Consider the following 288,358-nt stretch of genomic DNA (forward strand, 5'->3'; position numbering starts at 1 on the left):
TGAGATCCAGGAGGCTGGAATTTTGTTATTGCAAAGAATTGTTGTTGGTTTGAGATTGGAATCATTGGGTGCTTAATGCTTTGAAGGGAGGTGAAGATAGGAATTTCATTTGCTGGGAAGGAGATGTTGGATTGGAACTCTCTTGCTTGTATCTCCTCCTAAACCTTGTTATTCATCAATAAAGCTATCTTGGTTTCTCCTATATACTGATGTATCTTTGATGTATGATTGCATTAGTATGTTTAGTTTATTTCTAATCCTGAACTAGTTATGAATATGAATCTATGTCTTTGTGTAGTGTTCTCTTCTTGTGATCTTGCAGGGACCTGTTGAAGCCGGGCGAGCGAGAAGACAAGTAGCTGGGAACTCTCAAAGAGAAGAGAAACCGGATCGAGGGACAAACCGAAGACACCGGTTAGTCCATCCATCTCTCTTCATTCTTAATTCATAAAGGAAGAATACTAGAATAGCTGTTTCTGTTTGTTGCTAAGGCACTGTCACACCTTAGGTGGATAGGATCGTCCTGAATAGGCATTTTTCCCCACAACAAATTGGCGACTCTGCTGGGGAAGATCTGTTTAGTCATTTTATTTGTGTCTCTATCATTGTTTGTTTCATAGACTTAACAACAACAATCGAACTGCATCTGCTATTCTCAGATGCAAAGTAGACAGCTGCTGCTTTGATCCAATCACTAGATTTGTCTATGATTTGAACAATGGACTCACAAATGATTTGATGATCCTTTGTGATAGATCTTAGTCCTCCTTCAAAGCATCCCTTTGATTGTACCTTGCTTGTTGCTTTGATTTGGCCTGGAACTGTAGATTAATTAGGAAACTGTAACCCAGAACCCAGAAACAACTCTCGTTTCTGCTTCAGCGCAGGCTCTGTGAAGAGGTTCTGCATTTCAACGCAGGTCCCGTGAACGCTACCTGCGCTGAATGTCAAAACCTTTGTGTTGGGGGTGCGTTGATCTAGTTAGGCCTTGTGCAGCTGGGGTTCTCTGCTCTGTTTTGCCTTGTTGATCTCTGATTTTTTGCAGCCTGTAACCAGCATAGGTACCTGTCTGATAACTCCTTTTCTCTGCTTAAATTCCGCCTCCTTTTGTACAAAAATACTGTGAGTGTTTTTAGGTGTTTGTGGCGTCATTTACAGTTTTCCTTTGCAAGAGTGAAATAGTCATCCTGTAGCCCTTGATTCAGATCTGTTGATTGTGATCTTAGGAGAGAGTTCATTGGCTGTTTACAGTTGATTATACATTTACTTTTGCTTTTGGTTTGAGTTTGTCTCTTTTAAGTGTCGAAACAAGTGTTCATTTCGAAAGTCGTAAAGCGTTGTATTCTCTTCTACCCTTTCTGATTTCGAAAAAGTAAACTTGTTTGTATTTGTCATTTAAAAGCAAATTCAAAGTTGTACAAAAAGCTTTCTTTTTAGGCATCAATATTAAGAGAGCAGAAAACAAACACCTGCATTGTGCATTTGGATCTTGATAAGTTTGCATGCTTGATTTAGGAAAAGTGCATTTAGAGTGTGCTGATTGCTCTTTGAGAAAAGATGGTGTCTTTCTTTTCCCTTTGTAGCTAGGATTTTCATTGTTGAAAAGGTATAAAAGCTTGCTTATCATCTTTAGACTGCATTTAGGAATTGTATCATACATCTCGTGGTGAACCTCAAAAGGCAAACTTCTAAAAAGATCAACCTAAAATAAATTGAATGAATTTAACAACGCTTTGTAACTTAACACACAACATAGAGGTCTAGGCTAGAGACGTGTTCCAGCGTCGTAAAGCCTGGTGACTGTCGATCTCGCTGATGGTGGGTGATTCCTCCTGAGGGACGATAGCGCCAGTACGGATTGTGCTCCCACGTACCGTCGAGTATATATTGGGAGACCCATATAGGCATAAAACCTTTATCCTTAGGAAGCCGTGTCGGCCGCCCTACTGATCACAATGGACTGAACACAACATTCAGGAAGATTGACCGCCTGTACCTTAAAAAGTATTCTGCGGTTTTGCGAAAAGTTTGGCACACCCTCTACCTAGAACTCCAGAGCAGTTCCTTTTGGCCTTTTTCAGACTCTATAACGGAAAAAGTCCATCCGAGCATTTGTCACTTCGGGCTCGTTAAAACATCGAAGGAGACTAGAGTCATCTTTAGCTTTTTCTCGACTCTTTAAAATTGAAAAAGCAAGTTGTGTCTAAAGCGTCTAAAAAATTCATTTAATTCGGAAACACTTTCCTTTTTTATTTTATTTTGGTTGATCGAGTAATCCGCAATCGTGGAAGAAAGTCAATTGAAACCCCATCATTCGCGGAGGCTTACGAGTCAACCGTCTTTGTCTCCGGAATCGAAAACAGTACGGACAAAGCGAACTCGTTTAACCGGTTCGAAATCTCCTATCAAAGTTAGAACAAGTGTTCCAACAACATCTGAGATTTCGGTTACTCCAAACATTTCTGGAAACCCTGCCTCCACAGAAGAAGTTCAACAGCCACAGAGGGACAGTGATACTGATCCTAGTCTGAGAACAAACACTTGTGTTACTGAACCAGTTCCATCTGTAACCGGTTCAGAGAGTCTTGTTCTTCAAACATCTGTCGCTGTTGATTCAACCCCTTCTTCGGCACCAGAAATATTTTACGGACCTGACGGTCTTCCCCTTCCACCTGGTTTGATTGCGATAGAGGAAATTGTAGAAGATCCGCAAGCAAGTACTCCAACACATTTTGGAGTCGGGGTCACTCTATTTCCTTCGACATCAGAAGTTAGTCTACCACCAGTGGAAGTTCCTGTAGAATCGCTAGGTAATCTCTTGGATAGACTCAAAATGTCTGAACAACCGTCAACATCTAGGACTGTGTCAAATGACACAGCGACAGCAGAACTCCCTGCCGTCACTCCGACAATGTTTGCCGGCATACCATCTGTCCCGACTAGCTCACAACCGCTAGAAGGAGTCCACCCAGGGACTATTTCGACAGTGTGGTCCGTTCCAGTTTGTTCCTCCGGAATAATATCCGGCAACTCTTATGTTGAGACTCGCCAGATTGATCCATTTGGAGGTCAATTTGGGCAATCCAGTCCCCAAGGACAAACAATCCCCTTGAGTTCCGGATTGCCACCGTATGGGGGGCAGTATGCCCTTTCATTATCCCCTCTGGGAGGATATCCATACGGGAGTTCACAACAGTATTCAGGTTATACTGGAGTTACATCAAGTGGTTGGGTACCTATACTACCTCAACAACCAAGGGTTGTGTATTCTATGCAACAATGTGTACCTATGTCGAACATACCGACCACACCGGCTATTGTGACAGTGTCGCAAGTTCAAACGTTGCCTGTTGTATGTCAACCTCAGATTTCTCAGGTTGTAATGCAACAGCCCCTTGACCCTGTGACTCAACCACAATCGCCCACTGGTGGCGCGACGCAGGTCCAAACGGGTACAATTACCCCACACCTTGGTCCAACGGTTAGTATAGCGCAACAGAACATGGCTTCGCAACCATGGTTGGTGCAATACCAACAACCACAATTCCAAAAAGTATACCAAGGTTCTGAGTAGCAGATCTTTGCGAACAATGGACAACCGTACATTCAAAACGGTCAAAATCAACCATTTTACGGTGGTCATGTCCACCAACCGTATCAGTCATACCAGCATCAGCTACATTATGCTAGTATGCAAAGACCAACTGCTCAGGCGATCCCATCGTATCCTGGGTATGCTTCACCTAACCTGAGCCAGCAGTTACCATTCGTGGCAACTCTAGAGTTACCTGATTTACATCGGTTAACAAACGATCCAATTGCTTACGCCCCATGGTGGCCAGCGATCCCACACAAACTTCCATCAGACATTCCTAAATTTAATGGAAATCCGGGTGAAGATCCATTGAATCACGTGATGACATTTCATCTATGGTGTTCGTCAAACACCTTAAATGATGATTCGATAAGGCTTCGCCTCTTTCAAAGGACGTTAACGGGTCCAACAGCTAAATGGTATATTGAATTACCTAGAGCTTCGTTCGACAATTTCAACACCTTAGCCACTACCTTTTTAACCCATTTTCAATTACCTATAAGGTATGAAATGGGGACGGAAATCCTTACCAACTTCAAACAGACAACGGCTACTCACATATCTGATCATATACATGAGTGGCGACGTCGTTGTAGGATGGTAAAAACAAATGTTCCCGATCAGCTGTTAGCTGAATGGTTTATAAAGTCATTACTTCCTACCATCACGGAAGATGTGGCAAAGGGGGGAGTCGTAACTGAAGAGCAAGTTATCGCTCATGCGCAATATCTAGACTTGGTCTATACTCAGTCTGGCACGCTCTACGACAAAATACCTGACACCCCTAGACCGGAATTCTCAATTCCTCCTCCTCCTAAATCAAACAATGACTCTCACGCCGGCGATGGCGTGATTGGCACGACAAACGCGAAGTCGACAAAGGCCAACTCCAAGAAGGCCCGTAAGACTTCAGATCAAAATGCAAAAGGGGAAATTCTTGCTTCGGAAGTAAATGCCGTATTGACAGATAAGGGCAAAGAAACCAAACAACCAGGAAGCAAGAAGAAACAAAACAAAGGGAAGAAGAAGAAACAGGGTGAGTCATCTCCTGAAAAAACTTCTTCGAACCCTCCTGGAAATAGGAAACCACCTCCCTCAGGGTGTCACATATGTGATGAGGATCATTGGACAGCAGATTGTCCATACAAAGCTGAGCTTAAAAGATTCTTTAAGAGTTCGCAAACGTCAGCTGTGTTAACTGATCCGTTTCCAAATCCGGGACAAAATCTGGTTGGTAGTGGAAATGCTTCCCCGTCGCAAGTACTAATGTTGTCGATTTCGAAGCAACAAAATGATGCTTTGATTTCAACAAGGAACAAAGATTACGGGAATCCGCAGCTGTCGAACGGCAAGGATAATGATCAACCAAGCAGTTCGACAACAACTTCGACAGAATTTGTACCACCCATCATTCCTGAATTAACAATAAAACCACCAAAGGGAGTAGTACACAAGTCGACATTTAATCCTCGCGCCAGAGCAGCGCAACATTATAAAATAGTGGAAGATACGGCCCAATCGCCATCCGCTATGTCGACTCTTGAAGTACTACAAAATTGCCCATCCCAAAGGCAGGCTTTGTTATCAGCCATTGGTGGGGTTGATCCTAAGGATTCCAATCTTGTATCCTTTGACCACAAAGGATACGATCCTCAATTACCAGCTCAACTAGCTTTCCTTATCCAAGTGAAAGCCCTCAACAAAACTGTTCATCGAACAATTATTGATGAGGGGGCATCTACATGTATTATGTCGATGAGTTGCTGGAAACCTTTGGGATCTCCAACCTTGTCGCGATCCTCGACAACATTAAAAGCATTCAACGAAAGAACATATACCCCATATGGTATCCTAAATAACTTGAAGGTTGAACTAGGGGGAAAAACAGTAGAAATAGATGTTGAAGTCATCGATGGGAATCTTGATTATAACATTCTATTAGGAAGACCGTGGATATATGCCATGGCAGCTGTTGTGTCGACCTATTTTAGGAAGATTGCATTTCCCTTTCAAGGGGGAATTACGATCGTCGACCAACAAAACTTCCTCCCCAATGGTTCACAAGTTACAGGAAGCATTCCCATGATCCATGGAAGCAATCATTTGCTTCAGAATATTGGAGTAGGTCTCCTAAAAGACCCTGCCTTAATGGGTACTTTTGCCCTACCGCCTCCGAGTAATCTAGCGGAAGTGGCCATAGTGGAAACCTACAATATGAAATCTTCTATATCTAATGGATTCCAAAGATTCCTGAACATTTTGTCAGCATGGATCATTGCCATTTTAGAAATATTGTAGCAATCAATTTTCTTGGCCTGGGGGGCAACCCCAAATCAACGCTCATCAAGCGTTTGGGTACATAGGTCTAGAGAATATGGTACCCCTTCAGATCCTTGGTCGCGAGTGCATGGAACCGACGAAGGAATTGTACAATCAAAGGTAATTGACGGGGCACCATGGAATGATCCCCATCATCGTTCCCTTCTCCCGGATTGTGGAGAAGATACTCAAGATGACCTTTATCATCCTTCAGTTTTCGATTTTCTATCAAATACTTGTTATAGATATTTTTGTGCCTTACAGTATTGAGCATGAAATGTCCATAATATAAGGGATCCAAAGTCCCTAAACATGTTGTTCCTACCCCTAGAGGAACAAGGCTAACTAACCACAACAATTCACAGAAGTTCTCCACCTGAAACCACTCAAAAACAAGTCAATTCAGGATCATGTCAACTGCTCCACTGAGCATCTGCGCTGAATGTCAACTGCTACACTGGCTACCTGCGTTGAATGTCAACTCCAACACTAGCTACCTGCGCTGAGCGAGTTTGGACAAGTGGCAGGCTCATTCCTCAATGTGTCAATGCTCAGGAAGCTTCCAAAATGACACTTGCCTCAGGGAATTCGACTAGTGATGAGTAAGAGGTTCCAAATCTCCAAGTGGAAGCAAGAACCTCCAAGTGGACTCAAGAACTGAGAGAGGGAGAGGACACTAGTCAGATCTCAAGCTGACTCATCCTCTCTCCAAAATAACTATATATAGATCTCTCCTCCATGAGATCTAGGGGGCTGGAATTTTGTTATTGCAAAGAATTGTTGTTGGTTTGAGACTGGAAACATTGGGTGCTTAATGCTTTGAAGGGAGCTGAAGAAGGAATTCCATTCTGCTGGGAAGGAGATGCTGGATTGGAGCCCTCTGGGTTGTATCTCTTCCTGAACCTTGTTATCAATCAATAAAGTTATCTTGGTTTTCTCCTATATACTGGTGTATTTGTATGATTGAATTAGTGTATTTGATTTACTTCTAATCCTGAATCATTTATGAATATGAATATTTGCCTTTGTGTTGTGTTCTTCTCTTGTCGCAAGTAGCTGTTCTCTTGTCACAGGTAGCTGTTCTCTTGTGATCTCGTGGGAATCAAGTAGCTGTTCTCTTGAGCAAGCGAGGAGGCAAGTAGCTGTGAACACCCAAAGAGAAGAGCATCTAGATCGAGGGACAAACGGAAGACAACGGTAAGTCTATCGATCTCCCCTCTTTCACATTTCATAAAGGAAGAAACCAGAGTAGCTGTATCTGTTTGTTGCTAAGGCACTGTCACACCTTAGGTGGATAGGATCGTCCTGCATAGGCATTTTTCCCCACAACAAATTGGCGACTCCGCTGGGGAACGTGCTTTAGTCATTTTATTTGTGTTTACATCATTGTTTGCTTCATAGACTCAACAGCAACAATCGAACTGCTTCTGCAAAGTAGACTGTTGCTGCCTTGATCCTTCACTAGATTTTGTCTATGATCTGAACAATGGACTCACAAATGACTTGATGATCCTTTGTGATAGTATTTAGTACCCTCTCAAAGCATCCCTATGTTTATACATTGCTTGTGTTTCTAATTTGACCTGAAACAATTGATTTTTGAGCATTTTATGACCCAGAACCCAAGGGAAACGAGAGTTTCTCCTTCAGCGCAGACACTGTGAAGGCAGTTTGCATTTCAACGTAGGTCCCGTGAAGGCTACCTGCGCTGAATGTCAAACCCACAGTGTTGGACTTGCGCTGAACCAGTTTAGCCTTGTGCAGCTGGGGTTCTCTGCTGTCTGTTGCCCTGTTTTGATCTCTGTTTTTTGCAGCCTTTAACCAGCATAGGTACCAATCTGATAACTCCTTTTCTTTGCTTAGATTCCGCCTCCTTTTGTACAAAAAGATTGTGAATGTTTTTATGTGTTTGTGGCGTCATTTACAGTCTTCCTTTGCATGAGTAAAGTAGTCATCCTGTAGCCTTTGATTCAGATCTGATTGATTGTGATCTTAGAAGAGAGTTCATTGGCTGTTTGCAGATTGATTATACATTTACTTTTGCTTATTGGTTTGGATTTGTCTCTTTTAAGTGTCAAATCAAGTCTTTATTTAGAAAATCGTTAAGTAGTGTAATCTCTTCTACCTTCTCTGATTTCGAAAAAGTGAACTTGTTTGTGTTGATCATTTAAAAGCAAATTCAAAGTTGTGCAAAAAGCTTTCTTTGTAGGCATTAATACTAAGAAAGCGGAAAACAAACACCTGCATTGTGCATTTTGCATTTGATAGTTTGCATGTTGGATTTAGGAAAAGTGCATTAGAGTGTGCTGATTGCTCTTTGAGAAAAGATAGTGTCTTTCTTTTCCCTTAGTAGCTAGGATTTTCAAAGTTGAAAAGATAATAAAGCTTGCTTATCATCTTTAGACTGCATTTAGGAATTTGTATCATACATCTCGTGGTGAACCTTGAAAGGCAAACTTTAAAAAGATCAACCTAAAATAAACTGAATGAACCTAACAACGCTTTGTAACATAACGCACAACATAGAGGTCTAGGCTAGAGACGTGTTCCGGCGTCGTTAAGCCTAGTGACTGTCGATCTCGTGGAAGGTGGGTGATTCCTCCTTAGGGACGATAGCGCTAGTACGGATTGTGCTCCCACGTACCGTCGCGTATATATTGGGAGACCCCTATAGGCATATATCCTTTATCCTTAGGAAACCGTGTCGGCCGCCCTACTGATTGCAATGCAGTGAACACAACATTCCCAAAGATTGATCGCCCGTACCCTAAAAAGTATTCTGTGGTTTTGCGAAAAGTTTGGCACACCCTCTGCCTAGATCTCCAGAGCAGTTTCTTTTGGCCTTTTTCAGACTCTATAACAGAAAAAGTCCATCCGAGCATTTGTCACTTCGGGCTCGTTAAAACATCGAAGGAGACTAGAGTCATCTTTAGCTTTTTCTCGACTCTTTAAAAGTGAAAAAGCAAGTTGTGTCTAAAGCGTTGTTAACAATTTATTTTAATCGGAACAATCACCCTTTATTCCCGCATTGATCTTTAGGTTGAAAAGATGGAGCACACCAACCAAGGAATTCCTCTTGGTGGAAATCCTAGTCCCTTCTCCTCTTGGGGAGATGTTGGTGCGCCCCACATGGCCACATTGTCACTTCCAGGACTGACAATTGGCCTACCAGTCTGGCTCTTTTCAACCAATGTCGTTCAGAATACCACCATTCCTGAACAGTCGAGTCAACAGTTAGATCAGACAAGAGTTGCCTCCCAGCCTTCCACTTCATCTTCCTCCCCTCCTTCCTCTTCGCTTGACGGAACTGGTCGAACAAAAAACCGGGTTCCTAAGGAGAAGAAGGAGAAGAAGAAGAAAGAAAAGAAGAAGAAGGAGCCTAAGGCGACTGGGGGCAAACAAGTGTCATCTAACAAAAATCCACACACAACACTCGTAAGGCCTAAATCTCCATGCGTCATATGCAAGGGAGACCACTTCCATAGAGATTGTCCCTGTATCCCCGGATACTAAGGGATTGGTCCCCCCGTTTGCACAATTCGGTAGCATCGACCTCTGATAGCCATGTCGACTGCTCACCGTCAACTAGTGGGAGTGAAGCCCCAGGACAGAGCGGGAAAGCTAAATTTCCCTGCAGACTGTGTGAAGGCGATCATGCCATCCACCATTGTCCCTTCTTAGACGAGGCAAAAAGAGTTCTGGAAGATCGCCCGATTTTACGAGCGCATCTCCCTCCTGGATATCAAAGACTCCTGCCAAGTCCCTCACTAGTTGAGAATCCGGCTGACCCGCCCAGGTGGTCAGCCGAAGCACCTGTCATTGAAGATGAACCGTCTGAATCCATACCTGATGAAAGTCTAAAGGTTGAAACGGCAGTTGACCCGGTTTTGCCTTCAGAGGATCTATCTTCGAATGACACCATCACAGAGGAGAAGAAAGACGACACCGTCCAAATTCTCTTCATCGGCACTGACTCTGATGATCAAGTGGGCAATGCCACCATTCCTTTATCGCAGGAAGGAAGTTCATCAGAGCGATATCCGACCGTATACTCGGTCCCACCACCAAGCAACCTGGTTGTGTCCTTTGACTGGAACCAACTAGGCAGACCCCGGTTGCCAGCAAGCATACCATTCAAAATTATCGTTCAAATATACAGAATGGTAATGGTTGGCACTATCATTGATGAGGGGGCATCTGTGAGTATCCTTTCCTCTATTGCTTGGAAAGCACTTGGTTCGCCTGCGCTTTTGCCTGAAATGAGAAATCTGTCAGGCTTTGATAAAGGAACCAGTCGACCTTTAGGGATCCTCCCCAATGTGCCTATAACATTGAAAGGGAAGACCGTTCAAATGAACGTGATGGTCGTTCAAGGACCCTTGGATTATAACCTACTCCTTGGACGAGACTATATATATTGCATGGGAGCTGTAGTCTCCTCACTCTTTAGAGTAATGTGTTTTCCGCATGAAGGAAGAATGGTCAAGCTCGTGGACCAACTTTCATTTCCCGGATCACGCATCGCAAATAGTCACATACCATCCCTAAATGGTCTATTCATGAAAGAAGTGTCTCAACCCACGGTCCGTCCTCCTGATGAGCGCGAGTAATCCAGGAGGATATGACTGGAACCCAGGGTGCATGCGTCCTGGCCTGCTTCGGCAGGAAAACTTTGGGTATAGGGTAGGTTTCCGCGGGAGAATATGACTAGCCCGTACCCCGTCCGTGGTTGGAAGAGGGGTTGTTCTGGAATAAGATTCTCTTGTCAAAGTTATGTGAGAGGGCGGGTATCGTCACTCACCTTTGTCTATTTCGGTAGACATTGCCGAGGAAGTGTTTTGTTTGAAATATTAACGAGACAATCTTTGGGTAACCTGAAAGAGGTAAGCCTCTCCCGGTGAAATGAAAGTTTCGATGGAATTGAAGTAGAGGTAACTTTGAAATCGTACTTTATACCTGGGGGAATGCAAACCTTTTGGAGTGCAAGCAAAGAGCGGTTATTGATCTGTTTTTTGCGTTAGCCGTTTCCTAACTTGCATAAAGAGAGGATGCGGAGCAAAGCTTAGTGAGATGAAGCTCCATAAAAAATAGAATCTTGATGAGACACTCTTATCAAATGACTGGGTAATCGAGCAGTTTTAACGCGGAATTTATGCTCGTTAAAAAATAGAAAAGCGAGATCCGAGCAGTTTTAGCAGCATAGTTCATGCTCGTTAAAAAATAAACATAAGATTCGAGCAGTTTTAACGCGGAATTTATGCTCGTTAAAAAATAGAAAAGCGATTGTGAGCAAGCTTTCCCCTAGAGTTCAAGCTCATCCAGAAAAAATGAACCGGTAAATAACCACTGTGATCGTAAATTTATCAGCCATAAAAGCCTTGGTCGTGTTTGCACCGTCACCTCCACTTTTCATTTGGTCGATCGTTCACCTCCATATGATTGTTTACCCATTTTGAGGAACAGCTGCGAAGAGTGATTTCACCTAGCCATCCTTGTGACACTGCCGTGATTGGAAAATTCCAACCTGTACCTGGAATCAGCTGCTATCCCTGTTCATCACTCGTTCCTCAAAAGACGAGTCTTCTTTAAGCTCTTTTCAATTGACTCGTAAAATATGAAAAGATTGCCGAGTTTTGGCCTTCCAGCTCGTTAAAGCAACCAGAAAAGCTATCCCTCCTTTAGATTTTAATCTTTTTGGACCTGAGGGATTATTGCACAAAAAGATCGAGCGCTTGTTTTGTTCGACTCGTTAAAACTATCGAAAACTCATCCCTTCTGTATTGTTTTATACTTTTTCGGACTTAAGGGATTAGATGACGAAAAAGGAATTTTGGAGTTGACTTTATGTATCTTTTCAGACTCTCTAAAAATGAAAAGAACCGAGTTATCCTTGTCATTAGACTCGTTAAAATTATTAAATAGCGACAAACTTGTCTTTAGACGAGAACGAGTTTCACTATCGCTAGGCTCGTTAAAACATAGCGATGGGCTTGCCCGAAGGGCAGGTTATAGAACAAGCATATGTTATCCTCCTCAAGCTTGACAAAAATAAAGAGGTACTGGTCAGCAATGACTGGGGAAAAATTGGGAGAAAATCGAGAAAACTTTGATGGTAGCAGGTCGCTCTTGAACATGACACTTTTCCTCCGTATCACAATCGGGTTGGGTTGTCTCATTCACCGGTCACATCACCATGGTCTCGCCATACCATCCATATTTGGGGTAATGCTACCGATCCATCGTATCAGTGTCGCCAGATGTTCAAGAGAAGTCGTTCAGAAAGAGTCGACCGGGTCCCATCCACTGCCATACATTATCCTTCATCCATTCATGACCGCCACCCTGAATCATATGTCACAGATCGTTTTCACCTCCATTAAAATCATTAGCTCCGTCCCGTGTCATTGATGTGGGATTCATTAAGGCCCTCCTTTAATGGATCGCTTCTTGTCGACATCAGCTCATTATCCAAGAAGTTGATCTAGGAACAATCCCTCCAGTACTTTGAAGCTTGCATGCCTCAATGGAAAGTTTCTCACTTCCGGCGACAGGTATACATCAATGACCTTCGACCAGAAGATTTTGCGTGGTGTTCGACGCCAAGTCCTTTATTCACACCACGTGAATTGTACTGCAGTACCTTGAGGGTCATTATCATTATCGGTGATTCCTCTCGCGCTTGTTAACGGTTTACATCATTGATCGGTAATCAAGCGATGTCTTTCCATGTTCGACTTCAGCGCAATTCTCACATGGATCGACTTGTACTTAGAGTGAAGATCGAACGAGTTTGAAGACCCTGGATATAGTTTCATCCATCCGGGCTGCGATATATATTCAGGAAAGATAAAGACATTTGACAAGTACATCATTGCAGCAGATGATCATCCTATTCAAAGGATGATAATTTCGCCAAAATTATCAGTCTACCATCAGACGATTGTCTGTTCTATGTACAAAAATGAATTTATAAAGCTGAGCATGGGAATGCCCGCCTCAGCTAGATCATGAAAGCAGTATGAATCATAATGTATTGTATTGTATCTTATTACAGGTCTCCTCCCAGCAAATGGATGAACTTCGGACCCTCCTGGATAAAGCATTTCACCCGATAAACGGCCTCATACTTTAGGGGGCAACTGTTATAGACATTTTTGTGCCTTACAGCATTGAGCATGAAATGTCCATAGTATAAGGGATCCAAAGTCCCTAAACATGTTGTTCCTACCCCTAGAGGAACAAGGCTAACTAACCACAGCAATTCACAGAAGTTCTCCACCTGAAACCACTCAAAAACAAGTCAATTCAGGATCATGTCAACTGCTCCACTGAGCATCTGCGCTGAATTTCAACTGCTACACTGGCTACCTGCGTTGAATGTCAACTCCAACACTAGCTACCTGCGCTGAGCGAGTTTGGACAAGTGGCAGGCTCATTCCTCAATGTGTCAATGCTCAGGAAGCTTCCAAAATGACACTTGCCTCAGGGAATTCGACTGGTGATGAGTAAGAGGTTCCAAATCTCCAAGTGGAAGCAAGAACCTCCAAGTGGACTCAAGAACTGAGAGAGGGAGAGGACACTAGTCAGATCTCAAGCTGACTCATCCTCTCTCCAAAATAACTATATATAGATCTCTCCTCCATGAGATCTAGGGGGCTGGAATTTTGTTATTGCAAAGAATTGTTGTTGGTTTGAGACTGGAAACATTGGGTGCTTAATGCTTTGAAGGGAGCTGAAGAAGGAATTCCATTCTGCTGGGAAGGAGATGCTGGATTGGAGCCCTCTGGGTTGTATCTCTTCCTGAACCTTGTTATCAATCAATAAAGTTATCTTGGTTTTCTCCTATATACTGGTGTATTTGTATGATTGCATTAGTGTATTTGATTTACTTCTAATCCTGAATCATTTATGAATATGAATATTTGCCTTTGTGTTGTGTTCTTCTCTTGTCGCAAGTAGCTGTTCTCTTGTCACAGGTAGCTGTTCTCTTGTGATCTCGTGGGAATCAAGTAGCTGTTCTCTTGAGCAAGCGAGGAGGCAAGTAGCTGTGAACACCCAAAGAGAAGAGGATCTAGATCGAGGGACAAACGGAAGACAACGGTAAGTCTATCGATCTCCCCTCTTTCACATTTCATAAAGGAAGAAACCAGAGTAGCTGTATCTGTTTGTTGCTAAGGCACTGTCACACCTTAGGTGGATAGGATCGTCCTGCATAGGCATTTTCCCCACAACAATACTATAAATACAGTGGGTTCCGAGGATGGTTCTTATCTCGTGTCGACCTCGTTAAAAAATGAAACAAGGAGTCACGAGGATAGTTCTTTTACTGTGTCAACCTCATTAAAAAATGAAACAAATCCCCTTTCTCAGAGGTAAACCTTCATTCCAACCACCAAGTTGAATGCAATGAAGCTTGGGGGCATGCACCTCGATTTGCGTTATTATGCTGGGGGCATGCAAACTTATCATCGAGCAGTTTTAGCACACAGTTCATGCTCGTTAAAAAATAAACGCAAGAATCGAGCAGTTTTGGCACAAAGTTCATGCTCGTTAAAAAATAAACATAAGACTGAGCAGTGTTTTTCCGCGTTTAAGCTCGTTAAAAAATGAACTATCTTACGTTTAGTATGTTTAGTTTATTTCTAATCCTGAACTAGTTATGAATATGAATCTATGTCTTTGTGTAGTGTTCTCTTCTTGTGATCTTGCAGGGACCTGTTGAAGCCGGGTGAGCGAGAAGACAAGTAGCTGGGAACTCTCAAAGAGAAGAGAAACCGGATCGAGGGACAAACGGAAGACACCGGTTAGTCCATCCATCTCTCTTCATTCTTAATTCATAAAGGAAGAATACTAGAATAGCTGTTTCTGTTTGTTGCTAAGGCACTGTCACACCTTAGGTGGATAGGATCGTCCTGCATAGGCATTTTTCCCCACAACAAGTATCCACTTAACCATGTCCGTATATGGGAGAATTTTGGGCCTTGCTACTATCCGGTGCAAGAATGAGCAAGCTAGCTCTGTGATGGATGCCTCAGAAGAACTATGTGAGCCCGCAGTAGCAGTAACTTCCATTACTCTGGGATTCTCCTCCTCAAGCAGATTATACATGCCTTCCCACATAGCAATTCCTGCGTCTCTGTTACAGGTCGTGTCTGTATACAAGGGCGCCATTTCTTTCTCTTTAGAGCTCGGAGCTTTGCTTTTCTTTCCCATAATATCCTGCGTATTGCTTTGTATTGTTTTCTGTTCTCCGTTCCTGCAATTCACAAGTGAAGTGAAAATAATGACAAGGAAGGGTGATGGGAAAGTTTTAAATGCCGAAGATGCATAAAGTATACCACCTTACGTGAGATGATTTTTCGATAAGCACAAAACCATATTCCATTAATAACTGGCAACTAACTCATTTATTAGCATTAAAGCGCATAACCAGGTGTCAGTTTATGGAAAATACTTTTTTGAACCATGCACCCGAAAGATCTGCGATTTTGCTTCGCAATATCGCAGATCGCAACATCGTAGAATCACGATATTGCTTTCTTGCTATATCGCGGATTTTCAATATCGCATTATTCACATAATTGTGCTATCTCATTGCCGCTTTTATCGCAAAACTGTGATATCGCAATATCGCAGGAACGTAATATATGACAATCCTTGTTAATCCTATTTTCTGCGAAATACGATTTGTGATCTGCGTCATCGCATATCGACAATTAAAGGTGTTTCAACGTAAGTTGTATTTGATGTAGGCGATGCGATAATTTCTTATCGCGTATCGCGATCTCGCAATGATAGAATTCAGCTTGTAAGGAGGTATCCTTTTATTCTTATGCGATGTGATATTTCCTAAGGAAAGATTTTTTGTCTTACCTTATCATAAAACTTAGACTTTTTTAGATTTTCCAAAGGGATTTCCTAAGCTTATGATGGTAAGTTTTATTAAGAAATGAACTTAAGCACTACTTTGATTTTTAAAATTTTTAACTATGGGTCCCCACTTATTTAGTAGTAGGAATAACACTAAATAAAAAGGGGGGTTGTTGCTGGCCACAACAATTGGCGATTCACTTGGAAGAACCAGTTATCTCTACTTTTCTTTTGAATTTTCAAAACTTCCAAAATGGAAAATTTTCCAGAAAATTAAACTTTACTATAGAAAGACTAAGTACATTATGCTTTTGCCTATCAATGATATTTCGTTTCTTCTTTTTCCAACTTTGATTTTTTACTCTCTCAAGCTAGTCCTTGTATCTACATCAGTGATTACTTGGTTTATACATATAAAAATAAAGTTTTCTCTGTAAATCAATTTTAAATATGCTCATTTGTCGTAGGTAGAGCCTCTGCTGCTTGCAAGCGTTTATAGCTTCGACAGGGTTCCCTGTTACCCAACAATGATCCTGTATCCCACTTAGACAAATTTACAACTTTCAAAGAGGAATCCATTTACACACTTATTGCTTTCATTTTCTTTTTTATCCTTAAAGAACAATGTCTTGGTTTGGTATCCAATTCATGACACAGTCATTCACTGATTTATAACTTTGTTGAACAAGCTGGCTCGTGATGAGACCCCTTGTCTTTTGATTGCAACAATCTTGAGTCATTGCCTTGTTGTGGTATGCAGTATTGGCAAAGTCAGCAAGCTATAATATCTATGATCATGATAAGTCGGCTCGTGATGAGACCTCTTACTCTTTAAGTTAAAGTGTATATTTGGATCATTCTCTGAATATTGTAGTTTCTTAGGTGGGGAGGAAGTCATTGTTTCCTTAAGACAGCTCTGGACGACAATGATAGAGTTTTTGGAAAGAGCTTTTCTACAGAGAACCTTCATTTTTGTTATTGATACCTTTCATTTGACTAAAATAAAACAATTTCTAACTAAAGGTGGCTTTTCATCAAAATTTATAAAGTTGAAACTAATATCATTTCTAGGCCTATAGTCTTTAACTGTATCTTTCAATAGTAATGATCAATTTTTTAGAAAGAATTCTATTTATACAAGTGAAAAACAAAATCCAGAAGAGAATTTGTGTCCTTTTCGTGAATCTCAAATGTAACCATTTACAACTGGTTTTATTATGAAAAGAAAAACAACTAGTCTATAAAAATAGAAGAATGATCTTCTATGGAAAATATTTTTTGAGTATCTGACCATTAACAGGTAAAGAATCTCTTCTCCCTGTTAAATCCTGTAACATGAAAGTGGACGGACCTATGACTTCTACGATTTGAAAAGGACCCAGCCACATTCTTTGAAATTTTGTATGTTTCCCTTTTTCCTCATGAGCCTTGTCCCATTTTAAAACTAGATCTCCTATCTGAAAATCTTTTCTGGATATCATATTGGAATCAAAAGAGGCTTTCACTAATGCTTGATGATGAGCGTGAGTTATCTTAGCCCGTTCTCGTTGTTCTTCTAACTTAATCAATTCCAACTGCCTTAGTTGTAAGGAAGAAGTTGGTGCTTCATCAATATATTGAACCAAGGCTAAAGAAGGAATTGCCAGATGTGTTGGAAGAACCACTTCTTTCCCATAAACTAAATTAAAGGGATAAGTGCCGATAGAGGCTTTCTGCGTTATTCGATCTGCCCATAAAGCATATATTAAAGACTTATGCCAATTTTTATGATTTTGGTTAATGGTTCATTTAATGATTCTGATTAAATTCTTATTTGTAGATTTAGCTAACCCATTCCCTTGTGGGTAATAATTGGCAGAGTATTTAAGCTTGAAACCCCTTTTGAGTGCAAATTCAGTCATTGCATTACCAGAAAAATATGATGCATTATCAAACATTAAAGCGGAAGGCAATCCAAACCTGGTGATTATGAACTGATCTATGAATTCGATGATATTTTCGGTGTTAGCTGTCTTGAGTGGGACTGCTTCTACCCATTTAGTAAAGTAATCTGTTGCTGTAAGGATATATCTATGCTGTTTAGAAGAGTGAGGAACGATCTCACCTATTATGTCCAATCCCCACTGATCAAAAGGTTGTTCAATGTTAACTGGTTGCAGTGGCAAGGATGGTTTCTTTTGTCTGCCAGCAACAGTTTGACAGACTTGACATTTCCTCATGTAATTATGTGTGTCTTTGAATAATGTGGGCCAGTAATAGCCTGTGCGTAAAATTTTGTGAGCAGTTGCATCTCCAGCATAGTGTCCGCCTGCTGGCCCATCGTGGAGTTCCTACAAGACTTTTTCAGCTTCAGATTTCTCAAGACATCTAAGGAGAACATAATCATAATTTATTCTAAAAAGAACATCATTCACGAGTTGATATTGTTTGGCTTTTAACCTTAGAGCTCTTTTCTTGGTATGATCGAGGTTTGAAGGAGCATATCCATTCTTTAGATAATAAATAATATCAGCGTATAATGACTCAACATCATTTAGGCTTACCTCGTACACTTGTACCTCCGTAGATGGATTTTCAGACATTAGCAATGCTCCTACCAGCATTTTGCAAAAGCCTTGACCTTTTACAATACTTGTTGGTTTGATTTCTACGTCATATTCCTGTAAGGTAGTAGCCCAATTGGCCCTTTTCTCACCCACATCCTTCTGTACTATAAGATTTCTTACAGCTGGAAATGGTACTATGATTTTGGTATGTGTTTTGAGTAAAAAAGGTCTGAAATATTTAATTGCTTTGAAAACAGCATAAGCTTGTTTCTCCACATCTGAATAATTCAACTCAGCCCCTTGTAAATTGGAATTGAAAAAAGCAATTGGGGCTTCCGCCTTTTCTTGATTTGCTTGAGTGAGTATCGCAACATATGATGTATCTGAGGCAAATGTATACAATATAAAAGGATCGGAAAAATTTGGAGTTGCTAAAGATGGAGCATTAATAATTGCTTGTTTGATTAGATTGAATGCCTCATGTTCATCTTGGCCCCATTTAAAGTTTGCGTTTTTTTTAATCATGGCTTGTAAAGGAGACATGATTCTTGAAAAATCTGGAACGAACCTCTTTACAAAGTTAATCTGGCCAAGGAAAGATTGCATGGCTTTCTTGTTGTGAGGTAGGGGTACTGCGGAAATTTCCTTGATTCTGTTAAGATCAATGTGAATTCTAGATTTTGACACTATGAATCCTAGAAGTTTTCCTTCACTTAATGTGAAAAAGGATTTTTTTGGGTTAAGTGAAATTCCATACCTTAAACAACGTTGGAATATTTGTTTTAAATCTCTGAGATGGTTGTTTCGCTTCTTGGAATACACAGTTATATCATCCAAATAAATTACCACTGATTTATTAACTAACCCTTTGAATGCGATGTCCATGGCTCTCTGAAATGTGGCACCCGCGTTAATCAAACCAAATGGCATATTTTGATATGCGTATGTGCCCCATTTAGTTCTGAATGTAGTTTTTAATTGATCGTCGGGATGTACCAACACTTGATTGTATCCTGAGAATCCATCCAAGAATGACATTAATTCTGATCCCACAACTTCCTGCAGTATTTGTTCCATGGGGGGCAAAGGAAAATTATCCTTTTGGCAGGCCTTGTTAAGGTTTTGAAAGTCAATGCAGATTCTAACATCTTCGTTTTTCTTTCTAACAGGTACCATATTGGAGACCCATTTAGAATGTCTAACGGGAAATATTATTTTGTCTTTTAATAACTTATTGAGTTCAGTTTTGATCTGGTTTTCTAAATTGGGATGGATCTTTCTCAACTTTTGTTGGACAGGTTTTTCATTATCGATCATTGGGATAGTATGTTGGATGATGGAGGTGTCGTATGTTTTGAGTTCATCGTAATTCTAAGTAAAGACACTTTTGTATTGTCTCAAGAGACGAATGTACGCTAATTTTTCTTCAGGGGCTAGGCCAAGGCCTAAGTTGATATTTTGCACTTTGGCATCAGTTCCTAGATTTACTAATTCATAATTCAAAGATGAGCTTTGGAGTTTTGAATTGGTAGATCTTTTGAATCGATCTTTTAAATCATAAAGGTCTTCTAATTTGACTACTAATTTAGGTATAGCATTGTTAGTACTATCCTGTTGCAATTGTTGGTCACGTTGGTCTTCGTCAATTATTTGATTGGTGTAGGATCCTTCAAATGTGAGGAAACTCATGATATCAGGATCGTCATTGAAAATCCTCCAATTGGTAATGTTATCAGGAATAGATGGTCTAAAAATTAACTCAATTGAAAATCGGTCAGGGCTAAAATCTTCTGAAGGAATGAGCTTGGAAGCTACATTGACTAAGAGGTCTGCGCTAGCATTATGGAGTCTAGGAATTGATGAAATATTGAATGCTATAAAGTGTTTAGTCAGATCTTGAACTAAAGATTGGTAATGCTTTAAATGACCTGATAAACAGTGTATAGGATTATGTACCTGTCTGATTACAATTTCAGAATCTCCAAAAACTTGCAGGTATTTGACGTCTAGTCTGATTGCTTTGTATAACCTTTGGATTAAAGCCTCGTATTCTGCGGTATTGTTGGTGCAATCAAATTCGATTCTGCAAGTTAGCATAGTTTTATCTCCCTCTAGACTTATTAACACGCATCCTGCTCCTGCTCCTTCGTTAGACTTAGAACCATCAAAAAATAGTTTCCAAAACAAAGATTTATTTACAGGACTATTTATAAAATTAATGCATTTAGAACTATCTGTTTGAGAGAAATTTTCTACTTGAGATAAAATAGAATGTTCTAAGTAAGGTGAAGTATGAGCATTAAAATTTCCTAGGAAAGAATCTACTGAATAGTTGCCAATGATGTTAGAATTATATGCTACTGGTTCATTTTCTCCCTCGAGTTCTGTTACTATGTATTTCTGATGTTTTTCCCGCTCAACTTTTATCTGATTTGGTTTACCATTGTAAGGGAGCCACATGTGCGACCAGTCAGTTGCAAAGTATCCATGAAGTTTTTCTGACCAATCTCTGCTAAGAATTAAGCCATAAAATTCCGGAATATCAGCAACTAAAATGTTGATAACTTGACATACCTTTGGGTTGGATGACAACCTTATGGTAACCTAATTTAATTCACCCATCACTTCGACTTGTGATGGATCTAGCTGAACTATGCGCACAACAGATTTCTGTGGTTGAACGTTCAATTTTTCACATATTGATCTTGGTAAAATATTCAATGAAGCTCCAAAATCCACTAAGCAATTATGCACATTTTTATTGAAAATTTCATAAGTAAGGAGAAATGGGGGAGTATGAGATCTCGATCTTCCTCCAATTAAGGCAATATCGTTTGGATCAACCTTATTCATTGTATTAGTTGGAGGTCTTCCCATGTCATGGGAAGCTTGAGAGATTACAGCGGCTGGTAAAGGTGCAACTGGTACAACATGTAATTCTTTCAAAAGTACTTTTTGCTGGTGTTTTAACTTGCTCAATTCAAAAAGAGTAATATTGGCCCTAGTCTTTTTCATGTCTTCTATGATATTATACTCCATTTCATCCGAAACGATTAGCGTTTTAGATAGAATTGATGTGTTTGTATGGACTGGGCTGGTTTGGGTCGCTTTAGGCGATGTTTTCTTAGCTGCGACTTTATCCTTAGTCAGCGAGCTTGCGCTCTTTGGCTTAGGTGTAGGTTGAGGAGGATCAAGTTGATTTCTACTGCGAGTACTAACCGGGAATGCGTCTTGATCCTCTTCATCTGGGAGGGTGAAATCCCACATACCTTGTAACTCTACAACTTCTTCTTCATCAGTATGTTCTTCAGTAGCCTTTTCCTCTTCTTCTTCTTCTGATTCAACATTTGTAATAGCGTTAGGGGGTTTGGAATCGGTTGAAGGATTTCTTTTAAAAGGCCTGTATGGATTTTTAGAAGAAGTTTATGCTACTTGTTTCTTAATGTCGACCATTTCGTTAGACATGGTCTTTAAAACTTTTTGTAATCTTTCTAAATCGAAAGGATATTTCGATTGTTTTTTCTTGGGATCTTCTTTGAAAGAAACCTTCTTAGATTTTCGTTCTTCTATCACATTTTTCTTTTCTAGGGCCATAATACGTTTCTCTACTGCTATTGATTCTTTCATATTTTCAACTAAGGTTGTTTTGTTAGTCCTATCAACAAAGATTGCTAAATTTGATGGTAAAGCAGTGATGTACCATTCACTTCGCACTTCTTCGCTAGGCTGAGAAGCAGTAGGAATTTTGTTTAAGATTTTATTGAAAGGTAAATTGAAATCTTTGATAGGTTCTCTTGACTCGGCCTTAAGGTTAGACAAGTCATTGATAAGTGTCGTTGTAGACCTGTCATCACAGAACTTGGTCAGGAATTGTTCATGGAAGATGTCCCAACTAGTAATAGATCCAGATGGTAATGAGAAATACCATGATCCGACTGTTCCTTGCAAAGTATAAGGAAAAATTCGAACAACAACATCTTCATTAACAACTCCATTGAGATTTATGGATAGCATAAAGTTATTTATATGTTCTTCCGCTAGCATGCCTGCCTCAGGATTAAACTTAGGCAGCCATTTTTCAGGATGGGCCGGTAGCTGACTCAAGGGTGCAGGCATTAAGACTGCCCCTGGGTTATTCCATGGAGATTGGGCCATCGCTGAACTACTAACAGAGGAAAGTGCAGAAGATGATCCCTGCGGTTGAGAAGATGAGGATATTACGACTCCAGATGGTTGAGAAGGAGTTGTGGAAGTTCCAGTAGGCTGATGGACAATGATCTGAAGTGGAGGAGTGGATGGTTGACTTCACGGTGAAGAGGTTGAGATGGATGATGATGATGAAAGAGTCTCGCTATCGGACCCTTTAGGAGACTTTCTTGCTCTCTTCCTAGTAGGTAGAGGTAATTCGGTTGGCTGAACACCAAACTTTTCGCTCTTTAACCTGGTAAGAGGATGAGCAGGGTTATATTGCGAAGTCACGCTGCCTTGAGATTTATTAGATTTTTGAGGAGATATAGAAAATCGCTGAAGTTTGTGAATCAAAGATTCAACTTCAGGAGGTTCAATAGTAGATTGTTCTGAAATGTCAGGGTTTGTAGTAGCGGCTGTTGCTCCAGCGACTTCTGACTCTGGATTTAAATGCAACGGAGAAGTCGGGGGAGATGGTGAGGGCGATTTACTCTCAGAATGGTATTTAGATTTAGATTTACTTGCCATTCACAGTTTGGGGCCCTCCTTCTAGTGCCAAATATGTTGAAGCCCCGAAAATCAGGTCTACAACAAGGGGGATACCCACCCGGTCTGGACCTTGGTTAGCAGCTCCTTTTCCGTTTGGTATAGTGGGTCCGACTGCAGATATGGGACCAGTTTCCCAATTTATATATGTGTGTGTGACAGACTGATATTTCTCTTTCTAACAGTTTCTAAATGGAATACTTTTACTCTAACTCTAATCTAATAATATAGAAATTGTATTCTAATAAGCAGAAATATCTAAATCTACACTAACCCGGGGTGTAATCTTTCTTTTATGCGATCTAAAATGATTTCAAATAACAACTGGTAATAAAGATCATTCAACTGTTATGAGAAAAGAATTCAATAAAGATGAACCACTTCGTATAAAAAGTTAGACGAAACAGTTGTGAGAAACATATCGCATAATAAGCTATTCATACATTAAGCATAAATAAATAGCTATCACCGTACAAAAGTGCCAAATGATAACTCAGGCATTCATACATCAATATATAAATAACTGAACATGAAAATCACTTTAACACAAAGGCAAAAATAGTTAAGAGATAGAAGTACCATTTATAACTAGTCCTACTCATGAGCTTCAAGTGATAATGATTTATCTCTTCTTGATCTAACATCCACTAAGAGTACAAAAGTGCAACATCAGTAGCAGATATCAAATGCAAATATCAATAAATCCTGTTCCATTCATTCATCAAAACCTCCTCAGAGGGTACAGAAGTGCATGTTCTGGGGATAAGTTTTTGACAAATTTTAGGACCCTTCTCTAAATGCATGAGAAAGGTTTAAATACTACTAAATAAATCTAAAAATAACTTATTACAAAAATGTAGGTTTCGGTTTAAATGACCGTCCTCATTTCAGGAAAATAAAACAAAATTAAAACTAAAATTGAATATAAAATTAAAACTACTTTTGTATCTGGTCCTTGAAATCGCACGCATGCAACATCTGTTTGAGAAGAGTCGGCTGGCCGACTTCCGATTTTAGCTAAGTTGAGAAAACAGAATCGACAAGAGCTGGCGCCATATTTTTGGTCGAATTGATGATACACTTGATAGTCATCCACTGGCTATGTGGCTTTACCAAGTATGCCAAGTAATAATCCCAGTTCAACTTGGTTAACCCTTGGATTGCTTCTGCCTTTTCTTGAGTCCTCTGTTTCCAATTTGTCTCTAGTTGCTGTACGTTAGGTAAATAGCCTGGAGTGGTTTCTACGATCAAATTTGCCCTGTGCAAATTTTCATTTACACAATCAATAATACTGTTTGCTACCGTGGCTGCTCCTTCTGCTGCTTGTTTAGCCTCCCTGATTTGTTCGTCCCATTTGTTAAAGAGCATTTCTTTGTGATTTTCATTGATCCTTGGTGCACCTGCTCTTTTCCCCTCGTCTGTTTCTTACCAAGCCAAATATTCAGTAACCCGTTTATCAATTAAATCATAATCACTTCGTAAATCTACAACTTGATTAGTGGTTTTATCACTTATCTCACAATAATAGTTCCACTGTGATATCTTTTGGCCCAACGCTTCCTGCTACTGTAGTAATTGTTCATTCAAGGAAATGGATTCTGTGATAAATTCTGTGAGTTTAGGATTGTCCTTGTGCATTTCCTGTAAATCCTGTAACTGCTTTCCTTTCTCATCCAAACTTTTCTGGTAGCCTATCTGCATTTGTTGGAAGTCCTGCTGTAATCTTTCAAGCTATTTCTATGCTTCATTGTTGGCGTTGGCTTGTTGCAACTGTTGTTTTAAGACTTGTATCTGGTCTTCCTTTTCTTTTAGCAGTTGCTCTACCTCAGGTGCTTTATCAATAGTTACAGAGGCATACGCTCCTGCGATCTGAGATAGTTTGGTGAGATTCTCGGTGGGATTGGTAGTGGGATCTTGCCATAGGACGTCTAATTGTTCTGCGTCATGAGAGAGCATGTTTTCCAATTTCCTTTTCTTCCTCTATTTTCTCACTACTGCTTTGTGCTGTGGGCTATAAAATATATCAAGAGGAGGAATTTATTCTATTTTGAGTATAAGCTCAGAGGATGGGGCAATAGGAATATGCTCCATATCTGAGACATTGCTAACTGTTCTTGTGACTAGTTCTTTTTTTGCCTGTGCATTGCTCACAGGTGTCTTTATGGTTTGTCCTTCAAGATTGATCAAGTCATTGAAGGTTTCCCATTCTTTATCTAGTTCGGTTGTCACTGATGATGGCTGAACGACGAGAGGGGGAGAATCTTTTTGCGGGGAGGTAAAAACCTGTTGCTGTAGAAGTTCCGTTGACTGGGCAGTATCCCTTACTGAGCCTTCGCTCTTATCCTGTTCACTTTCGGACCTTTTAGAATGTTTAGATGTTTCTTTTCCAGACTTGGATTTAGATCCGTTTGTGCCTGAACTTCCACTAAGACTAACACTTGGAGTTGGTTCGCTTGCGGGTTCTAGGCATAGTTTCTCCAAAGCAATACTGGCTAACCTTCTTTCCCTGTATATTTTGAACTGTTGAAATTCTTCTGGAGAGAATTGCATTTGGGCTGCATGCAGAATTTCTTCAAGTGTGCTTTTCTATTGGAATATGTCATCGAATAAATCATCTTCTCCAGAAAACACCTTTATCTTGACTGCAGTAGTGAAATTCTTAGCAACATCATGAGGGTCGAATGGTCTTCCTGAAAATTTGAATAACTGTAAACACGTTATATTTTTTACTTCTGTGAATGCATGGCCTACATCAAATAGCGAAAAGGCCCCACAGGCTACAGGAAACTGTGGCCATATAGCCTTCTTTTTGTCTTTCAAATCTTTAGTCAAACCTCCTTCTCCACAGGTTTGATAAGCAATCTCTCGAGCCAAGAGTTTATCAGGGACATACAAAGGTAGGACATGAGGGGAAGCAGAACTTCCAAATACCCTGACATAAGTAAACAATTCCTCCCTGAACCATCTTGCGACGGGGAGTATGTCTACCTCTGCTTCAGGAGAGCATCTTGGAGCATCTTTATCATACAACATTCTGTACAAGGGCAACATGATTCCATGACAAATCTGGTAGAAGTGTGGAGCGAACTTAGAGTCCCACAATTCTTTATGATAGATATGGATGGGTAAGGGGTCTTGAGTTGTCCATTTCCAACCCATAACAGGAAACTTAGAAACATAACATATCGCATCCATTACATACGTAGATAGGTAAAAATGGGGATAAATTCTCTGAGAAACAATTCTTTTAGATCGGTAATTTACAATGGCCATGACTAGGTTATCGGACAATATTTTAGCCCAATCTACAATAGTGGCATTTGTGGCGGCATCCAATAACGGTAGCCATTCCGATGAAAATTTGTTGATATCTGGAATTCCAAACAGTCTACAAAGCATGGCAGCAGCAAAGCAATACGAGGAGGTGAGAGAACCAGTACTATACATACCATGTTTATCTTTCTTTAGTGGTTCGCCCCTCCTTGACCAGTGTTTAGTGGTTTCTACCAAGTCTTGACTTTCCTTTGCAAATTTCTCCATAAACTGCTTGTTATAAGTTGCCTGTGGCTCTGGTAAATGATACATGAGCTTTAAATCCTGTGCAGCGAATGAGCCGATGAGTCCTTGACCCTGAGTTTTAAATTGTCTATTTCTGATATCAACGCTGTCCAGTATCCACTTAACCATGTCCGTATATGGGAGAATTTTGGGCCTTGCTGCTATCCGGTGCAAGAATGAGCAAGCTAGCTCTGTGATGGATGCCTCAGAGGAACTATGTGAGCCTGCAGTAGCAGTAACTTCCATTACTCTGGGATTCTCCTCCTATGGCAGATTATACATGCCTTCCCACGTAGCAATTCCTGCGTCTCTGTTACAGGCCGTGTCTGTATACAAGGGCGCCATTTCTTTCTCTTCAGAGCTCAAAGTTTTGCTTTTCTTTCCCATAATATCCTGCGTATTGCTTTGTATTGTTTTCTGTTCTCCGTTCCTGCAATTCACAAGTGAAGTGAAAATAATGACAAGGAAGGGTGATGGGAAAGTTTTAAATGCCGAAGATGCATAAAGTATACCACTTTACGTGAGATCATTTTTCGATAAGCACGAAACCATATTCCATTAATAACTGTCAAATAACTCATTTATTAGCATTAAAGCGCATAACCAGGTGTCAGTTTATGGAAAATACTTTTTTGAACCATGTGCCCGAAAGATTTGCGGTGAAGCGATTTTGTGATTTGCTTCGCAATATCTCAGGTCGCAACATCGCAGAATCACGATATTGCTTTCTTGCTATATCGCGGATTTTCAATATCGCATTATTCGCATAATCGTGCTATTTCATTGCTGCTTTTATCGCAAAACTGCGATATCACAATATCGCAGGAACGTAATATATGACAATCTTTGTTAATCCTGTTTTCTGCGAAGTGCGATTTGCGATCGGCGTCATCGCATATCGACAATTAAAGGTGTTTCAAGGTAAGTTGTATTTGATGTATGTGATGCGATATTTTCTTATCGCGTGTCGCGGTCTCGCAATGATAGAATTCGACTTGTAAGGAGGTATCCTTTTATTATTTTGCGATGCGATATTTCCTAAGGAAAGATTTTTTGTCTTACCTTATCATAAAACTTAGACTTTTTTAGATTTTCCGAAGGGATTTCCTAAGCTTATGATGGTAAGTTTTATTAAGAAAGGAACTTAAGCACTACTTTGATTTTTTAAATTTTTAACTAAGGGTCCCCACTTATTTAGTATTAGGAATAACACTAAATAAAAAGGGGGGTTGTTGCTGGCTACAACAGTTCCCCAACACATTTGAGGAAATGAAGGGAATTGTAGGAGAACTGGGAAAGATGAGAATCTCGTTGAAGCCCGATGTTAAGCCTATAAAGCAATGACCTTATCGGTAGAATCTGATATATAAGGAAAATGTCAAACGAGAGATGGACAAGATGCTACAAGCATGAATTATTGATCCCGTAGAGGAGTTAGAGTGGATTGCCCCCTATGGTGGTCTAGAATAAGAAGACAGGGGAAATAAGGATATGCATGCATCTGCAGAAGCTAAATGGTTCATGTGTGCACGATCCTTTCCTACTCCATGTACTGATGAGATACTGCAGAAGGTGGGTGGACAGGAGGCATATTCTTTTAGTGATGGATTTTCTAGTTATCACCAAGTAAATATTGCAAAGGAATATAGACATATGAATACATTTCAAAAAAATGGGGATGCTTTTAGTATATTATCATGCCATTCGACTTGAAGAATGCACCAACTATTTTCTCATGCATAGTGGTTGCAAATTTAGAGGAATTCATCCATAAGCTTTTCGAAGTCTATCTAGATGACTAGACTACGTTCACTCGATTAAAGAAGCACATTGAGGTTTTGTTGTTGATGCTGGATAGGTTCAGACAACTATATATTTCATTGAATATAAAGAAATATATTTTATGTTCAAATTTTGGCATTCTGTTGGGGAAAGTAGTCTCCAAGCATGGTTTGTTGGTGGATCCAACCAAGATATGTAGTTATAGTGGATGTACCACCACCTACATCAGTTAGGATGTTGCGGTCTATTATAGGGCATAAGGGTATTGTCAGAAGTTTATCCAAGGTTATACCTGGATCATTGCCCCTATGGAGAGATTGTTGAAGAAAGAGACTAGGTTCTAGTGGGATGAGGAGTGCCAGCACGCTTTGGACACTTTAAAGGATAAACTTGTGACTGCACCAATCCTAGTATTCCCAGATTGGTAGAAGGAGTTTCACGTGCATGTCGACGCTTCATCGATTGCACAAGGCACGATCTTAACACAACTTGGGGAGGGAGAAATAGATCATCCCATATCTTTTGTCAGCAAGAAGTTGTCCATATTCGAGAAAAACTACAACACAACAGAGAGAGAGGGATTCCTGATGGTGTATGCACTTCAAAATTTTAAACATTACATGTTGGGTAACAAGTTCAAATGTAAACATACCATTTTGCAACGAAGTACCTCGTCAACAAGCCCATGTTGGTTGGAGGATTTGCATATGGCTATTATTTTTCCAGGAATATGATTTCCAAGTGGTGGTCAAGCCTGGAAAATTGAATGTAGGGCCTAATCATTTGTCATGAATGACCATAATAAAGGATGCACAAAATTTAGAAGACAATTTGCCATATGTGCAACTTTTTGCTGTGATTATGTTAGATGATCATTTTGTAGAGATTGCAAGATTTTTGAATTCAGGGATGGTGTCGGAGGGGTATAATGTCTCAGAAAGGAAGCAGTTGGTGGTAATAGTGACAAATTACAAACTTTTCAGAAGTTCTTTATATAAGTTTGGGACATATGGGATACTATGAAAATGTGTGGTGGAACATGAACGACCCATGATACTGACAAAGGCACACACAGGCATCACTGAAGGACACTATGTAGGAAAGGCCACGACGCAAAATATCTTGCACACAGGGCTATGGTGACCTACTCTACATGGTGATGCTAAAGAATTTTGCAAGGCTTGCGATGTATGCCAATGAGTGGGAAAGGCTTATAGAAGAGACAATATTCCCTTGGATCCCCAACTCACCCTATGACCATTTGAAAAATGGAAAATTGACTTTGTGGGCATAGTTAGCTCACACGTAAGGAGGAATAGAGAAAGGTACATAATTACCACTACTAACTACTTGACATGCTAGGAAGAATCCATTGCCAGTAAAAAAAACAATAGCGTAGAAACAACTATGCATTTCCCATTTGACAATGTTGTGACCAAGTTTGGGTATCTAAAGATATTCACGAGTGATCAAGGAAATAATTTTCTAAACAATATCATTGTAGCACTTGCGGAGGAATTGCATATTTACCATCAAAAGAGCACTTCCTATCATCCACAAGCTAATGATACAGTGGTGGCATTTAACAAAATACTAGAGACTGCACTCGCTATGGTGTGCAACATGCAACACAATGATTGGGATTTGAGGATACGAATAGTCCTATGGGCGTATAGGACCACATGCAAAAATTCAGTAGGATAGGCACTGATGAGCCTGGTATTACAACAAGATTTTGCAACTCCCAAGACTCTCAACTTCAATTATGAACCTGGGGTTCATACAAACTTAGAGGTGACAATGTTAGATGCATAGTAGGTCAAGCTCTACTTGTGTCACCTTAAGTCATTGAATCTGATCAAGGTATGCATATACCACTCCTTCAGTTAAGTACAAATAGAATTTGTTTGGAAAGACAAAGGCCTACTCTAATTGCAAGGAAGTGAATGTTTTCCTAATTGCAGAAATGAAATTGCAATTCATTAAATGTCAAGACTAAAAAGGAAAAAGACTACACTAGTTTTAGAAATGAACCATGTTACACTACTTTCAAACCATTCAAGTCAACACTCTACTTGGAGAATGTAAATCATTAATCTATTTGCAAATTGTTTTGAAAGAGGAAATTTAATCTACAATAAATAACTAGGAAATCTAAGAGTGTAACTTTTAAAAACTATGTCTATTCTATTTACATTGAAGAGTTTCCCTTCATATTACTGAATGTTAGATAGTTTTAGCTATAGCAGTAGTATCCTCACTCATTTCATGAAAGAATACTCATTGTGACCTAAATGTGAAAATATGCCTCCTAATTCTAATTGTTGTCTTGTACTTGCAGTGAAGGAAGGATGGGTCTAGAGTGGTCCTTAGCTCTCCCTAATAATGGATTCAAATCCTAGAGGTCATTGTTCAAGCCCAAAATAAAAAAATCAAGATCTTAGAGAAAATATGGCCGAGTTTAGGCAGTGCTACAAGACTGCCACAAGATGCTACATGACACCTTGCTTTGCTACAGGATTGCCCTGTTTTGCTACATGATTGCCCTGTTTTGCTACAAGATTAGCTCTGAGAGCTTTATGATGGTAAGGAAGGTGTTTTTAAGGTGGAGGAAGTTGGATGAGGGAGTATGAAGGATGTGTGAGACATTATTTCCAAGATTAGCAACCCTCAGAGGCCCATCTTGCACAAAATTACATGCCCATGGTGTCCTTCATTAACCCTAAAAAGATGACCTCAGTGGCAGAAATTGAGAGCAATATGGGATGTCCTAGAGGAGGATGGTAATGACAAAGTGGATGTAGGATGAACGTGCAAACCCCTACAAGTCACTGACAGTCCTTATAGACTAACAATCAACCTCTTTTCCTCTTGGGAAGAACATACATCTAATGATCAAACTATAGCAAAATAAACCAAAGTGGAAAGGATGAGTTGAATTTTATTTCATCAAGAACTATTCTACCCTACAACATGCATCTAATCCATTTGCTGAGACATGATATTAACTTCTAAGATGTAGAAACAAAGCATGCAAGAGAATTACCATCCAAAGCCTAAATTCCAAAGAAACACAAACACATATTTTTGGCTTGTTGTTGTAGACTCTTCAACCACACTTCCCATAAGAGAGGTGGTGATCAGGCCTGCAACCACAACTTTTGCATTCTAATTTCTACCTAAACAAGGAAATAAATACAACTTAAACAAGGACAAAGGAAAAGTACATGAGAGGGACTAAAGCCTCTGGGTTGGGCCCAAACCCAAGGGTTTCAACCCTCCAAAGTTAACTCAGATGTAGATCAACAATGAACCTTTCATTGACAGAAAATGGAGTTCAAATACATCATCTTAAAATGGAAATAATAGTCTCAAGTACTTGGCCTTCAATAGCTCTTCCTAGCTCCTAAAAATTCAAATCTTAATGAGCCCTTAGACCTGTTTATTTATACCAAAAGTGATTGAGGGGCAGCTCCCTTGAGAGGAGGATTTCTTCCCTCCAAAATCTCAAAATCACTGGATCTACTTCCCTTAGATCCTCTCATGCGCTTGAGTTCCTCAGCTATCAATGGATCTTGAGTTGGATATGACTACAAATGAGTGATTCTAGGGATCACTTTGAGTCAAAGGAGAGTAAATGCAAGGGACAATCCTCCTACATTCCCTCTAGTTGCCTCTAACATGCCTGTGCATCTTAAATGTACCCAAAAAAATCTCTCTTGCATCCTCATAAACCACATTAGGCCACGAAGTATGACAAGCACCCTTTAGTCTTCCTAATAAGCACATTATAGCAAAAAATGTAAATTAATGTGGAGAAAAGAAAAAATTTATGGGCTGGAGGATAACAATATGGGCTTTAAAATATACTTATTTATGGGACCCATCATCACCCCCCTACTGAAGGTGTTGCTTACCCTTTTAGCAACTTACTCACTGATGTGAAGTCCATGCATGGCCTTGGAGGCCTCTCTGGTATCCCAAGTCATCTAAGATGTTGTGCCTTCCTATGGATAAAACCTTGCATTTTCTTCAATATCTTCTCACTCCCTTTGTTCTTTTGCTTGGTCTCTTCTCTTCTGTAGGCCCAACAGTAAGAGAGGACTAATTTTGAGACCTATCTAATTGATCTTCAACCTTTTAATGATTCTTTTGTAGAGTGGTGTTTTCTCCAAGGCATTCCTTAATATTTCAAGGGAGTGATACTCTCTGATTTACAAACTTTGGGGAAGAGCTTGCCATCTCCTTTGGGAAGCCTAAAAGCTCTTAGTCCCTAACAACCTAAATGTGTCCTTGAAATGGAGGATAAATTGTTCTTGTGTTTCCATGTAATGAGGGGACAATTGGGGATCAATGGAAATGATGTTGTGGTTACTGATGACAACCTTGGGGCTCACTAACTCTGCTATAATGTATAAGGGCTCACTTTCTTCTTTGGTCATCACCTTCTTTACTTCCTCAACCCTTATTTCTTCATGGTTCAACCAAGAGGCCAGTGCCATCAATTGCATATCCCCCAATCTTGAGTTGGGGTCCCAAAATTTCATGTATGTGAGGATCATGTTGTGCATATAGAATTCAACCAATTTGGCTCTATCCTTAGTGCTTACCTTCTGGAAAAAGTCAATGAACCTTCTATAATCCTAGAATGGTAGGGAGCCATATTGTGCCAATGTTTTGATTTGGAATTGCAACCATTGTTCCTTGAGGAAAATGGCATAGGACTTGGATGGTTTCGTGCATTGGATGGTCTCCATGGACAAACTTGCCATGGTGGCAAGTTGTACCTTCTTTTCCTGCAGCTTCTCTCTTAGCCTCTTGTTTTCTAACTGTAGTTGTTAGCTCATAACTGACTCCTTTATCCTTAAGTCATTCAATTCTTTACCCATTTGTTACACCTTTTCCTCCATGAGGCCCACATCATCTACTTTCTTAGATTTTGCAATTTGCATCTGTTGAAGAATCTAGGGCATTGATGTATAGTAGGATTCTTCTAGACTTGATAACAATTTGTGAAGAACTTTTACAATTTATCTTGTTATCTTAATCTTCTTCTCTTCTTATTAATTCATGTGTGTTTACTTCATCAAACTGCTACCACAATACAAGAAACAAGAACACATAATATTGGTTCTCTACCAAGGCAAAACCTCTCTCTCTTAGAGAGGAAAACCATTTCATAAATTTATCTTATTGAAGATTCTGTTTATCAATGCTAAACCCTAGACCCCTGACAATAATATCCTCCAAGCACAAGTCAAATCCTTCCTCCTTCCTACACTTTGTTTTACGACACTTCATCCTCCTTCTTCTGACACTTCGTTCCCTGACACTTTGTCCTCCTTCTTCTTTCTTCGATTGGAGATAGAACTTGATTATGTGAGCTCTAGAAGAGATACTTTTATTTTATACTTAGTGAGATTGTTCACCTATGGAGATACTCTGTTTTTTTATGTGTACTTGTAGGCTTGATGTGATAGCACATCAGCCCTAGTTTCTCGCATGTGTGGGTGGTTTCCTTGAATATTTAACTTCTTCTATCTTCGCTTGGGAGAGCCTCTTCTTCGCTCTAGTGCGAGGCCTTATAGGCGTAAGTTACTAGCCCAAACACTGAGAGATATGGGACTGATATGTTGTTGTTGTTATGACTACAGAGAGGCCTCTTTTTCTCACACATGTGATTATGTTTGACCCTTAGAATGACCCCTTAAACTTTGGTCTTGTTTTCTCCTTCTTCGCCACACTAGAGGCTCCTTATACTCGACTTATTTCACTATTTTCTCAACTTCTCTTGCTCAATGATTTCAGAGGTGAGTTGCTTGTCATTAGAGGAGTGGACAACCTCTATATATAGAGGACTGTCCCTCCCTTAGGCTGACTTGAGGAAAATAGGCCAACTTGAGTTTTCTTCTTCATTTTTGCTCCTTTTGGTGATGTCATGAGAGGAATTTTCTTTGCTTGGAGGGATATTCTTTGACTCTTATACAAATATATACATGGTGTAACATGCCCTTAAGGGTCTTCAAACTTTCTTTTGACTCTTTGGCTAACCTATAGCACTTTAACATGTGCTAGACCTATTTCAATGAGCAAGAAACTCATTGATAAATATAACAAAAATAATATTTCTTTTCTTGAATAAATACAAATATCAAAAGTGCATTTATGAAGACCGAACCTAGTTACACTTTCTTCAACACTCCCTCTTAATTAGGGAGGTATTCATAAATCATTACAAGGTGCTTTCCTATTTTTCAATCTTGAAGAATTCACATAAGAGAAACCAAATTGACAATCCATGTGTTATAATATCATAGTAACCAACATTGTTCATAGCAAGGCCTTGACTAACAACTCTATCTCTCATAAGATCATAGCACAATGTTGGCAAGACCAATGACTTATAGACACCTTAGTCATTATCACTCAAGGTACATACCCATCTGGGTGTTCACTGAGTAGGACCTTCTAGGTCTATTCTTGTCTTGGGTTCCCAACCCTCAAATAATATCGCTCCTCTTGCCTACTCTTGTCTTGGATACCCTACACATCCTCAAAGAGTATCAGATGCTAGATGATTACCCAATCCTCCCATTCTTCCTTCCCAAGTGAAGACAAAAAATGTTGTGTCTATCTCTTCTTCTTAATTGGGGAATACATGTCCAAGTTTCCGTTGACAAGGAACTTGCCCAAGCTCCTTTGTAGTTGGGAACTTATTAGAACTTCCTCTTAACTAGGGACTTGTCTTTTCATCAACAACTTCGTTTTCATGGGTCCTTTAGCTACTTGATCTCCTTCTTTCCTTCGATGTCATGAAGTCTTTGTTTGAAATTCTTCTTGGTAGGGCATTGACCATTGATCACTTTCCTTCCTGGTTTGTCATGTCATTGCTTCCTTTGTGGAAAGTGGCTTTCTTGATATATATCAGGTCCTTTTGTCAACTGGCTACTCCTTTGTCATCTTGTCTATGCTTCAAAATACTTATCACATGGTTACTTAGTTGTACTTACTTGTGTTGAAATATGGCAACAAGAATATTCCAATTTAAATTTTCCTTGAATTAAATTGTGAATTAAAATCGAATTTAGTCTTAATAGCTACTTGGAAATAATTAATTAGTTTATTTTAAATTAATTAGTTGGAGAAATTCAAGTTAGAAGTCTTTTTGAAGTCATGCAAATGTTATCCCTTAAATTAAGGAGATAAGATTGAGTTATATTTGAGTTGTAATTAGTTAACTCAGTTTCCTGAGTTAAGTCCAATTAAATTAGTTCCAAAATTTTTGAGGAACTAATAGTGAGTTAACAGTCAGTTGATGCATTAATGCACTCAACTAGTGCCACTCCAGTTAACTGAAGATTCCCTCATAAGAAACTCATGCATGTCTATTATGAGAAAGACCCAAGTTAGATTAATGTTCAAGGACAATGTATTATCAATTGCATGTGTTTTCTCATGGAGAAAACTCATGCATGTAGTCAAGGATTTATCCTTGAGGATCACAGTTTTGAAGGCTAATCATCCACAAGAAACAGCGCAAGGAAATAGGATCTTGGAGGGCAGAGAGGAAGGCTGGAGAGAAGCCAAGATTGCCTGTGAGCATCTATGAGGATTGTACTGAGAGATGGCTAGTTGTGAGAGCTAAGGCTTTGTATAATTCCTATGTATTTCCACCATGTATGATAATACAAGAATGTGGGGTTTTTATCTGAGACTTTCCCCAAAGTATTTTCATGTGTATTGTGCCATTGATTCTTCTTCTTCTAGTTATATTGTTTAGCTTGATCTTTAAGCTTCCAAAAATTGAGAGTAGAAGTAGGTTATAGTATTATGCTTTGATTTATATTGCATTATCGGGTTAACCTATCACAAATTTTCTACAGCTTGTTCCCATACTTTGATTTAGTAGCCCTTCATGACTTCATCCTGATATTGCTTCAACATAAAATGGTGCTTTTGTTGGATGGATTCTTCATCATAACATCTTTGTAGAGTTGAATCAATTATCTGCACCTTATTATCTCCAAGGCCTTCATAGGTGTCAAGGGTCCTTTGATCTTTTTCTTCCTATGTCAGAGTTGTCATGCCTTCTTTCGAGAGATGTTAATGGATATTTTAAGATAGTGATTCTTTGTGACCACGATGTTCTTCACATGCTTGATCTCTTTCTTCATTTTCTCCTTTTTCATCTATTTCTTCATTTGCTTCTTCTTGGATTGATTAGTCAATCAACTTATACTCATTATGGGATCACTTCTTCATGTTGACCTTTATTGCATTGTAGTACATGCCTTCGAGCATATCATTGGTGAAAGATATCCTTTTATTCTTGATCATGCTTCTAGAACTTTTCTCATGACCCAATATATATGATGACATGACTTAAACTTTGATGCATACATACCTCATATTAATTCTTCTTTGATCATCTCGACTTCATTTGATAGTTCTCCTCGATTAGTGTAGCCTTTCTTGCTTCATCTTCTCTTTCCTACATATCATGCTTTCTTGAATCCCATAAATGGGACTCCAAATGAGACATCTGCCATAATGTATGAACCTTATTTTAAAGATTCTATCAGAGGATCTTGAAGACCCTTATCTTGCAAATGTTTCTTCCTTTAATGATGGAGGCCTTCTAATAATTTTAATCATGATCAATTATTCTTTTGTCGTGGATGAGGTCCTATAATAGGTATGCTCCTTCTATATGAATATCTTGAGCTATATGTACACCATGATCCTATATTCTAGAAGATATATTTAACCATGCATTCTATTCTATTTCTATATGCTCCTATACTACTCAAAATTTTGAAAGAAGACTTTAAGTAAAGAGGTTGACTTAGTCATAGTAGAGATCTGGATAATCTTCCTTTTTCTGCTTCTTGTCTTCTTCTTTCACTTCTTGAGTTGCATGAGGTTCTTCCCTTTTTCTCTTGTTGTTGTTGTTCTTCTTAAGTTTAGGACAATCCCTTTGTAGTGTTCATATTCTTGGCATCCAAAGCATTAGCCTTTGGACATATCTCTATTGCTTGATCTTCGTGGACCAAATTTTCCAAATTTTCCCTTTCTCTTGGCCATGGTAGCAAATGCTTGCTCCTTTGATCCCACATCATGTTTTTCTTTGAGTCTAGTTTCCTCTATCTTGCATAGAGACCATAGTTCACTTAGTGGGTAGCTTCCTTCTTGGCATATATGCTTGATGTGAAGTTGCCCTAATCCTCAGGTAGAGCATTGAGTACTACGGTTGTCATTTCTCTATCAAACATGACTTCCTCTAGCTCTTGAAGTTGATCCCTCATCTCAAAGATCTTCATGAAGTAGGGAGTTATTCCTTTCTTTGATATCTTCATCTTGTACAAATCATTTCGTAGAGATATCACTTCTCCAGCTATGCTTACCGAGAATAACTCTATTATTTTAACATAGATTTATTTTGATGTTTCAAATTTGGAGACATAAGGAATGAGAGAGTCTTTGATGGATTCTATTAGAATATTTTGAGCTCTTGTCTCATCCTTATTGTACTTGGCTAAGGCTTGAGTTTGTTCCTTAGCAGGGATAATGATATTCCCGTTGATGACGTCTAGAAGTTCATTCTCTTTGAGAAGTAAATTAGTCCTCTTCTTCGATGCAAGGAAGTTAGTGGTCCCAACCAATTTGTTGCTTCCTTCCAAAAAGACATTTAGGTATATTCAAAAGGGGACATATACTTACATGATAGAGTTTGAGATGTAGTGAACTTGCTTTCTTCTTGAAGACTTGATGGTTTTCCTTCCTTAAATCTTGATGTTCTTCAAGTTGCTTTCTTCAAATGGACTTGCTTGATGATGAGATTTTCTTAATGACTTGACTTGTAGTGCTTTTCCTTTTTGAAGATGGTGTATCTTGATGTATGTCCCTCTTTGATTTGTTCTTCTTGTAGGTGCCTTTATACAAGGCTTTTCTTCTTGCTTAGTAGTCTTTTTTGATGGATAGTAGATAGTAGATCTTCTTGTCCTTGATGTGATTGATACTTGGATTTTTGCTTCAACCTTTTAGATGTTTTTGAGATGTCCTTATTAGATGAGTCACCTTATGAGTGTGCTTGAGATGCCCTTTCCTTGATGTGTCACCTTAGCTCGAAAACCAATGTTGAAGAATCTAGGGCATTGATGTATAGAAGGATTCTTCTAGACTTGATAACAATTTGTGAAGCACTTTTACAATTTATCTTGTTAGTTTAATCTTCTTCTCTTATTATTAATGCATGTGTATTTACTTCATCAAACTGCTACCAAAATACAAGAAATAAGAACACAGAATATTGGCTCTCTGCTAGGGAAAAACCTCTCTCTCTTAGATAGGAAAACCCTTTTGTAAATTTCTCTTGTTGGAGCTTATATTGATCAATGCTAAACCCTAGACCCTTTATAAGAATATCCTCCAAGCACAAGTCAAATCCTTCCTCCTTCATGCACTTTGTTTTCCGGCACTTCGTTCCTTGACACTTCATCCTCTTTCTTCCTTCTTTGACTGGAGATAGACCTTGTTTATGTGAGCTCTAGAAGGGATACTTGTCTTTTATACTTAGTGAGATACTTCACCTATGGAGATACCTTCCTTTTCTTGACTAACCAAGTTTTTTTTTTTGATGTGTAGTTGTAGGCTTGATGTGACAGCACAACAACCCTAATTTCTCAAACGTGTGGGTGGTTTCCTTTAATATTTAAATTCTTCTATCTTCACTTGGGAGAGCCTCTTGTTCACTCTAGTGGGAGGCCTTATAGGCCTAAGTTACTAGCCCAAACAATGAGAGATATGGGACTGATATGCTATTGCTGTTATGACCGCAGAGAGGCCTCTTTTTCTCACACGTGTGACTATGTTTGACCCTTAGAAGAACCCCTTAAACTTTGGTCTTGTTTTCTCCTTCTTCACTGCACTAGAGGCTCCTTATACTCGATTTATTTCACTCTTTTTTCAACTTCTCTTGCTCGCTTATTTCAGAGGTGAGTTGTTTGTCATTGGAGGAGTGGACAACCTCTATATATAGAGGATTGTCCCTCACTTAGGCTGAATTGAGGCCGACTTGAGGACAGTAGGTTGACTTGAGTTTTCTTCATCATTTTTTCTCATTTTGGTGATGTCATTGCATGGAGAGGACTTCTATTTGCTTGGAGGGATATTCTTTGACTCTTATACACATATATACATGGTGTAATATGCCCTTAAGGGTCTTCAAACTTTATTTTGACTCTTTGGCTCACTTGTAGCATTTTAACATGTACTAAACCTATTTCAATGAGCAAGAAACTCATTGACAAATATAACAAAAATAATATTTCTTTTCATGAATAAATACAAATATCAAAAGTGCATTTATGAATACCGAACCTAGTTACACTTTCTTCAACAACATCCACCTGTGGGTTCAAATTATCTCTTTTTCTAGCTTAAAGAAGAGGGGTATTACAATTTTGGTTAGTATAATTCTTCCTCCCTTAATAAATTTGTAATAGGACTCAAGGTCAGGATATGGTTCAAGCTCCTAGAGTCCTTGGGGACCTACTCCTTCCTCTTGTGATGATGTTTCCCCTTCTTGTAGCAAATTTGTTCCTTCTTGTAGCAACCTTCTCTTTTCCTGTAGTACCTCTATTTTCTCATGTAACAAGGCATTTTGTACTTTGAGTTGTTTAGATGTGGTTGCTCTAGTGGTTGGCTTTGTCATGGGTGTTAGCGGTTGTTTACCCTTAGCTTTGTGGGATGTGACTTTCTCAAATTTTCTTTCCTGTGGCTCCAATTATTTTTCTTGGTGGCTAGCTGACTCTTCAATTTTGATTAGGACAATTGAATGAGGTTGGGGCTTCCCTTGCTTGATCCTAGTACTCTTTCTCCTCTTGAAGTATGAGGGGCCCTCCTTGGGTTGCCTTCTCTTGGGATTAATAGGTGTGCTAAGTGTGGCCAAGTTAGCAGCCACCTCTTATTCTGTGTTCCCTAGTGAGCGACTTATTTGTTGCCCTATTTTCCTGTCTTCTAAGATTTAGAGGGCTCCTCAGGGCTCTCTTCTTCTGCTCTTTGTGCACCTTCTTCTTCTTTTCCTTTTTCTTCTTCTATCATTTCTCTTCACTTTTCCTCTTCTACTTCTTCTTCTTCTTCTTTCCTTCCTCCAACACTGGATTTTGGTGTATCTTCTTGTTGTGTTGAGGTAAGGGCTTGTGTCTCAATGAAGGCCTCCCTATCCATGTCCACAAAGTCAGCCCACAACACAAGGCTTATGAGATGGCTTAAGGAATCCATTAAAATGATTCTAATGAGGCCATGATGAGAAATTCATTGGTGCTTTCCTTCCCTGACTCTCTTGGTCGTTTCAATTATAGACTAGAGGAGGAAATGTGGAGCATAAACCCTACTTGGAATGGGAAATTCTGTTTGGAACCTAAGCTCATAGAGCAATCTAATTATAGGCACATACAACACTCAACCTCCCATAATGAGATATGCACTTGAGGATGTTGTAGGCTACTTCATCCCAAGGACAGGGGAGGTTTTTTCTTATTACTCCATTTTTGTCTTCAACAAGTCTCTCTTCAGGGAGGAACAAGTTTTTCTTGGATGTGATGGATATTGCCCTATTTTGTTTAACCCATTGAACTCCTAGGGGTATGATGGTCACTCTACTGATGATATCTTTATTTAAATGAATGACAAGTCCCCTAACAACGATGGTAGCACTGTCCTCTCCCTAAGAATGGAGGGCTATGTCAAATTCATGTGTTACCTCAACATCATACCCCTTCAATTGCTCAAAGAACTCCATCCACTGGTGTCTTAGAAAAACGTCTCTAATAGGAGGATGCTGATGGATTCTATTGGTGTCTATGGGCTTTCTCTGATTGACCCCTCTCCCCATGGCTTGTACTATTGCTTCCTTAAATTATTTGAAGGGAATTTTTGTAATATTTTGCTCTTAGTAGTCTAGGGAGCAGAGGTAGAAATAGGGAGGTTTATGCCTTTTTTTTAGTTAGGGAAGGAGAATAATGATACCCTCTACCTTAGTGAAAAAATTCCTCTACTCTTTCCTTGCCTTTATTTATGTTAAAAAAATATTTTTTTCAAAGGAATTTACCTCTATAGGGGTTTGCTATAGGATGCCTGTAGCAGGAAAAATTCACTTCACAATTGTATGGAAAATGAGGAGGGAGGATGCCACTTACCCTTCTTAGGATGACTTCTTTATGTTTATGGGGGTTTGGAGGAAAACTATCTTTGGTTTGGACTCCTTTTCACCTCTTTGCCCAATCCTGTAGCACCTCCTCTACGTTCCTGTAGAAATCCTGGTAGTCTTGTAACGGTGGTTCCCGATCTTGTAGCTCCTGCAAACTAACTATGTATCTTCTTCTGTAGCACCCTAGGTAGCCTATGGTTTCATATAGATCAACCTTTGATGTCTTAATGAGCCTCTCTATCTGTTTTGGGAATGAGCATCAATACAACTAAAATTGAGCCTTGTCCTTTTATTCCTTTTTGTGGTAATGAGTTTGGCACGCTTGGTGACCAGGCCTCTACTTGTATTTCCTATTTTAGCCATTATCCCCACTTCTCGTAATTATCACTTCCCCTACTTTGAATTTTCCACGTTGTATGGGTGGCTAAGTAGACTGCAACTTACTGATCGAAGGTGGCCAAGTTTAATGGCCACCTCCAACCCATAAAAACAATATCCTCACTCATTAATTTTTTTAAAGCATTATGCCCATATGGAAGAGGTGATGGGTGTCAGACTTGAGCCTACTTGGGATGTCGAGTTGTTGTAGATGCATGTATGCTGCTGCTAAACCGGTGGTCAATCAACTACTCTATGAAGGTGCTATCTTCCATACTCTTGCTTGTGCATGGGTCCTTATTTAAACAAAACAATATGATGATGTATTTGATTGATGAAATCTCTCTTTCAAACAGGTCTTTTCCAGGGTTCAATATGCTACAACTAGGGTGGATTGGTGACCTTGCAGCTGCCTCTCAGGTATGGTGTGACTTCCTCAAATCTCAAGGATGGCCTCTTGATGCTTCAGGGTGGCCGAATCTTCATTCTAGAGCTACAATAGTCCTCTTCCTATGTTTTTTTTTGGATCTATGGAGGCTGTTATAGGATTGGTATCCTTCTTGTAGCAGTCACACAGTTCCTTCTAAGGCCTCATATTGCTTCATGTATTGCATTAAGTGACTTGTATACATTATGGTGAGCCTATGGATAGGAACAATAGCTTTGATGGTGGTGATAGTTTGTGAAAAAGGGTGAAGGCATAGTCTTTTTTTTATGTTTTTTTCATGAACAGAGGTGGAAGCTTGAGAAGGGATTTGGTTAAATGGTGTGGATGAGAGGTGGAGGTTTGATGAACCTCTCCTAACATTTCCCAAGGAAAAACATGATTTTTTATCCCTTTTTCTAAGTGGATCTCAATCCTATAGCACTTTTGGTTGATCATGTAGCAGTTCAGGACAATCCTATAGCACTGTCAAGATTTAGGTAGAATCAAGTGTAGTTGCTTTCTAGGTGATGGAGGGATGTAGGGTTATGGTAGGGAGATGGGTTACATGATGGATGGGATGCAATGGCTATGTTGGAAAATGGGGAAATAGGTCATGGACTCTGTTCCTTCAATTGTTGTCCCTTTGATTGCCTGGAGTCCTGCAAAAGAAAGTGTTAGCAATATTTATGTAAGGACTCCCTTACCTCTATGTACTTCTTCCTTGTGTTTCATTTTTCTCTCTTTTTTTTTGAGACATGCAGATTACTTGGAGAGGTTTTTAATTTGCAAGCCTGTATTCTAGGCCCAAGTGGATTCTATAAGTCTGTCTGCCAATCTTTTCAACTGTTGCTAACAACCTTGGTTAGAATGCTCTCCAAGGCTCTGTTTGTGACCTCCACTTGCCCATTTTCTTGAGGGTGATAGGCATTGGATGCCTTGTGCTTGATGTGGTGTTTCTTCATGGTGTCTTCAATTAGATTTGAGGTGAATTATGTCCCTTAATCAATGACCAACTCCCTTGGAAAACCAAACTTGTAGAAGACTTTCTCCCTAAAAAATTCAACCAACTTATGCTCATTTGTTGCCTTCACTACCAACCCATTTAGTCAGATAATTAGTGCACACAATGATGTACTTCTTCTGTCCTGATGGAGGATCAATGGGCCTAATTAAGTCCATGACTGATTTCTCAAATGGCTCCAAAGTCACTTGAGGTTGTAGGGCCATTTCATCCTTAGTTGTGGGCTTTCTCATCCTTTGGCACTGATCACACCTGGTGGTGTACCTTATTGCATCCTGATGTAGAGTGGGCCAGTGGTAACCAACTTGTAGAACTTTGAAGTTTGTCCTCTTAGCAGCAAAGTGGCCCCCATGAGATCCATCATGGATGCTAGGAGGATGTCAAAGATCTCCTATTTCCTCACACATCTTTTTAAAATTTGATCTGGTCCAAACTTGAAAAGATTTTCCCTAATCCATGTGAAAGGGGCACTCTTCGTTATAATCTTTCTCTTCTCCCTGGAGGATAGATTAGGAGGGAACCTCCCAACAACCAAGTAGTTTGCAATAACAAAAAACCAAGGAGATAGCATGGAGATGGAAAATAGGTGTTCATCTTGAAGTTGATCATCTACCATCTCCTCATCCGTTGTAGCCAAGGTAAATCTTGACAAAAAATCTACAATCATATTCACTTTCCCTGGTTTGTCAACAATAGTTAAATCAAATTGTTGCAATAATAACAACCATCTAATTATCCTAGGACTGATATCAAGTTTATTCACTACAGTGTGAACAAAATTTTGATATCCAGTGATGGAGTGCCTAAACTTGGTGTACCACGGACAAGAATTCCTTTTCAGTGATTGTATGGTTATGTTCAGCCTTAGAAAGGTTCTTAGTGATGAAATATATAACATAGAGCAGTTTGTCTTCCACTTGTCCTAAGGTTGCTACTACAACTTTATCTGATGCATCTATGTGGATATGGAAGGGAAATGTCCAATTGGGACCCCTAAGCATGGGTGTAGTGGTCAACTTCTCCCTTATTTCTTTAAATGCCTCCTGACATTTATCTGTCCAACAAAAGTCTGAATCTTTAGCCAATCATCCAAACAAGGGTGAAGCCAATTTACTGAAGTCCTTTATGAACCTTCTATAATACCCAGCCAATCCAGGGAAGCTTCTAACATCTCTTTGTTTTTCAGGGGTAGGGACCCCCTTAATAATGGAAACTTAATTGGGGTCAACCTGTATCCCTTCCTTGGATATACAATGGCCTAGGAGAGTCCCTGCATTCATAAAAAAATCACATTTCTTGGGATTTAATGAAAGATTCGTCTCAATGCATTTCTTTAATACCTTGCATAGATTAGAAAGAGATTCCTCAGAATCACATCCATAAGGGGTGAAGTCATCCATGTATATCTCAACAGTGTCATGAACAAGGTGAGCAAAGATACTCAAAATTGCCCCCTAGAAGGTGGCAAGGGAATTACACAAATCGAATGGAAGGACTTTATAAGCAAAGGTATCCCAAGGACATGTGAATGTGGTCTTGTCTTGCTCCTTAGGGGTGATATGTATTTGGTTGTACCCACTAAATCCATCTAGGAAGGAAAAAAGTCTCTTCCCTGCAAGGCCATCTAGGACTTAGTTAACAAAAGGCAAAGGGAGGTTGTAACACCCTCCTCCCACATTTACCCAAGTTAACTGGTCTGCTGGGGTAAACATGTGATGAGAGGCTACTATGATGTGATTCAACTCCCCATGTACAGTTAAGGAAGTGGAACCCACAAAAAAAAACCATTATGGCCTTCCACAAATGCTATAAAACCTTCAGGAGCCAACCAACCCTTCCAGGTGACCAACCCCTGAGTCAACTTGACATTTCACTGCCCTAGAGACTCAGTTGCTCCCATGATGAGTAATGCATGTGACAGGGACCCTCTAGTCGCTCCCACAACAAGGGAATGACAACAACTGTGGACTTTTTTAGCCAACGACTCCAGATTCTATGCCACTTTTTCAAGGCTAGGGCTGAGGCCACTACCCAAAACTTCTTGAAACTTTCTGAGATGATAAATAATAATGGAATAAGGCTACTAATGAAATCATTGGTACAAATACTTGATCTAAATCCTACTAGCCATGACAAGCATTTCATCAAAGATGTCACAAATAGGTAATCTATATGTCATAACAACATATCTGATCATAAGGGTCTCATACTTGTCCGAGAATCGTTAAGAAGCATTGACACCTTATCATAATAGATGCAATATCATCTATTAGGTGATATATTCATTGTTAATTCATTTGATAATCAAAACACGATGAGAGCCTTACATCTAGTATGTCACAAAACATCCTCATAACCAACATGTGCTCAACATACTTAACAAATATATAACAACCATAAAAAAACACATATGAACAAGTATATTTACCCATCAATTACAAGAGGAAAGGAGTTCTTATTAACATGTGCAAAATGCGAATAGTTATGGGACTTCCACGTACCACCTGACCGTAGATTGGGCTGTACCAAATCTCTCTTTCAGCCAATCATCCTCGTGCCATATTCCAAGCATGAATGAAGGATCTCATGGAAAAAATCAAACAAACGCAAACCAAGGCTTCTAGAGACCAAGCCACCTCAAACCTCAACAAGTGATTCCACCTCACAATCAGACATCATTAACCATCGCCAGATTGGTCTCTACCCAAGTTGTCTAGGGCTCCAGAGCATTTGTTCCAACCAAGCCTCCCAGGACTAGTAACTCAACCCACAACTACTGTTGGAATTCTAGAGCATTTGTCCAACTATGGTTTCCAAGACTAGTAACTCAACCCACCAAGGGCTTCCAAAGCGTTTTTCCAACCAAGTATTCTAGGACTAGTAACTCAGCCCAAGATGTTACAGGGCTTTCAAAGCATTTGTCCAACCAAGGTTTCCAGGAACTAGTAACTCAACCCATAGCCATAAGGAACATGAGAAACAACCAAAAAAAAAGGAAAGACACCCAAAACACCATGGTTATCCAGGAAATGGAATGGCTAGGAAAATCCACTGACAATCCAGGAAATTCTCCATGCCACTGACAAATCATAGCTTAGAAACCACATGCATGTGCCATGCATGCGAAAACTAGCAAGGAAATCATACATGCAACCCAGTACCTACAAGAAAAATCCATTGTAGCTGTTGATCCTGATGTCCACTTGCAATTTCTTGTTCTTCCTTTGCCTTCTTGATCCAAATCCCAAATATGCCAAACTCCTCCTCTAAGGGTGCTTCAAGAAAACTAAGTGTGCAAGAGTATGAGAGAGAGTAGAATAGAGAGCTCCAAACTGAATTAACAAAAGTCTGTGAAGTGATCCTCATAAGCCTTTTAATCAATGAGGCCTCTATTTTCTTCATTTTCCTTCATTTTCCTCCTCGCATGCAACTTGTGACCTTTCACCTTCCTTTTCTCCTAATTTCCATTATTTTCATAAATAAATGCCAAATAATGCCTCTTGCCTTTCCAAAGCCTTTGCCATTGCCTTTGCCAATTTCCTTAGCCATAATAAACCAAAATGAACACCCACTAGGATGTTTTGACCACCATTCAGCTTAGAATACGTGTCCCATGACTTGGTCTTATATTTTTTACATGATTTTTTAACTGGGGTTATTACAGAACCCTCCCCCTTGGGGGAACACTGTCCTCAGTGTTCAATGACACCTACAACCAGCAAGACTACTAACAACCAAAACATAATACCCATGGAGCTTTATAACACATCTCGTTGCAATATTTACAATGACCACTATTGAAGATATGACAATCATAGTGTTTAATGGAGCTTTATAACACAACTCATCAAAATATTTACAATAATAACCACATATACACTCATACACATTTGCTTCAACCAACAAATAATCACATTGTTTATGGAGATTTATAAATATAACTTGATATAATATTTACAATAATATACACATATGCACATTTTCTCAACCAGCAAATAAAAGGATATGATGCTTGCATCCGCAACAAGGGAATCCAGAGGCTTACACCTCCACCTTCAAAGTAGTACCAGGATTCACCTCCTTCCCAGGAAGTCCAAAATCCACTGCCAAAGTCAAAATTGCATCCAATGTCTAGCGCTATGTTGACACTATTATTCGTCACTCTCAGATTTTGTAATATAACTGAAAAATACAAACACCCCTGCCTCTCAGAGGACCAATAAAAATTATGTTAAATTGATCAATTGACCATTTGTTGACCTAAGACTAAGAGGTAGGGATTCCACCACTTAAAAACATTGTTGCTCAAGTGGTGAAGTCCAATCATAAAATTGTCCATTGTTGTGTTTAATATTAAGAATAATTGTTTGATGACTACTATCTGTTGTACATATGTTATTATTCCACGTAGCAAGTGATGAAGTGGAGATTACAGTTTTTAGCTATATACATAAGTATGATATTGGTAAAGCGCTCTTGAAACAAGCACAATGTTACAGACCATGACTCATTGAAGATTAGAAGGGATAATATTTTCAAAGGTCTATCGTATCCATATGATTGCGCATATATATATATATAGATTATATGCAACCAGCTCACAAAATAGAAGAAAGAGATAGATCAACGACTTCAAAAGTAGCCTCTTCGAGGGGGAAACCTCCTTTACATTACATAAAATGAACAATTTTTGGATGATACAAATGACAAGACCTCCTTTCTATATATAGGAGTTTAAGGGGTCACAATATAATCAGAGCCGACATAACAATAATAATGTAAGGGCACAATAATAACAATAGTGGGCTTCTATGGGGCATAATAATAACAATATGGCGACAACATAGGCACAACAATAACAATAAGGGGTACACTCACACTAATAATAAGGGAATACACTAGTATTATAGGGATCTAGCATGCCCCTCTCCTTCAAAAAAGTGTTGTCCTCAATGCTTGAGTAGTTCTGGATGCTTCTGTACAAAATTCTCATCCTCCCACATGGACTCTTCAACGGGTAAGTTCTTCCACTTGATGAGATACTCTGAAATTGATCGATTTCGTAGTTGTCGAGTTCTTGTTTCTGTGACTGCTTTAGGTTCCAATATGATTTTTACTTCCTCGTCAAGTTCTGGCAATATTGTTTGAACTGGGAGCTTGTCACCTATAACCTTCTTTAAACATGAAACATGGAAAACTGGGTGCACTCGGGAAGATGCAGGAAGTTTCAATTTGTATGCCATGGTACCAATATTTTGCAACACCTTATACGAACCATAATAACTTGGTGAAAATTTATTATCCTTCTTAGCTTACTTGAGGGACATTTGTTTGCATGGTTGTAGTCGTAGAAATACCCAGTCACCTACATCAAAACTTCTTTCATTGCGATGTTGATTTGCCTGTTGTTTCATTCTATTCTGCGCCAAAGTGAGGTTTTATTTATGAGTTGGAGAACTTTTTGTTGATGCTCGATGTGATCTTCCATTGCTTGAACCTTATAATTTTCTTTTAAATATGATGTGATGTATGGTGGATGATATCCATAAAGTGCCATAAATGGGGTCATTTTTGCTGCATTATGGAAGGAAGTGTTATACCACCATTCAACCAGAGGAAACCATTTGACCCATTGTGTCTGTTTATTAGATACAAAGAAACAACGATATCATTCCAAACATTTGTTCACTATCTAATTTTTCCCATCATATTGAGGATGATAAGATGAGCTATGAGCTAACTGAGTACCCAGACAAGAAAATAATTTTGTCCAAAAATTTCTAGTGAAAATAGGATCTCTGTCACTTACAATAATCTTTGGGTTTACATGTAGCTTTTGAATTGTTTCCATAAATGCAGTAGCAATTGTACTGGCTTTAAATGGATGAGATAATGCACAAAAGTGTGCATACTTGGTAAGTCTATCAACTACCACCATGATGACACTCTTTCCTTGGACTTGGGTAAACCTGTGACCAAATCCATTGAAACCTCCTCCCAACATTGACTTGGAATGGATAAAGGTTGTAATAGACATGGGGTCTTAATTATCTAAACTTATTTTTTTGGCAAACCAAACATTCCTGCACAACCTTTTGAATATCAGATTTAAGGCCATCCCAAAAAAATCCTTCTTAACTCTGTGGTAAGTTTTTAAAAAACCTGAATGCTCTCCTAAGGGAGAGGTGTGCAATTCCAGAAGAATCTTTTGTTTGAGTTGGGAATTCTTACAGAGGTATAAGCGACCCTTGTACCATAACGAATCATTTTTCCAACTAAATGTATTAGATGTACTGGGATCTTGCTGCAACTTTTGAATGAGTGCCCACACTTCTTCATCATTCTTCCATTCATCCCTTGCTTCGTTGATCTAATCTGGTTGGATAATAGAAATGGCACAAAGAAATGCTTCCACATCCTCATCATTTCTTGAGAGTGCGTCTGCAACAACATTTTGCTTCCCTTTTTTGTAGATGATTTCAAATTCATAACCCAACATCTTTTTGACCCATTTTTGTTGCTCTTCTAAAGATAATCTTTGTTCTAAAAAGTATTTAAGACTATCATGATCTGTTTTTACCTTGAAGTGTCTTCCCATTAGGCAAGGTCGCCATTTCTTAAGTGTATGTAGTATTGCCAACATTTCCTTCTCATAAATAGCTTTGTGTAAATATTTTCCTTTGATTAAACGACTTTCGAAAGCAACGAGTCTTTCTTCTTGCATTAAGACAACACCAATTGCATTTCCTGAGGCATCACATTCCACAATAAAGTTTTTTTTGAATTCTGGCGTAGCTAAGACCGATGCTTGGCACATTACCTCTTTAAGATGTTCAAAGGCCTTCGTTGCTTCTGGAGTCCAAGAAAATGCATCTTTCTTCAATAATGTTGTTAGAGGTGCTGTTATTCTCACATAATTCTTAACAAAATTGCGATAATACCATGTCAACCCAAGAAATCCTTGCAGATGATTTATGGATGTGGGGATTTTCCATTCCTTAATTGCTTTAATTTTGCTAGGGTCTACCTTAACACCTTCATGAGATACAATATGACCCAAATATTCCACCTCTTGTACTCCAAAGAAACATTTGGAGGCTTTTGCATATAATTGTTTCTCCTCCAAGAGTTTGAGCACTCTGTCAACATGTTGAACATGATCCTTCCAAGACTTGCTGTAGATTAGTATATCATCAAAAAATACTAACACAAATTTTCTAAGGAAGGGTTTGAAAACAGAATTCATAAAAATTTGAAATGTAGAAGGTGCATTGGTAAGGCCAAAAGGCATGACCAAAAATTCATAATGACCCTCATGAGTTCTAAATGCCATTTTCAGAATGTCTCCAGTCTTCATTCTGATTTGATGATATCTTGAACGAAGGTCCAACTTGGTGAAGTAAATTGCTCCATGCAATTCATCCAATAATTCATCAATGGTAGGAATGAGAAATTTACCTTTAATAGTGAGCTTGTTGAGCTCCCTTTAATCTAGACACATGCGCCATGATCCATCCTTCTTGTGTAACAATATTACTGTAGTAGAGAAAGAACTTTGACTAGGTTGAATTATACGAGTCTCTAGCATTTCTGCAACCATACGTTCAATTTCACTCTTTTGGGCATAGGGATATTTGTAAGGTCTGATGTTTGGAGGAACACTTCCTGGAATCAAATGAATATCATGATCGTGATCACGAATAGGTGGAAGGCCTTTGGGAGTCTCAAATACCCTGGAATGATTGTCCAAGACTTTTTGGAGAGCTGGAGAGAAATAAATGATTCCAATGCGGGAACCTCTAAAGAACATACTTGTGAAATTACCGATCATTGTTCTTTCTTTAGAAGCTTTGTCATGCCATTAGAGCTGATTATATTTCCCGGTTTCCCTGTGATACCCCTTAATTCAACTTCCTTTCCTTCGGAAAAAAATAATCAAGAAAATTTCTTGAAAAATAAAAGCTATCGTACCCAAAGATTGTAGTCATTGGACTCCTAGTACAACATTAGCACCACCCATTGGAATGGAAAGCATTGGACTATTAAACACATATTCTCCCATGGATATCTTGATATTATGGCACTTTCCAGAGCAATTTATGGTTCCTCCATTTGCAACCATCACTTGACACTCCGGTGCTGGATATAGGAAGCAATTCAATTCCTTGGCTATCTTACAGTGAACAAAATTATGGGTACTTCCCGAATCAATCAACACTATCACCCTTTTCTTCTTGATATGTCCTTCTATCTTGGTAGTTTGAGGAGTGGTAATTCTGGCCAATGCATTACAAGGTATGGTTGGATTCATTTCTTCTTTCTCTAGGGTTTGTTCCTGGTGTGTATCCTCTTCTTTTGATGTTTCTTGTTCGTTTTCTTCCTCCTCTTCAAAATCTATGCAAAATAATTTTTTCTCAGCACAGTTATGACCTTTAGTGTATTTTTCTCTTTTTTCTTCCAATTGTTGTGGTGTCAACCTTGTAGGTTGTGGAAGGTTAGGGGCAACAATACTTCAATCTTTATAGTTGTGATTGGTAGGCTTCCTTGTTGCCATAATTTTGCTTTCAATTTTTCTTGCCAACCTGAATGCCTTCTCCAATGAATTGGGTTCCCAAAGGTGAACCTCATGTTGGATGTTATCCTTTAAATTCCCTATGAACACATCAATCCTATGCTCCTCTGGAATATCTTTTACCCTTATATTCAATTTTTGGAAGTCCTCAATGTGCTCCACCATTGAAGCTTTTGTTTGAGATTTATCAATTGGCTAAAAAAAATTGTTGCTTTTTGTATCCTCATAACGTGCTATCATTTCTTTCGTAAAAATTGCCCAAGTGACAATTTATTTACGAGAGCAAAGCTATCGATACCATACAAACTTATTGGGTTCCAAATATAAAGTTGCAATGAGTACCTTTTGTGTGTTTTGCACATTATGAAGATCGAATATTGCTCCATATGTAGTATCCATGGTACGGGATCCTTGCCATCAAGCTTTCTCATATCGATATTTGGAACATGGTGGGTCTTCAATCCAATTTTAGAGTCTATGAAATCATGACTAAGATTTCTTTTGTTCTCATCATGAGTTTCCTTTACTACCCTTTCGCCGTTAGTAAGCATTTCTTGTAGAAACTTTGTCAAATCTATCTTCAAATCTTCCATGTTGCCTTTAAGTTTTGCTTCTATACTATCCATGCCATTCATCTTAGCTTCCATTCCATTCTTTAAATCATCCATCTTAGCTTCATTTACTTTTTTTGAGAGTGGAATTTGTTGCACTTGGTCTCGTAATTTTGATATATCATGTTGCATTTCTTCCTCTTCTTCATGTGTCACAATAGAGATTTTAAGTTGCTTACTAGGTGTTTCCATTTTCCTTCTTCGAGTCATCAATTAATGATAATTATGCTTCACAATTCCCTTTGAATAACTTCAAACTACTTTCTCAAGCAAAACTTATGCACATTTTTTTTTGAGATCGATCTTGAAACGACTGTAATTCTGTAATTTTGTGTCTCCAAGTTCTGAAATTTCAGCCTGTGATATCCCTTTGAGTCCTCTTTCCAACCCACAAGTCTGATTGCTATTGGATTCTTGAAGAAAGAGCTATGCCCAATCTCCCACGATGACCTACTTATAGACTAGTTCAGTAGAGCAAACTTGTACGATGTGCCACATGTCACTCTTTCAACCTTTGGCTTTGAAAACGATACTTAGAAAACTACAATCCATCCTCCTTCTGTCTCTTTTTAAAAATTTGAATCCAATTTTTAGCGTGAGATTTATGACGATTTTCCCAAGATGACCTGTTTGAGATTTAATTCGGGAGCCTACAAAAACCCTAACTTCCTCAGTTCGTATCCCCTAAACTATAGCGAGACAAGATCTGAAATTTGGTCACGAGGTTCATCACGATTTCGGCTCAAATGGGTTTTAATTTCTGCTTCTAAAGCTTCATAGAAAAAAAGTTTTAGCGAAAATTCCACGATGACCTATTTGAAGCAGTGAAACCCCAGAATCCATAGCTCTGATACCAATTGTTATACAACCAGCTCACAAAATAGAAGAAAGAGATAGATCAACGACTTCAAAAGTAGCCTCTTCTAGGGGGAAACCTCCTTTACATTACATAAAATGAACAATTCTTGGATGATACAAATGACAATACCTCCTTTCTATATATAGAAGTCTAAGGGGTCACAATATAAACAGAGCCAACATAACAATAATAATGTAAGGGCAAAATAATAACAATAGTGGGCTTCTATGGGGCACAATAATAACAATATGGGGACAAAATGGGCACAACAATAACAATAAGGGTACAATGACAATAATAATAAGGGAATACACTAGTATTATAGGGACCTAACAATATATATTTCGATGGTTATCAAAGTTTGGGCAACTTATATTGTTACTTTATAAGTCGTATTACATAACACATTATAATTCAATTGCAACATAATCTATGTGTAATATATAAGGCGTTCACCATGTTTCATATCTCATTTGATTGATTGCAATTATTGATTGGACTTATATTACGTTATATGATTGTGGATCGAATCATGAGAATGGGATAATGTTTAATTAGTTACTTGTGATACATTGAACGGTTACATAAACTCCGACCTTTGATTATGCCAACGTGGATATGTATGCAATGACTTGGCTAACATGGCATAATGTTTTTATGTGAAATGTGATTCCACACACTTCGATGGGTTGGCATTGCGTGAATAGTTGGAAATGGAAGTTAAGGTGGTGTAAATGCACCGATAGTTCTGTCAATGAAACGACGTGAGAGTAATTGCCTTTCCTTGTCAGTCGATCAACGACATTGTGCTACGGTTTGATGATCAACGTTATATGTGAATCTTGATTTCTTTCGGCAAGGGATTTAGAAAAAGATCAAAATTTTGCTCATTCATTTGGATGTTTCACTGTGTCTAACTGTCACTCAGTCAAGTTAGCAACCCCAACCGTCATGGCATACTAAGCAAGAAAAAAAGTGTAGCTGCAACACATAGTTGGTGAACATTTGGCATCGTGCCAACTCGAAAGTGTTTGTAACATGTTAATATATTTGAAACTTATGGTTAATTTTAGATGACTATTTGTTAAATAGTTATTTACATGTGTTTCCCCTTTGTTTTATTCTTTTCCCTTTGAAAATATCATGCACACCAAGTTAATTTGACAAGCCTATGTTCGTTTGACTCAAACGACATGGCTAGCATGCCCCTGTTAGTTTTGTTCAACTCACTTTGTATATAGTCACAATTTTACCTTGTAGACTTTGTCTCAACTACCTCTGTAAAATAAATATCATTATGTTGTTCAATGGCTTAAAGAATACCATTCTTCATCATTTTCCCTTTGGAACAATTATATCGGCATCAGGTCAAAAGTTTTTTTTGTTATGTCTCCATGCAATTATTGTTATAAGAAGAAACCCCATTTCCTTTGGAAATTATTGCAACCCAACAAAATATTTCATATTATATCGAATGAATAAATTCAATTTGAATGAGCCTAAGCTGAATAAGGTATGCATCTGTTCAAATCGTGATAGTTATAATTACTCAAAATCTCCTGACACCTAATGATTTTGAAGTGCTTAAAGGGTTATCGTTCTATTTAAAAGTTATGTTCTTGATACATATGAATGGAGTCTAGCCTGAAAATATTGTTGGGTTTCTGATTCGATTTTATATCCTAGCCACCTATACATTATTCTGCTTGCAATTGTCAAGTCAAATCCCTCCTTTGTGAACTGTTGTGTCATCGCCTTATGTGTACTTATATTGTTATTGTACATATGTATATCTAGCAATTTGCACATGTTTTATAATTTGTTTGACTAATGCTATCACGAAATTGTAAAGAGAATGAGATTGTTGTTGTGCCAGATTTGGTATCATGCATTCTCTAATAATTATTCTTGGCAGCTATGAGTTTCTCCTCTAGAGATTTGAGTAGACGAAGCAGGGGAAGAGGCAATAGGCCATTAGGAATTTGGAAACAAGGAAAAAATAAAAATATTAATTTTCAATATACTTTAATGCAAATTCTGATGAATTCAAGCAACTGGCCATTACAAGAAATATTTACTTGGGTCCTCCACCTGTAATTAGCCATCCACCATTGTCTAATGAACCTCACCAATCTTCTTTGCATCCACATCCAAATATTCATGAAATACCCTGTCAAAATAATAATGGATGGGATCATGCTCCTTCTGATAGGTCTTCACTAGGATATCAAGGTTGGGTAAAAGTCAATCAAATCCCTGCTAGACAACCCGAGTCTTCAAATAGTCATGCTAATTCTGATTCATCTACTCATTCCATTAAGTCAACCCCTGTCATGCATAGTGCTACTGTCCATCCATCTGCCAATCGTGATAAAGCACCTAAAGTTCCAACCCAATCCATGTCTCATTTAGAAGATGTAATTGCTGCTAGGTTCCCACCAAAGAAAATAGCCCCTAAAGTAGCCAACTCAGCACTCCAAAAGAGCTTGGACAACAGTGAACTAGAAAGAGAAGTAGTTCAGATTAATTCTTCTATTGTAGAAGAAACATCCAAGCATTCTGGTTATTTTCAACAGTTGTTTAAGGAAAGTGGCAATGGGTTGGAAAATGCTTACATATTTTAATTATCATTTTATTTTATGGTTATGACGCACTTGCTCTGCTAACACTATTTTTGGACAATATAGGATGATACAGACTTCATGCCCTTTTGATGTACAATGTGAACGATGGTTATGTCCATTTTGATATTGGAATGACCCATATATTTGACAATTGGTATAATTTTGATGAATGGGGAATATGATGAATGATTCTGATGATTATGATATTATAGCAATATATTTTCATAGCATGCATTAAAAGGGATATACAAGGAGGAAATAAAGCATTATTAATAATATTGGTTTCAATGTTTTAACATTGCTACGTGGATAATGGGCCTCCCTCCCCCTTAAGTCTTATTCTCTCCTTGTTCAATTTCAGTCGATTATTATTTTAGTAACTTTTCCTATTCCCCCCTCCTTTAGTTTTAATAAATAAGTGGTTAAACAAACAAACATTTAACCACATGAAAATTATGAGAACCTTCTTAAAAGGAAAAGGGATACGAAGAGTGAAAGGGATTCTCACTTCTGCATTTTGGTATGATTTATTGATAAGTTCATTTTAGTTTTGGGTTGCCTTGAACTTGCTTAAGAGTGTTAGGAGACTGATAAACTTGTGTTTCAGGACACCTTTTAAAAAGTAGCAGCAATAGGGGTTAGTTAAGTTTATGTTTTGTTGGATCATGTAATCATAGTTTGGTCATTGATGAGTTTATTAAAACTACTGTTTATTTGCCAACACTGATGAGTTTGGTATTTGTGTAGTATACCAATGTCCAAGAGTTTGAATCTGTACGAGTTGCAACAAGCTTGAACTTGTGTTAGATTGCTGATTACTTGCATTTGATTAAGTGGTTATAAAAGCATTGTCATTTGTAAAGGGTCTTGACTACACAACTTTGATAGTCTGTTAGGAATATTTGTAGAAATTTTGAATAATAAACACTTATTCATTGAGATTATCCCGATTATACACTATTGCAGAATACATGCACAATACATAACCTCCTCTACGTTGATCATCAATTTAGCAGCATCAAAAACAATGAAACATCAATCGCATGCACACATTAACACAGTATGTAACCCAGGGAAAGCATACATCTGAAAACCCCACACTATCTGTATATTATAATGATTGAGAACATGTAACAATACATAGTACAATACTCCTCACAAGTACTCAGTACTATCTCCACATGTTACACACAAAACTAGCTCAGATCCGAACAAGTCACAGGTTCAAATCTCCACCGCTGCTTTGCCTGCCTCCACTGCACAATCCCAAGTGAAAATCACGTGAGCACAGGCTACAATTGCCTTGTTATTGGCCCACACTGTGCAGTCCTCATTGGCATAACTCAATCCCATTGATTGTGCAAGATCTCATGCACAACTATAGTCACAACTGATAGCAATCTCAACCTCTAACACCTGTCTCCACTGAACTGTCCATGCACTGAGTTAACTGATGTATTCTTCAGTTGCTTTATGAGTTAATAATTAGTGAATTAATTAATATTTAATTCACACAACTCATCACTAGTGTATTCTTTAGTTAGACTAAAATACAATTAGTTCAACCAAGTCAAACTGAACACAACTCCATCACCTCCACAATCAACTCCACCAAACTCAACCACATGAGTTCTAACTGAAGTCTTGCATGCAATAGCTCAACTGACCCACAAGAAAAGCGTTTTTCCTTCTGACAGCTGCATGTGCCACATCTGTAGCTCAAACTGAAGTGCTCCAAGAGGATAAGATAATGTTTATAGTCCAAATATTATTATGAGACAATAATATTCGACAGTTCTATTTTTAGCCTGGCAGTCTAAAAATAGAAACCTGCCCATATGTCTAAAAATAGAAGTCCATCTATTTTTACCAACATGACCAATCATCCACAAATAGCATCCTGCAACTCATAGACCATGATCCATATGTCTAAAAATAGACATAGTCTAAAAATAGACATAGTCTAAAAATAGACTTTGCACCAAAAATAGCCTGTGGGCCCACTTAGTGAAGGCGACTCCTTTCCACTAAGCTCCATCATCTTGTTGCATTTTCAACACTCCCTCTCAACAAGATATGGATTATCTGCAACCCCTATCCTGCAACTCTGGAATGTTTTGCATGCAACACATTTGCCCGGTCCACTTGCTCCAACAACACTTGGAACAAAAACACTCCCAACTGACCACTCTGTTGGGCTAGGAACATACTCTGATGCTAAAGCTCTACCTGCTGCTGACAAGTGCTCCCTCTCTGACATCTGTGCTACTGCAACATCTCCATGCATCTCGCACCATTGCACACTTCTCTGTGCCACCTAGCACTGTGCAAAACACTTGTGCCTCTCGCATTGCTGCAGCCTGCTAGCTATGCGCTGTCCTGGGATTCCCTACACTGTCGCTCTCTCTACTGCTCCATATGCATCTGTCTCTACCCAATTAGTCAGTTCTTACTACTCCACATCGGGGCTCCCATAACAAGGTCTCATCCAAGAGGTTGGGTACCTCAAGGATCCTGCCCCTCCTCCTTGGAACGATCACTCTATATCGCCCCACCTCCTACTGGAGGTATGGCTGCATGTGATCCCTCAGCCCACCTGGCTCGAAGTTTTCCCCTACTAGAGGTCTCTGCATGAGTAGATGTCTCTACTCGATCTCCTCTCAGCTTCCCTTGTTGTGGCTGCTCCACAACCTCCTGAAGCTGCTGCACCAATCGTGGCTTCTCCATAATTGTCTGAGACTTCTTCTGGCTCTGCATGTTGAGAGGTAATATACGCTCCCTCTCAACCACCAAGTCTCCATCAGTTGCCTCACTACTTAAGGCTTTGCATGCATCTTGAACCTTAAGAGCATACAGGTTCTTGACCCGTGAACCAATCTGCTTCACCTGTCTAGTGATGATGTGTCTAAGGAAAACCTTTCCCTTACTGAAGATTACATCATAGCCTCTGTCTTCCAGCATCGTGATCGACACCAAGTTTCTCTTCAATCCTGGTACATACTTGACATCGGTCAAGGTAAGGCAAGCTGCATGCTCCCTCTAAAAAATAACCGTGCCTACATCTGAGACACTATACTTCTCATCATTACCCATCGCTATGAGTATCTGGAGATCTTTCTCCTCCAAAGTACTGAACAAACTTTTGTCACTGGTCATGTGGAAAGAAGCTCCACTATCAAGAAACCAACCACTTCCCACCATGGATGAAACCATGCATGCGAAGAGTGTGGAATCCAACTCAAATTGTGAAGCAAGTGCCTCACCTTCAGATCCTTCCCCGGATCCCTTCTTGGACTTCTTCTTTGGGCAATTAGTAGCATAATGGCCCAACTCATGACAACGAAAGCATCTCACCTTCGACTTGTCAACCTTCTTCCGATCATTGGAAGAACTGGATTCAGAAAGAGAACCCTTCTCCTTCCCCTTCTTCACCTTACTCGCTAAGGCACAGTTCTCCTCATCATGCATGGATGAAGAACTGTCTCTGGTGCTCCGTCTGATATCCTCTTACACAAGATCCGACCAAAGTCTCTCCCATCCTGGAAATTTCTCCCGACCATTGATAGAGTCCTGATAGGAATGCCAACTCTTCGGAAGACCAAGGAGAGCCAATCTCACCAAGTCCTCATCATCGACAGTCACCCCCACACTTCCCAGCTCATCCCGGCATTGGGTGAACTTCATGAGATACCTGGGCATACTGTCTCCATTCTCACACTTAGATTTTTCTGAGTTTATCCTTGAGCGCCATTCCACCAGCTCAAAACTCAACCGCTTCTGATCTAAAATTCGTGAGAACAAAGTATTTCTCGTACAGAGATTGATTGTATGGGCATTCACCGGATATCTCACCTTCCAAAAGAAGGATGAATCCAGAAGCTACCTGGCCCGATTACAGACTCTGCTTGAAGAAATAAAATGTAATCACTTTCTGAATAGTAGATCTGATGATCAACAACTCTGATAACATGTAGAAATTTTGAATAATAAACACTTATTCACAAAGATTATCCCGATTATACACTATTACGGAATACATGCACAATACATAACCTCCTCTACGTTGATCATTAATTTAGCAGCATCAAAAACAATGAAACATCAATCGCATGCACACATTAACACAATATGTAACCCGGGGAAAGCATACAACTGAAAACCCCACATTATCTGTATATTATAATCATTGAGAACATGTAACAATACATAGTACAATAATCCTCACAAGTACTCTGTACTATCTCCACCTGTTACACACAAAACTAGCTCAGAGCTGAACAAGTCACAGGTTCAAATCTCCACCGTTGCTTTGCCTGCCTCCATTGCACAATCCCAAGTGAAAATCATGTGAGCACAGGCTACAATTGCCTTGTTCACTGTGCAGTCCTCATTGGCATAACTCAATCCCATTGATTGTGCAAGATCTCATGCACAACTATAGTCACAACTGATAGCAATCTCAACCTCTAACACCTGTCTCCACTGAACTGTCCATGCACTGAGTTAACTGATGTATTCTTCAGTTGCTTTATGAGTTAATAATTAGTGAATTAATTAATATTTAATTCACACAACTCATCACTAGTGTATTCTTTAGTTAGACTAAAATACAACTAGTTCAACCAAGTCAAACTGAACACAACTCGATCACCTCCACAATCAACTCCACCAAACTCAACCACATGAGTTCTAACTGAAGTCCTGCATGCAATAGCTCAACTGACCCATAAGAAAAGCATATTTCCTTCTGACAGCTACATGTGCCACATATGTAGCTCAAACTGAAGTGATCCAAGAGGATAAGATAATGTTTATAGTCCAAATATTATTATGAGACAATAATATTCGACTGTTCTATTTTTAGCCTAGCAGTCTAAAAATAGAAACCTGCCCATATGTCTAAAAATAGAAGTCCATCTATTTTTACCAACATGACCAATCATCCACAAATAGCATCCTGCAACTCATAGACCATGATCCATTTGTCTAAAAATAGACTTTGCACCAAAAATAGCCTGCGGGCCCACTTAGTGAAGGCGACTCCTTTCCACTAAGCTCCATCATCTTGTTTCATTTTCAACAATATTTCCAGCATTCTGAACATTTTTAAAGCATATTTAATGAAATATGTTTTCATGATCTTTCCATCTTGCCTATTATTTTTGATATTTGTCTTTCTTACTTTTATTATGACAACTTCCTTTGTCTTGTATGTAATTTTTGTGTTGGCAATGAATTTCTATCATAGAAATATGGTGTCAATATTCTGTTTTTTGAGGTATATGTTTTCTTTTGTTACATGTTGTTCAATATAATTGTTGTATAATACATATTTGGTGTCATCTATGGATTACAATTGTTTTTTTTATGTCTTTAATTTCTTAAGTATTCAGTTCCTCTACATTCTACTTTTTACGGCTACAAAGATCTGGGCCATGTTCTCATTGTTCCTAGACTAGCCACTTAGGAATTCCTCAAGGTGTTGGATGATTGAAGGTGCAATTTCTATCATCAACATCCTTTTTGTCTACCATACTGGGGAGTTCAAATTACTTTCCTTTTATTTTAATTGTTTTCTGTTTCATTGACATTTTCATTTTAGTTTTTCCTCTTTTCTTTTTATTTATTTTTCTTTACAATTTTCATGTTTGAAGGGTTATGACAAGAGCTACCCATTTGAGCCCATTTGATGAGCAAGAAGATATTGTTGCTCGCTATTACTGCTTACTAAAAAGTATGCAAAATAAAATCTTAATATATGTCAGTTACTTACCTTCTCTGCTTTACTTGCAAGATATTATTACAAAAGGCTTCCTTTACAACAAGTTGATTAAGTTGAAATGAATGGCTTCTCCGAGACTTGTTCAACCTGATATTCCATTAGGATTTTCAAATCAACTTAGTATATCTACTAGTTTGTTCAATCTTATCTTAGATACTGCTAGGACTAGAGAGGAACTCGAGAGAGATTGGGCTGCTATATCTAATGACATAGAACTGGTTGATGCTCAAGAAAGAGAAAGACTTGCCTGCCATAACTCGAATTAAATCTTTTGATAAATGCAATAATCTACGCATCAACCAAGGTGTAGATATCATGTTCCTAAGGATCCTACTAGACAATCATGTAGGATTAGGGGGTTTTCACCAGAATTTGATTCATTAGCTGAAGTCAGACAACGAAAACAAACTTTTAAATCTATTGAATGAAATCTTAGGTGTTTTGTGTCTGATACTCAACTAATTCCTATCTTTCAACTACAACCCTCAGCTACAAAAGGTCCTAGAACCAATTTCCATCCTTTAACCACCAAGATGGCAGGCAATGCTCTTTTGGGAAGTGTCTTTAGGGGTTATACCCCGCAAGTTGACCCCAATGATCCTAACAAAGTTATTAAAAAATTTGGCATTTTTGAATTTTCTGAAGACTGCAATGTTACTCCATGGCATGTACCGTCACCTTTAAATCTGGCACCTATTGCCCAACCTCTTCCTAAATTTAAGGATCATCTTCTTAAGTTTGCAGGAGATGGGACATGCACAGTGGATGACCATCTGTTTGATTTTTCGAATGCCTGCAACAACATTGGGGAAAATACCAGTGGCATCTGCATGAGGTTGTTTGTAAATACCCTTGTAAGGGAAGTTGCCTTTGATTTTTATAATTTGCCTCGTGAAACCTTTTCGAATTGGGTTGAACTTTGTTATTGGTTTAAGTCTACTTTTAGACATCATCAAAGCCATGCTGATCACCTTAAAGAATATAATGGCATGGTGTTTCAAAATGGTGAAACTCTTATGGCATTCAACTTAAGGTTTACAAATCTTTACAATAAAATACCCGAATTAATTAGACCTCAGGGTCAAGTAGCCTTAATACATTATTACAACACCATACCATCTATCTATAAGCAAAGGCTTGAGGAAAAAATGTCGCAAATGTTGCATATGCCCTACAAACTTGTTTGGAGTATGAAGATCAACTTAATAGAACTGGTTTCCCAGTTGCAGAGTCAAACAAAAGTCCTGAAATGAACACTATCTTGCATCTTATACAAGATATGAACAATCGCATGATTTCTTTCGAAAGAAAGGTTTCTCCTACAACTGTCAGCTTGTCTTCAACCTCCAAACTTGAATTTACCTCACCCGCTCCAGGTCTTTTTCTCCAAAACAAACCATGGTGTAACTTCTGTGACGATCATCATGATGAAAAGACTTGTGAAACCATGAAGGCTACTAAAGAAAAAATCTGTGGAAAGAAAACTCTACCTGTGAATAATTTACCTTCTGTAAATACTCTTGATTGGTTCGATGAATTAGAGGTTCTCGTTGTAAATACTCTTGATTGGTTCGATGAATCGGGGGTTCTCGCTGGAAATACTTGATCCCAAAATTATAACAAGAAAAATAATAATAATAACTACAATAAAAATCCTATTAATATGAATTCAAAGTGGTCTTCAGTTGAAAAATCTATCAGGACAACATAAAATTCCGATTCATGAAATAGAAATCAATCACATGTAAATAATTCCATTGCTACTATAATAGAGAACTATAACATTTTAGATGATTTGGTGAAAATTAGGTTTAATGCAACCTTACTAGATTTAGCTAAGACTTTTGAACAAGCTGAAAATATTAAAACTTTTTTAGGAGGTTAGAATAAATCAAAATCAATAGCTTCAACAAGTACTATTATTAAAATTGAAGAAGAAGACGAACATCTTTCTTTAGATGACATTGATACTATTTTTTATTCTAAAAAGCCTAAAAATCCTCCCTTTTATGTCAGAATGAAAATAATGGGTACAATTGTGCATTGCTGTCTTATTGACGGAGGATTAGGTCCTAATGTTTTTTCTAAAATTATCATGAAAGAGTTAAGTTTGTCATGCACTAATGAAAGTTCAAAACCCACGTTGACTTTTAATAAGCATAAACAACCTACGATAGGTGAAATTAAAGATGTCACTTTAGTAATGTGTGCACATCCTGAGATTAGGATAACTTGTAATATCCAAGTTCTAGACATGGGCGTTAGTAATTATTCAATCATTTTAGGGAGAGAGTGGAAATCCTTTACAGGTGGTTACTACTCTATGGATGACACCCATATTATAATACCAAGAGTCCTTATGAACATAATTGTTTATAGAGAGGAAAGGATAACCCCCTATGTTGAAAAGCTTTCACAATCCTCTGTTAACTTTATTGAGGAAGATCTCATAATTTATACCATCTTTGTTGATGAAGAAGTAACCAAAAAAATTCATAAGAATCCTCCTCTTGATCCCCAAGATATATGGCAGTTGTTTTTTGATGGGGCTGCTTCTCAACATGGTAATGGTGCAGGAATCATATTGCAAAATAATTTTGCGCAAAAACACATTTTCACTTATCATTAAATTTTTCTAGTACAAACAATACCACAGAATTAGAAGCTTTAATTATTGGTCTAGAAAATGCATTAAAACTTGATTTCTCAAATTTACAAGTTTTTGGAGATTCAAAGTTGATCACCAATCTAGTAAACAAGGCCTACAAACCTTCTAATAAACTTATGCGTAGGTACACCACTCTAGCCCTTGAATTAATTTCAATTTTTTCGCAATTTACTCTCTCTCATGTAAATAGAGGATTGAATTTAATTGCTGATAATCTTGCATCATTTGCTGCAAGACCGGACATGCATGAAATAGAAAACAAACCAGACTGTCCTATAATCACCTTGTATAGACCGCACTTGCCGGACAATGATGAGTCTTGGCAAATTTTTGAAGATGATGAGACCTTACTAGCTTTCCTCATAAACGAAAGTCTTGAACCATCTGAAATCATTGATCTGGAACATAATCGGTTTCCAAAAGGGTTGGCACCCCTGAAAGACACTTTTTCACCTAGTGATGCATCTAAAGTTAAATCTACAGAAAGAAAATTCACGAAAACAATAGATGAAATAGAGCAGGTAAATATCAGAACTAATGAAGAACCTAAAATGTTAAATCTATCAAAACATTGCTCTTCACAAGAAAAGGAGAAATTCCTTGCTCACCTTCATGAGTTTGCAGATGTATTCACATGGTCTTATAGTGATCTCAAGGGTTTTAACCCTGCTGTGATTAGTCATGCTATACCTCTTAAAAGGGAAGCCAATCTTATCAAGCAAATACAAAAACCTTTAAATCCAACCCTAGGAGCTACCATTAGAGCATAATTAGATAAACTTTTAGTAGCTCACATTATCTTTCCTATCCGGTATGCGAATTGGGTTGCCAATTTAGTTCCGGTTAATTTTGTAGTATTGTCCACTCATATTGCGCCAAAGACTCGAAAAGGAAAACCAAAGTCTCGTAAAGGAAGAAAAATGGTCAGATTCGTTTATGTGTAGATTTCAGATCTCTCAATAAAGCAAGTGTTCAAGACAATTATCCCCTTCCTAATATGGAGTTGTTGTTACAACAAGCTTCAAGATCACAAATATTATCATTACTTGACAATTTTTCCTATTATAATCAGATCCACGTCAAGAGAACTGGTAAACATAAGACTACCTTTACTACAAAATGGGGAACCTTTTCTTTTAATCGCATGCCCTTCAAATTAACAAATGCGAGAGCTACTTTTCAAAGGGCCATGAACATTGCTTGTGACAAATTCTAGGAAGTATCATCCTTATTTATTTAAATGATTTGACTGTATTTTCCAAGATAATAAGTGACCACTTCGATCATTTAAGGAGAATTTTTATTCGCTGTTGTAAATATGGAATTTCATTAAATCAAGTAATTGTTGGGACACATTGTCTCAAGTTCTAGAATTAGCATCGACCCTGAAAGGGTTAAGGCCATTCAAAACCTTATCCCTCCTAAAAATAAGAAGGATATTCAAGCATTCATGGGTAAAATAAACTTTGTACGAAGGTTCATTCCCACGTTCGCTCAAATTGTTAAGCCCATCAATTCCATGCTTAAAAATGATCAAAACTTTAGGTGGAATGCCGCTACCTCTAGTGCATTTCAGTGAATTAAGGACTCAATCAATTTAGCTACTCAAAATTTTATAAAATATTTTATTATATATACTAACGCAACAAAGGAGGTTGTTTCAGCTATCCTTCTTCAGAAAAATTCTGAAAATGTAGAGCAACTAATATCTTTTATGAGTCAAAGTCTCTTTGATACAACCTTCAAATACTCTTTTATTGAAAAACATGCTTTTGCATTGGTAAAGGGTATAGAAAAATTTAGGCATCTTATCCTTGGAAAACACACAGAAGTCAGAACACCCTTACCAGCCGTGAAATTCTTGTTATCTCAAAACCTGTTGTCTAGAAAGCTGGCACATTGGTTAACGAAGATACAGGAACATGATCTAACCATAAATACTTCGAAAACTATTAAAGGTCGTGATTTGGTGTTACATCTGGCTCAAGATTTAGAAAATTCAAAGAAAGAACAAAGACAAAACCTTGATGTTGAATACATTTATGAAATATTATTTGTTCATGAACAGAATATAGATTTAAAAGATCACCCATGGTATTAAGATATAATTCATTTTCTTCTTTATCAAAAATATCCTGAAAACTTAGATAAAATAAGAAAAATAAAATTAAGATTAAATGTGGTCAAATATACTCTTCTCGGAAATTATATGTTCAGAAAATCGCTTGATGGCATGCTTCTTAGATGTGTCAATGAAAAATCAGCTAATGAAATTTTAAAGTCTCTACACAGTTCATTTGAAAAGTCAGACCACGTAGGTGGGAATTTTTCTATAAAGGCCACTGTTCACAAAATATTTAGAACTGGGTATTACTGGCCTACCATCTTTAATGTCACTTTTAAGTTTGTTAGAGTGTGTGCTACAATATCATGTCATGCCCCTCCAGCTTATTATTTCCACATGCCCTTTCATTAAGTAGGTTCTAGATTTCATCGGACCTATTAATCCTCCTTCTACTGCTGAGCATACCTTCATCTTAACCACAACATATTATTTTTCTAAATGGTTTGAGGCTGTCGCACTAAAGCATGCCACTAAAAGGGTAGTTATAACCTTTTTTGAAGAGACCCTTTTACCTATATTTGGAGTTCCTTTACACGTTATTACTGATAACATACCCGCCTTCATTTCAAATGACTTCGCTCTTTTTTGAAAAAAAATAATATTAAACATTATTTTTCATCTTCCTATTATCCACAAGGGAATGGCAGAGTCTACAAATAAACAATTAATCAGAATTTTGAAAAAGATCATTCATGATAAACCATGACAGTGGCACACCATGTTGTCATATGCCCTCTGGGCAAATAGAACAACCACAAAAGTCGTTACTAGAATGACACCCTTTCAACTGGTATATGGTCAGGAGGCTGTGATGTCAATTGAACTACAACTAGCATCCTTTAGATTGGATTTTCAAAATGAAGAATTTAAGGAATCTAATTTAACTAATAGATATCATACCCTTCTGGCTCTAAATGAACAAAGAAATCAAGCTTTAGAGAAGATTTAAAAAAGATAGAAAGTTGTCAAAAAATATTTTGATAAAAGAGCTAAAGTCACTACTTTTGAAGAAGGGCAAGAGGTTTTACTATGGGATTCAACTCATGCAGAAAAAGGCAAGCATGATAAGTTTCAAAACCTTTGGATTGGCCCATATACAATAGCTGTTGTATTAGGGAGTAACTCATATCTTTTGAAGGATGATGATGGATGACTGTTGTCATACCTTGCAAATGGAGCTCACCTAAAACCTTTTGTTGATCTTGCTCTAGTATCGGTCCAAATTTGAATATTTTTTTTTCTTTTTTGGCTTGATTATGTGATCCTTCTTGAATTAGTTGGATAAAATGTCATACATGCACAACAAGATAATAAAAGTTTTCCTGCTGCAAATGAAATGGACAATGAGGACTGCAGTTACTGGTAAGTGTCATTTTCTAAGTTTGGCAACGAACATTTTTTTGCAATGACTTATGTTGCCCTCTGCTGAACTGAATTTTCTCACCCTTGAGTTGCTCTTAGAAAAGGGATTCCCCACATATACTTGCTTCATTAGCTCCTAGAAGTAAGGTGAGTGTCATTTTCTTTATTTCCTATGTGAGGGGGTTGGTTGTGTGTTTAATATATGGTTTCTCCCTTTTTGCGAAACCAAAATTTCTGGGTTCATACAGTCACCTGCATTCCCCTTGGAGTCACCAATTTTTGACACTATTATTCATCGCTCTTAGATTATGCAATATAACTATAAAATACAAACACCCCTGCCTCCTAGAAGACGAATAAAATTATGTTAAATTGATCAATTGACCATTTGTTGACCTATGACTAAGAGGGAGGGATTCTACCACTTAAAAACATTGTTTATCAAGTGGTGAAGTCCAGCCATAAAATTGTCTGCTATTGTGTGCCATATTAAGAACAATTATTTGATGACTACTATTTGTTCTACACATGTTATTATTCCACGTAGCAAATGATGAAGTGATGATTACAGTTTCTGCCTATATACATAAGTCTGAGATTGGTAAAGCATTATTGAAAGAAGCACAATGCTACAAGTTATGACTCATTGAAGATTAGAAGGGATAATATTTTCAAAGGTCTATCACATCCATATGATTGCACCTATATATATATTTCGATGGTTATCAAAGTTTGGGCAACTTTTATTGTTAATTTATAAGTTGTATTACATAGTGCATTATAAGTCAACTACAACGTAACCTATGTGCAATATACAAGGCATATCTCCACGTTTCATATCTCATTTGGTTGATTGAAATTATTGATTGGACTTATGTTATGTTATATGATTGTGGATCGAATCATGAGTATGGGATAATGTTTAATTGGTTACTTGTGATACATTGAACAATTACATAAAATCTGAGCTTTGATTGTGCCAACGTGGATATGTATGCAATGACTTGGATGACATGGCATAATGTTTCAATGTGAAATGTGATTCCACACACTCCAATGAGTTGGCATTACATGAAAAATTGGAAATGCAAGTTGAGGTGGTGTAAATGCACCGATAGTTCTGGCAATGGAACAACGTGAGAGTAAATGCCTCTCCTTGTTAGTCGATCAACGACCATTATGTTAGGGTTTGATGATCAACGACATATGTGAATCTTGATTTCTTTTGGCAAAGAATTTAGCAAAATCTAGGCGTTTTTCTCATTCATTTGGAAGTTTCACTGTGTCTAACTGTCACTCAGTCAAGTTAGCAACCCTAACTGTCATGGCATACTGAGAAAGAAAACAAGTGTATTAGCAACGCACAATTGGTGAACATTTGGCATCGTGGCAGCTGGAAATCATTTGTAACAGGTTAGTATATTCACACTTGTGGTTAAATTTGGATGGCTATTTGTTAAATGGTTATTTACATGCATTTCCCCTTCGTTTTATTCTTTTCCCTTTGAAAATATCATGCACAAAAAGTTAATTTGACAAGCCTATGTTCGTTTGACTCAATCGAGATGGCCATCGTGCCCCTATCAGTTTCGTTCAACTCACTCTGTATATAGTCATAATTTTACCTTATAGACTTTGTCTCAACTACCTTTGTAAAATAAATAACATTATGTTGTTCAATGGCTTAAAGCATACCATTCTTCATCGTTTTTCCTTTGGAACATTTATACCGTCACTAGGTCAAAAGTTGTTTTTGTCATGGCTCCATGCAATTATTGTTATAAGAAAAAACCCCATTTCCTTTGGCAATTATCTCAACCCAACAAAAGATTTCATATTATACCAAATGAATAAATTCAATTTGAATGAGCCCAAGTTGAGTACAGTATGCATCTGTTCAAATTATGACAATTATAATTACTCAAAATATCCAGGCACCTAATGATATCAAAGCCCTCAAAGGGTTATCATTTTATTTAAAAGTTATGTTCTTGGTACATATGAATGGAGTCCAGCCTGCAAATGTCGTTGGGTTTCTGATTCGATTTTATATCCTAGCCACTTGTACATTATTCTGCCTACAATTGTGAAGTCAAATCCCTCCTTTGTGAATCATTGTGTCCTTGCCTTATGTGTACCTGCTTTGTTGTATATGTCTCTCTAGCACCTCGCACATGTTTTATAATTTGTTTGACAAATTCTATCATGAAATTGTAAAGAGAATGAGATCGTTGTTGTGTCAGATTTGGTATCATGCATTGGCTAATAATTATTCTTTTCAACTATGAGTTTCTCCTCTAGAGGTTCAGGTAGATGAAGCAGGGGAAGAGGCAACATGCCATTAGGAATTTGGCAACAAGGCATAAATAAAAAGATTCGGTTTTCAATACACTTTAATGCAGATTCTGATGAATTCAGGTAGTTGGCTACTACAGGGCATCTTTACCTAGGTCCTCCACCTGCAATTAGCCAACCACCTTTGTCTAATGAACCTCACCAATCTGCTTTGCGTCCACATCCAAATATTCATGAAATACCTTGTCAAAATAATAATGGTTGGGATCATGCTCCTTCTTATATGCCTTCACCAGGATATCAAGGTTGGGTAAAAGTCAATCAAATCCCTGCTAGACAGCCCGAGTCTTCAAATAGTCATGCTAATTCTAATTCATCTGCTCATTTCGTTAATTTAACCCCTGTCATGCGTAGTGCTACTATCCATCCATCTGCCAATTGTGATAAAGCACCTAAAGTTCCAACCCAATCCATGTCTCATTTAGAAGATGTAATTGCAGCCAGGTTTCCACCAAAGAAAATAGCCCTTGAAGTAGCCAACTCAGCACTCCAAAAGAGCTTGGACGACAATGAACCAGAAAGAGAAGTAGTTTAGATTAATTCTTCTACGGTGGAAGAAACATCCAAGCATTATGGTTATTTTTAGCAGTTGTTCAAGGAACTGGCAATGGGTTGGAAAATGCTTACATATTTTAATTATCATTTTATTTTATGGTTATGACGCACTTGCTCCGCTAACACTATTTTTGGACAGTATATGATGATACAGACTTCATGCCCATTTGATGTACAATGTGGACGATGGTTATGTACATTTTGACTATTGGCATGACCCATATATTTGACAGTTGGCATAATTTTGATGAATGGGGAATATGATGAATGATTTTGATGATTATGATATTATAACATTATATTTTCATAGTATGCATTAAAAGGGAGATACAAGGAGGAAATAATGCATTATTAATAATATCGGTTTCAATGTTTTAATGTTGCTACGTGGACAATGGGCCTCCCTCCCCATTCAATTTTGGTCAATTATTATTTTAGTAAATTTTCCTATGCCCCCCCTTCCTTCAATTTTGATAAATAAGTGGTTAAAAAAACGAACATATAACCACCCGACAATTATGAGCACCTGCTTTAAAGGAAAAGTGATACAAAGAGTGAAAGAGATTCTCACTTCTGCATTTGGTATGATTTATTGATAAGTTCATTTCAGTTTTGGGTTGCTTTGAAATTGCTTAAGAGTGATAGGAGACTAATAATCTTGTGTTGCAGGCCACATTTTAAAAAGTAGCAACAACATGGGTTAGTTAAGTTTATGTTTTGCCGGATCAGGTAATCATAGTTTGGTCATTGATGAGTTTATTAAAACTATTGTTTATTTGCCAACACTAATGAGTTTGGTATTTGTGCAGCATACCAATGTCCAAGAATTTGAATCTATACGAGTTGAAACAAGCTTGAACTTGTGTTAGATTACTGATTACATGCATTTGATTAAGTGGTTATAGAAACATTTTCATTTGTAAAGGGTCTTGATTACAAAACTTTGATAGTCTATTAGGCTTATTTCCAACATTTATGAACATTTTTAAAGCAGATTCAATGAAAGATCTTTTCATGATCTTGCCATCTTGCCTATTATTTATGATATTTGTCTTTCTTACTTTTATTATGACAACTTCCTTTGTCTTGTATATAATGTTTATGTTGGCAATGAATTTCTATCATAGAAATATGTTGTAAATATTCTATTTTTTGAGGTATATGTTTTCTTTTGTTACATGTTGTGCAATATAATTGTTGTATAATACATATTTGGTGTCATCCATGGATTACAATTGATTTTTTAATGTCTTTTAATTGCTTAAGTATTCAACTCTTCTGCATTCTATTTGTTACGATTATAAAGATTTGAGCCATGTTCTCATTGTTCCTAGACTAGCCATTTAGGAATTTCTCAAGGTGTTGGATGATTGAAGGTGCAATTTCTGTCATCAACACCCTACAATCCAACGCTACTTTTCCTCTCAGTGAACAGTTACTGACTCATTATTCCGCGACGCACTCCCAATGTGCATTCAATTCCATTTGACAATGATAATGACCAAAATCAATGTATTCCCTGACCTTCCCTTCTTTGTTACATAGTGCCTCAGGAAATCTGGTCACCCCTTCCATGCAATCACACACCTTCCAAGTTCTGCGGGCATCCCCTTGTTTGCTACAGAGTCCCTTGGGATACCCATCCCTTGACAAGGTTTCCTTGCATCAAAAGGTTCAAAAACCAAGGCATATCCCTGCCTCAAAACCATCATACTGGTCATAACATGCTCATGGAAATCAATGGACACTATTGGGTACGAGTGTCCCACAATGGCCCTGCTCCTTCAGTTCTTTACCAACATACTTATACCTGTTTCAATTCCTTTCGTTGTTGCTGCTAACATTCTTTAATAAGAAATTCCAATCATCCAAACTGAGCATTCCCATGCTTTCCTGTACCAAGCACATAATTTCCACTAGATTTAAAATAAGTTAATATAAATTCACATCATACCTCATCGGTAGCTCATCAATGAGGTACAATTGCAATTCTAATTACTTACTGCAACAACATGTCAAGCTAGCTCTTAACCAAATCGTCATGTATAAACACATCACATCCAGTTAGCTCAAAACACAACCATCATAGATCAAAATCATGAATCGCATGCAATCATCATAAACGAAAATCATAAATCACATGTAACCATCATAAATCAGAATCATAGATCACATACATAATAAAACAAAAATAAAATACTAATACTTATCCTTTAATTGATCCTTTATTTCACCTTTGTCTTTTGTCCTTTTGTACACACACCAGATTGGTTGCCACACCCGGCAAGCACCTAGTGCCTTTTTCTTTCTCCAATCACGTACATATACACAATGTACATCACAACACATACATGCACACACAACATACGACACCACACAATACATACACCTGATATACTTCACAACACACACACCTACACCCAATGTATGACACAACACATACACCTGCATTTGGTGTATGACACAACACATACACCTACATCCGATGTACAACACAACACAATACATACACAAAGTACAACATGTCACGATACAACGACTACACAATCCTCGTAACACAATAACACAATGCCACACATACACAAAACAACATGTACAACATGCACACAATACCACATGTGCACAACACAACATGTATGACATGCACACAATACCATATGTGCACAACACAACATGTATGCCATGCACACAATACCACATGTACACAGTACCACCTGTACACAAAACTACCTACATAATGTGTACACAACACCCCATGTACAACATGTACACAACACCACATGCACACAACACCACATGTACAATCATACACACAACACCACATGTATATAATACCATATGTACAACATGCACACCAGTTCATATGTACACAACATCGCACATGCAACATGCACAAAGCACCATATGTACACAACACCATATATCCAACATGCGCACAACACCATCTGTACACAACACCGCATATCCAACATGTGCACAACACCATTTGTACACAACACTACATAAACGACATGTACACAACACCATATATACACAACACCACATGTATACAACATCACAAGTACAACATGTACAATATGTACAACATATACACAATAGTAGTACTGCACATCTAGAGACTACACTATCTCTACCAAGCAACCTTGCTTCTAGTGTCTTTCCACCATCCATGTTTTCCCCAACATGTCGTAGATCACACTGCTTTCATTCCGCTGATGTATCCCTCAGCATTACCTACCATAACATAGACATAGTATAATCACATAATATCAATTCATATCCACATGATACTGACCTCATAGATTTGTCAGGGCTACTCTTCCCACTTGATTCCTCATAAGACTAGGAACCTCTTCATGCCATTCACCTGCATAAGCAATGATTCCTCCAAAAACATGATTCCCGATGACCCTATCAAACAATGACATACATACATGCATATATACATATAAACATTAGCATAAAACAATCATGATCTTTGACGACCCTGTCAGACAATGACATACATACATACATGTATACATATATAGACATCAACATAATCATGATCATGACATAATTACGAGATATCATAAGGTCAAGGTTTAGAGAACTTCCTTTACCCGTGCACAACATTCACAACATTGAGAACAAAAATTCCCAACTTATCCAAGGCATCTGATGCCTCCAATCCTTTCACTTTACCTTTCCCAATATCTTTCTCATGATTGTCATGGCACCGTCCATTTATCCCAATGGACCCAACAAACTCAACCGACTATCATACTCTTTCCTTCAGCCGCCCTTTACTCATGCACCAAGCTTCATCTGGGCCTTACATTACTGTTGAGTTTCGTTCAGCTCTTCCCGAACTCCATTAACTTTCTCTTTCCCAAACCAATTCCCAAGACCCTAATAACATAAAAGGCAAGAACCGAAAGTAATCAAGAAGAAAAACCATGAAAACTAATAACAATACGACACCACAAAGAAAGTGTTATGGCCATACACTAGATATAAAGAAAATTGCAAACCAAGCAAGAACAAATCATAAAAGGCCAAAAACACAAAAGTAACAACAAACACCATGAATTGATTCCCCATGGGTTCCCAATGATTCCAAAGGAAAGCTCCACATGAGCCTTCTTTAAGATTTCATGGCAGTCTCTTTTACCATGCAATCCCCTCCATCATATTGCCATAAACACACAATTGTCAATGTATAAATAAATATGACAATATACCAGTTACCTTACCTTGTTGTACCCAACACATTGACTTGTAACGAACCTATACATATATAATCTCTCAAGGGACTCCATTCCCTTGATGAATCCAGCCATAACTAAAAACTAGTTGTTATACTCGTAAAATACATGTTTAGGAATATAACATATATCCACATAATGTCAGACAAAATCTAGGTTAAGAAGACTTCCTGTATTCATGCAAAGCACTCATTCATTTGGAATTGCGGTTTCCAAACATAGCTAGAGGAATTCTCACCCAATTCCTTTATTTTACCTTGCTTTGTTGCAATTGAGTCTTAATGTGTACTATCACATCATCCAACTATTAGTTATATAAATAAATCAACTATTACCTTTTCATACTAATACCAAACATGTTTCCCTGCAACTACTCACACATGTCATTCACATGTTCCAAATATCAAGATATCATGTCTATTAATTTGAAATTAGCCTTTATCAAGACCAACATCCATGTCATAATCAACTCATAGTCAACAGTCATAATACTACAACTAGTACCTACTTACTCTCAAGTGCATATTAGCTGTCTTAGCACATAATGTGTTAGTACAACAGTCTTAAAACAAGATCATTCATTCGTGCAATCTTACAGACACATACTCATATCATGCAATTAATAAAAACATTCAAACAAACTGTAAACATACCATGTTAGATAAATCAACTAGACGACATAATCAAACACTCAAACACCAAATAGATGACATAATCATACTCATACCTCAATGTATTCGAGGGGAAGCTATCACATCTGCACAAGTCAATCCAGATTAGTGCGACACAATATGACAATTATATCGATTTATACCTGAGTATCATAACCAAAATCATTTGCATAGACCAATCCATATTAGCATGATACATATAACATCAAGATATTAAGTACAATGACCATAACCATCATGCATATAACAACAAGTTATTATCCTTCATGACTAATCGACACATGTGCATATGATCACACTGATTAACTAACATTTATCATAAATGTAACCACGACAACCATATGTTGGCTTGAGGGGGCTTGGACCCAAGTTCGGAGTTAGTTGCGCTAACCAATAAAACCCTACACTACCGGCCCTTTCGGCAACAACCCGCGTAGCACAGGTTGCAACCTCACCCGATGCAGTATTGGGGGATGCTAGAACCATGTTTTTGCATCTACAGAGCTATGTGATGTGTTTTATGTAAACTTAGATCTTTATCTTGACCTTCACAAACCCTAACCCTTAAAACCCAGAACTTATAGTAAATGATAGTAAACAAACCTATGTCCTTTGCCGATTTCGCTAAACATGCATAACATCATATAAATAAACAAATCTATGTCTTTGCGAATCTATTAAGTACTTTTCCTGATTAAATGCATTCAACAAATCAAAATTACAGTAAATTCAAAGATAAAACAATGATACACAAATACACAAATAATTATTCAAAATAAGCCTTTTATTATGCTTAGCTTCTTCCAACCCTGTGCACACAACTGCAGGGGCTTGCGCACTCAGTTGCGGACTTACCAAGGTCTCCATGCACACAGCTGTAGGAGCCTTCCCCTTCACCTAAGTACACAATAGATAATAACTGACTCAACTTATGCACTTCTATTGCTTTGCTCCCTTATGACTCCTCTATGACTTCCTTTTATATTATTTTTTCATTACAATACCATGGTCCACGAACCATGGGTGGGTCTTAAAACCTCTTGGCTCTTAACAAAATAAGGGGCTTTGACCTTCCTAAAGCCCCCTTTGACTCCTATCGACTTGCGCTACATGTGCTCTACTCCTAAAAATGCGAATACTTTACAATATTTAACAAAATTTGACCCAGGAGACTCCCTCCCAATAGCCCCCCAACACAAAGTTGTGACTTGTCCCGAGTCACTCTGCTGGTGTTGCCTCAACCTTTGTTTGCAGATTGCTATATTTGATCTTCAATACTTGAAGATCTGTTATTTCCTGCGCAGTGGCCTAACGAACTTCTTCAACCAACTTCTGTTGTTGGACCCTCGACTGCAAGGCCCATGGTTCTTTGTATCTACTGAAGAGATTTTAGCTCGCTCTGAATGGTCTATGATAGTTGGCTTGCCTTGTCAGCCCATGGCTGCATTCTCAAGGAAATAATAGAGGCCTTCCGACTTAGCTCATCAATTTGTGCCTGTATGAATTTCCCCTCTTGAAGTCTGTTGAACCTCTGCACAAGTGCTAAGGTCCGAGTTGTCGCCTTGATCTCATCAAACTGTAGTTGTCACAGATGTCAGCTTTGATCATCTGTAAGTGTGGATCCTCATGTAGCAAGGTCCACATCTCCATTGTCTGCTCAAACAATTGGCTGCAGTCCTTGACTGCAGTGACCAAATTGGTCATATCTATTTTAATAGTAGCCTCACACTACTCTGTAACTTCTAGAGGTGTTGTTGGCTGCAGCTTCAATTGAAGCTTTGAAATCTGCAACAACAACTTAAACCAGGCCTTTCCAATTTTCTCCTTTGATTCCTTCACTGCAGCAGGTAATTTGTGAATTTTCTCTATTGAGGCTGCCTCTTCTAGAATTTGGAGGTTAGGGAGCTCATTGCACACTTGGGTAAGGGCTACCTCTAGCTGCTAATTTCGCTACATCGTATCGTCATGAGCCTGCAAGGCCTGCACTTTCTCTGCAAAAAAATGTTGATTGTTAGTTTTTACCTCGTCAATAATCAACAAATCTCATTTCTCTCGGAAGCGGAGCTCATCTGGAACTCCTTGGTGAAGCTCATGTAAGGTTTGGATAGGCAGTGCTGCAAGGTTGATACTTAGATTCTTCCATTACTACGCGCGCTCCTGGTCATCGACTACCTCAAAGTGGAGAGAGCCCCGTGGTAGTTGCACTAGTCAGAGCTCGCATGTGATTTTTGCAGAATAAAATCTCTACACACTCACTTGATCCACGCTTGCTTGCACCACGCTCACCTCGATCACTCCTATCTATACCTGTAATTCTTTGAGGCCTTGTTTCTCTTTGTCCAATACCTGTTTGTACTGGTCCTCGATGTGCCCCCATATATTTTCTGTAGCGGAGCGAACAACATCACCAATTTCATCAAGATCACCCTCTGTGAGGGCCAATGGTTCTGTACCCACAATCTTGTCAGATTTATGCTTCTTGCATGGCCCCGTTGAACTACGCTTTTGCCTTTTCTTGATCCAGAAGGGAGACCCTAAGTCCTCCGATTCGAGATAGGGGTTTGCGCCCTAGTCTTCTTCAACTCCGGTTTTGACTTCTACATCAATGCGCTCTATCCCAGGTTCCTCGAGGTCAATGGTGACTTGCGATGTTGCTGCTTGCGAAACTTTTTTCTTCTGCGCTTCCTTCTCTTTCGTAAAATTTTTTCCTTCTGTGCTTCCTTCTCTTTTGTAGAAGCCTCCTATGCTTCTTTGTCTTTCTTAGAAGCCTTCTGTGCTTCTTTCTCTTTGTCTTTCTTGGCCTCTGTCACAACTAATGTTTTCCTCGTTTCACCTTCGACGACCTTACTTGTTCCTATGGATTCACCAAATGGGGTGAGATAATCGCTCAACCATTTACTAATGACCCCCATAATATCATCCTCTGCAACTAAATATGGCAACTTGTGCCATGCTCCTGCAACATCCTTCTTCGCGCGTATGGACAGATTGTGAAAATCTTCCTTGAATTCTGCTATATTTTTGTACTGTGCATGTAGGCTGGGTGAAAACCATGGCTGTTGGTTGATCACCATCCACAACTCTGACTCGAACAAGACCGACAACATCTTGTTTCAATGACATGGTAAAGATCCTTCGTTGCCCATAGTGAGGCGAATTTCGCAGCCTCGCACAAGCCTGGATCTTGCGTTGGGAACTGGCTATTCTTAGGCGTCCTCCATGCTACTAGCATGATCAATAGTAGTAAACATGTGTAATGGAATGCCTTTTCATCCTCCTAGGCTTCGCGGTAATCCTCCAGGAATTCATGGCAGAGGTACTTTGGCCAGTTGTATTAGACCCCTTTGTTGCATTACACATCTAAAGATACTACTGGTGCTGACACTTCATCGACATGACACTTCCACATTATTTTTCCTGCCAAAATATGTGCAACGAACTGCATAGATCCATCTGAGATAGAGCTAATGGCGTAGCCTCGCGACTTCTTCATGAAGCCAAAGTCACTCTTCATCTGATCCACGAGCTTCTTCTCCTGTGACTTCCCCACAAAAGTGTCTGCGGGGTTCACGCCCTAATAAGGTAACAAGGTGATTCTGTGGACCAACATATCGTCAATTAGAATAGGCCCTCCCAGCTAGAGGCACCCATCATGAACTAGTGCCAACAATTGGAGCACACAAATAGTATTAATTATGTTACAAATAAAGTGTGGGACCCACAACATATTGAGCAATCATGCGCACTCAATTCCGACTGCCCACTTCATTGGCTCAAGCCTTGTGACACCCACCTCCTCATAGTAGACTAATTTCAAGTATTTACTGGGTTCTAACTGTGGAAACTTCACATGATCACCCAAATCCCAGTCCTCCATCTTCAAAAATGGTACCCGAGCCAACAAGTCACCCTCAATAGGTACTTCCTTCGGCAGCAATGGTGTGAATACTTTGTACTTCAGTGAGTCAAGGTCCTTAGTGACCTTGGCAGTGGATTTTCTAGGGGGTACATAAGGTGGTAGCTGAGTAATTGGCACTACTTCCTCTGCGTCGATATCTTCAACCCCCATAGTCAATTCTTCTTCATCTAGGTCTAGGGGTTTCATCAGTTGCTTGCTTTTATCCATCCGACCCTTCTATCTAACCTTAATTGGGTTTTTGCGTGGCGATTGCCGAACTGGAGCTTGTTGTGGCTTCTTCTTTCTTCTCACTTGCCGCGAAGGCAATAGGTTTTGGCCTCGATGACCTAGGCGCTGTGGTAGGGATTGGTGGTGTTGCAGTCATTTTGTTAATTCTCTCCCAGAATAGCTTCTTCTGCCACTCGAACAAATATGCCTCAAATCCAAGCCCCTTCTGCGAAACTCCTTCTATACCTCTTGCTAATCTCGTCTAGACATGCAACAATCATATCGACTCAAACTTAGGTGCAAAATCTCAAGGCAATTTCTCTGGAAGCAAAGTGTTCGAATGTGGAGCGGGATGTGGTATGTATAGCCCTTTTTGAATTCAAATCCATTGATTCCCTCCAGAGATCCCTCATTAATGCTCTTTTGGAGGCAGAGTTGCAAAGATATGCTCCTTAAATGATTACCCCCCACTCACTTTAACGGAAAAATAACCATCCAATCATCTACAGTGCTCTCAACAGTCACTTTCTAGCCAGGCTGGGCGGGACCTCCCTTGCTAGCACAATTCCCATCTACGCCTTTCTCCTAATCATCACAAAGCCCAATATCTTTTCCAAACTTTCCTCTTGGCAGCGTAGTTTATAGTCCCACACTTCCTTGCAACTGCCTGAAGTACTAAGACTGTCCTGCATCCATATAGTCATTATACAGGGGTGGGATCACCCCTATTCAATTTCAACCGATTCCCATTGATTCTTCTTGGAAATAGCTCCCCATTCAACTTTGCGAGCTGAACTACACCACCATTCGTAATCTCCTTGATGATGTATGGTCCTAATCAATGCATTTGAAACTTTCTTGTAAACTTAGTAAACTTTCTATCATACATCAATATAAATTGCCATTTTTAAAGGTGCGCTGATTATTGTAGTGATCATGCCACGCCTTTTCTCGAGCCTTCTGCACCTGTTGATGGAAGCTTGCCAAGAAATGATCTTCTTCTAACTCAAGTATCTATTCATGTTGTTCTTCCATTATATCTCGATCTGCCATCTCCGTGACTGGAACAATCCTAAAACTGGGCACTATGTATTCCATCGGCATCACCGCTTCTTATCCATAAACCAGTCAAAATGGTGTCTGTCCAGTCAACTTATTATAAGTAGTTCTATATGCCCATAAAACATCTAGTATGTGCACATCCTAATTGTTCTGATTTGTGTGACAGGTCTTTGTCAAAGCATTCTCTAGGATCTTATTGAAAGCTTCATTTGTTCCATTTCCTTGAGGACGTATGGCGTACTCTTCTGATGATACATCTGGAATTCCTCTAGCAAAGCAGTAATCATTTCATTCAGGAAATGTGAACCCCTGAAGCTCATCAAAATATTAGGACAATCAAACCTGGACAAAATGTATTCAAATATAAACTTCGCAGCCATAGTTGCGTTGCAATCCTTCACGGGCTGCGCCTCAGCCCATCTGGTCAAGTATTCTGTCGTCATGATGATGTAGTGTGCTCCCGTCTTCTTTCTTGGTGGCTGAATAGGTCCCACAAAATCTATTACCCATTTATTGAATGTTTGTAATGAGACCCGAGGGTTCAGAGGCAATTCATCCCTTCACGACGACTTCCTGGTCCTCTGACAAACATCACATGCCCTACAATACTCCTTGGAATCTTTATGCATAGTTGGCCACCATAGCCCAGCTCGTAGGATCTTCTGCACAGTTGCTCGTCCAGCATAATGTCCTCCAACAACTCCTCCATGCACCTCAATGAGCATAATTTGTCTTTCGTAATACGGTGCATACTTGCACAGACCTTCATTCGACCCCATTTTATACAAGTTTCCAGCAATTATGGAAAAATCCACAGCCCTAACCACCAATTATTTCTTCTGCTTCGTCATATATCCTTCAGGAGCTGTACCTGTAGACAAGAATTGGATTATATCCACAAAATATTCGTCTGCAACGTGCATAACAAAGAGCAGCACATTAGGCAATCCTTCATCAAGGCTTGTGGGTTCTTCGCCATTCTCAATCCACGAAAGTGATCGGGTCCAACATTTAATCTTCTTGGTTTCACAATTACTTCGAAGTCATACTCCTGAAATAATAGTAACCATCTAAAAATTCCCCCCCCCCCCCAACACAGGCTTGTTGACTAGGTACTTCAAAGCTGAATGGTCTGTATACATTTTGAAGTGCGCACCCAACAGATAATGTCTGAACTTCTGGAGCGCATATACCATCGCCAATCCTTCGCGCTCCGTGGTTGTGTAATTCTTCTCCGCTTTAGACAATTTTCTGCTCGCAAATGCAATGAGATGGTTGATATCTCCTGCGCTTGGTTGGGGGATTAACACTACTCCTAACGCTATGCAAGACGCATCCACATGTACATGGAATTCATTCTTCCAATCCGAGAATACCAAAACGGGTGCGGTAACCATCTTCTCCTTCAAAACATCTAAGCTTTTATGGGAACCATCATCCCAGCAAAATGTCACATCTTTCTTCAATAATTTTTCCATGGGCACAGTGATCTGCGCGTATGCCTTAATAAAATTCCTATAGTATCCTTTATGACTTATTGTTCCGCGCAACTCTGCCTCGCCCTAAATTGACCCATTGGAGCGTAGTTGATTGACAGTTGGTTGAGGGTAACCGAGTGTATCTATCTCTTTGAGCGTAGTTATCAACTAGCTATAAACCATATAACCTTATATATTCGGTGAGTAGTATGAGGGTATTTTAAGAAATAAGGAAGAGAAGGATTTACCAAGCGATTGAAACGCACACATATTTTTACATTCCTTAGGGGCTCCAAATTGATAATCACTACAATTTTGGCAGGGTCCACCATCAACCTTTGCATACAAAAAACGTGGCCCAAACGTATCCCATATGGTACGCAAAATATACACTTCTTCAAATTTAGGGAGGTTTGATACTTCCTACAAGTATCCAGTGTTGGAGCCTTTGTTAATTTTGAAGAGTTTTGACTAGTTTTGACCAACTGTAGGGCGGGAAAGGACAAATGGTAGCAACGGTTGGGCGGTGGAACGAGCAGTTGCGGAAAGGTGATGGCAAGGTGGTAGTGGAAGGCAAAGGTAGCCGAGGAGATGGGAAGGCGCAGAGGTAGCCAAGGAAGCAAGCAACCAAGCGAGAACTGGCAGTCCAGGCAGCCGGGAAGGATATAAAAAGAGGAAGAATAGAAAGGAAGAGGTTGTTGTTGGGTTTTGTTGATCGTTGGGGTTGTTGTTGAGGACGGGCCCATTAGACGCTGAAGTATTTGGCTACTGAGGAGGTACGTAGACATAAGAGCAGAAGCAGAAAGAGCTGGAAACCGAGGAACTGGGTTGTGGAGCAGATATGACCCGAGCCACTAAGCCGGTATTTTATGTATTGTTGATGGAGAGATGCCAAGTTATAATGTATTCTATTCTATTGCTTTAATGTAATCAGAGTTGATGGTTGTTAAGACTCATAACGCATTGCGCATCATGTTCTGTGGGCTTATTAAAATTTTAAATAGTCTCCTTGTTGCATGAAGATGGTGATTGCTAGATCGATACTAGAATGCTGTTAGTTTTGTGGTATTTATGATGAATCCATGTGTATGAGCTTAGGGTATCATTATCTTTGTTTCATGTATTATGAATGCATATGTGTGTGACCGCCTGTGTTCAATTGATATCCCCTTGACTCCATGCTGAGCCCTTCTCCCCTTTTGGTCATGACGCACTTTGGGTGAGACTCCTTGCCCTTCGAGGTGAGGTGAAAATGCGAGTGTTGTCCTAGACTACATCGGACCATTGTTGGCCTTCTGTGCCTAAACCCGGGGTCTTTTCCCTGACGACTCTTTCGAGCCAATAAATGGTTCCATTGTCGAGACTTGAAATTAGGAGAACTGGTTCAGAATATGGTGTTTAAGAGAGAGATCGAAAACTGGTGGAACCACAAAGCAAACCAATTTGTGGCAGAAAGGGCTGCCCGCAGGAATCAACCAATTGGAAAGGTGTGTAAGGAGATCTTATACGCTGATAGCTCAGACGACCAGTATGAAATTTTCTAGTGCAAATTCCCTGAGGACCTGTACAATTGGTTGAGGGAACTAAAGCGGCAAAGTCCTTCGAGTGGATCGGTGAGAGCCTGCCATAGTTGGACTTCATTTGAGACTGCACTATTACAACAGCTGGATAACGAGCGGATGAGAGCAGTTGATTTCTGGGTGAGAACTATGATGGAAGGATACATAGTTGAGTTTGTTGCAGAAAGCTATCAGTCCTACTCAAAGGCGGAGGCGGTGTTCAACTCCAAGCTAAGGGGGGAATTGATAGGGGAAATCCTGACATGGATTAAGATGATTTTGGTAGAAGAGGGACTGCTATCTCTATCCACTGCCAGGATGGAAGCGTAAAACCCCAGTATCGGGGAAGGAACTAAAGGGGAAAATTTTGCCCACAAGGGGATAGGGTTGCTGCGGGGGGATGGATGCAGAAGGATTAAAGAGAGCGAGGGACGTTTGAGCATTGAGAAGGGCTCTGCTAGCAGATAAGTGGCAGGCAAGAGTAGCTCGGGCCCCAGGGAAAAGAAATAGAGGGTGCCGCTCGATAGGAGTGGCGATGGAAAAACCCCGAGTTGAGATGGAGGGGGAAGATGATGCTAGGCCACCCGAAGATGGGACGAAGGGATGTTGGAATTGGGAAGAGGGGGAGGGACATTCCCTGCAGGTTGCGGAAATAGGATCATAACAGGGAACTGGAGGACTATCTCAGAATGTTGCGGATGTGGGATCGCAACCGGAAGTGCATGGGGAATCCTCCCTGAAGGTTGCGGGAGAAGAACTGCAAGATCAACACCCATGCTGGCGTGAAGATGCCGAAAATATGGGTGATGGAATGAGGAAGTTATTCGACGAGGAACCAACATCCACCAAAGTTTAGCAGCCCCAACCCCGAAACACAAGTGGAATTTTCCCTGACCTTCCCCTGGTACCTTATCACAAACCAGAAGAGTTCATCTTTAACCTAGCCAAGGCAGCGCGAGTATACAGTGCGCAAGAAAAATACAGAACTGGTCTCAATACTGGGAGTGATACCAGAACTGACTATAGTAGTAACTTGGGACTACAAGGGTCACTACAGCCGAGAACCAATGGTTTTGTGTTATTAACCAATATTCAGAGTAGTATGGAGGGATCATTTACAAGATACCTGGAGTTTGCAGGTAAGGGGAACGAGGATGTGGAGCAACACTGGTACCTCTGCGAAGCCATCTGGAGATCCTGTCAGACTCCAAATAACGTTCAGGCGGTGGAATTCCATACCACACTAAGGGAATGGGCCCTATGTTGGTTCATAAAATGGGTAGAGAAGAACCATAACCCAACCATAGATGATATTAAGAGGGGATTCATGCAAGAATTCAAGGTACTGCAAACTGATCAGCAAGGGCTATCGTTATTGTGGGAAATTAAGTAGAGGCAGGGAGAGACTGCTTGGGAGCTCATGCAAAGGTTTAAGGATACCATTCCCAAGCTAAGTTACACCTTGGACCTGAACCACCAATGGGACTGGTTCATCAAGGTGCTCTTGCCCTTGATCAAGGCACCGCTGACACAACAATGTTTGGTGCACCCATTGCTTAGTGGAGGGGCACGTTGCGACGAAATGCCCAAGACTGTGGGGTCTTAACCAAACAGGAGGGGTGGTAGGGTCATCAGGAACCACTCCAACCAGAGGGGTTGCGGCCATCGAGGTGCAAGGACCTTTCCCAGGAAGGAATAATGCAATTTTTTGCGAAATTTATAGAACGTATGGACACCTGCCGTGGATGTGTCCAGTTCTAAAAAATTACTCTAGCATCCCCAATAACAACTACTTTGAGTTCTGCGCATTGACTACTCATCATGCCGATCAATGTCGAGCGCTGGATGCTCTAGTAGAAAGGCTGGATAGATCCATGTTTAGAGTCATTGAAGTGAATCAAGGGGGGTGAGGAGGAAATGGAAGTGGAGGAAGATCGGGGGGCAGAGCTTGGAAGACAACCTAGAGCTCATCGCGAAATGGGAAGAGAGGACCAGACAGTGAGGGGCTAACTTGGTGAATGCCGAGCCTCGGACCGACGAGGGTCTCCCCGCAACAAATATCAATATAGTCACCCGAGGAGGGAAGAAGACAGGGGAAGATCGCTACGCCGAGGAATGCCCGTGATCGTCAAAGCAGCGTCATCACCAAAGGCGTATCAGCCTGAGCACCAAAATCAGTATTACCAAGAAGTAGCCAAATTGTTTGAAGGGATGACTGAAGATAGGGACACCCAAGGTCCGCAAGTCTATGGGCCTGCCCCTTCCCAACCCATTGGGGAATGGTTTAAACTATTCTTAAAAATTGTTTAATATGAGACCATGCTAAGGGAATTTCGGAAAAGCTTAAAAGCCGCGATATTCGTAGAGCAAGAGGACGCGGGACAACCATGTGAAGCCTGGTCAGAAAAAGCTTCCAGGAGGGTGAAGTGGAATAAGAAGAGAAGTCGGAAGGAATTCTGAATCAATGTGTAGGTGGTAGGATTCTAGATAAAGGACACCATGCTAGATCTAGGGTTGGACGTAAACATCCTATCCCGGAAGACCTGGGAGGCAATGGGGAAGCTGCAACTGAAGTATTCGCCAATTCAGTTGAGAATGACAAATCAATATTGTATACTGCCCATCAGAAGATTGGAGAATGTAGAGGTCGATGTAGCAAGAGTAAAAACACACACTGAGTTCGAAGTAATAGACATTATGGGGGATAAAAACCCGTATCCAACACTCCTGGGGATTGACTGGGCATACGAAAACTATGCCATCATAGATTTGAAGAAGGAACTGATGATCTTCGAAGTAGAAGGATTGAGGGTGATTCAGTCGCTGGACCCTTATCAAGGACCCAGGTTTACAGAACCAATGAATGACAGGGAAGAACTAGGGATGTTAGATCAGTTGTATACACTCATGGTAGGAAAGAGGGAAGACTACATAAATCCTACAGCTGGAGGATCAGTTAGTTGGAGGAGCATCCAAAGTTCAGAAACCAGTTCAGAAGCTGCATGGGATGCATGGTAGAAGGGTGGATACGAACTGACAACCTGGTGATGTGCAATGATAAGCTGAGTAAATTGGGGAGATATAGGAAAGGATGACATCCTGAAGTACTGTGGCCTTGAACCGATAGATCAGTTCCTGGATAGGATGGACCAGGATGTACCGGAAGACCAAAGAATTCCCCTTCTGGACATTGCGCTCATGGAAACACCAGCAAGATGGTGGAAAGCACACTGTCAGGTATTGAAAGACTATTAGGATGCAAAAGCGAGCAATGAAGGAAATGTTCAGCAAGAAAGAAGAGCGGCCACCAGACCAAAAGGAATACACGGGGAATTCAAGTCCCAAGGAACATGTCAAAGGGTGCACGACCAATTGGGAAAGCCGAGGGCTGCCAAAGAACCTATGGGTGCATGCCTTTATACACACCCTCAGTGCCATCCCCCGGGCTTGATACATCCAGGAAGAACTACAATGACAAACAACTACTTGGGATGCCTTGAAAACACAGTTCATTGGCAATTTCTCATTCAAGAATAGTGAAGCAAAAATGACATAAGCACTTCAAGTGGTGAAAGGGGTTTTGTTCACCCCGGAGACGCTAATTGAAGGGGAGCATGAAGAAAACTTCCTACAATGCTTATATGACATGGAATCTCCAATATTTGTGACCTGCGATAGAATCGATGCAGAACCAGAAGAAGATGGATTGGAAGGGCTTAGACAAGATTCCTTCGAAGAAAGGGAGGGAGAAAGGGGGATCCGGGAGAGTCCCTCGACAAAAGGTGCCCATCTCCTACCAGTGAAGTTGAGGAAAAAGAATGTAGGGACGGAGGATAAACCTAAGATAGCATCAGTGGGAGACTACTAGGATGAATAGACCACTAAAGAAATTTTTGATTTACTACAAGAATACGAGGACCTGTTCCTAGCTTCGGTAGCTGAACTCAAGGGGATAAAAGGTAACTTGGGAGAGATGAAAATTGTTCTAAAACCAGGAGTCCGACCAGTGAAACACATACCATACCGACTGAACCCAAGTGTCAAAGAGAAAGTTAAAGGGAGATTGATAAAATGCTAGATGCAGGAATCATTTTTCCGGTCAATGAAGCTGACTAGATAAGCCCTATAATTATTCAGAGCAAGAAGGATGCGACCAGGATTAGAGTACCCGTCGACTATAGAAGCCTGAACAATGCATGCATGCATGACCCGTTCCCCATGCCTTTCAGCGACAAAGTCCTAGACAATGTTGCAAGGAATGGGGCTTACTTGTTCACAGATGGATTCTTAGGCTACCATTAGGTCTGAATAACCGAAGAAGATAAAAGGAAAAAAACATTCATGATGGAGTGGGTCGTATGCATACAATGTAATGCCATTCAGATTAAAGAATGCACTAGTAGTGTTTTCAAGGATTATAATAGAAGCTTTCCGAGACTACATTCATAAGTTCCTAGAAGTCTACATGGACGACTGGACAGTATACAACCTGTTGAAGAGGCATACCAGTCTGTTGAGAGTAATGTTCGAAAGATGCAGGCAATTACAAATCTCTTTAAATTTGAAAAAGTGCATTTTCACAGTTCCCTTCAAAATCCTGTTGGGCCATATTGTTTGCAAAGATGGAGTCTGCATGGACCCTACCAAAATAGTAGTAATCATCCACATGGAACCACCTCGCAACATAAAGCAACTAAGAGCAACTCTTGGCCATACGGGGTACTACAAAAGGTTCATCATAAATTATGCAACCATAACAGCCCCAACAAAGAGACTTCTAAGGAAGACGGAGGAATTCATTTTGACAATAGACTGTCAAGCAACACTAGACAAACTAAAAGAAAGGTTAGTAAGTGCGCCCATATTGGTGTACCCTAACTGGAACAAAATGTTCCATATACATATTGATGCGTCTAGAATAGCACTAGGAGCAGTCCTAGCGCAACTAGGGGAGAAGATGGATAATCCAGTATAAGACACAAGCAGAAAGCTCTCCACAACGGAAAAAAACTACACAACAGCAGAATGAGAAGCTCTAGCAATGGTCTACTCTCTCCAAAATTTTAGGCACTACCTGCTGGGTGCGCCATTCAAATTTTTCACACACCATTCTGCACTGAAGTACCTAGTAAATAAGCTGGTACTGGAAGGAAGAATATGCAAATGGCTATTACTATTTCAAGAGTTCATGTTTGAAGTAGTTGTTAAGCCAGGAAAACTAAATGTAGGCCCAGATCATGTTTCTTGCCTAGAAATAGGGGAGAATGATGGAGCAATAGACGACCGGTTAACTGATGCCGATTTATTCAGGATAGAAGCCATACCCAACCACCTAGAGTAGAGTTAACACCCATGCGATGGAAGACAACCTAGAGCTCATCGCGAAATGGGAAGAGAGGACCAGACAGTGAGGGGCTAACTTGGTGAATGCCAATCCTCGGACCGACGAGGGTATCCCCACAAAAAATATCAATATAGTCACCCGAGGAGGGAAGAAGACAGGGGAAGATCGCTACACCGAGGAACCCCCCGTGATCGTCAAAGCAGTGTCATCACCAAAGGCTTATCAGCCTGAGCACCAAAATCAGTGTAGAGTTAACACCCATGCGATGGAAGACAACCTAGAGCTCATCGCGAAATGGGAAGAGAGGACTAGACAGTGAGGGGCTAACTTGGTGAATGCCGATCCTCGGACTGACGAGGGTCTCCCCGCAACAAATATCAATATAGTCACCCGAGGAGGGAAGAAGACAGGGGAAGATCGCTACGCCAAGGAACCCCCCGTGATTGTCAAAGCAGCATCATCACCAAAGGCTTATCAGCCCGAGCACCAAAATCAGTATTACCAAGAAGTAGCCAAATTGTTTCAAGGGATGACTGAAGATAGGGACACCTGAGGTCTGCAAGTCTATGGGCTTGCCCCTTCCCAACCCATTGGGGAATGGTTTAAACTATTCTTAAAAATTGTTTAAGATGAGACCATGCTAAGGGAATTTCGGAAAAGCTTAAAATCCACGGTATTCGTAGAGCAAGAGGACGCTGGACAACCATGTGAAGCCTGGTCAGAAAAAGCTTCCAGGAGGGTGAAGCGGAATAAGAAGAGAAGTCAGAAGGAATTCCGAATCAATGTGTAGGTGGTAGGATTCCAGATAAAGGACACCATGCTAGATCTAGGGTCAGATGTAAACATCCTATCCCGAAAGACCTGGGAGGCAATGAGGAAGCCACAACTGAAGTATTCGCCAATTCAGTTGAGAATGACAAATCAATATTGTATACTTCCCATCAGAAGATTGGAGAATTTAGAGGTCGATGTCGCAAGAGTAAAAACACACATTGAGTTTGAAGTAATAGACATTATGGGGGATAAAAACCCGTATCTAACACTCATGGGGATTGACTGGGCATACCAAAACTATGCCATCATAGATTTGAAGAAGGAACTGATGATCTTCGAAGGAGAAGGATTGAGGGTGATTTAGCCGCTGGACCCTTATCAAGGACCCAGGTTTACAGAGCCAATGAATGACAGGGAAGAACTAGGGATGTTAGATCAGTTGTATACACTCACGGTAGGAAAGAGGGAAGACTACATAAATCCTACAGCTGGAGGATCAGTTAGCTGGAGGAGCATCCAAAGTTCAGAAGCCAGTTCAGAAGCTGCATGGGATGCATGGTAGAAGGGTGGATATGAACTGACAACCTGGTGATGTGCAATGATAAGCCAAGTAAACTGGGGAGATATAGGAAAGGATGACATCCCGAAGTACTGTGGCCTTGAACCGATAGATCGGTTCCTGGACAGGATGGACCAGGATGTACCAGAAGACCAAAGAATTCCCCTTCTGGACATTGCGCTCATGGCAACACCGGCAAGATGGTGGAAAGCACACTGTCAGGTATTGAAATACTGGAAGGATGCAAAGCGAGCAATGAAGGAAAGGTTCAGCAAGAAAGAAGATCGACCACTAGACCAAAAGGAATACATAGGGAATTCAAGTCCCAAGGAACATGTCAAAGGGTACACGACCAACTGGGAAAGCCGAGGGCTGCCAAAGAACCTCTGGGTGCATGCATTTATACACACCCTCAGTGCCATCCCCCGGGCTTGGTACATCCAGGAAGAACTACAACGACAAACAACTACTTGGGATGCCTTGAAAACACAGTTCATTGGCAATTTCTCATTCAAGAATAGTGAAGCAAAAATGACAGAAGCACTTCAAGTGGTGAAAGGGGTTTTGTTCACCCTGGAGACGCTAGTTGAAGGGGAGCATGAAGAAAACTTCCTACAGTGCTTATATGACATGGAATCTCCAATATTTGTGACCTGCGACAGAATCGATGCAGAACCAGAATAAGACGGATTGGAAGGGCTTAGACAACATTCCTTTGAAGAAACAAAGGGAGAAAGGGGGATTCGAGAGAGTCCCTCGACGGAAGTCGCCCATCTCCTACCAGTGAAGCTGAGGAAAAGGAATGTAGGGATGGAGGATAAACCTAAGATAGCATAAGTGGGAGACTACTAGGATGAATAGACCACTAAAGAAATTTTTGATTTACGACAAGAATACGAGGACCTATTCCCAGCTTTGGTAGCCGAACTCAAGGGGATAAAAGGTAACTTGGGATAGATGAAAATTGTTCTAAAACCAGGAGTCCGACCAGTGAAACACAGACCATACCGACTGAACCCAAGGGTCAAAGAGAAAGTTAAAGGGAGATTGATAAAATGCTAGATGCAAGAATCATTTTTCTGGTCGATGAAGCTGACTAGATAAACCCTATAATTATTCAGAACAAGAAGGATGCGAAAGGATTAGAGTACGCGTCGACTATAGAAGCCTAAACAATGCATGCATGCATGACCTGTTCCCCATGCCTTTCAGCGACAAAGTCCTAGACAATGTTGCAAGGAATGGGGCTTACTTGTTCACAGATGGCTTCTCAGGCTACCATTAGGTCTGAATAACCGAAGAAGATAAAAGGAAAACAACATTCATGATGGAGTGGGGGTCGTATGCATACAATGTAATGCCATTCAGATTAAAGAATGCGCCAGTAGTCTTTTCAAGGATTGTAATAGCAGCTTTCCGAGACTACATTCATAAGTTCCTAGAAGTCTACATGGACGACTGGACAATATACAACCTGCTGAAGAGGCATACCAGTCTGTTGAGAGTAATGTTCGAAAGATGCAGACAATTACAAATCTCTTTAAATTTGAAAAAGTGCATTTTCGCAGTTCCCTTCAAAACCCTGTTGGGCCATATTGTTTGCAAATATGGAGTCTGCATGGACCCTACCAAAATAGTAGTAATCGTCCACATGGAACCACCCCGCAACATAAAGCAACTAAGAGAAACTCTAGGCCATACGGGGTACTACAAAAGGTTCATCAGAAACTATGCAACCATAACAGCCCCAATGGAGAGACTTCTAAGGAAGATGGAGGAATTCATTTGGACAACAGATTGTTAAGCAGCACTAGACAAACTAAAAGAAAGGTTAGTAAGTGCGCCCATATTGGTGTACCCTGACTGGAACAAAATGTTCCATTTACATATTGATGCGTCTAGAATAGCACTAGGAGCAGTCCTAGCGCAACTAGGAGAGAAGATGGATCATCCAGTATACTACGCAAGCAGAAAGCTCTCCACAGTGGAAAAAAACTACACAACAATAGAATGAGAAGCTCTAGCAATGGTCTACTCTCTCCAAAATTTTAGGCACTACCTGCTGGGTGCGCCATTCAAATTTTTCACAGACCATTCTGCACTGAAGTACCTAGTAAACAAGCTGGTACTAGAAGGAAGAATATGCAAATGGATATTACTATTTCAAGAGTTCATGTTTGAAGTAGTTGTTAAGCCAGGAAAACTAAATGTAGGCCCAGATCACCTTTCTCGCCTGGAAACAGGGGAGAATGATGGAGCAATAGACGACTGGTTACCTGATGTCGATTTATTTAGGATAGAAGCCATACCCAACCACCTATAGGAAATTGCTACTTTGCTCACAACAGGCAGTTGTCCACAGGGCTACACCGCAACGTAGAAAAGGCACTTAGTGGTTAGAGCAGCGGATTACCAACTCATAGCAGGACACCTTTACAAAATGGGCTTAGACCAGATACTCAGACGCTGTGTCCTACAGCACAAAAGAGAAGATGTCCTATGGGAGTGCCACGTAGGGGTTGCGGGAGGCCATGTAGGGGGTAAGGCAACTACAAGGAAGATACTACAAACAGGATTGTGGTGGCCCACTATACATAAGGATTCGAAGGCATTCTCCAATGAATGTGATGTCTGCCAAAGAGTTGGAAGGCCTTCTCGACGTGATGAGCTACCACTGCACCCAGTCCATGCGGTGTAGATATTCGATAAGTGGGCAGTAGATTTCATTAGTCCAATCTCCCCACTAGCATGACACTCCAAATCCCGATACATAATCACCTTCACAGAGTACCTGTCAAGATGGGTAGAAGCCGCTCAAATAAAAGACTACACAACAGAAACAATGACGCGATTCATTTTTGAAAATATCATTTCAAGGTTCGGATGCCCTAGGAGTCTCACAAGTGACCAGGGCGCACACTTCCTCAACGAGACAATTTAGGTCCTGTTAACAACTTTTATGGTACAACATCACAAGAGTAGTCCTTACCATCCACAAGCAAACGATGTAGTAGAGGCATTCAACAAGATACTGGAAAAAGGGCTAACCAAAATTGTATCAGCCAACCGAGATGACTGGGATGAAAGAAGTCTAGCAACACTCTAGGCATATAGGACAACAGTTAAAAGACTCCACAAACAAATTCCATTCTAGCTTGTATACGACAGAGAGGCGGTGGTGCCAACAGAGTTCATACTACCCAGCATGTTGATTTCAGAGGCAACAGGAATGATCGATAGCAGTGCCTTGCGGGACAGACTGAGCCAGCTGTTAGAGCTCGATGAAACGCGGTTTCTAGCAGAGTTCCATCAATTTGTTGAGCAACGAAGACAAAAGGCTTGGCATGATAGGCACATTAAGAAGAAATTGTTCGAAGTCAGCGACCAAGTGCTCCTCTATGATAGTAAGTTCCCCAAGTTCCCAGGAAAACTATAAATGCATTGGTTAGGCCCGTTCATAATTTTTCATATAAAAGAATCGAGTGCGGTAAGACTCGCGCAACTGGATGGAGTCCTACTGCCAGGATGGGTGAATGGCGCATGCCTGAAACCCTTCCGCAAGTCAAAAAATAAAATAAAATAAAAAAATTTGCATAATAAGGTTGTGGCCATAAGAGATATACTGCAACCCATTTGTGGTCGAGGAGAGGGGAGTAGTGTCAGTAGGCCTAATTTGCAGGAACAATAGCCGTGCATGTTAAACCCCGTCAGCATAATACATGTAGGTTCGAACTTTTTCCAAAATTGATGGCCGCACACGTACCCATCTGTTGTGGGGAAAAATGCCTATGCAGGACGATCCTATCCACCTAAGGTGTGACAGTGCCTTAGCAACAAACAGAGACAACTATTCTAGTATTCTTCCTTTATGAATTAAGAATGAAGAGAGATAGATGGACTAACCGGTGTCTTCCGTTTGTCCCTCGATCCGGTCTCTCTTCTCTTTGAGGGTTCCCAGCTACTTGCCTTCTCGCTCGCCCAGCTTCAAGAGTTTTCTGCAAGATCACAAGAAGAGAACACTACACAAGACATGGATTCATATTCATAACTAGTTCAGGATTAGAAATAAACTAAACATACTAATGCAATCATACATCAAAGGTACATCAGTATATAGGAGAAACCAAGATAGCTTTATTGATGAATAACAAGGTTCAGGAAGAGATACAACCCAAAGGGCTCCAATCCAGCATCTCCTTCCCAACAAATGGAATTCCTATCTTCACCCCCTTCAAAGCATTAAGCACCCAATGATTCGAATCTCAAACCAACAACAATTCTTTGCAATAAAAAAATTCCAGCCTCTAGATCTCATGGAGAAGAGATCCATATATAGAAGTTTGGAGAGAGGATGAGTCAGATTGAGATCTGACTAGTGTCCTCTCCCTCTGTCAGTTCTTGATTCCACTTGGAGATTGGGAACCTCTTACTCATCACTAATCGAATTCACTGAGGCAAGTGTCATTGAGGAAGATTCTGGAAGCTTCTTGGGTCTTGACACCTCTTGGAATGAACTTGCCATTTATCAACTCTCGCTCAGCGCACCCTGGTAGTGCTTCTACCTGCGTTACAGTGCAGGTAGCCAGTGTTGACTTTGACATTCAGCGCAGACAGCTAGTGGAGCCACTGAATTGATCCTGAATTGACTTGTTTTTGAGCAGTTTCTGGTGGAGAACTTCTGTGAATTGCTGTGGTTTGTTAGCCTTGTTCCTCTAGGGGTAGGAACAACATGTTTAGGGACTTTGGATCCCTTAGATTATGGACATTTCATGCTCAATGCTGTAAGGCACAAAAATGTCTATAACAGTTGCCCCCTAAAGTATGAGGCCGTTTATCGGGTGAAATGCTTTATCAGGAGGATCCGAAGTTCATCCAATGCTGGGAGGAGACCTGTAATAAGATACAATACAATATATTATTTTTCATACTGCTTTCATGATCTAGCTGAGGCGGGCATTCCCATGCTCAGCTTTATAAATTCATTTTTCTGTACATAGAACAGAGAATCATCTGATGGTAGACTAATAATTTTGATGAAATTATCATCCTTTGGGGTAGGATGATTATCTGCTGCAATGATGTACATGTCAATGTCTTTATTTTTCCTGAATATATATCGCAGCCCGGATGGATGAAACTAGATCCGGGGTCTTCAAACTCGTTCGATCTTCACTCTAAGTACAAGTCGATCCATGTGAGAAATGTTCTGAAGTCGAACATGGAAAGACATCACTTGATTACCGGTTAATGAGGTAAACCGTTAACAAGTGCGAGAGGAATCACCGATAATGATAATGACCCTCAAGGTACTGCAGTACAATTCACGTGGTGTGAATAAAGGACTTGGCGTCGAACACCACGCAAAATCTTTCGGTCGGAGGTCATTGATGTATACCTGTCGCCGGAAGTGAGAAACTTGCCATTGAGGCATGCAAGCTTCAAAGTACTGAAGGGGTTGTTCCTAGATCAACTTCTTGGATAATGAGCTGATGTCGACAAGAAGCGATCCGTCAAAGGAGGGCCTTAATGAATCCCACATCAATGACACGGAATGGAGCTAATGATTTTGACGGAGGTGAAAACGATCTGTGACATATGATTCAGGGTGGCGGTCATGAAAGGATGAAGGATAATGTACGGCAGTGGATGGGACACGGTTGAATTTTCTGAACGACTTCTCTTAGACATATGGCGACACTGATGCGATGGATCGGTAGCATTACCCCAAATATGGATGGTATGGCGAGACCATGGTGATGTGACCAGTGAATGAATCAACCCAACCCGATTGTGGTACGGAGGAAAAGTGTCATGTTCAAGAGCGACTTGCTACCATCAAAGTTTTCTTGAGTTTCTCCCAATTTTTCCCCAGTCAATGCTGACCAGTACCTCTTTATTTTTGTCAAGCTTGAGGAGGTGTTGTGGTCACCAAAAACCCCCCTCTTTGTTTGATATTAGTAATAACATCAAGCAAAGGGGGACCCTTAACCAAAAATCGAAAAAATATTTTGTTTAAAAAATATTTTGTATTAACTCCCTAAGAGCTATATCGTGTCGCAAAGGTAGAGAGAAGCGTTTTCCCAAAGCGCATAAATACACTGAAAAAGAGCGACGCGAGAACCCATCGCATCGCGTGCATTAAAAGCGCTCAAAAAGGGAAAACCTAAGGAATCGCCGACGGCCGATATGCGACGTCGCAATGTCGCATAAGCAGCACAGAGTGATAAAGCGAAAACCTTGCGATCTTGCGATCTGCGATCATACAAAACTGCGATCTGCGATATTGGAAATTTGCGATAACACTTAATGACGTCGCAGTCCTCGATACTGCGATTCCAATTGCAGAAAGGACTCATCGCAAGAATTCTCCGACATAAACGGTAAACCCAAAATTGAGCGCGAACCTTAAGGGAAATTAATGATCGCATGCTTCAGTATCCAAGAATGATTGTATCACATTTTTCGAAGAGTCAAATCATGATGAGTGTCAGAATTACGCATTCATTAGAACTTAATGCTTTCATGTCAATCTTTTCGTCATTTCTCTTCTTCTTTGCGTAAACTGCAAGACATGTAACTGATATAAATCTATATGCAGGAAACATCTAAGGAAAAGAGGAAAGCCCCAATGAGGTAACAGAGAGAAGATGCCTCCGCAAATGGATGCCGCATGGAGCAAGGCCGCGGATTCCAGAGTATCACCCAACAGGCGCTGATAAAAATAGACTATCTAAGACTCAGATTCAAAGGCGCACAAAAGCAGCGTGTTTGCAAAAGATCTTGAAGCTCAGACTGGGTAAAGCAAAAAGAGAAACGCAAAAGAAGGAGGACGCTCCAGAAAAGCCTGGAACAAAGAACGGAAGCAATTCTCGATACAGGGGATTGTCCATACAACATGACTCCTAACTCATTGAGTCATTCGCACGATCGGAAACCGAAATAGCAACAGCAGAATCAGTTCGAAAGGAACCTGGGTTGTAGTAAGTATACGCACAACGAATACACCCAGCTAGAGAAAGGTTTTCGAAAATATCTTCTAGTCTGTCAGAAAGAGGTGCCAGCTCTTGTCATTTCTAATTTTCAAACTCGAACAAAAGGAAAGGACAACCAGCCAACTCTTTCAGGGTGAACAACACATTGCTTACAGCACTAAGGAGCAGATACAGAAACGGTTAGAAATTAGATTTGATTTTTAGAAATAAATTTGCTTTTAGTAAAAGGGCGGTCATTTGAAGCCGTTCCCTAAATTTGTGAAATTAAGATTAATTAGTTAGTAGTATTTAACCCTTCTCATGGCATTTGGAGAAGGGTCCGGAAATCTGTCAAAAAACTTGTCCTCAGAACATGCACTTTTGCACCCTCGGAGGGGGTTTTTGATGAATGGATGGATCGAGATTTATTTATGTTTGCATTTTAATGTCTGTTACTGATGTTGCACTTCTGTACTCTTAGCAGATATTAGAACAAGTAGAAATAAATCGTTATTGCTTGAAGTTTATTAGTGAAATCAGTCATAAATGGTACTTTTATCTCTTGACTAATTTCTGCTTATATTCCTAAAGTGATATGCAGCTGAGTTCTTTATATGTTAATGTATGAATGTGTGTATTACCATTTGACACTTCTGTACGGTGGAGTCATTTATTTGTGCTTGACATATGAATAACTAATTATGCGATATGCTGTTCACAACTGTTTTGCCTAACTTTTTATGCAAAATGGTTTATCTTAATGGATTTCTATTCTTATGATAGCTGAATGATCTTTATTACCAGCTATTGTTTGAAATCTTTTTAGATCGCATAATAGAAGAAAATACCCCGGGTTAGCATAGATTAGATGTATTGTTTTTCATTAGATTACAATAGCATAGAGTTAGTTTAGAAATTAGAATTAAATTAGATTAAAATACCCCTAGATCAATACCATCAAACTCTACACACACACACAACCCTCACATTGGGAAACTGGTCCCATTACCCCCAGTCGGACCCGCTACTCCAAACGGGCAAGGAGCCGCCAACCAGGTTCCGGACCGGGTGGGTATCCCCCTTGTTGTTGACCCGATTTCGGGGCCCTCAACATATTTGGCGCTAGAAGGAGGGCTCGAGCTATGAATGGCGCATAAATCAAAATCTAAATACCATTATGAGAGCAAATCACCCTCACCAACTCCCCCGACTTCTCCGGTACGATTAAACTCGGAGCTAGAAGTCGCTCGGGCATCCACTGCTGCTACACACCCTAATATATTAGACCAACTTATTATTGATCCCCTGAACTTCAAACTTTGATTCGTAAACTCCAGGGATTCTCTATTTTTACTCAGAGGTCTGATAAATCTAAAGGCAGCGTGACTTCGCAGTACAACCCTGCTCATCCCCTGACCAGATTGAAGAGTGAAAAGTTTGGCATCCAGCCAACTGAAATCCCTCTCCCCACTAGGAAAAGAGCAAGGAAAGCACTTCCAGAGTCTGACAGAGAGACTCTTTCATCTACCTCGTCCATTTCAACTCCCTCACCGCGAAGTCAGCCACCCACATCTTCACCCCAGATCACTCACCCATCTTCCACAACCCTTCCTCTTCAAACATCAAAGACCTTAATATCTTCATCTTCTCAGCATCGGGGACCATCTTCTGCACTTCCATTGACTAGCAGCTCAACGATGGCCCAGTCTCCATGGAACAATCCTGGGGCGGTTTTAATGCCTCCACCCCTGAGCCCTATACCGGCCCATCCTGAGAAATGGCTGCCTAAATTCAATCCAGAAGCAGGCATGCTAGCCGAAGAACATATCAATAATTTCATGCTTTCTGTTAATCTCAACGGAGTTACTAACGAAGATGCTGTTGTCCGGCTTTTCCCTTATACAATGCAAGGAACAGCCGGGTCGTGGTACTTTTCGTTACCTTCCGGATCCATCACAAGCTGGGACATTTTTCAAAGTCAGTTCCTCACCAAGTTTGGTGATGACAGATCCACGGCGACATTGATCAATGACCTATCTAATCTTAAGGCTGAGGCTAGAGAACCCATTAAAGATTTTAACTTACGGTTCAATAAGATCCTCAACAAAATCCCCGCTGCTTCACAACCCAGCGAGGAAGTAAGATGTGAATGGTACATCACGGCCTTACCATCTAACTTGGCTATCTTCGTAGATAGGGCAAGCAAGACAACCTTAGTTGAAAACTTAACAGAGGCGTTAGCAGTTGAAAAACGCGTAGTAGCCCTTGAAAAGAGATCTGCAATTGAAGAACGTAAATCTAAGAAGATCTCTTTCAAAGAAGACACCAAGAAGAAGCAAACGAAAGATCCTTTCGATATGGAAGGATTACAAAAAGTATTAAAGGCCATGTCCAATGAGATGATTGATATAAGAAAACAAGTAGCAGAAACGTCTTCAAGAAAGCCTTTCAGGACTTTTAAAAGAAACCCTCCCATGGAGACGAAGCCACCCAACGTTGTCTCAAACGTTGAATCTGAAGAAGAAGAAGAAGAGAATACCATCGAAGCACAGACCGACGATGAAGAAGTGGTGGAACTACAAGGAATGTGGGATTTCATCCTCCCACAAGAAGAGGATCAAGAAGCATTTCCGGTTAGCACGAGAAGCAAAAATCAACTTGATCCTCCCCAAACTACCCCAAAACAAAAGGGCGCAAGCCTTGCAACAAAAGATAAGGTCGCAACAAAAAAGACAACTGCTAAAGCGACCCAGTTTGGCCCAGTCCAATCTGATCAAGCACCTCCATCAAGAACACTGATAGTGTCGGATGAAATGGAGTATAACATCATTGATGATATGAAGAAGACTAGGACTAACATCACTCTTTATGAATTGAGTAAATTGAAACACCAGCAGAAAATAATGATGAAAGAATTACATGCTGTGCCTACTACATCTTTACCTACAGCTGTAGCCTCCCACAATCTGGGAAGGCCTCCAACCAACGCGATCAATAAGATTGATCCAAATGACATCGCCTTGATTGGAGGAAGATCAAGATCTCATACTCTTCCTTTTCTTCTCACATATGAAATCTTCAATAAAAACGTGCACAATTGCTTGGTCGATTCTGGTGCTTCAACGAATATTTTACCCAGGTCAATATGTGCCAAATTGAATGTGCAACCTCAAAAATCCGCAGTACGTATAGTTCAACTTGATCGATCCCAAGTTGAAGTGATTGGTGAACTTAATTAGGTAACCGTAAGATTGTCGTCTAACCCAAAAGTGTGTCAGGTTATCGACATTCTAGTAGCTGATATCCCTGAATTCTATGGTTTGATTCTTAGCAGGGATTGGTCGGAGAAACTCCACGGATATTTCTCAACCGACTGGTCGCACATGTGGTTACCATACAATGGTAAACCAAATCAGATAAAGGTTGAATGAGAGTTGCACCAAAAATACATAGTGACAGAACTGGAAGGAGAAAATGAAGCCATAACATACAATAGCAGCATTGTAGGCAATTACGCAGTAGATTCTTTCCTCGGCAATTTCAATGCTCATATTTCACCTTACTTAGAGAATTCAGTTTTATCCCAAGTTGAAAATTTCTCCCAAACTGATGACTCAAAATGTTTTAGTTTTTTAGATAATTCTGTAAATACATCTTTATTTTGGAAATTATATTTTGACGGGTCTAAATCCAATGAGGGAGCAGGAGCAGGATGCGTTCTGATTAGCCCGGACGGGAACAAGATTATGCTCACATGCAGACTTGAGTTCGATTGCACGAACAACACAGCGGAGTACGAAGCCTTGGTTCAAGGCCTATACAAAGCAATCAGATTGAACGTTAAGTATCTTCAAGTCTTTGGAGATTCTGAGATCGTCGTAAAACAGGTACGTAACACCATACACTGCTTGTCAAGTCATTTAAAGCACTATCAATGGTTAGTTCAAGATCTCACTGCACATTTCATATCATTCAACATCTCGTCAATTCCAAGAATTCAAAACGCGAGCGCAGACCTGTTAGCTAACGTAGCCTCTAGACTTATTCCTTCCGAAGATTTTAGTCCTGATAGGTTTTCAATAGAATTAATCTTTAGACCGTCCATCCCTGACAACATCACGAACTGGAGAGTATTCAACGACGATCCAGACATCGTAAGTTTCCTCACCTCTGAAGGATCCTACTCAAACCAGATAATTGACGAAGACTGTCATGATCACCAAATACAACAAAATAGCATTGATAATGCTATACCCAAATCGGTGGTCAAGTTAGAAGACCTATATGATTTGAAAAGTCGGTTTAAAAGGTCCGCCAATGCTAAACTTTACAGTTCAAATCTGAACTATGAATCGGTGAACCTAGGAACCGATGAGAAGCCACAAAACGTTAATCTAGGCTAGGGCCTGGCCCTTGAAGAAAAATCAGCATATATCCGTCTTCTGAGACAGTACAAAAACGTTTTTGCCTGGAATTACGATGAGCTGAAGACTTACAACACTTCTATCATTCAACACACTATCCCTATGATTGACAATGAAAAACCTGTCCAGCAGAAGCTCAGAAAAATACACCCTAACTTAGAAAATCAGATAAAAACTGAGCTTAGTAAGTTGTTGAGAGCCAGAATAATTTTCCCCGTCAGGCATTCCAAATGGGTATCCAATATGGTACCCGTTAGGAAGAAAAACGGAGACATTAGAATCTGTATCGATTTCCGAAATCTCAACAAAGCCTGTCAGAAAGATAACTTTCCCCTCCCACCTATGGAACAAATATTACAGGCAGTAGCAGGCTCAGAATTAATGTCTTTCCTGGATGGATTTTCAGGATACAATCAAGTACCGGTGCATCCCGATGATCAGTTAAAGACTACGTTCCGAACCAAATGGGGCACTTATGCATATCGAAAGATGCCATTTGGCCTGATCAATGCCAGAGCTACCTTTCAGAGAGCCATGGACATCGCGTTTAAAGGGTTAGTCAATAAATCAGTAGTGATTTACCTGGATGATATAACAGTGTACTCCAAAAAACGAAGCAACCATCTCAAATATTTGAAGCAAATCTTTTAAAGGTGTTTAAGGTATGGGATCTCACTTAACCCGAAGAAATCTTTTTTCGCATTAAGTGAAGGGAAATTGCTAGGATTCATAGTGTCAAAATCTGGTATTCACATTGAACCCGACAGAATCAAGGAAATTTCCGAAATATCCATACCCCATAACAAGAAAGCCATGCAATCCTTCCTTGGATAGATCAATTTTGTCAAAAGATTTGTCCCCGATTTTTCACGTATTATTTCTCCTTTACAAAAAATGATAAAAAAGAATTCAAATTTCAAATGGGGTCTAGATGAGCACGAAGCATTCAACTTAATCAAACAAGCTATCATCAACGCATCTTTAGCAACCCCAAATTTTTCAGAACCTTTTATCTTATACACGTTTGCCTCAAAGAAATCTTATGCTGCGATTTTAACTCAAGCGAATCAAGAAAAGGTAGAAGCTCCAATCGCATTTTTTAGCTCGAACTTACAAGGTGCTGAACTCAATTATTCAGACGTGGAGAAACAGGCATATGCTGTTTTCAAAGCGATCAAATATTTCAGACCTTTCTTGCTAAAAGCCCATACCAAAGTCATAGTACCGTTCCCAGCGGTAAGAAACCTCCTGATACAGAAGGACGTGGGCGAAAAGAGAGCGAATTGGATCACCGCCTTACAAGAATACGATCTTGAGATCAAGCCAGCACACATCGTGAGAGGTCAAGGCTTCTGCAAGATGTTAGCTGGAGCATCGCAAATTCCTGAGAACTCGTCTGAAGAGGTACACACGTATGAGGTAAGCCTAAACGACGCAGAATCATTATATGCTGACACCATTTATTTTCTTAAGAACGGGTATGCTCCATTTCACCTGGATCACACCAAGAAGAGAGCCCTGAGATTGAAAGCTAAATAATACCAGCTCATAAATGATGTTCTGTTTAAAAGAAATTACGATTCTGTGCTACTTAGATCTCTTGAGAAAAATGAAGCCGAAAAGGTTTTGCAGGAACTTCACGATGGACCAGCAGGTGGACACTATGCTGGAGAAGCCATCGCACATAAAATCTTGCGTGCAGGATATTACTAGCCCACGCTGTTCAAAGACTCATACAATTACGTAAGGAAATGCCAAGTCTGCCAAACTGCTGCAGGGAAACAAAAGAAGTCATCCATGCCACTGCAGCCGGTTAATGGGGCCTGGACATAATAGGTGAGATCGTTCCTCACTCTTCTAAACAGCATAGGTATATCCTCACGACAACTGACTATTTTACCAAATGGGTAGAAGCAGTTCCTCTCAAGACAACTAATTCTGAAAACATTATTGAATTCATAGATCAGTTTATCATCACTAGGTTTGGATTGCCAACGGCCTTAATGTTTGATAATGCATCATATTTCTCTGGAAATGAAATGACTGAGTTTGCGCTCAAAAGAGGGTTCAAACTGAAGTATTCTGCCAACTACTATCCGCAAGGTAACGGGTTGGCCGAATCAACAAACAAGAACCTAATCAGGATTATTAAAAAGGCAGTCGACCAAAACCAAAAGAATTGGCACAAAGCGCTGGTAAATACCTTATGGGCAGATAGAATTACAAAGAAAGCTTCTATCGGCACTTCTCCCTTTAATTTAGTTTATGGGAGAGAAGCGGTTCTTCCGACTCACCTAGTCATTCCCTCTTTGTCTTTAGTGCAATACATTGATGAAGTACCTACTTCCTCCTTACAATTAAGACAAATGGAAATAACCAAACTAGAAGAGCAAAGAGAACAAGCTAGGAAAACCCATGCTCATCACCAAGCGCTAATAAAATCCTCTTTTGACTCAAACATAATGACCAGAATTTTTTTTCAGATGGGAGATTTAGTTTTAAAATGGGATAAGGCTCATGAAGAAAAGGGCAAACATACGAAATTCCAGAAGCTGTGGCTTGGTCCTTTTCAGATTGTAGAGGTCATAGGCCCATCGACTTTTGTGTTGCAGGATTTAATAGGCAGGAGAGATTCTCTGCCTGTGAATGGACAAATTCTCAAAATGTATTTTCCATAGAAGAGAATTCTTCTAATTTTTGTAGGATAGATTTAATTTTTAGTTTTATTTTGTTTTGTTTTTCTCTTTTTATGAATAAAACCCGTTGTAAATGATCATTTAAAAAGGATTCATGAAAGAGCACGCCAATTCTCTATCAGATTTTGATTTCGCTTGTACAAATAGCAAAATTTTTGAAAATATAAATTTTATTATTGACAAATAGAGTTAACTTCACCTTGATTACGATGCTAGTTTCAACCTCTAAAAACTTTGACAAGAGCAACCTTTGGTAAAGAATTGTTTTGTATCAGCACAATGAAAGGTATCATCAATAATAAAATAAGTATTCTCTGCAAAACTGTTGTTTTCAAAAACTCTATTATTGTCGTCCAGAGCTTTCTTAAGGAAAAACAATGACTTCTTCCCTGCTAAAAGGAAATTGCAGCATTCAGAGAAACAATCCAAGGAAAACACTATATCTCAAAGAATAAGAGGTCTCATCACGAGCCGGCTTATCATGATCACAGATATTATAACTTGTTGACTTTGCCAATACTGTCTATCAAAACAGGGCAACGACTTAAGATTGTTGCAATCAAAAGACAAGAGGTCTCATCACGAGCCGACTTGTTCAGAAAAAGTGTAAATCAAGTGAATGACTGTGTCATAATTTGGCCACCAAACCAAGACATTGTTCTTTAGAGAATTAAAAAAGGAATCTGGAATGTTGCGAGTAACCTCAAGCAGGAAAAAGGATCATTGCTGGATAACATGGTAACCCTGTCGAGGCTATGGACGTTTGCGGGCAGCAGAGGCTCTACCTACGACAAATGAGAATACTTTTAAGCTAGTACGCAGAGAAGACCTTATTTTATCTTTAATCAAGACCAAGTAATGTCTGGTGCGAATGCAAGAAAAAGCCTGAGGAAGCAAGCAATTGTGATATAAAAAGGTTGAGACAAAGTATCGTTGACAAGGTGAGGGGTAATCTACTCTATCTGTCCATAACAAAATTTAGACATATAAAAATTTTGCTGTTTCGGAAGTGAACGGTCAATAGAAAAGCAGAGATAACTGGTTCTTCACAGTGAATCACCATATTGTTGTGGTCACCAACAACCCCCCTCTTTGTTTGATATTAGTAATAACATCAAGCAAAGGGGGACCCTTAACCAAAAATCCAAAAAATATTTTGTTTAAAAAATCTTTTGTATTAACTCCCTAAGAGCTATATCGTGTCGCAAAGGTAGAGAGAAGCGTTTTCCAAAAGCGCATAAATACACTGAAAAAGAGCGACGCGAGAACCCATCGCATCGCGTGCATTAAAAGCTCTCAAAAAGGGAAAACCTAAGGAATCGCCGACGGCCGATATGCGACGTCGCACGTCGCAATGTCGCATAAGCAGCACAGAGTGATAAAGCGAAAACCTTGCGATCTGTGATCTGCGATCATACAAAACTGCGATCTGTGATGTTGGCAATTTGCGATAACACTTAATGACGTCGCAGTCCTCGATACTGCGATTCCAATCGCAGAAAGGACTCATCGCAAGAATTCTCCGGCATAAACGGTAAACCCAAAATTGAGCGGGCACCTTAAGGGAAATTAATGATCGCATGCTTCAGTATCCAAGAATGATTGTATTGCGTTTTTCGAAGAGTCAAATCATGATGAGTGTCAGAATTATGCATTCATTAGAAATTAATGCTTTCATGTCAATCTTTTCGTCATTTCTCTTCTTCTTTGCGTAAACTGCAAGACATGTAACTGATATAAATCTATATGCAGGAAACATCTAAGGAAAAGAGGAAAGCGCCAATGAGGTAACAGAGAGAAGATGCCTCCGCAAATGGATGCCGCATGGAGCAAGACCGCAGATTCCAGAGTATCACCCAACAGGCACTGATGACAATAGACTATCTAAGACTCAGAGTCAAAGGCGCACAAAAGTAGAGTGTTTGCAAAAGATCTTGAAGCTCAGACTGGGTAAAGCAAAAAGAGAAACGCAAAAGAAGGAGGACGCTCCAGAAAATCCTGGAACAAAGAACGGAAGAAATTCTCGATACAGGGGATTGTCCATACAACGCGACTCCTAACTCATTGAGTCATTCGCACGACCGGAAACCGAAATAGCAACAGCAGAATCAGTTCGAAAGGAACCTGGGTTGTAGTAAGTATACGCACAACGAATACACCCAGCTAGAGAAAGGTTTTCGAAAATATCTTCTAGTCTGTCAGAAAGAGGTGCCAGCTCTTGTCATTTCTAATTTTCAAACTCGAACAAAAGGAAAGGACAACCAGCCGACTCTTTCAGGGCGAACAGCGCATTGCTTACAGCACTAAGGAGCAGATACAAAAACGGTTAGAAATTAGATTTGATTTTTAGAAATAAATTTGCTTTTAGTAAAAGGGCGGTCATTTGAAGCCGTTCCCTAAATTTGTGTAATTAAGATTAATTAGTTAGTATTATTTAACCCTTCTCATGGCATTTGGAGAAGGGTCCGGAAATCTGTCAAAAAACTTGTCCTCAGAACATGCACTTTTGCACCCTCGGAGGGGGTTTTTGATGAATGGATGGATCGAGATTTATTTATGTTTGCATTTTAATGTCTGTTACTGATGTTGCACTTCTGTACTCTTAGCAGATATTAGAACAAGTAGAAATAAATCGTTATTGCTTGAAGTTTATTAGTGAAATCAGTCATAAATGGTACTTTTATCTCTTGACTAATTTCTGCTTATATTCCTAAAGTGATATGCAGCTGAGTTCTTTATATGTTAATGTATGAATGTGTGTATTACCATTTGGCACTTCTGTACGGTGGAGTCATTTATTTGTGCTTGACATATGAATAACTAATTATGCGATATGTTGTTCACAACTGTTTTGCCTAACTTTTTATGCAGAATGGTTTATCTTAATGGATTTCTATTCTTATGATAGCTGAATGATCTTTACTACCAGCTATTGTTCGAAATCTTTTTAGATCGTATAATAGAAGAAAATACCCCGGGTTAGCGTAGATTAGATGTATTGTTTTTCATTAGATTACAATAGCATAGAGTTAGTTTAGAAATTAGAATTAAATTAGCTTAAAATACCCCTAGATCAATACCATCAAACTCTACACACACACACAACCCTCACATTGGGAAACTGGTCCCATTACCCCCAATCGGACCCGCTACTCCAAACGGGCAAGGAGCCGCCAACCAGGTTCCGAACCGGGTGGGTATCCCCGTTGTTGTTGACCCGATTTCGGGGCCCTCAACAGGAGGATAACATATGCTTGTTCTATAACCTGCCCTTCGGGCAAGCCCATCGCTATGTTTTAACGAGCCTAGCGATAGTGAAACTCGTTCTCGTCTAAAGACAAGTTTGTCGCTATTTAATGATTTTAACGAGTCTAACGACAAAGATAACTCGGTTCTTTTCATTTTTAGAGAGTCTGAAAAGATACATAAAGTTAACTCCAAAAGTCCTTTTTCGTCATCTAATCCCTTAGGTCCGAAAAAGTATAAAACAATACAGAAGGGATGAGTTTTCGATAGTTTTAACGAGCCGAATAAAACAAGCGCTCGATATTTTTGTGCAATAATCCCTCAGGTCCAAAAAGATTAAAATCTAGAGGAGGGATAGCACTTCCTGTCCCTTTAACGAGCTGGAAGGCCAAGGACTCGGCAATCTTTTCATATTTTACGAGTCAGATGAAAAGAGCTTAAAGAAGACTCGTCTTTTGAGGAACGAGTGATGAAACAGGTTAGCAGCTGATTCCAGGTACAGGTTGGAATTTCCCAATCACGACAGTGTCACAAGGATGGCTAGTGAAATCACTTTTCGCAGCTGTTCCTCAAAATGGGTAAACAAACATATGGAGGTGAACGATCGGCCAATGGAAAAGTGGAGGTGATGGGCAAACACGACCAAGGCTTTAAATGGCTGATGATATTACATTCACGGTGGTTATTTACCGGAAGATAGTTCATTTTTTAACGAGCTTAAACGCGGAAAAACACTGCTCAGTCTTATGTTTATTTTTTAACGAGCATGAACTATATGCCAAAACTGCTCGGAGTGGGTTTATTTTTTAACGAGCTTGAACCCTGCGGTAACACTGCTCATGATAAGTTTGCATGCCCCCAACATAATAACGCAAATCGAGGTGCATGCCCCCCAAGCTTCATTGCATTCAACTCGGTGGTTGGAATGAAGGTTTACCTTTGAGATTTGAAAAGGGGATTTGTTTCATTTTTTAATGAGGTTGACACAGTAAAAGAACTATCCTCATGACTCCTTGTTTCATTTTTTAACGAGGTTGACACGAGATAAGAACCGTCCTCGGAGTCCAAATCCATTAGATATAGAAGGTTTCATATTCCACTGTGGCCACTTCCGCCAGATTACCCGGAGGCGGTAGGGCAAAAGTACCCATTAAGGCAGGGTCTTTTAGGAGACCTACTCCGATATTTTGGAGCGAATGATTGCTTCCATGGATCATTGGAATGCTTCCCATAACTTGTGAACTGTTGGGGAGAAATGTTTGTTGGTCAACGATTATAATTCCTCCTTGGAAGGGAAATGCAATCTTCCTGAAGTAGGTCGACACAACTGCGGCCATGGCATATATCTAGGGTCTTCCCAATAGGATGTTGTAATCAAGGTTTCCGTCGATTACTTCAACATCAATTTCTACTGTTTTCCCTCCTAGTTCAACTTTCAAGTTATTTACAATACCATATGGGGTATATGTCCATCCATCAAATGCTTTTAATGTCGTCGAAGATTGTGACAAGGTTGGAGATGCTAAAGTTTTCCAGCAACTCATCGACATAATGCATGTAGATGCCCCCTCATCAATAATTGTTCGATGAACAGTTTTGTTGAGGGCTTTCACTTGAATAAGGAAAGCTAGTTGAGCTGGTAACTGAGGGTCATATCCTTTATGATTAAAGGCCACAAGATTGGAATCCATTGGGTCTATCCCACCTATTGCTGATAATAAAGCTTGCTCTTGGGAGAGGCAATTTTGCGGTACCTCAAGCGTCGACATAGCGGACGGCGATTGGGCCAGGTCCTCTATTATATTATAATTCTGTGCTATTTTTGCACGAGGATTAAATGTCGATTTGTGCACTACTCCCTTTGGCGACTTTATCATTCGTTCAGGAATGATGGGTGGCACAACTTTGGTCAAAGTTGTTGTCGAACTACTAGGTTGTTCATTAGCCTTGTTATTCGACACCTGTGGATTCCCGTAATCTTTATTCCTTGTCAAAGCATCATTTTGCTGCTTTGAGATAGACAACATAAGCACTTGGGATCGGGAAGCATTTTGATTAGCAACCAGTTTGGTACCCGGGCTTGGAAACGGATCAGTCAATACTGTTGAGGTTTTTGAACTCTTAAAGAGTTTCTTAACTTCAGCTATATGTGGACAATCTCTCGTCCAATGATCCTCATCGCATATATGACACCCCGCAGGGGGTTTCCTTTTTCTCCCTTTCTTTTTCTTCTTGCCCCCTGGTTGCTTCAGTTGTTTGCCCTTGTCGGTTGACACGGCATTTACTTCCGAGGCAAGAAGTTCGTCTTTTGCATTTTGATCTGAAATCTTACGGGCTTTCTTGGACGTAGCCTTTGTCAATTTCGCGTTTTTCGTGCCAATCATGCCATCGCCGGCGTGAGAGTCATTGTTTGATTTAGGAGGAGGAGGAATTGAGAATTCCGGTCTAGGGGCGTCAGGTATTTTGTTGTAGAGCGTGCCAGACTGAGTATAGACCAAGTTCAGATATTGCGCATGAGTGATAACTTGCTCTTCTGTTACGACTGCCCCCTTTGCCACATCTTCCGTTATGGCAGGAAGTAATGACTTGATAAACCATTCAGCTAATAGCTGATCGGGAACGTACGTTTTTACCATCCTGCGACGACGTCGCCACTCATGTATATGATCAGATATGTGAGTGGCCGTTGTCTATTTGAAGTTGGTAAGGAGTTCCGTCCCCGTTTCATACCTTATCGGTAATTGAAAATGGGTTAAAAAGGTTGTGGCTAAGGTACTGAAGTTGTCAAACGAAGCTCTAGGCAATTCAATATACCATTTTGCCGCTGGACCCGTTAACGTCCTCTGAAAAAGGCCAAGCCTTATCGAATCATCGTTTAGGGTGTTTGATGAACACCATAGATGAAATGTCATCACGTGATTCGATGGATCTTCACCTGGATTTCCATTAAATTTAGGAATATCTGACGGAAGTTTATGCGGAATCGCTGGCCACCAAGGGGCATAAGCAATTGGATCATTCGTCAGCCGGTTTAGATCTGGTAATTCTAGAGTTGCTACAAAGGGCAACTGTTGATTCAGGTTAGGCGAAGCATACCCAGGATACGATGGAATCGCCTGAGCAGTGGGTCTTTGCATACCAGCATAATGTATTTGATGCTGGCAACTTTGACAAGGTTGATGGGCATAACCATTATAATATGGTTGTTGATAACCACTTTGGAAATGCGATTGCCCATTACTTACAAAGACTTGTTGCTCAGGTCCTTGATATGATTGCTGGAATGGGGGTTGTTGAGTTTGAACCAGCTCTGGTTGTTGAACCATTTGCTATTGACCAATATTGGATGATTGACCAAGATGAGGAGTCACAATACTTGTTTGATCCTGAGTCGCTCCAGATAAGGAGGCACTAACCTGAGGTTGTGATTGAGTCATTGAGACAAGAGGCTGTTGTATTGCAACCTGAGGCTGTTGGGGTTGACCTACAACAGGTAGCGCTTGTACTTGCGACACAGTCACCATAGTAGGTATAGTGGGAATATTCGACACAGGGTGGACTGGTTGCATTGAATATACAACCCTTGGTTGCTAAGGCAGTATTGGTACCCAACCGCTGGATGTAATTCCAGTTTGACCTGAACTTTGTTGTAAACTCCCATATGGTTGTTCTCCGGGAGGGAACAATGAAAAGGCATACTGCCCTCCATATGGTGGTAATCCAGTACTTAAAGGGTAGATTGGCCTTTGAAGACGCATTGGATCAATTTGTTGAGTTTCAACATAAGAAATACCAGATGATAATCCGGATGAAGAAATAGGAACTAACCATGTCGTCAAAACAGTCTCTGGTTGGACTCCAGCTTGTTGTTGACAATTTGCCGGGACAGATGGTATACCAGTGAACATCGTTGGAGTAGCAGTAGGAGGCTCTGCCGCTGCTGCATCGGATGACACAGTCCGGTGTCTTCGGTTGTTCAGACATATTTAGTCTATCCAAAAGATTTTCTAGCGATTCTACAAGAACTTACGATGAAAAAAGACTAACTTCGAAGATCAACGAGGGAATGATGATGATTATTCCGTTTAAAATAAATTTTAACGACGCTTTAGACACAACTTGCTTTTTCAATTTTAAAGAGTCGAGAAAAAGCTAAAGATGACTCTAGTCTCCTTCGATGTTTTAACGAGCCCGAAGTGACAAATGCTCGGATGGACTTTTTCCGTTATAGAGTCTGAAAAAGGCCAAAAGGAACTGATCTGGAGTTCTAGGTAGTGGGTGTGCCAAACTTTTCGCAAAACCGCAAAATACTTTTTAGGGTACGGGCGGTCAATCTTCCTGAATGCTGTGTTCAGTGCATTGCGATCAGTAGGGCGGCCGACACGGCTTCCTAAGGATAAAGGTTTTATGCCTATAGGGGTCTCCTGATATATACTCGATGGTATGTGGGAGCACAATCCGTACTGGCGCTATCGTCCCTCAGGAGGAATCACCCACCATCAGCGAGATCGACAGTCACCAGGCTTTACGACGCCGGAACACGTCTCTAGCCTAGACCTCTATGTTGTGCGTTAAGTTACAAAGCGTTGTTAAGTTCATTCAATTTATTTTAGGTTGATCTTTCTTAGAAGTTTGCCTTTTGAGGTTCACCACGAGATGTATGATACAATTCCTAAATGCAGTCTAAAGATGATAAGCAAGCTTTTATATCTTTTCAACAATGAAAATCCTAGCTACAAAGGGAAAAGAAAGACACCATCTTTTCTCAAAGAGCAATCAGCACACTCTAATGCACTTTTCCTAAATCAAGCATGCAAACTATCAAGATGCAAATGCACAATGCAGGTGTTTGTTTTCCGCTTTCTTAATATTGATGCCTAAAAAGAAAGCTTTTTGTACAACTTTGAATTTGCTTTTAAATGACAAATACAAACAGGTTTACTTTTTTCGAAATCAGAAAGGGTAGAAGAGAATACAACACTTTACGACTTTCGAAATGAACACTTGTTTCGACACTTAAAAGAGACAAACCCAAACCAAAAGCAAAAGTAAATGTATAATCAATCTGTCAACAGCCAATGAACTCTCTCCTAAGATCACAATCAACAGATCTGAATCAAGGGCTACAGGGTGACTATTTCACTCTTGCAAAGGAAAACTGTAAATGACGCCACAAACACATAAAAACACTCACAGTCTTTTTGTACAAAAGGAGGCGGAATTTAAGCAGAGAAAAGGAGTTATCAGACAGGTACCTATGCTGGTTACAGGCTGTAGAAATCAGAGATCAAAGCAAAGCAAAACAGAGCAGAGAACCCCAGCTGCACAAGGTCTAAATTGGATCAGCGCACTCCTAACACAGAGGTTTTGACATTCAGCGCAGGTAGCCTTCACGGGACCTGCGTTGAAATGCAGAACCTCTTCACAGAGTCTGCGCTGAAGCAGAAACGAGAGTTGTTTCTGGGTTCTGGGTTACAGTTTGCTGATTAATCTACAGTTTCAGGCCAAATAAAAGCAACAAGCAAGGTACAATCAAAGGGATGATTTGAAGGAGGGCTAAGATCTATCACAAAGGATCATCAAATCATTTGTGAGTCCATTGTTCAGATCATAGACAAATCTAGTGATTGGATCAAAGCAGCAGCTGTCTACTTTTCATTTGAAAATAGCAGATGCAGTTCGATTGCTGCTCTTGAGTCTATGAAACAAACAATGATAGAGACACAAATAAAATGACTAAACAGATCTCCCCAGTGGAGTCGCCAATTTTTTTGTGGGGAAAAATGCCTATGCAAGACGATCCTATCCACCTAAGGTGTGACAGTGCCTTAGCAACAAACAGAGACAGCTATTCTAGTATTCTTCCTTTATGAATTAAGAATGAAGAGAGATAGATGGACTAACCGGTGTCTTCCGTTTGTCCCTCGATCCGGTCTCTCTTCTCTTTGAGGGTTCCCAGCTACTTACCTTCTCGCTCGCCCAGCTTCAAGAGGTTTCTGCAAGATCACAAGAAGAGAACACTACACAAGACATGGATTCATATTCATAACTAGTTCAGGATTAGAAATAAACTAAACATACTAATGCAATCATACATCAAAGGTACATCAGTATATAGGAGAAACCAAGATAGCTTTATTGATGAATAACAAGGTTCAGGAAGAGATACAACCCAGAGGGCTCCAATCCAACATCTCCTTCCCAGCAAATGGAATTCCTATCTTCACCCCCTTCAAAGCATTAAGCACCCAATGATTCGAATCTCAAACCAACAACAATTCTTTGCAATAACAAAATTCCAGCCTCTAGATCTCATGGAGGAGAGATCCATATATAGATGTTTGGAGAGAGGATGAGTCAGCTTGAGATCTGACTAGTGTCCTCTCCCTCTGTCAGTTCTTGATTCCACTTGGAGGTTCTTGCTTCCACTTGGAGATTGGGAACCTCTTACTCATCACTAGTCGAATTCACTGAGGCAAGTGTCATTGAGGAAGATTTTGGAAGCTTCCTGGGTCTTGACACCTCTTGGAATGAACTTGCCATTTGTCAACTCTCACTCAGCGCACCCTGTTAGTGCTTCTACCTGCGTTGCAGTGCAGGTAGCTAGTGTTGACTTTGACATTCAGCGCAGATAGCTAGTGGAGCCACTGAATTGATCCTGAATTGACTTGTTTTTGAGCAGTTTCTGGTGGAGAACTTCTGTGAATTGCTGTGGTTTGTTAGCCTTGTTCCTCTAGGGGTAGGAACAACATGTTTAGGGACTTTGGATCCCTTAGATTATGGACATTTCATGCTCAATGCTGTAAGGCACACAAATGTCTATAACACCGTCCCATCCACCGTACTAGTAGTTATTTCCTAATTAAGTAATCAATAAGGCAACTGTCAAGGTTGGGTCACAAAATATTTCCTGATAAGCATAGAATTTGTTAATAAATAAGCCGATCACAACAAAATAAAGACACCATGCAGCCCACCATGTAATTTCCAAACCCACGTGATATTTGGCACGTACCAGTTGGCCGACGGTGGCAAAAATATAGCTAGAATACATGGAAAGGTTGTTGGAGTAATTAGTTGATTAAAGCCTCATCAGTCAGGGGACTTCGTGTCAAAATTGGCTACAAAAATCTCAGGAGAATGCAGGGAATGGTAGAATTTCAAACACCAGAAGGATTCTAGGAGCACTCAGAAGAACAGGAGAAGGACAAGAGAAATAGAAGACCACCAATGCAAATTGTTTTCAACAGAAGGGGAATAATGGAAAAGAGAATCATATCAGTCCTACAAACCACTCTAGATGCAAGAATTGAAGTTATGGATGACCTTTATGGGAAATATGACCAGTCAAACCTCATCGACAACGACTTCACAGTCGGGTTCCAATTTCCAGCAATGAAAAGGGAGGTCTACGCGGAAGAATTTAAACGGGAGGATGGAACCAGGGCCTCCAGAATCAAGGGAGACTTAAAAGGGCTACAGAAGTCCACATTGTTTAGCCTGAGAAATCTGCATGTGTTCAGCACCCAACTGGCCGCCATGTAGTGCACCAAGCTATTAGCGAGCAAGATGCATGGAGGTTCACTATGGCTGGACAGAGAATACCCGATCCATGACGAAGATATCTATCGATTGACTGGGTTAGCAAACATGGGGAATGCAGTCAGCACAACATTCTAGGTTGGGGCCAAGTGAGGGAAGAAACAAACGGAGGACAACATCTACACCTGCTATGTAATGGAGTGGGGGGGAAGGCACGAAGCTAGACAAAATCAATAAAGATAACATCTGGTTCGCTTGATACCTTATTGTAGGAAAGACGAGGAGGCACTTTACGAGAAACGAGTGCACCCTGGACACAGTGTCAATAGCAGAACTCTGTTACCAGGGTGAGATACTCAATTGGGCAGCCTTCGTACTCAACGAACTCTTTGAGGCATGTGAAGATGTCTACCAGCGGAACACTGACTTTATGTTCGGGTATTTGGTAATGGTGCTGGCAATGTGGAAGTGGAGGCCACCACTAGAGAGGCAGATGACAACTATTACTGAAGATCAGCCAATTGCACTCAGATATGAACCATGGAGGGCATCGGGGGATCCCAACATAAAAGAGATCAATGAAACGACCTTCAAGAGCTAGTACGCATAGATGGTGGATGCCATTCAGTCCACGGAGAGAATACCCAGGACTCTCTTGGATGAGTTCTTAGGTGACCTCTGGTTCGCTGCCTTGCATGCACATACTTATCTCAGACCACGGTGTGTCAACCCCACCACATTCAAATTAAGGCCACAAAGATTTGGCCTAACAAAGGAGGCCTTGCGCAGAGAAGTAGAGTCCTGGCCGAGAGTGGCTTGCGAAATAACAGAAAGGAAGCCCAGGTACCTATTTGGAGCTCTGACGCCATAGAACTAAGAGGGAGATGGGGCAGAAAGTAGCAGCAGAAGGGCGACAACTGAACTACTCCAACCAATGCTGCTCCAAATGGAGGAGAAAATGTTCAAGGTAAGAAGGAAACTCGCAAGCTTCGAGCCAAGTGAGGGTAACTATCTCGAACATTTTCAAGGTTCAAATATGTTTTTCCCCATTATAATGCCACCCCTCTCAACGACACCTCCCGAGGGTGTAGCCTAGGCTCCCTCCCCGACACCAGTACCCAAGCCACAAAAGAAGTGAGTTATGTGCACCCCCCAAGTCAAAAAACAGGCTACCAAAAAGATGAAAGTTAGCATCCCAGCGCAATCGTCGATCTCACTGTTGAGGTCAAACACCCAATTCCCGCAACTTCCATAGTCGAGGAAATCCACACCACCAAAACCATTGAAGTACAACCATTGCGGGAGTCATCCACCACAAACAGCTTCCGCCTTCGCAATGGTGTCTGAGCTCTTCGCTTTCAGCCACTGACGACTATATGCGGAAGCAAAAGTTTAGTCAACTGGTTGGAAATAAGGTGCCACCTAGACCTTAGGGATGCCACCCACCGAGAGTACAACACTGATGCTGGGACTGGACCCACTAACTGGAAGATGCTTGCATACCAGTTGGCAGGGAGAAAGGACTAGCTCGTACCTACCCACTCTCCCTATAAAGATCACAGTCCCCCCAAACCCTAGTATCACCCCATCCACACCACAGTGCACCTCGCCATCACAACAACCATCCTAGCAAGAGCATTCAACCACCTCACATTCCGATAAGTCCATTGCAAGCAGCCTACCCTTAAAGCAACAATTTCCAGAACCAGACATAATGCAGGTTGATACACTCTATCACTGGTCCTCAGCCCAGTTATTTTCTTTCATTCAACAAGTAGCCCACAAGGCCGAGAGCCTGCATGAGAAACTAGCTAAGGAACATTAGCAACAGAAGATGCAATTGCTTGCAGTAACGGAAGAACGAGATTGTAGGTTTTAACCCCGTACATAAATTACCTGCATACGAATTCTAAAACACATAAAATAAACAATGCGAGAGCATAACACATAAAACACATATACACAAATATTTTCACCTGGATCCCAAAACCGGGACTACTAGCTTGATTTTTCATTATGTTCCTTTCAATGTTACAATACATATTTATACATGCCGAAGCATCCAATACCATGGATCGAAAAACCATCGCGTCCAAAACCATGGACCGAAAACCATCGTGTCTAAAAACATGTGCGAAAATCATGCACAAAACCATAGGTGGGTCCACCCAACGTAACATAGGGTCCAAAACCAAAAGTGGGGTTATGGGTACCCCTCAAACCCCCTGTGACCTCCCCCCCCACTACGCAATCGATGCAACGAAGGGGGGGCTTCACCCCCCCTCTAACCCCTCTGTTAACTACGTGGGCTAGTCATGGAAAGAATATAACACAACCAAACATTCTCCCACTTGTTGTTTTCTTTCCACAGGGGGCCACAAGAGAGCTTAGTCATTTATCCAACCCTGCAATGCCCATTATTTCTCTACACCAAGAGAACTTCTAAGAGCTCACAACTTTGTCAATGCATCTGTAGTATTCTTCAAAGTGTCCACCTTTACCAGCAACACCTTTTTGTCTTCTATCATATCCCTCACAAAGTGATACTGAACATCAATGTGCTTTGTCTTTGAATGATATGCAGGGTTCTTTGCCAAGAAAATTGCACTTTGTCTATCACAGTCTATCCTTATAGCTTCCTGTACTAACCCCATACTTGAACACAATCTATGCAACCAAACTGCTTCCTTGCTTGCATGTGTGGCTGCCATGTATTTTGCCTCTGTAGTTGATAGTGCCACTACAGATTATTTCTTACTCATCCAACTGAATGCACCTCCAAATAGGTTAAACACATACCCACTTGTAGATCTTCTCTGATCTAGATCTCCAGCCCAGTTTGCATCAACAAAGCCATGAATATCCAACAGATTGTCCAATCCTGGTCTTCCTTGGTAGCACAAACCATAATCAATAGTGCCACTCAAATAGTTGAAACCCGCTTCACTGCTATCCAATGCTCCTTCCTTGGTTTTGACATAAACCTGCTCAATACTCCCATTGCATGTGCAATGTCTGGTCTAGTATAGACCATTGCATACATTAGGCTACCGACTGCACTTGCATATGGAACACGGGACATGTCCTCTTCCTCTTCTTGTGTCTTGGGACACTATTCAGCAGATAACCTCACACCTACAGAAATAGGAACCTTCACCGGTTTACTATCCTACATATTAAACCTTTGCAATGTATTCTCGACATACTTCCTCTGGTTTAACTAGAGCTTCCTCTTTGTCTGATCTCTTTTAATTTCCATGCCCAAAATATAGTTTGCAGCACCAAGATCTTTCATGTCGAATTTGGAGGACAAATGGGTCTTCAAATCCTGGATAATTTCTTTGTCATTTCCAACCAACAACATATCATCCACATACAAGACCAGATAAATAACACAGTCACCAATTAATTTAAATACTCACAGTGATCTGCTTTACTTCTAGTGAAGCCAAGTCCCCATATAAATGTATCAAATTTCTTATACCACATCCTTGGTGACTGTTTTAACCCATACAGAGACTTCTTTAACTTGCATACCAGTTCTTTCTTACCCTTCACCGCAAAGCCTTCAGGTTGCTTCATGTAGATTTCCTCTTCGATATCCCCGTGAAGAAATGCTGTCTTCTCATCCATTTGTTCTACCTCAAAATCAAAAGCAACAACAACAGATAAAAGTAATCTAATAGAAGTTACCTTGGCAACAGGAGAAAAAATATCACCAAAATCAATTCTTGACACCTGGGAATAACCTTTTGCTACCAACCGAGCTTTGTATTTCTCCACCTTTCCTTTTGAATTTGTCTTCTTTTTGAACACCCATTTGCTGCCAACAGGTTTCCTTCCAGCCGGCAACTCCACTAGATCCCAAGCCTTATTTTTGTGCAAAGATGCCATTTCATCAACCATGGCCTCTTTCCAGAGTTTTCCATCCTCTGAATCCACTGCTTCCTTCACAGTTTTGGGATCATCATCAGTAACAGACAAAGCAAAATTTGAATAGAAAGTAGATGGACTATACCTTTCTGGCTACCTTCTTTCTCATACTGATCTTCTCACAGCTGGAGTTTGTGGCTCTTCATCTTCTGATTCCTCCTCTGCTGTAGAGTCTGATTCTTCCTCCTTTAGCTCAAACTCTATCTTCTCAGGTTCCTTTGGTTGGACTTCATGTTTAATAAAATCTTTCACCTCTCTGAACACCACATCTCGGCTGTAGAAAACCTTCCTTGTTACTGGGTTCCAAAGCTTATAACCCTTTAAACCATCCTTATACCTAATAAAGATGCACTTTTCAAATTTACTATCCAACTTGGTTCTTTTATCCTTTGGAACATGTACATATGCATCACATCCAAATACCCTTAGATGTGAAAGAGAGGGTTTCTTACCAGTCCATACCTCTTGTGGAGTCTTATCCTCCAACGCTGATGAAGGTGACCTGTTGACCAGGTAACATGCAGTATCCACCGCCTCTGCCCAGAATTCCTGTCCTAACCCAACACCACTGAGCATGCTTCTTGCCCTTTCCATCAATGTCTTGTTCATTCTTTCTGCAACTCCATTTTGCTGGGCTGTATATGGGGTAGTCTTCTGCCATGCTATACCACACTTCTTACAGAATTCTTCAAATTCCTTACTGCGAAACTCTCCACCATCATTTGTCCTCAGCACCTTTATCTTCTTCTCTGTCTAGTTTTCCACCAGAGCCTTAAATTCTTTAAACCTATCAAAGACTTCAGATTTTTTCTTAAGGAAATATATCCATGTATTCCTTGAGAAGTCATCTATAAATGATACATAGTACACAGACTTACCCAGTGATGGAACCTTCACAGGTCCAAACACATCATTGTGCACAAGCTCTAATATCTGTTTTTCCCTCTTACTACCAGAGGGGAAACTCACTCGATTCTACTTCCCATATACACAATTTTCACAGGAATCAAAATCCAGAGAGATATTACTCATACCTTCTACCATACCTTTACATGAAGTATTCGAAGGCCCTTCTCTCCAATATGTCCAAGCCTTTGATGCCACAACATGGTCTTCTCTCCAGAGACCACTAGATTTTCTGCTCCACTTTCAGGAACCATAGAACCGTTGCACCCATCAATAACAGTGCTACCTTGCAGCTTGTACAAAGTTCCAATTCGAACTCCCCGCATCAATACCAGTGCTCCCCGAACCATCTTGTAGGTATCCTTCTTGAACACTGTTTTTACACCTGCATCATCCAACTTGCTTACAGAAATTAGATTTCTGGCCAATGCAGGAATATGCAGAACACTCGGAAGTGTTCCAACCCTTCCACCTTGTAATTTCAACTTTACTTTTCCGCGACCAACAATTCTAGACTTCCTATCATCCCCCAAGAAGACATCACCACCATCATATTTCTCATACTCGCAGAACCATTCTCTATGGAGAGTGAAGTGAAAGGATGCACCTAAGTCGATCCAACTTCTTCCATTCTTCATCGAACACTCCCGTTGGTTTAGTACCCAAATCTACCGTGATCCACTGATCTTTATCCACCAACAGATCCTCGATCTTGAGTTTCCACAACTCAAAACTTTGACCATTAAATTTCTCGATCTCTATCTTTCCACTGCTCGCCATCTTCTTTCACCAACAGAATCAATCTCATAGATCTCCCACTGAAAAGGGTCTACCACAGGCTCGAGCGAAACCCCTCAACAACAAAGGCGTCCCTTTGAAACCAAACAACTCCGATACCAAATGTAGGTTTTAACCCCGTATAGAAATTACCTGCATACTAATTCTAAAACACATAAAATAAACAATGTGAGAGCATAACACATAAAACACATATACACAGAGATTTTCCCCTGGATCCCAAAACTAGGGCTACCAGCTTGATTTTTCATTATGCTCATTTCAATGTTACAATACATATTTATACATGCCGAAGCATCCAATACCATGGAACGAAAAACCATCATGTCCAAAACCATGGACCAAAAACCATCGCGTCCAAAAACATGTGCGAAAATCATGCACAAAACCATAGGACCCCATAAAGTGGGGTTACGGGTACCCCTCAAACCCCTTGTGACCTCCCCCCCACTATGCAATCGACACAATGAAGGGGGGGCTCCGCCCCCCCTCTAACCCCCCTGTTAACTATGTGGGCTAGTCGTGGAAAGAATATAACACAACCCAACAGAGATCGCTTGGAAGAGGAAAATACAGGATTGCAAGCACAAGTAGATCAGCTTACCCAGAGGTTCCAATCCATGAGGCTAACCATCACTGAAGCCAACACAGAAGCACTGACAGACATGTCCCCCTACTCCTTGATCGACTGCTGCGATCATATACAGACGGCGTGCATATGCATAACAACCACAAATGCAGAAATGAAGAGGAAGCTAAAGACCATTAGGTCTGCACTGCCAGAACCTGTAGAAATCTATGCACGCTCGGTTGAAAGCAAGGTATGAGAGCTTGAGACAAAGAAATAAGCACGAGCTGACACCCTCACCGATGGATACGCCTTAATTTGCAAGGTCCATGACTAGTTAGGCATTCTAGCTCTGAAGAATCACCAGGTTTACCCGTTGCGAGAGAAAATTCAATCTCTATTTGCCAGCACAAGGGCATGCACAGACCCTGCTCAGCTCCAACAAATAAGTGAACAAATTGACGTCCTCCAGGCCTAGGTTGACACAATTGAGGAGGAGTCGGAAAGGATGAAAAGAGTAATCCGAGACTTGCGGCCCCTAGTTTGGATGCAGGTCTTGATGTTAAAGGAGGCATGTGACTCAAGAAGCTAGCAATTGGACGACCTGCAGATCCAACAGCTGAAAAACTTAACATCACAATCAGCCGAGGCATTCACACGAAGCGCAGACGCAATCCACGCAAACTGGGACTTGGATATCCAACGATACAATGAGTTCAGGCAGTAGATGACATAAACAGTCCCCAAGTTGGAGCCTTCGTTTGGAATGGAGGAGCCACAAGGTCAAGAAAGGGCCACAGAAACAAATGCCACACCACAGGCTAGGATAGAGATGGAAGAGATGCCTATTATGCAAGAAAGTATCACAACAAAAGAGGTGTCGGCACAACAGACAGTGGAAACAACGCTGATAGCAACACAACTGCCACCCGTAGAACCCACAGAAACAACAACAGAGCCGCCAGAGATAGAAATGACTTGACTCGGGGATGAGTCAAGAAATTATGGCTGTGGCCTGTTGGAGCCTTCGTTAATTTTGAAGAGTTTTGACCAGTTTTGACCAACTGTAGGGTGGCAAAGGACAAATGGCAACAACAGTTGGGCAGCGGAACGAGTAGTTGTGGAAAGGTGATGGCAAGGTGGAAGCAGAAGGCAAAGGTAGCTAAGGAGACGGGAAGGCATAGAGGCAACCAAGGAAGCAAGCAGCCGAGCGAGAATTGTCAATCCTGGTAGCCAGTAAGGATATAAAAAGAGGAAGAACAGAAAGGAAGAGGTTGTTGTTGGGTTTTGTTGATTGTTGGGGTTGTTGTTGAGGATGGATGCATAGGACGCTAAAGGATTTGGTGGATGAGGAGGTACGCAGACATAAGAGGAGAAGCAGGAAGAGCTGGAAACCGAGGAACTGGGTTGCGGAGCATATCTGACCCGGGCCACTGAGCCGGGTATTTTATGTATTGTTGATGGTGAGATGCCAAGTTATAATGCATTTTGTTTAGTTGATTTAATGTAATCAGAGTTGATGGTTGTTAAGACTCATAACACATTGCACATCATGTTCTGTGGGCTTATTAAAATTTTAAATAGTCTCCTTGTTGCATGAAGATGGTGATTGGTAGATCGATATTAGAATGCTATTAGTTCTGTGGTATTTATGATGAATCCATGTGTATGAGTTTAGGGTATCATTATCTCTGTTTCATGTATTATGAACGCATATGTGTGTGACCGCCAGTGTTCAACTAATATCCCCTCGACTCCATGCTGAGCCCTTCTACCCTTTTGGTCACGACGCTCTTCAGGTGAGATTTCTTGCCCTTCGGGGTGAGGTGAAAATGCTAGCACTATCCTAGAGTACATCGGACCATTGCTGGCCTTATGTGCCTGAACCCAGGGTATTTTCCTTGATGACTCTTTCGAGCCAGCATCCAGCATCAGGCGAATACTTGAAACATGCTTTTTAACTAATCCAAACACCATCTAATCATCAAAGTAAACCTCTAAAATTTGTGAATAAATTCATTAAAGGCAGCGACTGCCACAGTAGAAAAGATCGTAGGGGCATTCTTAAGGCTAAAGGGCATAACTGTATACTGAAAAGAGCCCCATTCTATGACGAAGGTAGTCTTACTTCGATCTTCTGGCGTGATCATGATTTGGTGATAACCTGAGGACCCATTTGTAAAAGAGTATGCTTCTTGAACACCAACGTTCTCCAAGACTTCATCTGTGAACGATGTAGGAAATGGATCATGTACACAAGCATCGTTCAACTTCCTTAGTTCTACGCAGATCTTGATTTCTCCCTTTATCTTATTCTCTTGAACTACCATAGGACTAACCCTGTCTAATTCTTCTACAGGCTCAATAATCCCTGCAATGAGCATCTTATCTAGCTCTTTGTGCACCCTTTATTTGTATTTCAGATTCAATCGGTATGGGTGCTGCTTTACCGGCTTCGCATCTGGCTTCAGGTTGATCTTCATAACACCCAGATCACCTAATATCCCCTTTAGATCAGAGAACTTTGTTGGAGACAAGTCCTGATATTCCCGCAATAACTTCGAGACCTTGTCAACTATGTCCTCATCTTAGTAATCTCCAATATTCGCGAACTTTGGCTGCGCTTCTGACCCAATGTTCACTTGCTTGGTTTTCAATGAATTTGAAATGTCAGGAACCTCTACCTTCGGCTCAAACTTCGTGCTGTCCTTTTGACTCAAGGATATTAATATTCTTGGGATCTTTCTCGCCCTCTTTTGTGGTAACATTGTAGCATTTCAGAGCACGATGCAGCTGCGTACTCCAGTGAGGTTGTACCCATGATATAGGCTCTACAGGCATTTTGAACATTGCAACCACGATTTCCTGTAATGCTTCATCAATATACTCAAATCCATCCTCAAAACTGAATGTGAGCAGAAAGCTTTCCTTCAAAATGTCCCACTCCATGGTTCCATGTCGCAGCTTTGTTTCCAAATACCAGGTCATCAGAATAGTATCCAAAGTGTGGTAGAATATACGTACCCATTCAAGTTGTGGTTCCTCCTCCCATGCTTTCGTCCAACGAGCTAGATGCTCTCGCGAATAATCCTTCCCTATATATTTTTCAGAAACGGGTATTTGCATATCCAAATCGTAAATTCATCATCCTTCCTTTGATACTCCTTCCAGTCTGCAAAACTAATCTTATGTGTACCCCACCATCTGGCAAGCGTAGCTCTCAGCACGATGTCCAATTCCTAGAACCTATGCTCCTCTCGTACATCCCTTTCAAATTTATCAAGAAACAAATTTACATCTTTTAAGCCATCACAATAGGGTAAATTACGTATCTCAGTGGATATACACCAGAGTGATTTAGTTAGTCTATTGCATCACATCGTGGATACTTCATGCAATCTATTATGCCAATGCTTGAGCTCCACATCTGAATTCGAGTTGTAGGAAATGTCCTTTTCCCACATAATTATTCCATCTGCCATAGGGCTGATCTAATCCTCATTCCACGCAGTAAGATTATAGATCTACTCAATATCATCCTCCTCATAGTAATCCTGGACTGGTTCAATATACCGCACACCCTCAGCTGGGTCCAGAGGAACAATGACTCTCAGTTCCTTCTTCTTAAATGTCATGCTGCACTTCTTCAGGTTGATGACCACATTCATATCAAACACCCAATAAATTCGAAGCAATGCTGGGTAGGGATTACTATCATCCACTATTTCAATTACCTCAAAATCAGCTATAACGCGTGCCCCTTCAATGTCTACAATTAATCCATGTAAGCGTCCCATAAGAATAATTTTCTGTTGGTTCGCCATTCGCAGCTAAATTGGGGACCATTGTAGCGCCGACTTTCCCATTCTTTCCCAGGTCTGTTTAGGAAAAACATTCACATCAGATCCCAAATCTAGGATCACCTGGTCCATTTCAAATTCTCTGATTTGTGTAGTCAATCTCATCTCCCGACCAGTCCTTTTCTTACTTTTGTCTACTTTATGCACTACACGTTGTTCAGGCAACGACTTACCCTTGCTAGCGCAGTTGTCTATTAACTCTTGCAGTCCCTCCACTGCTTTTTGGTCCCTTAGGAACTTCATGCAAGTCTATAAGAAGGATTTCAATACTGAGGGATCTATTTCCTACGTAGCAATGACTTTTTCAGGCTTCTTTGTTCATGCATTCTGATTCTTTGATGTGGAAGCTCCTAAATCCACAAAGCTCTTTTTTGCCTCCAAAAATGTTTCCTTTGCCTTATGCAAATCAAATTCAGCATCCTTGTCAGTAGCCTTGCACAACCATATATTCTCTTATGAGGCTGAGGGCGTGCTACACCCGTGCTCTTAAATCTTCCATCACACCTGTTTATAGCATGTTATGATACTCATTGGGGATTGTGGCGAGGTTGAGGCCGATTCTCTTTAGAGAACTCACGATGACCTTGTCATCAACTGCCTCTATGCTCAATGATCCTTCTGGTAGCGCGACTACCCGAAGATCTAGTGATTGGACCATCTCTACTACCTGACTGGTCCTGGGTGCTAAGATCGTTGGTGCAGCGCTTACCTACCCTGCGCCGACTTGGATCCTGCTGGTCTCAATATGCAACTCACGTAGATCCTTTTGGATAGTACTTAGTGCCTGTTGTTGTTGTTGTTCGAACTGTTGCAATAGTTCCGTTGTGGTGTCACGCACCTTATCTCCGATCTCGTCGAGATCGCCTTCTGTTAGTGTGATTGGATCTAGTGATGGCTTTGTCACTTTCGACTTCTTCCGAGGCCCCTCCTTCTACTGATCCCTGTACCTTTTTACTCAGAAGGGAGTGCTCTATTCCTCCTGACGGCCACTACCCTGCTCTAATTGCTCCTCTTCCTTTGCTTGGGGTGAAGGAGACTTACCACTCTGCTCAGAGTCGCGCTCTTCTTGTTCGGCCTGCTACTTCATAGCAAGCTCCTTTTCTAGCCGGGCCTTCTCCTTGCCCTATTTCCTTCGCTTCTCAGCCAACTGCTGGACTACCTGCTTTTCTGCTTCCTTCTTTTCCTTCTCCGCAGATTTGCAGGTGCCGGTGGCCAGATTAGATGGGGAATGCCAATATGCCAGCCATCACTTGATAACATCCTGAATAGCATCATCTATATCAAGGTAAGGCAGGTCAAATCATTTCTGCTGCAGGTCCTTCCGTTCCTTGATGTATATTTGGTGGAAGTCTGCCTTAAACTCCGTGTACTCTGATAGCTGCTCGAACACCATTGGGGACAACTGTGACTTCTGGTTGATGGCCATGCGAATGCTCACCTCCATCAACACCCAGAAAAATTTGGTCTCCGTGACCCATGCGGCGTCCTTTGTGGCCCAAAGGGAGGCAAATTGGGCAGCCTCCGACAATCCTTTCTCCAAGGGAGGAAACTGACTATCCTCTGGTAGGTCCCATGCCATGAGCACGATGGAGAGAAACAACCACGCGTAGTGGAAGGTTTTGCTCTCATCCAGAGGCTCGCGACAATTCACGAGGAACTTGCTAAATAGGTAGCATGACCAATTGAATTTCACGCCCTCCGTGCACTGTCAACCAATGAAATTACGGGTGCCAGAACCTCGTCCATAGGAATTTTCTCATGACCTTTCTAGCTGAGATCTGTGTATCAACTTTCACCGCGGGGTCGGTGATAGATGTGATGGAGTACCTGCGCGACTTCTTGATAAGCTTGAACTTTTCCTTCATCTTCTCTGCTAGTTTGCGCTCACTCTTTTTTCTGCCAAACTCTTTGGCTGGATTCAAGCCTGAGTGTGGTAAAAGCATGATCTGATGGATCAACATATCAGTAATTGGGATTGGTATGCTCAGTCACAAAAATTCATCATGCACCAGGGTCAGCAATTGGTTGATAACAATGAGGTTGATGTTGGATCGGTGGTAGTTGGGCAACCATAGTAGGTTCAACAACCTCGACTGATTCACTCCGCAAATCCACTCCATAGGCTCCAACATGGTGACACTAGATTCCTTATAATAACCCCTTTTCATGTAGTTTTCCGTCGCAAGGTGGGGGAACCTCTCGTGGTCTGCCGAATCCAAGTATTCTAGCTTTAAATGGGAAATCCACAGGAAGCATAGAGCTTCAAAGGTGATGTCCTCTGGCAACAGGGGCGTGTTGAGGAGGAATTTCCCTGTGCCTGGGTCTTTGGTTATCTTCACTTTTCCCTTATGCAGAGGGATATAATCCGACAACTTGGAGATAAGCTCCATGCCCTCGGCATCTGTATCCTTCGTGCCATCTTTGGCCTCCAAATCGACCACTTTCCCCTTATCCTTTGCCAGATTTTTTTCTTTCTTCTCGGCCTGGGTAGAAGAATGCTTCCTCGGTGACTCATTTACTGGCATCGACCTCTTCTATTTGTCTTTCTTGGGTTTGGGGCTTCTCTCACTAGTGTAGGCTTGGGCCTATGTGACCTTGGCGCTGTAGGCACATCAGCCAGAGCCTCCATGCTCACAACCTCTGGAGTAGCTCCCTAAGTGGCGACAGTTCCTCTAGTGCTTTCAGTTTCGCATGGTCCAGACATTGTGCTGAGAATAAATGCTGGGTATCCTTCGGTAACTTATCAAATACAGAGCTCGTGACTAAATCTGCGAAAACCTGAGGATTCATAAACAATGGACAATACAACGCAAAAATTCTAAGGATGCAAAGTGTTCTCTGCTGGACAACGGCACGTAATTTATAGGAGATTTCGGATTCAAATTCGATCTTCCCCCCAAAATCCGTCCATAGAAGCTGATTTGGCAGCAAATCTCCAAATGTTTTAGCCTTAAATGACTTAAATTCCACCCCCCGCTCCTCTTAACCATCTCCTCACTATCAAATCATGAATAGTGACTGTAAGGGTCATTTTCTGGCTGCGCTGTGCGGTACTCTCTCTGTAATGCAGCTCCCTTCGTGCCTCTTCTGGTACTATGACATCTCCCTTTTTCGCGTATCTCTACAAATGGGCAGTTTAGTTTATAGTCCTGTGCTCCCTTGCAGCTGCCTGTACCACTTAGACTGTCCTACTATCCTGTAGTCATTGGGCTGGATTCCCAGTGTACGGCTTCAACCGACTTCCATTTACTTGCAGAAATGGTTATCCATTCAACTTTGCAAGATGAACTGCACCACCATCTGTAATTTCTTTGAAAATATATGACCCCAGCCAGTGCATCTGAAGCTTATCGTAGTTGCTATCATATAATAAAACTAAGTCATTTACTTTGAAGGTGTGCAGTTTGATGTGCTGATCATGCTAAGCTTTTTCATGTTCCTTCTGAACCTGCTGATGGAATCCAGCCAGAAACCTATCTTCTTCGAGCTCCATTAGCTTTGTGAGCCCTTCTTCTAAGGCTCCATGGTCTGCCATTCCTTTGAAAGCAACTATGCATAGAATAGGCACGATATACTCCATATGCATTACAACTTCCATGCCATAGACCAACCTAAAAGGTGTTTGACCTGTGAGCTTTTTGCAAGTAGTTCTATATGCCCATAATACCACTGGTACGCGCATGTCCCAATCATTCTGTTGTCCCTTGCAAACCTTCATCAGCGCATTCTCAAATATCTTATTAAAATCCTCAACCGTTCCATTGGCCTGAGGATGATATGGCATACTCTTCTGATGGTAAACCTGGAATTATTCCGTTAGTGTGCTGATTGTCTCATTGATAAAATGTATACCACGATCACTCATCAATACCTTTGGGAAACCAAACCTGGTCAACACATATGCAAACAATTTTTTTGCTGCTGTCGCCCACGTACATTCTTTCACAGGCTGTGCCTTCGCCCATCTGGTCAAATACTTTGTTGCGGTGATGATATAACGCGCACCAATTTTCTTGCTTGGGGTTTGAATTGGTCCTACAAAATCAATGACACCTACGGATTCAGAGGAAGCTCATCCCTCCACGATGACCTGCCAGTTCTCTGACATACATCACATGCCATACAATATTCTTTAGAATCTTTATGCAGCGTCGACCACCACAACCCATCGCGCAAAATCTTCTGCATTGTTGCTTTTCCTGCATAATGCCCTCCCGTAGATCCTCCATGAGCTTCAGCGAGGATACTGTTTCATTTAAAATCGGGCACATAATGTTGAAGTATCTCGTCTGCTCCCATTTTATACAAATGGCCTGCAATCACTAAAAAATATGCCGTGTGCACCACCAATTCTTTCTTTCGTTGACCGGTATATCCTTCTGGAGCCATTCCTGTATTTAGGAAGTGGATAATTTCTGCAAAGTGATTATCTACTATGCACACTATGAAGAGATGTGAGTTAGACAACCCTTCCTCCAAATTAGTAGGATCTTCTCCTGTTTCAATGCGACAGATGGTCTGGCCTTGCATTCAACTTTCCTGGCTTCACAATTACCTCAAAATCATATTCTTGAAACAACAACAACCATCTACATATTCCTGCCCCCAACACAGGCTTACTGACTAGATACTTCAATGAAGAATGGTCTGTTACATCTTGAAATGTCTGCCCAACAGGTAATGTATGAATTTCTGGAGCGCGTACACCATAGCCAACCCTTCGCGCTCTGTCGTCGAATAATTCTTTTCAACCTTTGAAAATTTTCTGCTTGCAAACACTATAGGATGATCCATCTCCCCTTCACCAGCCTATGTCAGCACTGCTCCTAGCGCAATACACAAGGCATCCACATGCACATGGAATTCCTTCTTCCAGTCCGGGAATACCAGTATTGGTGTGGTAACCATTTTCTCCTTCAAGACATCCAGATTGCGTTGACATTCTTCATTCCAGCAGAATGTAGCATCCTTCTTTAACAACTTTTCCATGGGCACAGTAATCTGAGCATGAGCCTTGATGAACTTTTGATAATACCCTGTATGGCCCAGCGTTGCGCACAACTATTTAACACTCCTCGGGGCTTCCAACTTGATTATTACCATGATCTTGGCAGGGTCCAACATGAGTCCTTGCTCGCATACCACATGACCCAGCAAAATCCAAAAGGGGACACAAAACAAACATTTCTTCAGGTTCAATGCAATCTGATACCTTTGGCATGTATCCAACATTAAAAGCATAATGTCTCCAACATGTTGCTTGACTAGCCCAAACACTATCCAGTCATCAAAATAGACTTCCAAGAATTTGTGAATGAACTCTTTGAACGTCGCGATGACTACGCGAGAGAATATTTCCGGTGCATTATTGAGTCCAAATGACATTACTCTATATTGGAATCAACCCCATTTCATCACAAAGGTTGTCTCACTCCTATCTTCTGGCGCGATCTTAATCTGATGGTACCCAAAGAACCAATCAGTGAGGGAATACGCTTCCTGTACTCCCACGTTGTCCAGTACTTCATTAATAAACAGTGTCGAAAAGGGATCATGGACACAAGCATCATTAAGTTTTCTGAGATCTACGCAAATCCTTATTTCATCCTTCTACTTCTTTTCCTGAACTACCATTAGATTCACCCAATCAGACTCATCCACGGGTTCAATAATACCTAGTTCAAGCATCTTGTCCAACTCCAAGTGGACCTTTTCCTTCTATTTGGGATTAAGGCGATATGGCCTCTGCTTAACAAGGTTCGCGTACAACTTCAAGGTAATCTTCATCACGCCCAAGTCTCCTATGATACCTTTCATGTTTGAAAACTTTGTAGGGAACAAATCCTGATATTCACAGAGCAATTCAACGACCTTATCTACTGTGGCATCATCCCAATAATCCCCAATCTTCGCAATCTTCAGCTCTGCCTCTGTCCCAATGTTTACTTGCCTAGTTTTCAATGGCGCAATGATGTCTGGATAACCTATTTGCAGTCGCTCTACCTCACGGCGGCCTTCTATTTCTGGGATGTTAATATTCCTTGGATCCTCATCCTCTCTTTCAGCAGTCACATTACAACACTCCAGGGCATGGCGCAACTCAATGCTCCAATCTGGTTGAATCAATTGCAAAGGATATTGTGTATTATGAAGATCGCTGCCTTAACCTCTTGTGGTGCCTCATTAATGCTTTCGAACCCATATTCAAAGCTAAATGTCCTCATGAACCTTCTATTAAGACATCCCATTCTGCGGTGTCATGGTGGAGCTCCGTCTCCAAATACCAGTTTATAGGGATTACGCCCAGAGTGTGACAGAATATATGCACGCATTCTAGCTACGGCTCCATTCCATATAACTTAGTTCATTTAGCCAAGTGATCGCGTGGATCATTCATACCATCATACTTATTGGTTATCCATACTTGAGGCTGACCAAACTGCATCCTCATCATTCTTCTGTAATCATGCCACTCATCAAAGCTGTCTTTGTGCGTACCCCACCACCAAGCGGGCTTAGCGCGCAGTACCCAATCCAATGCCTGAAAACAGTAATCCTCTGGAAATTATCTTTCAAAAGCATCCACAAATTTATCCATGTCAGTTAAACCATCATAATAAGGCAAATTTCTTACCTCCGATGACACACAACGTAGTGATTTGGTCATCATGTTGCAACGCAATGTGGATACTTCATGCAACCTGTTTTTCCAATGTTCTAACTCTTCATCTGAGTCTAAAGTACAAGAAATTTTTCGGTCCCATGTAATTCATACATCAGCTGTTAGATTAACCCAATCTTGGTCTCGCATTGTTATCTTATAGATCTGGTCCAAATCATCATTTCTTTCATAGTCGCGGACCGGTTCAGTATAACACTGTCCTTCTGTAGGGTCCAATGGGACTACAACGCAGAGCGATTTTATTTCAAATGACATTGTCCACTTCTTCAAATTTATTACTCATTCATGTCAATAGCCCAATCAATTCCCAGGAGCGCGGGTATGGATTGCTGCCATTAACGATCTTTATCACTTCAAAATCAGCCAGCGCACTCACACCTTCTATATCTACAGTTACCTGGTGCAATCGCCCCATAGGGATAATATTTTGTTGGTTTTCCATCCTCAATTGAATCAGAGACCATTGTAGTGCAGGTCTCCCCATCCTTTCCCATGTCTGTTTAGGAAAAACGTTCACATCCAAACCCATATCTAAAATAACCTTGTCCATCTCATAGTCTCCTATTAAATTGCACGGTGAGCCTCATTTCACGCCCTGTTCTCATCTTGTGTTTGCCTATCTTTCTGATTGTGCAATGTCCTTTAGGAGCAGTATTCTTACCAACACACTTGTTTATCAGTTCCTTGTAGCCCTTTCACAGCCTTGCTATCGCGCAACAGCTTCATACAAGTCTCCAAAAAGGTGGTAAGCACAGAGGGGTCAATCTCTGTAGGCGCACTGGTATCTGACAGTTTTTTTGACTTCCTGAGGTAGAGATCTCAACAAATATTTTCTTATCTTCCATGAACATTTCTTTCGCACACTCCAGATCAAACCCAACCTCCTTTTCTGGAGCCTTGCGTTACTACTCAATTTCTTTAGGTCATTTCCCTTTATCATCACCAGTCATCATTCCGCTTCGAAGCACAATATTGACATTGGGATCCTCTTTGTAGGGCTCGATCCTCATCATCTGTAAATTTTGGGTAGGTTGCTGAGGCTTCACCTTCTTCTCCTACATTTTAGCTATCAATATAGGGCATTCTTCTATTGTGTTGTCAAACTGAGTGTAGTATCGACACGACGTGCATGTCTGGTTTGTACACTTTCATGCATAGTGTCTTGGTGTTCCCCAATTATAGAAAATAACTTTCCCTCGACCTCTCCCAGGTACTCCTCCTCCTTGATCGTGTCCACAACCTTGATAACCTCCACGCGCTCCCCCAACGCCCTGATCTGGAGGCCGAGTTTCTTGTTTTATTCGATACGTGGGCATTCTATCCATCATTAATTCGTAGTTGTGGCAATGGAACTCATCATGGCCCATTGATTTACAGAAATCACAGAATAACTGTTGGGGCGTCTGCACAAATTTTTGTAGCAAGTGGCAATTGTCCGTTGCATGTTTCCCAGCCACCTGATAGATAACACACGATAGCGTGAGCCCCGTACTTGGTCTTGCTGGAGCTTCCTGCCTCAGAGGCATTGGCCCTCCCCCTGTAACATAATTCGCGAAGACAGGGCAATGATCTTTATCATGCCCCTGGAATTTACACTTAAGGCACCAAACTTATTCACGCGGCTCCGACTAAGCCGATTTTTCCTTTTTCAAGCTCTGTAACTCTAAGAAAAGGTTCTGCAATTGCGCATGGATCTGTTGAACCCCCCCAAGAATCATCCTGAATAGGCATTTCATGCAATCTCAACGCAATTTCCAGGGCTTCCACCCGAGTTTCTATTTTTTGCTGTGATAAACAACCCTTAGGTGGGGCAGGAGCGAGGATACAAACCATTCACAATGATGACTATCTATGAGATTCATATTAGATTTGCAGATCTGGCACTTCAATCTTTGATCTAATTCCCATGGCATTTTGCCAGGCCTCGTTGTGATTTCCTTGAATCCAATTACTGGTTGTGATTCCGCCTTAGGCTTACTGAATTCTTTGTTCAGAGCGGTTTGAGTGTCTGCTAATGATGCTAGCAGGTTATTGGTGCAGTACTTAATGTACCATGTTAACGCGCAATCTTGTAGAGGAGTAACCAATTGTGCCTTCTTTATATTATCATTCGTAATTTGTTGTGTTGTCCATATAGCCTTCGGAACGAACCAAAACTAATCCAGGTCCTCGCTTCCCAAGCCCTTGAAAATAGGAAACTTCATGGTATTCGACATGTTGAACGATGTCGAAGGTGGTGATGGTGTGAGCGAAGGTGTATGTTGTGGAGGTGAAGGTGGAGGTGGTGTGGGTGGATGAGGTATTTGTGGAAAACCCCGCTGTTGGGTCTTGAAAATGTCATTCATTTCCATTACACTTTCACTATTATGTCCATTATATCACCTCCATTTCACCTCTATTTCACTACTATGTCACTATATTCATCCCACTTTCATTATCATTGGGACACATTTATGTTTTCCCAAACTTTATTGATTCTAAGCCTTTTTAAGTGAATTTGTGGTTAAAAATTAGAAAATAATGTGCATATGCTTATACCTAACAAGTGGGTTGAGATTGTTGACATGTGTAGGTCAAAAGGAGGCTTCTAGAAGACCTTTATGTGGCACCCTAAGGCCAAATTCGAATTTGAGTGGAGAGAATCATGAGATCATGAGGATATGTGTCACATCTCCTAATTGTATTGAAACTCTAAGAAGACATGTGTCTTATCAGTTCCTATTTTGATTAGGACTCTAGAGGTAGAGGGAGAGATTCATGGACTCTCATTAATGAGATGGCTTCTCATCTTTTTGTATAAATAGGAGATCTCTCTCCTTCATTTGTTAGCTTAGCTTGGCTTTTTAGTTCTTTAGCTTGGAGTTTGTAGTTCTTCCTTGATGGCTTTGGAAAGCTTTGGAGAGCTTTGTTGTACTTTGTAATTTTGAAGAATTTGAATAAAGCTTTGATGTTCTCAACATGGAAGGAGATGTGAAGTAGATGTCATGGAGCATATTAGAATGTAAGGTAGAGTAGATTTTGCTTTGTAGTTTTGCTTTGATTTCATTCAAGTATGTCATTTTATTGCTTTCAAGTTTGATAGTTTAGATTTTCCATTCATGCAATTTTTTTCATGCATGTGCGTTCAACCGGTTGATTGTAGATTAGTTTTTTCTTTACATGTTCTTGTATTTTCTTATTAGTTTTTGCATCAAGTAGTGATTTGAGATTTGCTTCTCTGCTAAACTTTTTAGCTTTTAAATTTCAGTTGTTATGCTTTGATTTCAATGAGATTTGTTTGCTGCTATTAGCTAGTTTAGATATCAAGTTCTTCATGTTATTTGACATTATCTCCGGTGCCATGGCTTAACCCGAGAAGTTAATTGGCGAGCTATCGGATTATAAGTGAAGTAATTTGATTTTGCTTTCATTAATTTGCAAGTAGGTAATTTAGATATCAATTCTTCATGTTATTTGACGTTATCTCCGGTGCCATGGCTTAACCTGAGAAGTTAATTGGCGAGCTATCGGATTATAAGTGAAGTAATTTGATTTTGCTTTCATTAGTCTGCAATTTTTGGTTTTGAGTGCAGTAGTTTAGATTTTATTTCTGTAATTAGATGGACAACAGAGACAGTAACCTCATTTTCAGTACTTCATCTTTAGCTTGATTTATGTAGCTGCATGTTTACACTTTTGTTCAAGTTATGATTTTATAGATAACATGTTTTGAGATCTTTGAAGTGCTAAGTTTGGAAATGATCATAAAAAGCATAAACCTTGTCTACAACTATACATCCACACTTGATTTTTAAAAGTATTCTTAAAACTTTAAACTAGGATTTCCATTGCATTAGAATACTTTAGGATACCAACAAAAACAAAACCCCAAACTATAAAACAACGAAGTAAGAAAAAGGGTTAACTAAGCACATATGGTGCACCACACTTCATCAATTTATGATACCCGATTGATAATTTATGTAGAGCAATTTAAGACGTTAAATTGACTAGACACCCGCCTTGTTAACTGTACAACGCTTCACAGTGAGACTTGTAACATTCCCTCGTCATCACTCGAAGGAGGTTCTATTAATGGGCTATATTCAGGACCTGCTCTTTCCTGATTTCTAAAGATCCATCCACTTTGCGTAGATCCAAACATCAAAGCAGTGGCATAACTCGTTTTTCACACAAGAGCATTTTAATCCAAGTATTCAAAGATCTTAAATACTTACCTCACGGTCCTTTGAAGAAGCGTTGTTCTGCTTTACTGTAGCTGACTGAGGTATTGACCGCGAATTTTATCACAAATCCCCCTATGACTTGATCAAGCCAATGATCAACAACGTGTGTGATCTTGTCTTCAAAAGTTTCCAACCTTCGCACTAGCTCCGGGGTCCACACTATTGGACTGTCAAGCCTCCACCTACCTTGGTCATCTGCCAATTTAGTGATCCACTTGTATAGTTCAATCGGGAAGGTGCATAAGAAAATATCGTGTATTTCTGTGTACATATATCTGTCCAACCACTGTTCTTTTTTCAGGCGCGAATTTCTGTTTTCTTGCGCTGCAAATTCATGGATCTTTCTGTCCAACCACTTCTCAATTTCTTTCTTTGTTGGATTCTAGTGATGTGACATCACACACCTCTTTATGTAGATCCCAGTCCTGGCAACAAAACCATTTGTTGGCTTAGTGGGTCCTGACCCAAGTTCAAAGTTAGTTGTGCCAAACAAATCCCTATACTACTGGCCCTTTCAGCATCAATCCGTGGAGCGCAGACTGAAGTCTCACCTGAAGCAGTATGGGGGGATGCTGGAACCAAGTTTCCGCACCGAGAGAGCAGTGTGATGTCCTTTTGTGGTCTAGATATGCCTTCGCGTAGATCGATAAGCTTTTATGGCTTATCGATGGAATTCCCCTTAATCAGCTTCTAGACCTCTGTGAAGGTCTACGATTGGCTTTTGCGAACCCTGAACAGGCTAATCAACTACTTATGCGCATCTAAGCTTATTCTTAACCCAATATTTATTCAGATCTGCTTAAGCGTTAGATAACTTTAACATGCAAGGATATAATCTTCATGTAAAGACTTGACATCAATTTCATTCACATAACAATATAGATCCAATAAAGTCAAGCATCAATATAACATTATTTCATAAACCCATCATTCATCACAACATAAAACACATTATAACAGAATTAAATGGATAAACACAAGAATTTCTGTAATAATCTTCTTTATTGATAATCAATTTTGCTTACAGACTCAAGACTTCTCTCTACACTCAGTTGCAGGGGTCCGCGCACTCAGTTGCAGACACTACTCTAGGCCTCTGTGCACTCAGCTGCAGAGCCTTTCTTCTACCTTTTGCGCTAACTTAGACTCCTTCTCTTGTACCCATAGACAACTTCTGTTCCTCTATTTCCTTCCTTAGACTCTCTAAGACACACCTAATTATACAATCCCATGGTCCACAGACCATGGGTAGATCTTCAAAAGCCGACTTAACTTACATAAAAGAGGGTAAAACCCTTTTTAAGTCTTTACTTAACTACGTGCTCCACGACCAAAATTTGCGGAGACTTTACATCTTTTTACATCAAAACTTAGGGTTTTGCACCAAAACTGGCCCAGGGGACCACATCCCAACAACATGTCACCTTGTCCACTAAGAATACACATGCGTAGTCTCTCCCAGTCTCTGCCCAGGCTGGGCCTGCGGATTGCGCAGGCCCAAGCCTCAAGCTTTATCCTTGGTTGTTGGGATTATGCAGTGCACAGTTCCCATAGTCAGCCAGTCTCCCATGTTGATAAAAATTGCACAATCCATCTCTTTAGTTTCTTGGCTTGCTGTTTGATCATGATTTGAAGGTAAATTTGCTGAAGTTAATGTTTGCTTGTCATGAGTGTCCTTTTTGTCCCACAGGTACCACACTTGTTACCATGGAACCGAAGAGAGTCTCTTCAAAAGAGACCACTAAAAGCAGTACTGGGGAAGTAGTTGAGAAAAAATCAGTAGAATTTCCAGCGTATGAGGATACTCAATTGTTTATAGAAAGGGGTCAACACTAACATGACAACAAGTTAATGAAGCTCTTTCAATAAAGTGCCTTGACACAGATCTAGAGGACAACTCCTGAAGCAGCACTGGCAGAAAGCAACAATCCCCTCTAGGATAAGGGAAAGAGAAAGGTTGTTGATAGTCCAAGGGAAGAACAAAGTTGCAAGATGAATGTAAGGTCAATTTACTAAATAAACTAACACATGTGTTTTACTTGTCAAACTGGGTATGTAGACTTGGAAGCATGTCCAAGATATATGGATTTCAGGTGAAGTCAATTTAGGACGGAAAGAATATAAGGTTAAAGGAAGTGGATATTACAAATATATTCTAATAGGCTCCTAACTTAGGAGGTCCTGGTTATCCTTCCCCATAGTACTGTCCCCAAGAAGAGAAACTAAAGAGCAGTGGCTTGTAATGTGTAGATAGCAAGAGAAGAGGCTCCTAACTTAAGAGGTCCTGGTTGTCCTTCCCGTGGTGAAGTAAAATTATAAGTGTGGACACGAACGAATTCCTCTAGCCCGATAATGGGTCTAGCCACAACAGGTACATTCTATGGTAGAATATCTTAGATTAGAATCAATCAAGAGGTCCTACCTCTTGGTTGCTTATCCTGCTTGATGATGTCCTCGCTTGCTCGCTCCAGCATATCTCGCTTCCTTCTTCAAGCTCCTGAAACAAGTAAACAACAACAACACACAAACATAATAATAGAAAAATTGCAATTCAACCTACTTAATGAGTCAAGAAGCATTAGGACACGAATATGTAATATTACAAAACATGTAGGAAATCAATCGATAGTTTCATATATTAATATCAAAGAGAGATTACAACCATCCGTTTTGACATTGCAGTATTCCTCTGACAAGACTAGGTTCCCACACACTTCTTCTAGCACTTCATGATGGCTTCAAACAACAATAGTTTAAAGACTCTTCCCTTTAGGCTTCACTCCAAACTAACACACTTCTCCGTCACACAACTATATGGCTACAACTAGTAATAGCTTGCTTTTCTAGTATATTTACACTTAGCCAAAACTCTAACTCTGATTTTTCACACTAGTCACTAGTTTGTGCTTGTTATGAAGGGAGGTTTATATATGAAATATGGATGGGAGATGGATCCTCTTCTCATGGGAGAAGGACTTATCCCTTGAGGTAGTTCCATCATTATAGGGGAAAGGAGCCCAAATTGTCATCCTCGATCCCATTCGGCCAAACCATTTACCAGACTTCCGTTACGGAGCTTCTAGAACTGGAAGCTTTGACTCTAATTTAAAAAACTTTCCATAACAGGACCAACATGACTAGAACACAGCTCAGTCGCACCAATTGGCACGGGGAAGACAAAGGTCATTAGAGCTGGTCATGTAAATTGGGCAAAAAAGAAGTTTCAGGGGAAATGATGCAAAAGGAAAATGATCTGCTCATGAAGAGGGACATAATGGGAGTTTCTCCATGAAGGCAAAGTATGCGGGGTTCACTGTAGAGGTCCTCCAGGATCAAGGAACGGGGAGTACAGGGATAGTGACAAAATGCTATGTAACAGATGCCCCCTAAAGCGTGAAGGCTGAATCAGAGTGAGGGATGAAATGCTTTATAAATCGGTGTGGGGAACTGGTCTACTGTCGGAAAACCTACAAGAAAGTACATATACATATACATAAACTGAGATCTCCATCAAATAATACATGAATCGTGGCATGGACGAAGCCATCCAGAGAATTATCATGTAAATGGATCCAGGTATGGGTGCAACCATCCGTAATGAGAAGGATCACATATGGTAACTCATGGTCTGGTCGCAACGAGCCATCTCAAAGAGACATGCATATCATGATAAACCATGTCACACCACTTCACAACTTGGACTTTCGTGATCTAAATCCAAGGTCTTGCGCTCCAACACGACCCAATCAAAGTACATGTCCTAACATGCAAATAGATGTGTTGACGTCGAACATGCTAGAAAGTCACTTGATTACTAGTCAATGATGTAAACTGTTAACAAGCACGAGAGAAACCACCAATAATGACAATGGACCTCAAGGTACTATCAGCACAATTCACAGAATGTGAATACAGGAACTGAAGTCGAACACTCGTGAAATCACTCGATCGAAAGCCAATGATGTGAACTTTTCGTCGAGTGCGAAGAACTTGCCATTGAGGCATGCAAGCTCTAAGGTACTGGAAGGGAGTCTCTTGATCAACTTCTTGGATAATGAGTTGATGTCGACGAAAAGTGACCATGTCGAAGGAGGGCCATAATGAATCCCACATCATCGATGCGAGATGAGAGGATGCGAAATGATTTTGGATGAGACAGAGAAACAGAGGTAAGTGTAACTGCAGAAGGACAACTCTTGAACATGTCGGCGACACAACTAGAAGTATGGCAGCTTTTGGATCCATGGGATCGATGGTCATAATGACATAGCAGAGATCAAATGGAAGGAAAAAATGAACGTCCCAAACCTAGGAAGGTCAACAATGTAAATGAGGATGTCCCAACCCGACACGAAGCAAAGAGTGTCATGTTCAAGAGTGAGCTACCGACACGACTCGATAGATTTCCAAAATTTTCCCCCACAATTTTTGGCGAGTACCCCAATTATTTTTTAATTACAAGCTTGAAGGGGATAACATGTGCTTGCACTGTAAGTTCATCCTTCAGATGAATCCGACCTAGTAAGTTTAATGAGCCCTGGGAAGGAAAAGCTCGTGTTCGTCATGGTGACGAATTCGATGTTGTTTAATAGTTTAACAAGTCTGACAAAGGTGTAACTTGGTATCTTTTTCATGTTTAGAGAGTTTGAAAAAGACACGTAAAAGAAAACTCCACATGGTCCCTTTTCGTACATTTGTGTCTCTCGAGCCCGAAAAGGTAGAAAACAATACTTGAGAGAACTGCTTGACCATTTCAGTCAAGGAGTACCTTTTTCATAAATAGTGCCTCCCAGCCTGAAAAAGGGGTAAACTTATACTAGGCGCATGACATTTCACATCTGTTAATGAGTTCGAAATGACAAGGGCTCGACCATCTTTTCGCTTTTAAAGGGTCGGAAAAGAGCTGAAAGCGGACCCCCCATTTTTATTCTCTTTAACGAGTCAAAAAGGGAAAAAATACTTGGCAATATTTTCATATAAGTTTAACGAGTCGAGAAAGAGATGAAAGGTGACTCGTCCTAGAGGATTGAGTGGTATAAAGGGTAGCAACTGGTTTCGGCAATGGTGGAACTGCTCAAAACATGTAATGGTTAAGAGGCTGGCTAACAAAACCACTCATCGTTGCGGTTCCTCAGGAAAGGAATAACAACCAAGTGAAAGAATATGATCGGCCAAAGAGATGGTGGCGATGGAATGAAACAACCAAGTTTCATCTAGCAAAAATTACTAATTAAAACGGTAATCACGAGATGTAAATTAGGTGTGGGTTCATTTTTACACAAGCTTGAACCATGGAGAACTCTGCTTGGATTCAGTTTCATGTTTACACAAGCTTGAAATGAAAAACCATGCTTGTTATAAGTTTGCATGCCCTTGGCATAATGACTTAATCAAGGTATATCCCCCCCAAGCTTCATTCCAATCAATTAGATGGATGGAATGAATGTTCACTTTCGAGATCTTGGAAAGACTCGACTGGGATTTTATGATATCTTAATCAAAGACTTGATTTGGAAAAGGGAGTTGCTTCATTTTTTAATGAGGTTGACACAGTAAAAGAACTATCCTCATAACTCCTTGTTTCATTTTTTAACAAGCTTGACACAAGACAAGGAACTATGCTCACACCTTTCTTTCATTTTTTAACGAGGTTGACACAAGACCAGGAACTATCCTCATGACTCCTTGTTTCATTTTTTAACGAGGTTGACACAAGACCAGGAACTATCCTCATACACTTTGTTTCATTTTTTAACGAGGTTGACACAAAACCAGGAACTATCCTCATACATCTATTCATGGACCATACGAGAACATGGCTCCCAAGATGTCTTCACTAGATGGAAAAACCACACTCTGGGAAGAATACATGTCATTTGGTACCAAAGACAGATCGGGTTCCAATGCCCCCAATACATAATGTACGATACCATCTGTGTGATCATCAACAGATGTGGAGATGGAACGGGTAGCCACATAATTGACCTGTGGTAGGGAAGGTATTGCTTGCAAACAAGAGCCAATAGGGGATGATGGTTGCAAAGGAGGCACCTGGTGACCAATGAACGACAATTGAGTGCTGGTCACTATTCTCCCTTCGTGCGGAAAACAAAACACATGAAAAAGTGAAGAAACAAGAGCTCCCATGACATAAACATAATCACGTCCAAGGAGAAGATTGAAATCTAAAGGACTTTGGACTACCATCACATCTATATAGATGATTTTTCCTCCCAAAGTAATAGGGAACTTCAGAAGGATCCCTAAGGGTTGATTGGTCCCTCCGTTGAAAGCCAACAGATTCTAGGTGACAGGCACAAGTTGTGGGGAACCCAAAGCTTTCCAAGTAGTAGAAGACATGATGCTAACAGATGCACCTTCATCTAATATAGTGCCAGGTACTACCATATTATAGGCTTGTACTGTGATATGGAAAGGCACATAAGATGGGAGGCAGAAAGTAGTCAATGGCACCTAATCGAAAGAGACGACATAACTACTTGGTGGGGGTATCATATGATTGCCCCGATGCTGTACAGGAATAGGAGGAGGACTCTCCTGAACAACCGGGATGGGAGGGTCACTCTTCAATTCGTGAGAACCTGAGGAGACAAGAAGAACATGAGCAATGTGATCACCACTCTCTTCCGGAACAGAGTGAGCAACTGATGGCGGAACCAAATCGACACTCTTCTCAAACAATGGTTGGTCGGGAACAGATATAAGAGCGTCTCGTGCTAGAAGAGCAAGACGGGCAAGAGATGAATCCAAGCCAATCTCTTTACCAACTAGGAGAGGGTCAGAAGAAAACCTTTGATAACCAATAGGAAGTTGGGGTTGAGGAGCTGCAAGGTTTTCCAAAACTTTTGAAGCCTTATCCATAAGAGGACAAAGGTGAAGAAGATGCTCTCCTTCACATAATGTATAGGGGAATATAATCTTCCCTTTCTTCTTACAATTGTTAGCTAAAGGTGTAGCATCGACATGATCTCTAGAGGTTGACGGGGATGGTCGATCTAGATTTTGAGACCATACCTCTAAGACTTTGGGAATGCCAGGACAGTCTCTAAGGAGATGGTCACCCTTACATAGCCTGCAAGGGATTTTACCTTCCATGTAGGATCATAAGGTTTGTCGACGGGAGGTGCATTTGGAGTGATAGCTGCACGGTTGTCCTCTCACTTATTTAACTTCTTCTTCTTCGTCTTCTTCTTCTTCTTCGTCTTCTTCTTCTTCTTCTTAGCCTCCTAGTTATTGGATTTTAAACTTTCACCAAGCGAAGTAGAAGAGGAGGATGAGGAAATGGGGGAAGAAGGCAAGTGGTCAACCTTAGAATCATCGTGACATGATTCGAATGAAGGAGATGCAGGGGTAGGAGTTGGGACACTCGGGATCATCGAGGTCAAAAATAATCAGACAGGTAAACCAATGGTTAACCCAAGAAGAGACAACGTCGCCATATAAGGAGCACTGACATTTCCAAAAGAAGGAAAAGGACCAGGATTCCCATCCGAGGGGAATCCTTGACTGGTAGACTCTGGAAATGTTGCCATTAGAATCAACTTTTTTAAAGAAACACTAAGGAAGATAACTTTAACTAGGAATATTTCGTGGGCAGTCAATTTTAAGACACTGAAACAAAACTTTGCCTTTTCATATTTGAAGAGTCGAGAAAAGGACAAAAGGTGACTCTAGTCGCTTTCAAAAATAATGAGCTCGAAAGGAAAAGTGCTTGATGATCTTTTAAATTTAATAAGTCAAAAAGACCAAAATGACTGCTCTGGATAATTGATCCAGGTGGATATTGGTGGCCACCTGCCAAGTCCACCTGGACCCCCACCATTGTATTTCTCAGCATTTTCAGTTTCCTTAATTGTAGCACAACTTACTATTTTTAGCAGTTTTTCGGGTCCTGAACTTCCAGAGCCGTTTTGAGGCCATAAACGACGTTTTTTGGGGAATCCGGGGGCAACATGGGTCCATGGAATGGACCGATGTTGCCCGTTCCAACAATGATAGTGCTTGGATAGATCTTTCTAATGAGCTATTGTACGCGTCAAACGGAGATCATATGCCAAAGTTACGACCCCGGGAAGTTGATGTACCAACTTACCCCAAACGGGGCCCACAGTTTGGCGTTTCATCTCCTAGGGTTAGGTTTTGGAATGTTAAGGGTTTTCCATTGTTTCTCAACAATAAATAGGCCTTCGAGCCTCATTGTAACACAGTTCAGAGGCATGTAGCCATCACATCTCTTCTCAGAGATAAGCTACCATCGCCCTAGCTGGTTTATTTCCATTTCTGGTTGTAAGCATATTTCAGTATTTTCCATTAATGAAATGAAGTATTATTTCCACTGCATCTTTGTGTATATGGTTATCTCTGTAATTTGTTGCGTTCCTGTTTAAATCCGGATCAATAATCTAAGCAAAAGGATTACCAGGCAACGGTGAACTGTAGAATACCTCCTAGCGAACCAAGAAGTAAGAGCAGGCAATCTCTCCGAATGCTGTGTTCAGTGTATCACATTCACAAGGTGGTCGACTCAGCTTCTTAAGGATAAAAGGATTGCAGCCTAGTGGGGTCTCCCATTATATACTCGACGGTACGGGGAGCACAAATCCATGCTAGCACTGTCTAATGCCGAAGCTAACGACAACTGCTAGGTTTAAAGACGCTGGAACACGTCTCTAGCCTAGACCAATAAATGTGAGCGTTAAGTTTCAACGCTTCCTTAGATTAATTCAATAAATTTTAACGATTGATCTTGAATTAGGTTTCAATTACCAGGCCCTATCGTTGTCATCTGGAAAAACTCCTACATGTAGCTATATGAGAAAAGAGATCTTTGTCTTTGATGAAAGTTATCACTAATTGAGAGATAGGGAACACAAAATCAATGCAACAATTAAAGAATGAAATCTTTCACTAATAAATCTCCTAAATGCACTTAATCTTCCTATAACAACATAAGAAGTTTCATTTCATTTCCAATGCTTATGATGATGCAAATATAGCTTCTCAATAACACTACTAATGCAATATTTTCGCTTAAGTAAACTAGAATGATGTTCTCCTTTTCATAAAATGAAAAATGAATCTTTCACATAAAGCACTTTAAATGAAAATTTTCACAATTCTGAACAAACAAGCATCAATCAAATCCAAAGCATTATAAATTAAACTAAAAGCAAATTCTTCCCTGAATCAAACAAACCAAACACATAAATGCTTCAATCGACAAACCAAGCAATGTAATCTATGCTTGGAAAGAGAAAAGAGACACTTGAAATAAGAGAACAAACGAGACTCTTTCACTCATTCAATTGAAAACAAAGCATCCTAGTCACTTCTGGGAGGAAGAAGAGAGTCTGAGGGTCAAGGCACACTAGCACTGGAATGGAAGAAATTTTGATTTCTTCTTACCTCTGAGACTGGAACGACTTTTGAGTGAAAAGAAGTGACGATCAGCACGACTGACCAGTACTACAACTAGCGCTGATGGCTGATCGGTGCAAATTTTTGGCCACAAATAGCGTCGATCGAGGGATTCAAAGAAAAAATAAAAAATGACTTCACACAGGGCCAAACTTAACACATCTGAAGGCGGGCTAAACCAAGCAAGCACACAAAACAAGCTAAATGAAGCTTTCTAGTTAGGGAGAAAATGGTCTAAAAGGCTTACGGGGTCAAAATCACAAGAGCAAAACACATTGGCCAAGATTGGGGTCGGGCCCTAATCTTCACTTACAAGCATCGACGTGACTGCGTAACTGACAACAAGCGCCAGAGGCTTGTCGGCGTGACTATTTCTCTGCAATCCATGCTGGTCGACACGATTGTCAGTGGATTAACCACGCTGGCCAAGGCAACTAAGGAAAAATAAAAAAATATTCAAAATAGGGACTAGATCTACTACTATGAATTTTAGAATTAGGCCAGTAAGCAGCAGAAAAGAAACATAACAAAAGGGAAAACGTGAAACTAGCAAAGTTCTCACGAAATCATGAAATCCAAAACAAACAAAAGGATGGGATCTCCCCAGCAGAGTCACCAATTTGTGGTGAAGTAAAATTATAAGTGCGGACACGAACGAATTCCTCTAGCCCGATAATGGGTCTAGCCACAACAGGTACATTCTATGGAAGATTTCCTTATATTAGAATCAATCAAGAGGGCCTACCTCTTGGTCGCTTATCCTGCTTGATGATGTCCTCGCTTGCTCACTCCAACAATCTCTCGCTTCCTTCTTCAAGCTCTTGAAACAAGTAAAAAACAACAACACACAAACATAATAATAGACAAATTGCAATTCAACTTACTTAATGAGTCAAGAAGCATTAATACACAAATATTCAATATTACAAAACATGTAGGAAATCAATCGATAGTTGCATATATTAATATCAAAGAGATATTATAACCATTCGTCTTAACGTCACAGTCTTCCTCTGACAAGACTAGGTGCCCACACACTTCTGCTAGCACTTCATGATGTCTTTAAACAACAATAGTTTAAGGACTCTTCCCTTAGGCTTCACTCCAAACCAACACACTTCTTCGTCACACAACTAGATGGCTACAACTAGTAATAGCTTACTTGTCTAATATATTTACACTTAGCCAAAACTCTAACTCTGATTTTCACACTAGTCACTAGTTTGTGCTTGGGAAGAAGGGAGGTTTATATAGGAATGATGGATGGGAGATGGATCCTCTTCTCATGGGATAAGGACTTATCCCTTGAGGTAGTTCCATCATTATAGGGGAAAGGAGCCCAAACTGTCATCCTTGACCCCATCCGGCCAAACCATTTACCAGACTTCCATTACGGAGCTTCTAGAATTGAAAGCTTCGCCTCTAATTTAAAAAAACTTTCCATAACAGGACTGATGTGACTGAAACACAACTCAGTCACACCAATCATTGCAGGGAATAGTGCTAATCTTTGCACATCAGCGCGGGGAAGACAAAGGTCATTAATGCCGGTCATGTAAATTGGGAAAAACGGAAGTTTCAGGGGAAATGATGCAAAAGGGTAATGATCTGCTCATGAAGAGGGACATAATGGGAGTTTCTCCATGAAGGAAAAGCATGCGGGGTTCACTGTAGAGGTCCTCCAGGATCAAGGAATGGGGAGTACATGGATAGTGACAATTTCTTTGACTTTTGTTGCAAATAATATCAACACAAAGTACTTTGTTTATAAATCTGAGTGAAGAAAAATTTTGACTGTGTAAAAGACCCAAAACAAAAATCTTCACTATAAGAAAAATCCCTCACTGTTTTGCAAATCATATTTAAATCTCTCTCCTTTTGCAAAATTTCCTCATAAAAATTTATGAAAAGCCTCTGTTTTATAAACTGCATACTATTTTTTTGAAATAACATTCACTGTGCAAAGTTTTTGACAAAAAATGCATGAGGAAATAGTGGTTTTGATATCTGAACTGCAAGGAGAGTTTGTAGAAAAACTTGTAGAAACTTCTTGTTAATGATTTTTCTTCCCTGTGTAAACATATAGTTTCAATTAAAGTCATTTCCAGTATCTTGAGAAATCATGGATTCTACAGGTGGCAAAGGAATTCATATTTTTCTCTCATTGTGACACATCTTTAAACAAAATCTGGAGTTTAACTTTTTTGAAATCGTTTTAGTTGTTTGAGGAGTCTTTGGAATTGACGCTTACCTTATCACTGGGAGTCACTGCGTTAATTAAGGAATTCTCTGTGTAATTTGTTGGAGCTTGGCGCAGATGAAATCCCAATCGCTTTCTCCTTCCTTAAACAAATAAAATTCCTTTAAATTCTCCATGCAACATAGGGTTTTCCTTTCCTTATTTCTCCACGTTGCTCAGGGTTCTTCTTCTCCTTATTTCACCACGCTGCTCTTTCAAATTTTCCACGCTACTTTTTCACACAGTCTCTTCATGGCACAAGGTTTCTCTCCTATGCAGTTACCTTTACTCTTTGAGTTTTTTTTTTCCTTTGATTAGGGCTTCCTTACACTGTGGGTGAATGCGTAGTATTTCTCTCTAACTCTGAGCTGAGTTTGGCTATGATGATGAAGGAGAATACGCAGAGTATACCTTTGAAATGTTTTTGACCATTTCACTATTTAATTGTCTTGTCCATTTTCAATTTTGGCTGCCACTTGTGTTAATGCATCACGATTCATTTACTTATGACCGTGCTACCTTTTGTACACTCCTTCGACACTTGTTTTATATCCACTAAGGTTGCATCATAGTTTGTATTTTAGAGTTTTGAATACTCATGACCATTAGGACCTTAGCTTATGATTTTGTATTGCATCAACTATGTTTGCTTATCCATCATACTCATGTGTATGTTTCATATTCATGTTTTTATCATTGTAACTTTTGTCCTTTTTAATCATATACTTATGTATTTGATTTTTGAAATAACCATAGTTTTCGGTCATTTAAAATCAATTTTTATTTATATTTTTACAATGATACAAACTTTTTGTTCTTGTTTTGTAGATGCATAAACTAATCTTTTAGGTTGTATAGACAATTTCTCCATGATGCAACAATTTTTTTTTCAAAAGGAGATGTGGCCAACAATATTGGTCAAAAATTGCAAATGATATGGTTGAGTAATGAGATGTGAATGTATGGTTAAGTGATGAAATGAATGAATATGTAGGGTGATATAGGATAATGTACAATGTACATGGCTAGGAGTATTGCATATTCAAATTTTAAACTAGGTTATCAATCTTTAGAAAAAAATTCAAAATCAAAGGCTTTAAGAATGCTTTTAAACTTACAGTAATTTCCTTTTACTTGATAGCTCCTTGTCAATGCTTTAATTCTTTTGTCAACACTTGACCTTTTCAAAATGAATTCTTGTCAATACTAGATTGTAAATAGATGCTTGTAGCTGCTTCTTAGGTCCCTTTGATGTTGATTTGAAACAGGTCCCTTCTGTATATGATATTGATCTTGTTTGAAACAGGTCCCTTACTGATAAATGTTGATTATAATGTCTCAGGTCCCTTCTATAGTACAACTGCTTGATATTAAACCATTGCATGGTTTGTTGATTTATTATGAATCCTCCCCCCTTGCTGATCTTAAGACTTGTCCTCAAGTATTTTAAATTTTGGAGGATGATCTTGCAAAAATAAAAATGAAAAACATAAAAGAGAGAATTCATATTGGCCAAACAAGTTGGTTTTCCGATATGAATTTGAGTTTGTATTGTGCCAGTATCCTGGATTTTCACAACCAAACTCCTTTATTATTTTTAGTGTTTTTATTTTATTTTATTTTTAGTGTTTTTATTTTTATTTTTATTCTTCTGGAAATAGGGAAGGCATATTACTATGTTGTTCCAATACTTCCATATTGTCTTTTGTTGAGACTCTATTCAGAAATTCTTCTTTATTGATAGGTTTGTTATAAACTTTGAGTCTATGACCATTAACTAGAAATGAAATTGTTGCTTCATCAATTGTTTTAATTTTGATTGCTCCATTGTCAAAGATTTCTTCTATTTCATATGGCCCAAGCCAATGAGTAGTGAACTTAGCTTTGAAATATTTGTACTTGGAGTAAAAAATAAGTGCCCAGTCTCCCTTATGAAAAAAATTGTTTTTGATAAATCTATCATGCCATTTGATTTTCTGTTGCTATATTAGTGATGTATGCTCAACTACCTGTTGTCTGATCTCATCTAGTTCATTTAGTTGCATAAGTCTCTGCTATTGAGCTTCTGACAGGTCCAATCCTAATTCTACTGCAAGTTTGAATGTATGAATTTGAAATTAAATTGGTAACAAAACTTCTTTACCATATATCAGTTGATATGGATTGAATCCAATAGTGTTTTTCCATGTAATTCTGTATGCCCATAATGCATCTTTCAATTTGTCTGACCAAAATTTTATGTTCATTTGTACTGTATTTGTCATGTTTTCCAGAACCTTAATAGTAGATTCCACTTGTCCGTTTGCTTGTGGATGATACGAAGTAGACATTCTATGCTTGATTTTGTATTTTTCTGTAAGATATCAGACAAGTTTAGAAGTTAATTGTGTTCCCGGGTTTCTAACAATCTATCTTGGAACTCCAAATCTTACAAATATTTCTTCAAAGAGGGAAGAAACCACTGTTTCTTCTATTGCTCGTGCCACTGATTTTGCTTCAACCCATTTTTTAACATAGTCTGTACATACTAAGATGTACTTCTTTCTATTTGAAGGCAGGTTAATTTGTCCCACAAAATCTAGAGCCCATTGTTCAAAAGGTTCTATAAGTACTTGTGGTTTCAATGGCATCGCATCTGATACTATAGGTCTTCCAATTCTTTGATAACTATCACATCTTTTGCAATAGGCCTTTGAGTCTTTGAAAATTGCTGGCCAATAGTAGCCAAGTTTGAGCACCTTATATGTTGTCCGTTTGTCTGCAAAATGGCCACCACATGGTTCACCACGAAATGCTTTTAGAATATCAAGAATTTCATCTTCTCTTACACATTTTCTTATCAAAATATCATGACTAGTATAAAAGAGGTCACCATTGACCCAAGTATATCTAGCACTCTGTTTAATTATTTTCCTTTTCTACTTGCTAGTGAAATGGAATGGTAATATTCTAGATGACAAATAATTTGCCATATTTGCAAACCATGGGGTTTTAGCTATTACAACAAATAGATGCTCATTGAGAAAGTTGTCTAAAACAGGGATAAGATTATCAGGAGAATCAAGTCTTGACAGAAAATCTGCCACTTGATTATCTTTTCCTGGTTGATCTAGAACAATGATATTAAATTCTTTCATTAGTAACATCCATCTAGTAATTCTCCCATTAGTAATTGTTTTGTTCATTAAATATTTAATTGTTGAATGATCTGTTGAATAAATACTTGATAGCCTGTTATGTAATTCCTAAATTTATTGATTGCATGCACAACGACTAGCATTTCTTTTTCAGTTACTGTGTAGTTTAATTCTGCCGGTGTTAAATTTTTTCTTATGAAATAAATGACATAGTTAAATTGATTTTCTTTTTTTCCTAGAGATGATCCTATAGCTGTGTCTGATGCATCAGTGGATGTGTGGAATGGAAATGACTAATTTGGTCCTCTAAGAATGGATGCTATAAACAATTTCGCTTTTAGTTTTTCAAATGCATTTTGACAATTTGTAGTCCATTGAACTCAATGTCTTTTGCAAGTAATTTGACCAAGGGTAAAGCTATCTTGCTAAAGTTTTCAATGAATCTTCTGTAGTAGCCTGCATATCCCAAGAAACTTCGTACTTCTTTATGTTTTTTTGGCGGCATCAAGTTTATAATGACTTGTATCTTTGCTGGGTCTACCTTAATTCCAGAAGAAGAAATGTGGTGTACCAACACTATCCCTTTAGTTAACATCATAAAGCATTTTTCATTAATGAGGGATAAGTTTGTCTCTATGCATCTTTTTAGAACTTTTTCAAGATTATTTAAACAATCATCAAATGTACTTCCATAAACAGTAAAATCATCCATGTAGACTTCAACACATTCATGTATAAGATCTGCAAAGATAACTAGGACTGCTCTTTGAAAACTGCTCTTTGAAATGTAACACGTGTATTACATAGTCTGAAAGGTAAAACATTGTAAGCATATGTTCCCCATGGATAATTAAATGTAGTTTTATCTTGATCTGATTGTATCCAATAAATCCATCAAGAAAGGAAAAGAACTTTTTCCCTGCTAATGAGTCTAGTACTTGATCAATGAATGATAGTGGGAAATGATCTTTCAATGTTTCTTTGTTCAGTTCCCTATAGTCTACACATATCCTCCATTTGCCATTTTTCTTTGGCACCACAACTAAGGGAGAAACCCATTGAATATAAGAGATAGGGTAGATAAATCCTACCTGTAATAGTTTCTGCAACTCTTCTTTCACTATCTCTTTCATCATTGGATTCATTCTTCTTTGTGGTTGCCTTACTGATTTGATTGTTTCATATGTGTAAATGTGATGGATATATGTTTTTGGATGGATTCCTTGCATATCTGTATAGTCCCAGGCAAAAGATTTCGAATACTTTTGTAATAATGCAATTACCTGTTGTTCTTGTGATGATTGTAGATTATTACCAATATTTAAATTCTTTCCAAGATTGATTTCAATGATTTTGCTTTGAGAATTGGTAATTGAGTTGATAGGAAAAATGATTTCAAATGAATTTTGTAATGATTGAATAGTACAATTTTCCTGAAAACATTGATTTAGAAGATGATTTGCAGCTTCATATTGTGTTATTCTTAGTTGCTCAGAAATATCAGGTTCTGAGATAAAAAGGTCTATTAAATCCTCATTTTCTTCTTCTTCTCTAAAATTAAAGGCTTGATTAATACTTAGAACAGGTAGTGTTTCTTCCTGTTGATCGTCAGGCCATGGTAGTAAATAAGATGATTGAGCACGAGGATAGAGTGTGATATATTTCCTTTCATCTCCATGTGCTATGATCATGCTTCTTGATCTACATCCAATAAAGGCATCTGCTGTGGCTAACCATGGTCTTCCAAGAATTAAAGGATGGCCTCCTAGATTATTTTTTGGTAAGATTAGAAAGTCTACAGGATATTCCCATGAATCCAAAGAAACAATGATGTCTTCAAGTATTCCTTCTGGTACAACTTTAGATCTATCTGCTAGTTCTAAAATTGTAGTAGTAGGTCAGATATTTGGCAATTTTAAATACTTCATAGTTTCTATTGTCATGACATTTATAGCAGCTCATAGATCAATTAAAGTTTTAGGAATTGAAAAATATTGATTGAAATGGTAACCATTGGTATCCCTGGATCAATATATTTTTCAATTGTTGTTTTTGGAGACATGAGACTAGCTAGTTTTCCAATGACTTGGATTGTGGGTGGATCTCTTTTCTTTCTGTCAGTTTTCTTAATGCATAATTCCTTTATTGTTTTTGTATAAATTGGAATATATTTGATAGCTTACAACAAAGGAATTTGACATAGTAATTTTATAACTCATCTATGATATCAAATTCAAGAAGAGAAATTGAAGTTTTCTGATTAACTAACCTTTCTGGGAAAGGTGGTGTTTGAATCATGATAGTTTTTATTTTCTGAATTTGATTCCTTGGATTAGTCTTTTCATATTGTTCTCCTTATCCAATTTGTTTTTCTATGATTGGTGGAGAATATTTTTGTAGAACTTTTCCTGACCTCAAGTGGATATCTTGAATAGGAAGAATAGAATATGTAGGAAATAATGTTGTTTCTTCCACATTATAGGATGGCCTCTCCACTCTGTTACTCAGATTTGCTATTGCCTGAGCTGGTAATTGAGTTGGTCTGCGTGGTGGTTGGATAGAAGGCAACTAAAGCTGCCGAGGTTGAGTTAGTGTAGGCATTGATTGTTGTGTGAATGGATTTGATTGAGGGGGTTGCTGAAATTGCTGATATGAAAATGATTGTTGAGGATATGTTTGTTGATATGACTGTTGGGGATATGATTGATATTGTTGAGGGTAAAATTGTTGGGGAGGTTGAGCTCCATAAGAATATCCTCTCCAACTTTGTGACGGTTTGTTTTGGTTCTGTTGAGGAGGCCAAACCTGCCATGGCATAGGAGCATTCCATGAATTTTGATATTGAAAATTCTAGGGAATTTATTGAGGAAACTGTTGAGATGTACCTACAAAACATGGTTGCCAAGCTCTTCTTGGTGCCATATAATAAAATCCTTGAGCTTCCTCTAATTAACCTACTTGCAACTCTTTTAATGTTGGACAATCATCTGTAACATGATTTTCTGTATAATGTCCACAAACATGTATATTATCCAAAGGACATTCTCATAAAAGATGCTTATTCCTACACTTAGGACAAAATATTGACATTGTTTGTTCTTCTTATTGTTGTTTCTTCATTGCTTTTAATACATAAAATTATGTTCCTAAGGTGCTCAAAAGATCTGTTTTAAATTTTTCTAACAAATTCCCTATTTCTGCTCTTGTTACTCCTCCTGTTGTTGATTTAGAAGCTCTAGAAGTTATATCTCTTTTTCCTATTTTGGATCTACCTCTAGAGTAATTTTGACATAATTCAACAATTTAATCGAATGATAAGTATGAAATATGTCCTTTACCCATTACATTGAGAATATCAAGATACTCATCTTGTATTCCTTTACGAAAAATTATTCTAATGGTTTCAGGATTTAGAGAATGTTGTTTGGATTTTTGCAGGTTGTAAAGAAACCGTTCCAAATATTCTTCCAAACTCTCATCTTCTTGTTGAGACATTCTAAAAATATCTTCTTTTGAATCTCTAGGCCTATAATAGGCTTGATATTTCTTAAGAAAAAAATTCTTCATTTCTTCCCAAGAAGTGATAGAATGTTCTCATAATCCCATAAACCATTTCAATGCAGCTGCTTTAAGAGTAGCATGAAAAAGATGAATCTTATGTGTATCATCAGTATAACCATAAGTTCTACTGATCCAGGTGGATGTTGGTGGCCACCCACCTATCCCATTTGGACCCCCACAACTGTCTCTTTCAGCTTTTTCAATTTCCTAAATTGTAGCAGTTTACTATTTTTATCAGTTTTTCGGGTCCTGAACTTCCGGAGCCGTTTTGAGGCCCTAAACGACGTTTTTTTGGGAATATGGGGCAACATGGGTCCATGGACCGATGTTGCCTCCCAAAGTGGTAGTACTCGGATAGATCTTTCTAACGAGCTATCGTACGCGTCAAACGAAGTTCGTATGCCAAAGTTACGACCCCGGGAAATTGATGTACCAATTTACCCAAACGGGGCCCACAATTTGGCGTTTCATCTTCTAGGGTTAGGTTTTGGGATGTGAAGGGTTTTCCATTGTTTCTCAACAATAAATAGGCCTTCGAGCCTCATTGTAACACAATTTTAGAACAGTTCAGATGCATGTAGCCACCACATCTCTTCTCAGAGATAAGCTACCATCGCCCTAGCTGGTTTCTTTCCATTTCTGGTTGTAAGCATATTTCAGTATTTTCCATTAATGAAATGAAGTATTATTTCCGCTGCATCTCTGTTTTTATGGTTATCGCATCTCTGTATTTATGGTTATCCCTGTAATCTATTGCGTTCCTGTCTAAATCCGGATCAGTGGTATCAGAGCGGTCTGCTTTTTCTCTGTTTTTCTTTGCATGTCCCCAACAAGGTCGGGATATAAGGAGTTAGGGCTTGAACTAGTTGAACCTTTGCAAGACCAGCCTCGTAAATCCTGACGGCCTCCCATGGCGGATGAGAAGAAAGACGAGGGGGCAGGAGATCCCATCAAAATCTTGCTCGAAGAAGCTCTCGAGCGACAACGGAACGAGATGATGGACAGCTTTGCCCAGATCCTTCAGCGGCTACCCAGAAGCGACGCATCGGCTTCCAACAGCTACTCTGGAAACGCCACACCCTTTAAGGTACAAGTCAATTTTGAAATCCCCATATTCGAGGGTCAGATAGGCGCAGATGCCGTAGATAAATGGTTAAATCTGCTAGAGGGTTATTTTTCTGTTCATGAATTTTTGAGTCGGGAAAAGATTGTTTTCGCTCTTCTCAAAGCAGCCCCCCACGTCAAGGACTGGTGGGAAACCTACTGCGAGCAGAAGGATGAAAGTACTGGCTCACTATTTTCAGCCGCACCCACCTGGAATTCATTCCGGGATGCCATCAAGGAGCAGTACTACCCTGTCAGAAGCTATGAGGATGAATACATAAAGTGGACCACGCTGCGGCAGGGAAGGGACCAAGACGTGCCGGAGTTCACCAATCTTTTTCATACCCTTCGCACAAAGTTGGGTATCAAGGATTCGGAGCAACATTTGATACTCAAATACCGTGGCTGCCTGCACAAGTACATCCAAGAAGAAATACAATTCTTGAACATCTCCTCACTCGGCATAGCATACCGATACGCTGTCAAAATCGAGCAAAAGTTCAAACAGAAGAAGCGAGACTTTGGATCTGCAAATTCGAAGCCCAAAGGACAAAACCAAGGCGGGGTGACCCAAGACAACCCGTCGAAGCCGCAAGAAAAGAACAACACCACGAAGCCAAAGAAGGACACAGGGAAGTGGTGTGAGTTCCACAAGAGTCCCACTCATAACACAAGTGAGTGTCGGACCAAGCAGTCGCTGGTGGCCGAGTTGAAGGCTTCTGAATCAGAGGCATGTTCTAACCCTGAGCCAGAACCTGACACGGGGAATGGCAAAGGGAAGCAGATCATTGATGCGGATCCTAGCGCCACTGTTGCCACCGCCAAGATCCAAAAAGATGAGCTCAAAAATCCAGAGGAAGGGGAGCGTCTTTTCCACTCACAGATGTGGGTGAAGGGTTCGCCACTGCAATTCATTGTCAACAGTGGAAGCCAAAAGAACCTCATTTCAGCAAAGGTCGTGAAGCGGTTGGGCCTACCAACTACACCACACCCACAACCGTACAGTATCGGGTGGCTTCATGAAGGAAGAGATCTCAAAGTTCGCCAACAGTGCCGCCTTCCCTACAGCATCAAGCCCTTCACAGACGAGGTATTGTGTGATGTTACACCTCTGGATGTTTGTGATGTATTATTAGGCCAACCATACTTGTGGAGGCGACATGCTGTATATGAGTCAAGGCCTCGTGCTGTCATTATTTCTTTGGGTGATTCATTATACAAGATACCGGAGGTAGCCCCACCTACTGCCACATCTTTGATCACTGCTAAGAAAGGCAGCAAGCTCATCTCACAAACCAGGAAATTTATCTGTCTGGTTCACTCCCAAGGTAAGGGGAAGATCGTTCCTACATCCATGACCCCTGCAAAGGGTTCCTCCATGCAACAGCAGCAGCAAAGGGATACGGTCATGACAGAACACAGGAACAACTTCTCCTCATGCAAAGAGATACCACACAAGTTTCAGGTGGGCAACAAAGTCTGGTTACATCTGCAGAAAGAACGCCTTACAAAAGCCCATCAGAAGCTCCGACCACTCCGACATGGTCCTTACACCAGTACCAAGGCTACGGGAAACAATGCTTTGGAGCACATCATTCCTCCATTCCTTCGCCTGCACCAAATGTTCAATGTGTACCATCGTCGACCATGCTTACCACCATCACTGGACACATCAGAGATTGCAGGACAAGTTCAGTAGATGGAGGAACTCAACGCAATGGGGACCATTGCTTCCTAAGGGGGGAGGAATGATCCAGGTGGATGTTGGTGGCCACCCACCTATCCCATTTGGACCCCCACAACTGTCTCTTTCAGCTTTTTCAATTTCCTAAATTGTAGCAGTTTACTATTTTTATCAGTTTTTCGGGTCCTGAACTTCCGGAGCCGTTTTGAGGCCCTAAACGACGTTTTTTTGGGAATCTGGGGCAACATCGGTCCATGGACCGATGTTGCCTCCCAAAGTGGTAGTACTCGGATAGATCTTTCTAACGAGCTATCGTACGCGTCAAACGAAGATCGTATGCCAAAGTTACGACCCCGGGAAATTGATGTACCAATTTACCCAAACGGGGCCCACAATTTGGCGTTTCATCTTCTAGGGTTAGGTTTTGGGATGTGAAGGGTTTTCCATTGTTTCTCAACAATAAATAGGCCTTCGAGCCTCATTGTAACACAATTTTAGAACAGTTCAGAGGCATGTAGCCACCACATCTCTTCTCAGAGATAAGCTACCATCGCCCTAGCTGGTTTCTTTCCATTTCTGGTTGTAAGCATATTTCAGTATTTTCCATTAATGAAATGAAGTATTATTTCCGCTGCATCTCTGTTTTTATGGTTATTGCATCTCTGTATTTATGGTTATCCCTGTAATCTATTGCGTTCCTGTCTAAATCCGGATCATCTACAAAATATATCAAATTCAAACATGAATGAATTAGGATCTTCAGAAGACATTATATAGAAATTTGGTAAAAATGAAGGTGGAATATTCTTCATTTTTACCTCTTCTCCTAGAATTGCTCTAGTATCTACAATTGGAAATCCAAAAGTAGTTTCTTCATCATTTTCTATTTCTACATATTTTCTTCTCTTATGATCATATTCTCTTTTGACATCTTCTTCTCTTTTCCTTTCTGCTTCTCTTCTTCTTTGCCATTCTTTTTGTTGATTTTCAATTGTAACTTTTGTTCTAGAGTGAGGATATTATATCCTTTCCCTTCTTCTGTCATATCTTTTTCAGCAGTTTCAAATGTTTCAGTAACAACTTGAGATTCAACTTATTTTATTTGTTCAAAGATAGGTTGATCTATTTGTTCAAGAATAGGCTAATCAATTGGTTTTCTTGTCTCTCTTTGTTTTCCTATGGAAGATGTTCCTATGTGTTTGTGTTTTCTCTTCACTTCATAAGCTAACAAAGTTTTCCTTTCAACAAGAGTTAACCTTTGTCCTGAACGTTGTTTTTCTTCTAACTCTTTCAAAGTTGGTTTTCTAGCAATTTATGTAGTTAATTCAAATGGAGGTACTCCTGCTTCTACCAAAGGTTTAGTAATTGGGGGGGTCTTGTTTTGCGTATCTACCCTTTTCATATCTTTGTCTAGGCATAAATGACCATAATGAAAAATCTTATTTACCTTTTATGTTTTTGTTTAAAGCTTCCTATTTTGATTAACTGTGAATATGTTTCCTTGGCAACGTTGCAAAAAATGTAAGGTCAATTTACTAAGTAAACTAACACATGTGTTTTACTTGTCAATCCGGGTTTGTAGACTTGGAAGCATGTCCAAAATATATGGATTTCAGGTGAAGTCAATTTAGGAAGGAAAGAATAAAGGAAGTGCATATTACAAATATATTCTAAGTTTTAAAAGACTAAAAATTTTCTAGTTCAAGATGTAGCAAGCAAGAGAAGAGGCTCCTAACTTAGGAGGTCTTGGTTGTCCTTCCTCACAGTTCTGTCTTTAAGAAGAGAAACTAAAGAGTAGTGGTTTGTAATGTGTAGATAGCAAGAGAAGAGGCTCCTAACTGTGAAGGTCCTTGTTGTCCTTCCTCACAGTTCTACTCTAATAACATTACCATTACATCAATTAAAATTGAAATTCAAGAAATAATACAGGAATGCAAAAATGATGATTTTAGTTATAATTCATAACTTGATAGAAAGAGAATTTAACTTAAATTCGTGTTTGTCCTTTCATATGCAAATTTAATTTTAAACTAACATCATCCCAAAATCACACAAAAAACATCACATATCTAAATAACTGAATCATAAATTTGAAACAAGAAATACTAAAATTAAGATTATGCTAATGTAATAAAAGTGTACTTAGCTTGGTATGGGCGCCCTCCAACCTTGCCTGTACACCTAATGAACTCTCAACTATAGCTAACTTATGAAAATATCCACAACATGAAAAACAACTTAGAACAATAGAAAGTATTCTTGAAATTATAAAAAATTCTCTAATAGTCTGAATACAAATTACATACATGAATGGTTCATAAACTCAGTTTAAATAAGTAAATTATCAACAAACTTAGATACAATGGCTCTAACAATATTTATCTATCCTAATCCATCCATCTAGGTTGAACTCATCAATTCTGGTTCACAAAATTAGGCCAAATCCCAAAAAATAACATTCTTGCTCTTTTTCATATGGATTTCTGAATGACAGGTCAAGTTTGACCAGCGTTGACTGGGCCTGTGTTTGCTCAGTTTGACCGAACCAAGATTTCCCAAGATTTCCAAATATTCTCTCATCTCTTGCCCAGGTGTCCTACACATATGACCTTAACAGCGTTGTTACGAGAATTTTTAGTGCAGTCCAAATTTACTCTTAAAACCCAATTTTTACAAAAAATTCTAAAAATTGAAAAACTTAATTTAGTTACCTGAATATGCAAAATAAGAGTAAAATGAAGCATATGTACGTGAAATAGGATGGAATATGGTGGTAAATGGATGGGTTTAGGATAGGAAAAAATGAACAAAATTAAGGGCCAACAATGAAATAAGATCCAATCCTTATGAAAGCAACTTTAGCAGCAGAGTGAAGGAAGAGAGAAAAACATAGCTTGCAGGAAGCAAAACTGAGATTGAAGCAAACAGAACTAGAACTAAAGAAAGAATGAGAATTGAGGTGGAAAGAACAAAAAGACAAGAAGAAGCAGGAAGAAGAATAAAATCAAGGCACCATAGCAGAAGAAACAATGCCAATACAAGTTGAAGAGAAAGAATAGAACTAGCTAGCAACAAAGGAGGAGTGTGAACAGATGTAGGATCGGGAGCTTGCTTAGCAGATTGAAGACTTGATTGAATTTGCAGATATGGAGTTGGAATTGGAGCCATAGAATGAGGATGTTGACTTGATGTTGAGTGTGTTGTAACATTATTTGGTTTTGATAAGTTAGTATATTAGTCAAAAATAATTTTAAAATGTTAAGTTAGGATATGGATGCAAAAGAAAGAAAAGTTAAAATGTTAGGCCAATTTAATGTTTTATAGGCATCCATATCAATAAAATGTTAGGTGTTAGCTGCCCTAAATAAAGAAGGAAAAAGAGAAATAAAATGTTAGGGAAGCAAAAAGAAAAGAATGGCTTCATTTCATATTCTATAAATGCACAAGCTATTAGTCAAAATGCGCCACAAGTCAAAAATCAAATGTAATCTTCATGTGTAGAAGCAAAAAGGCAAGGCGTAAAGGTTTTCTCTAAAGCTTTATATATCAATTGATTTTGGTATTAATCCTTATTCCTAAGTTTAAAACCCCCAAATCATCACTCCGCTCATATTATCCTCCACCCACTTATTCCTAACTTCATTACCCCCCTCATACATTGCAAATATTCCTTATCATTCATTAAATCATTTTCCCAACCCCACCAAACAACCCGTTACCTCACGGTTAACTCTCTGCCACCTTTCACTCCATCTCCGCCCATCTCCCAAGATCTGACGACCCACATGGCATTTCGGCCCCCCCTCACCATCCGAACTTTACCGTCGGGGGGTAGGGGGGGGGGGGGGTCGAAATGGGCGTATACGAAATCGCGCCCTCCCCTACGTGTTAGCGCTAGAGCTTTTCGGACCCCCCTTGGTTGAAACCACTAACCACTCCCCCCTCCTCCGAAAAGCTATCTCCCTTACTACCGATACCATTCTCCTACCCATTGCACTTCCGCCATGACATTCATCCGTTAGCTCCACCAATTGCATAAGCTCCCTCTAGAATTAACTCGTTAAGCAATTAATTGTTTAGTCGTTAATCCAATGGACCCACGCCACCTCCAATGGAAAAACCAAATTGATTATATAAACCTCCCTTTAGCTTGTGAACAGGTTACTGAATTCATGCATTGTCACTATTATTGATTTGTTACAGGTTTGTTGGACTAAAAATTCAATTATTTCTACCCGCCAACGACACTATTTTCTCATTATTTTAGGTCTATTGCCTCTGTTCTTGCCTATAGAACCTGACTCCTCTCTGTGAATTCAAGCCTCCAATCCACTTTTCACTCATGTCCTTAGCTTTATTCAAAAATGCCTCTAAAGGACAAAGGACTAGAGGAACCTATTAATTCTCTGATCTATCCTCCCATTGATTTTCATCACATACCTATGGTTGACAGAGACTTTAAAATCCATGAAACTCTTTGCGAATTGGACCTCTTTGAGATGTATTGCTGGCTTGAAGACAAATACATTAACAAATCTGATGACATTCAGTTGTGGGAGTCAAATTTACCCCACTATATTTTTCCTCGTACCCACAACACCCCAGAGTTTGTTAGGAAGTGCCATGCATCTTATTTTCCAAGCCAAATGGCCATCATTACCTGTTATAGGAGAATTTGGGCACATTAACCCCAGCTTCTAGATCCGTATTATTAAGGTCCATCAACCCCTAATTTAGTTGTTTTCATTCCTTAATGAAGTTAACCTACATCATGCTTGCCTCCCAAAAAGTTTCATGACACCATTCATCCAAAAAATGCCCCTAAGGAGATCATCGCAGGTGGCCTTCTATCTTGCTGCAATGAATGGCAGGCACTACACTGTCTGGGTGCTATGCATAGCACTTGGCCTTTGTATCACCTGCGATGAGCGAGATCCATCGAATTTTTCAAATGAATCCATTGGATTCCTCATCTAGTGGATGCTTCTAGAGGTTTCTAGATGGATTGGGCTTGCTTTTGGATGAGGGAGATGAATGAACCTTTATCCATTATCCCCTCCTCCATGGAACCAACTCCCAAAAATGGCAAAGCATTCATGATGGCCATTAATGGCTTAACCTCCTCCATTCAGCTATAAATGGAGCAAGCCTTCAAAGGCTAGGGAAGGTTGAGACTTCTTAAGCTAAGGAAATGATGCTTGGATGAGATTATTAGAGAGAGTAATGCTATCATGTCAAATTGTTATTTCCATGAGGAGAGAAGGGTTTGAAGCTGGGAGGATGATGCTGAATCGAACATGAATCTACTTGGGTTGTAATATTCCTTTCTATGAATAAAGAGTTTTATGTTTTTTCCCATTCATGTGTTATGTGATGTATATTGTACTTTCGATTCTATAATATGTTTAGTTAATAGATCGATATGTATGCTTTGATGGTTTTCTGTCTCGGCTTGTGTGCAGGTACCTTTCAAGCGAGTTAAGTATGGAAGGGAGTGGCGAAAGTGGTCAAAGGGAAGAGGGATCGAGCGAGAGATACAGGTTGGTACTTTTGCTCCTCTTTCTTTTATCTGTTAGCTATAGGAAAAGCAATGGAATTACTTTAACTGTTGTTCTAGACTTGCTACTAGGTCTAGGGGTTAGTCGTTCGAAAAGACACTAAATTTTCCCATAACAAAATGGCGACTCCACTGGGGAGTGATCCTATCCCTTATAGTAGCTAATCAATCTCTTAGAACACTTTGACATACTTTACCCTCTGTTTTTCATCGAATTTAAGTCCAATTCACTGAAATTGAGTCAATTTTGAGCATAAAATTGTCATTCTGCAATCATCACAGCTCTGTAACTGAGATAGTGCAATGAATGGCACCCTCTACACTGAGACAGTGCTATGCATCACACTGTCCCTCACTCTGACCTACGCTGATTCCTTTTGGATTAGTTTTTTCCCATCTAGGAGCTGAAGCCTTAAGTCAATTTTCAGTTGTTTGAATTGTTTGTTGGATTTAGATGAGTTCTTGTCTCTGAAAGCAGTCTTTGTTTCCTTGTTTCAACCCATTTAAGACTAGATTGTTAAATGTTTGTTTATGTATTTGTTTTATCATTTGCAGTCCATTGTCGAAAGTAGTTTCAGTCGATTGTTTTGTTAAATACGAAGTGTCGTAAAATCTTCCTTCATCAAAATAATTGATTGGTCTACTTGTGCATCTGATTCATATTTTCGTTTAAGTGTCGAAAATCTTTGTTTCCTTAAAGTTAAAAGTGTTGTTTAGTCTTCCTTTATCTTTAAGTGAAATTGTCATAAATCGACATTTTTGTGAAAAAAGCTTTTGAATCATTGTGCATTTGTTCTTTTTAGTGCATAATTCACATTAAGGAGAACTGAAAAGAAAAAGAAATACATGCAATTGCATTTTAGAAGTTTGAGTGTGTGTGCTTAAAAGGAATGGTTAGGGAAATGCATTAGTGAGTGCTCTTTGTTGTTTGATCCAAAAAGTACTTGTTTGCTCTATCCCTTGTAGCTAGGATTTTCATTGTTTGAACAAATGAAAAGAATGCTTCTCATATATGTTGCATTTTTGGGAATTTTGGAAAACATCACGTGGTGAAACCCAAAGGTAAATTCTAAGGAAGATCATCCTAAAATTAACCTCAATTAACCTAATAACGCATTGGAATTTAACTCAAACATCTAGAGGTGTCTAGGCTAGAGATGTGTTCTGGCATCTTAAAACCTAGTGGCTGTCGTTTTCATTGAGGTTGGGTGATTCATCCTCTCTGCACCGGCAAGTACTATTATGGACTTATGCTCCCTATACCATCGTGTATATAGTGGGAGACCCCAATAGATTCAAATCCTTTATCCCTAGGAAGTCGAGTCTGCCGCCTTACCGATCACAATGCAACAGACATAGCATTCGGGAAGACTGACTGCCGTATGGTAAATCCTTGGTAATTTCTCTTTAATTTACCACCAAGGTGTATATTGCAGTTTTGTGATTAGTTTGGTAAACCCTCTTGCTTAGTATCTCTAGAGTAGTCACTTTTGTTCCTTTTCGACTCCTTAAAAGAAAAGGTCCATTCGAGATCTTGTCATTTCAAGCTCATTAAACAACGAAAGCAACTAGAGTCATCTTTTTCTTTTTCTCGACTCTTAAAAAATGAAAAAGCAAAGTTAAGTTCTAGTGTCGTAAAAATTAATTGACCGTGGATAACATCCTCCATGCTTGTGTTTTAGTTGATCTTAGGTTGAAACATATGGCGACAAATCCAGAGTCCACCAATCAAGGAATTCCTTTTGATGGGAATCCTAGTCCTTTTCCTCCATTTGGAAATATTGGTGCTCCATATATGGCTACATTGTCCCTTCCGGGATTTACCATTGGCTTGCCAGTATGGTTGTTTTCAACCTCCTTGGTTCAAAATGTCGTGATTTCTCCGCAATCGAGTACTCCTCCAATTGGACAAAATCAACCTCCATTTGATCCTAAAGTTGATCTTTTGCCTTCTTCCTCGGTTGTTTCTTCCTCCCCTTCTTCCTCTTCTCCTGGTGAAAGTATTGGTACTAGTAACCAGGTGGCTAAGAAGAGGAAGAAAGGGAAGAAGAAAGGGAAGAAGAAGAAGAAGAAGAAGCAAATTCAGTAGAGGGGAAACCAAGCAACCATTGATTTGAATGCAAAATTTGATGAGAAACCATCCATTAAGCCTCACAAAGTTTGATGTCCATGCAAACTTTGTGCAGGAGACCATCTTCTTCGAAATTGTCCTGATATTCCTCAGATGTTAGAAGAATGGTCTTGTCGTTCATATCATCCTGTGTCATCAACCTCTGGAGATCATGTTGGTGACATACCTTCAACTAGCGATAGTAAAGTTCATGGAAAGAAGGGAAAAGTTAAATTTCCCTATAGGTTATGTGAAGGGAATCACCCCATTCACCTTTGTTCCTATCTGAATGAAGCCAAAAGAGTGTTGGATAACCGTGCTACTTCACCACAACGAATTTCATCTAGTTACAAGAAACTCTCCCTAAATCCTTCACTAGTTAATGAATTGACTGACCAAAATCAACCATCGGTCAAACCCACTCTCTATGAAAGTGAATTCTCTGAGTCTATACCCGACCCAAATCAACAAGTCGAGGTAACAGTTGACCCGGTTTCACCTTTAGTAAATCGTACCTTTCCCGAAGAGAGTGAACATGATACCACTCAAGTTCTTTTTGTTTCTTCAGATTCTAATGAGCTTGGGGGCAATCCTCCCATTCCATCAATACAGGAGGAAAATCCTCTCGTTCTCGTAACTCAAGGGGTTAATCCTCCCGTTTCTATGGGACCCCCTCCAAGTAGTCTAGTCACTTCCTTTGATTCGAATCAACTAGCAGGATTCCGCCTTCCTTCTTATGTGCCTTTCTAGATCATAGTACAAGTTTGTAATATGATTGTATCTGGCACTACTATAGATGAAGGTGCATATGTGAGAAACCTTTCCTCAACTACTTGGAAAGCGCTTGGTTCGCCACTGCTTGTGCCTGTTACACAGAATCTGTTGGGTTTTAATAGAGGAACCAGTCAACCATTAGGCATCCTTCCTTAGTTACCTATTACTTTGGGAGGAAAAACTGTTTATGTGAATGTGATGGTAGTCCCAGGACCTTTAGATTATCATTTACTTCTTGGGCGCGACTATGTTTATGGCATGGGAGCTATTGTTTCAACACTCTTTTGAGTGATTTGTTTCCCGCATGAAGGCAGAATTATCACCGTTGACCAACTTTCATTTCCCGGTCTAAATATAGCTCCTAGTCATCCATCTTCTCTAAATGGTGCATTTATACCAATGGTATCATTCCCGCCACGGGTTAATTATGTGGAAACCTGTTCCATACCTACATCACCTAACGATCAATTCAGTGATGTTGTACATCATGTACTGGGGGCATTGGAACCAGATCTTTCCTTCATGACCTCTTATGAGTTGCGATCAAGGGTCTCCTAGGATGGTTCCTGGTCTTGTGTCAACCTCATTAAAAAATGAAACCAAAGAGTCCAAGGATAGTTCATTGTCTTGTGTCAACCTCGTTAAAAAATGAAACAAGAGTCCGAGGATAGTTCGTTGTCTTGTGTCAACCTCATTAAAAAATGAAACAAGGAGACCGAGGATAGTTCTTTTACTGTGTCAACCTCGTTAAAAAATGAAATATGTCCGAGGATAGTTCATTGTCTTGTGTCAAACTGGTTAAAAAATGAAACAAGGGTCTTTGAGGATAGTTCGTTGTCTTGTGTCAACCTCGTTAAAAATGAAACCAAGGATATGAGGATAGTTCTTTTATTGTGTCAACCTCATTTAAAAATGAAATAGGTCCATGAGCATAGTTCCTTGTCTTGTGTCAAGCTCGTTAAAAAATGAAACAAGGAGTTTGAGCATATTTCCTTGTCTTGTGTCAAGCTCAATAAAAAATGAAACAAGGTCCACTAGAGCAAAGTTCCAAGTCGATTCTTTGATCAGATCTCGTAAAATCCCAGTCGAGTCTTTCACTTGATATTCATTCCATCCACCTGATAGCCACGAGTAGTCTACTTAGGTGAATGAAATGAAGCTTGTGGGGCGTGCACCTAGTGGTAAAGTTAAGTTTCCCTGTAGGTTATGTGAAGGGAATCACCCCATGAAGCCAAAAAGGTGTTGGATAACCATCCTGCTTCACCGCAGTGATTTCTGTCTAGTTACAGGAGACTTTCCCTTTCATTATGCTGGGGGCATGTAAACCAATCTCAAGCATAAGTTTTTCATTTCAAGCTTGTGTAAAAATGAAACTGAATCCAAGCATAGTTTGTTCGTTTCAAGCTTGTGTAAACATGAAACTGAAACCAAGCATAGTTCCCTATAGTTCAAGCTTGTGTAAAAAATGAACCCAATTCCATTTTAACCCTTGTGATTGCCATTCTATCAGCCTCTTTCGTCAGATGAGCCGTGGTTGTTTTCATCCCATCACCACCATCCCTTTTGCTGATCATACGCTTTCACTTGGTTGTTTTACCCTTTTTGAGGAACAGTTGCAATGAGTGATCTTATTAGCCAGTCTCTTCACATAAATCAACATGTTTTGAGAAGTTCCAACATCACTGGAACCAGTTGCTACCCTAGACACCACTCGTTCCTCAAAGTGGAGTCCTCTTTAAGCTCTTTTCAGACTCTCTAAACATGAAAATATTGCCGAGCACTTGTCGTTTCTAGCTCGTTAATGGATTAGAATCGATATCTACCTAGTATAGTTTTACCCCTTCTTCGGGCTGAGATAGATTAACTACGAAAAAAGGTACTCATTGGTTAAACATGATCAATAGGTTCTCTCTTGTATTGTTTTATGCTTTTTTGGGATTGAGAGACAAATGTACGAAAAAGAACTTGTGGAGTTTCCTTTTAGTCCCTTTTCAGACTCTCTAAATGTGACAAGGATCGAGTTATTTTGTCATTAAACTCGTTTAAAACATCAAATAACGACAAACTTGTCCATCTAGACAAGACCGAGTTTCGCCTTCGCTAGACTCGTTAAAACATCAAATAGCGATGGATTCACTAGAAGGGTGGAATTATACAACAAACATATGTTATCCTCCTCAAGCTTGATTAAAAATAAAGATGTACTGGTCACAAATGACTGGGGAAAATGGAAAAGCCGAGAACACTTTTTGGTCGTAGGTCACTCTTGAACATGACACTTTCACCTCATCACCATGACTATGTGGGTTGGGTCATTCAGCTTGATGGTTATCACACCATTGGTCTATCATACCATCCATAATTTTGTTTTGGGTTAATGCTACCAATTCACTTCAGTGTCGCCGATATGTTCAAGAGAAGTCATTCAGTTCAAAACCTCATCCTTTACAATAACATAAACCTTCATTTTCATGCTCGCCATTCCTGAACCTTGTGTTGTCAGTCAATGTTCCATCTCAAAAATCATTTACCTTGTTTCGTGTCGTTGATGTGGGATACATCAAGGCCCACATGCGACAAGTCGCTTCTTGTCGACATCAGCACATTATCCAAGAAGTTGACTTAGAAACACCCCTTCAGTACCTTGAGGCTTGCATACATCAATGGCAGGTTTCTCGCTTTTGGCGATAGGTTGACATCAATGGCCTTCGACCGAAAGACTTTGTATGGTGTTCGACATTAAATCATCTATTCACATCATGCAAAATATATTGCAGTACCTTGAGGATCATTATCATTATTGGTGATTCCTCTCGCATCTGTTAACGACTTACATCATTGGCTAGTAATCAGACGATGTCTCTCCATGTTCAACTTTAGATCATCTATTCACATGGTTAGACTTGTACTTGAGTGAAAGACTGGATGAGATTAAAGACCCTAGATCTAGTTTCATCCAGCCGGGCTGCGATAGATTTTCAGGAGTACTATATCAAAATGTACAATTGCCTTACATTCATGGTCATCCGTTCATGGGTCTACATCTTTAGATGACTATATTTGTACATGTAATGAAAGTTTATAAAGCTGAGCATGGGTATGCCTTCCCTTAGCAAAATTGTGAGAAAAAATCAAAGTATCATGATATTTTTATTATAACTGATGCAACTCACCTTCTCGTTCAAAACCTTCTCTCCAAGTGGTAAAGCATCTCACTCGACATGGTTATTTTCGACTTCATGCTTTAGGGGGCAACAATTATAGGAAAATTTGGGCACATCAGCCGTAGCTTCCAGATCTGTATTATTAGGGTCCATCAACCCCTAATTCAGTTGTTTTCATTCCCTAATGAAGTTAACCTACATCATGCTTTCCTCCCAAAAAGTTTCATGACACCATTCATCCAAAAATGTCCCTAAGGAGATCATCGCAGGTGGCCTTCTATATGGCTGCAATGAATGACATGCACTACACTATCTGGGTGCTATGCATAGCACCTGACCTTTGTATCACCTGCGATGAGCGAGATCCATCGAATTTTTCAAATGAATCCATTGGATTCCTCATCTAATGGATGCTTCTAGAGGTTTCTAGATGGATTAGGCTCACTTTTGGATGAGGAGGGAGACGAATGAACCTTTATCCATTATCCCCTCCTCCATGGAACCAACTCCCAAAAATGGCAAAGCATTCATGACGGCCATTAATGGCTTAACCTCCTCCATTCAGCTATAAATGGAGCAAGCCTTCAAAGGCTAGGGAAGGTTGAGACTTCTTAAGCTAAGGAAATGCTGCTTGGATGAGATTAGTAGAGAGAGTAATGTTATCATGTCAAATTTTTATTTCCATGAGGAGAGAAGGGTTTGAAGTTGGGAGGATGATGTTGAATTGAACATGCATCTACATGGGTTGTAATCTTCCTTTCTATGAATAAAGAGTTCTATGATTTTTCCCATTCATGTGTTATGTGATGTATATTGTACTTTCGATTCTATAATATGTTTAGTTAACAGATCGATATGTATGCTTTGATGGTTTTCTGTCTCGGCTTGTGTGCAGGTACCTTTCAAGCGAGTTAAGTATGGAAGGGAGTGGCGAAAGCGGTCAAAGGGAAGAGGGATTGAGTGAGAGATATAGGTTGGTACTTTTGCTCCTCTTTCTTTTATCTGTTAGCTATAGGAAAAGCAATGGAATTACTTTAACTGTTGTTCTAGACTTGCTACTAGGTCTAGGGGTTAGTCGTTCGAAAAGACACTAAATTTTCCTGTAACATTACCCCCACTAGAGAAATTCTCTTTACTATTACTCCGCAGGCCATAGAATAGATGATGCAAGCCCCCACAATAGAGAATGCCAACCCCTTTTCCTATGAAGCACTTGTTGAGTTATACCAGAAATTAGACTTTGCTAAGAGGGCCCAAACTCTTGAGCTGTTCTTGACACAAGATGCCTCATTGCCAAAGAAAAATCCTCCCTATCCCTCCTTTATTTCCCCTGAGAGAGGCAAGCAGATTATCATAGTTGTCTTCTACTTCCTTGGCTACTACTCTGATCAGTGGGTAGATGAGGCCATCATAGGATTTCTATCCATTTTCTCTGCTGATTCTAAACCATCCATTGTGTTTAACTTCAACCAATTTCTTGTAGAGTCAATTCATTAGCACCTTATCAAATTCCCAACTGAGGAGGCATTCAAGTATTCTTCTATACTAGTTTATATGTTCTTATACTTTCAGGGAGACAACATCAACCTTGCTTTGCAAAAGCTGGATGAAAAAGGAAACCAATAGTCAATCGTCTTTTGGACTATTCTAGTGATGAAGGAACATAAGGAATATACACACAAACCGTTTACAGAAATGTTTGTTCATCCAAAAATTAGTCTTCTAAGCAGTAGGATAGAACCAAGGATCAGTGAGGAAATTAGAAAGGTGTTACAACTATCAGACCAAGTTCAGACAGGGGATTGGTACCTCTACCAAAACTATACATAATTGAGAATATTTGGGTGTGAGCTTGCACCTTACAAGCTGCCTAAATTCCTCCCCATGATGATTTTTTCTCTAGAGTACATAAGGCAAATGCTAAATATGGATGAGACTGACTTTGTTGCTTCCAAGAATAAGTCCTAGTTTAAAATCAAAACACAGATTGGGCCTTTCATTTGCAACACAAGAGCAGCAGGGGAAGAAGCAAACAAGCTGCTAAAGGAAATGCAATTCAGCCTAAGCTTTACCTGGTCATATGATCCATTAGGGATCATTTCTAAATTAAGAGTAGAAACCAAATCTACTCCTTATTTTCACACAACTAGGCCAGAGATAGAGAAGTACAAAAATCAATTAGAATGGGTTGAGAATACCCTACAAGAGGTAGAAGAACACCTGGTTTCATCCTCTATAGTACAAACTCCTACCATGCAGGAGAAAATAGCTAAGAGAACTAGGGAAGAAGAGTCCCCTGTAGAATTTTCTCTACAAATCAGCTAGCTCACTGATATCATGTAGAAATTTCAACTGCAGATCCAACTGATATATGCAATGTACTAAAGCATAATACTAGATCTACATCTACCATAAACTTAGCAGAAGCTTAATCAAACATGAGCAACATTAATCATGAACACATATAACTGATAAGAAGGAATCAATCACACAAAACAAAGAATATATCACTGGGGAAGCACCAACATAAAACCCCAACTCTATATTATCAATCAAGTGGAAATCCTCAACAACATACAAAAAGAATTAGCTCAAAATCTATCTTGCTCTCTCTGTACTTTGATGATAAAGCTCATGGACTACCTAGCCCTGTATATAAAGGCTGCACCTCAGGTCCAAGCTCCTATTTCCTTGTGCAGTTTTGATTGGGATCCAATTACAAAACACATGTAAATTGGCCTGATCACACCTGCTGTCAACCTCAGGTCCAACTACGCAATACTTGAGGACAAAGATTCCTCCTGCATGCAAGGAATATTCAAGCATCTAATAGTACACTGTCCCACATCTGATCTCAACTGGGTCTCTGTCTGAACTGACATGCATCAGTTATCCATGAGAAAATACTCAGTTATCTGAAATAATAGTTGTCACATGCATGCAAGCATCAACAAACTATATCTCATTAATTTAACAACTTGTTAAATTAATCTAACTGAACTTGACTAAGTTAAACTAAGTCAACTGATCCTCTCAATATAGAACTCATCCTTAATTCCTCAATCAGTGGAGCAAATCAAGGACACATTCCGTATTCACTGGAGAAATAATTGCATGTTCTCACAAAGACTTCAAGTTTGTTTTATCTTAACTAATTAACTCATGGAGAATTAATTAATTAATATTCCAAACTGCTGGTAAGACCAAATTCCAATTTACTTCCTAGAGATAGACCAGGGACTGCTATAAATAGGAAGGGACCCATAAATGCTATTTTTAGCAGTTTCACCTCTCACCCAAGGTGGCCAAAATGCTCATTGGCCAAACTGCTATTTTTAGCAATTTCTATTTTTACATTTCTTGTTGCACACTTTTCAACACTCCCTCTCAACAAGAAAGGATTCCTCTTGAACCCGATCCTGTAACTCTAGAATGTTCTGCATGCAACACATCTACCAAGTGCGGTTTCTCCAACAACACTCGGAACAAAAAAACTCCCAACTGACCACTCTGTTGGGCTAGAAACATACCCTGATGCTGAAGCTCTACCTGCTGTTGACAAGTGCTCCCTCTCTGACATCTGCGCTACTGCAACATCTCCATGCATCTCGCACCATTGCACACCTCTCTATGCCACCTAGCACTATGCAAAACACTTGTGCCTCTTGCATTGCTGCAGCCTGCATCTTATGCGCTGTCCTGGGATTCCCTGCACTGTAGCTCTCTTTGCTGCTCCATCTGCATCTGTTTCTACTCAATTAGTCAGTTTTTACTACTCCACGTCGGGGCTCTCGTAGCAAGGTCTCATCCAATAGGTTGGGTACCTCAAGGATCCTTCCCCTCATCCTTGGGATGATCAATCCACATCACCCCACCTCCTACCTGGAGGTATGGCTGCATGCGATCCCTCTGCCCACCTGGCTCGAAGTTTCCCCTACTGGAGGTCTCTACATGAGTAGATGTCTCTACTTGATCTCCTCTCAGCTTCTCCTGTTGTGGCTGCTCCACAACCTCTTGAAGCTACTGCACCAATCGTGGCTCCTCCACAATCATTTGAGACTTCTTTTGGCCCTGCATGTTGAGAGGTAATATACCCTCCCTCTCAACGACCAAGTCTCCATCAGTTGCCTTGCTGCTCAAGGCTTTGCATGCATCTTGAACCTCAAAAGCATACAGGTTCTTGACCCGTGAACCAATTTGCTTCACCTGTCTAGTGATAATGTGTCTAAGGAAAACCTTTCCTTTACTGAAGACTACATCATAGCCTCTGTCTTCCAACATCGCGATCGACACCAAGTTTCTCTTCAGTCCTGGTACATACTTGACATCGGTCAAGGTAAGGCAAGCTCCATGCTCCCTCTAAAAAATAACCGTGCCTACACCTGAGACACTATACTTCTCATCATTACCCATCGCTATGAGTATTTGGAGATCTTTCTCCTCCAAAGTACTGAACAAAATCTTGTCATCGGTCATGTGGAAAGAAACTCCACTGTCAAGAAACCAACCACTTCCCATCATGGATGAAACCATGCATGAAAAGAGTGTGAAATCCAACTCAAACTGTGAAGCAAGTGCCTCACCTTCAGATCCTTCCTCGGATCCCTTCTTGGATTTCCTCTGTGGACAATTTGCAGCATAATGGCCCACCTCATGAAAACAAAAGCATCGCACTTTTGATTTGTCAACCTTCTTCCCACCATTGGAAGAATTGGATTCAGAAAGAGAAACCTTCTCCTTCCCCTTCTTTGCCTTAATCGCTAAGGCACAATTCTTCTCATCCACCATGGATGAAGAACCATCTCTAGTGATCCGTTTGATCTCCTCCTGCATCAAATCCGACAATAGTTGTTCCAAATCTGGCAGTTTCTCCCTTCCATTAACCGAGTCCTGGTAGCTATGCCAGCTCTTAGGAAGGCCAAGGAGTGCTAGACTCACCATATCATCATCAGCTGTCATGACCCCTACACTTGCAAGCTCATCCCTGCATGTGATGAGCTTAGTCAGATACATAGAGATCGTTTTATCCTTTTCACATTTGATCTTTTAAAGTTTGTCCTTTAGTGCCAGCTTCCTCTGATCACTGTTATTCTGATATAAATCTTTCAATGTTTTCCACATTTCAAATGGAGTCTCCTTCCCGTGGAGGCTCGAGACAATGTGATCTCGTATTCCCTCCAAGAGAATTCTCCTAGCTCTAGCCACACACTTCCTCCATTCCGCCAGTTGAGTAGCATCAACAGGCTTAGGGAATTCTTGATCAATGAAGTCCTTAAGGCCATTATCTTCCAATATTGCCTCCATGCGATCCTTCCAAGCTATATAGTTTGAGCTGCCACCAAGGGCATACTCAAGCCTCAAACCATAAAACGCCATCAATGAAATAGATGTGATAAGAACTTGAGATCTATATCCCGAATAATAAACTTCGAATTCCTTCTTGTATACTGTTCTTCCTTGATCACCTGTGCTCTGATACCATGTAGAATTTTCTCTACAAATTAGCTAGCTCACTGATATCATGTAGAAATTTCACCTACAGATCCAACTGATATATGCAATGTACTAAAGCATAATACTAGATCTACATCTACCATAAACTTATCGGAAGCTTAATCAAACATGAGCAACATCAAGCATGAACACATATAACTGATAAGAAGGAATCAATCACACATAACACATAATATATCACTGGGGAAAGCACCAACATAAAACCCCAACTCTGTATTATCAATCAAGTGGAAATCCTCAACAACATACAAAAAGAATCAGCTCAAAAGCTATCCTGCTCTCTCTGTACTCTGATGATAAAGCTCATGGACTACCTAGCCCTGTATATAGAGGCTACACCTCAGGTCCAAACTCCTATTTCCTTGCACAGTTTTGATTGGGATCCAATTACAAAACACATGTAAATTGGCCTGATCACACCTGCTGTCAACCTCAGGTCCAAATACGCAATACTTGAGGACAAAGATTCCTCCTGCATGCAAGGAATATTCACAAGGAATATTCAAGCATCTAATAGTACACTGTCCCACATCTGATCTCAACTGGGTCTCTGTCTGGACTGACATGCATCAGTTATCCATGAGAAAATACTCAGTTATCTGAAATAATAGTTTTCACATGCGTGCAGGCATCAACAAACTATATCTCATTAATTTAACAACTTGTTAAATTAATCTACCTGAACTTGACTAAGTTAAACTATGTCAACTGATCCTCTCAATATAGAACTCATCCTTAATTCCTCAATCAGTGGAGCAAATCAAGGACACATTCCCCAATCAGTGGAGAAATAATTGCATGTTCTCACAAAGACTTCAAGTTTGCTTTTCCTTAACTAATTCATGGAGAATTAATTAATTAATATTCCAAACTGCTGGTAAGACCAAATTCGAATTTACTTCCTAGAGATAGACCAGGGACTGCTATAATAAGGAAGGGACCCAGAAATGCTATTTTTAGAAGATGATATTTTTAGCAGTTTCACCTCTCACCCAAGGTGGCCAAAATGCTCATTGGCCAAACTGCTATTTCTGGCAATTTTTATTTTTACATTTCTTGTTGCACACTTTTCAACATCCCCTTCATGGACTGACATATTCAGTGAAGGATTCAAGATCATGTACAGAAAGAAGGCCAAGCTTAGTTCCAAACTAAGCCTCAACGAATATTCAGAGCATGAAACCATTGTCACCACTAATGAGCCACTTGTTTCCTCATTAGTGGGTGATCAGACCACACAGTCTTCCACTACCTCCACGACTTCACAGGAGCAACAACAAATTATGTAGACCAATGCATCTACTTCACGGAGACAAAGAAAAGTATAATGGACATCTTTAAGGAGATAAAAGTTAGGAATGAGGCATTGAGGTTAACACTTACAACTAGTTCTGGAAGTAGACTTCTGGTGCTCAAAGCAGTTTGCTATCAGCCTTTGATTCAGAGAAATGGAACATGAAAATGACATTCCTCTAGGCACAGGTTCCCTAGCCCAAGGCAACATCAGACTACAAGAAGATAGCTTTTGAATTTGATGTAAAGCATATACATCCCATTAACCAAATGGAGATGCATACGCAGACAGGGCAAATTATATTTTCAATTGTCACTAACACTGCTACGAGTTTGTCTAAACTGCAGGTTACATTAGCAAATGTCTAATCACAGTTGAATATGGAGAAGGTATCTGCGCTTGCCAAAGACACCAGGATTAAAACTCTGGAGGACTTGGTGATCAAAGTGGGTTATGACCCTTCAAACATTGATGCTGCAGAAGATCTTATAAAGAAAATGAATTTAGACATAACAACATTAAGGAAGTAGTTAAAATCGCCATCTATAGAAGATCCTCTAGCCAAGGATATTGAAGAGACAGAGACGCAAAAGGCAGATATGATCAAGCTCATCATGGAGAAGAGTGCATAACTAAATCAAATGGAGAAAGAGATGGAGAAGTTGATAAAAGAAAAGGAGAAAGATGCTAAAAGGACCGCTTCCCCTTTGGAAGCACTTCCTATCACATCCATTCCTACAACCATATTTACTAGAACAAGTATAGGAGATGCTGCATATCAGTTGGTCAATGCAGTACAAAACATGTCTCTCTAGAATGAAGAGATCAAGAAGTTGCAAAATCAAGTGAAACTTCTATAGGATCATCAAAAGAAAACTGAGATTTTTCATGCATAGAGCTTCAGAGAGCTCAAAATCAGATAGAGACATGGAAGAAGTTAGCAGCTGAATCTTCTATTGGCTAGACCCTGGGCCATGTTAAAGAAATCATCTGGAATAATATCATTGCAGAAATAGATGAAATATGGCCATCTATCAATATTATTTTTGAACAGAAGGAACTTGTGGAGAAAGCTAAGTAGACCATTGCCACTATCAATGCTCAATTGGGAGAAATGCCTGCTACAAGCAACAACATCATAAAGTTACTTAATTCCAAAAATAGATATGAGCTGGATGATCTAGGAGTGGATGAAAGAACATAAAATATTCTATAGGTAAAGAAAGTTATAACAAATAAGAACTTAGTTGTACAACTGACAGAGAAGTGTCACACTCTAGAGGTAGTAGTCAACAATTTTTTCACTAGGATTGATGCATTGAACAAGAAAGGTCTTCCTTCACTATTTGTAATCAATGATAACTTAATGACTAGGGAAGACTACATGAAGAAGCTTCAGGGCATTGCCAAGGATACAACTAAGTCTTCCAACATCAAAGGTTCTATGACAGGTAGTGATTTTTACGAATCTATCAACAACATAAGTTTTATTCAACATTAGATAAAACATATTTTTGCAGTAAAACCCACTTTTGTTTGATATACTGAGGTAGATGAAATCTACCGCAAGGTAACCAAGATTGCTATTCCAGATGAAGAACGGTGGGATAAGTTGTGTGAATTTCAGGATTAAAGGACAGATCAGCTTCACCAGCGTAGCACTTGAATAGTGGCCACTCAACAACTTCTCTCCTTCAAAGCAGGGCCAGATGTTCAGATTCATTCCTTTTGATCGAATTACTTCTTTTTTGTTAGTTCAAAGTTAATAATAGAATTCTGTGTCACTCAGACATTAAATGTAATATTTTTTTAATTTTGCTTAAATACTTCATTCTGTCGAAGTATTCAAGGTTGAACCCTTGAACCAGTTATCAAGCAGATTTGTACTAAGTTGGAGCATTTTTGAGATAATAAAAGGTTCTAAATTTGCCTCATATGGTCTGTCTCTTAGTGAGTTATTTTCATCTTAGTTTTTCATTATGTCTTCTTCATATAAATTAATTCTTTTACAGTCATTCGATTTAAAATTTAATTGAATATCAGCTTCATTTTGAATCCTCTGTGAAGTTGTAATTTAAATAAGAGATTAATTTGCAGAAATATCTGTTATTGTAAATTCCTCTTTGAACATAAATTACACTAGATTTTTGTAATAGTTTAATTATATTCTATTGATCAAGGAAAAATTGTTTTCTTGATTTCTTCTTATAAATGATTAAATACTCACTTTGAATATTAAATCAATTATACCTCTACACATTCTTCTTATCCATCCCGCTAAAATCAAAATAACCATGTGCATGTAAAGAACAACCTTTTATTTTATTAAGAATCTTTCTAAGTTTTAAAGCACCTATTTATAAATAGTTCACTGGTCATCCAATCATTAAAATCAACAAAACATTATAGATGCTTTGGCATAACTAATGGACCTTAGGTTATCTAAAAGGAAAACAAATTGCGTCATAGGTCACCATTCAGTCTCCATCACCTCCAACAACAAATTTAGCTTTGAGAAAAGAAGAGGATGTTGTTGCTCTTTATGAAGATCCGGTAATGGACTTGTACAATTTGTCTTATGATGAAATCTAGAAGAGAATTTTACAAGCACGAATAAATGCATTTTCTAAATGATCGTGCATCAACTGTATTCACTAGAGAGATGGTGATATTGGTGGACACTAGTAAGAATCCAAATGCCATTTCCGAATCCAACTTAGCCTTTGTAGGTGTAGTAAGATCAAACACTCAGTATTTGATGGCCAAGAATAAGAAATTGACACAGAACTTACAGGTTGCCTAGTAAGCGATAGAATAGCTCTGCGAAACAGTACAAAACATATTCTTCGCATAGGTCTACTTGAAGGAAATGAGGCCAAGGATACTTGGTGATACCATGTGGGACCTCTATGAGGAGCTTGTAACCATACATAAGGTAGTTATTCACATGCATGGTTGTGACAGTAGAGCAGAGAACTTGTCAAAAGGAATGTACAAGCTACCATTGTCATCGTGTAGGAATGGACAATGTGATACAAAGGGGCACCACTTAACTTACAAAATAAAATGAAGCCATAGGGAGAGATGTAGAAAGAAATATTTCGAATATTGATTCAGAACAACAAGCAACTCGCTTCATTCATTGGAAGTATTCAGGCCTCATATGTATGATTATACAATAGTTTGGATTTCATGGTGAAAACACACGAGATCCCATCATTTGGCTCGTTCCCCAAAGCCAAACGCAGACACTGGTTTAGGCAAGAGATTGAAGAGTACTTGGAGTAGCTGAGACATATTTCCACCAAGGAGGATTTGGAGATGAGCAGACAGAACATGAAAAATTACATCGTTGATCTTGTCTAGATTAGAACAATGTTTCTCTTGCTAGTAATGGATGTTGAAACTGGCTCCAAGTCAGTGCACTCGAATGCTATGGAGGCTAGAGTCTGCTTCCAGCCAGACACCATCACACATCTTGGGGATGTCATCACACAATACTGATCTTGGCACCAATATGTGACCGAGAAGCATCAAGTGGAAGTTGTTAAGCTAGAGTTTCCCCAGACTCAAGCATCATAGTGGTTTGTCTTGTTAGGCTATCAAGTTGTCTCTACGCTATTTTGTCTTATATGGGTACAAGTTTAAATTATAATATTATTTGTAATTATGTTGTATGTGAAATTCCAAGTGTCAATATTGGAATGTGAAAAGTCATGATGTAATGTAATGAGTCATTCAATAAAGAAGTTGAAGAGTCATGAGGGTAGTCCAAAGGTCACAAAGGGGAGTTGAAGAGTCACCCCTTCTTGTTATAAATAGAACCTCATAACTCATGTAAAGGGATTTTGGGAGCCAATATTTTGGCTATGCTTAGGCTTAGAAGGAGCTTGGGAGTATTGTGAAGAGCCTTGGCTTCTACGCAGCGTAGAGTGAGCATACTTCTTTGGAGGAGCAGGTGTTCTTGAGTTTAATGTTCCACTATTGGGGCTAGTGGTTCATAAATGGTGTATGTATGAACTAAACTTTCACTTATAATAAAATCATAGCCGACATGATTTCATGCATATGTTGTGAATATAGTAGGACTATTCTTGTTGTATTTTCAATGTATGTTATTTAACTTACGCTTATGCTAATGAACTATTGCATTTTCATTTGTATGAATCTTGTTGAATGCATGTTGTTGTTTTAATTCATCACTTTAATTTGTGGACTATTCTACATCTTAGCTTGTGATGTCATCATGCTCGTGTTTTCTTTTCAAGTTGCGTACTATTACAGGCTTACAAAGGGCGCACTTCCTTTTCCTTCTGTTTGTTGGAACCTTCATGCATCGCACTTGACTTTCCACAGGGTCACACACTTGCTCTCACCCAAAGTTACCATACTTCACTCTACATGTTTTTGCAGTAAAGGCATAATATTACCACCCACAGCTATGACTCCTACTCCAAACGATGTGAGGTCTAGTTGGGAATTCATATCGGGGAGATCCCTTGAATGTTGGCGAGTCCAACACCGTCAACATTTTTGGCACTAGAAGGAGGGCCAGATGAAAAGTTGAGCCCTTGAAGTTTGTTTTGAATTTTTGCACTCATCTAATGACTTCTTCCACAATCATAACCCCGACATGTTTTTCCAGAAATGTAAGTCTGCAAGTGTTGGTGAGTATCATAGATGACTTGTCAACTCTAAAATTCAATGGCAAGGGTGAAACAACCTTATTTGAGCATACTACTCGTTTTCTTGAATTTTGCACAGAACACAACATCCACTGTGAGGATGTTGGTTGTAGGTTGTTCATTCTCACGTTCAAAGGGCGCGTAAGGGAATGGTGTCACACATTTCCTGATGCCTCCATACACTCTTTCAAACATCATTTAACAAAAATGTTTCACGTTTTTGATATGTATGATCGTAAATGTCTGTGCAAGAAAATTCTGCAGTTACAAAAAACAATTAGTGAATCACTGAATCATTTTCACAATCGTTTCATGCATTTTTTTTTGAATTTCCTATAGATGAAGTTGATTGGCCTTTCTTTTCAGGGAGATTTCATTATCTTGTTCACATTTCAGAAATTCTGCATGAGCTTGAATCCTTCGAACCGCTCCCAACATACCTCTGTGTTAGAGCTTCTAAATTTGTGACGAAAAAGGTTGTTCTTCCAAGTGACCCTTCATCCCCTTCGCATCAACAAACTATGGTTCCGCAAGTTGAGGTGGGAGAGATTGAGAATTAATTTCTTTATCTATCACCATGTTCTCCCACCACACATACTCATGATTTCAACGCAAGTTTGGACTTCGAATCTGATGGTTATGATGAAGTGTTATCTCCTCGTCCTCCATCCTTTGGTCCCTCTAATCCTCCGTATTTCGGGTTTTTTCATTCACTTGTTTCGAATCTCTCTTATGATGTTCATGAGGATCAAGTGTTGGATGGAGTTGGTGTTGAGAATCCAACTTGTGATATCATTCATAATGATTATGTGTTGGAGCCCATAGTTGAACAAGAATCTGTGATGAAGGATGATTTTCTTCCTTCTGCACCTCTCCTTCATCATACTGATATTTTCCATGATTCTGTCATTCCTATTGAATCTTGTGAAAAATTAGTTTTTGATTATGTTACTACTTTCGATAATTTATAGAACACGTGGGACGTTAGTTTTTTATCCAGATGTAGAGAGGATGAATCTTCTACTCTTGATCTTCCCAATATCTCATTTGATGTTTATGAAAACTTAGAGGTTGAATTTATCGTTTTTCATCTCACCCTATTTGAAATTCATTAGATCATGAGGATGCCTCCATCTGTGATATTGAACTTTCTGATCATGGTCTTTGCAACCTCTTCATTGATTCATTTGGTCACTATTCTGATTTTTTCGCTGCTAATATTTCCCAGCCATTGATCTGTGACGATATACATTATGATAAGTTGGAACTTCCCCAAGTTTTCGAGGAACTTTAGCCTGAGATGATGGTTATTTCACGTTCTCTTAGTCTTGAGGTTAGTTTCGCTTCTGATCAGAATAACGTTGAATCTTTTGAGGCTCCTCATCACTCTATCACACCTGTCGAAAATTAGTTTGTCTTATAGTTTTAACATCCTCCATCTATATTAAATGATCATATCGCTCAATCATTGGAGGAGTTGTACATGGTGACCATTATCGCAAAACAAAAAATTTCTAATTTCTTTATGTTCGCTCGTCTTCACAGTTCAAGAGTTTGTGTCTGCATGTCTTTGAATCACAGTGTGTTTAAACGCCATGGTATGACCGCAGAATGTATTTGATGCACTTTTTGTTTTTACTTTTCTCTGTGTTCATTCAAACTTCAAACGTTTTGGTTTGTATTCTCTTATCTTTCTTGTTTACTGTTTTTCTCATATATATTTCTTGACATGCATTCCTTAGCCCACATAGGCCAACCAATACGCTAGTGGTTGCATTGGAAGTATCACTTCATGTGAGTTTGGCTTATTCCCTATTTAGGTTAGGAGTAGGAGTCCTGACCCATGTTCAGAGTTAATTGCACCAAACAAAACCCTACACTACTGACCCTTTCGGCATCAACCTGCATAGCGTAGGCTGAAGTCTCACCTGAAGCAGTATGGGGGGAAGCTGGAATCAATTTTCCGCATCCAAAGATCAGTGTGATGTAATTTATTGACCTAGATCTACCTTCGCGCAGATCTATAAGCTCATAGGGCTTAGTAATGCAACTTCCTTTAAACGACCTCTAGACCTTCATGAAGGTCTACGATAGGTCTTTGTGGACCCTTAACAAATGAATCAACCACTTACATGCACCATAAAATAAACCTAGATCTGAGTTCACACATATCTACTTAAATACTCAGTAAACATAACAGAATGTATTATAATCTTCGCGGAAGTACTTAACAAGCATTGCATACAGTTAATAAGACTTATCTAATAGAGTCACACATCAATAAATCAATATTTCATAAAGACATTATTCCATCACAACATATATCACAAACATAAATAATAGAAGTAAATAGATAAACACATGAATTTCTTCAACAGTCTTCTTTATTGATCTTCAATATGAGGTTACAGACTCGAACTTCCCTGTGCACTCAGCTGCAAGGGTTTGTGCACTCAATTGCGGACTCTACTCTAGGCCTCTGCGCACTCAGCTGTGGAGCCTTTTTCCTTCTATCTACCTACTACTTACTTGCCCTTTTTCCCTCTCTCAGACATAGACATAGATCTCTATCCACCTTAGACTCTCTAAGACACACCTATTTATATCTTTTTACATACAATCCCATGGTCCGCGGACCATGGGTGGATCTCAAAACCGACTCATGTTTTCATAAACAAGTGCCTAAAACCCCTTTTGACTCCTAACTATCTACGTGCTCTGCATCCACAAATTGCAGAGAATTTACATCTTTTACCAAAATTTAAATCAAAACTTGGGTTTTTAACCCCAACACTGACCTAGGGGACCCCATCCCAATAGGCCCCCAACACAAAGGTCGTGACTTGCCCTCCAGTCACTCGGCTGGTGCAATGATCTTGCTGTGAAGATCCCCCAAATCCACCTGCACAACTGCAACCTCAGTAGCACTCTACATAGCTGCTTGCTTGACCTTTTCTACAAGCTGCTCTGTAGCTAGTCCTCCTGCAACCAGCTTTATCATTTCTTGTGTTTGCTATAAGCCTGTTAGATTCTCCTGAATGTTGGTTGATACTTGGTAAGCTTCTTATAACCAAGGTCCCAACCTGGCCTTAAGCAAAACATCCTTCTTTTGAGCTGCTTCTACCTGTGCGAGGAGCTTCTTCCCCTCCTGCAACTTGGCGAGGCATTGTGCTATAGCAATTGAGCATGCCGTCGCCCTAACCTTAGGCGGAGTAATAGGCTATAATTTGAGTTGTAGCTTTGTGATCTTCATATTGAGTTCAAATTAAACTCACCCAACTTTCACCTTTGCCTCACGTACTCGTGCAACTAATTTCTGGATCTTAGCTTCCGGCTGTGCGTCCTCTAGGATGTGCAACTCCGACATTGTTTTGCACGCCTCTGCTAACATGACCTCTAGCTTGGAACTCTGTGCCTGGATTATTTCTTTTTACTTTAATGCCTACGTTTTCTTGGTGAACATCTGATCGTTGTTCACTCTGTATTTGCTTATCAAATTAAGAGCACGCTTCTCTCGAGCTCTTAATTCCTCCGTCACCCTTGCCTGCAGCGCATGAAGAAATTCATTGGGGAGCGTTGCAATGTTCAACGCGATGTCCTTAAGGGTACTTAAGATGATTCGGTCATCGACCGATTCTGTGCATAGGGACCCTTCTGGTAAAGCAACTGTGCGAAGGTCCAATGTCCTTACCAATTCTGCAGCCTGACTTGTCCCCAGTGCCAGGCTCACTTGTGCTGTGCTCACTTGACCTGCACCCACCTGTATCCTGCTAGTTTGGATCTGTAGCTCACGCAGATCCTTCTGGACGCTCCCCAGTGTTAACATGTACTATTCCTAAAATTGTTGCAACAATTCAATTGTAGTATCTCGGACTTTGTCGCTGATCTCATCGAGATCGCCCTCCGTCAAGATCATGGGATCAACTTGCATTTTGTCCAACTTTTTCTTCTTGCGGGGACCCTCCCGCTGCTCTTGTCCACACTTTCTTAGCTGAAATGGGGTGCTTTTCCCCTCATCTCCTCCACCGTATTATTCAGAGTGTTCTTCCTTCTCTGTCGTGGGCAAAGGGGATTTACCACTTCGTTGTGATTCACGCTGCTCTTGCTCGACTTGTTCCTTAGTAGCGCGCTCCTTCTCCATCCAAGGCCAACTTTTGTGCAACCTACTTTGCTGCATCCTTCCTTTTCTTTTCAGTCGAGCTACCTACGCACTTACTGGTTCCGACATGCAAATTTGATGGGGCGCCATTCTGCTGGCCATCACTTGATGACCTCCTGTATGTCATGATCTGTGACCAAGTATGGTAAATCATACCATTTCTGCTGCAGGTCCTTTCGTGCCTGAATGTAGACGCAGTGGAAGTCAACTTTGAACGCGACATACGCTGATAACTACTCGTACAAGGTTGGGGACAACCTTGGGCGTTGGTTGATGGCCATGCGGAGGCTGGATTCTATCAGAACCCATAATATCTTTGTTTCAACAACCTGTGAGGGGTCCTTTGTGGCCCAGAGGGAGGCGAACTACACGACCTCTAGCAATCCTTCCTTCAACAGAGGAAACTGGCTGTCCTCCAGCAGCTCCCATGTGACCAACACGATGGATAGCAGCAACCATGCATAGTGGAATGGCTTGGTCTCATCCTAGACCTGACAAAAATTCACGAGGAATTCGCTACATAGGTAGCTTGACTAGTTAAACTGCACACCCTTCGCGCATTGTGTAGCTAATGAGACCATGGGTGCTGGAACTTCATCCGCACGACACTTCCTCATTACCTTTCCTGCCAGGATTTGTATGGAAATCTACACCGCAGGATTGTTGATAGATGTGATTGAATATTCGCGTGGCTTTTTCACAAGTGAAAACTACTTCATCTTGTCTGCCAAATATTTTTCACCTACCTTTCCGCCAAACTCCTTGGTCAGATTCAAGCCTTCATGTGGCAGGTGTGTGATCCTATGGATGAGCATGTCAGTGATGGGTATAGGCCCTCCTAGCCATAAGCACCCATTGTGCACTAGAGTAAGAAATTGGCGCACACAAGTCGTGTTGATAGTGGTGCGGTGGTAGTGGGGCACCCATAATAGGTTCAACAACTCAGAATTCTCCACTTCGCGGATCCATTCCACTGTTTCTAGCTCAGTGACACTTGAGTCCAGGTAATAGACACACTTCATATAATTTGTTGTCGCGAGGTGAGGGAACCGTTCATGGTCTGCCAGGTCCCAATATTCCATCTTTAGCAGGGGGATCCGCATAAGGCGCGGACCTTCGAAGGGGACCTGCTCCGACAACAGGGGCGTAGAAATAACAAATTTGTCTGAGTTCGGATCCTTGGTGACCTTTGTTTTCCCCTTGCGTGGAGGGATATAGTCCGAAAACTTTCAAATGGGCTCCATTCCCTTAGCATCGATATCCTCGGTGCCTTATCGTTCCTTGGCCTCCAAATCGACAACCCTCTCGGGTTGCTTGTCTTTCTTCTACTTTTGAGTCGCAGAGTGTTTTCTGGGTGACTCACACACTGGAATCGACTTCTTCTGCTTATCCTTCTTCGGCTTTTGGGTTTCTCTAATAGGGGTAGGCTTCAGCCTAGGCAACCTCAACGTCATAGGCATAGGATTTAGAGCTTCCATACTCACCACTTCTAGAGTAGCTCCTTCAGACGTGAAATCTCCCCCAGTGCTCATAGTCTCAGTAGGGCTTGGTCCTAACATGGTGTCAAGGATGAACTTCTGATTCAACTATGGTAAATTGGAAAATTCAGAGCTCATGACCAAATCCTCAAAGAGCGTGTGGTTCATAAGCAATAGATAACTCATCTCAAAAACTTGAAGTGTGCAAAATGTTCTCTATGGGATCGACACACGTAATTTATAGGGGTTTTTGAATTCAAATCCAACCGTTCCCCCCAAAAGTCAATCATTAATGTTGTTTTGTCGATAGATATTCAAAGATTTTGGCCTTAAATGCCAACCTGCTCCTCTTAACTGCCTTCTGGCTATCAAATCATGAACAATGACTCCAATGGTCACTTTCCTGCTATGCTGTGTGGAACATCCCTTCATAGCGCAACTTCTTATACTGTAACTTCACCATTTTCCATGTAGCCTGCCTGCCGTGGAGCCCTCCAATCCTAGCAATGTATTTTATAGTCCCGCTCCCCCTTACAAATGTCTGGAGAACTAAGACTATCCTACCATCATATATTCATTGGGACAGATAACCCGTATATGGTTTCAGTCGGCTTCCATTCACCCTTCCCGGAAAAAGGTTCTCAAATCAGCTTCGCGAGCTGAACTGTGCCTCCATCTGTAATCTCTTTTATAATATATCGCCCAAGCTAGTGCATCTGAAATTTCCCTAGAAACTTAGTGAACTTGCTATCATATAATAAAACCAGATCATTTACTTTGAATATACGCAGCTTGTTGTGTTGATCATGCCATGCTTTTTCATTCTCTTTCTGTACTTTTTGATGGAATCCAGCCAAGAATCGGTCTTCTTCAAGCTCCATCAGTTGCACGAGCCATTCTTCCAAGGCTTCGCGATTTTCCATACCTATGAAAGCTGCTATGTGTAGACTAGGCATGATATATTCCATAGGCATCACAACTTCTATGCCATAGACCAATCTAAAAGGTGTCTGTCCTGTCAAACTTTTACAAGTAGTCTTATACGCCCATAGCACTGCAAGTACGTGCACATCCCAATCATTTCGTTGTGCGTTACAAATCTTCGTCAGCGCGTTCTCCAAAATCTTATTAAAGGCCTCAACTGTTCCATTAGCCTGAGGATGATACAGTGTGTTCTTCTGATGATAAGTTTGGAACTCTTCAGTCAACGCACTGATCGTTTCATTTAGGAAGTGCATACCATGATCACTCATCAACACCTTTGGGCAGCCAAATCTTGTTAACACATACTCAAAAAAAAACTTCACTGTTGTAGCCCCTTTGAAATCCCTCACCGACTGTGCATCCGCCCATCTACTTATATACTCTGTCGCGAGGATGATATAGCACGCACCTGTCTTCTTTCATGGGGGCTAAATTGGCCCAATGAAATCAATTGCCCATTTTTCAAATGGCTGCAACAAAACTTGAGGATTCAGTGGCAACTCGTCCCTCCGCGATGGTCTTTCCTATCATTGATATGCATTGCATGCCCTACTACATGCTTTAGAATATTTATGTAGTGTAGGCCACCATAAGCTTGCACGCAAAATCTTTTGTGCTGTCGCCTTTCCTGCATAATGTCCTCCCACAGCCCTTCCATGAGCTTCAACTAGGATGTTATTCTATTCAAAATCTGGCACATATCACCACAATATCTTGTTTGCACCCATCTTATGTAAATGTCCTACAATCACCGAGAAATCCATCGTGCGCACTACTAGTTCCTTGTTTTGCGGACTGGTATATCCTTCCGTCACCATTCATGTAGTAAAAAAGTTGATAATATCTACAAAGTGGTTATATTCTATGTGCACTGCGAAGAGCTACGCATCGGGTAACCCCTCGTCTAAATTGGTAGGCTCCTCTCCTGTCTCGATCCGTGATAGATGGTCAGGTCCTGTATTCAACCTCCCTAGCTTCACAATCACCTCAAAGTCATACTCTTGGAATAGCAGCAACCATCGGTAGATCTCCCCCCCCCCCCAACACATGATTATTGACCAAGTATTTCAAGGAAGAATGATGTGTGTACATTTTGAAATGTCCGCCCAACAAGTAGTGCTTGAACTTTTGAAGCACGTATACCATATCCAATCCTTCATGCTCTGTCGTTGAGTAATTCTTCTCGACCTTTGATAATTTCTTGCTCGCGAAGGCTATAGGGTGGTCCATTTCTCCCTCACTGGCCTATGTTAGCACTGCTCCCAACACAATGCAAGAGGCATCGACATGTACATGGAATTCCTTTTTCCAATCCGGGAAGACCAAAATCGACGCGGTGATCATCTTCTCCTTCAATACATGCAAGTTGCGCTAACATTCTTCATCACAACAGAATGTAGCATCCTTCTTCAGTAGTTTCTCCATGGGTGTGGTAATCTAAGCATAAGCCTTGATGAACTTTCTGTAATATCATGTATGTTTGAGTGTTGCACGCAACTGTTTGACACTTCTTGGGGCCTCCAAATTTACTATCACCGCGATCTTGGCAGGGTCCACCATCAACCCTTGCTTGCACACCACATGACCCAGAAAGATCCCAAAGGGGACACAAAATAGACACTTCTTTAGGTTCAATGTGATCTGGTATCTACGGTGCATATCCAACATCACGCGCAGGATTTCTACATGGCACTTTACTAAACCGAACACCGTCTAGTCATCAAAATACACCTCTAAGAACTTATGAATAAACTCCTTAAACGCTGCTATAACTATGTGAGAGAATATGACAAGCACATTCTTAAGTCCAAACGGCATGATAGTATACTGAAAACAACCCCATTCTGTCGCGAAGGTTGTTTTGCTCCTATCCTCTGGCATGATCTTGATCTGATGGTACCCCGAAAATCCATCAGTGAATGAGTAGGCCTCCTGCCCTCCAACGTTGTCCAATACCTCATTAGTAAACGGTGTCAGAAAAGGATCATGGATGCAGGCATCATTAAGCTTCCTTAGGTCTACGCAAATCCTTATTTCTCCCTTCTGTTTCTTCTCTTGAACCACCATCGGGCTCACCCAATCAGATTCCTCCACAGGTTCGATGATGCCTACTTCTAGCATCTTATCCAACTCCAAGCAGACCTTTTCCTTGTATTTGGGATTAAGGTGATACGACCTTTTCTTAATAGGCTTCACATCCGGTTTCAAAGTGATTTTCATCACACCCAAGTCACCTATGATGCCCTTCAGGTCTGAAAAATTGGTAGGAAAAAGATCTTGGTACTCGCGGAGTAACTCAACAACTTTATCCACTATGGCATCATCCCAGTAGTCTCCAATATTCGCAAATTTTGGCTCTGCTTCAATACCAATGTTCACTTGCTTGGTTTTCAATGGCACAGTGATGTCTGAGTTTTCTAGTTGCAGACCTTCAACCTCGCAATGGCCTTCTGCCTCTGGAATATTGATATTTCTTGGATCTTCATCCTCCCCCTCAATGATCACATTATAGCATTTGAGCGCATGGCGTAGCTGGGTGCTCCAATTTGGCTGACCCAAATCCAAAGGATCCTGTGGTATTAAGTAGATTGCTGCCTTAATCTCCTACAGAGCTTAATCAATGCATTCGAACCCATCTTCAAAACTGAAGCTCGTTAAGAATCCTTCACTTAATATATCCCACTTTGCGGTGCCATGGCGGAGCTCTATTTCCAGATACCAATTCATAGGAATTGTATCCAAGGTATGATAGAATAAGTGCACCCACTCTGGCTGCAGCCTTGTTCCATAAGCTCTAGTTCACTTCGCTAAATGATTGCACATATCATTTTTCCTGTCATATTTCTCAGTCAGTTGAATTTTTGGATGACCAAATCACAACCTCATCATCCACTTGTAATCTTGCCATTCATCGAAGCTGTCCTTGTGCATACCCCACCATCATGCGGTCGTAGCGTGCAGCGCCAAATCTAATGCTTGGAAGTGGTGATCCTCAGGGAGCTCTCGTTCAAACACATCCAAAAACTTATCTACATCAGTTAAACCATCATAATAGGGTAAATTTATTACCTCTGATGACACACAACCTAGTGATTCAGTCATCATGTTGTAGCGCAGCGTAGATAATTCATGCAACCTATGCTACCAATGCTCCAATTCTTCATCTAAATCCGAGGTACAAGAACTTTCTAGGTCCCATGAAATCCGTCCATCAGTTGTTGGATTAATCCAATCTTGATCTCGCGTAGTTATTTTGTAGATATGATCCAAGTCATCATCACTCTCTTCATACTCACAAACTGGTTCAATATAGCACGATCCTTCTACAGGGTCTAATGGTACTACAATGCGAAGCGATTTCCTCTCAAAAAACATCATCCTCTTCTTTAATTTGATGAATCCATTCATATCAATGGCTTAGTCAATTCCAATGAGCACGGGGTATGGGTTGTTGTCATCGACAATCTCTATTACTTCAAAATCAGCTACCGCGCTTGCACCTTATATATCTATGGTGACTCCATGTAGTCGTCTCATAGGGATGATATTTTGCTGGTTTTCCATTCTAAGTTGGATTGAAGACCACTACAGTGCAGGTATCCCCATTCTCTCCCATGTTTGTTTAGTAAAAATGTTCGCGTAAGACCCCAAATCCAAAATAACCTGGTCCATCTCATAATCTCCTATCTGCACGGTGAGCCTCATCTCGCATCCTATTCATGCCTTATGTTTGCCAATTTTTCTTACTACACAGTGTCCATCGGGAGTGTTTTCTTTACCAAAACACTTGTTTATCAATTCCTACAGACCTTTCATAGCCTTGCTATCACGCAAAAGTTTCATGCAGGTTTCCAAGAACGTGGTAAGTATAGAGGGGTCAACCTCTGTAGGCGTGCTGGTTTCTGGTACTTTGATTTGGCTTCCCGAGGTAGATGCCTCAATGAAGCTTTTCTTGGATTCCATAAACATTTCCTTCGCGCGCTCCAGATCGAACCCAAATTCCTCCTCTGGCACATTGTGGACCCATCCGTCCTCTTCAGGCTATTTTCCCTTGTCATCCCAGTTGTTATTTCACTTCTCAGCATCATATTCACATTCAGATCTTCCTCGCAGGGCTCAACTCTCATCATTTGTAAGTTCTTTGTAGGTTGTTGAGGCTACGCCTTCTTCTCCTGCATCTTAGCTATCAACATAGGGCATGCTTCTATAGTGTGGTCAAACTGGCTACAATATTGACAAGATGGGCGTGTATGATTCTGACACTCATGCGCGTAGTGCTCTGGTGTCCCAAAATTATATAAAATAACCTGACTGCGACCTCTACTAGGTCCTCCTCCTCCTTGGCCTCGTCCTCTTCCTTGATAACCTCCACACACTCCTCCTGCACTTTGATTTGGAGGCCGAGTTTCCGCTTGCATTAGGTAGGTAGGTGTTATTTCCATCATTAACTCGTAGCTGCAATAGTGGTGCTCATCATGGCCCACCGATTTGCAAAAATCACAGAACAACTGTTGTGGTGTTTGAACAAAATTTTGTAGTAAATGATAATTACCCGTTACGTGTTTTCGAGCCACCTGACAAATAGTGCACCATAGCGTGGGCCCTACACTCGGTCCTGCTGGAGCTTCCTGCCTGAGGGGAATCGTTCCCCCCTATAATATAATTTGTGAAGACAGGGCAATGGTCTTTATCATGTCCTTGGCTCTTATAGTTGAGGCACCAGACTTCCTTGCGCATCCCTGGCCTAGCCTCCTCTTTTTTCAAGCTTTGCAATTCCAAACAGAGGTTCTGCAACTGCGAGTGAATTTGTTAAAATCCCAAAGTCGTGTCTTGAATAGGCATCTCATGCAGTCTCATCATGATTTCCAGGGTTTCTACCTGAGTTCCTCTCTTCTTCTATGAAAAAGAAATCCTCAGGTGGGGTAGAAGCAATGCCATAAAACACTCACGATGCTGACCATCAGTGAGCTGCATATTAGCTTCATGGATCACACATTTCAACCTTTGATCTAACTCCCAAGGCATCTCATTAGACCTCATCGTGATTTCCTTAAATCCAACGACTATTGGACCGTCAAGCCTCCATCTTCCTTGGCCATCTACCAACTTAGCCATCCACTTATATAGTTCGATCAGGAAGGTGCATAAGAAAATTTTGTGTATTTCTGTGTACAAATATCTATCCAACCACTTCTCAATTTCCTTCTTGGTCGGATTCTAGTGATGCAACATCACACATCTCCTTATGCAGATCCTGGTCCTGACAATAGAACCATTTGTTGGCTTAATGGGTCTTGACCCAAGTCTAGAGTTAATTGCACCAAACAAAACCCTACACTACTGGCCCTTTTGGTATCAACTCGTGTAAAGCGGGCTGAAGTCTCACCCGAAGCAGTATGTGGGGATGTTGGAACCAAGTTTCTACATCCAAAGATTAGTGTGATGTCTTTTATTGACCTAGATCTACCTTTACGCAGATCTATAAGCCCCTAGGGCTTAGTAATGCAACTTCCTTTAAATGACCTCTAGACCTTCACAAAGGTCTACGATAGGTCTTTGCGGACCCTTAACAGATGAATCAACCACTTACGCGCACCATAAAATAACCCTAGATCTGAGTTCATGCAGATCTACTTAAGTACTCAATAAACATAATAGAATGTATTATAATCTTCATGGAAGTACTTAACAAGCATTGTGTACAGTTAATAAGACTTATCCAATAGAGTCGTGCATCAATAAATCAATATTTCATAAAGACATTATTCCATCACAGCATATATCGCAAACATAAATAATAGAAGTAAACAGATAAACACATGAATTTCTTCAACAATCTTCTTTTTTTATCTTCAATATGAGGTTAGAGGCTCAAATTTCCCTGCGCTCTCAGCTGCAAGGGTCTGCGCACTCAACTGCGGACTCTACTCTAGGCCTCCGTGCACTTAGCTGTAGAGCCTTTTTCCTTCTATCTACTCGCTGCTTACTTGCCCCCTTTCCCTCTCTCAGAGATAGACATAGATCTCTATCCACCTTAGAATCTCTAAGACACACCTATTTATATATTTTTACATACAATCCCATGGTCTAAAAACCATGGGTGGATCTCAAAACCGACTCATCTTTTCATAAACAAGGCGCTAAAACCCCTTTTGACTCCCAACTATCTACATGCTCTGCATCCACAAATTGCATAGACTTTACATTTTTTTACCAAAATTTACATCAAAACTTGGGTTTTTAACCCCAAATCTGACCCAGGGGACCCCATCCCAACCGAGTAGGAGTAGTGTTTTTCTTTTCTTTATTGTTCAATTTGATTTGATTTATGCTCATTTGTTTTTCATTCTACTTCTTTCCTTTTCTTTGTTTTTTAGCTATAGGTTAGTTTCTGCATGAAACCATATTTGGCTTCTGAAGAAAGCATGGTGAAATCCAAGAGGAGGTTGTGCCACTATCAACACTTGGTTTTTTGTCTATTCCCTCTCTTTGCACGAATCTTGAATTCTTTTAGTCGATGATACTCTGATGAATAATGTTGTCCTTGTCGGAGAAAATCACAGTGAAATCACGATGTTTGGATTTTAACTAATACCGCCTACTCTAATTAGTTTCATTTTTTCGATTAATCCTTGTCAGCCTAGTCGAGTAGAGTAAGGAGGGGAGGAAAACCTTAAAAGTCATTTTAGAGGTGTATATAAACATCCTTCTCTGAAGGAACAAACTCTTCTTCTCTCATTAAGTCGGGATCCCTTTTTCACCCGATGAAATAAATAAGTGCCTATGCATAGTTCTTTGAAAAATGAAAAATGAAAAAAAAAAGGCCGAAAGAAAAATGATTCATATGCAGGCAGGTGAAGCAAGCAATTCCACCAAGATATTGTCCAGGCTCGCTAACATCAAAGAAATGTTTGTGTTCCTGAAGTGACTTCGTTGGGGTATTGCCTAGGCCTGCTGGTAGCAGAGGGACACTAGAGATGAAACTAAGACTCTGACATTTTATTTTACTTGTGCATTTATATCCTCCTCATACCTAATTGAAGCAACTCTGTTTGACTTGGCTTGGGTAGTGTGTCATCGATGAAGAGGATGGAAGGGACTATTTATTTAACTCAAACTAAGTGAGGAAGGTTTGGTAATCAATGAATTGAACAATACGTCCAGAAGGATGAGACCAGTTTTACATAAGACAAGATTGATTCAGAGATTTGGTGTTCTACCAGTGTGTCGCCAGTGTTGTAGTGGCTACAACCACCCTCCAAAATTTTTCCCATGCTTCAATTTTGGAGCCTTCCTTCCTATACATAGGAGCTTATATTATATTGTTATCAAGTACTTGTAATTTGACTAAGAAATATATTTTTCATTTATGCTTGTGTTTTCTCCTTTTTACACTTAGATAATATTTCTAATTCACAAGCTAACCTCCTAACTTGGTCACACAACAGTTTTGGGCTTGCCTCCAGAAATGATCCGGATTTTAAACAGGAATGCAACAAATTATAGAGATAACCATAAACACGGAGATGTAGTGGAAATAATACTTCATTTCATTAATGTAAAATACTAAAATATGCTTACAAACAACAAATTGAAATAAACCAGCTAGGGCGATGGTAGCTTATCTTTGAGAAGAGATGTGGTGGCTACATTCCTTCGAACTGTGTTACAATGAGGCTTGAAGGCCTATTTATTGTTGAGAAACAATGGAAAACCCTAAATATCCAAAAACCTAACCCTAGAAGATGAAACACCAAACTATGGGCCTCGTTTGGGTAAATTGGTACATCAACTTCCTGGGGTTGTAACTTTGGCATATGATCTCCATTTAATGCGCACAATATCTTGTTAGAAAGATCTATCCGAGAACTACAACTTTACGGCCTCAAAATGGCTCCAGAAGTTCAGGACCTGAAAAACTACTAAAAATAGTAACTGTGCTACAATTAATGAAACTCAAAAGTTGAAGAAAAAATGGTGGGGGTCCAAGTGGACTTGGCAGGTGGCCACCAATATCCACCTGGATCAAGAAAATACATAATCCTTGAAGCTAGTCAACCTTGATGATTGGAATTTCACAGTTCAGAATGGAAGTCAACCTTGAGCTCAAAAAATGTGAAATCATGGAAGGAAGCCTAACACTGAGCCTAAAAACTGTGCAATCCCTCACTGGGCTTAGAAACTGCGTAGTGCACTAATCTGAAAAGTTGCTCAGTTCCCCAAAATTGTGCAATCTTTCCCAGAAGCGTGTATGGAATTTTTCCCCAGAAAAGGAAGACAACTAAAGGGACAAAAGCATCCCTAGAAATTAGGGATCTATTATTAGTTTCTAAAAGGTGGCACATTTTTATTTTTATAAGTTTTCACCAAGTGTCGCTTTTCCTTGATTTTAGGCATGCACATCATAAACCCTAATTTACTCAAATCTAGTTAATCGATGCCTATAGATCTCATTTGCACATATGATCTTGGAGATCTAGCATTACCAAGGAGATCAAGGAACCTTTGGTACAGTTGTCGTCGCTTTTCCAGGTGAGTTTCACTTTTAACGTCTTTTGTTGCTTTTTCTATCACTTTTTGTTGTTTTGCTTGTGTCAGTGTTGTTTTACTTATTTCTCTTCATGACTGCTTGCATTTCAACTTATTTTAACTTGTAGAAGTGTTTTTCTAAGTTTTTGTTTGCCTTTCACAAGCTTCGCATTGGTTTTCCTTTTTTTTTACTAATGATCGTTGTTGTGGTGGCTCTCCTCACATACTTGATTTTCCTTCTATTTGATCAATTTCTGCACTTGAACTACATTGATTCACTCATACTTAGTAATTTTTGCACTCAAGCTCACATCATCATTCACTTCTGCTCATTTTTTTTTACACTTACACAGGGAAGATATGCACTTGCTTTGGCTAGATCTTTCCTTGCCCAGCTGGTCACTGTGCAATCCTAAGGCTCAAGTCACAAGCTTGGCCTCTAGAAATGCGTAGTTTGCAGTAAATGTTGGCCTCAACTATGCATTGTACAATTGTAAGGTTCAATATGTCACCTTGGCCATTGATATTGTGCAATGCATAGCCTCTCCCAGTCTCTGGCCAGGCTAGGATTGTGCATTGTGTAGTCCCAAGCCTCAAGATTCATCCTTGGATATTAGGACAACATAGTGCACAGTTCCCACAGTCAGCCAGTCTCCCTTGTTGACAAAAATTATGCAAAAATTATCTCCAGTTTCCCGGCTTGCTGCTTGATCATGATTTGAAGGTATATTTTTTGAAGCTAATGTTTTCTTGCCATGAGAGTCCTTTTTGTCCCACAGGTACCACACTTGTGAAGCACTTCTCTTTAGCAATCATTATTACCATGGCACAAAAGAGAGCTGCTTCAAAAGAGCACTAAAATCAGTACTAGGGAAGTGGTTGAGAAAACATCAGTAGGCTTATCATTGTATGCATGCACTCAGTTGTTTATAGAAAAGGGGTCAACACTAACACTGAAGCAAGTTAATGAAGCTCTTTCAGCAAAAAGCCTTGACGCAGATCTAGATGACAACTCTGGAAGAAGCATGAGTAGAAAGAAACAATCTCGTAGAGGATAAGGGAAATAGAAAGGTTGTTGATAGTCTAGGGGAAGAACAAAGATGCAAGATGAAAGTGGATCCAATCCTTATGTAAGCAACTTTAGCAGCACAACAGAGGAAGAGAGAAAATCATAGCTTGTAGGAAGTAAAACTGAGATTGAAGTAAGTAGGACCAGAAATGAAGGAAGAATGGGAGCTAAAGAGGAAATAACAAAAAGAGAAGTAGAAGCAGGAAGAAGAAGAAAGGCAAGGTTCCATAGCATAAGAAATAATGCCAATATAGGTTGAAGAGTAAGAATAGAACTAACTAGTAGTAGAGGAGGAGGGTGAATAGATGCAGGATCAAGAGATTTCTCAGCATATTGGAGACTTGATTGGAGTTGCACATATGGAGTTGGAATTAGAGTCGTAGAATGAGGATGTTGACTTTATGCCAAGTGCATCATAGGTCACTGTCTAGTATCCATTACCTCCAACAACAGTGTTAGCTCCAAGCGAAGAAGGACATGTTGTTCCTCTTGAGGATGATATGGTAATGGACTTGTACAACCTTTCTTATGATGAATTATAGAAGAGAATTGTACAAGCACGAAGAAAGAATTTTATGGATGATCATGCATCACTTGAATTCACTAGAGAGAGGGTGATAATGGCAGACACCAACAAGAATCCAAATTCCATTTCCAAAGCCAACATGCACTTTTCAGTTGCAGCAAGATTAAAGACTCAATATTTTATGGAAAAGAATAAGAAATTGGCATAGAACTTAAAGGTTGTTAGGTAAGAGATAAAACAACTACATGCAGTAGCACATAACAAAGTCTCTGCACAGGTCTACTTGGAGGAAATGAGAGCAACAATACTTGGTGAAGTATCGAAACTTGGTGAGACCATGTGGGACATCTATGAGGAGATCATAACCATACATAAGGCAGTTATTCACTTGCATGGTTTCCAAAACAGAGCAGAGACTTTTTCAAAAAGAATGTACAATCTATAATTGTTGTCGTGCAGAAATGGACAATGGGATACAAAGGGGCACCACTTAACTTTCCAAAGAAAATGAAGCCATAAGTAGAGTTGGAGAAAGCAAGATTTTAAATATTGATTTAAAACAACAAGAATATCAACTCATTCATTAGAAGTATTCAGGCCTCATATGTACGGTTATACAACAATTTAGATTTTATGGTGAAAACACACAAGATCCCATCAGTTGGCTCACTCATTGAAGGACAACACAGACACTAGTTCAAGCAAGAGATTGAAGAGTACTTGGAGCAGTTGAGACAAATTTCCACCAAGGAGGATTTGAAGATGAGCATACAAAACATGCATAATTACATCAGTGGTCCTGTTCAGATTATAACAATGTTTCTCTTGGTCGAGAGGGATGTTGAAACTGGCTCCAAGTCAGTTTATCCGGATAATATGGAGGCTAGAGTCCACTTACATCCAGAAACCATCATGCAATTTGGGGATGTCATCGCAGAGTACTGATCTTGGCACCAATATGTGACCGAAAAGAATCAAGTGGAAGTTGTTGAGCTAGAGTTTCCCCAAACTCAAGAATCATTGTGTTTTGTATTGTTAGGTTGTCAAGTTGTCTCTAACCTATTTTCTCTTATATGGGTACAAGTGTAAATTGTAATATTATTTGTAATTATGTTGTAAGTGAAATTCAAGTGTCAATATTGGAATATGAAGACTCATGATGTAATGTAATGAGTCATTGTGTAAAGAAGTTGAAGAGTCATGAGGGTAGTCCAAAGGTCACAAAGGGGAGTTGAAGGGTCACCCCTTCTTGTTGTAAATAGAACCTCATAACTCATGTAAAGGGATTTTGGGAGCCAAGATTTTGGCTAGGGCTAGGCTTAGGCTTAGAAGGAGCTCAGGATTATTTTGAAGAGCCTTGGCTTCTCTATAGCGTAGAGCGAGTATACTTCTTTGGAATAGTAGGTGTTCTTGACTCTAATGTTCCACTATTGGTGCTAGTGGTTCGTCAATGGTGTATGCATGAACGGAAATTTCACTTATAATAAAATCAGAGCTATCACGCTTTCATGCATATGTTGTGAATATAGTAGGACTATTCTTGTTGTATTTGTAATGTATTTTATTTAAATTACGCTTATGATTATGAACTATTTAATTTGAATTTGTATGAATCTTGTTGAATATGTGTTGTTGTATTAATTCATCAGTTTAACTTATGGACTATTCTGCATCTTATCTTTTGATTTCATTATGATCGTGTGTTCCTTTCAAATTGCATGCTATTACAGGCTTCCAAGGGGCACACTTCCTTTTCCCTTCATGTGTTGGAACCTTTATGCATCACACTTGACTTTTTGCAGGGTCATACACTTGCTCTCACCCAAATTTATTGTACTTTACTCTACGCATTTACACAATCAAGGCATAACATTACCACCCACTATTGGGAATCCTACTCCAAACAGTGTGAGGTCTAGTTCGGACTTCATATCAGGGATATCCCCTAAATGTTGGTAGGTCCAACACTATCAACAAGGCTATAATCAATGTAATGACCTGGGAAACCATGATGAAGCTCAATCTCCAAGGGGATTTGAGGAAGACCACTCTAGTGTTGCAGCTTGTAGACAGATCCACAGTAGCTCCTGAGGGAGTTATTGAGGATGTGATGGTCTCCATTTACTCCTAGAAATACCTCACTGATTTCCTCGTCCTCCAGCCCAAAACCAATTTTAATGGTTATCCTCTCATCCTAGGAATACCTTGGTTGGAAATTGTTGATGCCTACATTAGTTGCAGGGTTGGGAACATGACTATTGAGAATGGACATTTATAAAAACAAATTATGTAGTATCCTCCTACTCAAACCTCTATTGAGGATTATTTTACCCTTATGGTTAGAGGATAAGGGAGAGAAAGATTTACCCTTATTGACCATATCTTACAGAATCATCCTCCCACTGCCATACTAGTTGATGAACTGATGAAAGAATTTGAGGGTAGTCTTGGACTGATTTGTGCTATGTTGACTCTAGCCTAGAAAATTCCAAGATTGTGGATATTTCCCTATACAAAACTCTAAATGTCAACCCCTCTCTCTTAGCCGAGAAGGAAGAATAGTTATGCAGTGTGTTGAGGAAACACTTGGATGCTTTTACTTGGGATTATAAGGAGATTAAAGGTGTGCATCCCTCAATCTGTACTCATCATATTTACATCAAAGAGGGATGCAAGCGTGTGCACCAACCTTAGAGAATAATGAACCCAGTTCTCAAGGAAATTGTGAAAAAAGAATTACAAAAGATACTGAATGCAGGGTTCATATATCCCATTTCAAATAGAGAGTGGGTGTCACCTCTCGTTTTAGTCCCCAAGAAAAATGGGAAGTGGAAGATTTGTGTTGATTACCGGGAACTTAATAAGGCCACAAATAAGGACTATGTTCCTTTGCCCTTCATTGATCAAGTCCTAGATGGCCTTGCAGGGAAGAAATTCCAATCCTTCCTAGATGGATTTAGTTGATACAACCAAATATTAATCAGCACTGAGGACCAAGATAAGACCACATTCACATGTTCTTGGGGTACCTTTTCCTATAGAGTCCTTCCATTTGGTCTGTCCAATACCCTTTCTACTTTCCAAAGGGCAATTCTAAGTATCTTTGTAGTAATTGATCATGACTTTATTGAGATATACATGGACGATATCAACCCTTACGGATGTGACATCCAGGAAGATCTTTCTAATATGTGAAAAGTCTTAAAGAAATGCATTGAAATGAATATTTCATTAAGTCCTGAGAAATGTGAATTTTTGATAAATGCAGAGACTATCCTTGGCCATTTTATATCCAAGGAAGGGATACAGGTTGACCCAAACAAAATTTCCATCATCAAATGGGTCCCTATTCTTTAAAAACAAAGAGATGCCAGGAGTTTCCTTGGATTAGCTGGTATTATAGAAGGTTCATTAAATACTTTAGTAAACTTGCTTCACCCTTGTTTGTACTACTGTATAAAGATTCAGGTTTTTGTTGGAAAAGCAATTGTCAAGAAGCCTTCGAAGTACTAAAAGGAAAGCAGACAACGCACCCATCCTTAGAGGTCCCAATTGGGAATTACCTCTCCATATACACATAGATGCCTCAGATAACACTGTAGGGGCTTCCTTAGGACAAGTGGAAGAAAAATTGTGTTATGTTATCTATTTCATCAGTAATAACCTTTCTAAAGCTAAGTAGAATTATACAGTCACTGAAAAGGAAATCTTGGTTGTGATACATTGTTTGAACAAGTTTAGGCATTATATCACTGTTTATGATCCAAAAGGATCCTAGAACACTCTCCAAGTCTTCCAAATCTTCTTAAAAATCATTCAAAGATCAAAACGATCACATGAGAACAACAATTGGAATGGCGAAAAACCACTATCGGGAGGCAAAAAGACGAAGAAAATAGTGAAAGTAGGCTTATCGGTGGATTAAAGTAACTTTGAATCAGAGCCGTCGGATCTGGCTGATCAACAGTCCAGATCCGATCAGCGAATTAAAATCGACAGTGGCAATCAGCGGATATCGGTGGAGTCCACATAGGAGATACAATGGCGATTGGCGGAGTCAACGAGGACCGTCGATAAAGTGTGCAAATTGACGGCCCACATTGCATCGCAGAATCGCTATCGGAAAATACAAAGAGCACTCACATCGGCCCAAGGCATGAGTGACATGCGATTGCAATTAATCACATCGCGATATCGCAATCGGAGAAACACTACGGAGCGGGGCCTATGCACATCAGCCGGACCCGATAACGAAATAAAAATTGTCGCATAAGATTTGAGATTTGCCGAAAGGCCTTTCTTTATGTATTTTCACATATTTCGTTATTTAATGAAATACAAAGGAACGGGCCATGGCGATAAGCGACAACGACCTATATGCGGACTCGATAGGAGAATAGGGTGCAGTTATGAAAGGTTGAAGTCCAGAGGAACAATGTTTTGGCGGATTTTCATAGTTTTGGAATGCATTTCTTTGTGTTAATAGTCAACAACTGTTCAGGGATTTCAAAGGCCCAAAGGCACTCATCCGCTGCGGAACAGGTGGCCAACTCCCCTAAAGACGTTATGCCATGCTTGCTAATGCTTAGTAGGGCGATTCGAGCGGACAAAGAGTCCGGGAGACCGAAGGCCGAGAAGGCGAAGACAAATAGGCAGCGCCGAATGGCTTTAAAGCCACGTGATGACAGAGACAGAGACATAGAGGGAGTGTTGAGACAGAACGAAGATATAGACCGAGAGTGAAAGAGTCTGTGTACTCAGAGAGGCTTGAGGGGTTCAAGCTGAAGCTCTTGTTGTTCTTATTTTTGTGTTGAGACTCAAATTGAGCTCACATAATTGTAAAAACTCTGCGTTGGAAGTCATAATAGAAAGGCCACCACTGAAGGCTAGACCAGGAGACGTAGCCCAAGAGTTGGGTAAACTCCATATTAATTTCACTGTGTTATGTGTATTGTCTATTATGTTTTTTTTCCTCACTGCTTAACTGTTTATATTACTCACAATCTGATCGATCCATTGCATAAGTAATATAGGTCAATTCATGCACATAAGTCTGTAAAACCTAAACAATTGTTAAATAATTCATTCATCAGATCAGTTTATGAGACTTTTGTTCACACCGATCATACAACCATTAAGTATTTAATGAATAAACTTGATGTCAATGCTAGGATAATTGGATGGTAGTTATTATTGTAGCAATTTCATTTGACTATTATTGATAAACCAGGGAAATAAAATGTGGTTGTAGATTTCTTATCAAGACTAACTATGCCTATAGAAAAGGAAGAAATGTTAGATGATCAACTTCCAGATGAAAATCTCTTAGCCATCTCGTTGCTTTCTCCTTGGTTTTCTGATATAGCTAACTACTTGGTTTTTGGGAGGTTCCCTCCTAACATATCCTCTAAGGAGAAAAAAAACATTGTTAGAAAGAGTGCCCCATTCACTTGGATTGGGGTAAATATTTTTGGATTGGGGCCAAATCAGATCCTGAGGAGATGTGTGAGGTAAGAGGAGGTATTTTAAATCCTCTCAGCGTGCCATGATGGACCTTATGGGGGGCACTTTACTGCTAAGAGGACAACCTTCAAATTTCTATAAGAAGGTTACTACTGGCCCACTTTACATCAAGATGCAAGGAGGTACACCACTAGGTGTGATCCGTTCCAGAGGTTGGGTAAGCCCACACCTAAGGATGAAATTCCCTTACAACCTCAAGTGACTTTAGAGCCATTTGAGAAGTGGAGCATGGATTTCATTGGGCCCATTGATCCCCCATCAGGAAAGAGGAAGTATATCATTGTGTCCACTGATTACTTGATGAAATGGCATGAAACAAAGGAAGTTAAAGCAACAACTAAGTAGAAGGTGGTTGAATTTCTGAGAGAGAACATCTTCTACAAGTTTTTTTTTCCAAGAGAGTTAGTCACTGATCAAGGAGTACAATTTACATCAAATCTAATTGAATATCTCATGAGGTAGCATTACATCAAGCATAGGACATCCATTGCATATCACCCTCTAGCAAATGAGCAAGTGGACGTCACAAACATAACATTGGAGAAAATTCTACCCAAGGTTGTTAGCAGCCGTAGAAAATATTAGGAAGATAGACTTGGAGAAGTAACTTAGCCCTATAACACAACTTGAAAGACCACCACTGGATTTACTCCATTCAAACTAGTTTATGGGAGGAAGGCCCTATTTTTCATTGAATTTGAATACAACACCTTAAGGATGGAATCTCAGTTGGACCTGGACCTTACTACAACACAATAGGAGAGGTTGCTCCAACTCAATGGTCTAGATGAATTTACGCTGCAAGATCTTGTGCACACTGAGGTAATCCATCTACAAAGGAAGATTTGACATGACAAACACATTAAAGACAATAATTTTCAAAAAGGAGATTGGGCCCTATTGTATGATTCCAAATTCAAGGATTTGAAGGGAAAATTAATGACAATATGGTTGGGTCCCTGTCTAGTAGAGAAATGTCATGAGAATGGGTGTGTCCAGATCATAACAGTTGACAAGGAAGTGATTCCAATACTTTTCAATGGTTATAGGTTGAAGTTGTATAAAATAATTATGTCCAAGTAAGAGTTTGTTAGTTCAATCAATAGAGAATTGAATGTGATTGGGAGGCTCACAGTACTCAATCCACAACTTCTATAAAAAAAAAAAGGACCTAGGTGAAAACCTCTATGAGGCATCTAAGGCCAACTCTAGGGTTCAAAACCTCTCTGAGGTAGCCCAAGAGAAAAAAAAGAAAAGCAGAAGATAAAAAGATGAAAATATCCCAGGTGAAAACTTCCTCTGAGGCACCTAGGGCAGGCATGTAGGTTGAAAACCTCTACAGAGGCAGCCTACAGGAAGGAGTTCTTACATCAATTTTGCTAACATCTCTCATTTTCCAAACAGTCAAAAGAACCATGGCTATAGAAAAGATTATACATGTCTATTCCTCCTTTTTCCTAGCCATCCATTGCATTTTCACCCTCTTCATCTACCCCCCTACCTCTCTCCAATAGTTAGCCAGAAATTGGACCATGTTTTGCCTCCTTGTTGGAGTGTTATAGGACTACCCTAAGTTGCTACAGGAGGCTCTATTTTGAACAGGAGGTAGAGCCGATTGGATAAAATGGGTCCAAAGGTCATTTTTTATTTATAATTTGTTATGATAGGTCCACCAACACCCCTTAATCACTCATCCACTCCATCTAGCCAAAATTCATCTTCAAATTCCACTCTGCCCTACTTAAAGAAAAAGATTTGCCTTCAATTTTTCCACTAACTGCACCACCTCTTGATGATTTTAATCATTTCCTTATACCTCCTACGACTTGCCTTCGATCCCACATGCAATATGAGGTCTCGAAGAGGAATTAATTGATTGCTATAGGAAGGAGACTCCTCTTGTAGCACCGTGTATAGCTACAACAGAATCCATAATCAATTTTTTTTTACGCCCATAGAGCAAAAGATCCGGCCACCTTGAGCATCATGAAGCCATTTTTGAAGTTTAGAAGGGAAACAACATGAAGCCATTTTTGAAGTTTAGAATGGAAACAACATCCTTAGAGAGTAGATATCAAATAATCCATCCATTCCACCAGTAGCATATTGGACTCTAGGAAGAAGCCTACACACACAACAATTTTATCAGTCAAGGAATCATAAAATTTATGAAGACCTTTGTAGAAGCAAGAAAAGGAAATCAACACCTTATGAAGGCGATATCTAGCATGCAGGCATCTCCAACAATTCGATATCATACATAGGCTCAGGTATGACAACCCTCACCTCTTTCCTATGCATATAATGATAAAATGTGTTAATGGTCGAGAAAGGAATTTTTATGTGCTGGAGGTGGCCAGTAAACTTGGCCACCTTCTATTAGTATACTAAAGTTCATTCACTCAAACATGAAATGTGGAAAAGTTAACTTAAGTAGAGTGGTGATTACGAGGAGAAATGTGATGATCACGAGTAGGGTGATGATTACCAGAAGTGGGGGCAATGGTTAAAAAAAGGAGGTTCGTGCAAGAGCCATGTCACCAAATCACTCTAAGCCTTTACCATAAAAAGGAATAATAAGTACAAGGCCTTACTCCATTTGCAAAAGTTATCATTCCTAGAAAACAATTGATGAAGGATGAGCTAGTTTTATTAGAAACTACCTAGGGTTCCATCAAGTTGCTTCAAACTGTGTTTGCAAGTGCTACAGGAGGATCTGAACTACTACAAGAGGCCCAAAAGGAAGCTACATGAGATAATTGAAGGGAGAAAGGGAGCCAAAAATACCCAAATTTGTCCTCAAACCCTCATGCACATGATATAGTTATTTTGAAAGGAGTAAGTGGCTTTCTCCCTCTTTAATTTCCATACATTTGCATGGACAATTTTTCCCTATATTAAGTACCATGTAGCAAATGATTGTGCAGTGGTTCCCTTTGAAAATTGTTATATGTGAAGGAAGTATAGGGACAAAGGAAAGCTTTTTTTGATAAAAATATTATTAACATCCTTCTCCCCCTCTGATAAAAAGGAAAATTTGACACTGTCTTTATATCCAAGATTGTACTGAGGCCAAAATTAAAAATAGACCAAAGTAACCCCAAGAAGGAGCAATAGGAGAAATGGGGGAAGGTTTCAACAATAGAGAACCCACAGACACAAAAAGAATTAATCAACATCCTCCCGTGGTAGACATTTTTCTAAGACATCATTGGATGGGCTTCTTTGAACAGTTGAAGGGGTATGATGATGACATAACTCAGGAATTTTCCATGGAACTAAATTATCAGGGAGAAGATAGTGCCACTATTGTTGTTAGAGGACTTGTCATCTCTTTAAATTCTAAACTCATAAGCAGAGTGACTACCCTACCCTTGGGAGTTCGATGGAACGAGGATAAGGTAGTAGGGGTCACAGCCAAGAAGAAATTCTTCATCCATAGAGAAAAGCATATAGAAGATAAAAATGGAGTGAGGAGAGAAAGCCTACCTTACCCTAGGATGAAGTGGCCTATCACATTCTCAAATACATATCTTGTGAGGGGAGGTTGAGCATTGTATATGCCTATCATTTTAGGCTACTCCATGAGCTAATATTCAAAGCATAATTACCCATTCCATAGAGACTCAATGTTCCACATTTCCTCCTATAGTTTATCATTGAAATGAGCCAGAAAGTGAGGGAAGGGAAACACCAACACATTGCTCACCATGGATGCATTAAGATGATTGTTATGGATGCCTTAAGCCACCTAACTAACCTTGTTCTATGGACTTATTTTGTGGACATGTACAGGGAAATGTTCATTAAAACACAAGCCATTGCCTCCACACAACAAGAGGGAACACTAGCCTCTAGTATTGGGGGTAGAGAAGAGAAGGAGGAAGCAAAAACCAAGGAAGAAGAGGAGGCAAAAAAAATAGAGGAAGAAGAAGCAAAAACAGAGGAAGAAAAAGAAGGGGAGAAGCAAGAAGCAGAGGAGGAGAACCTTGAGGTGCCCCCTAAACCTAAAGAGACAAGTAGTGAAGGCAAGAAAATAAGTCATTCACTAGGAAACACAAAGAAAGAAGTGTCTGCCACATTGGCCACATTGGGCACACCTATCAAGCCCAAAAGAAGGCAACCAAGGCAAGGTCCCTTATACTTTAAAACAAGGAAGAGCACTAGGATATGGCAAGGGAAGCCTCAACCTCCTTCAAATTCCTATCACCATTGATGAGTCAGCAAGAAAAAAGGGAGAAGTGGGACCTAGTGAGGGAAATATTGAAGAATTTACCTTTCCTAAGTCCAAAACTGTTGGGTTGTGTTATATTCTTTCCACGACTAGCCCACTTAGTTAACCAGGGGGTTAGAGCCCCCCCTTCTTGTGCTGATTGTGTAGTAGGGGGGGGGGATCACAGGGGGTTTGAGGCATACCTGTAACCCCACTTTATGGGGTTCGGGGCAGTGCCCTGGAAAATTTTGGTTTTGGACCCTATGTTAGGTTGGGCGGACCCACCTATGGTTTTTTGCATGATTTTCGCACATGTTTTTTGGACGCAATGGTTTTCGGTCCATGGTATTGGATGCTTAGACATGTATAAATATGTATTATAACATTAAAAGGAACATAATGAAAAATCAAGCTGGTAGTCCCGGTTTTGGGATCTACGGGAAAATCTCTGTGTATATGTGTTATGCTCTCGCATTGTTTATTTTTTGTGTTTTAGAATTCGTATGCAGGTAATTTCTGTACGGGGTTAAAACCTACATTTGGTATCAGAGCTGTTTTGGCTTCAAGGGGACGCCTTTGTTGTTGAGGGGTTTCGCTCGGGCCTGTGGTAGAGCTTGTTTAGTAGGAGATCTACGAGATCGATTCTGTTGGTGAAAGAAGATGGCGAGCAGTGGAAAGATAGAGATCGAGAAATTCAATGGTTAGAGTTTTGAGTTGTGGAAACTCAAGATGGAGGATCTGTTGGTGGATAAAGATCAGTGGATCGTGGTAGATCCAGGTACTAAACCAACGGGAATGTCTGATGAAGAATGGAAGAAGTTGGATCAGAAGGCAAAGAGCACAATACGATTGTGTGTCTCAGATTCAGTATCGCTGAAGGTATCAGGGGAAGCTACGACGAAGGCTTTGTGGGACAAGTTAGGGACTTTGTACCAATCTAAGTCTCTGGTGAATAAACTGTTCCTGCAGAAAAAGCTGTATAACTTGAGGATGAAAGATGGAGACTCGGTGACGGAGCATTTGAACGCATTTAATACTGTGGTAAGTTAGTTAGCATCTGTTGATATTAAAATTTTAGATGAAGATAAGTGCATCAGTTTATTGTGTTCTCTACCAGATTCGTGGGATAGTCTTGTTATTGCAATAGGTAGCAATGCAACTGCCTTGTAGTTTGATGAAATAGTCTCATCCTTGCTGACAGAGGAGACGAGACAGAAAAATATGGAGAGCCAGAATGGTGATGCCTTGTCTGTACGAGGACGGTCCCAGAACAGAAACAACAATAAGTCATCGAGTGGGAGATATAAATCTAGAGGGATATCTAAGTCTCCAGGAAAACCTGTAAAGGTGGTGTGCTGGAAATGCAGAAAGGAAGGGCACTACAAAAGGGACTGTAAATCTAAAGCTCCTGATAAAGGAAAGGGATCTGATGATGCTCCTTCTGTAGAGGCGAAAACCACCTCAGATGAAGGTGGGGATGTGTACTTGGCTTCTTCAATTACACTTGTAGATCATGAGGCATGGTTGATTGACTCAAGTGCATCCTTTCACTTCACTCCCCATAGAGAGTGGTTTTGCGAGTATGAGAAATATGATGTTGGTGATGTCTTATTGGGGGATGATAGGAAGGCTAGAACTGTTGGTCGCGGAAAAGTAAAGTTGAAATTGCAACGTGGAAGGTTTAGAACACTTCCAGGTGTTCTTCATATTCCTGCATTGGCCAGAAATCTGATTTCTGTAAGAAAGCTGGATGATGTAGGTGTAAAAACAGTGTTCGAGAAGGATACCTACAAGATGGTTCGGGGAGCACAGGTATTGATGCGGGGAGTTCAGATTGGAACTCTGTACAAGCTACAAGGTATCACTTTTATTGATGGGTGCAACAGTTCTGTGGTTCCTGAAAGTGGAGCAGAAAATCTAGTGGTCTCTGGAGAGAAGACCATGTTGTGGCATCAAAGGCTTGGACATATTGGAGAGAAGGGCCTTCAAATACTTCATGGTAAAGGCATGGTAGAAGGTATGAGTAATATCTCTCTGGATTTTGATTTCTGTGAAAATTGTGTATATGGGAAGCAGAATTAGGTGAGTTTCCCCTCTGGGAAGTAAGAGGGCGAAACAGATATTAGAGCTTGTGCACAGTGATGTGTTTGGACCTGTGAAGGTTCCATCACTGGGTAAGTCTGTGTACTATGTATCATTTATAGATGACTTCTCAAGGAATACATGGATATATTTCCTTAAGAATAAATCTGAAGTCTTTAATAAGTTTAAAGAATTTAAGGCTCTCGTGGAAGATCAAACAGAGAAGAAGATAAAGGTGTTGAGGACAGATAATGGTGGAGAGTTTTGTAGTAAGGAATTTGAAGAATTCTGCAAGAAGTGTGGTATAGCACGGCAGAAGACTACTCCATATACACCTCAACAAAATGGAGTTGCAGAAAGAATGAACACGACATTGATGGAAAAGGCAAGAAGCATGCTTAGTGGTGCCGGGTTAGGACAAGAATTCTGGGCAGAGGCAGTGGAGACAGCATGTTACCTAGTCAACAGATGACCTTCATCAGCGTTGGAGGATAAAACTCCACAAGAGGTATGGACTGGTAAGAAACCCTCTCTTTCACATCTGAGGGTATTTGGATGTGATGCATATGTACATGTTCCAAAGGAGAAATGAACCAAGTTGGATAGTAAATCTGAAAAGTGCATCTTTATTGGGTATAAGGATGGTTTAAAGGTTATAAGCTTTGGAACCCAGTAACAAGGAAGGTTGTGTACAACCAAGATGTGGTGTTCAGAGAGGTGAAAGATGTTATTAAACATGAAGTTCAACCAAAATAACCTGAGAAGATAGAGTTTGAGCTAAAGGAGGAAGAATCAGACTCTACAGTAGAGGAGGAATCAGAAGATGAAGAGCCACAAACTCCGGGTGCGAGAAGATCAGTTCGAGAAAGAAGGCAGCCAGAAAGGTATAGTCCATCTGCTTTCTGTTCAAATTTTGCTTTATCTATTACTGATGATGATCCCAGAACTGTGAAGGAAGCAGTAGATTCAAAGGATGGAAAACTCTAGAAAGAGGCCATGGTTGATGAAATGGTATTTTTGCACAAAAATGAGGCTTGGGATCTGGTGGAGTTGTTGGCTGGAAGGAAACCCATTGGCAGCAAATGGGTGTTCAAGAAGAAGACAAATTCAGAAGGAAAGGTGGAGAAATACAAAGCTTAGTTGGTAGGAAAAGGTTATTCCCAAGTGTCGGGAATTGATTTCGGTGATATTTTTTCTCCCGTTGCCAAAGTAACTTCTATTATATTACTTTTATCTGTTGCTGCTGCTTTTGATTATGAGGTAGAACAGATGGATGCGAAGACAACATTTCTTCACGGGGATCTGGAAGAGGAGATCTACATAAAGAAACCTGAAGGTTTTGCGGTGAAGGGTAAGAAAGAACTAGTATGCAAGTTAAAGAAGTATTTGTATGGGTTAAAACAGTCACCAAGGATGTGGTATCAGAAATTTGATACATTTATGCGGGGACTTGGATTCACCAGAAGCAAAGCAGATCACTGTGTGTATTTTAAATTAATTGGTGACTATTTTATTTATCTGGTCTTGTATGTGGATGATATGTTGTTGGTTGGAAATGACAAAGAAATTATCCAGGATTTGAATACCCAATTGTCCTCCAAATTTGACATGAAAGATCTTGGTGCTGCAAACTATATTTTGGGAATGGAAATTAAAAGAGAACACACAAAGAGGAAGCTCTAGTTAAACTAGAGGAAGTATGTCGAGACAATACTGCAGAGGTTTAATATGCAGGATAGTAAACCGGTGAAGACTCCTATTCCTGTAGGTGTGAAGTTATCTACTGAATAGTGTCCTAAGACACAAGAAGAGCAAGAGAACATGTCCTGTGTTCCATATGGAAGTGCAGTCAGTAGCCTGATGTATGCAATGGTCTATACTAGACCAGACATTGCACACGCAGTGGGAGTATTGAGCAGGTTTATGTCAAAACCAGGGAAGGAGCATTAGACAGTAGTGAAGCGGGTTTTCAGGTATTTGCATGGCACTAGTGATTATGGTTTGCGCTACCAAGGAAGACCAGGATTGGACAGAGTGTTGGATATTCATGGCTTTGTTGATGCTGACTGGGCTGGAGATCTAGATCAGAGAAGATCTACAAGTGGGTATGTGTTTAACCTATTTGGAGGTGCAGTCAGTTGGAAGAGTAAGAAACAATCTATAGTGGCATTATCAACTATAGAGGCAGAATACATGGCAGCCACTCATGCAAGAAAGGAAGCAGTTTGGTTGCAGAGATTGTGTTCAAGTATGGGGTTAGTACAAGGAGCCATAAGGATAGACTGTGACAGCCAAAGTGCAATTTTCTTGGCAAAGAACCTCGCATATCATTCAAAGACAAAGCACATTGATGTTCAGTATCACTTTTTGAGGGATATGATAGAAGACAAAAAGGTGTTGTTGGTAAAGGTGGACACTTTGAAGAATACTACAGAGGCATTGACAAAATTTGTGAGCTCTGAGAAGTTCTCTTGGTGTAGAGAGACAATGGGCGTTTTAGGGCTGCAAAAATGACTAAGCTCTCTTGTGGTCCCCTGTGGAAAGAAAACAACAAGTGGGAGAATGTTGGGTTGTGTTATATTCTTTCCACGACTAGCCCACGTAGTTAACCAAGAGGTTAGAGGGGGTGCGGAGCCCCCCCTTCGTTGCACCGATTGTGTAGTGGGGGGGATCACAGGGGGTTTGAGGCGTACCCATAACCCCACTTTATGGGGTCCCCGAAAAATCTTGGTTTTGGACCCTATGTTAGGTTGGGCGGACCCACCTATGGTTTTGTGCATGATTTTCGCACATGTTTTTTGGACGCGATGGTTTTCGGTCCATGGTATTGGATGCTTCGGCATGTATAAATATGCATTATAACATTGAAAGGAACATAATGAAAAATCAAGCTGGTAGTCCCGGTTTTGGGATCTAGGGGAAAATCTCTGTGTATATGTGTTTTATGTGTTATGCTCTTGCATTGTTTATTTTCTGTGTTTTAGAATTCGTATGCAGGTAATTTCTGTACGGGGTTGAAACCTACAAAAACTATGAAACATGTGCTACCCAAGGGAAGGCCCACCACTAGAGAAGTCACCTTTAAGAGGCTTAGGACACAAGTTTCCCTATTACAAGAAGAAAAAGAAGAGCTACAAGAGAAACATGGGCTACTACATGAAGGGGAAGCCACCCCAAAATAAGATGAAAAAGGCCTCCAAGAGCTCTAGGAGTCTGATCCACAAACCAGTCTAGAATCCTACTTGAAATTTGTCGAGGGAGGTAGGAGTATACTTGAAATTTTTTCTATACCACTCTTTTTTGAGTTGGAGAAGTAAAGAGGAAGAACACATAGATGGATACAAATTGAAAAATCCAAAAAGATAGAATATATGGGACTCATGGAGGAGAAAGTCAATGAAATGGGAAAGGAATTGAATGATTTGAAACTAAGGGAGTCAATCATGAGAGAGTGGCTACAGGAAGAAAACACAAGGCTAAGAGAGAAACTGTAAGAAAAAGAGACACAACTTGCTACTATGGAAATTTTATCTATGGAATCCATCCAAACCCTATGCCATTTTCTTCAAGGAGTAGTGGTTGCAATTCCAGATAAATACACCAGCATAGTATGGGTATTTACCTTTCAAGGACTACAAAAAATTTATTGAGTTTTGCAAAAAGGAAAGTATTGAGGATAGTGAAAAACTGGTTGAGTTTTACATGCATAATTTGATCCTATCATATATGAATTTCTGGGAACCCAACTTAAGATTGGGAGACATGAAACTTATGGCATTAGCCTCTTGGTTGACCCAAGAGGAAACAAGAGCTGAAGAAGTAAAGAAGGTGATGGCAAAAGAAGAAAGGGATCCCTTATACATCATAGCAGAATTAGTAATCCACAAGGTTGTCATCACTAACCTCAATCTTATCTCCTCTTATTCTGATTTAGCACCTAGGTACATCGAAGCCCAAGAAAAATCCATCTTGCATTTTGAGGACACTTTTAGGATGTTGCGAACAAAGAGTTTGTAGGCTTGTCAAATTAGGTGGCATGCCTCGCCTTGCAGTTTACAAATAAGAGAGTATCGCTCTCCAGAAATACTAAGGAATAACTTGAAGAGAACCCCATTATACAAAGGATAGGACTCAAACTTGGTCCTTCATTACTGTTGGGCCTACAAGAGAGAAGGAACTAGGCAGAAGAAAAAAAAGAATAGACAGACATAGAGGAAAATGTAGGTTTATATCTTTAGGAAGGTACACCATCTGAGATGCCTTGGGATGTCAGAAATGCCACCAAGGTCATGCATGAACTTCTCATCAATGACTAAGTCACTAAAAGGATGATCAAAACCTTCAACATGGAGTGTTGATGGAGCCCATCAATAAGTATTTTTTTAGGTTCATTGTGTTATCCTCCAACCCTTCAAACTCTCATTTTCTCATATTAATTCACATTTTTAGCCATAATATGCTTATTAGGAATACTAAAGGGTGTTTTTCATATTGCATGGCGTAATGTGGTTAATAGGCAAGAAAAAGAAGCATTTTTGGAGATGTTTACCATGCAAGGGATTGATGGAGACACCTAGAGAGAATATAGGGGGCTTGTCCACCTCATTAACTCCCTAACTTGGCTCGAGATAACAGGATCCTCACCAACAACTCGAATTCACTAGTAGCCAAGGAACTCCAAGTGCATGACAAGGTCAAAGGGAACCAGATCCACAAATCTTGGGATTTTGGAGGGGGGCATTCCTCCTTTCGAGGGAGTTGCCCCTTAATTACTTTTGTATAAATAAACAAGCTAAAAGTCTCATTAGGATTCAAATTTTGGTTGCAACTAGGAGTAGCTATTGAGATCCTACTGCATGATATTGTTATTCTTATATTTCATATGATGTATGTGACTATCATTTTCTGTTAATGAGAATCTTACCATTGGTCTGCATTTGAGTTAGTTTTGGAGGGTTGAGACCCTTGGGTTTGGGCCCAACCCATAGGCTTTAGTCCCTCTCTTGTATTTATTTATTGTTCTTGTTAAAAGCATTGCAATTCTTTCCTTGTTTCAGTAGAGTTTATATCATAAAAAATTGTAATTGTAGGCTTGCCTATCACCTCTCTTGTGGGAAGAGTGATTGGAAAGATCCAAAATTACAAGTCAAAAATACTTGTTTATGATTTCTTGGAAACTGTTAATTATTGGATTGCAATTTTTCTGCATGTCTAATCTCTACAACTTAGGAGTTTTCAACATTGGTCTGGAAATGTGTTGTAGGTTAGAGTAGACCTCAATAAAATTCAACTCATATTTTCCATGTTAATTTACTTTGTTTCAATAATGATCGCTTGATGCATGCATTTGACTAATTGCAGGAACTATGTTGATTTTCAAGGGTGGGAAAACCATTCCACATCCACCTGAACCTTTCCATCTTCCTCCTAGGCACCTCACCTTGCTTCCAAATTGTGTCTCTGAATTCATTCTATTAAGGTAAATGAAGGACACAATGGGCATCAACTTTGGTGCAAGATAGACCTCTGAGGGGTACTAATCTTGGATAAGGGTCTTCCACACCCTTCATTCACCTCCTTCTACCTTCATCCACCTTCCTCTGCCTTCAAGACACCATTTATGTCATCAAAAAGCTCTCGGACCCTCCTCCTGTAGCAAAACATGGCCTCCTGTAGCAATATGGGATCTCCTGTAGCACTTCCTGTAGCAGACTTGTAGCATTGTTTTTTTCGACTAGCTTTGCTCCATACTTTGACTTTGGCATAACTAAGTTGAATAATTTCCCCCAAAAGATGATTTAATGATTAGGGAAGACTCTAATACCACTCAAACCTCACCATTTCCTCATTGCAACTATTAGATAGCAAAATTGAGTTAGAATTAGTATTTTTCTTCATATGTATGTTAAAGATTGGATTCCTCATTTTCAAGCAAGTGTGAGTAGACAAATGATGCATGCAAGTAGGTTATTTATTTGATTAAGTGTGCAAGTAGAGTAGCATGATTTACTTGTGCAAATAGACTAACCTTTTCCTTTCATGCAATTTCAATTAGCATTTACATTTAATGAATGGAATTTTCACCTTTGTAGTTAGAATCATATTCATTTATGCTTTCATAAGAAATTTTCACTGTAATTAGTTGGAGGAGTGGTCTCTAAACACCTTGATCTCATTTCATGAATGAGGGTGACATGAGTAGAACCTAACATGTTGTGCATATATCACTATCAATACTAATTTTGTATGAACGCCAAGTTGATAGTTTAAGCTGAGAAGCCCTTATGAGTTGCAACATCCTTGGCACAACACCATGGCTCATCATCCATTGCAAGTCATGTTGGGAGCATAAGTCTAGTCACTGCAAGTCATACTAGCAATGGTTCACCTACCTCTATGAGTCATGTTATTGATGACTCACTTTCTTTTGTGAGTAGGGTTGGGGGCACAAGTCCCATCTCTCTTGGGAAAGAGTCACTAACCACTGTGAGTCATGTTGGAGACTCTCCACCATCCACTGCTTCTCATGTTGGTGGCATTGATGTTGATCAGAAACCTAGGTGTAGAAGATTTAAACCTAAGTCCCCTTGTAGGATATGTAAGGGGAATCATCTTTCTCATTTGTGTCTTGAGATTTCAATGGTACAAAGGTTGTGGTCTGAGTCTGAAGGGTCTTCTACCCTTGAACTTGTTATGGCTTCTCAACAATCTACTTAACCATTAATTGATGAAGTGGTCGAGCCAGTGCAATATTTGGTTGATCCCACTCCTTTTTTGGGGGGTGAAGTTCCTAACAATAGAGTCTTCTTGATTTCTATTTCAAAGTATTTTGTTCTAGGGGGCATGCCAATATCTTCGAGTGTACCCCCTCTAATTTCTAGGAGTGTTTCCTTTGATTGGGATAATCTTGTTGAGCCTCACCTTCCGTCTACTGCACCTTTCGAAATAAGGATTAGAGTTAATTCCACAAATGTTTATCGATGTATGGTGGATGAAGGATCCTCTACAAGTATTATATCCTCCTCATCTTGGAAATATTTGGGTTCTCCAAAATTATAAGCAGTTGATAGTTAGTTGTTAGCCTATGATAAAAGACCAGGTGAATCTATGGGTGTTCTTCATCAATTTCCTATCACTATAGGCGGGAAGATTGTCTTAATCGATATGGTGGTGGTTGATCACCCTTCAGAGTTTAATATGCTACTTCGGCATGATTATGTCTATGCTATGAATGTTGTGGTGTCTTTACTCTTTTGAGTGATGTATTTCCCTCACAACGAAAGTATTGTCACTATTGATCAACTTGCATATGATAATCAACATCCTAATTTGAACTTAGTTCATAATACCCCTTGGTATTTTCCAAGTGTTCAAGTTGACTCTGCCCCGCCACATGTGAACTATGTGGAATTATATCCTCAATGCTCAATTTCTTCTGAGAAGGGTCCTTTGAACTATTAATTTCCTTCTCGAGACTTGATCCCAACAGTTAATAGAGATATTTCCCCTATGGGGACATGGAACCACTCTCTTCCCTCTTTTGATCCTTCTAGCTCTCATGATTTCTTGGATGTTGATTTTCCTTCACCGGAGGAGCTTTTTGAAGCCATGAGTTTTAGCTACCAAAGGAGTCCTTGGCTCGAGTCTTGCAAGGGGCTTCTCATGAAGAACTGCTATGCATAAGTCGTAAGGCTGCATGGTTTCCTGTACCATATTGTATATATAAGGTATGCATTTTTGAGTTTTATCTTCTATAACACAAGATTTCATCTGAAGTTTATATCTGGGATGTATTAAGTTATTGCCTAGTGTTCCTAATTATCTCAACAAAACTTTGAAGACTTCTCCTTTGTGTATGTTCATGGTTGATCTGCTTTGACAGGTATTGGATCTTGAAACTGGAATATAGGTTAGGTTATTCACCTTCATTGTGCATTATCAGTTTCCTTTTCCATTATGGCCTTAGGATTGACCCCATCAAGTTGTGTCACAGAACCTTCTCACTGCTTAGAAGTTTCATAACTTGTGTGGTAGAGCCTACCTTATTATGGGCACCCTCGATAGTACCATGTTGTCACTTGGCACTTATGCTGAAATTTTGTTCTTAGGCTCGGGAGTCCTCTTTAGTCCCACCATGACTTTGTGTTGAAGCCCCATTCTTCTTTTTCTCCACTTTTATTCTAGATTTATACCTTAGAGGCTCCCACATGTTGAGTTGTTCTATTGCATTGCATATTGACTACTTGCACCCATTTTGGCCTTAAGTTGACTTCATTATACTCGTGTATAAGCCACTTGACCATGAATTTTCTGCAAGTTCAAACCATGCATTCATTTTCCTTCGTATCTTGACACCCTTTACCATGGAGGGAACATCCCCTGAGTGTCGATGACCAGCATCTGCCACCTTGCATTAAGTATAGGAATGTTCCAGTCCCAAGAACTAGTGCACTTTCCCTTGACACTTGTTCTCTCCACTGTACTATAAGCATTATTTTATTCTTTTTCAAGCTTTATAATATGAAAAAGACAAAAAAATAAATATTCAAAAAGAAAGAGCGGGAACGAGACATTTTCTTCATCATTTGATGGCAGCAAGAGTCAATCATGTCTCCCTTGAACAAAGCACTTAAAATGAGACTTTCCTCCATCGAGAAAGGACTTAGTTTGACTTTAGGGAAGCCATAACCTTGTTCTTGAATCAGTGCTCCATCGGTTGGTTAACTCTTCCAATCATATGGAGATTTTGTTGATGCCTCCTGTGTCACAAACTTATAACAAGTTATTTTATGTTGTCATAAAGTCACATCAAGTCGTGTTTTTGTTCAAGGGAAGTAAACTTGTTGGCAGTGATTTTGTGGTGTCTCTTGACCCATTTCTGTCAGCCATACCTGGTCTTTCAATTTATTCTATGTATCACATCAGTGACTTGGTCCTTTACTCATGTTAGTTAAGAAGGTCCTCATTGACTTCTTGCTAGTGGGTTACTTTTATCGACTCTGACAAATTTCTCTAAGAGTATACCTAGAGTTGCACCTTGACCCCTATTTGTATCATTGATAAGTGACCTTGTACTCAACATCAATCAGCATTATGGGTCTTTGACTGAGTGGTTTCCCTTGTGTTCGATGTCAAACTTACATTATCACACATTGGGATTTTTGTAGTACCTTGGTTTCCATTTGACCCTATTGGTGGATTCCTCACCTTTGTGTCATCTTTCATTATTGGTTTTTTTAAAGGATTTATGTCGTGGGGTAGCCACATCGTGTGCATGTTGGAAATGTACTTTAGAATGGTTATTTCATCTTTTTTCGTTCGAGTTCTTCCAAATTATTGGCTTGCGGGTTACACTTGCACTCGTTGGTGTGGGATGCCTTAATTCCTTCCTTCCAGTAGATCTTCTCCCATCGACTCCAACTCATTTCTCTGGGAACAAGGTATAGAGTCCCTTTTTCAGTACCTTAGGGTTTGCAATCATTAGTGGAAGACTCCTTCACTATCAACAGTGAGAATACATCAATGTCTCTTGATTGGTAGATTCTTTCAAGTGTTCGACTTCAACACATCTATTCACACTTGTTAGATTGTACTAGGGTACCTTGACACTCATTATCATTATTGGTGAGTTATCTCACATTTGTTAACGATATACATCAATGATCAGTAATCAAATGATTTCTCACATGGTCGACTTAAGCTCATTTATTCCCATGGTGTAGAAATGTACCATCTGTGGTCGGTGAAGACTTCGATTTGTGTCAGCAATTTGGTTCACTTGACATCTCCTTCAATTTTCTGCCAGTAACACCTCTCAGCTCTATATGTTGCATTATTCCGCAGTAGCATCTTATATGTTAGTACCGAGGTTTATGCAATACCACTATCCACCTATATGACTTGGTACTTTTATGAGGATCAGTTATGTGACATCATTGATTAGACATTCTTTTATGAGATATCGAGACATAGCTCCACTGTGTTCTTTTGCACTTATGATATGATGATCCACTATGTATTCTTCAACTCATTTTGTACACTTATGTATACATTTTGGATCCACATTATACTTGATCATCAGACATGCTTTACTACTTCTTAGCATGGGTATTCCCACCTCAGGCATGAGTTTTCCTTTTGACTCCTTCCACAGGTATTTGATGGGTTGGAATCGAGTGATATCCTCTCAGGTTTTCAAATGACTCCTCTCTCTATACTTAATATCTCTCGGTCATCATGTTCTGTTAGGCCCCTATACTACTAGTGTAACCCCTTATTGTTATTAGTACAATCCACTTATTATATTGATGTACCCATGTAGTGCCCATATTGTTACTCGTGTGCCCCATAGAATCCCACTATTGTTATTATTGTGCCCTTACATTATTATTGTTATGTCGGCTCTGATTATGTTATGACCCCTTAGACTCCTATATATAGAAAGGAGGTATTTTCATTTGTATCATCCAAGAATTGTTCATTTATGTAATGTAAAGGAGGTTGCCCCCTCGAAGAGGCTGAATTCTAAGGCGTTGATCTATCTTTTCTATCTTTTCTTGAGCTGGTTTCATAACATTTGGTATCAGAGCTTTGGATTCTAGGGTTTCGCTGCTCCAAACAGGTCATCGTGGAATTTTCGCTATAACTTTTTTCTGTGACGTTTCAGAAGTCGCAAAAAAAACCCATTTGAGAAGAAATCGCGTTGAACCTTGGGTCCGAATTTCAGAGCTTTTCGCGCGATATTTTCGGAGATATGATCTGAGGAAATTGGTCTTTTTGCAGACTCTTGAATTACATTCCAAACAGGTGACCTGGGGAAAATCGTCATAACTTTCTCTCTGAGCATTGGATTGAAATTTCGTAAAAAGATACAGAAAGAGAACGGACTGTAGTTTCTCGTATACCTTTTTCAGAGCCAAAGGTCGAAAAAAATTGACACGTGGCACCTCATACAAGTTCGCTCTTCTGGAAAGGTCTATAATCAGGTCATCTTGGGAGATTGTGTATAACTCTTTCTTGGAGAATCCAATTTGGATCAGACTGGTGGCATTGGAAAGAGGACACAGGGGGATACTACAGGTAACAATTTCAGAACTTAAATATCTAAAAGTACATAGTTACAGTCGTTTCAAGATCGAGGTCCTAGAATCAAGAAAAAGAAAGATGAGGAAGTTTGATTGCAAGGATCCGGTAAATTGGATACTTCAGATGGAGCGATATTTTGATCTACATGGCGTACCACTGTTACAAAAGGTATGTATTGCATCTTCATATTTAGAACCGGATCAATTTTTATGGTATAAAGGGCTTTGTTCTCGTAAAAAACTTGTTACGTGGTCAATTCTCACGGAGGAAATGATAGCACATTATGGGGATACAAAGAGCAACACCTTCTTTAGAGCAACACCACAACAATTGGAAAGAGTAAAAAGGATTTGGGACATATTTGAAAGTAAAATTATGGCAACAAGGAAGTATACCCCTCAAAACTATAAAGATGGACATGTTGTTTCTCCTAGCCTTCCACAACCTACAAGGGTTACACCACAACAATTGGAAGAAAAAAGAGAAAAAGGGCTTTGTTACAATTGTGATGGCAAATGCACTAAAGGTCATAAGTGTATTGAGAAGAAATTATTTTACATAGAGTATGAAGAGGAGGAAGAAAAGGATCAAGAAACATCAAAAGAAGAGGATATATGCCAGGACCCGACCCCAGAGAAAGAAGAAATGAATCAGAACATATCTTGTAAACTATTGGCAAGAATGACCACTCCTCAAACTCTCAATATAGAAGGACATATCAAGAAGAAAAAGGTGCAAGAAGTGAAAGATCACATCAAGAAAGAAGAAATGAATCCAACCATATCTTGTAATTCACTGGTCGGAATTACCACTCGTCAAACTATCAAGATAGAAGGACATATCAAGAAGAAAAATGTTCAACAAGTGAAAAATCACATCGAGCGTCAAGAAATGAATCCGACCATATCTTGTAAAGGATTGGAAGAAATTACCACGCCTCAAACTCTAAAGATAGAAGGACATATCAAGAAGAAAAAGGTTCAAGCAGTGAAAGATCACATCAAGCATCAACAACAAGTTCTCCAACTTTTAAAGGATAACGCCACCTCGGTGCAAAATCAAATGAAACAACAGGTAGATCAACATCATAGTGAAAAATGTTTTGATGTAGGTGATTGGGTATTTTTACTGCTACATCTAAAGCAAGCTATTTATGAGAAGGAAATGTTGGCAATACTACATGGACTTAAAAAATGGCGACCTTACCAAATGGGAAGACTCTTCAAGGATGAGGATGTGGAAGCATTGTTTTGTGCTATTTCTATTATCCAACCAGATTGCATAAACAAAGCAAGGGATGAATGGAAGAAGGACAAAGAAGTATGGCCACTTATTCAAAAGTTGCAAAAGATCCCAATTCAAACAATATTGCCAGAAATTGAAGAGGAAGGAAAAATCATATTGGAACCTGGAGTAGTCACAGAAACAAGAACCCGACAGCTACGAAATCGATCAATTTCAAAGTATCTCATCAAGTGGAAGAACCTACCTGCTGAAGATTCCACATGGGAGGACAAGAATTTTATACAGAAGCATCAAGAACTACTCAAGCGTTGAGGACAATGCTTTTTGAAGGAGAGGGGCATATTAGGCCCCTATACTACTAGTGTAACCCCTTATTGTTATTAGTACAACCCACTTATTATATTGATGTACCCATGTAGTGCCCATATTGTTACTCTTGTGCCCCATAGAAGCCCACTATTGTTATTATTGTGCCCTTACATTATTATTGTTATGTCGGCTCTGATTATGTTATGACCCCTTAGACTCCTATATATAGAAAGGAGGTATTTTCATTTGTATCATCCAAGAATTGTTCATTTATGTAATGTAAAGGAGGTTGCCCCCTCGAAGATGCTTAATTCTAAGGCGTTGATCTATCTTTTCTATCTTTTCTTGAGCTGGTTTCATAACATGTTCCCCTCTAACCTCATATATTATGGGGCATCAATTATAGCATCATTCAACACTCCTATAGACTTGATGCTCTTTTATGCCTTTGGGTAGTCCCTTTTCCCATGTAGACTTGACTTTATACTAAAAAACAATATTTCAAAATCCATATGTGACTATGTCCATATAACAATGCGTACATACACAGGTCCCATAACATTATACATTTGTATACATTTTTAAATATGAAAATAAAATAAAATTCTATTTCTCAAGTAGGGTTTACGGGTTTTACTGAAAGCCCACCTATAGGAGCATGTGGCCTAACTGAAATAACCAATTTGAGGTGGTATATATACACCCCTTAGGTAGGCCTAATTAACATAAGAAGAAGGATATCAACATTATACTCGATTTCTCCTAGATCAAGTCTGATTTTCCCGTGCCTCCTGTACTCCCAGTCTCTAGGAAACTCTGGTTTCCTTTGCGGAGATGCTCAACATACTTATCTAGCATCTTCTTGCACTTATTAGAGAGTTTGTCTTTGTGGTTCGGATCGGACAAATCAGGAGGAAGGCTTTGTCAGTGCCTTTGTCGTGGATCAGGTTGTATCTATCATGTACTTACTGTTTTTCATCAATAAATGAGCTCATGTCTTGTTCCCGATATATGTTGTCATCTTATGAATGATAGTCTAAATTTTTATATATGATGATATAACATTTTATTATGCATGCAATTTTAATTATCTATTATGTATATGCTTCTATGATTGATTTGCAGGTCTGCATATCTTGGAGGAAGCAGAGGGTTTGGACCCTATGGGAACATCCTCAAATGTAGGACCCTCGGGTATGTTTCTAAGTTCAAATTTGATAATTCAAATGTTTGGCATGCTTTAATGAGTGTTCTTTTTTTATTGTTTCATTTTTCTCTGTTAAGGTTTTCAACCTTTACCTTAGGGAACTTTTCCCGCCAACAATTCACAAAGATATCATATGAGAAATTAATGTGTATCACCATGAATTTCTCATACATGTTTTCTAGCTTTAATTTGTAGATCCATGAGATCTAGAATTTGGTTATTTTGTTATACAAATTTATAACTATATTCTCAATAGACTCTACTGTTGAAAAATGCAGCAAGAAATTCTTAAGTTGATTTTGCCTTAGTCAAATTGAGAAAATTCAAATTCAACATCAACAGACAGCTTGAATGAGTTAACTGAGGTGACATGGTTGTTGTCACTCAGTTAGATTAGTTAATTCGATTTAGGGTCATACACTTCAGTTGTGTGCAGTGATTCCTAAATTTTAGGAGCCTAGGTTGAGTTAATTTCAATTGTAGAAATTTAATTATGTTAAATTGAGTTATGGTCACTTAAACTAGTTCTAACTGTTAGAGGAGCTAGTGGAAGGTCAAGTTGTGCAGTGTGACTTCAACCACACTAACTTATCATTCAGTTAACTTATCAATCAAACTAAATTAGCTCATGCGTGTAGAGAACTTGAGTTAACCAGTTGAGATAGAGAATCAAGGGCAGTGTATTATCAATTGTAGACTATTCCAAGTTGTACAAGTGGTGCATCTAGTCAGAGGATGAGCCTAGAATGATCCAAATTAAAACAAGAACGCAAAAAATTGAAGATATAACCATAATTACAGAGATGCAACAAAAATAACACTTCATTTAATTAATATCAGAATACTAAAATATGCTTACAAACAAAATAGAAATAAAATAGCACGGGTGATGGTAACTTATCTATGAGAAGAGATGTTGCAGCTACATGCCTTTTAACTGTGTTACAATGAGACTCAAGGGCTGATTTATTATTGAAAAGTAAGACAAAACCCTAAACAACCAAAACCCTAACCCCAGGAGATATAACACCAAGAGTTTGTGGGCCCCATTGGGGTTAGTTGGGCGGCCAACTTTTTGGGGTCGTAACTTGGTCATAATATCTTTATTTGGCGCGTATGATACCTTGTTGGAAAGGTCTCCCTGAGTATTATAGGATTTGTGATAGGCCTTTGCCAATGGCCATGGGCCTGCAACAGATCTCATAAAAACATTGTTTAGGGGATCAAAATTGCTTCGAAAGTTTAGGACCCAAAAAACTACTAAAAATAGTAAATGTTGAAATAGAAAAGGAAAAATATGAAAACGACTAGAGGTCTAGGTGAAATATTAGGGTGGCCACCAATATCCACCTAGATCAATCATCTCTCCTTAGGAATCAATGGTCCCCATTGCTTGCAGAGCCTCCATGAGGTGAGGAAATTTATGTTGAACCTGGTCCCTGGAGAACCACTTGCCATGGTGAAGGAGTTGGTCTACTTTGACAGCTCGATATATCTGAATCATTTGTTGGCAAGTGTCCTTGATATACATGTCCATAATCTGATCAGTTGTGGCATGTTCCATGTAGTCTGGGTTGAGCTCTGTTGGTGTGAGTTGTTGTGCAATATTGGATGTTTCCAACAATGGTGGAAAGTATGGACCAAGGCAGTCTACATTGAACATTGGGTGCAAACCATGGAACGGTGTGATGTTGAGCTCAAAGGCATTGTCATTGACCGCCTTGCTGATGGTGTATGGCCCAAATTGGAGCGGGTGAAGCTTGCGGTGGGGTCCAACGAGGTGCTACTTCTACAAATGTAGCCAAACTTTGTCGCCCACCTGGAACTTGTGTGACACTCAATGTTGATTATGAAGCTGCTTGTGCTTAGCAATGCCTTTATCCAATATATCATGGACCTGCTGGAGGATGTGTTGAATGTGCTTAATGAATCTATTAGCCTTTTCATGTTAGAAAATTATTTATTACAAAACAATGGAACACATAAAATATATTGCAGAAATATAAACACATAAAACACATAAAACAAGAGAGACACAAATATACGTGGTTCACCCAATTTGGGCTACGTCCACAGAGAAACAACTAGCCCTTCCTTTTATATTATCGAACAAACTAAAGAGATACAACTTACAACAGATCCGCTATAATTCCCTCTTCGCTCTCACACAACCTCCTCTCTCTTTCTCACTCAGAATACACACTTACATAGACGCAATACAACTACCTCATATATAGCGAGGGGTTGCCTTCTAGGGGAAAAAAGCCCTAAATTAAACATAACTTCTACTATCAGATCTCCACCTAAAGAACAACCCAGATTGACTACGAAATTACAACATTTTACAACGCAATTTTACATCTATTTTTAGCTTCGGGGGCGCTGCCCTCAATCCCTCGCCAAGGGGGGGGGGGGCTCCCAAAGATCGTAGCCGTGCCCCCTTGGAGCCCCCTTGAAGCATACATTTTACGGGCGGCAACATTACGAACTAGGGTCCAATGCACGATACCTATGAATAAAGAAGATAATCATGCTCCACACCCAACATGTTAGCTTCAGACTAGACGTGAGTCAAATCTGCCTGAGTGGATGCAAATGTTATGGCCACATCAATGGGACATAATGGTTGAAATCACAGCCCTACCTAGAAGGGGTTGTGGCTTGTTGAGATGTGGAGAGAATTGTTGTAGCTGTGTTGGACATAGGGGAGACTTTCATCCCATGTGTGTAGATGCTTCCAGTTTTACATACATAGAATGTGTACGATCATCCTGTTGACAACCTCTATTTGGCCATCAGTTTGGGGATAGAAAGTCATGGACTTAGTAAGTTTTGTATCTAGCATTGACCATAGACTAAACCAAAATGCACTCAGGAATCTATTGTCATAATATAAGACAATGGATTGTGGGATCCCAAAGTGTAGCCACACTCACTCAAATAAGAGCTTAGCAGTGGCCTCTGTTGTGATACTCTTCTTGCAGGTCACCATGATGGCCATCTTAGAGAATCTGTTGACAACCACGAAAACACAGTTGCTACTGTGCTTAGTAGAAGAAAGGCTCGACATGTAATCCATGGAGATAGATTCCCAAGGTCGACTAGGAGTAGGTAGAGGGAGTATATAGGCCTTGCTTCTTGATGGTTGGTTTAAAATGGTGCAGGCAGTGCAGGATCTAATGCACTTCCTAACATCCTAACGAAGTTTCAGCTAATAAAAATACTTTTACAATACCACCACTATTTTCTTTACTCTGAAATGTCCAGTGACTTGACTATGGTGCACCTCCCAAATCATCTTGGCACGCTCGATTGAAGGAACACAGATGTGTCCCATGTGGTATAATAGTGCATCTTGAAGGTGAAAATTTGGAACTTGCTTCCTTTCTAAGAGTGTCTAGTATGTGCTACCAAATTTTAGATCGCTCTGGTAAAGATGCAGCCACCCCGACGTCTCATGCCCACAGGAGTTGAGCATAGTGATCAATGCCATGACTAGTGGTCAGTTGAGGCAATCTGCAACATTATTGGTGCTTCCCTTCTTGTACTTAATGTTTAAATGGAACTATTGCAAGTAGGTGGACCATTTATGATGGCAATCATTCTGCAACTTCCCTTGTGTCTGTATGAATTGCAGGGGTCGGTGGTCTGTATGGATGACTGTTTCCTTCCTTAGAATGTAATGCTTCCATTTACGGAAGGCATGCACAATGGAATACATTTATTTTTCTTAAGTGGGATATTTTTGGACTATTTCTGAAAGTGTCTCACTATGGTAAGCCATTGGATACCCTTGTTGAGTAAGAACTACACCAATAGCATAGTTGGATATGTCTATCTCAATCTCAAATGGTTGTTGTAGGTCTGGTAATGTGAGCACTAGTGCAGATCAGAGGCGATGATTCAACTTGGAAAATGCCTTCTGTTTGGTTTCATACCAAAAAAAAATTGCTTTCGCTCCGCCCTTAGTGACTTGACTTAAAGGCCAAGTGACATGAGAAAACCCTAACATGAACCTGCGGTAGAAATTGGAAAGACCCAAAAAGCTGTGGAGCTCTATTAGAGTGCTTGGGGTTAGACAATCCCGAACGACTTGTTTCTTGGTTTGGTCCACATTAACACCCTGCTCATCAATGATGTACCCCATATTGAACCTGGGTCATGCCAAAATTGCATTTCTCCAAATTAGCACAAAATTTGTGTTGTCGCATGGTTTGAAGGACCTCTCGAATATGGTGTAGGTTCTCTTCCCAACTCTGGCTGAAGATTGAGATGCCATCTAAATACACCACCACGAATGAATTGGTGAAGGGTCACAAGATGTCTTCCATCAATCTCATGAAGGTTTCAGTGGCATTCGTCAACCCAAAAGTCATTACTAACCATTCGAAAATTCCTTCCTTGGATTTGAAGGTAGTCTTCCACACATCGAAGGGTTCGATAGGCACCAGGTGATAGTCAGACTTCAAGTCAATCTTGTTGAAATATTTGGCCCCCTTGAGCTGGTCCAGAAGGTCATCAATCCATGAGATTAGGTACCTATTATGGAAAATGATCTTGTTCAGTGCCCAATAGTCAATACAGAGTCTCCAGGTCCCATCCTTCTTCTGTACCAATACAATTTGGCTCCCACAATGTGATGATCTTGGCTTGATGTGCCCTTTCTGCAGCAACTCCTTAATCTTCCTCTCATTCTCATCGTTCTCCAGAACATAGCGTCGATAGATTGGTCCATTGGATAGTGGCGTGCCCGGGGTCATATCGATGGAATGCTTGACCTAACAGTGCAGAGTTACCCCAGTAGGTGAGGTGAAAATGTCCCTATACTCCTCCACAACCTTGTCCATCTGTTTTTGTTGTGTGGTGGAGCCATGTATGGAAGTCATGGCCACAACCTTCTTCTTTCCCTGAGGGCGTATCATAAGGAAAAAAAATTTCTTGGTCTTGGGAAATAATCTTACTGCATTGCTTTGTAGTGATCAAAGAGATGGTGGTAGGCGGGGCTACCTTCCGTATCTTGTACAACTTATTGCCCAAAGTAATAATCGCAAAGTGAGGTATAGACTCATATACAACATGTTTCTTCCACAAGTATGGTTTTCCTAATAATACATCATAAACTTCAAGAGGAGCAACAACACACTGTACCTCATCTGTGAAGGGCTTGATGTTATAGGGAAGGTGGAACTGTTGGCTAATGCATAGATCTCATCCTTGGTGAAGCCACTGGATGGTGTACGGTTGTGAATGTGTTGTCGTTGGTAGGCCCAACTACTTCATGAGCTCTACTAAAATGAGGTTCTTTTGGCTTGCTTTATTGGCAATGAACTACAACGGAGAACCCTTCACCCACATATGTGAGTGGAAGAGGTGTTCTCCCTCCTCTAGATCTTTAGGCTCATTTTTTTGAATCTTGGTGGTCACCACTATGGCACTGGGTTCCGTGTCAATGATCTACTTCCCTTTTCATTCCCCTTGTCAAGTTGTGACTTAGAGTCAAAACCTACGTTTGATTCAGAACCCTTTATCTCCACCACCAGTGACTGCTTGGCTCGACACTCACTTGTGTTGTGAGTGGAGCTCTTATGGAACTCACACCATTTTCCTATGTCCTTCTTTGGTTTTGTGGTGTTTTTATTTTCTTGCAGCTTCAGTGGGTTGTCCTAGGTTGCCTTTCCTTGGCTTTGGATTTTTCTTTGTGGTTTGGGGGCACCTTTTCCTTGCTTTGGATTCGTAGATACAAAGTCTTTCTTCTTCTGTTTAAACTTATGCTCGATCTTGACAGCGTATCAGTACGTTGTGCCGAGTGAGGATACATCCAGGAACTCCATCTCATCCTAGATGTGCTTGTGTAGACATTTGTAGTACTTGAGTACCAAATGCTGCTTAGAATCCTTGATATCTAACTTCGTGCAGAGGGTATGAAAAACATTTGTGAACTCTGGCACATCTTGGTCCCTTCCCTGTCGTAGCATGGTCCACTTTATGTATTTATCTTCATATCTCCTGATAGGGTAATATTGTTCCTTGATGGCGTCTCGGAAATAGACCCAAGTGGGTGCGTATGAAAACAGTAAGGATTCACTCCTGTCCTTTTGTTCACGGTAGGTTTCCCACTAGTCCTTGACGTGTGGGGCAGATTTGAGAAGTGCAAAAGTAATATTTTCCCGATTGGAAAAGTCATGAACTGAAAAATATCCTTCGGAAAAATTCAACCATTTATCTACAACGTCTGCATCTATTTGGCCCTCAAATATGGGAATATCAAAGTTAACTTGTACCTTAAAAGAAGTGGCACCTCCAGAGTGATTGTTGGATGAAGATGTGTCGCCTGTGGGTAGTCATCGAAGGATCTAGACAAAGTTATCCATCATCGCGTTCCTCTGTTCCACTGATCTAAATTTAAACAGGAATGCAACAAATTATAGATATAACCATAATTATAGAGATGCAACAGAAATAACACTTCATTTCATTAATATCGGAATATTGAAATATGCTTACAAACATAATGGAAATGAAATAGCTTGGGTGATGGTAGTTTATCTCTGAGAAGAGATGTGGTGGCTACATGCCTCTGAACTATGCTACAATGAGGCTCAAGGGCCTATTTATTATTGAACAACAATAGAAAACCATAAACAACCAAAACCCTAACCATAGGAGATGTAACGACAAGAGTTTGTGGGCCCTGTTGGGGTTAATTGGGCAACCAACTTCCCGGGGTTGTAACTTGGTCATATTATATTCATTTGGCGCATACGATACCTTGTTGGAAAGTTCTCCCTAGGTACTACAAGATTTTTTATAAGAGCTTGCCTATGACAATGGGCCTACAACAGACCTCAAAAAACGCTGTTTAGGGGTTCAAAACTTCTTTGGAAGTTCAAGACCCAAAAAACTACTAAAAATAGTAAATGTTGAAATAAACAAGGAAACAAATGAAATCGACTAGAGGTCTAGGTGGAATAGGCAGTTGGCCACCAATATCCACTTGGATCATAGAAGGATTGCACAATTCCAATTGATGAATTTCCTAATTAATAGGGGCCTAATTACTCAAGGAACAATGCAAGGAAATATGAGCTTGGAGATCTTGAAAATTGGCTAAGTGTTGGCTTGAACAGTGGCTAAGTGTTGGCCAGAGTTAGTGAGTCAGGCAGAGTGATAGACTATACACTTGCAGATTGTGCTCAAGCTTGAGCGACATATGTATTTCATCTCTATTCTTTGATTAATGCAACATGGATAGGAAGGGTTTTGAGTAGTTGTTTTCTAGTAGATAAATCTTTGTGTATGTGTGATAAATATTCATGCATGTTTATGATTTGTGTTCTCGATCGTGAATTAACTTCCATATATGTGTAGAGTATATTTGAGTCTTGTGTTTAGTAAATTACATGAATAGTTTCAGATCTACACATAATTTCTACATATCTCATGAAATGTATAAATATCCATGGATTTTTTGATGGAAAACAAGTCTAGTTGTATGGAAACATTCTAACAATAGTATAAACTATATTTTTTGACCCTTTATTTCCTATGTAATGTGTTAGTTATGAATTCATTTATAATTGTAGTTACATCAGTTTAAAGTATTGGTTTACTTCTTGCATGTGCGACTAAGCCAGGAAGGGCCTCTGTGACAAGGATGCATGTTGTCCTATTTTACTTTCATGATTTAGTTTTATTTAATTACGAATAAAGCTTTATTCATTTACAAACTAGTAAGCAATTTATTAGACAAGTGATCACTCAAGTTTATGTTTCATATTACTCACAACTTGAATTGCTTACAATTGGTGTCTTTAATTCATTTTCATTTGAATTTAATTCTTAAATTTTCTTATGCATCAATATAGTGTAGGTTGATCATATGGATCTTTTGATTGAATATAAATTGTCATTTACAGTCACTAAACTCATAAATACATTTATAAATTATATATTTTAGTGAGCTTGTTGCAATTTTCCATGTGGTATAATTATTTAGAAATTTTTTAGAACCATGGTTGTATTGAGTTAGTTAGTTTGCCAATGTTTTTCATAGATCAAAGCTTTAATTTTATCTCAATTTTAATAAATTAAGTTAGAAACCAAGACCTAACATGTATTGTGTGTTACACTTCAAGAGTTTACAAACTTGGATTGATGATTTAATGTAACTGAATTATAGTACAATTGAAGTGGTCAACACAAATTATGGAATTAAATAATTAATTTGTTCTTTTCATGTGAATACAAGTGTCACACCAAACCCTCACCTAAAAGACTCTATAAAGGAAACACATTTTTATAAAGAGGGGTTGTTTTTAGCTCCCTAATGTTGGATGGGGGTAGTAATGACATTCTGTGTATTCTTGTGAGAGTTTGTGATATTGTAATCTTGTGGTTGTGAATTTTTTTATCTTAAGTAATTGTTGGATAGTATGGTGGATATGAACTAGTTGATATTATGAGATTAGGGTTGCAACCTAATTCCTATCAGCTAGTTTAGGTATCTTCTCTTGCTTACAACCCCACTATAGCTTGGGGGGCCAAATGGAATAACAATACCTTGGCATTGGTAGGTTGGACAACCGAGTGGGTTATCAACTTTGGTCTAGTGCATTAGGAATTGTGGGATAATTGTTTTTTAGAGATATTTCAAGCTAGGAATTACAAAGATCATGAATAGCCTACATTGATGATTCTACACTCACTTGGGTTAACGATATCTTTATTGTAAACTGTTGTAGATTTTTTTTGTAAAAAATTTCATTGAATATTGGTGTTATAAATTATTTTGTAAGTTCTCTTGATATTAAGGTATTTATTAATAACATTGTAGGAATGTTCAAATGAGAAAAGGGGGATATAATAAATGGATGTATCTGAAAAACATTGAAAGGAGGTCTATTTAAGAAGTGATTTCTTAAATTATATGCAAGATATTAATCTAAATTAATGTACAGAAAAGGGTGTAATTTTGGGGCTACATCTATGGATGCTACAACCATAGTTTCTTGTAGTAAAAGGACTTCAAGATTATATATATCAAACACTCTATTTTGGGATACCATTTTGGAGCACCCCCAAGCCCTCTAACATTTAGTGACAAAATAATCATGATGAAACCTTTTTATTAAGTTCTCAACTCTAAGTGCCTACACAATCATTTTTGGCACCCTTGCAACACCTCTTTAGAATCTTATTGCTTAAATTCGCTCATAAAAGACTTCCACCCTGAATTGCCCATAGGGTCTAATAAATGAGAAATCGCTACCTTTAATACACTTGAGCCTTCACCCCTGATCATCTTACAATATCATAGGTTATATCGAGATGTCAAAGGATAGACTTCTTAGTTAGATGAAGGCTTCTCAATAGTAGAGAAAGCCCCAAGTCCCAACCCTTGAGTCTCTCTAGAATGATCCATTGTCTCTTTAGTCATTCCCATAAATGGAGTATTTCTTCCATTCTCTAAGTCACATTTTGAAGCAACGAGATTAAACATAAGACTCAAGTCCTTAGACAAAGGAGAAGAGTCAAATGACATACCTTTACTTTTGGAAGTTGTCACCAACCAGATTTTCCTAAATACCCACCTCTTCTAAATCCATTTTTACATCTACCTATTATGATCAAGGTTTAACTCATTGTCCCTTAGGTTCTTTCAAAACTCTAGTGTAGCCACTTGAGATCCTAAATCCACATGATCCGTCTTTTCTTGCATTTCCATCATGACCTTCCCCAAATGCTTTTACACTCTTGGCATGGCCACAAAACATTCTCACCTTAAATGGACAACCTCCCAACAATTAACACACCTAAAATAAATGTTTGAATAATAAAATTGTTGAATAAAAGAATGAAACCTCCATGCCACCTCTATCTCTAGTAATATACTTTTTCTAAGGTCCGATTCCGCAAAAACCTTGTCAACCCTTTTATCCTCGAACCCAAGCTTGTGTTCATTAAAAATAAAAAAATTGACCCAAAGCCTTCACCACATACTCAAAAATTGGTCTAGTCCAAATCTCTAGTGGAAATCTAGGAAAAATCACCCATACATGTTGGACCACAAATGACTTGGTTCTTAGGTCAAAAGTAGGGTGTCATCTTTTTAAGACCAAACTAGATTACACCCATAGCCAGGCACTCTACCAAATTATCTCTACTTATTACAACAAAATAAATTGGAAACACAACTTCCCTTTCATGAGGATATATGAATTTACTTGCATATAACGAAGAAACCATTTCCACCCTACTTCTAACCATTCTACCAAAATGGTCCTCAACGCAACTTTTCCTAAAAAAATTCTCACAAAGGCTTTCTAAAAGGGCTTATATTGATTCCATGCCTATGTTGTGGCTAAGGAATATGCTTACCATATTATATCTCACCTTAACATAATTCCATAGCTTATTTCCACCCTACTTCCAACCATTCTACCAAATTGGTCCTTGATGCAACTTTTCCCAAAAAAATTCTCACAAAGGCTTTCTAAAAGGTCTTCTATTGATTCCATGCCTATGTTGTGGCTAAGGACTATGATCACCATCTTAGATCTCACCTTAACATACTTACACAACTTATTTTATGTAGCCTTCTCCCCAGAGAGACCATTTGTATGACAAGAAGAAACCCACTCTGATGAATTCCATTGCAAGAATGTTTCTTTACTAGCCATTGCTTCAATAGCCTACTTTGTTTGGATCCTAATAATTCTCCCCTCCATTAAAGGTGTGCCACTTGGATCTTTTGTACCCTCCTTCAAGTTCTAGAACTCTAACCTAGCTTCCATAATAAATTCTCTAAATGTGTGCCACTTGGATCTTTTGTACCCTCCTTCAAGTTCTAGAACTCTCAACTAACTTCCATAAAAAAATATCTAGTACACTTGAGTATCTCTTGGTATTCTTCATCCATCTAAAACACATTCAGTATATACCATATGCCATACTCATGTAATCAACCAAATCATCCTCTATTGATAATATTTTCAAAAAATATATACTCAAAAACAAAGAATTGATGCTAGAGAAAGACCTTTACAAAACCTAAAATTTGAAAATCATAAAACCCCTGACTTTCCCTCTCCAAATGCAAATTTAATTTATAAAGTAACTTCATTGTAAAATTTATTAATTGGTAGCAATTTCTCATAACAAGATATTGGAATTTTCCATCATTAGGGTCGAAGACAGTAAGCTACATGGAGTGTGGATAAGGGTTGTGCAAAGCTCAAAAGCAACTTTGTTAAAATTGGCAACTAGGGCCGAACTCCATGTGGGTCAAATTATTCATAGCTGATAATATTTTTATTAGATTCCTCTCGTCGAGAGGTATAGTATTGATCTAAAGATCATTCGATTTCGATAAGTATTTATGGAGATATGAATTTATTTTGATTATGGAATAATTATCAAATCGACTAGCAACTCATGTAGGCTCAGAAGCCCAACAATCGCATCTATTCAATCATCAACAGTTGTGTATAAATACAAGAGGTATTTTCCTCATTTGGACACACTCATCTCATCACATCTCTCTCTCTCTCTTGCATAGAAAAGAGGCTCTTCTCCTACTCTTCTCTCACATGTGTGGAAGGAAGGACGCAGATTTAGGGCTGCAACTACAGGTCGAAAGTTTGAACAGTGTTGACCATCTTTCTCTCTCTCTAAACTGAGTTGTAGGTGTATCTAACTCTCATCTGAAGGCCACATCTTTTGGTGGTGGAATCAAGTCGATCCGACGGTCGGTTTGCAAGATATTGTCTGCCCTAGTTTGGTTGATCTAGGGTTTGCTGTTGCTGATGTAAATCAGATTTATGTACTATTTCTCTCTGCTGAATTATTGAAGATAAAGGAATATTTGATCAAAGGGTTTCCCCACATTGGGGTTTGTCCCTGGCTAGCTGCCACATCTTGTGTCTCTTGTCTTGGCTTGTTTTCTGTCAATCATTTAATGTTCTATCTGCACTTTACTTTATGTACATGTAATTGCTAATCTGTGGATAATAATAAGAAAGATAAGTAAACTGCTATAAGCATAGAACATACCATAACTTAACATGGTATCAGAGCTGAGGTGAAGACAAAGCCCGAGCAAGAGCAAGAGAAATCACCGAAGAGAAGATTGGCACGGCTATCCTAAAAGAACTATGGGGTCCTCAACACTCTTCCTTGCCAAAGACAAGCTCTATGAGAAATATGACTATCACGAATGGAAGATGTCTATTGATCTAACCTTAGAAGATCAAGGAGTGTTGGACCATGTGAGAGGCAATATTGTTGAGCCTCCATCAAATGCACCCGCTGCTGTGAGGAACAAATGGAAAACCGGTAAAGTCAAAATAAATAAGATCATCCGAGACTCTATTGACAAGCGCTTGGTGGCCTACATCTCTGATCTGAACACCTCCAAGGAAATCTACGATAGACTGGTGAGTTTATTAAAGTTAATGATACAAATCAAGTTTTGTTTCTTAGAAATAATCTGAAGGAAATTAAGAAGGGCAAACATGAGAGTATGCAAGCATACTTCTTAAGGATCACTGAGTTCAGCAATGATCTCCTATCTATTGGGGAGACTATTACTAATAGGGAAATGACACTCACAACTCTTGGAGGATTACCATCCGAATGGTACATGTTCAGGACTACACTTCTGAACAATAATGTAATTCCTGGTTTCGAGGAATTAATGTCTAGATGCATTCAATAAGAAACAAGGGTTGAAGAGCAAGAAATGCCCATGCCTAAAGGTCCTCTTGCTGCCTTTTCTTCTCATGCTAAGAAAAGTAATAATTCCGGGACTAAATAAAAAATAAAGGCTGGACCTAAGGGTGGAAGAAAAGGACGATGTTACATTTCCGATAAAGCAGGTCACTATGCAAGGGAATGCCCTGATAGAAAGGACACACACCAGGACGATGATCAAAATCCCTCTCATGGCAATCAAAGGAATGGAAAATCTTATAGGAGAGGTAAAAGGAGTGTTGGAAGTCAAGGAAGAGGACAATCACTCAAGAAGGCTAGAAATTCCAGGTATGAATCTAACACTGTTGACAATAAGCAGGATGAGTATTATCTACCAGCTGCTCTATCTACCTCTGCCCTTTGGACTCAATGGGAATTTGGCTCATTGATAGTGGTGCCTCAAGGCACTTCACTGGTTACAAAGAAGTTCTCCATAATCTGATAGAGAAAGAAATTAACCTGGAAATTGTCCTTGGAGATAGTATGGAATATCCCATGAAAGGTGTAGGCAATGTCTCTCTTAAATTGAATCAAGGTACTACGATCCACTTACAGGATGTATTATATGTACCTGAGCTCAAAAAGAACCTGGCGTCCATCTCGGCAATGGAAGACAAAGGTTACAAGGTGGATTTCATCAATGACAAGGTACGTGCATGGAAAAAATATATTAAAGATGCCTTCACTCTTGGGTTTCGAGTTGATCCATTATATCAGGTTGGAGGAAGTCCGCTAGGTGTCATGTCTTGTGACACATCTCAAACCTTGATCGAGAATCAAACCGAAAAGAAGATCAAGATCTTAAGGACTGATAATGGAACTGAATATGAATCTAACGAGTTTCATGGCTCTTTTAAAGAGGTTGGCAGTAAGAGGGAGACTACTACACCATATACTCCGGAACAGAATGGTGTGGTGGAAAGGAAGAACCATACGATTGTGGAAGCTATCTGTGCCATGCTCCATGATCAAAGACTTCCGAAGTTTCTATGGGCCAAGGCTGCAAACACCGCTGTATATGTACAAAACCGATGTCCTCATCAAGAATTAGGTTCCAAGACTCCTGAAGAAATGTTCATCGGTAAAAAACCTGACATATCTCATTTTAGAGTTTTGGAAGCCCTGTATATTTTCATGTGCCAAAAGAGAAAAGGAATAAATTGGGTACATCTGGAAAGAAAGGAATCTTCATGGGCTATGGTGAAAATACTAAGGGCTATAGAATCTATGTAGCCGATCAAAGGGAAGTCGTGATTAGTCATGATGTCACCTTTGACAAAGATATGGCTCTTAGCAAGATGAACAATCTTCCTATAGTGAGGAGCTCTCAAGAAGCTGACACCAGGGAACTGAAAGAAAAAGAGTATGATGAGATATTTGCACCTGTTTCCAGATATACCATCATCCGCTCGATCATATCCCTTGCGACTTCACAAGGATGAAACCTACATCAGATGGATGTCAAGACCACGTTCTTGCATGGTTCGAACAAAGAAGAGGTCTACGTGGAGAAACTCAAAGGATTTGAGATTTATGATCGAAAATCTCATGTATGCAGGTTGAAGAAGGCTCTCTATGGGTTGAAGCAAGCACCCCGAGCATGGTATGAGAGGATCGATAGCTACTTGATGAAGCTGGGATTCACTAGGAGTGAAGCCGATCCTAACCCTTACTTTAAGGTTGAAGATGACAAACCTCTCATACTGGTGCTGTATGTGGATGACCTCTTTCTAATAGGTGCAGACCCTCTCATTCACAAATGTAAGAGGGAGTTGGCTTCTGAATTTGAAATGAAGGACCTAGGACTGATGCACTATTTCCTAGGACTTGAAGTCTGGCAGAAGCCAAGGGAAATTTTCCTATCTCAAGGGAATTCGGTATGGTAGACTGCAAGCTTGTAACTACTCCGATGGAACTTGACTTCAAGAAGTTAAGCGGTAGTGCTACTGAACCTGTTTTACGAAATGCTACCAAGTAATGGAAACTCGTCGGAGAATGAATGTTCTTAGTGAACTCCCGTCTAGATATATGCTTTGCAGTCAACACATTAAGTCAACATATGGTTGAACCTCTCCACATACATTGGATTGGTGCCAAGAATCTGTTAAGATATCTTCGTGGCACAATTACTTATGGGTTAAGATACACTGCCGGAGATGTGAGACTACTTGGGTATACTGATGCTGATTGAGCAGGCAATGTGGTGGACGGAAAGAGCACTTCCAGGTGCTATTTCTCTTTGGGATCTGCTTCGATATCCTGGATGAGCAGGAAGAAGAAGTCAATGGCTTTGAGCACTACCGAGGCAGAGCATATTGCTACTAGCATGGCCTCTTGTGAGGTAGTCTGGTTGCGGAAGCTCTTTAGTGAGCTGTTTGGATTTACACTAGAGACCACCATGATCCTATGTGACAACCAGAGTGGGATTCGTTTGTCAGAGAATCCCGTATTTCATGATCACTCCAAGCATATCGATATCAGGTACCACTATATTCGAGATATGGTGCAGCGGGGAGCTATAAGGCTCCAACATATCGGTACAAATGAATAGGTCGCTGACATTCTGACAAAGCCCCTAGGAAAGGTCAAATTTTTGACTTTCCGAGAACGACATGGTTTCGTTCAGAAACCCTCTAATGAGTGTCCTATATGATGTATGGAGCTCTTGTAGGTTTTTTTGGGGGGGGTGCGGGGTACTTCTTGGAGTGACATATGACCACAGGGTAAAAGAATCAAAACTTTCCCTGGAACACCCTGTGGCGACCATGTAGCAGGATGATTAGTTCTCCTGTGAGGTCTGGATGATGTGTTCTCCATGACGATTATGTAGTAGGATGATTAGTTCTCCTGTGAGGTTTGGATGATGTGTTCTCCATGACGATTATGTAGCAGGATGATTAGTTCTCCTGTGAGGTCTAGATGATGTGTTCTCCATGACGATTATGTAGCAGGATGATTAGTTCTCCTTTGAGGTCTGGATGATGTGTTCTCCATGACAATTGTGTAGCAGGATGATTAGTTCTCCTGTGAGGACAAGATTGATTAGTTCTCCTGTCGAGGCATCCTACCCATGTAGTCTGGGACTCATGGGAAGTACCTCTCATCTTATCAATGAGCAGGGAAATGAGGATAGGGACCATAGTAGTACCGATGGACGCATCGCTGTATCTACCGTACTCCATATGCTAGGATGACCTTCATTGATCTGGGATCAATGATACTGGTTTGGGACCAGTGGTAGGAGTTGTATCCACTATGATGCTGACTTTGGGTCGGTTGAGACTGGTTTGGGACCAGTGGTACATACTCTGAGACTGACTTCGGGTCAGTGGAGGACTAGTCTGGGACCAGTAGTAGGAGTGGTACCTACTATGACACTGAATTTGGGTCGGTTGAGACTGGTTTAGGACCAGAGGTATACACTCTCATACTGACTTTGAGTTAGTGGAGAATGATACTGGTCTGGGACCAGTGGTAGGAGTTGTACCCACTATAACACTGAATTCAGGTCAGTTGAGACTGGTCTAGGACCAGTGGTACACACTCTGAGACTGACTTTGAGTTAGTATGATACATCCTCGATCATTTCTTCTTCTTCATAATTTAGACAAAGCAGAGCAGAGCAGATCAGAACAGGGCAGAACAGAATAAATCAGAGTAGAGCAGATCAGAACAGGGCAGAACAAAATAGAGCAGAGCAGGTAGGATAGAGCAGAGCAGAGAAGGGGTCAAGCTGTATAGGGCAGTGCATTTGATGGATGAATAGTAGCGACCGACAGACAAATTGCGATGGAGTTCTCCCTAGTTGAGAGGGAGTGTTAAAATTGGAAACTAGAGCCAAACTCCATGTGAGTCATCTTATTCATGGCTGATAATATTTTTATTAGATTCCTCTCATGGAGAGGTGTAGGGTTGATCTAAATATCATCCGATTTTGATAAGTATTTATGGAGATATGAATTTATTTTGATTATGGAATAATTATCAAGCTGACCAGCAACTCATGTAGGCTCAGAAGCCCAACAGTCGCATCTATTCAATCATCAACAGTTGTGTATAAATACAAGAAGTCATTTCCTCATTTGAACACACTCATCTCATCACATCTCTCTCTATCTCTCTCTCTTGCGCAGAAAAGAGGCTCTTCTCCTACTGCGTAGAAAGAGACTCTTCTCTCACATATGTGGAAGGAAGGACGTAGATTTAGGGCTGCAACTGCAGGTTAGAAGTTTGACCAGTGTTGACCATATTTCTCTCTCTCTGAACTGCATTTGAGGTGTATTTGACTCTCCTCTGAAGGCTGCATCTTTTGGTGGTGGAATCAAGTCGATCCGACGGTCGGTTTGCAAGATATTGTTTGCCCTAGTTTGGCTGATCTAGGGTTTGCTGCTGCTGATGTAAATCAAATTTATGTACTATTTCTCTCTGCTGAATTATTGAAGATAAAGGAAGATTTGATCAAAGGGTTTCCCCACATTGGGGTTTCTCCCTGGCTAGCCGCCACATCTTGTGTCTCTTGTCTTGGCTTTTTTTCTGTCAATCGTTTAATGTTCTATCTACACTTTACTCTATGTACATGTAATTGCTAATCTGTGGATGATAATAAGAAAGATAAGTAAACTGCTATAAGCATAGAACATACCATAACTTAACAAACTTTAATTTATAAAGTAACTTCATTATAAAATTTATTCATTGGTAGCAATTTCTCATAACAAGATATTCAAGATATTGGAATTTTCCATCATTAGACACTAACCTACATGGAGTGTGGATAAGGGTTGTGCAAAGCTCAAATCAAAGCTTTGATCCACCTCTTCCATAGTATAATTTATCACTTATATAGGTTGGAACACCCCAAGATGCATAAAAATTACTATGGTTACTAAGTTTGATCTTTACCATTATTACTTTAAGTTTTCTTACCATATGATGTTAAATAATAAATGACTGAGGTTGGAAGGCCAAGAAACATATATTTGGTTACCTAAATTATTGGTAATTAGGAGTCTAGGTATTTTAACAAAAATAGAAATTGTTTACATTAATTAAAAGAAATAGTTACAAAAGATAGTTACCCATCTGCACTAAAGGGATATTTAGATGGGGGAAAAGAATGTAGGAAATAAGGTTCCTAGAGTTGGGTGGAATAAACCAGTGGGAGAATTCTCAAGAAAAGTTAGTAAAAATTATAGGACTTGAGGCAGGATAGGAGTCCGAAGGTCCAAGGTACTTGACAGTGGCTGGAATTATTTAACTGTGAACAAAAGAAAGTGCTCGGGGGAGGGTTTGGACATAATTGCCAAGCTCACGGCTGGGAGGAGAGACTTTCCAGAAAGGATTGAATATTACAGTTTGCTAATATTGAATAGATAAGTATCATAGAAAGTTCCATTACAAATTAATGCTGGACTGTGGAAATTATTTAAATGATAAAATAGAACTTTTCATTACAAATTGATGCTGGAATAATTTCTTAAGTAATATAATAACTAAGAAAAGAAATTCCTTGAAAAATGCATTAAAACAGAGAATAGAAACTACCAGTTTCGCAATAAAAACAGTAGACAGTATGTTATGGCAATAGATGGAAGGTAGCAGGTAATACTAGTAAAGTATGGAGAATAACTTCATACAATAGATAAACATGCATACACTCTTAAAGCGTTAAGAGTATTTCTCTTATCATAAACAGTGGAACAATTTGTATGAAACCCTATATGATTACTGTCGAATTTATCTATGTATTATGCTATAGAGTCAAATACAAACTGAGTAATATACCACAAACCATTATAGGAGTAGTTCTAGGTTACTCATTGTAAAAATCATATTAAAAAAGAAACGTTCTGGGAATTCCAAACGAGTATATGAGTCTCAGTAGAAATAAAATGTGTGAAAGGCTACATGACTACTACAGAGATGAAAAGCGTAATAGATTGCAAGCCATTTTAGAAGTAATCCAGGTGACTCATTGTATAAACAAAATTTAAATTAATTGTTCTGGAAATGTTGAGTGAACTAAGACAAACTCACTAAACTACTAATACCCTGAGTGAGGAAACATAGGCAATCTTGGCCCATCATTAAATGAGAGACGAAATAACTATAATATCATTCAAATATTGAAACGCATAAGTTTAATTGAATATATTTCACTATAGTAATAACTTAAAGAACAATGCCACATTTTAGAACGGCTCAAATATGTCGATATGACCAAAATCCCCTCAAAGACCATCCAGTATACAACTTAACAAAAAACAAGGTATAACAGAGAAAATACCCATAGAAACTCGTGGTTGATCAACAGCTGATCATTCTCAAAATTACATGTGTCGTGCATAGTGTTTGATTGTTCTATTATATAGTTAATTAATTAAGAACCAAAATCTGAGAAACTCTCAGCGAAAAGCTCGGCTCGATGCACAGTCTCTATCATCGAGTAGATAATCATTTTGTAGCTAAATATTCATGCATCAAAGATAAGATGTTCCAACCTGGAAAGGACCATGGAAGTCGTAAACCCCTAAACCTCTAAGGGACGTTTTCCAAGCTTTAATGAAATAGGCAAATAGGTGAAAATAGCTGCATACAACTGCAAGCAACCAGGTAGTCAGTACGAGGTTAACTGACTGCGAAATTTATAAGATGCATGATGTCAGAAAGAAGGGTATTCCTTACCTGGAACTGGAGGGTTTCCACATTGAGCATCCTACCTGCAACACAACAAATGTCACCAGTTAATAAATTAAGAACCGAGAGACTATAAATACTCAGAAGAAAACCTGGTGGTTTGTGAGATTACCTCGCGAAAAGGATTGCCGGAGTAGAGCCTCTTCCGCAGCTTTGGCAGACCATCGAGCCACCCTGGACAGAGGCATAAATCATTCAATATCGACACCAGATAGATTTCCAAAGTAGAAAACAAACTCAGATAATGCAAACAATCAAAACCGCATGAAGTCAAACTATCGAGGTTACCTGCGTTTTCAAGGTTGACCATAATGTCCATGGAAAACGGTAGAAGGATCCTGCGCTGTTCCAAAACCCTCACCAGACAAATCAGTTTCAGAGCAGCAAGATGCTAAGGGCTGAAAACAACAATTAACGCTACCATTTGCCGGGTGTGGAAAAGTGGTTAGGGGGTTAAACTCTAAACCCTCCCCACTGTCAGATTTCTTAGCCGCGATTGGATGACATTCAATGATAAAAGTTTTCCCAAAATCAACATAAGATGGCGAAGGCATGTAACGATCTCATCTACCTGTGTGCCACGAAATTCGGCGTACACAGGCCAGATAACCAAGGTCAAGTCGCAGATCGCTAGTCCTCTGTGGGCCATGTGAACTTTTAATGCCATCAGCCATATACACAACACTAAATATGAGGTCTGATGTACATGCACTAAAACATTATATAAATGTTGTCTGGTATATACGAGTTCAATTTAAATGCACATTAATAAATTGTAAATTCTCACTATAAGGTCCATTATCGAGGCCTGAATAGTTGTGTAATTTTTTTTATTTTTTATTTATGTTCCATAGTTTAAGACTTTTATTTGTTACAGATGGTATCAGAGCTCAGGTTCGTACACTGAGACTCTTTGGGAAAAATATATATATTCGAAATGGATGTGATTTCCTTAAATTAACTAAGTAAATATATGTGTGAACATAGAGACTGCATCAATACAAAAAGGGTCAAGATGCAGAGGAGCCCAGGACCACCCAACCCGCTAGAAAAAAACATATGTGAATGCTAATCCTAATATTTGGATACAGCTAGGCGAGGAATCTCATCAAGCTAATGCGGTTTTACTTGAAATTGTTCAGCAGCTGCGTGTTGAGATGACAAATTTAAGAACAGATAATGAACGGCTACGTTTAGAACAGGAGAAAATTCTCAGAAGTCTGTCCAATCGACAGAATCAACGACATCCAGACCCCAGTGTTGAAGACAGGGAGAAGACCCCAACGGCTCAGCATGGAGAGGAAAATGCTGAGTCAGCAAAAAAACATGGGGAAGATGAAGAAGGATGCTCAGACAATGTTTTCGACCAGCGCAAGACAAAAAGACAGAAATCTGAACTACAAGGAGAATTTAAAAATATTAAACCATCACTCTTTGAAGGGGAATTTGAAGAGGCAGCGGAAGCATGGTTAATTGATATGGGAAAGTATTTTCAGATTTATGAGTACACCGATAAACTGAAGGCACGATTGGCAGTTTATCAGCTAAGGGGTAAGGCTACCCTTTGGTGGGAAGAAATCAAAACAGTGAGGAAAATTGACGAAGAGCAGGTTACATGGAACGAATTCCAAAAGCATTTCAAAGACAAGTATCTAACTGAACATTATTATGACAAAAAAGAAAAAGAATTTCACGAGTTAAGATTGGGAACCTTAACCATGGATGAATATGTGACACGATTCACCTCCTTGCTGCACTATGTGCCTTATATGCAAGAGGAAAAGGCCAAAATTCAGCGCTTCATCAGTAGCCTACCCAATTTTATGAAGGAGAAACTAGAGTTTGACTACCCCAAAACAATGGATGATGCAGTGTGGAAAGCCCACATTTGCTACCAGAAAATGAAACAGAAAAATGAAGGACCTAAAGGAGGGTCAAACAAGAAAGGTAGAAGCCTGATCCCAAATAGACACCCAAAATTCTCTAGTGGCAAAAATATACAGCAAAAACCTCTCAGCAAATTTCCAGCAAGGAATCAGCCCAAAGCTGCATATTCTGAAAACAAACAGTCAGAGGGAGTTATGAAATTTGTTAATGACCAACAGTCAAAACTGCCGCTGCAATGATGGGGATGCGGAGAACCCCACTATTACAAAAATTGTCTACATAAGGCAAGGACGGAACAACTATCAAATATGCAGGAAGCATCCACGGTTGGAGAAGTGGCAAGGAGCATGCCCAAAATTAATGCTTCTCTGGATGATCATCAAGCAGAATATCAGCCCACCATGATCGAATGTGAAGGTATGATTGCTAAGCAACCTATCTCTATTTTATTTGATCCCAGTGCTAGCTTAAGCTATGTTAGTCCTAAGGTGGTAGAAAAGTGTCAACTGCAGAGCAGTAAGTTTCCAAAACCATGGCTAGTTCAATTAGCCACCAGGACAAAAAGAAGGGTAATTGCAAAAATAGAACATTGTCCCATAACAATTTCAGGGCAACCCATTTACGTTGACCTTAATATACTTCCTTTGGGTTCTTATGAAATTTTAATTGGGATGGATTGGTTGGAAAAATGTTGGTCCCTAGTGGATTGCAAATAGAAAACTGTCAGTTTTCTCGCTGAAACAGGCCAAAGGAAGGAACTCCAAGGAATTAAAACCAATACCAAGTTACATCCTATCACTGCTAGTCAGCTAGGAAAATGTATTAGGAAAGGTTGTCAAATATATGTTGTTCAGGTGGGATTTACAAACACCAAGAATAAAATGACCTCCTTGGAAAACATTCTTGTCATTCAGGAATTTGTTGATGTATTTCCTGAATCCATTCTAGGATTACCACCAAAGCGTGATATTGATTTCACCATCGAACTAATTCCGGGTGAAACCCCTATATCCAGGGCCCCTTATCACATGAGTATACCTGAGTTAACAAAACTCAAGATGCAACTTCAAGAGCTTTTAGAGAAAAATCATATTTTCCCTAGTGTATCCCCTTGGGGAGCCCCCGTATTGTTTGTACGGAAAAAAGACGGGACCCTGAGATTATGCATCGATTATCATCAATTAAATAAATTGACCATCAAGAATAAATATCCTTTACCATGTATCGATGATCTATTTGATCAAGTGCAAGGAGCTAAAGTATTCTAAAAAATTGACTTAAGATCCGACTACCATCAAATAAGGATAAAGGAGGAGGACATTTACAAGACTGCATTCCGTACTCATTATGGTCATTACGAGTTCGTGGTGTTTCCATTTGGCCTCACAAATTCCCCAACCACCTTTATGAGTCTAATGCATGGTATTTTCCAGCCCTATCTTGATAAGTTTGTACTGATTTTCATTGATGACATTTTAATATACTCTAAGAATCAGGAGGAGCATAAAGAACATCTGAGGATAGTATTGCAAACTCTGTGGGAAAATCAGTTATATGCTAAATTCAGCAAGTGTGACTTTTTCAAAGATCAGATTCAATACTTGGGTCACGTTATATCAGCAGATGGAATAGCAGGAGACCCGGAAAAGATCAAAACCATTATGGAATGGACAACTCCAAAGAATGTCACCTTCCCAATGACCTATTTATAGAAAAAGGGACACTCTTTCCAATGGATAGCCGAGTGTCGGCAAAAGCTTTGAAAGACTAAAACACTTGCTTACCACTGCACCCGTGTTAAAGTTAGTAGATCTGGAAAAGTCTTTCATGGTTTGTGTTGGAGAGGTAAATCCCCTCTACGGATAGAGGCGATCCCTACTAGCCCAGCAAGGGTCTAGCAACAATCAAACAATGCTGCTATGCATGTTCCTAATTGCAATTAAACAAGAGGTAAAAAGCACCTACTTGGATTCCAGCGCTGTTGTTTGACGAAGAGATGTTGCCTTCGCTCCTTTGCTTTGGCTGGTCACAATCCTCCGCGATCTTCGCGAATAGATACCTGCACACACGAAGAGGAAACAAACACAAGCGTGAAATCTAGTAAAAGCAACCATACATCGGTCAGAAAAGATGTAATTCACATTTAACCATTGCAAGTACAAATGAGAATGGAACAATAATAACAGTCATCTATTATTAATCAGAATAGAGAAGAGTACAACCAAATGTTCTGACGTCGGTAATCTTCTCAGGAGGGGCCAGTCAGCATGTATCTCAAGCATTCACCTTTGAGGATGATTCTCCCAAGACAAACAACTCTCTCTCTCTCACAAGCAACACAAAACAACCTTCCCTAAGCAATCAATCACTTCCACACCTAGCACACCAAATACCTATAGTAGCAGCAATCTGAGCACTATAAGCTCTATACAATCCAAGCTATGTCTAACTGTCCAAAAACTAGCTGCCCATGGTAATGGTGAGAGTTTATATAGGAGAAGGAGTCTCCTAAAAGGGTGGAAGGATGAGCTTATCCTTGAGGGAAATGGTTGCAAAGGGTCGAACAGTCATGCCATAGAAGGGAGTCGACATTCACAAAGCTAACAACCAAGCCTGGAGTTATCTGGAAGGCTGGTTGTTTGAACAAATTCGCCCAAACTGGATCAGCGCGGATAATGAGGAAACTGACGCGATGTCATCGCGTCTACATAACTGGGACAGTCATGTCAGCGCGGAAGCACATGGGAAAGGCGCGCTGGCGACCAGCGCGGAAAAGTGATGTCCTTCCGAGCTGTCAGCGCATTGAATATACTATGGAGCGCCAGTAATCGCGGATATTTTTCAAACATACGCGCTGATGCATAAAACTTTAGAAAAATGGGTTTCTGGGCTAGTTCAGAAGGCATGAAGCTTAGTGATTGACACAGCAGGGTGACTGACAGGAAGGCAGTGACAAATTACTGTGTAACAGATGCCCCCTAAAGCATGAAGACCGAGAGAGTGGGAGGGGTGAAATGCTTTACAACACATGCCGAACTGGAACACCACCAGGAAGGACCGAAATATCTCTGATAATCAAGTACATGCAGTCTAGGCATGGGCGCAGCCATCCAAAAAGACATGCGAAAAGGTCTGTTGGAATGGACGCAGCCACCCAGCTAAAGAGACCATAATAATGATAAGGTATGGTCGCAGCCATCCATGACGACTCAGGTATGGGCGCAGCCATCCATGACGACTCAGGTATGGGCGCAGCCATCCATCAATGAGTCATGTAATGATCATCCACAAAATCGCAACCTGGACCATAATAGACAGGGATCCAGGGTCTTGCGCTCCGTCCCGATCCGAACAAAGTACAAGTTCAAGCATGTGAATATATGAGTTGAAGTCGAACATGCATGAACATCGTCTGATTACCAGTCAATGATGGAAACTGTTAACAGACGCGAGAGGTACCACCAATAATGACAATGGCCCTCAAGGTACTATAGGTACAATCCGCGGCATGTGAATCAATGAGCTGGTGTCGAACACCCACGGAATCATTCGATCGGAGGCCAATGATGTAAACCTCGCGTCGAACACGAAGAACCTGCCATTGAGGCATGCAGGCTCTAAGGCACCTGAAGGGAGTCTCTAAGTCACCTTCCCGGATAATGAGTTGAAGTCGACAGGAAGGGACCTTGATCGAAGGTGGGCCATAATGATTCCCACATCATCGACGCGAGACAGAGGAAAAATGATTTGTGTGAGATAGCAGATGAGGTTGTACTATTGCAGAGGTCAACTTCTCTTGAACATATCGACGGCACTGTAGCGGGTTTGGCAGTATTTGACATCAAATGAGCAAAGGGTATAGTGATGATGGCAATGGGCAGATGAGAGGTCGAATAGGATAACCCAAACCCACGGAGGCCAGTGAAAAACAAGATGAGATGATCCCACCCAGACACGAAGCAGAAGAGTGCCATGTTCAAGAGCGACATACTGCCGACACGACTATGATTACTGTTCCATTTTCCCCACCATTTCTGGCAGGTACCCCGGTTATTTTTGGATGACAAGCTTGACGGGGATAACATATGCTTGAAGAGTGTCATTTGGACAATGCCCGATGTCATCAAGTGTTTAACGAGCCTGACAAAGGAAAAACTCGGCGCCTTTTCTTGTTTAGAGAGCCTGAAAAGACAGCAGAAAAGAAGACTCCTGGGGGGGTCCTTTTTCGTACAGTTGTGTCTCTCGAGCCCGAAAAAGTATAAAACAATGCTCGAAAGAACCGCCCGACCATTACGATCGAGGAGTACTTTTCATAAGTAGTGACTTCGACCCGAAAAAGTAGAAAAGTGGCCAGAAGTACGTCGTTTTGGAGCCAAATAACGAGTTCGAAACGACAAACACCCGACAATCTTTTTAAGTTAAACGGTCGAAAAAAGAGCTTTAAAGTGACCGCCTCTCATTTTTTTAACAAGTCGAGAGGGGGACTCGGCAATCTTTTCATCTTTAAACGGTTAGAAAAGAGCTGAAAGCAGACCTCCATTTTTATTCTCTTTAACGAGTCAAAAAGGGAAAAATACTCGGCAATCTTTTCACATTTTACGAATCAGAAAAGAGCTTAAAGGTGACTCGTCCTAGAGGAACGAGTGGTATAAAGGATAGCAACTGGTTCTGGCAATGGTGGAACTGCTCAAAACATGTAATGGTCAAGAGGCTGGCTAACAAAACCACTCATCGCTACGGTTCCTCAGGAAAGGATAAACAACCAAGTGAGAGCATATGATCGACCAAAGAGATGGTAGCAATGGAATGAAACAACCAAGGCTCATCTAGAAGAATTCAGCGGATAAAAATGGCAATCACGAGATGTAAATCGGGTATGGGTTCATTTTTACACAAGCTTGAACCATGGAGAACTCTGCTTGGATTCGGTTTCATGTTTACACAAGCTTGAAATGAAAAACTATGCTTGTTATAAGTTCGCATGCCCCCAGCATAATGACGCAAATCGAGGTACATGCCCCCCAAGCTTCATTGCATTCAACAAAGTGGATGGAATGAAGGTTCACATTCGAGATCTATGAAAGACTCGACTTGTATTTTACGAGATCTGAATCAAAAGACTCGATTTGGAAATGGAGGTGTTTTATTTTTTAACGAGGTTGACACAGTAAAAGAACTATCCTCATAACCCTTGTTTCATTTTTTAACGAGCTTGACACAAGATCAGGAACTATGCTCCACCAAACCTAGTTTCATTTTTTAAGGAGCTTGACATAGGAAAGTGAACTATGCTCCAACTAGACCCAGTTTCATTTTTTAAGGAGCTTGACACCGGAAAATAATTGTGCTCCAACCAGACCCAGTTTCATTTTTTAAGGAGCTTGACACCGGAAAAGGAACTATGCTCCACCACCGAGTTTCATTTTTTAAGGAGCTTGACACCGGAAAGGAACTATGCTCCGACCAAACTTCATCATAATGAACGGGAAGTGGAGGTCCCCAAGAAAGTGGCTCCGGAGGGAAGGCCGACATCTTGGAAATCAGGACCTAATGCCCCCAGGACACTATGCACGATGGTGTCATCACTGGGTACGGGCACGGGGTAGGTGGCCACGTAGTTGATTTGCGGTGAGGCAGATGCAACTTGTGGATGAAAGCCAGGAGGGAAGGATGAGTGTGCCGGAGGGGCTTGTGGGCGAACGAACGATAATTGATCGAATGTCACGATTCTTCCATCATGTGGAAAACAAACCACACGGAAAAGTGAAGAAACAAGGGCTCCCATGGCATACACATAATCACGACCAAGGAGAAGACTGAAGTCTAAAGAACCTTGGGTAACTGAGACGTCTATATAGACAGTCTTGCCCCCCAAAGTAATAGGAAACTTCGGGAGGATCCCTAATGGCTGACTCGTTCCTCCGTCAAATGCGGTGAGATGAGGTGCGACAGGTACAAGCGATGGGGAACCCAAAGCTCGCCAAGCAGTAACGAGCATGAGACTAACCGATGCTCCTTCGTCTAACACAGTGTCGGGCAGCGCCTTATTGCAAGCATAGGCGGTGACCCAGAAAGGCACATGGGACGGAAGGGGAGGGGCAGTCAGACGACTCCAATCAAAGGAGATGACCGAACTACTTGGTGGGGGAACCATATGGTTGCCCCCCGGCTCGGAAAGAACCGAATCTAAATTCTCCGGAGAGGTTTCAGGAGAACCTTTATCAAGCTCAGGAGAATCCGAGGAGACGAGAAGAAAATGAGAACTTTGCTTTTCCGAAACAGAGTGGTTGAGAGGAGGTGAACTCAAATCAACCCCCTTTCCGACCAACGGCGGGTCTGGAACAAGCTGGGAACAACCAGGTTCGGGAAGAGGAGCCTGGACAAGAGAGGAATCTGAAGCGATCTCTTTGTCAACAGGGGCGCGATCTACAGTTGTAGAAAGACGTTCATAACCGGCGGGAAATGGATTCGGAGGAGCAGCAAGACTTTCCAACACAGCAGAGGCTTTATCCATGAGGGGACAAAGGTGAAGGGGATGTTTGCCTTCACAAAGTCGACAGGGGATTCGAAACTTCCCTTTCTCCTTACCATTCCCAACTGATGAGGTAGCATCGCCATGATCATCAGTGGACGATGAAGGGCGGGCCGGGTCGTGGGACCAAACTTCTAATACCCTGGGAATGCCAGGACAGTCACGAAGCAGATGGTCCTCCTTGCATAATCGACAAGGAAACTTGACCTTCCGTGTAGGGGCAGAAGGTGACCCGACTTCAGTTATACTGGAGTGGATAGCTGGACTTGAGAGGGGGACTGTGTGTGTAGGCTCTCCCTGAGGGGACTTCTTCTTCTTGGTCTTCTTCTTCTTCTTCTTAGCCACCTGGTTAGTCGAGTCAAGACTTTCACCAGGCGAAGTAGAAGATGAGGACGTAGAAGTAGGCGTCGAAGGGGAGAGGTCCACCTTTGGATCAACATGATGTTGTTCAGGTGGAGGGACTGATGGACTAACAGCCGATACGGTAGAGACCAAAGAGGTTGAAAACAACCACACAGGCAACCCGACAGTTAACCCTGGTAGGGACAACGTCGCCATGTACGGAGCACCAACATTCCCAAGAGGAGGGAATTGTCCTGGATTCCCATCAGAGGGGGAACCTGGGTTAGTGAATCCCGGAAAAGTTGCCATAGCAAACGAAAACGAAACCTACTCAAGCTAACGCGCACAAGATTTAACTGGGTGATGTTATCGTGGCCAAATTAATTTTAAGACGCAAGAACCAAACTTGACCTTTTCATATTTCAGGAGTCGAGAAAAGGACAAAAGATGACTCCAGTCTCCTTCGAATGTTTAATGAGCACGAAGTGACAAGACGCTCACAGGCACCTTTTCGTTTAGGGAGTCCGAAAAGGATCAAAAGCAACTGCTCTGGAACTCTAGGTAGAGGGTGTGCCAAACTTTTCGCAAAACCACAGAATACTTTTTAGGGTACGGGTGGTCAATCTTCGTGAATGCTGTGTTCACTGCATTGCGAATCGTAGGGCGGCCGACTCGGCTTCCTATGGATAAAGGATAAAAGCCTAGTGGGGTCTCCCTATATACGCGACGGTACGTGGGAGCGCAGTCCGTGTTAGACCACTATCGAGTCACAGAAGGAGGAATCACCCAACCTAATGTGAAACAACAGTGACTATGTTTAAAGACGCCGGAACACGTCTCTAACCTAGACCTCTAGATATTTGCGTTTAGTTCCAATGCGTTTTTAGATTCATTTGGTTCATTTTATAGTTGATCTTGAGATTAAGTTTCGATTTCAAGCTCTATCGTATGTTCGCTCGCAATTACCTAGATGCAATCTATATGCCAAAGAATTCTGTTTTATTCGATGAATTCTAGCTACGAGAGGGCAAGAAATTTTCTATCAAATAAAACAAGTACAAGCAAACAAGCAACTTAATGCAACTAAAGCGAGGAAAGGAAACTTTTCTTTTGAAGATGCAAATCAATGAAATGTTCTTTTCCTTTTCAATTTTCAAAGGCAAAGCTACTAGTTTGATTTTCTTTCAGTGACACAAAGCATCTAAAATAATTTGGAGGAACCGGAACACCAAGTAAACTACTTAATGAAAGCACACAAAGTTCCCTAAACATTCAACCAAAGCTTCCAAATCAAAGGAAAACAAAGGTCTGCACGAGCTATGTAATCTAAGCTCTGTAAGACAAGCAAGGATTGCAAGCAAGGAGGAAGCGAAAAGAAACCACTTGGAAACACAATCCAAAGCACTCCAACAATCACTGAACAAGTGCATGAACAGATCTGAACTTGGCTGGTCGAACAAACAAACAAGCTCCCTACGGTAGGCTTGACACACACGCAACCTCTAGATGTCCTAGAGTTAGAGCGCGAAATCAATAGAAAAAAGGCAAACACCCGAAGGACGAAAGTCACAACCAGTCAACTAGAGACACAACACAATCCAGCAATTGCAAAAGTGATGGTGGGAACACGAACCAAGCAGCGAAAGCAAAAAGGGAAGGTATTTGCAAACTTAAAACTGAGCAAAAACGAAACCTTATGGAAACAAGCTTCGCAATCAAGCAGTTCAGAGTTCAAACAATGAAAAACAAGTCATCAGACAAGAGGAGAGAAGAAGGGAAAGTCACAGCAAGAGGTTCAGGAGGCCAATTTGGTCAAAAACGAATTTTACAGGATCAGCGCGGGTAGCCTTCAGCAACTTGGCGCTGACAGGGGGAGGCCTTCAGCAACTTTGCGACGTCAGCGCGGAAGGACAGGGAAAAAGCGCGCTGTCTCAGAAAAACGAGGTCAGCGCGGATATAAAGCACACAGACGCGATGACCGAAACCACAAAGAAGCGGGGGCGCGATGTCAGCGCGGAAGAACACGAATAAAGCGCGCTGACCTTGAAAACGAGGTCAGCGCGACTGTTAGACGTACAGGCGCGATGAAGAGAAAACCAAAGAACAGGGTCGCGATGTCAGCGCGACTGTTCCGAAATAAAACGCGCTGAGAGCAAAAAACAAGCAAGGCCAAACTAAAAACTTCCCAAACCAAATCAAGAGCTCTTTAACAATAAAGATGCTTCCCAGAAGCGCCCAGAAATTTCATAAGCAAAAAGACAATCCCAAAAACTCGAAAAGAGATCAATCAAAGCCAAACACAAAAGTGGACTCAAGAGACAAAAAGGCTGATCCCCAGCAGAGTCGCCAAATTGTTGGAGAGGTAAATCCCCTCTACAGATAGAGGCGATCCCTACTAGCCCAGCAAGGGTCTAGCAACAATCAAACAATGCTGCTATGCATGTTCCTAATTGCAATTAAACAAGAGGTAAAAAGCACCTACTTGGATTCCAGCGCTGTTGTTTGACGAAGAGATGTTGCCTTCGCTCCTTTGCTTTGGCTGGTCACAATCCTCCGCGATCTTCGCGAATAGATACCTGCACACACGAAGAGGAAACAAACACAAGCGTGAAATCTAGTAAAAGCAACCATACATCGGTCAGAAAAGATGTAATTCACATTTAACCATTGCAAGTACAAATGAGAATGGAACAATAATAACAGTCATCTATTATTAATCAGAATAGAGAAGAGTACAACCAAATGTTCTGACGTCGGTAATCTTCTCAGGAGGGGCCAGTCAGCATGTATCTCAAGCATTCACCTTTGAGGATGATTCTCCCAAGACAAACAACTCTCTCTCTCACACAAGCAACACAAAACAACCTTCCCTAAGCAATCAATCACTTCCACACCTAGCACACCAAATACCTATAGTAGCAGCAATCTGAGCACTATAAGCTCTATACAATCCAAGCTATGTCTAACTATCCAAAAACTAGCTGCCCATGGTAATGGTGAGAGTTTATATAGGAGAAGGAGTCTCCTAAAAGGGTGGAAGGATGAGCTTATCCTTGAGGGAAATGGTTGCAAAGGGTCGAACAGTCATGCCATAGAAGGGAGTCGACATTCACAAAGCTAACAACCAAGCCTGGAGTTATCTGGAAGGCTGGTTGTTTGAACAAATTCGCCCAAACTGGATCAGCGCGGATAATGAGGAAACTGACGCGATGTCATCGCGTCTACATAACTGGGACAGTCATGTCAGCGCGGAAGCACATGGGAAAGGCGCGCTGGCGACCAGCGCGGAAAAGTGATGTCCTTCCGAGCTGTCAGCGCATTGAATATACTATGGAGCGCCAGTAATCGCGGATATTTTTCAAACAGACGCGCTGATGCATAAAACTTTAGAAAAATGGGTTTCTGGGCTAGTTCAGAAGGCATGAAGCTTAGTGATTGACACAGCAGGGTGACTGACAGGAAGGCAGTGACAAATTACTGTGTAACAGTTTGTATGGATGCGAGTAAAGAAAGTGTTGGCGGAGTGCTGACACAAGAAGGAAAGGTCATTGCTTATGAGTCACGGAAGTTGAAGGAGTATGAACAATGATATTTTGCTTATGACCTTGAATTGATAGCGGTAGTGCATGCACTTAAAATGTGGCAACACTACCTGTTGGGGAAGAAATTTTTTTACTAATGGATCACAACAGCCTTACAAATTTCTTCAACCAGTCTAGCTTAAATGCTCGATAGGCCAGATGGACAACATTTTTAAGTGAGTTCGATTTCGAAATGAAACATCTTAAAGGGAAGGAAAATCGAGTGGTTGACGCATTGAGAAAAAAAGTACATTGTATTTATGAGGTCCAAATGAGCCAAGTATGCTCAAATATTCCTGAAATCATAAAGGAAGCATCTATCAAAGATCCGGAGTACACTTTTCTTTGGCAACAGACAAAGGAAGCTCTGCTGAAAAAGGAAAAATTAGATTTCGAAATAAATTCCGACAACCTCCTTACTTTTAAGGACAGAATTTATGTTCCTAACCAAAACTCGGTTAAACAATTGATATTGGATGAGTTTCATAGGAAACCATGTGCTGGCCACCCAGGTTACCAGAAACTATTTTCAACCATCAAGAAAGAGTATTTTTGGCTCGAGTTAAGGAAGGATGTTACTGAGTACCTGTCGAAAGGCTAGAGTATCAGTTGGTGAAGGCAGAACATCAACATCCCACGGGTTTGTTGCAACCATTGCCCATTCTGGAATGGAAATGGGAGACCATATCTCTAGACTTCATCATCGGCTTACCTCGCACCAGGAAGGAGCACGACTCAATTATGGTGGTAGTAGACAAATTGAGCAAAACTGCTCACTTCATACCTGTGAAATCCACTTACAAAACTGTGGAAATCACAGACATATTTATGAAGGAAATTTTTCGTCTGCACGGAATACCCAAGGTGGTGATTTCTAATAGGGATGTAAAATTTACATCCACATTATGGAAAACTCTCTTTTCAGGATTGGGTACTCAGATCCAATTTAGTACTACCTACCATCCTCAAACAAACGGACAGACCGAACGGGTAAATCAAGTGCTGGAGGACATGCTACACATGTTTGTGATGCAACAGCCACATAAGTGGGAAGACTATCTCCACCTAGTGGAATTTGCATATAATAATGGACATCATGAATCACTGGGCATGAGCCCCTTTGAAGTGTTGTATGGAAGAAAGTGCAGGGTACCCATAGATTGGAATAATCATTTAATAAGCTAGCATTGGGTCTTGACATGCTAGCAGAAATGGAGGAGACTATTAAGAAAGTTCGACAAAATCTAAGGGTTGCCCAAGATAGGCAGAAAGTGTATGAAAATAAAAAGAGGACATACAGAGAATTTCAGCAGGGAGATCACATATATTTAAGGGTAAAGCCCCAGAAAAGTTCCTTACAATGGAGGGGTTGTGCTAAGTTAGCACCCCGATACTGTGGACCTTTTCAAGTCTTGGAATGGATTGGGCCGGTGGCCTATAATCTTGTGTTACCAAGCCACATATGGGTCCACAATGTGTTCCACATATCTTTGCTAAAAAAATATGTGTACAATCCTCAGCATATCATTAACTGGGAAAATATTCAGGTAATCAGTTAAGTGGAATATATGACTTTTGGATAGACTATTTTGAAGAGGTTGTGACTATGAATTGTTTTTGTGCAGGTCGAACCGGAAGGAGAGTTTCTGGCAGAACCTCTTCGTATTCTCGATCAGAGAGAAACCACCTTGCGGAAGCGAGCCATCACCCAGGTTAAAGTGCAGTGGAAGCACTTTGGCCTGGATGAGGCCACCTGGGAAGAGGAGGAATTTATGCAGAAAGCTTATCCGACGTTATTTTCTGAAAGTAGAAAGAACACCAGGGATGGTGTTCCTCATATGGGGGGGGATGTAACACCCCAAGATGCATAAAAATTACTGTGGTTACTAAGTTTGATCTTTACCATTGTTACTTTAATTTTCTTACCATATGATGTTAAAAAAATTACTTTGGTTACTAAGTTTGATCTTTACCATTATTACTTTAAGTTTTCTTACCATATGATGTTAAATAATAAATGACTGAGGCTGGAAGGCCAAGAAACATATATTTGGTTACCTAAATTATTGGTAATTAGGAGTCCAGATACTTTAACAAAAATAGAAATTGTTTACATTAATTAAAAGAAACAATTACAAAAGACAGTTACCCATCTGCCCTAAAGGGAGATTTACATGGGGGAAGAGAATGTGGGAAAAAAAAGTTCCTAGAGTTGGGTGGAATAAACTAGTGGGAGAATTCTCAAGAATAGTCAGTAAAAAGTACAGGACTTGAGGTGGGACAGGAGTCCGGAGGCCCAAGGTACTTGACTGTGGCTGGAATTATTTAACTGTGAACAAAATAAAGTGCTCAGGGGAGGGTCTGGACGTAATTTCCAGGCTTGCGACTGGGAGGAGAGACTTTCCAGAAAGGATTGAATATTACAGTTTGCTAATATTGAACATATAAGTATCATAGAAAGTTCCATTACGAATTAATGCTGGACTGTGGAAATTATTTAAATGATAAAATAGAACTTTTCATTACAAATTGATGCTGGAAGAATTTCTTAAGTAATATAATAACTAAGAAAAGAAATTCCTTGAAAAGTGCATTAAAACAGATAATAGAGATTACCAGTTTCGCAATAAAAATAGTAGACAATATGTTATGGCAATGCATGGATGGTAGCAGATAATACTAGTAAAGTGTGGAGAATAACTTCATACAGCAGATAAACATGCATACGCTCTTAAAGTGTTAAGAGTATTTCTCTTATCATAAACAATGGAACAATATGTATGAAATCCTACATGATTACTGTCGAATTTATTTATATATTATTCTCTAGAGTCAAATACAAATTGAGTAATAAACCACAACCCATTATATGAGTAGTTATAGGTTACTCATTTTAAAAATCATATTCAGAAAGAAACGTTCTAGAAATGTCGAACGAGTATATGAGTCTCAATAGAAATAAAACGTGTGAAAGGCTACATGACTACTACAGAGATGAAAAGCGTAATAGATTGCAAGCCATTTGAGAAGTAATCCAGGTGACTCATGGTATAAACAAACTTTAAATGAATCATTCTGGAAATGCTGAGTGAACTAAGATAAACTCACTAAACTACTAATACCCTGAGTAAGGAAATAGAGGCAATCTCGGCCCATCATTAAATTAGAGACAAATAACTACAATATCATTCAAATATTGAAACGCATAAGTTTAATTGAATATATTTCACTATAGTAATAACTTAAGGAACAATGCCACATTTCAGAACAACTCAAATATGTCAATATGACCAAAAACCCCTCAAAGACCATCCAATATATAACTTAACACAAAACAAGGTATAACAGAGAAAATATCCATAGAAACTCATGGTCGATCAAGAGCTGATCGTTCTCAAAATTACATGTGTCGTGCACAATGTTTGACTATTCTATTATACAGTTAATTAATTAAGAACCAAAATCTAAGCAACTCTCAGCGAAAATCTCGGCTCGATGCACAGTCTCTATCATCGAGTAGATAATCATTTTGTAGCTAAATATTCATGCACCAAAGATAAGATGTTCCAACCTGGAAATGACCATGGAAGCCGTAAGCCCCTAAACCTCTAAGGGACATTTTCCAAGCTTTAATGAATTGGGCAGATAGGGGAAAATACCTACATACAACCGCAAGAAACCAGGGAGTCAGTATGAGGTTAACCAACTGCGAAATTTATAAGATGCATGATGTCGGAAAGAGGGGTATTCCTTACCTGGAACTGGAGGGTTTCCACATCGAGCAGCCTACCTGCAACACAACAAACCTCATCAGTTAACGAATTCAGAATTGAGAGATTATAAATACTCAGAAGAAAATCTGGTGGTTTGTGAGCTTACCTCTCGAAAAGGATTGCCAGAGTAGAGCCTTTTCCGCAGCTTTGGTAGACCATCGAGCCACCCTGGACAGAGGCGGAAATCATTCAATCTCGACACCATGCGGAGTTCCAAAGCGGAAGACGAACTCAAATAATGCAAACAATCAAAACTGCATGAAGTCAAACTGCCAGGGTTACCGACGTTCGTAGGGCTGACCATAATGTCCATGGAAAACAGTAGAAGGACCCTGCACTGGCCCGAAACCCTCACTAGACAAATCAGTTGCAGAGCAGCAAGATGCTAAGGGACGAAGACAACAACTAACGCTACCCTCTGCCGAGTGTGGAAAAGTGGTTAGGGGGTTAAACCCTAAACCCTCCCCACCATTGGATTGCTTAGCCGCAATCGGATGTCATACAATGATACAAGTGTTACCCAGAATCAACACCAGCTAGTGGAGATATGCAGCGAGCTCATCTACCCGCATGCCATGGGATTCGGCATACGTAAGCCAGATAACCAAGGTTAGGTCGCGGACGGCTAGTCCTCCGCGGGCCATGTGAAATTTAAATGCCATCAACCATATACACAACACTAACTGCGAGGTCTGATGTACATGCACTAAAACATAATATAAGTGTTGTCCGGTATATACGAGTTCAATTTAATTGCACATTAATAATTCGTAAATTCTCACTATAAGGTCCATTATCGAGGCCGGTATAGTTATATATATTTTAATTATTTATTTATTTATTATTTATTATTATTATTATTATTATTATTTATTTTTATTTTTTTTAGTTTAAGATTTTTATTTGTTACATAGGTCTCATAAATCTTATCTTTACCTTTGAAAATTTATAACTCTTATTTTATTATTATCCTTGATATACCCATTTTAGACCTCAAACTTCCCATAATATAATGGTTGCTTCAAAATCTAATCAAATCCATCTATATTTACAACTTAAGAGGGATTCATATAGATGTTAAGTCTTGGGTAAATCATTAGATAATAAAGAAGAAGATCATTCTATATAATTTTATTATGATTATAAATACTTCTACATTTAAAACTTAAAGGAGGATTGTGGTGTTATAAATTTTCAGAGAATAAGAGAAAATTAAAATACTATAAAGATATCATTACCCCTAATATAGAAGATCACAAATATAGTTTTGTTATAACTAGTAAAGATGACAATCAACAATGTATAAAAAGTAATTCTTACAATTAGTCTCACTATCTTTATAGTGAAATAAAAATGCTTTGCAATAAAAGAATGTTTCATCTTTGAAATAAAACAATTTTTCATCTTTATAATAATAAGAAAGTGGAAATAAAAGAATTTTTTTCCAAATGTCTTACCCGCATTACAAAATATTTGTTGCAATAATATCACACTCAAAATTTTATCTTAACCAAACGATTAAAAATCTTTTTCCAAACTTTTAAATAATAAAAAAACTAAAAAAAAATTATAATTATTTTAAATTATTTTCTTTTAATAATTTAATAATATAATTACAATATAATTTTAAACTACAATATAATATATTTTAAACTACAGTCAATAATAATAAATGTAATTATATAATGATAAAAAAAAATAAGATATAATTAGTACACATTTTAAATATAATTTTTCAGTCAATATTGGATCCTATATCTACAACAAGGGTTGTTCTTTCCATGCCATTAACAATAACTCAAACAAATAGAACAATGAAAACGGTTAACATCAATTACTGTCATATATAAGATTTATTGAGCATGCTGACAAGGTTATGAAAATAACAAGGAAATGTATATAATTTATCTTTATAAATTTATAAAAAATATAAATATTTTTTATAATTTTTAAAATTAATAATTTAATATAATTTTGATGAATATTAATATTTTATTATTTTATTGAATTATTAAAATATAAAATTATTCTCATATATAATTAAAATGAAATTATATATTACTCTTAAATTATTTTTAAATATTTATTTTCAAAATTTAATTTGCCATGAGCTATCACTTTACAAAACTGTGAATTTGTTAAACAGACTAACACATGCAGAAGAAAAAACCATAGTTTAGTAAGATGAAAAAGCTTGTAAAGACTGCCATTAACAGAAGTAATAGATAACAAAAATAAACCATGATTAATGTTCCAAGCAAAGGAGCAGCACTCATGGTAATTTATTATTTTTTATTAATGGTAATCATTTCATATCTAGGAAAGCATAGGAAGCACTTCCATATATTAAAGCTCTCATACACTCATTTATTAGGCAGAATGAATGTTTACTGTTTCTGAAACCAACCTTCAGTCATGGTCTTGAGAATCTAGTCCCCTGGGCCTGCATTCAAACAACTTAGAATTAGAATTTTTATTTTGCAAAAGAGTAAGAATAGAATATTAGATCTGGGATTTTTGTGATGTATATTATCAATGAATATTTGTCAAATTAATCATATTATTAAGATAGAGCCTAAGAATGGAATATATGTACATGAATAAAAAATACAAATTAAATGAAAAACTATAAAATTAATTTTATTACTTTGAGTTATTTGTAAAAAATAATATAAATTTGCAAGAAAATAAAATCATATATATGTGGAAGGTTAATTATTAAAGATGAAAAATAGCTTAAAAATATCAATTTTTTTTAAATATTATGAATAATTAAAAAAATTACATTAATGAATAGTTTTTTTTTTAAATAATGTGAAAATATATCATAATAAATAATTGAATAACTATAACTATGAAAATTTATATTTCTAATAGTAATGTTATTGATATTTAATTAATTCAATATTGTAAATATTTATAAAAAGTTACATTTTTAGGGTTATCTGGGGTTGGGTGGAATGGTTTTTATCTTCTCCACCCAAGTCCAGGTAATCATCACTAGTAAAATAATGAGCTATAATGCTTTGATATTTATTATTGTAATAACTTTGTGTCTGTAAATCTTACTCACTCTGGAAAGGAAGCCTTAATTCAGCTTAAAATAATATAAATTCTGGTAGGATTTTGTAAAATTTAGACAGAAATTTTGAGAAATCTAGATTATAATTATCAAAATATAAAATTTCAATTTTTCAACCCAAATTCTAGCGAGTTTTCAAATTTCTTTGCTCTAAATATTTACCATGAAAAAATAATACACTATGAATTGCATTATTTTAGGGAAATAACGTACAATGAGGGGGCTCAAGAAAAAAAAACAACCACCACCAAAAACAAAACGTACACTGAGGGGTGTCGAGACCACATTCGGAAGGCAATTTTATGGTTGATTCGACGAGGGCGCAGATGCAGTCGACATCGGCGGTCTGGAGAACAGCACAGCATTCGGGAGTGGGGTCCTGCGGGTTGTTTCCCACCGCCGAGGCGCAGGGGCTCAGCAACTCCGCGGTGGCGGAGCAGTCAGCACTTTGGGCGGCGACGTGATGGCTTTGCATGGCCGCCACCACCATAAATATCATCGCCGCCACCACCACGACGCTCCCGTTTGACACCTGAATTTTGGCCATTCTGATAAATCTTCCGAAAACGGTGGAACTAACCATTCAAAGAAAGTAAAACCCACCGAAAGTAATCAAAATGGTTTGATCAAATGCGTTGTGTATCATCACAGCCCCTGCTATTGATATTTATATGAAAGGTTTGAAACCAATGTGTGCGGCAAGTTGTGTGTGAATCACCTGCTTCAATGGCGGAGGATAAAAAATATATTCACGCATTTGGTTGCACGTAACTACTATCTCCTCTACCGCTAATCATTCTTCTTTTGCCTTGGCAAGTTGAGCAACTGCATGATCATGCTTCTTGGTATGATCAAAGATTTAACCCGGTGTCCCTTAGAATTTCATGAAACTCTAACCTAGCCACTTGAGACCCTGAAGCCCTAGAATCCCTCTTTTTCCAGATTTCCATCCTGAACTTTCTCAAATGATTTTGCACTCCGGGCTTGGCCACAGAACATTCTCACCTTAAATGGCCAAGGCCAACCCCCCCACAAATGGAACAGCTAAAGGAAATTTTTGAAATAAACTTCAACACCACCTTTAGGTTCTGACAATAGACTCTGTTGAGGCCCAATGCTACAATGCTTTGCTACCCTCAGTTTAAGTAGATTTAAGTAGATTTCATGGGCAAGGGCAATTATTTGATCCCAGAATATTCTAAAAATTTACATTCACTTAAAAATGCCTGCAATTCCACTAAAACTTTAGCAAATTTTTAATTCTCAAACCCAAGACTATTTTAACCAAAATAAACTAGTAAATCCAAAATGTTCACCACAAACGAACTCAACCGGTTAAGTCCATAGCTCTATTGGAAACCCCAACAACCTATACATTCTGAACCACAAAAACCTATATGGATGAAATTAATTGGAAACAAAACCACCCTGTGATAAGGATGTGAAACTTGGGCATATAACCAAGTTTCCACCTTACTTCCAACCATTCTACGAAATTAGTTTTCGACCCAACTTTTCCCGCAAGGGCTTCCACCGATTCCATTCCCACATTGTGACTAAGGACAATGCTCAACATCTTTGATCCCACCCAAAGACACTTCTAGAACCTCTTTTCCCTAGTTTGCTCCTCCATATAGACCACTTGTATTTCATGGAAAAACTTAATCCTTGGAGTTCCACTGGAAGCTTGTGTCTTTACTAACCATGGTGTATAACTTCATTTATCAATTCAGTTTAGATCCCAATCGATCTTGCCTCCCCTAATGTGTGCCACTTGGATCTTTTAAACCCTTTTTTAAGTTCTAGAATGTTCAACTAGCCTTATACTAAAGTGTTTGGTACACTTGAGTATCTCTTAGTATTCTTCATTTATCAAAACTCATTACTTATACCATATCTATGTAATCCTCTGAATTATCTTCCATTTAAAATATTATAAAAAACGAACTTGAAAAAATCTCTCAAGGTAGAAAACCTAAAATTTTTCCTTTAACTTAAGAATAGCATGGCCCTACTTTCTCTCTCCAAATACTTGTTGGTTTTAGAGCCATTATCATTCAATCAAGAAAGAAATGAAATGAAATTAGGAAACTGAATCAAACACACAATGTAACAAAAAGAATTTTACGTGGTAAAACCTTGACAGTGTGTTTAGGAAACTTCCATGGGGCAAGGGATTGGAAATCTTATTGCTCGAGAATGTTTCTCCGAGTTACAATGATATTTTTGGGCAATCACCCATAAATATGAGCTAAATATGAGCTATTTCGTTACATAACTTATTTTCATTACAAAAACTAACTGAACGATAAAACAAATTTACCCACAATTACATTATTTACATAATTGTTGTCATTAATTCAACAATCTCCACCTTGACAATAATTTTCTTAATCCCTTGCGCATGCTCATTCATCATCTCTTTTGCAAGCCAAGAGAAGCCAAACACCATCGCAACTTCTCTATTGAAACTGGCAATACGTCTGCATGATTCTCATGTGTATGGAGCTTGAGAGATATTTTTCCGCCATCGATTACATGTCTCACAAAATGGTACCTTACATCAATGTGCTTGGTCTTGTTGTGATAAGATGGATTTGTAACCAAATAAATGACACTCTGACTGTCACAGAATACATTCACTTTCTCCTGCGTCCTTCCAATCTTATCAAGTAGACCTTTCAACTAGATTGCTTCTTTACTGACATCTAAAGCAACTATATACTCTGCTTCAATAGTGGACAAATCAATTATTTTTTGAAGTTTTGACATCCAACTAATTGCTCCACCTACAATAGTAAAGACATATCCTGTAGTAGATCTCCTCTTGTCCAAATCACCTGCATAATCAGCATCCACATATCTGCAGACTAAACCTTCACTACTATTAAAGATGATGCAATGGTCACTTGTACCTGTCAAATATCGAAGCACCCATTTCACAGCTCTCCAATGTTCTTCTCTTGGATTTTCCATGAACCTGATGATAGCTCCAATTGCATGTGAAATGTCAGGGCTTGTATATACCATCACATACATTAAGTTGCCTACCTCATTTGCATATGGAAATTTAACTTCCATATCTAATAATTGGCAAATTAATGTATTAAAAACATTTAAGTGTTCTGCAATTTTAGTACCCTCTTTCATCCGAAGGCTATATAGTTGCCTCTTCAAATAAATTGTGTTGGTTAAAGATTTGGTCATATATAGTGTTTCCAATTTTACCCATAAACCTAAACCTGAAATTTATTCAACAATGTTGAAGAAAACTTCATCTGCTAGGCACAACCTGATGGTACTGAGAACTCGGGCATCCAAGTCCTCCCAATCCAAATATGTCATGCCAACAGGTTTCTTTTTAACCTCGTCTAAAGTTTTGTGCAGCTCTTATTGCACCAGCAAATCCCAAACTTTTAGTTTCCATAATGAGAAATTGTTCTTGTTGGTGATATTTTCCACCTCAAACCTAGCATTCAGTGTTTTTGCTATTACCTCCTATAGGGTCAATCAAACTCTGCTTCTAGATTTTCCTTGTTTGCTAGGGTTTCACTTTGTGCTTTCAACAATGGTTTCTGAATTTATTTCTTTCAGAAACTCTTATACTGCTGTTACCCGTCTTAATTATGTTTTTTTTTTCTCAGAATTTCTTTTAATATTGTTCAAGCTTCTTCCAACTATTCTGTTTTTCTTTTGTTTTAAAAAAAAACTTCAAACCCTACTCCATTTCTCTTCAGCAAATTTAACAATTTTGGAGACAATTTTCAAAACCCTATTCTTCTTTCAGAAGAAAGCAAATATTTTGAAACCCAATATTTTCAGAATTTTATTTGCTCTCAACAAACAAATTATTTTTTCCTGTTGTCATGAAAAAAATTACCCGAATTTCTCTGTATTTCTCGTGGCTTTATGTTTTCTCCAACTCTTTCTAAATCAATCGACCCTCAAAACAGTTAGCTCCCTTAATTGACTTGAGGCTTGGTGTAGGTGGTTGACGTTGACTTACAGTGGCTCAGGTTGCTTAGCGTTGCAAACAACGGTGCCTTAATTGACTTATGAAGGCGGTTCATGGTATTGGGGGCTGCATTTCTTTTTTAATTTCACTGTGTTTGGCGGCCTCGATTCCCTTCCTCTCCAGCACCTCTATTCCCTTCCTCTCCAACGACGGCGGCTTGAACGGATTCCTTTCGACTTCAAACAACGGCTACAGGGTCTCTTGAACCGTTGACTAAGGTGACAGGTGGCTAATTCAACCATACAATTCTAATTTATAGAATAACTTTATTATAAAATTATTTATGAGTAACCATCACTCATAGTAGGGAATTAGAGAATTCCATCGTTGAAGTGCAAAGTTTTACTTTATCTCTTCCCTAATATAATTTATCACTTATATTCCTATCGGATAGTTTTAGTTGATTTAAAAATAAAAAATAAAAAAAAATCATCTAAATGGAATAAAAAAATAAGAAAATAAATATATTCAAGTGAGATTAGTACTTGCTTTGGCAACTTCTTCCCTCTTCCATTACCTACAATAGCATGTGTGATCTAGTGGATTCAATTCTTACCATTTTTGTATAAAATTTCTCACCATTTTTTCTCTAATGTATTGATAAGGCTCAAATCTTTGTGATTCACCAACTTGCACCATCCTAACCATTGGATTAATAATTCGTTATGGAATTTAATGAACGCAGTCAACTTGCACCGTCCTAACCATTGGGTTAATAATTCGTTATGAATTAAATGAACCCAGTGAATAGAGGTAAACTACCTTCGGTTTTGCCTAGCATCCGATTTTATGGATAAATGCCCTTAAGCCTGTTAGATTAGAGAGAGGGGTCACGGTCTCATAAATACTGTCTTAGCGCTGTCAAAGGTTTTTGCAATCCATGGACACAAAGTCACCTTCCTCTCCACACATGTTAACATTACTATTGGTTATAGTTTCAGGATTGGTTAGGTTAGATTGATTTGCGAAAATTATTATTGAATTGAGAGGTTTATTCTACATCCTAGTATGATGTGTAATGCTAAAGTATGTCATCAAAATTGAATTGAAATTTTGTTCGCTTTCACCAAAATAAAAATTATAAAAAATCTTATATATATATTGGATCTCTCTTGCCTCATGTTAGATCCCTATTTAAGATAGATCTATGTTAGTTATCGTACACAAAAAGATAACTTTGAGTGTGGAATGTATGACATCTCATAAAAAAAAACCGTGGTTTTCAATGCTTTGATCAATAGGTATTTAAATTTTGAATAAATTTACAAATAGATAAATCCAAAACATTATAAAAACGTTAGTATTTTTTTTAGCTTTGAAAATTAGTAATTTTTATTGGTTTTCTTAATAGAACATTTTAAATCTTAAATTTCAAAATCATTTATATTTATGACTTAAGAGTGGTTTATATAGATGTAAAGTCTTGAATAAATTATTGGATAATAAAGGATGACATCACTCTATAGAATTTTCATACGATTAAAAATACTATTGGTACTTAAATTTTGAATAAATTTACAAGTAGATAAATCCAAAACATTATAAAAACGTTAATATTTTTTTAGCTTTGAAAATTAGTAATTTTTATTGGTTTTATGACTAGTGGTTTATATAGATGTAAAGTCTTGAATGAATTATTGGATAGTAAAGGATGACATCACTCTATAGAATTTTCATACCATTAAAAATACTATTATGAAGATGTAGAGCATGAGAGAATTAAATATTATAAAGAGATCATTAATCTTAATACAAAAAAACAAAAATATCTCTTTGTTATAACTAGTAAATAAGAAAATCAGCATTTATATATAACAACTAATGTTATTATCTTTATGGTGGAACACTCGTGTCTTTGGATAAAAGAATTTTTCATCTTTGTAATAGTAAGAGTTTGGGGAGTAGAAGGATCTTAGTTTGAGTAGTTTGGTGAACAATTTGTCTCCCCAACTACTTAAGTTCAAATCTCTTAATATAAGGAAAAGAATTTAGAAATAAACCCACATTATTTCTCAATTTCAAAATATCTCCAACAAACTCTCTCTTAACCTATTATCTCAACCAAATTAATAAAATTTAGAAAAATATGACACTAAACTTTTAAACCATACAAATAAAATCATAAAATAAATCAATTAGTTTTTATCATTTTTAATTATTAATATTCTTTTAATAATTTCTTAAAATAACTATATCATGATTTTCAGAGTGTAATCAATACAGAATAATACACGGTTGGATAAATGGAAGAGTAATGCAAAACAAGCTGAAGTGTAATTAGCATACATTTTAGATATAATTTCTCTAATCAGCACAAGACACAATATCGTGGCGTTGTAGCTACGGCAACGCGTTATTCTTTTAATCTTTGAAGTACGCCATTGCAATATTTCAAACCGCTAAAACAATCAAAATGCTTGCAATATTTCAAACCGCCAAAACAATGAAAATTCTTTTACAATGGTTTAAATCAACTACTTTTATATATAAAATTGTCTTGATATAAAATAAATAAAAGATTATGAAAATTACAAAGAAATGTATATAAATGTTTATCAACATATATATATAATTGTTACTATATAAAAAATTATAAAAATTACAAAGAAATATATATATAAAAGATGGTTATGGATTATATAACAATATTAAGTTATGAAGCGAGGATGATGGAGACTGCGTGAGCGGGTTTCGGTTAGGGTTTTGTTTTACTGCGGCTAATTCACGGGCGGCCGCTGAACCTGCTCTGTCACTATCACTTGTATCACCTTCTGCTTTCTACCTGCTGCGGTTTCGCTCCACCGGTGGTTATTGACCTGATCGTGTTTCTCGGGGGATTTTCGTTGTTCCGTTACTGACCGTTTCTTCTCGCGGTCTGCTCCTGTTACCTGGCTGACCGGTTCAGGGGTTTTTGGTATCTTCCTCCGTTTTTCTTGCAGTTACGAGTTGACCTCCGTTCCAAGGTGCAGCTGTCGACATGGAAGATTTAGATGCCGTGGATTACTCCGAAGACCCGCTGGAGGGGGTTTCCATCTGGCGTTCCTCTTTTCCCACGTCGGCTAGCCTGTTCAGCTCTGGCTACTCTTTGGTTGAACCCTCCCGGCCTCCTGTGGTCCTACCGGACGACCCTCCTACTTGGCCATCTTTATCTACCCCTCCGGCCTCCCCGTCATCCCTCGGTTTCGTTTCCGCCTGCCTAAACCCTAACCCTGGTTTAGACCCCCTTACCACAGGCTCTCATTCCCGGGTTCTTCCACCGGTGACCGGGGGATCTGTCGTTTCGAACTTTCAGACCTCCTTTGCTCCCCCTTCTGGCTGTTTTTCTGTTGTCCCGCCTCTTGCCGGTACCCTACATTTTTCGGCAGATGGTCTTCCCCCCTCCTCGTCAAACCCTTGCCCTCCCCTTGAGTCTTCGGACCCTCCTCCTAGCAGGGCACAGCATCCACCTCCCCCTCAAGGGACCAAGAAGAAGTACAAGTGCTTCAAATCTAAGGCAGACGACATCTTCCTGCGACTAGAAGAGGACATTCAGTGGGGAGAAGCTATGGATTTCGCTAACAGAGTCTTGGTCGGTCGCATCAGGGGAAGGAATTACTCGGCCGCCCGACTGAAGGCCTGGGCAGCAGAGGTATGGGGTCACCATCTAGTTGACATCCCATTCATGCAGACGTTTGTGAGGGGATGGTTCGCTTTGAGATTCGCTCGTGCCGATCACACTAATTGGGTACTATCCTCCTACTGGCACTTCGAGCATGCCCTGGTTCTGCTGAAACGTTGGACGCCCCTCTTCGATCCTGAGACTGAACAGATTGGTATAGGGCCTGTGTGGATTCGGCTTCCGGGTCTCCCATTACAATACTGGTCTGAAGACATCTTCAGACGGATTGGCAACGCTATTGGCACCTACATGGAGTACGACAAGTCCTACCTTCACACGGGTATGATGGCATACGCTCGCATCCTAATCAATCTTGACACAAGAGGAGGGCTTCAGGAATTCATCACCATCCAGTGGAGGGACACATCCCGAAAGTAGCTTATCGACTACAAAGGCATCCCGTATCGTTGCTGCAGATGCCACAAAGTAGGGCACTTGTATAAGGATTTCCCACTCTTGCATAAGAATAGGGGCTTTGAGCAGAGACAGGAGACTGAGCAGACGGGAGGGAGCCCCTCTCAGCACAAGGAAGACTTTGTACCAGAAAATACAGGGGATGCTCAGAGATCCCCTGACAAAGCGGCATCGGACAAGCGACCAGCGGACTCCATTCCTTCCTCGCCTCCTCCTCCATCAAGCTTTGGTACAGCAAAGGAAATCACCTCGACTGCGGGTATGTTATTCCCTGCCCCTCCTTCTGTCACTGGATTAGCTAATGTTATTGCATCTCTTTCTTGCATGGGTACTTCCCCCCTACCTTTCCTTCCTCGGACACTCCAGCTCTCCTGATATCCCTGGGCTTTATCCCCCCCTCCTCTCTCCTTTGCTCCCTTCCTCTTCCCTCCCCCTATCCATCCCCCTGCATCCCCTCCCTGATCTCTTCCTCCACCCCTTCTATCCTCCCCCTCTCTCCCCCTATTACCCCCCGGTACCCTCTCCGCTCCAGAACTAAGGATAAGGGTGTAGATGCGATTGGTCTAGACCCTGTTTGTCCCCCGGCTTCCCATAAATCATCTAGGGGACGCCCCTCTCAGCTCACAAAAGCCAGACACACTGCGGGTGAAGAAGTTGCCCTTGGGTGACAGCAAACCATTGACAGGGCCCTTAGAGCAAGGGACGGCCCTCTGCCTCACCCTCCATGAAATTCTTATCTTTCAATTGCCGAGGGGTTGCTAGCCCCCCCAAAAAACTAGCCCTCAGAAGACTGCTCACTTCGACCGAGTTGGATGTAATTTTCTTACAAGAAACCCTCTGCTCGGCTGCCTCCCTCATTCCTACTCTCAACTCTTGGCTGCCGAATTGGACCTTCCATGCTATGGACGCATCCGGGAGATCGGGCGGTACTGCTATTGGTTTCTGTAACAAGTCTATGGAACTCAGGAACTCTTGGGGAGGTAGAGGGTTTATTGGTATGGACTTATACGCCCACTCTCTTGGAACTGATCTCCGTATTATTAATATATATGGCCCTTGTGTGGAGAGGGAAACATTTTGGAGGACCCTACTCGACTCTGAACTATTACGGGCTGATAATATCATCCTGGGAGGAGATTTGAACTTCTCGTTGGGATACTGTGAATCCTGGGGTCACTCGGCCCAGGTTGACAGCCTTTCCGACACGATCTCTACCTTACTCGAAGAGCATCAGTGGGTAGACATTCCTCCTGTCAGAATCCAGTATACTTGGACTAATAACAGAAGCGGTGATCACAGTCTTGCTAGAAGGCTAGACAGATTTCTTATCAAAGAAGTCTTCCTTACCCTTCATCCTCGCATTAGGCAGTGGGTAGGTACTAGAGGCATATCTGACCATCGGCCCATATTTTTGGAACTGTCAGATAACATTCCGAAGATTAAAAGCCCCTTCAAATTCAATGCCTCCTAGCTCAAGGATCCCTCCTATCTACAACTGGTATCTGAATATTGGAGAACCAATCCCATATTGGACCGGGAGGATCACACTGCTGGTTTTATTAGGAAACTGTCTGAACTTAAGAGGATCTCCAGAAACTGGGCGCATCAGAAACGGATAAATGATGATAATATGTTGAAGGAAGCAGAACGAGCCATAGCCATATATGAGGACTCATCCAATGGTACCTTTCTATCACAAGCAAACAAGGACCTATACACTTCCCTTGTCTCAAAACGCTCCCAAATCCTGAAGGAAAGAGAGGAGAGCTGGCGCCTCAGAAGCAGGGCTATCTGGCTGGCTGAAGGTGACAACAATACTAAATTCTATCATAAATTTGCTAATGGTAGGAAAGCCATTAATACTATCTGGGAGCTACAAAATGTATAGGGCCAAGTGGTATCTGCTCAGCAGGGTTTGGCTAGGCTCGCCAATGAGCACTTCAAGTCCATCTACAAGGCGCCTAGAGAGGTGAACATCTTGGAGATTATGCGGGTTGCAGAACTCTTCCCTAGATTTGTAGAACAGGAGGACTCGGAGAATCTGATGATGGAAGTGACGAAGGAAGAACTTGAAGCCACCATTAAATGGTTTAAGAAAGATAAGAGCCCTGGACCTGATGGGTGGACCATCGAATTCTATATTGCTTTCTTTGATATCCTGGGGGATGATTTACTCAGGATTGTGGAGGACTGTAGAAGAAGTGGCAATATTCCCTCGGCCATCAAATCCACTTTTATTGCCCTCATTCCGAAATCTGATTCCCCAACCTCCTTCAATGATTTCAGGCCCATCTCCCTTTGTAACTGTCTGTACAAAATCATTGCTAAGATTATCGCAAATCGCCTGAAGCCCATTCTGTCTAGGCATATATCTCCTGAACAATTTGCTTTTCTACAGCATCGACAGATACATGAGGCGATTTCCACTGCTCAGGAACTACTTCACACTCTGCAGACAAAGAAGCAGAAGGGCATGATCTTAAAGGTGGACCTATCGAAGGCCTTTGATAGAGCCAATTGGCTCTATATCAGATTATTATTGACTCATCTGGGGTTCCCCTTCGCATACATCAAATGGATCATGAGCTGCATTAAGGATGTATCTTACAGTGTCTTACTTAATGGGGAAGCTACACCTTTCTTCCTATCTGAGAGAGGACTCAGGCAGGGTTGCCCCCTCTCCCCTCTACTTTTTTTACTAATAATGGAAGGCTTAAGCAGATCCATCATTGTTGCCCGCAACAGAAATCAGTTGGTTGGTATCAAGATTTCGGAGAACTTTTATCTGACCCATCTTTTGTTTGTTGATGACGTCCTGATCTTCTTAAATGGCAGCATTGGTGACTCCTCAGTTCTTCATAATATTTTCAAGCTCTTTCAACAGGCAACCGGGATGATAGTTAATGATGGTAAATCAACAATTACCATATTCGGATGCTCTCAGCATGAGACCATTTATACTACCCAGCGCTTCCCCTTCTCTGTACTAAACCTGGAAGACGGGCTTAAATACCTGGGCTTCCGGCTAAAGCCTCTTGGATATAGGATTGCAGACTGGACGTGGCTTATTGTGAAAGTGGAAAAATGCCTATAGATCTGGTACCATAAATACCTTTCCCGGGCTAGTAGATTAATTCTCATAAAGGCGGTTATCGAGGCCACACCTGTGTTCTGGATGACTCTAGCTTGGATACCAAAAGGCATTCTGAACAGACTCCAAAGTATATGCTGCAGATTTTTATGGAAGGGTAACCAACCCGGGAAAATCTTTGCTTGGGTCAAATGGGATAGAATTGCATTACCAAAACGATGGGGAGGATGGGGCATAAAAAGGCTTGATCTATTTTCGAAAGCCTTGGCTGCTAAACTTGGCTGGCAACTCATCACCTCCAACAGTCTCTGGACCCGGGTTGCTCAAGCAAAATACATATGGCCCATGAACTTGATGGATTGGTTTAGGCAGACACACCACACGAACAACAACATCTCCAACATTTGGAAGGCAATGTTGAATGCGCTTCCTCTATTGCGACAAGGTATTACATGGAGAATTAATGAAGGAAATGCAGTTCGTATTGGCACGGATCCATGGGTGGGATGTGGGAACGCGCACAGATTGCCAGTTGATTTGATAAGATTCCTAAATAACAGGGGCATCATCTACATCAAGCACATTGGAGATCGTTATAATTCCATCGTTCTTCAACAGGCTTGGAAATCGGCACATGACTTGGATATCCCTAAGCAATGGCGACTTGACTGGCTACATTACATTGAAGCTCTCACTCAGGCACATATCCGACTGTCAGAGGAACCGGATAAATTTATTTGGGCATTCGCAAAAAATGGAACATACTCCCCTAAACAAGGATACATCAGATTCATGGATCCCCATAAACCTCAGTCTATTGACCCGAATTGGAGATCCTTTTGGAAACTCAAGGCTGCCCCTCGTACCCGCCTATTACTGTGGAACATTCTCTTTGACAAGATCCCTACAGGAGCCAATCTGATGAAAAGAACCTTTCATGGCCCTTTTCGGTGTCATCTTTGTCGACTTGATGAAGAGAATACCGAACACCTCTTCCTGAACTGCCCATCCTCTAAGGAGTTTTGGAATTGTATTTCTGCACACTACCCTTCCCTGAACCCCTGGCATGGTAACAACATTCAAGAGGCCTGGAATTCTTGGTGCCAAGCCCACAAGGGAAAAGCCAGGAACATGCCCCTCCTAGCCTGCTGGGCTATTTGGATTGCTAGAAACCACTCCATTTTCAATCTCAAGGACCCTCACTGGCCTTCCATTCTGCTTCATACTATTGCTGACTATGATCTCCTTACTAAGGATGATAACATAGCCCCTCTGCGCACCATCATACCTGAAAACATTGACAAATCTAAACCATGGGCATATTTTGATGGTTCTACTCAGGAAGCAGGATGCGGTGGGGGAGCCATACTTTTCCTAAATGATTCTCACAGGTTTAAAATTCAAATAAACTTGGGCAGGGGTACTAACAATTTTGCTGAACTCTGTACAGCAAAACATCTCATATACTTTGCCTTAGAACATCATTGCAGTCATCTTCAATTGTTTGGTGATTCAAAAATTGTGTGTAACTGGCTCAACAATGCATCACATTGTAATGCATATACTTTGAGGCATATTCTAGGAGAAGCTCGAAGATTGATTGCCACATTTGACTCCTTTGTCTGTCGACATATTTATAGGGAACAAAACTCGGAGGCTGATCAACTTTCAAAATAGGCAGCACATTTATAGGGCAATGACTGGTTGATACAGGAGGAAATCGATGGTACCTACCATCAATACTACCACAGACCTTTTGTAGAACATGAACAAATTGGGCTATAAGCCCAATATTTTACTGAACTCATTGTATAAATTATGTTTTCTTATATCTATCTTAGCAGTTGTATATATAACAGTATTGGTTTTGGTACATAGTATATCTCTCTTTGCGCAGAGATGATACAATTTTGGACCTTTTTCCCTCCTTCTGTTGAGGGAATTTTTGATACAATATGGTTGATTGCAGACTCCCTGCGTGGAGTAACAGCGATTAGCAGTTAAGTTTTTATCTTTATCTAGACAATTTCATGTATCTTGATAGGAAACCATGCCTCCATATGCATATGCCTTGGCATCTACAAAATGTAATTTCTTATATATTAATAGAAATTACGACTTTTTCCATTGGAAAAAAATAAAAGATGGTTATTATATAAAATATTATAAAAATTACAAAGAATATATATATATATATATAATAAGAAGAAAAAAGTGATATATTCAGTTATGTAAAAAAGTTACATATTTTTATGGCTTTGTATCTTAAACAACAGTAGTTCAGAGATATCAATGCATATTTACGATTATGCAATCATACATTTGTCTTTATAGCCAATCCAAGAAATCTAATCTATACTAGATGTAGATTTCAGATAGATCATATTATAGCAGTAATGGCTAACCGATAATAGACAATATATAGCACATCTGAAATATTGCCACTAGCTATAAAAACAGAGAATACCAGAGGGTATCAATATGATATCAAATAAGAAGTATGTCAGGATTAGAAAGTTATCCTGGTAATGGCAGAATCCCGGCCTCCAACCAAGTCTCGTCCATCTTGATCTCTATGTGAATACCATCCAGTTTGTCCATGACACCTTTTTTGGAGAGACCGTCCACGTCTATATTGTAATCCTTGTTGATATGTTGTATGGAGGAGTGTTGGAGTGAACTCCAGAGTTAAGTGATCTGTTGTAACTAGCCTTGTATGGAGGATTTGCAAATGATAGCCTTGCCTCGGACATAGTCTATGATGACCTTTGAGTCACCATAGATGTGGATAGATGGAATATCCAGAAAATGAACGAACCAGAGAAGTCCCCATAACGCCATAGCCTCGGCCTTTATATTGGTGCCTTTACCCGCCCCCCAGTGAACATGATATGTCAGCTTAGGTGAAAAGAGGATTATGAAACCGCATCCACAAATGCTGCGTTGTGATGCGCCATCAAAAAACCCGACAGGGTAAATGATCTCAGGGCCAGATTTGGTTTGTGTGGACTTTTTAGTGGATATGATAGCTTGTAGATCAGCCAAGATTTTGCTTCTAATTCTTTCCATCACCGATGCCCAGTTTTCACGGAAGTCATTTTCCTCCATCTCCAGATCTCCCAAAGGAAAATAGGAGGTATAAAGCGCCATGAGTTGTGTTGTTTACTCCACCATTCAAGACAGTCAGTAATGCAAGTGAACTGTGGGAGCTGGAGTCCATATGTGGCATCCAGGATTTTCCAAATATTAGAAACCTCGGGGCACTTGATGAACAGATGCCAATTTTCTTCTTCTGCATTTCTACATAGAACACAAAGACCAGGTCTGGACCAGCTTCTTTTTTGAAGATTTTCCCATGTCAAATTCTTGTTCCTCCAGACTAACCAGAGAAATAGAGTGTTTTTTGTAGGTATGTGGGAGTTCCAAAATTTTGAAAACTAGCATACCTCAGGTTGAATGGCATCTAAACAACAAAGTTTTTGATATGTATCTGCCACCATAATGTTGTCTTCTTTCATCTTTTCGTGCCATGCGATCGAGTCTCTTTTCGAGTCCCTACAGATCCCAGTCAGTTGTAGTTGTGTGCGGATCGAATTCCATTCCACAATGATCTATCCATACAGTCCTAGCTCTGTGGAACACTTCCAAATAGGGAAAATGTTGTGCCAAGTCATAATGACTTGTTGCCAGAAGAAAATGCCCAAGTCATTAAGACCAGGTAGAAGAGGGTCCGGGAAAGCGTCGATATCCTCAAGTCCCTAGATGGTGTCCTGACCAATGGCTATGTGATGACCCATGCCTAGTCTCCATGTGAGCAGTGATAGAAATAGGTGACTAATCTTTATAAAATTGAACCAGACCGTTGAGCCAGAGTTATAGCCAATACAACCCCTGCGCATCCAGACCTTAAAATCAATGTCTTTCAGGTATTTATGATTTATAATTTGACTCCAGATGTTAGTTCCAAAGATCCTGCGCCATAATGATTTGAGTAGAAGAGCATGTCCAAATATTTTCAGGTTCAGGATGCCCCAGCCTCCCAGTCACTTCAACATAGAGATATGTTCAAGTTTTGTGAGATGATATTTGTGCTTCTGCCGCATGCCAGACCAAATGAAATGGGCAATAATCTCATTTAATTTCTTGATGATGGAGATAGGCAGGTGGAATAAGTGTGCCTAGTACACACCCATTTGAGTAATCACAGCCTGAGTAAGAGTGAAGCGCCCTCCCATAGAAAGACATTTGAATTCCCAACCCGATATTTTCTGATAAAATCGGTCAACAAGCCACTGCCATTCTAGAGCCCTGTATTTACAAGGCTTAATGTGGAAACCAAGGTATTTCAACCCACCAGACATGTTCTCAGAAGCAATCCCAAATAGATTAGCAATATAATCAGTAATATCCATATCACCATGAGCATGTACAATAGTCGATTTACATTGATTCATAATTAAGCCAGTAGCATTTCCAAATTTAGTGAAAATGTGGAAGAGGTGTAGCCAAGCAAACTTGTTGAGCATCCCCATGATGAGCACGTCATCAACAAAGAAGCTATGGGAGATCCAAATATTTCTGCTGATGTGGAGTGGTTGGAAATGTCCGCTAGCAATAACATTTGATATGTGGAGACTCAGACCATCCAATGCCAGAATAAAAAGGAGGGGAGAAAGAGAACAAGCTTGTCGAAGTCCCCTCTTGGCCTTAAAAAATGTCGTCGGGTATCCATTTATAATCACCATGAATTTAACATTTGATATGCAAGCCATGATCCACTCAGTAATAGAGGATTGAATACCCACCTTGTGGAGGACCAAGCGCAAATAACCTCAATCCAGACAATCAAATGTTTTTTTAAGGTCCACCTTCATAATTGTAGCATTAAGTTTCTTAGCATGAATAGAATGTAGACATTCCTGTGTGATTGCAATGACATCATGTATTTGTCGATTTTTAAGAAAACTGAATTGTTGTGGGGTGATGAATGAGGAGAGTAAGCCTCAAACGATTTGCAATGGTCTTGGAGACAATTTTATATACAATATTACATAGTGAAATGGGGCGGTTGTCTAAGAAAGAATGAGGATGAGGCTTCTTGGGAATCAAATCAATATAAGTGGAGTTTAGAAGGGGATGAACATATCCCTGTACCCGGTATTCTTCGACCAAGTTTACCAAATCAGCCTGAAAGAGGTCAAAAAAATGTGTGAACAATTCGATAGTCCAACCAGCGGGGCCGGGGCTCTTGTCACCTTTGAAAGATTTGAGGACCTCAAGTATTTCCTCCATTGAGACAGTTTTGTAAAGGGTGTGATTTGCATCGTCGTCGAAAATGTTGGGGTAGTGTTGTATACCCCAAATTTAATCCTCGTGGCAGTCCAATGTTCTTTGGCAGTAGGCTTTTTGAAAAAAAGTGGTGGTGGCCTCACTGATATCTTTTTGAGTTTGGCATTTGTTACCTTCTGAGTCATAGATCTCCCATATAGAATTGGTTTGGCACTTGAAATTTTCATATATGTGGAAGAACTTTGTGTTCCGATCACCTTCCCGAAGCCAGATAGTTCGGCTCTTTAATAGCCATGTGGTCTCCTTTATGAGCAATAGTGCCTGCCTTTGTAATTCCAATGTCTATATGCGACTTCTAATGTCATTCGGGAGAGTGTGGTTGGATAAGAGTGGTCGAATCCCCTGTAGTTCCTTATTGATAGCTGCAAGTTCTCTATACAAGTGTCGCTTCTTTCTTATCTCCCACTACTTGGTCTCCTACAGCAAGTTCCCCAATTTATCTAGAAAGGACCTCATAAAGGAGGAATGTCGATTCCCTTCTTTGCACCAAACATCCTTAACAAGATCAGAGTAAGAGGGATCGTCCAACCATATCTAGTTAAATTTGAAGGGCAAGCCACCACGGTATTTGTCCCTGTGCCAGTGGAGAGCGATGGGGCGATGGTCCGATATGTGGCAGCTGATGATATCAGATGAGACGAACCCAAGTCGATCGATGATCTGTTCATGAAGGAGGAAGCGGTCAAGTCGCTTAGTAATGTAACTCTCACACAACCATCCGTTATCCCAAGTGGGAATGATAGTGGAGGGGTTGATATCCACCAAGTTATGATCCATGATAATATCCTTGAATTTTTCTGCCATGATGCTGGCTCTTCTAGTTCGGCCCTAGATCTCATGTGCGCCAACAGTGCAGTTTAGATCACCTGCCAAAACAAGAGAGGAAAGGTCAAGTAACTCCGACTCAACCAGTTGTTGCCAAAAGAGCTCCTGATCCCGGTAAGGAGCATATACATTAAGAATATGAATGTGACCCAAGAGGCCACGAATGTGTCCAGCTAAGAGAATCCCAGCAAAACAGGAGAAGGCCCGGACCTTGACCCATCTAGGATCCCATACTGTTATCAGACCACCCGAGAGGCCGTGTGCATTTGTGGCGGCCATGTGCTAGTCCGGAAGCATTTTATGAAAGTATTCAATCAATTGGGGAGCAGTGTGCATTGTTTCTTGTAGTATAATGATATAGGGGCCAATGGAAAAGAAGAGATCCTTTAGGGCCAGAAATTTAGGGGCAGCCCTAAGACCCCTCATATTGAGAGAAAGAATAAAGGTAATGTTTGTCCTTGAGCAGGCTTCCATGCTCCAAGGGCCCGAGTCGAGATAGAATCAACAATGGGAACATCAATAAGGGCAAGTGAATCAACAGGACTGAATGATAGTGGGGGGTGTGGTCGTCCATGGAAGTACCTGCTGTCTCGTGGCTTTTTGCAGTGGACATTGATGTTACCAGTGGATGTATGGCTGATATAGGGGGAAGAGGGGTCAGGCACTTTGTGGATTGTGAGTGACTGGAGGTCCAATTTTTTTTATGGAGAAGGAAATCCAAGTCACTATCCATGGAATTTGTGGGGGAAATAAGAAGTGAATGTGGCAATACGGGTGTCGGGTCAGAAGCCGGGGAGGAGGGGATGATGCGAGGTGGATACTTCGTCGGGATATACATAATGTGAGTGAAGGAGAGAGGGTCACGGAGTGTCGGATGTGGCGGAGTATTAGGTGGAGGTGACAGACCATCACGTGAAGAGGGAATATTTGGTGTAGTCTCATGAAATGTGACATCAAGAGAAGGGGGATCTAAACCTTTGGAGAGAGAGGAGGATAGAATAGGAATAGGAGCAGATTCTAACGGAAAATCAGCAGAGTGATGGAATGGTTGGCCATGAGAAGTGGGTAGAGAAATACCTCTATTCAGTGGAGAGTCGGGGTCGTGCAATGGAGTCTCATATCCCCCATGAGACGAAGCATCCGCGGATACATCATTTTCCTGTTGCCTGAAAACTTTCCAAGGACGTCGAGTCGCCATAGGTTTGGGGCCCCAATGCCGAGGACAATGGGCCAGTAAGTGTCCTGTGCGATGACAATTTAGACACTGAATGGGACGCCCCAGAAGTCCAGTCGTTGTATCAATTTTGTATCACTCCAGCTGAGTGCAATGTGGTTCGGAAATCCCCCTCTATAATTCTTTTCAATGAGAATCCATGCCACCCTTTTGTCAGGCGCCTCGAGACACCGAGGATCCACATACACGAACTTTCCAATTGTATTTCCAATATTGGTGAAGACTTGCTTCGACCAGAATTCGATGGGGAGGCCGGGCAGTTTAACCCAAATAAGATTTTTCTATAGAGTATCCTTCAACGGGTTGAATCCAATGTACTAGGAATATAATGCCAGGAAGCTACGCCCTTTAACCCAAGGAATGGATTGAATTTTAATGAGGTCTTCCTGACAGAGAAAATGGAAGTTGTACCATCCGTTGAGAAGACGAACCATGGTAGGCATGTAATCAAGTAGAATTCGCCATTTAGATTTTAACCAGTCTCGCATATCTGAGTCCTCCATTTTGGAAAAGTGCCACTTCCCCACCAAAGCACGCTTCTGAAGGCTAATTACATGGTCTGTGAGCACATCATGTCCAAAGGCCAATGTTGGTGCAGGTTTAGTAATTTTAATAGCGCGGTTGGGGTGGTGAGTTCGACATTCATGTACCAAGTGCGAGTGCCCATGCTGCGGAGAGGGCGCATGTGAGCCATCTGGCAGAGAATGAGATGGAGGAGACGGTCGCCATGTGGCCAAGGGGGGGGCCCTCCACCTGTAAGTATTCTCGGCATCCACTGTGGCATGGATGAACACCTCTTGTGTTGTTGTGTTTGATGCCAGATAGTCCATCTCCACGTGATGGGAAGGAACATTACAAAACAACCAGGAGAGAGTGGGAGGTAGATGATAAAGAGAGGTTAGAAGGTTGGTGAGGGGTAAATGAGCCATTGACAGGGAATGTCTAGGGAACCACGGTAGTCAGATTTGCTATGAAAGCAGCATCGGAAGTGGAACCCACAATAGGTGAAGCCAGATTGGGACGACGCCAATATTTAAGTCCAAATGAGGAAAGTACCTAGAGATAGGAGAAGAATAAATATAGAAATGGAGAAGGACCGAGGATGTAGATCCCAATCAAAATGTGCAGATAGCGACTGTCGGAGTAGAATGTGGGATTGTGACCCCAGTCTCGTCACTGTAGTGGGGGTCAATACTTCTCTGGCTATTTTGAAATCATGCTGGAAACTTGGCCATGAGGAGCTGGAAAAAAAAGAGTGTTGTTCAGAGCCGAGGTATAGCCGAGTGTGGAAGGTAGATAATGGTAGTCATAGGATCAAAGGATTGGAAACAATCAATACCCCTCACAACAACAACAATAGCAGCACCGAAGGCATTTCCACCATTTATCACAAAGCCAAAAACCAAAAGAGTTGCATGGGCGAGAAATGGTGAATGAATTTAGCTAGCGATGACAGAGGATGTTGTAGCTGGTGATATGGAGACAATCAGTGCCCCCCAAGAGGGATTGAGGGTAGATGAGACTGTGGAGGTCAGTCCAGAGGGGCATATGGACGTCTGGGAGGGGACAGAGGGTGTAGATGAATAATACAAATAAGGATGTAAGTGGTTATGCAAAGAAGAATGGCAATATGGAGGACCTCGGAGTGAGCAATAGATAGAAGAGAGTGAAAAGGATTGAACGTCATCAGGTGCATGCGAAATAGCAGAGGGATAGGGAGTAAAACCAGAATGCAAACCTGTATCCCGTTAAATGTGGCAGTGATTGTGGCCACTCGCTACGGTAGAAATCCAATACAAGTAACACCGAACAACCATAATTTCCTCCTGAGCTAGACAAAACTATGGTTTACCCCAAACCCCCAGTTCCAAATCATATATATATATATATATATATATAGATTTTTGAAATATTTTTTAATTTTAAAAATTTATAATCAACATTTAACTTTAATAAATATTAATTACCATTTTATTAAAATATCAAAACAGAAAACATTAAAATATAAAATTAGTTTTATTTTAAATTAAGATACATACTAATATTAAACATAAAATTAAAATACAATTATACATGTACTTTGGTATTTTTTAATTATATTTTTCTTACGTCTAGTTTCCCATCATCAACCACTTTACAGTCTTGAGGTATGGCATTGCAATATCTTTATTTTTTTTTTTAATCTTTGAGGTATGCCATTGCAATATCTCAAAGAGCTAAAACAATGAAAATTATTTTACAATGGTTCAAATCAATTATTTTTCTACATAAGATTGTTATAATTTAAAATAATTATAAAATTATAAAAAAGTATATATTCATATTTTATATTTATAAAAGAAAAATTATTATGATATAAAATAAATAAAAATTAGATTACACTCGAAGAGATGGAGCTTTGCAGCCCTAGCCCTGCACCAGTCGCTGACCCTGGTTAATCCCTCGCAGCAACCCGTAGCGGTCAACCCGACAACCTCCAGCACCAGTCCTTGCCTGCACTTGACGTTTTCCATGGTTAACCATGGGTGGAATGGATTTCGATGTTGTGGATTATACGTCGAATCCATTCCCCAAACAGGTCATTTTCCATAACCCTACTCAGAACCTGGTCGCCGTAACATCTGCCTCATCCAGCTCGCAAACGACGTCGGTTGTCTCTCTGCCTGGGCATATCGACAACTCCCCCCGCTTCGGATCCCTCTCCATCGACTCTCCCGGCCTCGACTGCCCTCCCTTGTCACCCACTACCCTCAACCTCCTCGCCTCCTGCTCGTCCCCGCTCTTTGATCCCACTCCACCCGCCAACCTCTGTTACGCACAAAACCCTAACCCTAGCTCTCGACCTGCTACAGATACAGCCACACCCTCGCAGCAAGCAGTTAATCCACAAGGAGCTGGTGGCTCATCTCAGGAACCTGCGATCCCTTCGAGATGTTTCGATACACCTGTGGTTAGGGTAAGAGCAGCGGATCCACCCTCAGCGACAAGCAACCTGGCAGACCATTTGCAAGCACACCCCACTGCGCCTCGGACAGGGAAAAAGAAAACCAAGTGTATCAAAGCATCAGGGAAAGATTACACTATCAAGTTCAGTGAAGGCCTCACCATGGGGGATATTGCAGACAGTGCTAACAAAGTATTGGTGGGTAGGGTTCAAGGTCGAACCTACTCTGCGGATCGTTTAGGGCAATGGGTGAAGGAGATTTGGGGGCAGATTTTCCTGCAACTGCCAGAGGTGCAAACCCTACCTCGAAGATGGTTTGCACTTCGTTTTTCCCATGAAGAATACACTAATTTGGCTCTGGCCCGATTTTGGCATATTGAAATGGCACCGGTTTTACTCAAGCGATGGAGTCCTCTCTTCGACCCTGAGAGAGAGCAGATCGGAGCAGGGCCACTATGGGTGAGGCTGCCAGGATTACCCTTGCAGTACTAGTCAGAAGAGGTGTTTATCAAAATTGGCAACACCCTTGGCACGTTCCTGGACTATGACAAAACCATTGTCCAATCCAAAAATCGTTCATTAGCCCGTATATTGGTGCACCTGGACACTCGGGAGGGATTGGAAGAAAGGATCACTCTGCAGTGGAGAAATTTCACCTGGGTACAGATCCTGGATTATGAAGGCATGCCATTTAGATGCCGCAGATGCCACAAGGTTGGGCATATATTCAAAGAATGCCCTCTTGTAGCAAAACCCCAAGAGACAGTTGCAGTGCAAGATACAGGCAAAGATAAAGGAACTCCTATCATCAACAGAAAGCACACAGAGTCTGGTCCAGAACCTCCTCGCAAGGTGACTCCGTCCAAGCCAGTGCACCATGAAGCTAGTACATCCTTTAGTCCTCCATCCCCTCCACTGACTCGAGCACGAGCAGTGGCGGAAGCAGCTCGATTAGCGGGTACTCCTCTTCCCTCATCTCCTTCTCTTTCTTATGTTACTGCATCTAATGCACTGCATAATAATTCTGCATCTCATCCACATGTCAGCACCATCCCGGCATCCATTTTCTGCTCCCCTCCCCCCCACCATCTGGTCGATTCTACCACCCCCCCCCCCCTCCACCCACCCTGTGATTTCCCCCACTCCCCCCTCATCCCCCCTAGCTCCCCCTCACTCCTATAACCTCTGATCGAGAACACCATCTGGGGATCCCCTTCCTTACACAAGCCTGGGTCTGAATCTCCCTTCATCTTTGGCCAGACCACCTAGAGGACGCAAATCATACCTCACCCATGCAATCCTCCGTGCTAGGGCTAAGGTACTCTCGGGCAGACAATCATCAATTGATCGGGTTCTTAGAGCAAAGAAAACCCTAGACATGGTTCCCCCATGAAATGCCTCTCCTTCAACTATAGGGGAATGGCTAGTTCACCCAAAAAACTAGCCCTTCACAGACTCTTCTATGCGGAATCGGTCGACTTAATCCTCCTTCAAGAAACTCTTGGCGAAGCTCAACATGTCACCAAAACATTACAGTTAATCTGCCTTGGATGGATTTTCACTGTTGTTGATGCCACAGGATGTTCCAGAGGTCTAGCTATTGGTTATAACCCCCGCTCCATTAAACCCTTGGCAACCTGGGAAGGCAAGGGTTATATGGGTATTGATTTCTTCTCTGCCGATTTGGGCATGGATCTTAGGTCTTGAATGTTTATGGGCCATGCCATGGAAGAGAGGCTTTTTGGAATCACCTCCTTAACCTATCCCTGTCCTCGGTTGACAACCTCATACTAGGAGGGGATCTAAACTTCTCTATTGGATTCAGCGAGTCTTGGGGCTCTGCGGCCCAAGTTGATCCTCTCTCAAAAGCCATGGAAACCCTTCTTGACCAGGCACAGCTCATTGATGTTCCTATGATAAAGCCTCTACCTACTTGGAGGAATAGAAGAGTTGGGGAGGCAGCCCTAGCCAGAAGACTTGACAGGTTTGTCATCAAGAACCAGTTATTGTAGCTCTTATCACATTATAGGCAATGGGTAGGGTCAGGAGGCATATCTGACCACTCTCCTATCTACCTGGAAGTTACTGGTCCTCCCATCAAACCTCGGGCACCCTTCAAGTTCAACTCTGTTTGGCTACAGGACCCCGAATATATTGAGATGGTCAAGAATCATTGGGCACAAAACCCACCCTCTCAGCATCATTCTAAGGCTGAAGGTTTCTGCCATAATCTTCTACAACTCAAGAAGCTCACTATCAAGTGGGCCAAAGACAAACAAAGGAAGGACAACCAGACTCTCTCCTCTGTGGAAGCTGACCTGGCTGACCTTACCGATGACAATAATAGGGGATTTATGAGTGCTGAAGACAAAGCCCATTTGATTGATCTGGAGAACAAAAGAGCAAAGATTTTAAAGGAACGGGAGGAAACATGGAGGCTAAAGAGTCGGGCTATCTGGCTCAAAGCAGGAGATGACAATACTAAGTACTTCCAAAATTTTTCCAAAGGAAGGAAAGCTTCCAACACCATCTGGCATCTGCCCACTTCGGATGGAGGCTCTGCTCACACCTTCCACCAGCTCTCATAGCTGGGCATAGCACACTTCCAACATCTCTTCAAGGAACCTCCTAGTTGTAATATGGCTGAGATCATCCGTGTAGCTGGGCACTTCCCCCGATTTGTTGATCAAGATACCGCAGACGAGATCTTTGCCCCTATCTCTAGAGAAGAGCTGGAAGGAACTCTCAAGTGGTTCCAAAAGGACAAGAGCCCTGGGCTGGATGGATGGCCTATCGAATTTTATCTTGCATTCTTTGACACCATTGGAAATGATCTCCTCAGTGTTGTAGAAGAGTGCAGATTGTCAGGGAGAATGTATGAGGCCATCAATACCACCTTCATAGCTCTTATCCCGAAATCGGACTCCCTGAACTCCTTCAATGATTTCCGACCTATCTCTCTCTACAATACTCTATACAAAATCATTGCCAAAATCATAGCTAATTGGCTTCGTCCCATCCTATCCCACCATATCTCCCCTGAGCAGTTTGCTTTCCTCCATAATAGGCAGATTCATGAAGCTATTGGTACAGCTCAGGAAGCCATTCACTCTATAAAATCAAAAGCTCTGAAAAGCATTATACTCAAGATTGACCTCGCCAAGGCTTTTGATCATGTAAGTTGGCTCTTTATCAAGATGATTCTCATTCACTTAGGCTTTCCTATTGATTTCATCAATTGGATCATCTGTTGTATCAATACAGTCACCTATAGCATTCTGATCAATGGCTCAGCATCTCACTTCTTTCATGCTGAGTGAGGATTGAGGCAAGGTTGTCCCCTGTCTCCTCTTTTATTCCTTCTGGTGATGGAGGGCCTCAGCAGACTCATTGCCTCGGCAAAGAGGGCGGGCAGACTAAAAGGCCTTAAAATGTCTGATCTCTTCCACCTCACTCACCTGCTCTTTGTAGATGATGTCCTGATATTCTTAGATGGCAGTGTCAGGGATTCGGCCACCTTCCATGAGATCCTCAGCCTCTTTGAAAAAGCCACTGGAATGACAGCGAATCAAACCAAGTCCACCATCACTTTGTCTCATACTACCCCTCATGAAGCTAGATCTGCCAATCTACATTTTCAGTACTCTCCCCACAATCTTTCAGATGGACTCAAATATCTGGGGTTCTGGATAAAACCCAACAACTATAGGATTGCTGACTGGATCTGGTTAGTAGTCAAGCTGGAAAAGAGGCTAAAAAGTTGGAATCACAGATTACTCTCTAGAGCAGGGAGACTTGTCCTGATCAAATCTGTTCTGGAAGCCACCCCCGTATACTAGATGTCCCTCGCCTGGATCCCCCAGGGAATCCTTTGTCGTATACAACAACTCTGTAGCCGATACCTTTGGAATGGGCACAAGGAAGGTAAAATATTTGCTTGGGTTTCCTGGAAAAACATTGCCCTCCCAAAGAAATGGGGGGGGATGGGAATAAAAGATTCGCCTTATTTTGCAAAAGCACTAGCAACAAAGATGAGTTGGTCTCTCCTTACTACTAGCAATCTCTGGACAACCGTGAAATATCATAAGTACATCTGGCCACTCCAGATCTTGGACTGGGTTCGTCAACATACCTAGCCTAGTGGAGGAATATCCATTGTTTGGAAAACAATCTTACAGACTATGCCTTTCATTAGAGTAGATCTGGCATGGCGCATAAACAATGGTTCTTCTGTGAGAATTGGTGTCAACCCATGGATAGGTGGGGGAAACCGATACATTCTCCCTCCGGAGCTCATTCAATTCCTTAATCATAGGGAGGTCAAGACGATAGCCCATATTGCAGATCAAGACCATCAATCCTTTCTTAGACAGCACTGGAGATCAGCTCATGATCTGAATATCCCTGCACAGTGGCAGCAATCTTGGGATTCATACATAGGGGCACTACAGGAAGTGCATATTATTCTTAATCAGGAACCTGATGTCTTAGCTTGGACCCCTGCTGAGCACGGGAAATATAGCCCAAAGCTGGGATACTTGCATCTAATTCAGGCCTGAAAGCCCAATCATACCCATGATTGGTGGCAGCAGCTTTGGAAGCTTAAAGCTCCCCCTCGAACCCGGTTATTCATGTGGTCTATTTTAAACAACAAAACCCCCACGGGAGAGGCACTTATGCATAGATCTGTATATGGGCCGAGCTAGTGTGTCCTCTGCAAACAGGCATCTGAATCAAATGAACATTTGTTTTTGCACTGTTCACATGTCTCTCATTTCTGGCAAGCCATCACTCAGCAGCTCTCAATTAGAAACACTTGGCAGGGACCTTCTCTTCTGCATGCCTGGAATAGCTGGACCACCGCTCATCAAAGGAAAAAAGACCAATGCC

This window comes from Pinus tabuliformis, chromosome J, assembly GCF_031772625.1.
Source record: "Pinus tabuliformis cultivar Carrire ecotype Pingquan chromosome J, CPIR1, whole genome shotgun sequence".
In the NCBI taxonomy this organism is placed as follows: Eukaryota; Viridiplantae; Streptophyta; class Pinopsida; order Pinales; family Pinaceae; genus Pinus; species Pinus tabuliformis.